The sequence below is a fragment of the Schistocerca nitens genome, chromosome 3 (assembly GCF_023898315.1).
Source record: "Schistocerca nitens isolate TAMUIC-IGC-003100 chromosome 3, iqSchNite1.1, whole genome shotgun sequence".
NCBI lineage: Eukaryota > Metazoa > Arthropoda > Insecta > Orthoptera > Acrididae > Schistocerca > Schistocerca nitens.
In genome coordinates, this window is record NC_064616.1 from 680915587 (window position 1) to 681203944 (window position 288358).

The 288358-nt window shown below is 39.6% G+C and overlaps 3 protein-coding genes across 5 annotated transcripts; all 3 read right to left on the minus strand.

Moving 5' to 3' along the window:
- Positions 1 to 1598: 1598 nt before the first annotated feature.
- Positions 1599 to 138411, minus strand: LOC126248638 (tRNA (guanine(6)-N2)-methyltransferase THUMP3-like). Of its 3 annotated transcripts, XM_049949820.1 has the most exons (8): positions 138125 to 138411; positions 113680 to 113760; positions 71674 to 72163; positions 66190 to 66368; positions 57194 to 57379; positions 34477 to 34611; positions 17525 to 17708; positions 1599 to 4290 (listed from the first exon to the last, which is right to left on the minus strand). In XM_049949820.1, the coding sequence occupies exons 1-7, from the start codon at positions 138305 to 138307 to the stop codon at positions 17538 to 17540; spliced, it is 1425 nt and encodes a 474-aa protein (XP_049805777.1). In that variant the 5' UTR covers positions 138308 to 138411; the 3' UTR covers positions 1599 to 4290; positions 17525 to 17537. The 3 variants fall into 3 exon arrangements, with proteins under 3 accessions (XP_049805777.1, XP_049805776.1, XP_049805778.1); XM_049949819.1 differs by lacking the exon at positions 1599 to 4290 and having other exon boundaries at positions 17491 to 17708; XM_049949821.1 differs by lacking the exons at positions 1599 to 4290; positions 113680 to 113760 and having other exon boundaries at positions 17491 to 17708.
- LOC126249387 (uncharacterized) lies at positions 12922 to 13449 on the minus strand. The gene has a single exon (XM_049951040.1). It carries the CDS (start codon positions 13447 to 13449, stop codon positions 12922 to 12924), a length of 528 nt encoding a protein of 175 aa, XP_049806997.1.
- Positions 138412 to 151775: 13364 nt separating the features above from the next.
- On the minus strand, positions 151776 to 152874 carry LOC126249388 (tigger transposable element-derived protein 4-like). Its single transcript, XM_049951041.1, has 4 exons — positions 152792 to 152874; positions 152441 to 152733; positions 152119 to 152386; positions 151776 to 151881 (listed from the first exon to the last, which is right to left on the minus strand). The coding sequence occupies exons 1-4, from the start codon at positions 152872 to 152874 to the stop codon at positions 151776 to 151778; spliced, it is 750 nt and encodes a 249-aa protein (XP_049806998.1).
- Between the last annotated feature and the right edge of the window lie 135484 nt (positions 152875 to 288358).

The following is a 288358-nucleotide window of genomic DNA, read 5'->3' on the forward strand; positions in this document are numbered from 1 at the left end:
TACTTTGTGATTTTTATCTTTTCCTTGGTTGGGTTAATGGTTGCGGAGAAAGTATGTGCTTACAGGGTGAACATTAATAAAACTGACAATCTGCACGGACAGAGTCCTGACTGGAATGGAGGAAAAAAATTTCTATGAACATGTATCAGGAAATGTATTGTTGCCACAGTAGATGGTGTTGACGAATAACAGTTCCTCTGACCATGTGCCATGCGTTCCTTTTGTGCTGAAGGATGAGAGATTGACGCAACTTACTGTAAGCCACAGAATGTTCTGGCGTTCATGTTGGGAACAAGCCGAGATGGTGTTTGTTTACGGCCAAGCAGATGGAAATGGTTGAGAGACAACACAGCTATACCAAAACAAGTACCCCTACAGACACCAACCACATCACACAACATTTCAAGCCCTTCTTGGGAATTTCTGTGATCATGGGTCCTTTCAGACAGACAAACATGCAGGGATGCGGCAGACGGCGTATACCAGGCTGGGAGGACCAGGTTCTACAGGATATCGAGACGTGTCCAAAAGAACAGATACTATCTTCATATACATAACGCTTACCATCCAATGATCTTATTCAGAGTGGATGCACTCACATTGCTCAAACTCTTACAGGAATCAGTAGATTGACTGCCGTGAGTACCGAGTATAGTGGGCAGGGGCACTATAAATGTAGTGCGTGGACAGTAAATTGGAAATGTGGTCTCATGGGGAGCATGCCAGAGATAAGTCCCTGCAGTCACACTAGCCTCTGTGTCCTCAATGACTCGGTGGGATAGAGCATCTGCCATGTAAGCAGGAGTTCCTGGGTTCGAGTCCCGGTCAGAACACACATTTTCAACTGTCCCTTTTGATATTTATCAATGCCTGTAAGCAGCTAATGGTCTGGATTTCATTGTAATTTCATTCTTCAAGAGCTGCAAAACCACCAATATTATCTGTTCTTTTGGACATGTCCGAAAGAACAGGTACCATCTTCATATATTTGAGTGAATGGTTTGGCCACCAAGATCGCCCAACATGAATCCCATCGAACATTTATGGGACATAATCGCGAGGGGAATTCGTGCACAAAATCCTGCTCTGGCAACACTTTTGCAATTGTGGATGGCTATAGAGGAAGCAGGGGACTTCCAACGACTTGTTTAGTCCATGCCACATTGAGTTGCTGCACTATGCCAGGCAAAAGAAGGTCCCACGTGATAGTAGTAGGTACCTCATGGCTTGTCAACCAAGTGCATGTGAATGAAGTAAGTTTCTCAATATGACAGAGTAATTTTTTGGAAAATATTTTACTTTCAGCATACAAATAAAACACAACAAATTTAGAATTCCCACATTTTGTTACCAGACAACTGTTCTCAAATGATTGCAGCGAAGCTGTTGGTTAAAAATATTTAATTATCTCAAACTATCTCTTCACAGGTTGATGATAAGATGGTTATCTTTTTCTTATTTGTCATATTTATTTATTTGTCCATATGAATCTCTTTTCCAGTACATATGCTGTACACAACATATTGAACAGAAATACGTTTTGCTGTTGGTTTTACAATCATCAAACACATGTCATTTAAAATTTTATAACAAGTTGGATTCATATAGTGAATAATTACAAATTTGACTAAAATACTGTAGGGCTAAAAATTATTTTTATTTTAAATTATTTCCGTTTACTACAATACTATTTACATCCCATACTGCATTTTACTCTAATCATAAATAATTCAAAACTTCAAGTTTCCAACATTCACGTTTTTCACTATGCAGTTGCTCTTTAATGACTAATCAATTGAGTGTCACTTAGGCAACTTGCATGTGCCTAACCATTTATCTAATCATGGAAAGGGTGGCTATAGTGCACTGTGGAATTTGAGCCACATTTCATTTCTGGTGAATCTCCCTTCATTGACAGGTGAATGCTAGGTTAAAAGCCAGAGTGAAAAAAATTGACCCAGTAGGATTCGATCGCACAACCTTTCAGTTTTTAGTCAAACACTATACGACTAGACCAGCACACCAGTCACACTTTCTCCTAACTCAAGATACTGCTGCTCTCTCGAGTTATTGCAGCCATTTCACAACTTAATTTTAATTCATTGTAATCCAGCCAAGTAATATGAAATGTTTATAAATTATATACAAAAATCTTCCTCATAGGTCAGTGTATCTATTACTATAAAATGAACCGAATTCCCTGCAGCAGCTCCTGAGATTAGCCTGCAAACACAGATGGAAGCTAGGTGGTAACTTCAATTTTTGTATACACTACTGGCCATTAAAATTGCTACACCAAGAAGAAATGCAGATGATAAACGGGTATTCATTGGACAAATATATTATACTAGAACTTACAAGTGATTACATTTTCACGCAATTTGGGTGCACAGATCCTGAGAAATCAGTACCCAGAACAATCACCTCTGCCCGTAATAACGGCCTTGATACGCCTGGGCATTAAGCCAAACAGAACTTGGATGGCGTGTAAAGGTACAGCTGCCCATGCAGCTTCAACATGATACCACAGTTCATCCAGAGTAGTGACTGGCGTATTGTGACGAGCCAGTTGCTCGGCAACGATTGACCAGACGTTTTCAGCTGGTGAGAGATCTGGAGAATGTGCTGGCCAGGGCAGCAGTCAAACATTTCCTGTATCCAGAAAGGCCCGTACAGGACCTGCAACATGAGGTCGTACATTATCCTGCTGAAATGTAGGGTTTCGCAGGGATCGAATGAAGGGTACAGCCACGGGTCGTAACACATCTGAAATGTAACGTCCACTGTTCAAAGTGCCGTCAATGCGAACAAGAGGTGACTGACACATGTAACCAATGGCACCCTATACCATCACGCCAGGTGATACGCCAGTATGGCGATGACAAATACATGCTTACAATGTGCGTTCACATGGATGCGACACATGGATGCGACCATCACAATGCTGAAAACAGAACCTGGATTCATCCAAAAAAAATGACGTTTTGCCATTCGTGCACCCAGGTTCGTCGTTGAGTACACCATCGCAGGCGCTCCTGCCTGTGATGCAGCGTCAAGGGTAATCACAGCCATGGTCTCCGAGCTGATAGTCCATGCTGCTGCAAACGTCTTCGAACTGTTCGTGCAGATGGTTGTTGTCTTGCAAACGTCCCCATCTGTTGACTCAGGGATCGAGACGTGTCTGCACGATCCGTTATAGCCATGCGGATAAGATGCCTGTCATCTCGACTGCTAGTGATACGAGGCCGTTGGGATCCAGTACGGCGTTATGTATTACCCTCCTGAACCCACCGATTCCATATTCTGCTAACAGTCATTGGATCTCGACCAACGCGATCAGCAATGTCGCGATACGATAATCCGCAATCGTGATAGGCTACAATCCGACCTTTATCAAAGTTGAAAATGTGATGGTACACATTTCTCCTCCTTACACGAGGCATCACAACAACATTTCACCAGGCAACACCGGTCAACTGCTGTTTGTGTATGAGAAATCGGTTGGAAACTTTCCTCATGTCAGCTCGTTGTAGGTGTCGCCACCAGCGCCAACGTTGTGTGAATGCTCTGAAAAGCTAATCATTTACATATCACAGGATCTTCTTCCTGTCGGTTAAATTTCGCATCTGTAGCACATCATCTTCGTGGTGTAGCAATTTTAATGGCCAGTAGTTTATATATACCAGGTGGTTATAATTAAACTTTCACTATTTAACACGTTATAACACAGAAACTAATTACCGTAAGAGTACCAAACTTGGTAGCATTAACATCAAGGACAAGGAAAGAGAAATAATGCAAAATCAATCCAATCGAAACATTTTTAATGTGCTGCTACAGTACATAGTACCATTACATACCGGTAGCATTACTGCTACAGAAGGGGCACAATATGGCGCCCATCAGTGTCCAGAATTGCATTCAGCACAGAAGAACTAAGCATGTCTGTAGATATGCTGGCTTCCTCTCTTGATATGCTGCACTTCAGATCAGCACGTGTGTGAATGTTCCCCGGGTAAACCCTGTCCTTCAGAATTCACAGGGAGTGAGATCAGATGATTGTGCCAGCCAAGCAGTTGCAAATGATCAGCTGATAATTCGATCCTTTCCATATGTGTTTTGGAAAAGCAGGTGAACTTCATGCGCAACGTGCAGTGAGGCCCCATCTTGTATGAAAACTGTGGAGTTCAATGCGTCTCTCTCCTGTAGGGCAGGTATGACATGTTGGCGAAGCATATCGCAGTAATGCTGGCCAGTCACAGTGAACGTCTTTGGTCCTTGAGCGCCAACCTGTTAAAAAAAGAATGGGCCAATGATGAATGTAGCCGTGAAGCCACACTTTATGGTGAAATTTTTACCATACAGAGGAACTTCATGCACAATGACTGGAGGTGAAGATCCTCATACTTGGAAATTTTGTGTGTTCACCTCACCCGAAAGAGAAAAATGAGCTTTGTCTGTCCATAGGATGGTCCAGGGCCAGCCCTCATCAGCTTCAATCCTTGTGAGAAAGTGAAGAGCAAAGTCAACATGCCGTTGGGCATCCTGTGGTGCAAGCTGCTGTACGATATGGATCTTGTATGGGTACTATTTGAGAATGGTTTGAAGCACCTTCCGTACAGTGGACCACGGGATGTTCAACTGTCGTGACACAGCACGTGCACTACCTGATGATAGAGAATTGCACGCAGCATTGTGTGCCTTAGCAACAGTGATTTCATCAACCACCTGTAGTGCAACTGGCTGTTGGCCTCTTCCCGGAGTGACACCCAGTTCTCCAGTTGATTTGAACATCATGCTCCAAACAGCAAGTGGAAAAAGAGGACCCTTCCGTAATCCTTTCAGCTGCCAATATTCTCTAAGTGCAGCTGCAGCATTACTGTTGTTTTGATAATAGAGCTTCACCAATAATGCCCCTGCTCCTTTTGTCCAAGCTGATGTTGACACATCAACAAGGGCACTGCGATTGGTCAGGTGTGTGAGACTATGAATCACAATGACTGATCATGGCACCTGGTGGCCATAGTTGGAACTGGATGCTGATGCTGTGACACATGGAAATCGGGCACCCTATACTCTGGACATTAATGCTACCAAGTTTGGTGCTCATATGGTAATTAGTTTCTGTGTTATAACGTGTCAAATATGGAAAGTTTAATTATAACCAGAAAGATGTATACAGTCTCAATTCTAAAAGCAAGTCAGTGTTACTGTAAATATGGTGGACACCCGTCATGGATTAAATCTCATGCAGGTCTGACCTTGAGACAACCAGGAGCTGGTAATTCACTTTACTGCTAATTTCATTGCAGCGTTTATCTTTTCCAGGATTAAGTGGTCATATGTTACTACAGGCATGGGCTTCAATTGGCATCCTGTACGATGAACATTATGGATCAGTGCATAAAACTGACATTCACATAAGACCAACCACTCAGCATGCAAGTGTGGATGCACTATTGAACCATCCTATGGACCCTGAACCCACACTTTACCAGTGCCATGCTGCAGCATTCTCTAGACAGTTTGCATGTCGCCATGGCAAAGGCAGTATGGGCAACCGAGCATCGTCCCTCTTCTCCAGGAGGTCCTGCAGCGCCTCCTTCAACATAGATGGTCAACACAGATGCCGCAGAGTGCCCAAGTCCCAGGGGGGAGGGAGGGGGGGGCATGAAGATATTGCATATTGGCTGAATACAAAAATAGATATTTAAGTTCTGATCTTTAACTGTGGAAGTTGTGTAGAAAATCAGGCAGAATTTTTACAGACTGTCCCTATGGCCTACACCATTTCACAATCTTGATGTGATATGGTCCTCATCTACTCTTGAGAGCCCATTACTTTAGTTTGTATGGAGAATTTGGCTACTGATGAGCCATCTCAAACTATTATAGTACACAATGTTGTTCCACTAGTTATTTAAGCGCAACAGCAGCCAACATTTGATAGCAGGCAGGATTATTCCATCAGATGGTGAGACCAACCAACTGATAAAGAAACTCAAAAGACACAGAAAGCTCTGTGGCATTGAGATGGCTCTGACACTGATTTTGATTACTTGGAATGCTTTTCAATACCCACAGCCCTAATTAAACTCCTTTATGGTTGGCAATCTCTGCCTCACATCAACTAGCTAGACTGATATGTAGACAGCACTCCAGTTTCAGTATGCCTTAAAATGTTATCGAGAGCAGATACTTCACAACAGTGATGGTCCGGAGGGGGAACTGTGTGTTCATAATTTCTTTCGAGGCAGGTAAGCTGGTTTGACACAAGAATCAGTTATATGCCTGCTAGCCCGTGCAGCTCCAAACTTGCCTGTTTTATGCTGTCCACCCAACACCATCTCTGCATGCCACAAGCTTACAGACAGGAGACAGGTTCTCTGGAGTGGTTATCCACTGAGATCACATCATCAGTACTGACATAATTATTTCTTCCCTATCATTGGACTTCCTGGTTCTAACATATGCTCATGCCAAAGACCTGACGACCCACCCATTTCACTGCTCCACTATTAGAACCATAGCTGCTACACTAATGTCTCCTCCCTCCTTGGAACCAAATGTCCTCAAAACCTCTTATCTTGAACTGTGAACCAGGGGCTGTTACATCACGGGCCAGCACAGGTGGCAAAGATTTGCAGAACACTGATGAATGATGCAGGAACTGGCAGTTGACCCTGGACATAAATAAATGTTATATATTGCATATTCATAGCAAAAGTGTTGCACTACTGAACAACTACACTACTGATGACAAATTGCTGGAAACAAGAATCACCTTATAATATCTGAGAGTATCTATCTGTGCGACCTTAAGTGGAACAACCACATGAAACAAATAGTAGGAAAAGCAGATGCGAAACAGATTTGTAGGGAGACTCTTGAGGAAATGTAATTCATCCACTAAAGAACTGTCTTAAAAAGCACTTGTTCGACTGATTCCTGAGTACTGTTTATCAATCTAGGACACTTTCCATGTAGGACTGACATAAAAGAGAGAAGATCAAAGAGTGGCACCTTTCATCAAGGGATTGTTTAGTTGGCAACAGAATGTTATAGAGATGCTCAACAAACTCCAGTGGTAGATGGTGCAAGAGAGATACTGTGTGTCATGGAGAAGTTTGCTACAGAAATTATGAGAGTGTACTTTCTGGGAAAAGTAGGACAACATATTACTTCCTCCCACATACGTCTAGCAAAATGATCACAACGGGGAAATTGGAGCTTACCAACAATCATTCCTCTCACGCACAATCTGCAAATGGAATAGCGAAGGGGGAATCAGTTAGAAGTACCAGAAGTAGCCACATCACACACCATCAGGGGGCCTGAAGGGTATTCATGTAGATGCAGAAGTAGCTCTTGTCAGCATTCCTCTCCTGTGGAGTAGCAAGCACAAAACTGGTAGATTTCAGTCATGTTCACCAGCCACAGGTGGGAAGATACTTCAGACTTTCAAGACTCACCAAAACCGAGGGAGCTATCACAAACCTGAAGCTAAACCTGCACCATCAGCAGTGGCACAGTTGCAACTGCCCGCAGTGATGCACCTAACACTACCATAGGCTTGTAAATCATTTCATTGTTAACTTCAGTGCTGGATTAACTGCTTCCATGCTTGCTTCCGATTTCGATTTCAATTGGCTGCTTACTCCACCTGTTACTTTATTACTAATAACAACCTCTGTGATTTTCAACAACTTCCTCTGGACTTTTTTGGACAGACAGTAATATTGTTCATGGTGATCCACAGCACCTGGTTGTGCAACTGTATATGCCAACTTAGCATTTCTGAGAGTTAACAAAGTTCTGGCAACCATGCCACGTAACACACAGTGTGAAAACATCTCAGTATATGGTATAAGGGAGGGCAAGTTGCACTATATGACAAAAGTGTGTGTAAAACATAATTTTACTAGAATATAAGATGGAGAACAAGCTTAAAAAAATCATTGTGTTTTAAAATGTTAAAAATTTCCTTCATGACCACATAACTAAAAAAATTCAGAAACTGAAGGAAGATACATAACACAAATAATTCAGTTTTTATAGGACGCAAATAACAGAAGTTTGAAATTAAAACTTTATACCACAATTCCAGTTGCTTCAATAGCTTTCCTGCCTTATGTTGCACACCTGATCAGCAAACTCCTAATCATTTATGAAATGCCTTATCTCTTATGAGAAGAACGTGGCAACTGCCATAACTTCAATGTAATTTAGGTGGCTTTTAGTGCTCGCTAATCTCAGTCAAAATGGTGGCACAGCTTCTCAATTCTGCGCCCCGTGTTTGAAACCTGATTATTACTTTTATTTTTGTTTTTAATTAATCTATCCATGTCTGTAGAAGGTTACTCCATGAATGTTTCTTTATCACGGTAAGGGATACAGGGATATTAACTGCAAAATTACAACTGGGTTTCAAACTAAGTGTCATAAAAAACTATATTATATATGCGTGTAAGGTATTTTCATGGGTTACAATCTTTTTAAATTCTCATATTCTTATACACTGATCAGCCAGAACATTATGACCACTGACCTACTATCGATATAAACCCATCAAGGTGACAGCAGTGTCACCTGGTGAGGAATGGCTGCTAGTCAGACACACACAGTGAGCATGCTGCCCATGTGTAGAATGGGAATGGTGAGTGATCTATCTGAGTTTGACCGAGGGCAGATAGTGATGGCTCAGGGGCTCAGCATGAGCATTTTGGAAACTGCATGGCTTGTCGGGTGTTCGAGGAGTGCTGGTGTCAGTGTCTTCAACACATGTGAAACCAAGATGAAATCAATTCCAGACGTTATGGGGTTCGGTGGCCACCTCTCATTACAGATGGCAGACATCGCAGGCTGGGCAGACTGGTAAAACAGGACAGGCAGCGAACTGTGGTGGAACTAACATCAGACTAATGCTGGGCAGAGTACAAGTGTGTCTGACTGTGCAGTGCACCGAACATTCGTAACGATGGGCCTCCACAGCCAACAACCCATACATGTGCCGATGTTAACGCCACGACATCGGCAAGAGACCATCAGCACTGGATGTTGATGTAGTGTGATGTAGTGTCAGAGCGTTGCATAGTCTGATGAATACCGACACCTTCAACACCATGTCGATGGGAGGGTGCGAATCCATCGTCTTCCAGGGCGACAACTCCTCGACATGTGTGCTGTGGGATGGAGACAAGCTGCTGGCAGCTGCACTATGCTCTGGGGAACATTCATTTGGGCATCCATGGGTCCAGTGGAGCTCGTGCAAGGTGACATAATGGACAAGAGTATCACACACTGGTTGCAGACCATGTACACCAGGGGTCGGCAACACGTTGATCGCGATCTACTGGTAGATCGCGAGTGCTTATTTGGTAGATCATGAGAGTACTGAGAGTGCAAAAGAAAAATTGTTGAATAAAATCATTAATTGTTTTCCGTAGCAGTAAACATGTGTCCTTGTTCAACACAAGTTGTTTTGTTTGTTAATAACAGCGTAGAACTGGTACCAACATCTACCTTGAACCTCTAAAATTTTCTGCCACATTAGTTAAATCAGCCGCCACCTGCACGACACTTGTTGCTGCATTGTTTCACTCATCTTTGTGAAATGTGTTTGATACGTGTCAGGAGAAGACGGTGAGTTTCGTGCCGTGTACTACCAACTTCTGCGATGTAGTAGAGTATGGAAAGGACATAGAACTTTTTTATGCCAGTACTCAGCACTGAGCATGCGTAGTTGCATACTTTGTTGACACTTTCGTGAACGTACGAGTAGTGCAGCGACTTGACACATAATGAGTTGTGTATAAAAAAAATGTGAAATTTATCATTTTCATTCTGAATGGGAACACGAATTTGTCGTAACTGAAAGAAATGTCACATGCATTTGTTTATTGTGTTACACTAAGATTGCTTTTGTGAAAAAGACAAACGTCAAGAGACATTTCAAAACTGTGCACCCACATGTTAACACCGAGTTTCCTGTAAACTCCAAACTGAGAAAATCAGTTAAGTGTTCAACAAAGAATGTTCACAAAACCAGTAGACAAAAGTGTTGCTTCCACTCTTGCTTCTTATTCTATTTCGAATGTATTGGTGAAAAGGAAGAAACCCTTCGAAGATGGTGAATTCGTGAAAGAAGCATTTTGAGAAGCTGCTGACGAGTTGTTTCATAATTTCAAGAACAAGTCTGAAATACACTCCTGGAAATTGAAATAAGAACACCGTGAATTCATTGTCCCAGGAAGGGGAAACTTTATTGACACATTCCTGGGGTCAGATACATCACATGATCACACTGACAGAACCACAGGCACATAGACACAGGCAACAGAGCATGCACAATGTCGGCACTAGTACAGTGTATATCCACCTTTCGCAGCAATGCAGGCTGCTATTCTCCCATGGAGACGATCGTAGAGATGCTGGATGTAGTCCTGTGGAACGGCTTGCCATGCCATTTCCACCTGGCGCCTCAATTGGACCAGCGTTCGTGCTGGACGTGCAGACCGCGTGAGACGACGCTTCATCCAGTCCCAAACATGCTCAATGGGGGACAGATCCGGAGATCTTGCTGGCCAGGGTAGTTGACTTACACCTTCTAGAGCACGTTGGGTGGCACGGGATACATGCGGACGTGCATTGTCCTGTTGGAACAGCAAATTCCCTTGCCGGTCTAGGAATTGTAGAACGATGGGTTCGATGACGGTTTGGATGTACCGTGCACTATTCAGTGTCCCCTCGACGATCACCAGTGGTGTACGGCCAGTGTAGGAGATCGCTCCCCACACCATGATGCCGGGTGTTGGCCCTGTGTGCCTCGGTCATATGCAGTGCTGATTGTGGCGCTCACCTGCACGGCGCCAAACACGCATACGACCATCATTGGCACCAAGGCAGAAGCGACTCTCATCGCTGAAGACGACACGTCTCCATTCGTCCCTCCATTCACGCCTGTCGCGACACCACTGGAGGCGGGCTGCACGATGTTGGGGCGTGAGCGGAAGACGGCCTAACGGTGTGCGGGACCGTAGCCCAGCTTCATGGAGACGGTTGCGAATGGTCCTCGCCGATACCCCAGGAGCAACAGTGTCCCTAATTTGCTGGGAAGTGGCGGTGCGGTCCCCTACGGCACTGCGTAGGATCCTACGGTCTTGGCGTGCATCCGTGCGTCGCTGCGGTCCGGTCCCAGGTCGACGGGCACGTGCACCTTCCGCCGACCACTGGCGACAACATCGATGTACTGTGGAGACCTCACGCCCCACGTGTTGAGCAATTCGGCGGTACGTCCACCCGTCCTCCCGCATGCCCACTATATGCCCTCGCTCAAAGTCCGTCAACTGCACATACGGTTCACGTCCACGCTGTCGCGGCATGCTACCAGTGTTAAAGACTGCGATGGAGCTCCGTATGCCACGGCAAACTGGCTGACACTGACGGCGGCGGTGCACAAATGCTGCGCAGCTAGCGCCATTCGACGGCCAACACCGCGGTTCCTGGTGTGTCCGCTGTGCCGTGCGTGTGATCATTGCTTGTACAGCCCTCTCGCAGTGTCCGGAGCAAGTATGGTGGGTCTGACACACCGGTGTCAATGTGTTCTTTTTTCCATTTCCAGGAGTGTAGTTGCTGCCATCGAATCCTTTCAACTTTCATCAAGAACAGTCACAAGGAGAGTTGAAAATATGTCTAATGATGTTTTCTCTCAACTAAAAACAGATTTGGATGAGTGCTGTTATTTTTCAATGAAATTAGATGAGTCCATTGATGCAACAGGTACTGCTCAGTTGCCCGTTTTTTGCAAGGACGGTTTTTAATAACTTTACTGTCAAGGAAGAACTTTTGAAAGTAATTTCTTTGAAAGGCCATACAAGAGCAGAAGATATATTTTTTGCCATGAAGCAACTCATTCTATCAGAGAAAATACCTATCCACAAGCTTGTAAGCATTACCACAGATGGAGCCAGCATTGAGAGGTTCTAAAAGTGGTTTTATTGCTCTGTGTGCCAAAGAGATGAAAGTTTTCCACCGTTGAATGAAACTACGAATACTGTTGTAAAGATAGCCAACAAAATTAGGTCTCACTCTTTTCAAAGATTTGGCAAATGAACTAGAACTACAGCATGGAGATTTACTGCTCCATACTGAAGTGCGTTGGCTCAGCAAGGGAAAAGTGCTGCAACATTTCCACAAGCTCTTACCGGCTATCAAACTGTTTTTGCAAGAACAAGGTGAGAATAGTCTGTCAGCTTGTATTTAAGATCCTCTCTGGCTTATGAATTTTGCTTTCTTAATTGACCAAACAGAAAAGCTTAACCCTTAACTACTATGGTCATTCACAGGAACACAATTACTATGGAGGGGTCTCACAGACAACATTTTTATATTTTATATATCAAACCAGAATTTTGCTGAATATAGAGTTTCTTGACTTCTTGTCGTTCATTACACAATTAAAACAAAGTGAAATTTGGACTATATTTTTATTTTATGAGTTACGAAAATAACAGAAAATAGTTAGCGCTCTACTCACACACAGATTTTCATCAGAGGTATTATATTACAAATTGGCAATATAACTAGGTGGAAAAATCCAACTTGACTTACGATAAATTGTGTGCGAAGTCAACTTGCAGTTTATGACTCATCTTTGCAATGTAGAGTGAATATTTCAGTCCATAAGTCTATGAATGGAGAAACTTTGCCACATTTTACTTCTAAAATTACAAGAAAAAACTAAATACATGTTCTCATGTGCCACTGAATCATATTTTAGTCAATTTCTACCTGCACACACTTCACGTAGACCTTCCTGGAACACTCCAAACAAATCAGAACACCACACCGTTGACATGGATATCTTGTTTTCCTCTTCAGATGAGGAGGGCAAAAGGCACACGTTTTTCGATTTTCGAATTCTTATTTCTGTGTCTGAGGCTCATCTTGTAAGTGAAGTATTCTTCTGATTGTGTCACTCAACTCTCGTGGCAAGCATCCAATAGAAATTCTACGCTTCATATGAGGTTCAACTACGTCTCTTGCTAGAATCTTCATGAAGCTCAATCTCGTCATTACCTCTGTCTTTGGATAAGCTTGATGTACCACATAACAGTTTACAGCACAAGCAACATCCACTAATATGAAGAAAATAGCCAAAGGCCATCTTCTTGTCCAGTGGCTTGACAAATGAGCTGCACACCTTTGGTCGACACAGTGCACACCACCTTTTGTTGTGTTATAAAACAGGATGATATCAGGTTTTCCTGATTCAGGATCATTGTTTACTGAATGGTGCATAGGAGATATCAGTAGTGCAGCATTGGACTTCTTGGGCACAATGGAAACCAGAGTCATGTCTTCTGTAAAACTGCAAACAGATGTCTTCACACGACGTTTCTTATTAGGTAAGAAGTTCTGTGGGATCTCCTTTTTGTTCTTTTTTAGCATACCAACGTATGTGAGACCTTTTTTTGAAAGTTCATTGACTAGTTCTACTAATGAGTACCAGTTGTCACCTGTAACATTTCTCCTTGTGTTTTCATTGGGTTTCACCAATCGAAGAACAGCCTGTGTGGGAACACTGTGACCTTTCTCATGGCTGGGAAGGGTGTGACCGTCGCTGCCTTTTCCAGAATAAATGTATGCATTATACAAGTAATTTGTATGAGCGTCAAACACTGAACTTTCAGGCCATACTTTGCCGGTTTGTTTGGCATGTACATTCTAAACCCACACCTTCCACGAAAAGGAACAAGCATTTCATTGACACACACTGTTGCACCTACAGAGTAGCAAAGTTGACTGTTTTCGATCAAACGCAGAAAGATTTGTGAAATTGCTGCTGATTTGTCTATTTTCTTTCTTTCCACCCGATCATCTGCATTGTCAAATCATAATGCAGACAATAAAAATAGAAATCTTTCTTTGCTAACAGTGCATCTGAAAACATCTCTGCCTGTTCCATCGGTTGCAAACAAGCCGTAAACAGACTCGTTCCCCCCGACTTGAAAATGGCTGAATACACTAATAGACCAATTAGAGCCTTCAATTCAATGACATCAACATCTTGCAGTTAGGATAAGCGATTGTTAGCGTATTGTGCTCTAAGCTTAGATATTTTTAGATTTGTCCATCAAATGATTTCATCTAGAATGTCTGGTGTAAAGAACAGTTCCCATACCTCCAAAACAGCAGGGTTTTCTTCAAGACTTTTCGCCATCTGTCGCAGTCCAGGAAGCTGCAAGATGATGATGTGTTTCCCTGTTCTTATGTTAGCTGGTGGCTGCTTTTTTCTCCATCGAAAACATCTGTTCTTACCGAAGAAGTAAGTTCCATCGTCATCAGCTGTCACATCTTCATCACTAAAAGATCTCAAAATCAAGGTCATTATCGCTGTCATCAAAGTCTTCATTCGAAGATTCAACGCGGCGATCTTGAACATCCACACCTGTCTCACATAACACATGTTGCATAGAAGGTCCAGCTTTCCCCGCCATGGAGAAACAGTAGCATGCAACAAAAACATGGCACGCAAACACTATGGTACATCTGTGAGACCTCTCAAGGCTAATAATTACGAAACAAAGAGCAGCAACAATGCAGGAATGCTGGCACATGTAGTTTGACAGCCAATAGGAAGGTTCACGGAGGAGTCCATTTGGCTTTGCAGGGGTGTGAGCAATATCTCGACACGAAAATTAGTAACTGTCTGCGAGACGGTCAATGGTAGTTAAGGGTTAATGAACTGAATTTGAAATTTCAAAGCAATGACAAAGATATTGCTGATATGATATCTGAAGTAAATTCTTTCACTGAAATTTTTTTTTGTGGGAGTGCTGCTTTAAGAGGGGTGAATTAAGACATTTTCCAACTCTGAAGACACAAATAGAAGAAAGTGGGATACCTTACAATAGTGAATGTCATGCATTGTGATCTCCAACTTGAGGGATGATTGAAGTGATCAGTTTTCAGACTTCAAAAAGGTTTCAGTGGTAACCCAGTTTGTATCTTTTCCTTGGGCTAACATTGTGAACTATTGAATATATCTTCTTCCATTGCAAAAGTTTTTGACATAGATAGGGCAGCTCTTGAACTTGAAATAATATAATTAAAAACGATTTGTTTCTCAAAAGTGTTGCAGAACCAAAAACCTGTTGGCCTCTAATCCCTCAGGAGAAATACCCTATCTTAGTTAATGTTGCTCTTATAATAAAGGCCTCGTTTGCTTCTACCTACCTGTGTGAATCACTGTTTTCAAATATGAACTTTATTAAAACTAAACACAGAACAAGGCTGACTGATGAACATGTGGACTCATATATTCGACTAAGTGTAACAAGTTATACACCAAATATGAAGTACATTGTTGACAGAACAGCTACTCAGATTTCACATTAAATTTAAAATAATTCTTGTGTTATCAATGTAAGAATATACTTGAGAATATTATGAAATAAAATTATTATGTTTCAAATAAATAGTGAAGATTTGAAACTTTTATTTTAAATAGTTGTTTTACAGTACTGGCACCCAAAAATTAAAAATGTAGCAATTGAATTTTTAAAAGTAGATCACTTTGATATGTTGGTACAGAGTAGTAGATCGTGAAGGCTTTGTGGTTGCCTACCCCTGATGTACACCGTTTCACGACAACCCTGTTTCCTGATGGCAGTGGCATTTTTCAGCAAGGTAATGCGCCATGTCACAAGACCAGGAATGTGATGGAGCAGTTTGAGGAACACAGTGGCGAGTTCCAATACTTGTCATTGCCTCCCCCCCCCCCCACCCCCACCCCCAACTCGCCACATCTGAACCCGATCAAACACATTTGGGAGGTGACAATGTGGCATCAGAGCTCATCGCTCCCTCCCCAGAATTTAGGGGAATTAGGTGACTTGTGTGTGCAGATATGGTGCCAACTCCCTCCAGCTGTTATTAGTGTCAAAGGTGGACATACTAACTATTAGGTAGGTGGTCATAATATTCTGGTTGATCAGTGTATGTCATTCTTATACTGATGCTTATATTAATTCTTATATCTTATTCTCATGTTTATTCTTCAGGAATAAATGGTGCTTGCCCTTGGATGAGACCAATCGTAGGAACTTTCACTACAGAGAAATTCCAAACACCACGAGAATTGTGCAGAGGCAGGTTTGCCATAGGGACATTTCTTCATTTGAATCTCACTTCAAGAAGAAATGTCATTAAAATTGCTGAAGATGGGAATGTGGCCGCCAATATTTTGACGAGAGCACACCCTGCCATTTTCAAGGCATAACTGCAGCAAGTAAGCACTGTGCAAGGGAATTTAAAACCTTGGTTTTCAGAGAAACTCCAGAAAGATATAAAATACACACACACACACACACACACATTGCAAGTAAATACTAATGCGATCACAAACCAAAGATCACCAACATCAGAAGTTATCAATAGTAAAATCAATAATCAACTAGTGAGGTAGCATTAATTCTGTCCCTCTGTTTTTTGACAAGGGAGAGTGCAGGATTCCATGCAGAATTTAAATAAAAACCAACAGAGCCCTTACTTGAAAATGGCAGGGTGTGCTTCTATTGAAATATCGGTGGTTGTCGGCGATGACCCTGGCGGCATTCTTGAAAGTTATTTGAACATTACACACACCAGTTGAAACTCAGGTCTCACATTGCTGAAGATTTCACATGTTGGCAATAATTTTGTGGCAAACCATATGTAAACGGATCACTTTACTGAAAACTGGCACTTGTAATTAATTGTGAATCTAAACACACTACAGGAATTTCACGGAAAACAACTTAAAATAATTTTCTCATTCATTTATTGATTTTTCTTGTTTCTGTCTCTCTTCTTCTTTCTTTGTTTTAATCGTTCACCACACATACAATTAGTCGGCAAATAAGGAAAACATTATTTCAATCCAGATTGGGAAACATTCATGTAGTAATCTTTTTAGGAACATGGGTAGATAAATGAAAAACAAAAATAAAAGTATTAAATTGGGTTTTGAACATGAGGTACGAAAACATGATGCTGTAATGCTTGCCAATGCACCACCAATTTGGCTGAATGGTCTGCCCAGTAAAAGGCACATAAAGTGCCTCAAAAATTTTAACTGTTGTTTTCCCACAAACAGTCTAGTATCTGTGAATAAGCCCAGACAAATGTTCATTTATTTTGACTCCTCTTTCACTGAGCGAAGTTTCTGGGAGATCGGGATATTGCACTTGCCATGTTCTCCTCATTAGATGCACACAGGAGAGCATCACAAGAAAACACTGTATGAGTCTGTGTACAGTACAGATCAAAATATTGTCCAATGGAGCAAAGAACTGGGTTTCACTTTAAATACTGGAGAGATCTGCAATCTGTTACTACAGGTTCACTGTGCACCTGGAGGGCTAGTCACTTATCACGCATATTACTTTTCAGCATCAGTTTAGGAGGACATAACAAATACTCATTTCTTTATGACAAAGGTAAGATAAATAAACCAAGAGCCCCAATATTTATTTGGCGTTACATTAAGGCACAAATCACTTTTCCAGTTTATTTTTCTTCTTTCGCCTTTTCTTGACTTCCAGTGGCAGAGACTGCTGATACTCCTTTGCTGTTCTTTGAATTACATAAAGACGAGCTGCCAGTCCACCAATATTAACTGTCAGTATTCTTATCATCTTAAAAAGCCCATGTGTTGTTGACACAGCCTGCAACAAATTACATTCCTGGTTATAAAAGCAATTACCACAGTTAAGTCTGATGTGCAAACGTAACATACAAGATTATCTCACACGAAACAGTATGGAATTTTCTTGTTTTTCACATATGATATTAATGTCATTCATAAGATTACATGTCTCTTCATGTCACAGTAGTTCTGTGTATGGAAGTACTACTTCTAAAAGATGTTCGTATTTTCTACTAATATTTAGTATGCAGATAACCATTTCGTATAATAAAGATTCTAATTAGTTTACAGTATGCAAGAAGACAGTTATTTGGATGTTTCACTGATTTATTTATTTATTGTTCCGTGGGACCAAATTAAGGAGAAGTCTCCATGGTCATGGAACGAGTCAATACATGAAGTTATAACACGATATTAGAAACAGATAAAATGAAATATAAAAAAACATATTCAGGTGACAAGTCGTAAGTTTAAATAAAGAAAATCAACAATGTAACACTGGAACTTGCTTAATTTTTTAGCTCTTCCAGGAGCTCCTTGACAGAATAGAAGGAGTGAGCCATGAGGAAACTCTTCAGTTTAGACTTAAAAGAGTTTGGGCTACTGCTAAGATTTTTGAGTTCTTGTGGTAGCTTATTGAAAATGGATGTAGCAGAATACTGCACTCCTCTCTGCACAAGAGTCAAGGAAGTGCATTCCACATGCAGATTGGATTTCTGCCTAGTATTAACTGAGTGAAAGCTGCTAACTCTTGGGAATATGCTAATATTGCTAACAACAAACGACATAAAAGAAAATATATACTGTGAAGGCAATATCAGAATTCCCAGACTATTGAATAGGGGTCGACAAGAAGTTCTCGAACTTACACCACATATAGCTCGAACAGCCCATTTTTGAGCCAAAAATACCCGTTTTGAATCAGAAGAATTACCCCGAAAAATAATACCATACGACATAAGCGTATGAAAATATGCAAAGTAGACTACTTTTCATGTTGAAGTGTCACTTATTTCAGATACTGTTCTAATGGTAAATAAAGTAGCATTTAGTTTCTGAACAAGATCCTGGACATGGGCTTTCCACAACAGCTTACTATCTATCCGAACGCCTAGGAACTTGAACTGTTCCGTCTCGCTTATAATATGCCCATTCTGTCTGATCAAAATATTGATTCTTGTTGAATTGTGAGTTAGAAACTGTAAAAACTGAGTCTTACTGTGATTTAGCATCAAATTATTTTCCACAAGCCACGAACTTATTTCATGAACTACATTATTTGATACTGTTTCAATATTACACACAAGATCCTTCACTATCAAGTTGGTGTCATCAGCAAACAGAAATATTTTTGAATCACCTGTAATACTAGAAGGCATATCATTTATATAAATAAGAAACAGCAGTGGCCCCAGCACCGACCCTTGGGGAATGCCCCACTTAACAGTGCCCCATTGGGACTGAACATCACTACCACTCTCAATATTGCGGAGAATTACATTCTGCTTTCTGTTATTAAAGTAAGAGGCGAACCAATTCTAAGCTACTCCCCTTACTCCATAATGGTCCAACTTCTGCAATAATATTTTGTGGTCAACACAGTCAAAAGCCTTTGTTAAATCAAAGGAAACACCTAGCGTTCACAACCTTTTATTTAATCCGTCCAAAATCTCACAGAGAAAAGAATATAGCATTTTCAGTTGTTAAACCATTTCTAAAACCAAACTGAACATTTGACAGCAAATTATGTGAATTTAAATGCTCCAGTAACCTTGGATATACAACCTTCTCGATAACTTTAGCAAACACCGATGGCATAGAAATAGGTCTAAAATTGATGGTGTCTATGATTTCTTGAGGAATATTTCAATAGGATTACAGACATAAACTCTTTCTCAGAAACATGCAGCTACATGCTAACCACTGTAAAGCTAATATTCAAATTTGTTGACTAACACGCTCTCCCAGAGTGAGCCAGAAAAGCTCTAGCTAAGGGTGTTTCTGCGCAGGTTGAACGTCTTTGGGTATGTAAGGTAATGTAATGATCCTAGTGTTGAATTGTAGCTATGTTCAACCTTGTACATACAGTTTCAAATGTTTCCTGCCTCCTAGAATCTTCTCCACAGCTGTGAAGTGATACTATGGGTGGTATTCAGCCACTGCCCAATACATATAGACTCCAACTGGTCAATAATCCAACGTGATGTGACTTTACATTATGTCAGTAAAATGTTTTGTTTTGGGGCACAAAAACAACTAGGGTCATATGTACCCAGGTCAAAACTGTAGAACAAGAAGACAAAAAGAGGACAATTACACGTCAATCCCAATCAATAGAAGTGAAGACAGCTAAAACAGGGATGTGGAGAAAGGTCTGTAAAATATGCCATAGAGAAACGGAGGTCCAAAACTAAAAATTAAATGGCCTTCGCCATATTTATATGATGGATAAAAAGTAAAACACGGTCGACAGCCCATGCATTGTTCACTAAAACCGCCGATAACTCAGACGGCAAATCGTCAGGAAATGGCAGACAGTAAAAAGTTGGGTGCAATGTGCACAAAGTGGTGAGAGAGCACCACTTAAACGGCAATTGCTAAAGAGACAGTGCCTAATACCCAACCTAGTCAAAATGATCTTCTCATGGCGAGAGGGCCGAGACGAGGTCATCCAAGCCGCTGGGAGAGGATACTCTGAGCTTGTTCCCATGAAGGGAGGACCAGTAGTAATGTCAAAGTGACACCACCTGCTGACAGACGACAACAGAGAGATCATCAGAGGGAAGGTAAGAACTTCCTGGCTGAGGTACAAGGACTGCAGCCTTGGCAGCAGTGTCAGCAGCCTCATGTCCTGTCAGACTGATGTGACCAGGAACCCACATAAACATCACAGTGGCTCCATCAACAGTGAGTAGGTGACAGCCTTCCTGAACCCATTGCACTAAGGGATCAAAAGCCCGTGTTGCCAGATCTACGGTGTGGCCTGATACAGGGTGAATAGCTCTGCTTTAAATACTGAGCAGTGTTCTGGAAGCCGATGCTGAAAAATGTTGCCACCAATGACGAAAGCACAGCTGACACTACGATCAGTCCGAGAGCAATCAGTGTAGACAAAGGTACTATCGCAAAATTTCATGAGAAGATTGTGAAACTGAAGGCGATAGAGCAAGGCTGGAGTAGTGTCCTAAGGAAGTGAATGAAGGCTAAGGTGAACACAGGCTGCCGCACGAAGTTGCAGGTAGTGTGAATTTAAGTTGCTGGAGCAAGAGCTGAAACCAAACTCCAGGAGGTTACAGAGAAGAGGGACGCACACCATACTGGCAATCAAAGGAGTCATTGAAGAAGGAGGCATAGGATGGGTGGCCACACATGGTAGACAAACAGCATGCATATCTTCTGAAGAGAAAGTCATGGCAGTAGGACAGCCATAGTTCAGAAGCTTCTGCATACAGACTCTCAACCGGGCTAGTGCAAAGGGCGCCAATGGCCAAATGGATGCCACGGTGTTGGATAGCATTGAGACAGCAGAGGGACTGATGTGCAAATTCACAAACGAAACATCCATACTGTAGTTTTGAACAGAAAAGGGACCAGTACAAACGGAAGAGGGTGGTTTGATCTGCACCCCCAAAAAGTATCATTGAGGACACTGAACGCCTGCATACAGCGGGCTGCCAGGTACGACACGTGGGATGACCAAGAGAGTTTCCTATCGAGCAGGAGCCGCAGGAATTTTGTAGTATCAACGAACGGAAGAGTAGCAGGCCCACGACATGAAGACAGTGGAAGAAACCAATTGCACTGCCAGAAATTCATACAAACAGTTTTGTCAGAGGAAAAACAAAAGCCATTGTTGATGCTCCATGAGTGAAGATGATCGAGACATCACTGAAGACAAGTCCATGGAGAACTGCTATAGATGGCAAAATCATCAACAAAACGGGAGCTGGAGATGTCCTGCAGGAGACAGGCAATTATAGGGTTAATGCTCAGGACGGAACCCTGAGGCACATCATTTTCCTGGATAAAGGTGTCTGACAAGGCAGAAACTGCGCATATCATGAAAACTCAGTCTTTTAAAATTCCTGAAGGAAACGGGGCAAGCAGCCACAAGAGCCCCATGTGTAGGGAGTACGAAGGATACCAGTCCTCCAGCAAGTGTTGTAGGCTTTCTCCAAATCAAAAAACATGGCCACAGTCTGGGATTTCCGCAGAAAACCATTCATGAGATGGGTGGACAGAGAGATGAGATGGTCAACTGGAGAACACTGCACTCGAAATTCACACTGTGCAGTGGTTAGTAAATTGCAAGACTTCAGCACCATACCAACTGGGCATGAACCATAGGTTCCATCACCTTGCAAACATAGCTGGTGAGAGAAATAGGGCAGTAGCTAGAAGGGAGGTGTTTGTCCTTACTGGGCTTAAGTATGTGTATGACAGTGGCTTCACGCCAGTGTCTAGAAAACATGCCCTCTGCCCAGTTACGGTTGTACGTACTAAGCAGAAAGTGCTTGCCCGCAAGAGATAGGTGCTGCAACACATGAATGTGAATGGTGTCTGGCCCTGGGGCAGAGGATCGGGATGAAGTGAGAGCATGATCTAGCTCCCTCACAGTAAAAGCGGCATTGCAGCACTCACAGTTTGGAGAAGAGAAGGGTACTGCCCGAGCCTCCTCTGCTCGTTTACGAAGGAGAAAGGCAGGGTGGTAGTGGGAGGAGCTTGAAATCTCTGCAGAATGGTGGCCCAAGGTGTTGAAGATGGCAACAGGATCTACAATGACATTGTCTGCTACTGTCAGGCTGGAAATTGGGGAATGGATCTTGGTCCCAGAGAGCCATCGGAGATTGGCCAACATGACAGAATAAGGAGTCAAACTGTTGAAAGAACTAGTGAATGAAATCCAGTTAGCTTTTTTGCTATCTCAAAGAACGCAACGACACTGTGCATCCATCTGTTTATAATGAATGCAGTTTGCCATCGTAGGATGACAGGTAAAAACGTGGAGAGCATGTCTCTATGTGCGAATTGTGTTGCAGCATGCCTCAGTCCACCAAGAGACCAGGACACGGCATGGTAAAGAGGAAGTGCATGGAATGGACCATTCTGCAGTGGTAAGGATAACGTCTGTAAGATTTTCCACCTGGAAATCACAACTGGGGAAATAATGTTAGTCGCCAGGGAGGAGTAAAGCCTCCAGTTGGCATTAGTAGCTGCCATTTGGGTGTGCAGGAAGGTGCAGTAGGAGTCAGCAAATGGATAACACATGGGAAATGGTTGCTCGAGTATGTGTCAGAGAGAATGGACCACTCGAGATGATGGGCAAGTTGGAGAGTGCAGGAGGATAGGTCCAAATGGGAATAGGTGTGCGTGGAGTCTGAAAGGAATGTACGTGCTCCTATGTTAAGGCAGAAGAGATTAAGTTGATTAACAAGGTCAGCCAAGAGGGGATGGTGCACATTAAAGTCACCAAGCAGCACAAAGGGGTGAGGTAGCTGCCGAATAAGCTTGAGGAAATCTGTCCCGGTGACATCATATGATGGAGGGATGTAAACAGGACAAAGGGAAAAAGTCAAGTGAGGAAGAGAAAGGCGAACTGTAACAGCTTGAAGGCGGGTAGTTGGGGAGATGACTATGAACGTCATCCCGAATAAGCAGCATGACTCCCCCATGAGACAGAATGCTGATCTCAGGGGGAAGATCAAAATGGACCGGGAAGAAATGCGAGAGCTCAAAGGAGTCATGAGGACGCAATTTTCTTTCCTGAATGCAGAGAACAAGTGGATGCTGCAATTCTAAGAGCAGCCGTAAATCCTTTTTAATGGATCTAAGTGACTTGTGAGTGACTGGGTAAGGCACTTTTTCCTTCAGCCAGATCTCCAAGATAGCCCGCTCATCGAGATACACGGCATTATCACGGGAGGGGGCAGAATGGTCACCATTGCAGTTGATGCAGTGGGTAGGAGGAGGCAGACAATGGCCCTCGTGAGCATCCCTACCACAAGTTACACATTTGGCTGGATGTCGACAGGATTCTCATGTGTGGTTGTAATGATGACACTGGTAGCAGCACATTGGGTTCAGAATATATGGTATATCTGTGATAACTTCATAACCTGCTTTGATCTTTGACACAAGAACCACTCTATCAAAAGTGAGAAAGAGAGTGCATGTGGGCACTAAGGAGGCATCTATTTTTTTCACCACCTGATGGACAGCAATGACACCCTGATCAGACATGTACGTTTGGCTTCCTGCTTCAGTCAGTCCATCAAGCAGCCTAGTGTAAATAACACCACAGGAAGAATTCAGTGTTCGATGGGCCTCGACACAAACAGGATAACCATGGAGGAGCGAAACTGCAAGCAGTTGTAGTGCTTCTGACTCAGTGAATCAGAAGTAGTCTCCAAAAGCAAAGTGCCATTGTGTAAACGAGAGCAGTATTTCACAGGGCCAGCAATTGCATCAATACCTTTTTGAATAATAAACGGATTTACCGCAGAGAAGAACTGACCATCTTCAGTACGTAAAACCATGAGGAACCTTGGTGCAGCTGGGAGGGTCGTTGAATCATCAGCCTCATTCTGTTTACATTTTATAGCCATTGACTGTGAAGATGGTTGGCTCATTTTGAGAAAATCCCCCATGATTGTCAGCATCTCGGATGGCATGCTCCTTCCAACTGGGGGCCCCCTTCAGAAGGGGGTGCACCTCCCTTAGGTGATTTTTCACACCTCAGGTCACACCTCCCAAACACCTGACAGAGGGACCAATCAGCAATCTGGGAAGATAGCAGTTTAGGCAATCACACCTCCCTGGGTCTGGCCTGTACCAAAGGGTATGTGTGAACCCTACCTGTCACCTGTTACACGTCTGACGCATGGGCCAGTCTCCAGGAGCACACAGGGAGAAAGAAAAAGAGGAACTTCAAACGCCAAAGCGGAGGAAGGATAGGAAAAGGTGAACGACAAAACAAGAAAGGAACAGTGGATAGTATTCTGGTACTGACTACCACAAATGCAGAATACATTTCCCAAAGCAACCCAGACATGTTCCCCAAGGGAGGGGAAAAAGAACAGCAAGAGGAGAGACATGCAGTGTGGAAGGGAAAAGATGCTGCAAAGGCTGGGGCCCCTTGGTATCCAAGCATGAACCCACCAAAGAGCAGCGTGCCCTCTAGGGGGGTCAGTCAAATGTATTCACTGTATTAACTTGCTTCTATATGACTCAGATACCGTTTGCCAAGTCCCTACAAACACGCTCTTCAGATGAACTATACCTACCACCTACACTGGTGGTGTATCATATGTCGCATTTCCATGTTGACTCACTACAGCAGGCTTGGCCAAATAGTGTTCCGCGAATGCAAATAATTGCGCCGCATGCCTGTCTATCTTTCTGAGTACAGCGATCAGGGGTGAGGAGGAAAAAGCAAAAGGAAGGCTGTGGCCAGGTGCAGCTAGAGTAAGGCAGTGGCCATATCACATGCCAAGCAGTTTGCTAGCAATACTAGTAGTGTTGAACTCTATATATATTCTGCATTGGTAATAATGATGCCTCTGCACTTGTCCAGAAAAAGAAAAAGTGAAGAAGCCACACTGTTCAATGCAAAATGGGAACTGCTTTACTTTTTCATTTGTTTGAGGACCATGCAAAGAACTTAAAATGCCATTGCACTACTATGGACAGAAAGAAAACACTCACTCACTGGAGTGTCATTACAACACCAGACACTTGCTTTGATGAACAAGAGAATGCTGTCAGAAATGGTCACCCTTATGGTAAAAACTGGGTGAAGAGTAAGTAAAGAAGTGATGAAATCTTACAAGTGATATATCATGAAGGTTTAAAGAAAGAAGACCATAAAGACGTAACTAAGAAAAAAAGAGAGCTACCAGAATCAATTAAAGAAACTCATCATTTTGTGTACAATTTGAAGTTATAATTGATTAAAAATATATATGGGAGGAAGATATCATCAAAGGACCATTGTCACAAGTGAGTTACAAAACAGTTTTCAAAATTGCGTGGACTGGAAGGCCATTTTGTGATGGAGAGAACTGTCAAGCTGGGTGAAGTTGACCGAAAAGTTTAAAAAATTTTATATGTTAAATAACTACGTATTAGTAATGAAAATTCTTTTATTTTAGTTAAATATATTTACTTTTTGAAAGTTATTAATTCGTGGCAATGGCTAACTGTACAGTTTTCTGGACCTCAATCTGAATACTGATCATTTACAGAAGGACTGATAGTATTAACTCTTTTTATACGCTAACAGTTTTATTCGTTCAACTGGCATATAAAAGCTTCTATGTCTAGGTCTTACGTATGTCATGCACTGACCCCTCTTTACAATGATAACTAGAGCAATAACGAAAGTTTATTTATAATATATATCTATTCGTGGTTGCGGTCTTCAGTCCAAAGACTGGTTTGATACAGCTCTCCATACTACTCTATCTTGTGCAAGCCTCTTCATCTCCAAATAACTACTACAACCTACATCTTTCTGAATCCACTTACCATATTCATCTTTTGGTCTCCCCCCACCCCCACCCCCCTCCTCCACCACACTCCCCTCTAATACTAAATTCATGATCCCTTGATGTCTCAGAATGTGTCGTATCAGCAAATTCCTTCTTCTAATCAGGTTGTGCCACAAATTTCTTTTCTTATTAATTTCATTCAGTATCTCCTCATTAGTTACATGATCTATCCATCTAATCTTCAGCATTCTTCTGTAGCATCACATTTCAAAAGCTTCTATGCTCTTCTTGTTCAAACTGTTTATCATCCATGTTTCAGTTCCATATGTGGCAACACTCGAGACAAATACCTCACAGAAGACTTCCCAACACAAATCTATATTTGACGTTAAAAAATTTCTCTTCTTCAGAAATGCTTTTCTAATACTTTCAGTCTCTCATTTCCTAATCTAATTCTCTCAGCATTACTTAATTTAATTCGACAACATTCCATTATTCTGCTTTCGCTTTTGTTGATGTTCATCTTATATCAACCTTTCAAGACACTGTCCATTCCATTTAACTGTTCTTCCAAGTCCTTTGCTGTCTTTGACAGAATTCAATGCAACTGGCAAACTTCAAAGTTTTTAGTTTTCCTCCCTGAATGTTAACTCCTACTCCAAATTTTTGTTTGGTTCCCATTACTGCTTGCTCTATGTACAGACTGAATAACATCGGGGATAGCTATAACCCTGTCTTACTGCTTTCTCAACCATTGCTTCCCTTTTATGTCCCTCGACTCGCAACTGCCATCTGGTTTCAGTACAAGCTGTAAATAGCCTTTCCCTCCCTGTATTTTACCCCTGATACCTTCAGAATTTCAGAGAGTGCATTCCAGTCAAAATTGTCAAAAGCTTTCTCTAAGTCCACAAATGCTATAAACGCAGGTTTTCCTTTCCTTAACCTATCCTCTAAAGTAAGTTGTATGGGAAGTATCGCTTAGCATGTTCCTACATTTCTCTGAAATCCAAACTGATCTTCCCAAAGGTTGGCTTCTACCACTTTTTCCATTCTTCTGTAAAGAATTTGTGTTAGTATTTCGCTGCCATGACTTATTATACTGATAGTTTGTTAATTTTCACACCTATCAGTATTGGCTTTCTTTGAAATTGTAATTATTAAATTCTTTTTGAAGTGTGAGGGTATTTTGCCTGTCTCCTACATCTTGCTCACCAGATGGAATAATTTTGTCATGGTTGGCTCTCCCAAGGCTATCAGTAGTTCTGATGGAATATCGTATACTCCCAGGGCCTTGTTATGACTTAGGTCTTTTAGTGCTCAGTCAAATTCTTCTCACCGTTTCATATCTCCCATCTCATTCTCTTCTATGTCCTCTTCTCTTTCTATAATATTGCTTTCAAGTTCATCTCCATTGCACAGACCCTCTATATACTCCTTCCATCTTTCAGCTTTCCCTTCTTTGTTTAGGACTGGTTTTCCATCAAAGGTCTTGATACTGAAATAGCTGCTACTCTTTTCACCAACCTACCCATGTATAGAGGCATAAATAAAACTTTTGCAAATTCTTGGTGGAATCGGAGTGAAGTTGACTGTCGTTTGTTCACCATTTCTTTTATGAACAAACATTTGTAAACATGGCAGGAATGTGACCTAATGAATGCAGCAACAATGTGACAGTGCATGCAGCAACAACTGTCTATAACAGTCCAATGGTGGAGTGAAGAAATCATAGTATGGATGTTTTAGAACTGTGTCTCATCAAAATTTTAAATGGAAAAATAAGCATTAACAAGGCTAGCAGAGTACATAAAATTCCCAAAGGAGGCCAGCCAGTTCTCAGTGCTAAAGTAAAAGGGTGTGCGAGTTTCTTTGGAATTTCACAAAAGCAAATTCATGATTGCATTTTTTTGTCCTTAAGCTTTCTTTGTACGTTTATCTGAATTCAGTATTAAAATTTACTTATTATGGCAGATTTATTTTTGAGTTATTGATACGGCTTCAAAATAGTTAAAGTTGCCCTAAAGTCAAAAACAATGTACAATTGAGACCTTAACTTTTCCCGGCGAATTGAATGTTCAAATAATTTACGGGTTTGCTGCCGGGTGATGTCGTCAAACACTTAGGCTGTGGTCGACGACATCACCTGGCAGCAAACCCGTAAATTATTTGAACAATCTACAATTGTCTCATAACAATCAGTCAGCTTCAAGTTTGGTGAAGTTGACCGACACAGTTGTTGTAATATTTTATGATGTGTCAGAACAATAGGTAATAAAGACCAAAAAATTTTTAACACAGCTCAATATCCATGTTCTGAAAGGAAAACCAATATATTAATTTTATTGGTTTCAGAAATCCAGAAGTTGCACAGTTCAAGCATATCGCACTTTCTCATCATGCCGTGAAATCCCACATTGCTGACTGGCTGCAGATGCACAGCATCAATTGACTCAAAGGGCACCCAGGTTCATTTTATTTTCCATCACATGTGACAATTCCAGTGACATGTCAGCCACAGCACAGAGTTGCGATTTTTGTGCAGTTAGTAAACACCGTGCTACAAATGACAGAGGACTATCTGAATTTAATCTCACTTATGGAAATTACAACTGGCACAAATAATTTTGATGCTGTGGAGAAGGTAACAGATTCCTTTGGAATGGAATAAAAAAACTCATCGGCATAACAAATGATGGCACACCAATAATGTGGGGAGAGTGAAGTGGTCCTGATAGTTTGATAAGGGTAAATTGGAATCTATTTGGGGCTTGTTGACACTTGCAGTTCATTGTCTCATATATCAAGAGGCACTATGTGCTAGATCAGTTGAAGTAAATGATATAATGGAGGTTTTTTTCCATATAGTGAACTACACTCTGTTACACAGACTGAACATTTAGGGAATTCTTGGCTGATGTCATAGCCGAATTCGAAGATGGTTAAGTCATCAACAAGGTTCCTTAATTTGTGTGACAAGACTCCAACATTCCTAGAGAGAAGTGGAAAAGAAAGCAAGGATCTCCATGACTCTCCGATTTGGGCTTCACTTTTATGCCAAACATCACCACATTATTTGAATTCATCAAGTCTCTCAATCCAAGGGGAGAATCATTTAGTAACAGGTATGACAAACAAGACTGATGCTCAAAAAGATTTCGGGCTTGCAGCCGGTCATCGTTAGCTTCCATCCACGATATCCTCAGGTGAGGATGGCTGACAGTTGTCCAGTCGAAATATTGTGGATAGAAGCTAACGACGACCAGCTGCAAGCCCGAAATCTTTTTGAATATTTAGTTCGCTGGGAAAATTTTAAATTTCACATAAGACTGACGCTTTCAAACCAGGCTATGGACAAACTGGCTTCAAGTTTATGACATGTAGTGTTTCCTGGAACTCAAGGAAGTCAGTTTTGGACCAGGCATGACTTCTTATGTTTCAATAATTGAATTAAATTAATTCAAAGACTGTGTGACTGAAGACTTATTTCATTTTATTTGTCAGGTCATGCTCACCATTTTGGCTGCTGATGACCTCATATTTCCAACTTGAAATGATAGACCTAAGGGTAACACTTGATTGTCCAATCCAGGAATTTACAAGAATTTTATAAAATTGAACCTCATGAGCAATATCCTCGGCCGCACAGACAAACTGTTAAATTTATTTCAATGTTTGGCTCAACATGTGTGTGTGTAAACATTTTTTATGTTATGAAATTTGTAAAGTCCCACCTATGTTTGGTTTTAGCAGATTTTAATTTGTGTAACTCTATGCATTTGGATGTATCACAAGCATAGTTCCAGATATATTACAAATTGCAAAGCCAAAACATACAAATTTTTGAACATCATAACTTAATTTTAAATTTCTACATGTAAAGTGTTTTGTTTAACCTTCCACTGGTGCGCATTTTGTAGCAACTCAGCTAAGTTAATTTTTTTTTCTATTGTATTAGAATTGTGATCAACTGACTACATTTTTTGATAATTTTATTTTTGAGATTTAGAACTAAACAATATGGTAGTATGAGTATCTTCCATAGCCATTTTGTGACCTGTTATTTTGGTGGATGGTGTATTTTCCACTGCAGATATGAAGCAACTTTTTCAGACTTCCCAAGTGACAACATAAGTGATCTCACAACAAACAGAAACTAACTGTTGTAACAGTTTTTATATACTTGGTACAGTGTATCACAAGATGTCAGAAGCATCCAGATGTGGCAAGACATATTCCCAATTTTGTAGTAAGTATCCTTCCCATGCCTCTTTGAGAAAGTACTTTGTTGGCAAACATACTTCCCAAGAACCTTTAGATCAATGATATTTGGTAGGATGTGTACTTCCCACAGCCCTTACAGGTTTATTTCACAACAAACAGAAACTACAGCCTGTGCAGCGGGGTATCACTAGATGCCAGGAGCGTACATAAGAGGGACGATGTATTCCTATAAATGCAGGAAAGAAATACAGTTACTGGTAACTCCTGACCAGTGAAAGGGTTAATAAAAATTACGTATAATTCTGCTCATCATATTACCACTATCTATGTTGCTTATTTACATAATAAAGTTATGGCTTTTGCACAAGGTTAAAACATTGAAAATAAACACTGGTGAAATGCTGCTTATAACAGTATGCTGGATATTCGCCTTTTAGAAGTAGTTCTGCCATGCTGCAAACATGCCTTTGTATGTTTTCCACTTGATCAGTCCTCCATATACAGAAGTCTCTCTCATTATAGGTGAATAACAGCAATAAGATGAGCATTCAGTCACACACATCACAGAGTAACAGATTTTCTATATATCTGGAGAAAATTGTAAGGGATGAACACAAGTGAATTTTTGGTAAAACACTATACCACCAATGGATGCACGCCACCTATATCTAAGTCACTTTCACTGTCATCTAGGTGGTCACTAGAACTGCTGTCAGAATTTAATGAAATAATAAGTTGAGTTCAGTGTCATTTTCCACTACACACTCATTCTCCCATGCTTTTATCAACACTTCTTTAGTGTGTCTTACAACAATATGCCAATCTGATGATGCATCTTTTGTCAATCTTTCCACTTATGTTAACACATAGTTTTTGTTGTTCCCTACCACATAACCTTTAACTTGAGGCCATTTGAGTTCAATAGAATTGAATTAGTAGTGGTGTGGTGACAGTCTGAGGTGCCTATTATCATATTTGTTCATCGTTTCATGTACAACACACAGAGATCAAATAAGTTTATTCTGAGCCATGAGATCCAGTAATTCACTCTTCCTACAGCTGCCTTGTATGAGAATCTATTTTTTTGATTTTAGCCAGTTGATAATGTCTTGTTTTCTGGAAGCTATTGTAGGCACCTTATCATGGATAGGCAAACAATACAAGGCATTGTCCATAACTATCACTGAAGGCTTGTTCAAGTTTTCCAGAAGTGAGTCCTTAAACCACTGCTGAAATTATCTCCATTTATTTTTTAAAGGTAATCACCAGTTTGCTTCTATCTAAATAACATACAGTTTTCTACGAACCCTGCTGATTTATCTGCATGGAAAAGAATCAATCTATTACCTTTGCCAGTGGATTGTGACATGGTGCCAGTTACTGTATCACCTATCCAGGCTGTATTCATTGAATGACTTGCATTTACCCACATTAAGTCGAACCACACAATACACTCAAAGTTTTCCTGTGATACTACACTCAAAAATCGACACTGCCATGCTACAATATCACCTCTCTCCATTATGACCTTTCTTCCGTTAATTTTGTTTATACTTCATGCCTAAGCAATGTACTACATTTCACAGAGACGATTTACTGCCTCCAAAAAGTTTTGCTTCTTCTAAGGAAGCCTTCAGTTTTTCAAGGGTTGAGTGTTCGTTTCTCGAAGAGTAATTATAAGTATGACATCTAAATTCATCTCCCCTAAGATAACTGATTTTCATCACATGCTACTTGAATTCTCTCTTCTTTCCTGTATGCTTAGATGAGATGTCCAGCCTCAGTTTCTTCTGCTCTTGTATAATTTCCTCTCTCTACTCTCACAGTACTATTTCTGTGAATTTTTAATGCACCATGGTTCTGTTTATCACTTTAGTGAGAGGTAGCAAGGACCTACCATTGTCTTTATCTCACTCTGTGAATTTCCTAACATTGCTGCAGTCACACAACAACCATCCTCAGATGTTCTGTCCCTCTCCTTCCTTCTTATGTTAAAACACTGTGAATAACAATAAATAATCACACAACACAATTCACTGCACCACACTGTAGAACTGCTACATGATCAATGTAGTTTCAAGGGCAGAATGAAGCCTAGTTTGTAGCCACTTTCTTTCTTTTTTATTCTCCCACCATGTTGCAGTGATTTAAAGGCCATCCTTATCTCTGTTGCTATAATAGTCTCCATGCAGTTGATTTCCAAAAAAGTGCTGTTTCTCTTCCTTTTGCATAATTAGTCTATTACTGTATTTGCTCTGAAAGTTTCGACTCTGTTACACAGTTCATCTAATTTATCAGCAGAAATACGTTATGTCAAATTCCTATTATAATACTTATATGCTTTCTGATGACTCTGTGCCCAGGAGACATTTCTGTGTTATGGACATTACTCTGAAATTAAATGTATTTTTTTCTGATACCAGCAACAATTCACAGATTCCAGTTCTGTATGCTTTTAGCCAACACATATCTCCATTGTGTTTTAATGCAATCAAACAACTAAAACCAAGGCATAATGACTTGTGCAAATTATCAGTCTTTTACATCCATGCATGTAGAAATAAAGTAACAAAACAGTTTGTTCAACTAGTAAAAGGGTTAATACCAACTAAAATGATAGCCATTAATTTCTGACTGCATTACTGTGAAAAAATAATTTTCTTAGAGAAAAATAGCAAGCAAGCTTAGCAGTATGAATGTGTATTTGAACTTGCAACTTTTCGATTACCAGTCCAGTGGCTTTACTCTTTTGCTAATGTGTCATACAGATGATTTCGTTTCATTTAATTTTGTTACAGCACACTGTAACTGTAATGCCAACTGAGATTGTGGATGTGACTGATGAGATAAACCACTTAAGCAACAACAATGAAACATGAATTCGGCACAGTGCATGGGGCAACCTTGATTGTAATGCACAGTGGTTTATATATTTAGTCCACGCTATAAGAAGATATGGCTCTCCTTCGACTCTTCAAATGATTTCAGTATGATGGCTGCAGTTCATGTACAGTAACATATGACAAAGTCCAGTCAATGCAAAGCTACCACATTTTTCACCGCTAGCTCTCCAAATTCACATTTATTTCAAATCATCACAATAGCTGTGACCATTAAAGGCAAGTTATGATGTGAGAACGTAGGATGAGAAAGACTAAGTTTTTAACCAAGTAGATTATTTACGACCAGTCAATCTGACATTGTTTTTTCACAATTTTGTGTAGAAAATATAACTTGCACCAAACTACAAACTTCAGCACAAGATAAAGTTTTGCCTCATTTGCGTTTACGTAACAAATTGAAACCAAGGTCCGGTATCGATAAGTTTTTTACCCACTCGTCGCTCACAAAAATAAAAAGGTCTTGCAAGTTGCTGAGGGCACAGTACCTTTCTGTCTTCAGAGGACTGGTTGCATTGTGAAGGCTTCCTGCTTTGACGCTAGGCTTACCGGTGCTGTGAGGCGACGGCGCAGCGCCGCATTGCGTCCCTGAGGAGCGCAGCTGCCGCCAACACACAAGCACAAAACGAAACACACGTGGGCGACGCCGGCCGCCGCGCGCACAAACAATCCTCTCGCGTCCGACCGCCGCGGACTCCCGCAAAACACTTTGCCTCGTTTGCATACAAATATTTTTATAGTAGTGCAAGAGATGATGCAAAAATCAATGCATAGTTCACTCTGCTTCCAAACCCCTCCCACCCTTGCGGCCTGCCTGTCTGGCCTCCTCCCAAACCTTGCATGCTGCATCACCTGGCAAGGCTCTGCTGCTCATGCCTGTAGAACAGGCAACACAGCTGCAATTGGCTGACACTCGACCCCTACCACTCGACACACAGAAATGTCAATCACAAAGTAATTTTACTCAGAGTATAATCCCTATTCTACCTGACATGGTTCACTAATAAAAGCAAATAAATACACAGGCTTCATCAGAGTTATCAAGGGCAATTCAATGTACAGAAGATAGAATGTATGAACACTTTATTCTATCCTATACCACAAGCAGTTTGAAAACAATGTATATTTTACTCAAAATGAATGTCTTAATTGAGGTCCCAAGAAAGTAGAAACTTACTCTTACAAAATTTCCCTTGTCATATGTTAAAAACACAGCTCTTCCAGATGTCTTCATGACTCTTGCTAGTTCAAACAGCAGTCTTACGTAAAGTGTGCTGTTATTCTTCTTTGATCCCATTCTTTTTCCAAAGGGCTGCAATAAAAATTTTAATATTCAGATATGGGTAAAATGTATTAATGTTTTAATAATTAAAATATGTTAAAAGAAATTAAATAAAACTGTCCTTACCATCAAAAAATATGCAAATATAGCTTAAGCTACCACCAAAACACTTCAAAAACATGAAATTCTGGTACCAAGGCTCCTTTGGTTGTTGTCAGTATTATTACTGTTCATTTGTAGTAGTACTAGTAGTAACGCACAGTTATTCCAGATGATTAAAACAAGGCAATATATTGCATTTTTTTGTTATAATACTGCAGTTGAGGTGTGAAATTATATTTGGACAAAAGACAGGAGGATACAACAAATATTTATCATAAAACAGTCACAACTTCAAAGAAAACAATGTTACGGGTGAAGAAATGTGTGTCCACTACTGTTAGAGGTTTTTAAGTGAGAACAAGAGTGCAAAGGCCTTCCTCAACACAACTCTTAGCTGTGACACTTTTGCAATTTCAGAATAAAATATGAGTACTACACAGCTTGTGGTGTTTATGCTCCATCACTGCCAACATTTACTACATTTTTGTTACTATGTTTTAATGCACAGTACAGGAAGATTTTGTTACGGGAGGCTAGTGAGTAGGTAGGATCACAGTGCAGACTCACCTAATGATACACCAGATGGTCACAAAGCATGAGAACAGCTGGGTGAGCGAGAGCCATATCGTACTAGAGCAGAGAGAGACAGTGGGGATTCATCTACCATGCTGGACACCAAGAAGCAAATCTTTCATTATTTATATTTATTGTTTAAACATTAATATACAGCTCCAACCATGCTGATGAGGTTACTTGCATTGACACCTTGTTAATAATAATTTCAATATTAGTCAATTTATCAGGAAATGTTAATTACAAATCAATGCTTATTGATGGAGAGGGTGGACCAGTCATAAGTGTGTCCTGAGAGGACAGGTGTCAAACTGCAAAGATAGCTCACTACTAGTCTATGATTGGTTCCTGATGAAATAATACATGAATCCATGTATAAAATTTGATCTCGTGTAAAGAGGGAAGAGTTAGATGAAAAGTTGCCTCGATGACATTCTTATGCCAGCTTGTGTTAATCTCGCATGAATTCTAAGATCGAGTGGGGATTTTTACTGTGTCTTTTGCGGTGCTCTAGAAATGATTATCATCTGGAAAATTTGCCATGAATGATGATAGACTGACTCTCAGAATCTGTTTCTATAAATAGAAAAAAAATCCAATGGCATCCCAATACTACTCCATAATATCAATTTTAATAGCACTAAATTCTTTCCCATATGCCACTTTGTTATGCACTGTTTACTGCATGCACATTAGAGGCTGTAGCCAACAGTGAAGAAACTAATTGGGATGACAGCTACATCTTTACAAGAATAGTGAGTGTGGACATTATTTACTGCATCTTTGGCAATTGCACCTGACATACCCTCATGAGTACTTTACACTTGGCATCCCTTGTGTGTGTGTTACTTTACAAGCTCTTAAGACACTGATGGTGGCCATAATTTGCATTTTCATAAAACTGTGTTTTGTTGAATTAGTTCTGACTTTCTCCCTGAACCATAGATATCAAAAGTCAGTGAAAGTGGTGATTGGTGCTCAGTAAGCCAATGATGTGCTTAAATTTCATTCACATTGGTCTGGTACAATAGCACGAAGATCAAACAAGTGTGAAGTCCACATAATAATGATATACACAGTTTACAGCTACATGTCGTCTCATATAGAGAAATCTATGTGTTGAACAACAGTCACTGAAGAAATGATTCAACATGTGTAGACAAATTTGTCATGACCTCGATGACTACCTGTTTTAACCCCATGTAATCTTTTTTGTGTGGTGTACTGTGAAAGAATCACAGTCTGCACTACTTTTATCAGTAGAAATACCACAGCTATGAGCTCACATCAGCAATGCTTTTGAACACACTGATGTTAATATGTTATATTGTGTATCAGACAAACTTTATCAGTAACTCAATACTTGTAGTATCAGAACAGGGGAACATTTTGAGCACTTGTAAAAAAAAAAAAAAAAAAAAAAAAAAAAAAAAAAAAAAAAAAAAAAGCTTTATGAGTATCTTTGTATGATTTGGTGGCAAAGCTCCTGCAATAATATGTCAAAAATTTAACTATTGTAATCCTGCCAGATGTATAAATAGAGCAATCAATATGCTCATATCTGGTGAGGTCACCAGGTGTGGCACAGAGTGATAAATTCTCTGGCGCCAGATCATGTGGACATATTTCTCATGTCATTAAGGTACTTGACTAGTTTTTGAACATTGAGTTGGACTTTGTTATTCCGTGCAGTTGACGTTTGGCTTGTACACAGTTCCTAATGTGGTCCTGCCTCCATTTAATCACACGTTGTGCCTTCTGTGAGCGAACTGACAGTGTTTGTGGACACAGAGAGTGGTTCATACCTGAATGCTTCCACTCTGACAAATTTAGTGTTCATCGTCATTAATGTTTGAGTTATTCAATAAATAACCAGAGTACTTTTAAAAAGACTTGTAAAGTCTTTACTTCTGTATAGTTGAAGTGTCAGGATCTACTATATTTTGCAATTTATTTGTACTTAATCGATGTCCAATAAAACTGTGTTGTTGTTGAAGACTTACCACAATAACAATAATACACTAGTGAAATTGTTTCTATGATTTGTATTAATAGTTGTTGTTGTTAAAACTAATTGTGTGTGTTTATTCTGACATTTTTTCAACCTTGTCTTTTATAATATTCAGATACTTGAAGAGTCTTATTATAGCTGGTTAATATAGGGACTGAGATATGTTACTTTCTGACAAGAAATACACTGCAATATTCTAGATGAAGATAACCTTTTGGCTGCAGTCACAGTGGCACCAATATCGGCACACTCCATCGACGACCGACAACAGTTGCTGACAACTGATGTTTTCGAATCAGTGTGCCACTACATGTATGGTCATAATGTAGGTGATCTCATCATCCAAACATATAGACTTCAGACGACAATTAGTGAAATTCAAATCAATATGTTTTCTTCTGTCAAATTGGTTGACATTCTCACAAATGAAATATGGACTGTCAGAAGAAGCTGGTGAGTTTAGTCCAAGAAAGGACTTGTGGCATCCTGAGGAAGAAAAATTTTGTAAGTGGGATATAGTTCGGGATCTATGAAATGAAATTGCAGATTTACTGGAAACCGCAAGCAGGCAAAATCTTTATTGGAAATTTTAGGCATAAATTATAGCCTCAACAATAATTTGTTCAAGTGAGAAGGGTGGTGTATCTTACGTTTAGACTCTCTGTAGTGGTTTTTTTTTTTTTTTTTTTTGTTCTGTTTTGTGCTGTTCTGGGCATTAGCTGTCTACAAATGATTGTTACTGCTTACTAGCATTTTTATGTCAGTAGGGTGGTGATTCTGTTCTATGCGATGGTTTGCAAATGTGGGTTATGTTTTCCTACTATTCAGTGCTTCACGTGTTCAGAGCACCTTATTCTATCTTTGTCTTTCACACACATGCTGAATGATATCATTGATGGTCAACTTGCATAATATAATCTTATTTTCTAGTGTCAAATCACCTTATTCTATCTTTGTCTTTCACACACATGCTGAATGATATCATTGATGGTCAACTTGCATAATATAATCTTATTTTCTAGTGTCAAATCACCTTATTCTATCTTTGTCTTTCACACACATGCTGAATGATATCATTGATGGTCAACTTGCATAATATAATCTTATTTTCTAGTGTCAAATCATCTCATAAAATGTCTCTCTTCAACTCACATATTCATAAAACATTGCTGGTTAATCCAATAACTGTGGAAAGAAAGTACAGTACTTGCCTCTTTCTTTTCAAGACAGATATAGCACACTCACATGCAGTCCGTATCTTTTTAATAGCAAAATCTGCAATGCAGCACTCACCTCCAATCACATAGGCTTTGTGGCACCCAGCACATACATGAAGGGTAAAATATATTCTAACCTCCTTAACAGAATGGATTATAACCTAACCTAACCTAACCTAACCTAACCTTGATCTCCCCGAAAACTGATGCAGGAGATCAGACGTGCTGCGAGCAAGCTATCGCCTGACGTTATCAGGCAACCTCCAGTGATAGTACCTAGTGTTCACTGTCAGAGCCACTCTGAATGCAGCCTAAGATGGGTTACACAAGGCGAAGCTTGCACATGAGTAAGATTAAGAAGTGATGACCTCTCTTGGCCAAACGTCTGTAAGGAGGTATGCGCTTTTTGGGGGGAAGGGTTCAATTATGTGGAGTATCTCCTCAAATATGTTACTGCCTCAGGAAAATTTTGAGTCTCAGATCCCATTATGTTATATGTTATGGTGCTGCAACTGCTCAACACAAATGGAAGTAACACTGGGTATGCCCCAAGAAAGTACAATTTCACAGCTAATATCTCCATTAAACATTAACAGTTTATCGGGTAAGTTCATCAGTATCTTCAGACTGCTGTCTACAGAGAAGTAGCATCACAGGTGTAGGGATTGTTGTAACTGAATGCTTCAATTAATTCAGCCCAAACAACAATTGTAGCAGAAAAGTGGTTTCACTGCTATAGTTCTTTAAAGGTAGCAGATTGCATGCTATAACTTATGAACTTAAACACTTGTTTGGCAGGGTGGCACTAGAACAGAAATGTGGCCACACAATAAGAAATAACCAATAATATTTATTAAGAATATGTTACAAAATAGCACTTAACTTTGGTAGAACTTGATGCGTGGCACTTGATGACCTATACCTAGTACAATGAAATTGCTATCTTTTGGCAGTTTGTGATATTATCACTATGACAAAGTAATATTGAAGACACACTTGATTGTCCTAGTTCTCTGTAAATAGCAACTACCAAGTAGGCTTCAGAGAACAAACTGTACTGAGCTGGCTGCACGCACTGAACTAAACTGTCTGACTACTGGATCGGAACTGTGGGATTATCTGCAGCATGTCGTGTTTGGTGCCTGTTGGTGGAAGGATTTCCATCTCCACCAGAACAAGGCAGACGCAATGAAGTCTGTAGTTGACAGTGCTTCCTATCATGCTAGCAACATTATCTATGGTGTGTACGATGCTCAGATAGACTTGGCAAGGAGAGGCTGCTGCTCAGAATTGAGAGGTGCCAGGCAATTAGTTGTGCCTGCACGGTAGGGGCCTCTTATAGTATTTGTTGTGTTAAGCCTGGTACACAAAAACGGGGCAGTTATAAGGAAATGCAGAACAACTTGGAGTGTGTTATCCCTTCGTGTGGTGAATTGCTGCTCTCTCCAAATGTGTATAAATTCAAGATGATGTGCATAAATGTGAGAAAGAACCTAATTGTAACGGATCCAACAAAGAGAATCTAATAGTAACAGTTCCAACAATGATGGTGTATTTATTTCACATTGTTTCAATACTAAAAACTGGTATTAAATAGAATGTATATTTGAAATTAGCAAAAGAGATGGGAAACTGAAGACTTAGATTTGCTGAGGCAATTCTGGAAGAATGCAGTGGGTCTCCTAAGGACAATGTTGATGACATGGAAGTGATGAAGGGATTCACAAAACCACTGCTAGGAATTCATCAGATTGATATCATTACACATAAATGTGACAAAGGTGCTCAGGGAATTTAAATAAGTTGAAATTATTGGAAGATGACAGTGTGTCGCCATAACAAGGTAACAACAATTATACTGACAATATATTCAATGGATGTCCTGCCAGCTGATGGCACCTGAAGAGCACAATGTTTTCTTTTACTATCATCAAGTATTCTGATTGACTGATTTGTCTGGTAACTTGGAGGCTGCTTATATCCTCACCCCCACAGCCCTCCTCTGCCCAGTGTGCTGTTACACACCATCAAGTGCAGAAGTATATTTGGTGACACTTTCATTAATTGTCCTAATAACACCCAATATAGGGCCCTAAACATTGTGGAGATTGTAGGCAGTGATGCAAATTTATTAGGTGGTCCCTGGTTAGCATCTCAATAGTTTCCTTGCTGACACAGTCCCAGTAATGTGACATTAGAGCCAGCACTCTGGTGCAGTTGTACTCCATGTAATGTATTTCCAGAATACAATTGTCTGGGACAACTGATCCTTTAGGCTGCTTCGAAAGAGTGTCTCACTGATGTTCATGGAAGTGGTCTTCACAAGTGTGTGTGGTATTGCCTGTCTGATGTATTATTTGCCACATTAGCAGGAGATGTGATACAATCCAGTATTAGAAAGTGCAACACTGTCCCTGACACACCCCAGTAATTGACAGGTCACTGTCTTATTGTTTTTCCAGAGCATCCATCCTATTTTTCCTAATAATTCTCCAAGACATATAGTTCATAGTGTTTCTCACATCTGTCCCTTAGTGTAGCCATTTTTCTTGAAAACCATTTTCAAATTTCTATTTCACAATTGAGATTCTCCAGTTCAGAGAACATACATGCCCTGTGGACCAAGGTTTTTAGTAAACCATTTCTCTGTACTGGATGGTGGCAGCTCTGAGCATGTAGATACTAGTATGCATGAGTCTTGGTGCAGTATACACTTTGACCCAATGTTCCATTTGCATTATTCTTCACTCAAACATTCAGAAAGGGTAGCGCATTGTCATATTTGATCTCCACTGCCTACATCTAACACATACTCAAGCCGCCGTATGGGGCACAGAAGAAGATACAGTGTACTATTACTGGTCATTTCTTTTTCTGTTCCACTCCCAAATAGTGTGAGGGAAAAACAACTGTCTGCATGCCTCCATATGAGCCCTAATTTCTATCTTTGTGGTCCTTATGCAAAATGTACATTGGGCAGCAGTAGAATTATTCTGCAGTCAGTTTCAAATGCCGGTTCTCCAAATTTTCTCGCTACTATTCCATGGAAAGGACATCATCTTCTCTTCAGGAATTCCCATTTGAGTTCACAAAGCATCTCTAACGCTCTCATGGTGACTGAATCTATCAATGACAAATGTAGCACCATGATACTGAATTTCTTTAATGTCTTCATTTAAGCTGACATTCTGGGAATGCCAAACACACTAACAGTACTCAAGAATGGGTTGTGCTAGTGTTCTATAGATGGTTTCCCTTACAAATGAACAACGCTTTCCTAAAATTTGCCCAACCAACAGAAGTTTACCACCTGCCTTCCCTACTAACGTCCTTACATGCTTGTTCCATTTCATATTGCTTTGCAATGTTACACCTACATATTCCATCAACTTGACTATGTCAAGCAGCACACTACTAATACTGTATTGAACAGTAGAGGGTTCTTTTTTCTACTCATCTGCACTAGCCTACACTTTCCTACGTTTAGAGCAAGCTTCCATTCGTCCATCATTTTTATGTTCAGGTGATTGGAATTGAGTTGAGTGAGGAATCTATTCAGTTCATCTCTTCCATGTGGCCATGTAATGAAAGTATTGTTAACATACAGGAACATGCTGGTTGATTCCATGGAGCAAGTTTTCGCTCTTACATCTTCAAAGTTTTCCTTATGCAAGTTACCCCAGCACCAGTCAGAGTGGGCTGCTGACTACCATCCCTTCCATCTACTCATATTATACCCCTTTAGAAAGAAGATCATGTGGAGATTAGCACATACTTGTAAAGGTTAGTGCTCTCTCAGTCCAATCTTTAACACTAAGCTCTAAAGCTCTTGCAAGGGACTCCAGTAATGAGGGAGACAATGTCAAAACTTATGATGATTTAAGATTCCCTAGGTCTGTAGGTGTTCAGCTATTGTATACTGCATTTAGGAAATACATGACATGGAGTACAACTGAATCAGAGACCTGGCTAAAACTGACATTACTGGGACTGTATCTTAGAGGACTCTATTGAGACAAGAAACAGAGATCTTATAATCAACTGGGTTTAACAAGGGCAAAGAAAGAGACTAAGAGCAAACATAATATACTGATTCCTCGTTTTGATGGAGTTGCTACAGCCACCAGCTCAATGCAAGCCCTGGAGAACAAACCAGCAGGTCAAAACGCAAAGCCCTGACGACTCAAAACAGGTTTTGGACGAAATAAATAATGCACAGCCAAGATGGCACTGACACGTCAGTGCAGTGACACCTCAATCTCCACAAAAAACCTTACATATAGTGGTTCAGCATGCAAAATACGTGAAAAATTGGTGTTAATAGGTGTATTATGTGTGAAGAGTAACTTCTGGTTTCATGAGAAGTGCGCAAAGTCAAGTTAAAAATTTTTAAATCATGAGTTTCCTTGACTGTGCCACGTATGTGGACATGGTGAATGTGTGTAGTTGATAAACACAGTGAGCTCTAACAACAAAATTATCAAGTTGTTGAAGAGAGACACTGAAGTTCTTAAAGACAAAATAAATTTTTTGAAAGAAGAAGACACAAGACTCAAAAATGAAAAAAAAGTTAAGAGCTGATGAAAATACCAACAAAGTGACAAAACATAACCACAAACACTCATGCACATGATAAAACAGACTTCAATAATGTGACAGTCTGGCGTGAATGACAAAATTGCAAATAACAATCAGCGTAGAAAACTAACAGACACATATAAGTGGACCAACATAAAATACAAAAACAGTACACACAGTGTTGGACAAAGAGTCAAAAATGAATTTCTAATAATCAGAGATTCAATGCTTAAAAATGTTGTAGCTCCAAGCTGCACAACTGACCCAAGGATAAGTACTCATAATTAAATAAGCATTTGAAGAATGTTCTTGAAGCGAAAAACAGACTAACAGAAAGTGTAAACTGTAATGCAAATCAAAAAGAAGTTTTTATCCATGTGGGGATAAATTCCTTCGAAGCTATGGTGAAAATGATGTCATCAACGAAACAAGAAATATGATCACAACAATGAGAAATGTATTTCCAGCATCAAGAGTGGCATTCTCTATAAAAGATTAGTGAGCAACAAATACATAGGCAAAATAATCAGCAGCATCAGAGAACAGTGTAATAGCATAGGAACAATATTTGTAGAGAGCCAAGTACGTTTATAACCACACACTGCTTAGCACAGGATGGCCTACATTTAAACAGGTTATGGTCAGCAAAATTCAGCAAGATATTTAGTTATATGTGCAAAATTATAAATAACAAGGGAATCTAAATGTGAATGATGGAGGTTACAGGCTACCTAAAGGAACAAAATGTAAAAATACATCAAGGAAACCCATTCTTAAAACAATAGGTAACAGTAGAAGTTCATTTTTGTTGCTGTCCTTAAGGTGAGGTTCAACAGCTGTAAGGTATTTTATAAAACATATTTTAACAATCAGCTGTTTATTTTTCCCATTAGTCATTTACTGGTTTTGGTTATTAACCACCATCCAGCATGCAGGGTACAACAGATTAGTTAAACTGATTAGAGTAATTGTTTGTCTTGTTTTTCCTGTGATGTCTGTCTATTTGACATCAGATATGACTGTCAGTATTCTAAGACAAATTATGTCAGATATTTGTACAATGTCACTGAATAATTTCGATACTGTTCAGCTTCAAAGCAATATGCGGTGCTTTTACCTAATCTGTTGGTACTGTAAATCCTGGATGATGTTTAATAACTAAAGCCAGTGGACGACTAATGGGACAAATAAACAGCTGATAATTAAAATGCATTTTATTTAAAAAAATCATTTTTGATGCATTTAAACATAAATGGCTTACATACAAAACGTAGGACTGGCAGAGAAGAAAAATTTGACAATCTACAAATTTTCTTGGCAGGAGGGAGAAATATATCAGTCTTTGCCAAAACGAACAATCCTTAAAAATTAGAGAACTACGTTATAGATGGTACCTTTTGTAAAAGTAATAAAATTCATGGAAGTTCCTCCATACTAATTAAAAATTCTTTAACATATAAGGTAAGAGATGACTTTAATTTTCTAAATGATGACATATTTGAAAGTGGCTGTACAGAATTAGATGGACAAAATATCGTAATAATTTTGAGATACAGAATCCCAGGAAAAGAAGTAACAAAAGTATTTCTGTTTAAGTAAGGTGTCTCTTACAGAAATAGAAAAGCAAAGAAGAGCAGAAGAAAAGGATTACTATAGCTGTTGATTTTAACATAAATGTAATAAAGGAATCCGATGAATCAATGGAATTTATTGATCTTATTCAAGCATTTTGTTTCAAGCTAAACTTCACCGAATTCACAAGACAGAGTAAACAAACTGCAAATTGAATAGATAACATTCTGACATATTATTCATTTGATCACACAAAAAATTCTGCATTGATTTAGGTATTTTTGATTGTTCTGCACTGTTTTTGGAGCTACCAAAAAGAAATGAAACAGCCATTATAAAAATGGGCATCAAACAATGCTTCAGTAGGAAAATACAGACTTGTTTTACTTTAGGCTTAAAGAAGTAAACTGCCAGTGGATCATTGTACTACAAGTTCTAAAAATTATGGCAGGTTTCTTGAGAAATTTTACTGAAATATTTCCTCCCACAGTCTGCCATAAAAATATGACAATTAAACTGAAATGGATAACTGCTGGTACAAAGGTGTCACATGCCAGAAAAAGACAGTTACATAATCAACTGTAAAGTGATAAGAATGTAGAGTTTTAAACCACGCAAAAAGATATAAACTGTATTTTGAAGGGTGGCAAAGGCAGCAAACCAAATGGCACACAAAAAATTCATTTGGAATCATACAAAAAGATCAAAGGGTGTATGGTCAAGATTTTAAACATTGCTGCAACAGCAACTGTTGAAATTCTTCACGATAAAGGATGACAGCCATAAACAGTTTTTATCCTGCAACTGTTTATGGCTGTCATCCTTTAGGGTGTATGGTCAGTTGTAAAATCTGGACTAGGTGTAATAGTTGGCAGTCCACAAATTTCCAAAATTAAAACAGTTGTCAAATCCATTGTAAATACTTCAGAAACACCAGAATACTTCAATGAGTTTTTTTTTATAAATGTATTGAAATAAGATCTAGATAATATCCAACTCTTTGGTTTCAATCAGGATAACAGACAAGTTTATGTAGTAGTAAAGCCATTACTCAACAAACAAAGGGAAGATGCAGGAAACTACCAATCAGTAAGCCTTCTCCCCACATTTTCAAAAATATCAGAAAAATTTGTTGCAATCCGGATCCAACATTTCATGGCAAAATCTAATAGCATCAAATTAAATCACTTTGGCTTCCAGAAAAGGAACAGTACAATATGTGCCATCAACAAATTTACTGAGAAAATTTGTTTATCTCTGGGCAAATCGCAAAATGTCACAAGAATTTTCTGTGATCTTATGAAGTTTTTTTTTTACAATATAAACCACTCTCTACTGTAACATAAATTGTAAAGGTACAGAATAAATGATAGTGCCTTTAAATGGTTCAAATTATATTTAACAGATACAAAGCAAAGGGTAGTTGTAACTCCAGGTACAAAAAATTGTTTCTCGGAAAGGAAAATTATTTCACAGGGAATCCCACAAGCATCCATCTTAAGCCCAATTCTGATTTACCTCTAAATACAACATTCCACTCAGCAGCTCATTTGAGACCACAGAACAAATTCCTCAAAGAGTCATTGACACCCTAAATAATTTAGAACACTGATTTGATGCAAATGGATTAAAACTTAACATGAAAGAAACTGACCTTACACAGTTCAAAACTAAACGTTCAGAACCAAGTGATTTCCAACTTACACATAAAAATCAGGAACTTAAGGATGCAGAATTCGTCAATTTCCTGGGGACATTTTTAGAAAAAAAAAAAAAAAAAGAAAAAAAGAAAAAAAAATCATCCTGGTCTTTGCATATAAGCTACTTGGCAAACAAACTAAACAGTCTTGCATTTGCAATGACATTACTGTCTTATGCAAGTGACACTGACATTAGGAAAGTTGTTTTCCACAACTGTTTCGAAGCTGTTGTATGATATGGAATAATCCCTTGGGGGCATACAAGTAATGTAAATAGATTATTATTAATTCAATAAACTATTATAAGAAATAAGTGTAATATTAAACCCAGAGAGTCATGTTGACTCTTATTCAGGGTCTAAAAATTCTAACTATTCCACATATGTTCATGTATGAACTGTTTGTCTTTGTCTCTACCAATCCAGAATTATTTATAGTAAACCATTTTCAACATATGTATGACACCAGAAACGAAGAAAATTTCATGGTGCCATCTCATAGATTAAAATTCTACTCTCAGATTTCTCAATACATGGCTATGAAAATTTATAATAAATTAAAAATGAAAAACTCACATTATGGAACTAGGTTTATTAAAGATAAAATTATGCACCACACTAGTCCAAAAATGTTGTTATCCTCTCATGGAATTTCTAAATAATGATGAAGATTTCTTTGTAGAGTAATGAAGCAAATGTGGAATGATTTTTGTAAATTAGGATTGTTTTTGATTGACTCACTGTGTCTCTCTCTGGTATGTTATATACAGGGTGTCCCATTTATCTTGACACCTAAATAACTGTTTGTTCAAATGCAAACTACAAAATGTTTCAAGCAAATGGTCTTTAGCCATCAAGGGGTCATCAATCAGCATGATTGCCTTTGTTGTAGCTTTGTTTTTTTAAAAAGATATGAACAGCAGTATGGCTTTTTTAAATGACACCCTGTATTTTTTATTCAGTAATTCATTTCCTCTCCTAAAGACCTATTCAAAAATGTATCACAGTGTACCATTCACTGAAACACAATGTTATTAATTACATAACACAACATTGACTTTGAGCCCAGGATCAAAGATTCGTCCACTTGCTGGAGTTGTCAGAAAACAAATGAAAACCAAGTAAAAACATAAGACAAAATTGACTTTGACTCTCCTGTACCATTGCCCAGGAGTAGAACATTCAAAGGTGCTCAAAGTGGTGACCCCGGACACTGATACACTGGTGCACTTGTTGAATGAAAGAATTATTTTACTGCTTCCAGTGTTGCCTGCTGAGGAGAATTACAAGCAAGCACGATACATTCCTGCATGTCCTCTGGAGTTGTTGGAATATCACGATAGACAACGTCTTTAATGCATCCCCAAAGAAAAAAGTCCAGAGGATCTAAATCAGAAGACCTAGCAGGCCAAGTAACTGTTCCTCCTCGACCAATCCATCTGGCAGGATACCTTCGGTTCAGAACATGACGTGCACGCAAGGCATTATGTGCTTGACATCCATCATGCTGATAGCACATAAGCATTATGTTCTTAGCGGCACTTCACCCAGAAGAGGAGGAATAATTTGTGTGAGGAAGTTGGCATACGCTGTGGCGTTTAGACTACCATTGATGAAATAAGGGCCAATAATGGCAGTACCAAGCATCCCACATCAGACGTTAACTCTCCACTGACGCTGATGTTCCACCTGTCTAAGCCATCGCGGGTTGTTGCTGGACCAATAAAGCATGTTCCTCGTATTTACCTGTCCTTTGTTTGAGAGGGAACATTCATTGGTAAATAGAACATTGGAGGAGAAGTTCGGGTTGGAGAGGATTTGCTACTGTGCCCACTGACAGAACTGTACACGATTCTGGAAATCATTCCCATGCAATTCTTGATGTAGGTGTACATGGTATGGATGGAACCGGTGACGTGTAAGAATAAGATGTACACTGGTTTCAGAAAAGCCAATCTCGTGTTCAAGCTGCCATGTGCTCACATGTGGATTCATAGCAATGGAAGTGAGAACACTAACTTCAGCAGCTTCGTCTGTGCGAGTGCTAAGACGATTCCATTGTCATGGGTTCAAACTTCCCATTTCCTGAATTGTCGCAACAAGACGAGAAAATATCCATCGGGAAGATGGGTTCTTGTCACGATATCGCTCTCTGTACAGTTCCACTGCCTGCGTAGCATTTTGCCCACCTTCAACAACAACAATAAAAGAAATGGTATGTCGATGCAGTCTGTAGGAAGAACAGCCTTTACTGTATGCCTGCTGTACTAAATGTACCCTACATAAGAACAGTACTGCAATTACTGTTCTGCTAACTTACATTCCCCATAGATGAGTAGCATTTCTACTTTCTCTTTGTTGGTGTAGATTCTACTCACACAACTCTTGAACTGACGATGGTTGACGGAATGACGGGTGTGCATTCTGCTTATGTTTACATTTGTCGTCTGTCAACATCAGCACGTGGATGTGTTCCATTACCCTGAGTACCTGCACTAAGCACTGGGAGCGTCAATGTTAAAGTTGTGTTATGTAATTAGTAACATCGTGATTCAGTGAATGGTACACTGTGATACATTTTTGAATAGGCCTTTAGGAAAGGAAATGAATTATTTAATAAAAAATAAAGGGTGCCATTTAAAAAAGTCGTAATGCTGTTCATATCTTTGTAAAAAACAAAGCTACAATGAAGGCAATCATGCTGATTCATGTCCCCCTGATGGCTAAATAACAGTTGCTTGAAACATTTTGTAATTGGCATCTGGACAAACAGTTATTTAAGATGGTCAAGAGAGATGGGACACCCTGTATACAGCCGAGCATCCTAGCCTTTAAATCAATGGCTTACATATGTATGTCATGAGACAATGAATTCTGATTCTGACATACTGGAAGAAGTGGAAATTTACAAACTAGTCTGATAGAATTTTTAATCAGTAGAAAAAGTTACTGAATAAAAATTTTCTCAAAAATTTTGTGCCTATCCTACGAATAATTTTAAAGTCCCTTAGAGAATGACTTTCCAACTAGAGTTTAGTAAAACAGCAGCATAGACAGAAAATATATTCATAGACTGTTCTCTAGTTGATGGGCATACTGTGAGAAAAATTAGTAACGGGCTGTCAGACCATGATTCACAGAAAATATTACTGAAAGGAATCAAGGCAGAATCATATCCCAAAGTAGCAAAAGGGATAACCTAGTAGGAAGTCTACTATATAGTTGACTTGAATGACAAATATAATACATTTCTTCAAACCTTTATCACTTTCTTTAATAGCTATAGCCTATTAAGAAAGTGCAGGCACATACACAGCATTAATATGCAACCAATGTGGATAACTAGGGGCATTAGAATGTTAGGCAGGAGGAAACAGCAACTGTATCATACTGTGAAGAGCAATTACAGACAGTAACAGAATTTTACAACAGATGATGCTGCAAAGTGCAGAGGAATGTTATCAGACAGGCTAAAGCAATGCATCACACCTGAGAACAGGAAGCTCTCAGAACAAAATTAAAACTATGTGGTCAGTTGTAAGAGAGGTATGAGGGCACAAAATGGCCGATCAACACATTGCACCTCTCTTGTGTGAGAGTGAAACTGTTAGCAGCAGGAGGAGGAGATTAGTGATTAATGTCCACTGACAATGAGGCCATTAGAGACGGAGAACAAGCTCAGATTAGGGAAGGACAGAGAAGGAAATTGGTCGTGCCATTGCAAAGGAATCATCCTAGCATTTGCCTTAAGCGACTGGATGGCGGGACATGGGTTTGCACCATCGTCCTCCCAAAACTGTTGGTGATCCACCATAATTATGCAAAATATTTAATAATCACATCTTGTCAATAGTAGGCAAGATAAATCAAAATTTTACTGGTAAAGGTAAATACGTAGAACTCTTGAAAGCTGGTGTTTTGAAACAACTAATGTCACATGAAGCTACAGTAAACAAGCAAAGAGGGAACTGAACCATTTATAACATCATTAAAGAGTATGGGTATGAGGGAATTTCAGGTAGAATTATGAAAACCAGTGCAACATACATTAGTTTTGTATGTCATTAGTCACACATGCAATGAATCTTTCAGGTGTGGTAACGTAGAAAATTACCAGTCAATTTCTTTACTACTTGTGCTCTCAGAAGTTTTTGAAACAGCAATGTATAAGAGAATAGTAGCACATCTCAGTGCACATAATTTGGTGTCAGACTCTCCGTTTGGTTTTAGAAAGGGAGTACCTGCAGAAAATGCTAATTATTATTGTGTGTATGAGGCATTGTCAAGGATAGACAATAGATTGAGGACAGCAGCTATTTTATTTAACAAAAGTATTTGATTGCATGGACCACGTAATACCCCTGCATAAGTTGGAGTGTTACGCAATTAGGGGAAAATGCTCAAGAGTGGTTTAATTCATATCTGGAAAGTAGGAAGTAGAACGTTGACCTCCAGTGACCACAAATAGGAAGGGGTTTGAATCTGACTGGAGTCATGTAAAATGTGCAGAGCCACAGGTTATATTCTGGCTCCACTGCTTTTCTTTAGCATCATATATGGTGTTATATTTTGGAGCAACTCTGTGCACTCACCAAGAATATTCTTAGTACAGAAACAGGAATCAAAATGATCTGCAGCAGTAGTTTGTGAACTCTGTGTAGACTGTTGTTCAGGTGTCTCTGAATTCTAACTCTGCTGTTCCTGTAAATATATTCCATCACTGGATAATGTTGACGAGAGTGACATTTTCAGAAGGAATAGCAAAATCCCTTCAGTGGACAATGGATGGAAAAATGACACACACTTAGATAACACTTCCTTAAGCATTGTACAGAAAAGTCTGCAATATTCAGCTAGTTTCATTTTGAATAGGCTTCCAGGAGAACTGAAAAAAATTGAGTGCCCAAAGTATATAAGCCCATGATGCAGAAAGAAATGAAGCATACCATTTACGAATCATTTATTCATGTGCACCACAGTCAGAAGATTGACATGTTGCAACAATCTAATGAGAATATTTATGTGCTACCCAATCACAAGCATCATAATCAGAAGACTAACATGCAGTCAGAATTTAAAGAGAACATTCACGAGCTACTCAATCTCAATGAACAGTACTTGTTGATTTGAATCTTGCTGTGTTTCAGTTTAATGTTACCATGATTACAGTTATTATCCCAATGTAAATATTGACAAAATGGATAAGGTGTGTGGGCGCTGTGGCTCACTTAAGTTCAGAAATGGAACACTAGGAATGTGCTGCACGAATGGCGAAATTAAATTGCCAACATTGCATCCACCACCTGACCCATTATCATCATTGCTTTCAGGTGACTCACCTGATTCTAAACACTTTTAGGAGAACATTTGCAAATATCATTCAGTGTTTCAAATGACATCTTTTGGAGCTGACAAAGTTTTCCAAGATCAGTACATGCCTACTTTCAAAATTAAAAAAGACAAATATCTCACCGTGTTGCATCGTGTTCTTCCATAATGCACTGATACAATTATTCAAAACTTCAACTGACAACTTACAGGTGGATAATTACACAATTCACATATGAGTGGACAAAACACCACTTGGACAGCATGTTGGATGCTACAATGCACCTACCATCAATGAAGTTGCGACTGTCATAATTGACGAAGAATATGATACGCATGATATACTTCTCAAGCGATACAATTCAACGTGTTGCTGAAACACATTGATCACACAATGCACTATAAATCTCAACATTTTTTGGGAGGGTTAGGGTGGATAACACTTCAATTTTATGCAAACTAACCCAATTACAGGTAATTACATATACCTTTATTTAATTTTATCAAATGAAAATAATATTTTCTCTTTAACTTAAAAACATTCATAAGTGTAATTTACATTTTTCTTCTCCTTATTTTTCTTTATTCTTATAGGTGAAGAACTCAATTTAAAAAAGTATCAGTGCTGAGTTATTATTCATACTGCATAATGACACCACAGAATGGAACAAATCATATTCTGCAATGTCAACTATTTCATCAATACATGGTAGACATGTATGAAAAAACTGAATCCGAATGTTTGTTTCTCATTTGCTTAAATCAAACATCATTGCATTCAGAAGAATACATTCATTTACGAGATGCAGCTGCGAACACAGAAATGTTTCTGACACTAGCAAAATTGACATTATTCCAGCAATATTCAATGGCAGCCCACGGCATATGTGTGAGTATGCACAAGATTCTACGATGTACGTGTTCATATGGCTGCAGTGTTCAAGGCAGTCACAGTCTCTTGACACTATATCATTTGATCATTGAAGCACATTATACCTTAAGAGATTCCATGAATACTAGGCTAAAGCCATATCCAAATAACATGTCACAAGAGGAACAGAAACTAATGTATTACCAACACTAATCACATGAAATATAAATACAATACAAAATTAGTGGAACTGCCTTCACCTACACCTGTTGATGAAGCTATGGTTATTTTTGTTGTGTATGAAGTACCACATGGCTGTGCCCGTTTGACTTCAGAATGCACTAGGGGGTTTTCGTGATGATGAGGGATTAGGGTTGTGTGCCTGTTTTCAGTGTGCAAGTTTCTGTCTGGTGTTTTATGTATGTGTTATTGGTTCGTAAAGTGGCATGTAAGGGTTAATTTTAGGTGTTTGTGAGAAGATTCTGGTGGTTCGTGTCCATAATTTTGAATGAGAAAGTGGGGCGAAGTTTGTGTTATGTCATAGAATTTTGTGAATTGACAATGTATCTGCTGGTGCCTGACATCACATGGACAACTTTGTTCTGGAAACATTGCAGTTGGGTTAGTGCTGCATCTGACACCATAGACCATACCTCCGAGCCATACAAGATGACCGGAAGTATAAGCTGGCACCAGAGGAGAAGCTTGCACTGGATGGTTAACCCATCACCTTTCAGCATGGGATATAACCTACAGAAGAGTGCGCAGCCTTTGTTTGCTGCGGTGGTGAGGTGCCTCTTCCATTTTAGGTGCCAGTTTATTTCAAAGCCCAGGTAAATAACTTAATTTCTCGAGACCAAGTCTCTGCTGTAAATGGTGAGTTGATAGTCAGGGAGGTTGATTTTAGGGGTGAAATAGGTCACCTGGCACTTGGTGGGATTGATCTTTATTTTCCAGCAGTTACCACTGTGTTACTTTATTGAAATGTTGTTGGAGGCAACAGTGTATAAGGAGGAGGCTACGACTGCTTCTGCATATGGTGGTGCCATCTGTATAGAGAGCAATCTCTCCACCGATCTGCCTAGAGATTTCTTTTGTATATGTGGTGTAAAGAATGGGACCTAAAACCAATCCTTGAGGGACTCCTGCCACAATCTGCCATGTCTGGCTGGACTTGTCTCCCTTCCTTGCAAAAAACTGACGTCCTGTAAGGAAGGACTCAATGATCCAGGTTATGTGAAGTGGGTACCATATCTAGCTTGTAGATTAGGCCATTGTGACAGACGTGATCAAATGCTTTTTCTATGTCCAGGAACATTGCTCCTGTTGCTTGTCTCCTTGCCTTTGACAGACAAATGTGTTCTACCATGCAAAAGGATTGTCGAATAGTGGAATGCTCAGCATGGAATGAAAACTGTTCAGGCATAGGATATTGTTTTCAGTCAGGAATTGATGGAGGGGTGAAAGGATTATCAGTTCTAGGATTTTACTCAGGCCAGTTAGGAGAGAAATGGGCCTATAGCTTTTGGGAAGGAGCAGGTTTTTATTAGGTTTGGGTAGGGTGATGACCTTCGCAGTTTTCCACACTGAGGGGAAGAATGTGAGTTTCAGGCAGGTGTTATAAACACTTGCTAGGTAGGATATGGCAGAAGGAAGAAGGTGTTTTAGGAGTGGGGTGCGGACTCAATTGGGGCCAGGGGCTTTGTGGTTTCCCTGACACTTGATGAGTGCGCAGATTGTTGGTTCAATAAGGGCATGAATTCTGTTGTTGGGTGCATATTTCTTATCTGAATTACCTGTCCGATAACTGTTCTCTCCTGCCTATAGCTCTCGTCATCGTGGATGACATGTCTTCAGAATTGTGACTGCAATGATTTTTCCATTATTTCCACCTTTTCATGCTCGTCATATGCAAGACCATTCTCACTGTGGAGTGGCCTGTTTTCTCCGGTGGGAGCTTTCTGCTGCAGGCTTGTTTTCCAGATTTTGCGTCTGGTAATGTCTGCTTCGGCGATCTTAGTTTCTCCTCCCAGCAGCGGCTTCTGTGCTCTTGTAGTCTTTGTCTCACCTGGTCCTCTAGACTCCACAACAGGCGGTGGTCGGCTGGGTCGCGATAGCACTGCCACAGTCTATGCCTCCTGCGTTTGGCAACTATGAGGTCCCAGATATCAGAGGGCAGGTTCCTGGGATCAGGATCGGTAGTTATCCTGATGCTAGTTGCACAAGCACAGGCATGGAGGATGCCAGTGAATTTCTCAATGGCTTCGTCCACGTCTCCTCCTGTCTGAAGTGGGAGAATTTCCTCCATGTGCTCTCCCACCAAGTAGGTATATGTGTCCCAGTTTGTAATTACATGTGTGTTTGCCATCCTCCTGGCATCGTCTTCGACACTGGTGAGATCCAGCATGACAGGACTGTGGTCAGAGTCCAGCTCGTACTGCACTGTGGCTGACACATCAAGATACAAGTTTTTCATGACAAAAATACCTAAGATATCAGAATTTCTGTCCATGCTGCCAGGAATGTGCGTGGACTCATCTGGGGTGATGACACTAACAGTGGCGTGCCCTTTGACAAACCCCTGCGAAGTCCTGCCACTTGCATTCTCGGCACGGCAGCCCCAGGCTCCATGTTTTGAATTTAGGTCCCCTCCCACCAATACACGATTGCCAGCCCTAAGCAGTACCTTAAGTTCCTGTGCTGTTATACATGAAGTTGGGGGGGGGGGGGGGGGGAGGGGCGAAATAATTTTCCCAATGGTTTGGCCAATTTTGATTTCTACACCAGCAGTCTCAATAATTTGAGTTCCAAGGGGCGGAAGCACCTCCTGCCCTTAACCAATACTGCTGTCCCGCAGCCTGGGTGGTCCACACAGTCATACCAGTGGATGGCGTAATTACTGACAGTGAATCGGTCGTCTGGCTTCAGGTGTGTTTCCGTCAGATGTATAACATCGATCTTCCAAAACAGTTTTTTAGTTTTACTGCCGTCAGCATTCCAGGTTGCTATTTTTATTCTTCTGGACCTAGGGTGATCCATCAACACATGTCATCACTGTAGCTGTTCCTTTGGCAATAATCATAAATTTTGATAGGGCATCTGACACAGCCTGGAGCTTTGCCAAGACGTACTTAAAAGTGTTAAACAGGTCAATAAGACTGAATCCAAAAAACAGTTGGTGCAGCTCATTCAGCTTGCCGAGAAACGTACCTGGTTGAGTGCTGGGGGAAGATTGTGGCTGTGTGGCAGCAGTCTCCGTGCACTGGGGTGGGGAGGGCTGAGATGGTGGGTGGTGCAGTGGCCAGGGCGTGTGGTGGGGGAAGCACAGGGTAGGATTCAGGCCTTGGCACATTCAGTATGTGGCTTTTGACAACAGCAGAGTTTGTACCTGTGGCTGTGGCTGCGGAAGCAGAGCTCATGGCTGTTGTCGCAGCTGCAGTAGCACTTCGTGGGGACAACTGCGAGGGACAGTCGGCATCAGTTTCAGTCTAGTATTGCGGCGGCTGTAGTTTGCTGGATGACTGTTGCCACCGAGAGTGCATTTTGCCAGTGTGTCCCGTTTCCTGGTACACTTTTTAGTCAGGTGGGGGCTGGTGCATTTGACGCACTTCAGAGGGCGGTTGCAGTTCTCGGCGCTATTTGAAGAGCTGCTGACACTGGTGGCCAATATTTTTCAATGGTTATGTTGCTATGCAGCATGTGTTTTATCATGTAAAGTTCGCAGTTCTTCTGGTCAGGGTTAGTATGGTTTTGAAGGATGCGCACTTTTTATGAACTTCACCTGGTTTGCCAGGTCAGAGGTGCGTGTTTCTTGCATGACCTCTATGACTTTAAACATGCAGAAGTCCTTTAATCACTGCCTTGAATGAGTCACATTCTATTGTTGGGTAGGTTTGACGGGGAATGTTGTTCCTCTGGAAATATTCTTTTATTGTCCTATAATTGGAAGGTGTGCAGGCCTGAAATTTTACCGTTGTGCCCCTACATGAGGTGTTGAGGCCACCTTTTAACATCTGCACAATTTCTTTGATAATTTTCATGGTGCCATTTTGGATTGCGGAAATGATGGGGGTATATTTTCTCTCTTCTGATGTGGCTGGGACCCTGATGTGGAGGTCTGATCCCTCTTCACCACAATTTCAACCACTTCTGGGGATGAAATCGGTGCAAAGCTGTTGGAGGTATTGAAGTTGGTGACTACAGTCTCCTCACCCAGCTCCATGTCATCTCTGGTAGCGGAACACTCTGAAGTAAGCTGGCTAGGAGCCGGACACTTCGTCGCTGGCATCTCATCTACGTCTGTTTGTTTGCATGTCTTAGATTTAGCGATGGTTGCGGGGGCCCAGAGACGGGGTGCCGCAGCGGAGTAGGGATTTGGGTTTACACAATGTGTTTGCAGTAGTGGTTTCCAAAGTCAGATACACCTGTTGTAAGAAAAAATATTCTTTTTCATATAAGCAAGTCTGTGTGGTGTTACCAACTACATTTGTATTTTAGATGTTATGAACACAATGTTGTAAAACATTTTCCAATACATATGAGATATTAATTCGTGATACACCACACCAACTGAAGAAACAGAATTGGCTGAATCATAAAGTCCTAAATTTTAAATATGTTGATGCATTCTCATGTAAAAGAATTTTCACTCTCAAACTTACCAAATCTGTTACACAAAGGTCTATACATGAGTCTTTCAAGGGTAATTTTTGAGCATCCCAATTGAAAACATCTATGTTCGACACATGTTTTGCTGTCAACTCATTGATATTTAATTTGGTTCGTTCAATAGCTTTTGGGTGTATGTCTCCAGAAAGGAACAATGATCCAGGAAAAGAAAGTGCACCCTGAAAAAAAAATTCAAAATGTTGAGAGAGCACACAAATTATTACACCCTTACACACAACACTATAAGGTATATGTTGTAATAATGATTTATATATGTAGAGCAGAAGAAGTGTCCATTATTTCGGATCAAGCAAAGTTAACAGCAACAGGTATCAGTATGTTGGTATTCTATTCTATACCTTCAACACAGTCAAGATGATCAGAGGAATATCTACTGCTTCATCAACATAGGTACAAAATAAAATAACTTACAACAATGCACACAATTTCAGATAGTGTTCTGTTGAAATTTTTTTACAAAAGTATTTTTTTTATACGAATGACCAATGCATCACAGTCACTTTAGCATTTATGCACACTGTGTAAGTCATTATTCTTTTACAGTGACCTTAAATATTTTTGATTTACACAGCTACAAGTACCCACACAGCATTATAAGGAGTTTTGAATTTATAACAAAGTAGAGAAGTAAATATTCTAGATAGTACAGATTTCCTTGATGCCACTATCTCTGAAGATACAGTCAGTTTAGAGTGATAAATTAAAAATTTTGAGTAATGTATTCACACCAGTTATTTCACCAATGACTATCAGTAATAATATAGTCAGCTGCTGAAGCAGATGAATCACTATGAGAGGTGGTATATAATGTACCACTTGACTTATTATATCAGGTAACCAACAACAGCTGAATGTAAGCTGCAAAAATTTACATCTTTAAATTAAATATTAACAACTGTCATTGAACAAATGTCATGTGACTAGGGCCTCTCGTCGGGTAGACCGCACACCGGGTGCAAGTCTTTTGATTTGACGCCACTTCAGCGACTTGCATGTCGATGGGGATGAAATAATGATGATTAGGACAACACAACACCCAGTCCCTGAGTGGAGAAAATCTCTGACGCAGCTGGGAATCAAACCCAGGCCCTTAGGACTGACATTCTGTCACGCTGACCACTCAGCTACCAGGAACGGGCAACAATTGTCATTAACATGGCATTAAAGTTATAGTGATAAGGAAAATAACAGTGCAAGGGCAAAGGCTGAAGGATGATCAGCGTGAGATAATTTACAACTATAAGTTATGTTTTGAAAATTGTTTTATTTCAACTTGTGTGAAGAATACAATGCCATCCCATCAATTTTAAACTAATACAAAAAATTTACTCAAGAGCCATTAGAAAACAGTAAACACAATGACACACAACAATGTATTCAATTAGGTGGAAAATGTTTTTGAGTTATTCCATTAGCCAATTAAAGTAGTTCAAGAGTTGCGAAGGCCCCACTGTGTCTACCTTGTACACTAGTAGCAACTGAAAATACAATATATAATGGAAGTAACTCCAGCACCAGTGTTCACAACTAATAGTTTTTCCCACAGAGTTCACATAAAAGTAGCAACTACATCAAACTTTTATCAGACTGGTCAAGTCATGCTTGCAGTTTAAATCTGCCATAGGGTATTATTTCTTACATTTTACTCTCTCATTTCTTATGCCTTAATGACAAACAGCAGTCACCTGCCAAATATCAGCTTGGCAGATTAGTAGTATCATTACCTACAAACTGTTCACAAACAAGTGCTTACCACCACATTAACATATTGTCGGCATTTAGCTATACACTATCAATTATAAACTAATGGGATTATTTTACATTACACTTTTTATTTAATACAATATGATTTTTAATGTTCTTATAATTGTTCTTAACTTCTTGCTGCAGGTAATAGCTTTGTCAAGTCTATCAAATTTATATGCACTACATGTACGTGGGCAATATCATTGGCAACTCTTAGACAACCTGCAGAATCTGTGTTATTCCTATAAGCAAAACCTTGTGATTCCACTAGGTCATGCTTTTAATGGCTGCAGTCTCCAACACAAACAAGCCAACCAATGGCAAATAAGGTCCTCAGATAAATCATCAGCTTGAAACCTGAAAATTGTTCCTAAGCCTCCACAGGACAATTTGAGTCAATGCAGCAACTTTTGTTTCCTTGCAAAACTCACAAGGTGAGATCCATTTTCTGGAAACTATGTAAACTACATATTCCCACAAACAACTTGAAAAATGTAAAATAATGTAATCAAATAAAGCATACTAACAGTGGGCAAATGTAGTAATAATAATAATTATTATAATTATAATTATAATAATAATAATTATTATTATTAAATACATCTGCACTTTGGAGTTGGACAGAGACTATAAGGACTGCTTTTCCTTATGGACACATTCGAAGTCTGTTTGAATGCCATTATGTGTAGCAGGTCCTAGTTCAAGGTAACTTGAGAATTATTGAATTTGAGCATTTGTTTTATTTTTCTACAAATTTCTTTTTTTGTATCAAATACATGCAAAATTTTAATTATGACAACTACTACATAGTGCCAGAAATTTTACAACTTGTAGTGTGTTATTTCTGATCATTCAGCCCTATACAGACTGTGATTACACAACTTCCTTTTTTCACTTTTTTGCCAGTATTCCTAATATTATGAAACATTAACAAACTTTCTTCTACTGAGACTAGGATTATTCTGCTCTTTTAAAATACATATTTGTTACTGTCATTACTTGAATTCTGAAAGCATGACACTGTATATTTTAATTGTATTATTAAGTTTTCTAGGCCATTCCAGATTTCTTTGACCAAAAGATCCATGTCTTTCCTTTTCTCTGGAAACTGAAAAGGATATAATTTTTTTGTTTGAGTCTGATCAAACTCACAACTCCCATACAGAATGTAAATTAATCTGATGCTTTTTTTCTCCTCTTAATACCAAGATCTTCTGATTTCTTACTTTAATCCAAGGATCTTCTTGTCTTCTCTCTACTGCTGAATGATGAAAGAGCAGCAGGAGAAAATGTACAAAATAATAATGTGGTATTTATATTATCAGGTTGCTTTCGATCTTCACAATGTGCATGGACTGTGAATGTGCACAACATGCATGGACTGTCAACCAGATTTCGTCACAGAGGTTGTAAATTTCTATTGTGTTTCTGGTTATGCACTAAAAAACTTTATGAGTGGTGGGGGATAATCCACCACATTTTGATAGCCATATTAAAAAGTTGTTCTGAAATTCAAGTGAGCTTCATCACTTAAATGCAGCCAAAGTCTTGCCAACAAACAAAGCTTACCCAAATCAAATGAGTGTAAGGATAACAACACAAGAAATGTTCAATGAATCTGAAAGTAAAATTATAGATGAAAGATCCTAAGAAGTTCCTTACATGAAAAAAGTAAATGGATCAAAGTCATGTTCCCAGTAATTCCGCATTCCTACTGGCACCAAAACAGAAGATAAAACAGAGAGGAAACAGTCACTAAAACCTGTCTTCCAAAATTGCTACACATACACTGAAATCATAGATACCACAAACACATACTATACTACAACTGTTCAACAGAAGAACTGTAACTGGACTTTAGGGGACATTTCACAATTATTCTACATAGATCATGGGAAAAAAACTGCCCCCTTTCTAGAAGTAGTTTATCACAGGTCATCGGAGTAATGAAGACTTCCAAGGGATTATATAAAGGAATAGGTCATTCCCATTTTCAATATGGGTCATCAGACGGATACACACAAGAATAGAGCTACACTGCTAATGTCAATTTATTGTAGAGTTATGGAACATAGTCTGTGCTTAGTTATTAACAACCATTTTAAATAAAAAATTTCACTGTTAAATTCGCTATGGTTTCAAAAACAGTGATCTTGTCTACATTGTGTTTCTTGACTTGTTGGAGATGTTCAACAGAGTTCTGCAATGTAGTCTAGTGAAAAAACATGGAGCTTACAAAATATCAGATGAGTTTTGCAAGTGGATGGAAGACTTCCTGGCAAATACAACTAAGCACTTTATTCTTAATGGGGAGAAATTGTCAGATGTAAAAGCAGTTTCAGACATGCCTCAAAGGAACATTAAAAAACAGTTACCAACAGTGAAATGTCCGAAGATATGTGGAGGACCAACAACTGGTGCAAGGCAGACAGTTGACCCCAAACATAAACAAATATGATGCAGTGTGCCCAGCGACAGCTTGTAGGCAGACATTCTTGGTGTTCATAAATTTTAAATTCAGAAACATGAGAGTGCGAAATTAACAGCATCTCCTGTATAAAAGTTAGGCTTATCAATATATTTATTCAACTTCAGCCACTGTCAATAATAATAATAATAATAATAATAATAATAATATGCATAACTTTTCTGAAAAAAAGGAAGAAATGTTTTTGTGGAATTTTGTTGTTTTGTTCATAATTAAGTACAGTTTATGGAAAGAACAAAATAATGTTTAAGCAGCAACTCTCCATTTCGCATTTTTGTGTAAGTGGGAGTTTTTGTGCTTTGTTTTATTTTTTCGGACAAATGTACATAATCCCTAATTCACATGTGTGTGACATGCTGCGTCGGATCTGGGCTTAGTTTTCAGTATGTTGTTGGATCTAATGGGTCCCGGATCGTTTCCTCATAATCTTTGGTTAATCAAGGCATTTTCTCTGCCGGCGGACATACAGAGAAATCTGCATAACACAGGAGCTCTACCACCTCAGCTATATGGATTACCTATGATCCATAAGAACAACATTCCACTAAGACTGATTATTAGCGCTCCTGGCTCACCAATATATAAACTGGCAAAACACTTGGTCTCTCAGCTCCAGCTGCACATAGGGAAGACTGTCACATACATAAAGGACTCAGGAAATTTCATTGAGAAACTGAAGAAGCTAAAACTTGCACCAAATGACATCCTGGTCAGCTTTGATATTGTTTCTTTGTTTATGAAAGTGCCTTTCAGTGACTCTTTGGAGCACATGGGCTCCATTTTTCCGCAGGACATCACAAAGCTCTTTCATGCATGTCTCACCACGAGCTATTTCCCATGGAATGGCAACTTCTTAACAGCTGGAAGGCATCGCCATAGATAGTCCTCTTAGTCCAGTAGTGGTTAACTTCTTTATGGGACATTTCAAAGTACAGGCACTCGACTTGGTGACTTGTAAACCTAAGGTATGGTACAGATACGTTGATGATACTTTCATTGTGTCTGTTGCTTGAGTACTGATTGTGAGAATGGGACTCGTAATGGGCAGAATTCACACACACACACACACACACACACACACACACACACACACACACACACACACGGGGACTGCAGTTTCTGGTGACTGAAGCCTGAAGCCACACAGGCTTCAGTTGCCAGAGACTGCAGTTGTGTGTGTGTGTGTGTGTGTGTGTGTGTGTGTTTTTTTGCATTCAAAGAAGAGTCAAGAAATTTATGAGGAGTGTTCAATAAATAATAAACACATTTTTTCTTGGCCAATTTTGGCTGAAAAATACTGAATTTGTTGTGGGACATCATGGAATATTCTCACTTCAGCCCCTATAGTAGTTTCATGAAGCTCTGATAGATGATGACACACATCATTCAAAATGGCATCTGTAAAGGCGGTGCATTCTGAGTAGAGAGCGGTCATGGTGTTTCTTTCAACAGAAAACCAGAGCATCACAGATATTCATAGGCTCTTTTAGAATGTCTACGGAGACCTGGCAGTGAACAAAAGCACAGTGAGTCGCTCTCATTCAAGATGGTTCACAATTAAACACCTTGGTGCACAACTGGGTGTGTGTGCTGGAAGTGGTGACACACTTGTCCACCAGCTGGGGTACTCAAAGGTGCAATGATCAACTCTGAAGTTTACTTCACCAGGACAACTCAAGCCCTCACACTAGTTTACACACCCGAGAGAAGCTCACAAAACTTCAATGGACTGCTCTTTGTCATCCACCCAGCAGCACGCATCTCAAGCCTTCCAACTTAAATCTCTCTTGGCCCAATGGGAAGCAGTACATGGATTATGGGGAGATTATTGATGAGGCAAGATGTTGGCTCCAACATAACTAGCAGAGTCATACCATGTGGGCATACACGCCCTCCCGTTGAATTGAACAGAAATTAGGGTGAAAAATAGGGTTTGCAACCAAAAGAGCGGAGAATAATGTGGTGTATTAGATCTTGAATAAAATCAACCTGTTTTCAGAAAAAAATTACTTATTGAATGCTTCTCATATTTCTAACTTCCGCATCTATCTTACAAAATAACACACTGGTAAGACCACAGAAATTTTACCTCATACAGAGGTTCATCAACAGTTCTATGCAAATGGAACAAGAAAGAAGGGCAAAAGTTGTGGCAGTACATAAAGTACTCTCTGCTACATACAGTAAGGTAGCTCTAAGAGCACAAATGTAGATAGAGATATGTAGTGAAAGTTGACATCTCATTTTTAGCAGTCAAGACTTTTCACTGAAGTTCCGTATTCAGTAAATGTGAAGCATGTCATTTGTAAAAGATAAACATCTTTCAGTAAAGACTTATTATCAAAAATACAAATATGCAAGTGCAGCTTTGAGCTTTTGTTGCTCAATGCCAGGAACTAGAACTGGTATATGCCAACGTATTTTTCCTTTGCTGAAATCCACACTGGGAAATAAGGAAGACAAGGGCTGATTAAAACACTGTATGAATGGCATGAGGCCTAAAACATGAGATGAAACTGTGTACAATGTTGAAATTGAGACCACAAAACAAGATACAGCTACCTCACTTGAGGATTGTGGTGCATGCCAAATTTGAAAATAAAGTGACATTTCACATGGGACTGCAAGGTGATCATTTAGGGGCATTCTCAAGATGTACCTTTCCAAAACTGAACACATACAGCAACTAAAACCAATCCAATGTGGCACAAATTACGAGCCTGCTAAACACATCTGTCTACAAATGGAAAATAAGATGAACTGCTTGTCAAACATCTTGTAGACAAAAGAACTGCACTTTTCACTTCATGTAAATGTAAATTAAAATTCATGTAACTGCCACACCTGGACAATGAGGCATCCACAATTGTGTAACTCCCACTAATGAACCAGTAGTGACAGTACTATGTGAGACAAGCGTATCTTACGTTACTGGTATCTTTTCCTTTGAGGAAGTTCCGAGTAGCACATTTAAGATGGCTTTTACCAAATGTGGTCATTACGCCTAAGCTACAGTTTGGATTACTATAAGAAAGGAAAGTAGGTTACAGTTGGATATAAGGATATAAGGTTCTAGCTTGGATCTGGAATGAATCCTTTTCGAAGAAACCATTTTAGGTTTCACCTCAATCAATTTAGGGCAGATTATTCCAACATTGCCCCATACAGCAAGGCAATCCCAGAGCCCATCCATGCCTTCTTGTGCTCAGATCATGCAGTACAGTCGCGTATGCTATGGTCCAACTGCCTGACACCCACACCGTCAGCTTTTTGCTCACCTGTGCACATGGGCACCCAGTTACTACTCATGTGTTGGCAATCGAGATGGGACAGCCTGATCTGGAAAAACCACATAAACCTAAATCTGGATGGCAAAATGAATATTCAACCCCATCCCCATCAAATTCAGTTCCACTCCCCTAACCACTGCATGTTGCTCAGCAACTCCTGTTGTTCTTCATGTTTCAATGGCCTATTACTACAACTGGCCTATTACTACAACATAACCCCACACTGTCTACAGACATAAAACTGTTTTGATTCTAGATGTCAATAAAATATTGTTTTGGAAGCCTTAAAGTGCTGATTTATTATTTATGTCTTGTAGTTACTATTACATTTAATTATATTATTCTTTGGAACTAAAACTTTACAAAATTAAAACAGAAAAATTATCAAAAGGACATAATGATACATTGAAATGATAATTAAATCAAGACCCTAAGCTGTCAACAGGCATTGATATACATCAACGGGGACAGGTGAAAATGTGTGCCCCGACCGGGGCTCGAACCCGAGATCTCCTGCTTACATGGCAGACGCTCTATCCATCTGAGCCACTGAGGGCGCAAAGGATAGCGCGATTGCAGGGATTTATCCCTAGCATGGTCCCCGTGAGACCCACTTTCCCAATTTAATGTCCACACACTACATTTGTAGTGCCCCTGCCCATTACACTCATTACTTGTGGCAGACAATCTCACCGAGTCCTGTAAGAGTTCAGGCAATGCGTATGCATCCAGCACAGAAGAAAAAGGTTAATGGCCGGTTAGCCTTGACTATATGAAGATGGTATCTGTTCTTTTGGACATGTCCGAAAGAACAGATACCATTGGTGACCATGCAGCTCTCTTAGAATGAAACGATAATTAAATGAAGACAGGCATTGATACACATAAACGGGGACAGTTGAAAATGTGCACCCCGACCGAGACTCGAACCCGGCATCTCCTGCTTACATGGCAGACACTCTATCCATCTGAGCCACCGAGGGCACAAAGGATAGTGCAACTGAAGGGTTTTATCACTGCCCGCTCCCCATGAGACCCACATTCCCAACTTAATAACCACATACTACATTCGTAGTGTCTCTGCCCATTACACTCATTACTTGCGGCAGACAAACTTACCGAGTCCCGTAAGAGTTCGAGCAATGCATGTGCATCCAGCACAGAAGGAAGAGATCAATGGCTGGTTAGCCTTAACTATATGAAGATGGTATCTGCTCTTTCGGACATATCCAAAAGAACAGATACCATCTTCATACTGGTACATTTGTCTCTGTTAATAGCATCATCTGACAGTCATAACAATACAGCTACACAATTAACAAGCTGTTGCAATTAATTCAATCACTTAACACACTGTAAAAAATTTTGCTCTTCTCATTTGTTTAATTTTCAACAATTATTCATTTCTGTTCCAAGAGGATTTTTACTTTACTGATGAACTTACCTCAATTGGTATGGAGCCTCCACCACATAATGGGTCAATAATTATGTCTCCAACTTCTGGAGATGCTATTGTCAACATGCCGTAGCATATTGTCGAACGAAGTGTTGTTGGTCCAAAATAGGTTATGCTTCTTCTGTGCAAAGACTCCTTTGTCAGCGGAACAGTCACGTAAACAAAATCTGCAATATTTCATGTGAAATTAATACAAATAAACACAAGCTGTATTCAATTTTAAATATGTAACGGAAGTCCTTATAACACTAACTTGCCAGTAAACAACTACAATGAGCAAAGAAAAGGAAAAGGGAAGGCATTGACAAGTTGGGTGTTTGGCTTCCAGGTAACATCGAAAAGAAAGGAAGGAAGATTAGGGTTTAACACCACATTGACATCAAGGTCATTAGAGTCACAGCACAAGCTCTGAATACATCAAGGACTATTCCCTTTCGAAGGAACCATCCCTGCACTTGCCTGGAGCAATCGAGATGGCCAGATGCACATCTGAACCATCGTCCTCCCAAATGCGAGTCAAAGGCAACATCTAAATACGGTATCTTTGTGCCATTGTATTTCACATTTAGCACGTTTTTCTTTATACTGGTTTCATTTAAATGCATGGAGTCCAGATTTGGTTATCTATTCAGCAAGTACCAAAAAGGAAGTTTCTTTGTACTGCCTAACACTGCAGTGTAGCAAATGCTCTCTAAAGCATAGGGTAGAAAACCGTGATCAAAAATCCTGGCCTCCGCAGGAAATGTTCAAAGCATCAGATCAGCTCACCAACCTTAGGGAAAGCATATCCAGGTAAAGATCTTGGATATAAAGCCTCAGAAGTAATGCAGTAAACACATTATTTGGACACAAAAATGAAAACGGGCTTTCTTCATGGCTACCTGGAACAACAAAGATGTGTTCAAAGAACTACAAAAAATGAAAACAGATATTTGAGTAGTAACAGAGACAAAGAAAAACTGTAAAAGAAGTAAGGAAGTGCAGTCATATGTTCAAGCCAGTAAAAGCAAGTGTGTCAGAAGATGAATATCTGTAGCTGTGTACAAAAAAATGGAAACATAAGGATAAAAACCATGGAGAAATTGACAGGAGATTTATCCAGATGTAAATGGAAATTTTTGGCAGTAACATCATTGTTATAACAGAAGTGTATGTCCCAATGAATGACCAGATACATAAAAAAACATGATTTCTTTAGTGTAGGGACATGTGTGCTACTGAACACATATCTTCAGAAGGAGGCAATTCTGAGTGACCCAAATGAATCTGTTGGTAAAGTGTAAGGCAGTACAAATCACTTTTTGGTCAGAGAAAAAGTTGTTTTAAAATATGGCTGGCAAAATACCCAAAAGATGACAATACAGAGACAGCTGTAAACAACAGAGGCTACAATAAATATCAACATTTTAGTGCAGAAATCTGTACATTACTGTCTGACAATGATCAGCCTGTTATGTCACATTATATGTTAAATTAATTTAGTTTTTCTTCTCTGTATCATGTTGATGTCCTTTTCTTGTTAATTTCTTTTGGTATTTGTTCATTAGATTTTCTTTCCATAAAGAATGTTTTTGTGACTCTTTTCCACAGCCACATCTTTATTGCTTCTAATGTTTTCTTTTCTTGTTTCCCTGTCATCCATGCTTTACAACTATAGCTTAACCCTTTCAGACGCTCTGGCTACAATTATGTACATTAATATTTAGTGTGTATCAGCTGCAACAGAAATATTTTTCCCTCAATGGAAATCTCATGTACACATTTGCAAATGTTCAATCTTTTCATCATGTACTAGTACTCCCACCTGTTGGGCGTCACTGTAAAAAATCAACATGTGAGTGTAGCAGTGTGCAGCAGCTTGTGACTGCCACAATTCAAAGAAGTTGTTTGTTAGTTATACTCCACTGTATAATTTATTATTATTATTATTATTATTATTATTATTTTGCATGTTAATTATTGAATTATCAGTTTATTAATCACAACAATGAATATTTAAAAATTATTTATTTTAGTTCTTAAAAAGAAGCCAAATATTTAATGTATGTATTGAAAACGGGTACATATATTTGTATAAATCTTGCATCTACAATCACTGCAAAATCACCTAAGAGCATCAGAGCATAAAGAAAAATCTTCCTCTAAAAAAAATTCCAGTCTGAAAGGGTTAAAATGCTCCAAATAAATGCCTTGATGAATTTATTTCTTCCTTCTCTATTAAATTGGTATTTTATTAATAAATTACCCTTTTTTTTAAGGCTTTTTCAGCTGTCGCAATTCTTCTTCTACTACCCATTGTACTTCTGGTGTCATCTGTTACTGTACTTCTCAAGTAGCACAATACATTTACTTGCATTAGTACTTTATTTCAGATCTTAATGTTTGTCCTTACTTGTCTGTTCAATTTATTTATCACCATTATTTCAGCCTTGTTTATTTTCAGTTCGTGACTGTCCATGGAATCAGACAAAAAATTTAACATGCAGTTCATGTACTTTTCAGAATCTGCTAAGACTATAACATTATCAGCATACCTAATACTTGTTTACTGTCAATTTTGATTTCTTTTGTGCCACTTTTCATAGTTCGTATTGCATTATTCTGACAGCATACAGAAACATTAAAATGATAAATGGTAGAGTATTGGCTTGACTCAAGAGAGTGACAAGAAGTCTCAATTCTGAAGGCGAGAAAGAACACAAAAATATCACTATATAAGGCCACAGTCGAACCAATTGCAACATTGGGTGCAGAATGTTGGTACATTAAAAATACAACAAACTCTGCTAAAAATCCCAATTGGGTCTCATGACAAGCATGTTTCATATCCAGGACATAATAGTTAACAGAACTTGGAATCGTCAGCTGCTGTGATAGGCCCATGTTGGGAGAACTGAGTATGAAAGATCACCTAAGATGTTATTAGCATACAGTCCAGAAAGGTATGAAAGAGGAGATTACTATTTCAAGAAGTGAGAATATGCAAGAGAGGGACTTGAAGCTCACAGGAAGGCGATTGGCAAAACAGCTAATTTGTGGGACATCCTTCTTCAACAAACAAAAGTGTGTGAGTGTGTTTCAGGAGGCGGGGAGGGGGAGGGGGGGTAGGAGCAAGAGAGTGGTGCCTACTACAGCTTTCACTGCTAAAATCTAAAGACAGGACACTGTAAAAATAATTTTCTATTTTTTGTATGAAAATAAAGCAGAACCAAAAATGACAATGTAAACATGAGGTGCTACCCAAAAGTTCCTGGAATATACCAATAAATAAAATACACTTTATCTGCCCTTACTGATCACCATCAGCCTCAAAGAAGTCCCCTTGCGGGGAGGGCGGAGGTGGCATCCACACTGCTCCCGTGGTTCTTCCATGAACTGAAAGCTCTTTGGAACGCAATTTTCACGAGGCTGTTTAGTGACACGATCCTGTTTGATTCTCCTCAAATGAAGTAAGATTACTCAAAAGTGTAAAGTATCATTGTTCAGCAGACTTACATAAGAACTATACACAACATCCTATGTAGTCAAAAGTTGCCTGGATTTTTTTAAATTTCCTTTTTAATTTCTGCTAGCACATAGGCACTGCTTGTAACTTCTATTAAACCAAAATATGAAGAAAATGAAACAAAACAAAACAAAATCAACTGTTGGTCTAGTTTTTTTACTTACCTTCCTGTTATCCTTCCACTGAAACATGATATATTCTTCTACACAAGTGTACAGAACTTGATACATATTGGAACCTTAACACTGTTCTTCATATTTGTCATGGTCATCTACACTCAATAATTATACATTAAATGCATCACTTCTAGCTGTGACCAATATTCACACAGTCAAGGGGTTCTATGTAAAAACAGCATGCCATATAAGATAGTGTGGAACTGTCAGGATTTGGTTAGGTTTAACGTCTTTTGGCAACTGTACAACAGTCAATCATTACACAAGAATATGGAGAATGTTATTAACCATCTGTGCATGGATCACCAGTTTCCATGCTTTTTACTTTTCAGATGTGAAAACTTGATACCCTAAACTGAAGAAATATTGTGATGCTGTCTCCCCAGATTCCACACCAATGAAAAACAATTGTTTTCATCTATTATTATTATTATTGTTATTATTATTACTATTATTGTTAATTTCATTAATATTAACCTCTATTGTGAAGTATAAGTGAGGATATCACAAGTTTAAAATGTTTAAACAATTAAAAAAGATTTGTTGGCAGCAAACAGTAATTTATCTTCTTTGTGCTGTTAGCTATCACAGTAAAGAGAAGAGATGGTGGTATGTTCACATAAGACCTTTTTTATGAATGACTACCCACTGCCCAATTCCCTTTGAAGGTATATTGTCTACACATGAGGCAAAGGAAAAATAGTGGCACATGAGAAATCCTTCGCATGAGTTGCCCAGTGGTGAATGTAGGTTAGTAATTTGTTCACTATACATCCATAGTCCATGTTACATGGCAACACACTGAGAATAACCATCCTTGAAACAATACAAGCCATTAAAATTAATAAACCAGGATACTATTGTATCTCTGCTTCAACAACACAGTTTTAACTGAACACCAGTTAAGTACAAATAAATCACAGAATATAACAGATCCTGGCTCTTCTTAAACTAAACTTCTGGGGGTGGATACTTTTTGGCCAAAAATATACTCTGTAGATTTACTGAATATCTGAAACATTAGTGCAAGAAAACACTAAGTTTGTCTGACTGGAAAGCACTCAAATATGAACTACTCTCTTGGTGCACATACATGCCGGAATTTGGTCATGGAAGGCACAACGTGGTCAAACGCAACAGCAATGCCTTAGGAAAATAGTCTCAAACTCATGCAAGCCAAACATCAACTGCAGGGAATACAAGAGTCCAAATCATAGCGCAGAAAATAGCCAAGTATCACAAAATTGCCATAAATAAGTCCACCAGAAAGCATGTAGCTCACATCAGCGAACTGAGACTGGTTAGGGTGAGATGTTCCATGGCAATCCTTAAATCTGCTTCTGTTGTTCACTATGTGACCTGTTACTAGTAGATGTATCACTCCACACTGTGTCTTGAGTTCTTGGCAGATGTATGCGTAATTATATTGACTGATCCAGCAATATGTCATATGGGATTACAAGAGATATGAATGTGGCGCATCAACCTACCATATAGGAAATCATGCAGCCATCTTTTACAAAGTCTTTTAACAGACCACTTAACTTTTGTGCTCTCATTTACAACAACCTAAGTTTTCTTGTTAACTGTTCAAAAAAAATTATTACAGAAGACTTACAACAATGGAGAAGGTCTCTTGCACAGTGACAGGAATCTATTATTTGACAAATATTCTGCAGATTCCAAAGCAGCAAACACTGGGGCCACACTATGTATGAGACAACACAGTAATGAAGAAGCAATATTGAAATATCACAAAAAAGACCAAAAACAATATAGAAGAGTACTCACCCTCTTTTATGTTCAGAACAATTTCCAGGTCATAGTATGTCAAGTCTACAACCCAATTAAATATATCCTGGAGAGTCCCTCCAAAGGCAGTGGCAGCCTCCTGGGATCCAAATGCATGGCTACCAGTATGGTAGCAAGTGACTCTGAACTTCAGGACTTTCTCAGACAATTTTCTAGAATCCAGCTGATTGTATAGTAAAATATTAGCAGCTTTCTTCTCTCTGCAAATGTTATTATTCAGAGACTGACTTTCTTCTTGTACTTCATGTTCTTTTTCCATATTCTGATCATTATCAATTTCAGAAACACTCTCTTGTAGTGAAGATTCCAGTTTAATTTTTAATTCTTTTTCTACAGCCAAAGAAGCAACATACTGGTCTCTTGTAGGATACAGAATTCCATGAAAATCTGTACTTTTCTTCCACAGTAAAAGTGTCTTGTCCCAGTGGATTGCATAAGCTAGCTTCTCCAATTTCTTGAGATCTTGTTCCTAATTAAATCAATGGCATTAGCAAGCCTAGTATCTTTATCAAGCTTTGTATCAAAACAATGGTATCTAATGGACTGAAATGTAAGTAATCTGATACTAATAATACACAAATCTTTTTAAAGGTATCTTGAAACTGCTATTCAGTCTGAAGATCAAAGGCAATGTGTAAGACTGAGCATCTTTCAGCTAATATGGAACCTACTACTCTGAGAAACCTGTTTTTCTTTTCTTTTAGAAACAAAAGAAGCAGATACACACTAGCAATTCAATTACACACAAATAGCAACAGATAAATCCATGACAATGACAATGATGGTGACTAACTTACTATTAAGATAAAATATCCCTTGCATTATTGCATTTTTTGAGAGAAGTTAAACAGCAGCAACGAGAAAGGTTTATTGGTATCAACATCTAACTTGCCCTTAGCAAATGGATACTAACAAGAGAAGAGAGATGGCTGTCTGCAAGGAGGAAAAAAGAAGAGGAAAAGTAAAGGGAGTACATCAACACATTAACAGCACACATCAGCCTTGAGACACATAGAAAGGAGGAATAATAAAATAGAAAGACTTAATGGTAATGAAGACCACTTTTCAGCACATCTTTGTTTTAAAATGTGCTTCTGAAACTACTGATGATGAGTATTATGGGTACTAGGGAACACAGAAGTCTACATCTACACTCCGCATGACACCATATGGAGAATGGCAGAGGGTACCTAAAACAACAGCTAGGCATTTCATTTTCTTTTCCATTCGTAAATGGAGGGAGGGAAAAATGACTGTCTATATGTTTCCATATAAGAAATAATTTCTGTTATCTTGTCTTAACAGTTTTTGCATGAGATGTATATCAGTGGCAGTAAGATCGTTCTACTGTCTGTCACAAATGCCAGTTCCCTGAACTTTCTCAATAGTGTTTTGGGAAAAGTATGTCTTCTTCCCTCCAGGGATTTCCATTTGAGTTCATTTCCGTAATGCTCGTGTGTAGACTGAATATACCAATAACAAATCTAGCAGCATGCCACTGAATTTCTTTGATGTCTTCCTTTAAACAGAGCTGATGAACATCCCAAATATTGAGCAGTGCTCAAGAATGTTTGTTTGTTTTGTTTTAGGGCACAAAAACAACTAGGATCATATGCGTTCATGTCAGGACTGCAAAACACAAAGACAAAGAGAGGAGTTAAAAATGATTACACATTAATCCCAATCAACAGAAGAGAAGACAGCTAAAAACAGGGACGTGGAGAAAGTTCTATAAAATACGCCATAGAGAAACAGAGGTCCTGAGCTAAAAATTAAATGGCCTTTGCCATATTGCTATGACGGATAAAAAGTAAAATACATTCAAGAGTCCACGCATTATTCTTTAAAATGGCCAATAACTCAGATGGCAAACACAAAGAACATACGTGATTACAAAAATGGCATTCCATTAGGAAATGACAGACCTTCAAAGGTTGAGTGCAGTTAGCACAAATTGGTGGGGGAGCACCACTTAACAAATGGAGATGGCTAAAAAGACAGTGATCAATACGCAGCCTAACTGAAATGATCTCCTCGTGGCAAGAGGGCTGAGAGGAGGTCATCCAAGCCACTGGGAGTGTCTTAATAACCCAGAGCTTCTTCCCATGAAGGGAGGACCAGCAGTGATGCCAAAGTGACACCACGCGCTGACAGACAGCAACAGAGATCATTGCAGTGAAGGTAAGAACTGGCTGCCTGAAGAATGAGGACTGCAGCCTTGTCAGCAGCATCAGTGGCCTCATTTCCTGTCAGACCGACATGACCAGGAACCCACATAAACATCACAGTGGCTCCATCAAGAATGAGCAAGTGACAGCTTCCAGATGACGCAATTGAAAAGCCGGTGTTGCAGGATGTACTGTGTGGCCTGATACAGAGTGAAGAGCTCTGCAGTAAATACTAATCAGTGTTCCGGAAGCCGATACTGAAAAATGTCGGTGCTAATGATGAAGGCACACCTGCTCGAGAATGTGTCCCCCAGTACCCTGTACACTGTATCCTCTATTGATGAGCTATACTATCCTAGAATTCTTCTAATAAACCGAAATTGAACATTCACCTTCCGTACAACTTACCTTACATGCTCATAACATTCTGTGTCACTTTGGAACATTATGTATAGATATTTAATTGAAGTGGCTGTGTCAATCAGCACACCACTAATAATGTACACAAACATTATAGCATTTTTTCCTGCTCAACTGTATTAATTTACATCACACCAAATAGAAATTCTGTCCAACTCATCACATATCTTCCCACTGTTACTTGAAGATGAAAGTGTCCCATACACTACAGCACTGTTACCAAACATTCACATGTTTTCTGCTCACCCTGTCCGATTATTTACATATATAGCAAACAAGAGCGAGCCTATTACACTTCCCTGGGACACTCCAGACAAAACCTTTATCTCTGATGAACACTTATCTTCCAGGACAATTTACTGGGTTCAATTAATTTAAATTCGTTGAGTCACTCAGATATCTGAGAACCTACTCTGTATGTTTGGACCTTTGTTAACAGTCTGAAGTGTGGCACTATGACAAACGCTTTCTGTAAATCTTGTATATAGAACCTGCTTGTTGTCCTACATCCATGGTTTGTACAATACTGTTCCAGAAAAGGACAAGCTGAGTTTCGCATGAGAATGCTATCTAAATCTGTGTTGATTTAGGGATAGAAGCTTTTCTCTCCCAACAAAATTTATTATATTCAAACTGAGAATATGTTCAAGCATTCTGGAGCAAACCAATGTCAAGGATATTCATCTCTGATTTTGCAGCTCTATTCTTTGAAACCTTATTATATACAGGAGTCACCTGCACTTTTTCCTAGTTGCTTAACACTTACCACTTGGTGAGACATTCAGGATAAAGTAAGCCAAGTCTGGTCCAGTGTTGAGGAGTACTCTTGCTAAAACCAAACTGGGACTCCATCTGGAATGGCGACTTATTTCTTTTCAAATTTTTCAGCTGCTTTTCAACACCAGGGATGCCTATTTCTATATCCTCCATAAGGAAATTTGTATGACGCTCCTGCCTGAATGATTTTTTTCTACCCAAAATTTAGAAATTTGACTGGTCAATCTGATTAGCAATTTTACATAGTGTGGTATGTTTGCTGTGTATAAATTAACCACAGAAAGGGATGTAGAGTTGAGCATCATGTTGCTGGCAAGTTGCAGCGAGGCAGCAAAATAGGTATGAGATAAGGGCCCAGTGGCTGGTTATACCCACTTCTTGGAATTCCCATGACATTTAGCACAGTCTGCTTCTTAGTGACATGCAGACACGATCAATGTTAGACTGTGTCAATATCTTAAGTCTCAAATATTCACCAGAAACACTAAAATTGCTTCCAGACAAACTACAAATCTGAGTGCAACACTGAATTCACAATGAAGAGACAATTTCAATAAAATTATTACCACATTTGTACAACCAATATCAATGAAGTTATTAGCATTTGTGTACAAAATTGTTTACAAAAGCAGCAACTAAAGTTACGGACATACTACACTGCATATGATACACCACACAATAGGTACTGAAGTCTGCTACAAAATGAGCATATTGAACACAACAGTAAACAAACCAACTATCTGTTATAAATAAATTACTACATAGTGGTTTACTACATGCCGAAATGAGGAGTTTTCCACAGTTACATCTCATCTATACTCAGCAAACCACTGAAGTGCATGGCAGACGGTTCATCCCATTGTATCAGTTGTTAGTCTTTCCTACCATTTCAATCACATATGGAACGTATGAAGAATGACTGACTGAAAGTATCTGTGTCTGCTGTAACTACTCTCATCTTGTCCTCACAATCCCCATGAGAGTGATACGTAGTGGGTTGTAGTATATTTCTACAGTCATCATTTAAAGCCAGTTCTTGAAACTCTGTTAGTATATTTTCTCAGGGTTTTTACCTATCTTCAAGAGTCTACCAGTTCAGTTCTTTCAACATCTCAGTGACACTCTCCTGCAGGTCAAACAAATCTGTGACCATTCACACTGTCCTTCTCTGTATGCATTCAATATCCCCCAGTAGCTCTATTTGGTAAGGGTCCCACACACTTGAGCAGTATTCTAGGATGGGTCACACAAGGGCTTTTTACACAAGCTCCTTTGTAAACTGATGGCATTTCCTTAGTACTGTAGCAATAAATCAATGTCTGCCAACTGCTTTACTTATGACTGGGCATATGTCATCCTTCCATTTAATATCCCAACAAAATGTTATTCCCATGTAGTTGTATGAGTTGACTGATTCCAACTGTGACTCCTTGATGTTACAGTCATATGACACTATGGTTTTTCATTATGTGAAGCACACAATTTTACATTTTTGAACATTTAAAGACACCTGCCAATCTTTGCACCACTCTGAAATCTTATCAAGATCTGTCTGAAAATTTATGCAGCATTTTTCAGGCAGTACTTCATTATAGATAACTGCACCACCTGCAAGAAGTCTGAGTTAGTATTAATATTATAGTACAGTCATTAGAATACAACATGAGCAGTGAGGGTCCCAACACACTTCCCTGGGCACACCTGAAGTTACTTCTACATCTGTCAATGATTCTCCTTCTGGGGTCCTCTCTACCAAAATCTCCTCGATCAAACCACAAATTTTGCTTGATACCCAATACGACCATAGTTTTGATAATAAACATAGCTGTGGTACTGAATGAAATGTTTATCAGAAATCAAGAAACACAGATTCATCCTAACTGCCTTGATCCATGGCTTGCAGGATGTTGTGTGAGAAAAGTGCAAGTTCCGTTTCAAATGATCCATATTTTCAGAATCTTTGCTGGTTAACGTGGAGGAGTTAATTCTGTTCCTATTAATTTTGAGCTCAGAATAGGCTGTAAGATTGTACAAGAAATGGATGTCAAGGATATTGGATAGTATTTTTGTGTATCTGTTCTGCTATCCTTTTTGTAGACATCTGTGATCCACACTTTCTACCAACCACTAGATACAGTTTATTGTTGGAGGGATCTATGACATCCATTCAGAAAGTGGGTGCACTCACCGACTGTTACGTGGCTTACAAATTATAAAGTGCAGCAAACAGTCATCCATTTTTTAGATTTTATCACGCAAATCCAGATTTTGGCTATTAGCTAGCCATTCTCAATGCACTATTTTCTATTCTCAGTGCATATAAGTCCCTGTTGTTTGGGCATCAGTCACAGTTCTTTGAATACTATTACATGCATTGAGAAGAACTGTGACTGACGCCCGAACAACAGGGACTTACATGCCTTGAGAATAGAAATAGTGCATTGAGAATGGCTAGCTATTAGCCAAAATCTGGATTTGCGTGATAAAATCCAAAACAATGGACGACTGATTGCTGCACTCTATAATTTATAAGGATCTATGACAGATTATAGTTAGAAGAGGGGATAACTCAACCACAAATTCAGTATAGAATCTGATAGCAATTCCATCAGGCCCTAGAGCTTTCTTCAATGTTAATGATTTCAGCTGTTTCTCAACACCAATGACACTAATACTTACTTTGCTAACTTTTCAGTGGTACGGGGATTAAATTAGAGCAATTCTCCTGCATTTTCCTTTGTCAAGAAACATTTGAAAACAGAGTTAAGCATTTCAGCTTTTGCTTTACTACCCTCAATTTCAGTTCCTGTCTGATTCACTAGGGAATGGACACAAAATTTAGAGCCACTAACAGCCTTCATATACGACCAGAATTTCTTTGGGTTTTATGAAAGATCATCTGACAATATTCTGCTATGGTAGTCACTAAACAGTTCATACATTGCTCTCTTGAGAGCCAAATGTGTTTTATTCAGCAACACTATCTATAGCCCTACGTTTCGTTTTACACCTATTATGCAGTAGTCTCCATTTCTTTAGAAATTTCTTTACAGTGACAGTATACCATGAAGGGTCCCTCCCATTATGAACTGTTCAACTGGGTTCATATCTATGCAGTACTTGGACAACTATTATTTTAAAAGTGAGCCATAGTTCCTCTAGATGCTCCTGCCCTGTGGCGAAATTTTCAAGTTCCTCATTGAGATATGACACTACTGATTTTTTATCTACTTTACTGAATGTTGTGACTCGCCGATCATTCAAAGTGCCGCCGCGCAATTACGCGCGTCCTCTACGTGCGGCGCTGTCTGCCAGCCATGCAGCAGCTGCGCCACCTAATTAAGGTACGTTGTCCAAGACGCGACGCACACTAGCGACTGCGACGGGTCGCTACGTGACGTCAGAAGTTGCCTGCTGGCGCATGCGCAGTTCGAGTTTGGGATGCGACGCGCGACTGTTGCGGCAGCTGCCGCAGCACTGCACCAGTGAGCAGTGTTGCGACGGAAGTCGCACGACACAAAGACGTACGGCTGCCAGAAAGATGTCGAGCCAGTCAAGGAAAACTGAAATGAGCCACTCACAGGATGTGATGCTCTGTGAGCTGGTCTCGCAACATCCTTGCCTTTATGTTCAGAGACAGAATTTGGGAAGAAATTGGTGCACAGTTGAAACTGGCAGGTGAGTGAAATATATAATATTTTCCCATTAATGCAAATTTTTCAGGCCTGTTATGAAAATCAGTATAATCCATGCAGATGTAGAATTAGAATGATGAAAATGAACTTGAAGGTCAATTTTCGCATTACTCTTTTTTGTGACGATAAAAATTGAAAACGGCAAGTACATTATAAAATGAACAATCTAAAGTACAACGAGAAAGCTACATTTTACAATACCTTCACTTTGAAAGTAAACGGTAGATTGGTGTCTTGATGATACCTTCTAGTTGTGAAAAACCACCACCAGATTGTTGTACAGCTTTCTGTAATCAATAGATGTTCGTTTTTGAGGAAGGCGCTTCTCAACAGATTGCGCAAACAGTATGCTGCAATAAGTAATTTGTCACATTCACTTCAATTCATTGGTAGATGGTGCTCAAAAAACTTGTGCCAAAAGTGCACTACTGTTTTACAAGGCCCTTCTGGTCTGACACAGTTCACAATTGAAATTCGTCTTTTGTAAATCCTGGAGTCATCTTTTGGGTGCAGCTAGGCAAGTTTAAATGTTCATGTCATCCATAACGATGTATGCTGTCAGAATATAAGAATATGGAAGTTCATTTGGATGGGAATAAAGAGTCAGTCGGCTATGAAAGTTGCCTTAGCTTGTTCCAAAAGCTTCTGCATGGGAGAAACTGACAAGTATAATTTGGGGAAATTTTTTGAACAAGCACGGACATTATTTCTTCCACATTTCTGCCAGTGTATTCTGTAGACGTTCAGAATGAAAATTCTAGAGATGTTTAAGGTGTAACCCTATCTTGTTGTCAAGAACTTGAAACATTGCAATGACGCTAGCGTGCGCTTATTGTTAATAAACTTATCTTTCATTGGAATTTTAGGTGAAATGTGCAAAAACAGATGGAGGAATATTCGGGACTCGTATCAGAGAAATAAACGAGAAAGAAAGCTTGGAACAGGTTCAGATGCCTCAGCAAAACCAAGAAAATGGGTTCTGCTTGATCACTTGGCTTTAAGAAACCTACATTTCGTGGCATTTTAAATGAAATTGTCAAGAGCATATGGAGAAATATTAGTAACTCATACCGGAGAAATATATGACATAAAATGGTTTCATTAGGTCCAAATGTGTCAGCGAAACAAAACAAATGCATTCTCTATCGTGTGATGACCACACGATTCTCGTTGCGCGTCGACAGAACTGGCGGCTAGTCGCGACGCTCCCGGAGATATATGAGCCCAAATCTCGGAAACGGAGATCGATATCATTCTGATCTCAACTTTAAAAACAATTTCGATATGTTGGCTTCTTTTCATCAGCAACGATGTATGACCTAACGTGAACCATACGTAAAGTAGCCAGCGACCACATTTTTCACTGTACACAATTCAAATTTTATGCAGTAGGTTACTTGTAAATTAAGTATCGGAATAACTGTGACGAATATCGGAAAAATAGACACCTCATTATCAAGCTGTGATGTGAAACTGTAAGATACACAAACATCAATTTTTGTGCCTCTTACTTTCCTCACAATTGATAGAGAAGTAATATACAGCGAAAAAAACACGCAAAACCGGAAGAGATACTTTTCAATTTTTTAAAGTAAAAGGAGAATCTGTATCGAAAAACTAACTCTGGGAGCCGATGTAACTTTGTTGCATTAACACACAGTATTTTTTACAGCAAGAAAATCGGAATTCTTATTTTTCTTATTTATTTGAATCCGCCGCCGCCGATCGCAGCTTGGGAAACAGCGACGACTCCAGTCGTGTTGCGGCCGTGTCGCCGTCTGCCAGGGTGGGAAAAGAGGGGGGGGGGGGGGGGGGGCAGCGTCGCAGTCGCAGCCAACTGTCGCGTCTTGCACAACGTAACTTAAGCGGCCAGCCGAGCAGCGGCCGCTAGACTGGGACTCAGTGCTCATTCGAATGCTAACGTGTACATATGTCTTGCTTGTCAACTTACTCTGTGACTTATATGTGTTGTGTCGTTCTGAAATATATTTGTTAAACTTAACGTTACAACAATTGGCGACGAGGTAGTGGATTTTTCCTTTTCACCGTTGACCCACAGGGTTCCATGGCTACTGTCGAGCAACTATTGCAAAATCTCCTTGAACAGCAAACGCTTCTAACAGCGGCGATTCGCGATTTCGTCGCGGCGTCAAATGCGGGGCGTTTCTCGTCGTTGGCTGTACCTCCTTTTCCTCCTTACGACGAGACGGCGGAAGACTGGTCTGATTATGAAAAACGTCTTCGACAGCACTTCTTGCCATTTCATGTCACGGACGAACAACCATGTAAGTCTCTGTTCCTTTCCCGGATTTCACCTCAAATGTATCGGTTGTTGTCGCAATTGGCTCCTTTGAAGGATCCTGCATCTTTGTCCTTTGCTGAAATGTGCTCACTTCTATTTTCAAAAGCAAACGCATGTGGTAGCCTCTCGTGTTGCCTTTTATCGTTGTCAAAAACAGCCACATCAATCCTATCGCACTTGGGCTGCTGAACTTCACGGCCTCAGTCGAAAGTGTCAATTTGTTACTGACGTTCACAAAGAATCCTATGCCGATTCCATGGTACGGGATGCTATTATCCGGTCGGCGCCCGACAAAGAAGTTCAGCAACGTGCCCTTCAGTTGGCGAATCCGACTCTAGATGAAGTTCTCTCCATTGCGCAGTCTTTTGAAATTTCTCGCGCCGCTGGGGCGCAAATAGAGGCGTGGGGTGATGTCGGGGAAATACAACCTCTGTGCGCTGTTGACGACGCGTGCGGCGCGTCCCCGCCGCTCCCACGCGCAGCCTCGGCCTAGCCGTAAACAACCCGCTAAGAAACTGCAGCAAAACCCCCGGCAACTTCCTTCATGTCCGCAGTGTTTCACGAAACATTCACGCGAGGATTGTCCCCAACGTTTGGCTGTGTGTCACAATTGCAAAAAGAAAGGTCATGTGTCTTCCGTTTGCAAATCCGACCGCATACATGATGTTCATGAACATACGCTGAATCTGATTCTGTGTTGTCTGTCAATTGCACTTCTTCCCTTTCAGGGAAGTTATTCCTCACTGTCCAAATCCTTGGTCGAGATGTTCGCATGCAAGTGGATACCGGTTCTGCTGCCACTATAATTAATTCTCAGACGTATCTTCAGTTGGGTTCTCCACTCCTGTCACCTGTCACTCGGCAATTACGGACGTACAATAAACAGAAGATTTCTCTCTTGGCACAGTTTAATGCTGAGGTATCTTACAAATCCGTCGTTCGCACTGTTCCCATATTTGTGGTCGACCAGAGCAACGCAGAAAATCTTTTTGGTTTCGATGCCTTTCGCGTTTTTGGGTTCTCCATAGATGACTGTCAATATTGTCTCTGATGCTATTCCTTATGCTCAACTGGATTCCTTGACGACATTTTCGTCCTTTTTTTTTTCTACTGGGTTAGGCCGTGCAAACGATTTTGAAGCTCATATCACGCTCAAACCCGCTGCTCGGCCTAAGTTTTTTCGGGCTCGGCCCATTCCTGTGGCCCTTCGTGATCGGGTAAAACGGGAGTTGGATCGTCTCACTACTTCAGGGGTCTTGCCTCCTGTCACTTCCAGTGAGTGGTCCTCTCCTGTCGTTGTCGTTGCTAAGCCAAATGGTGATACTCGTCTCTGGCGATTTCAAAGCCACTGTAAATGCTCAATGCCTCATCGACACTTACCCTATGTCCCGTCCTGAAGAATTGTTCACTAAACTTGCTGGAGGCCAGTATTTTTCTAAAATTGACCTTTCAGAAGCTTATCATCAACTTCCTCTCGACGCTGCTTCCCGGCAGTTTCTGGTTCTTAACACGCCTTTCGGCCTCTATCAATACCAACGATTGCCATTCGGGGTTGCTAGCGCCCCTGCTCTCTTTCAGCGATTCTTGGAACAATTATTGCTCCCTGTCCCTGGGTGTATCAATTACATGGACGACATTGTTGTCACTGGCTCCACCACTGAAGAACATCTTCAAAATCTCCGCACACTTTTTCATGTCTTACAGACTGCCGGTCTTAAGTGTAATCTTCAGAAATCACAATTTTTTTCAGGCATCTATCACGTACTTGGGGTTTAAACTCTCTTGGGGTGGTATTCGTCTGCTTCAGCAAAATGTCGCTGCGATCGATGCCCTTCCTCGCCCTACATGTGTTAAGGAACTGCAGGCCTTCTTGGGGAAAATAGCATACTATCACAAGTTTTTACCGTCTGCGGCTTCGGTGGCTCAGCCGTTGCATCGCCTGTTGCATAAAAACGTTGCAAAAAAAAATCGCGTCATGCATCGCTTTCCAGAAATTGAAGACTATGGTGAAACAGGCCCCGTGCCTGGATACTTATCGACCTGGCCAACATCTTGTTCTTGCCACAGACGCCTCTCAATACGGGGTCGGTGGAGTCCTGGCGCACCTTTTTTCTGACGGTTCGGAACAACCCATTGCTTATGCCTCCAAAACGCTCACGGATGCCCAACAAAAGTATTCTAAAATTGAAAAAGAAGCTTTGGCCATTATTTATGCTCTTCATAAGTTTGGTGTTTTCTCTATGGCTCAAAATTTCATCTTGTTACGGATCACAAACCCCTTGTTTCATCCATCAACGTCACTTCCCGACAAGGCTGCACACCGCCTCCAGCGTTGGGCTCTTTACTTGTCTCGTTTCAATTATGAGCTTCATTTCCGGCCAACGGCTCAACATGCAAATAAATGCTGACGCTCTGTCTCGCCTTCCCATGGGTCCTGATCAGGCATTCGATAGGGACGAACTTTTGTGTTTCCACCTGGATGTTGCCGAGCAGCAGGTTGTGGACGGGTTCCCCATCACTGGCGGCTGCTACGAGTTCTGACCCTACCCTCTCCCGGGCTTTACGCTGTATTCAAAAGGGTTGGCCCGATCGCCCGTCCGCTAAGACTTCTGATCCGTTGCGGAACTACTACGCTTTGCGCTACCGCCTCACGGCTAGGGATGGTGTTATCCTCCTCTCCACTGACAATGTTTCGCCGCGTGTCGTGGTACCTGCGTCTTGCGTGCTTCGGTCTTGCGCCTCCTTCACCAAGGGCACTGGGGTGTGTCTCGCACAAAATCTCTGGCGCGCCGTCATGTGTACTGGCCTGGCATCGACTCTGAAATAGCACACATGGTCGCTGCCTGCGGCCCTTGTGCGTCACAGGCCGCTGCCCCGAAGTCATCTTTGTCACCGTGGCCTTCGCCTAAGCCCTGGGAGCGCATTCATGCTGACTTTGCGGGACCCTTTTTAGGTACTTATTGGCTCCTCGTAATTGACGCCTACTCTTAACTTTCCTTTCATTGTCCGTTGCACGGCGCCTACCACCGCGGCAACCACCAGTGCTCTCACCCGCATTTTTTCTTTGGAAGGCCTCCCCTCTATTATTGTTACTGATGATGGTCCGCAATTTGCCTCTTCCGAATTTGCGGATTTTTGTGCTCGTCACGGCGTCATGCATGTCAGGGCTCCGCCGTTCCATCCACAATCCAACGGTGAGGCTGAACGACTGGTCCGCACATTTAAGGCTCAGATGCGGAAACTTCTGACTTCTTCTGCTGCTGACGAAGCACTTCTCCAGTTTCTGGCTTCTTACCATTTCACCCCCATGGGCGACCACAGCCCGGCTGAGCTCATACATGGCCGACAGCCCCGCACGCTACTTCATCTTCTGCGGCCTTCCACCTCACGGCCGCGGGTGCCTTCCCTTGGCCGGTTCACCGCCGACGACCTCGTCTGGGTACGGGGATATGGCAGGCGGCCAAAATGGAGCCCGGGCCGCATCTTAAGAAGGCTCTGAGCACTATGGGACTTAACTAAGGTCATCGGTCCCCTAGAACTTAGAACTACTTAAACCTAACTAACCTAAGGACATCACACACATCCATGCCCGGGGCAGGATTCGAACCTGCGACCGTAGCGGTCGCTCGGTTCCAGACTGTAGCGCCTAGAACCGCTCAGCCACCACGGCCGCATCTTAAGACACCGTGGCAGACGCCTGTATGAAATCCAGACGGACACGGATGTTGCAGTGCGTCATTCGGACCAGCTTCGGCCTCGTGTGCCAGCAACGCCTGTTCCAAATGCCGCTACACCACCTTCGGCTCTACCTGACGCTCGGTATCTTGGCATCTCTCAATACTCACAACGCAGCCCTCTCACCGTCATCGCGATGCCCGCACAAGAACGGACGCCACCAGGAGACGTGCCCATGCAGGAACCGGATGACCATCCTCTGTCAGAGCAAATCTACTCGCCGCCTCCTCCAACGGATGCCGACACATCGCCCATGTCTCCTGTCATATCAACTGGAGTAGCCGCAACGGGCAGATTGGTGCAGGGGGCCCCAGCAGATTCGACCCCCTACGTCTCCTGTCATCTCGACCCGTTATCATCGGGGACACTTCCGTCCGTACGGGAAGCCGCATCCTCGAGACTTCACGGCGAGTCAAACAACGCCTATGGACGTTAGCCATCTCCAGGACATCTCCATCAAGACCAGTGCAACAATTTCAAAGGGGGGGAAAGTGTTGTGACTCGCCGATCATTCAAAGTGCCGCCGCGCAATTACGCGCGTCCTCTACGTGCGGCGCTGTCTGTCTGCCAGCCATGCAGCAGCTGCGCCACCTAAGCGGCCAGCCGAGCAGCGGCCGCTAGACTGGGACTCAGTGCTCATTCGAATGCTAACGTGTACACATGTCTTGGTTGTCAACTTACTCTGTGACTTATGTGTTGTGTCGTTCTGAAATATATTTGTTAAACTTGAGGTTATAACATTAAACATATATATCTTTCTGCTTGCTTTAGTTGTCCTTTGTACTTTGATAATCATTGCTGCCACAACTGTATAATGGTCACTGATGCCAATGTCGATGTGGACACCCTCAAAGAGGTTAGATCTATTAGTTGCCACATTTCCATCATAAGTAGGGTTCCGAACTATCTATTCTAGGTAGTTTCCAGAGAAGGCATTTCGTAATGTTTCACAGTATATCTTATCACATCCACCACTAACAAAACTGTAATTTTTCCAATTAATTGTTGGATGATTTAAGTCTCCACCTACGATAACAGTATCATAGGGAAACTTATGTACATGCGAACTGAGCTTTTTAAACTTACGTACATGCGAACCGAGGTTTTTTTCTAGTTACTTAAAAAGCTGAGTCTGATGAGTGATAGAAGGATCCAGACACCCTTTTATGAGCACCACTGGTACTGAGTGTTGCTCAAACAATCTCACATGCAGCTTCAATTTCTTCTTCTTCCATTTCACCCTCTTTGGTGTACTCTGGATCAATCATTTCTTTGTGCGTTGTTCTTTTCTTAGGGCCCAGTATTTCTTCACTCTTTCTGACCTTCTTCTCCTCTCTTCTTCAGAGATGAAGGATTTGGACTTTAGTGTAGATTTGTCTTTTCAATTTCTATTGTGGTGGATTTGAGTTCTTTTTTGTTTACTGTGATACACTGCCTCCAGTCCCCATTAGCCTATCCTTTCCATAGACACTTAAATTTTCCCCATAAATCTCACTGCTATAAATTTCAGGTTTCAACCAGCTTTCTGTACCTAGTAGTATGTGAGCTTCGCCACTTTTTGGCAGCACTTCAAACTCTGGCACTCTGTTGGAAATGTTTCGGCAGTACACCACTATGATTTTAATACTATCATCTCTGGGAGGCATTTCTTTTGATCTCGGTTTCCTACAGTTGTCATTATCATGACTGGATGGAGAGTCACCAAATCTAAAAAAAAAAAACTTGCGTACACCCCACACGCAGTCAGCTACCTGGATAGCAGCCTCTGATGTTTGGTGCACACCTGACATATTTAGTGGGACCCTACAGTTCTCAACCCTATGGTGCAAGTCCAGGAAGTCACAGCCTAGCTTGCCACAGAACCTTGTTAAGTCTCTGATTCAGTCCTTCCACCTGGCTCAGAACCAAGGAGCTGTGATTAGTTCTGGGGACAATGCTGCAAATTGTGGGCTTCATTGAAACTCCATGTGCAAGGCTGGCCTTCTCAACCTTCTCTGCCAGTCACTGGAATGATCCAGGTATGACCTCGGTGCCCACATCATAGGCATCATTTTTTCCAACATGTGCCACAATCTGCAGTTGATTGCATCTTGCTCCCTCAATGGCTGCCAGAGAAGCATCTTCAACATGTTGAATGAGGCCCCCAGGTGTACACACTGAGTGCACCTGGTGTCCTTTCCTGTCTCTTGATGCCACTTTCCTAAGATGTACCATCATTTGCCATATGTTTAAACTGCTGACAATGAACCCCTATCCTCTTGCGTCTGTCCCCTCTTGACACCGGATGAAACCAGTTTCCCCAAAACTGGTGAAGTGGGTACCACTAGCTCAATTTCAGTTTTAGTGAAAGACAACACCTCTGACTTGTTGGTTAGGGGGATCGGTATAACACTCTGTCGTCCCTTGTCCCGATTTACCCTGTAGAGGATGCCTAGCTCTACCACTGAAGCACCACTTACTGTCAAATGGACAGGTAATGACAGATGCTGCACTTTCCGCAGAGGAGACAGGATCCACAGGCCCGAGGAAAGTGCTAGATGTACCTTGGCACCATAGGTACATGATTCTCAGGAGCTCTTCTAACACACCAATTCACAGCAACTGTTAATCTTTTGCAGTAGTCATGGCGATTTCCAGCTGCTTACGAATGTCAATGAATTCATTCTGTGTTAGAGAACGGCAGGGCTGCATTTTGGCTGGTGCAATGTATTACAGGACCGAGAACAAATAACTTTAAACTAGGCCTGCTGATAATCTTTTAAACTGTTGAGCTAAAGAAATTACTAATTCCCTATAAGAACTAAAGCAAATACACAAAAAGAGACTGCTATTAAGGCAACTGAAAAACCTGTAGAAACAAGATTTCTATTAAACATAAAAGCCTGTGGCAAAAATTACTAGTTCCCTAAAACTTTTGGAGGTTTATTATATGAGGGTCATTTAGAAAGTAAAGAACATTTTGGTTTTACATGTGACCACGTCCCGCACCACCACCGTCGACAGACCACTTCAGTTTGGCGGCAGCTGCAATCCAATACGGTTGCTTACTGCTTGCGACTTTAAAATGTTTGATTGACAATCCCGTCAAGTGTGAGGTGTGGTATTATCTGCTTTTTAAATGCACAGATAATCAAACCCATCCAAATGCATACACACATTGCTGATGTTTACAGTAATGTGATAAATGAAGCGTCAGTTCATAAGTGGTGTATTACATTTAACGGGGGACAGAAGAATGTTCACAACGATGATTAAGGCTGGCCCTCTGGTGACTGATGGACTCTCCGCAAGGATTGAAACAAAAATTCAAGACAGACATTTCACAATTAGTCGGCTGCACTCTCTCTTTCCAAACATTTCAAGAATTGCGTTGTACGAGATTGGTAGTGCACATCTGGGCTATAAAAAACATGTGTGCCAGGTGGGTTCCACGAATTTTGTCAGACAAGCACAAAACCAAACAAATGGCAGCTGTTTTGACATTTCTCAGTCGCTATGAAAAGGATGGTGGTGAATTTTTTAATCACATTGTGACTGGTGATGAGACTTTGATATTACATTTCACACCAGAAACAAAGTGTCGATCAATGGAATGGCATCATTTGTAACCCCAAAACAAATTTTGAGCCATCAGAAATATTATGGCTACAGTGTTTTGGGATTTTAAGGGTGTTCTGCTCATCGACTACATGCCTAAAGGTGAGATCATAAATGCAAAAGCCTACTGTCAGACGCGTCGATGTCTGTCGCACCATTAAAAACGAGCTGAGCAGAACGCCTACCTGAGGAGTCATCGTACAGGAGTCATGGATACAGGATATGGTCTGTGATGTAGATGTGTCAAAAATTTCCTTTTAGAAGACTCTTCTCAACCACGTGCAGTTTTTGGACAGGTATTCTCATGCAATAAAGAAATTTCCTGGTAATCACTCATCACTTGTTACCACGACGAGCCCAATGAATTTTATGTAACAATTCAAAGTATACATAGACACTGATGATGTCTCATCAAGACAATACTTCATTGAAAAATGGTCCTTTTCTGTCCTAGAAAGTGGTTGCCCTGATATGTTGGGTAAAGATGAAGTCTTGAATATTTCCTTTGATGATAAATAATATTTGAATGGCATGACTGTTGATTGTTGCTTACTCTTAAGTGTATGGCAACATACTAAAGTTTTATTGACTGCCCAAGTACTGCTACACAGCCACAACAATCCTAATAAAATTAAAACTCTCTCATCCACATTTACACCAAGCAAAAAATTATTCAGAAACTTGTAACTTTGCATTATTCCTTATACTAAGTTACACTGGCTTATCTGTCTCAACAACTGTATGTACCATTTTTAAGGAGTATTTTTGCTGTTTCTTTAAATCAAAATGTCTACCTTGCACAAATACCTGTGCCAGGAAATGTCTCAATAGTCCATATGATGCTGTAAATCAACCTACAGTATCTCCAGTAAGCCAGTTAATAAGCTTGGCAGCCTATTAAGATTATTACAACATACGAGAGAAACTCCTGTACAGTACAAAAAGAGTGTGACACAAGGAAATTAAACAGGACTACCTTAAACTGTAATCTCAGCTGCCTTAAATGTCCTACAAATGGGAAAGAATGAACATCAGAACCAGCACTGATGAGGCCCTCTTTTTCAATTCTTACGAAAACAATGAAAGACAAACTTTTCTGTATAAACTGTGTTATTGTTGCTAAAAATATTCTCCTTTAAAATTTATATATTTTTGCATCTGTTCAAACAAATTCTGTGAACTTGTTTCCTATTCTGATATTGGTGCCACAAAAAAACATGGATTACAAAGGATTCAACAGCTTCTTGGGATGATTGAAACCTCTTCACTCATTTTTTGTTTGACAGGGAATGAAAAGAAGTCATTATGCAATTAATCAGATTAATATGGGGAAACAGACATTAATTATGTGTTTTCATTCATCAAATAATAAATTATTTTACAGCTGGCATTGTCATAATGAAGAACAACGCAACATTTTCAGGTTTTTCCAGATTTCATCAATGACTGGTGGCAAACATTCAGCCTTAACTGTTCTTCAATTCTCTAAAGCAATGGTTACAATATGTTTACTGTTATCAAAGACACAAGAAATCAGTTTCTTGGAAGTGCTTCACAAGCAAACCACTGTGTTGATTTCAGAACACCCAAACAGATGAATGTTGAAGTTTCTGGAAAGTCTGACTGTAGCGAAGATTTGTCTCATATTACAATGTACTATAAAGATTTTGCATTCCCTAGTCAAATTTTTTGACCATTTCTTTACACCAAACAGCATGAGCCTCTTTCTGAGGCTTGAACAAATTGCACTGAATCCATCACAAACAGGTCATATTCACAGAGAAATATTCATACAACAGCTAATGTACAGCTATCTCCAATATGACTAAAGATAAACATCTCATCTTTATCAGAAACAAATATCATTTCCAATCATCGGAAGGGCAACCACAGAATTGTTACTATTCTGTGCAATGTTGGAATTCTGACTTTCTCACCGCAAGACAGAGCCAGCCATGCTTCAGTACTCTTACTACTTACTTTTAATTGATGATAATATGTCCCTCTTACTGTACTACAAAAATATTGGTGACACAAACTGACGTTTTGCTGTTAAGTGCAGTTTTCATTTGCTGGTGATGCCACATGTCTACAGTAATATAAACTTATGTACCTCTGTACCTTCAGACCTTGTATCACAATGACTTTTCAATTTGGACACCCATAACAAAACAAATTGAATTTTTGGAAACTTTCTCATGTCCCAGAATTCCTATTGCATCTTTGAATGGTACTAAAAATTTCAAGAGTTCCTTTGCAGTGTTTTTGTCATAACCAGTAAGTTTTTCAGAAACACATTTCTTGCTTCAAGCTTGTCTGCATCAAATTCCTTTGCCAGTTTTCTTCATGAAACAGACACTGTCTTTAGCAACATAAGTCACGGAACAAACCACTCCCTGCCCATTTATTAAATAATTGTCATCCAACATGTGTTTCAGCACTGCGTTCAAAACATGTGCAATGCATGCATAATGCTAAAAGGATTGCAGGGTCTTGCATATATTAGTGCTTTGGTCAGTGGCAAATGAAATCTTATTAAAACGCTGGGGATTTACTCCTAACAATTTGACAATGTTTCCTCGGACGTAGTTCTTAATAAATTACTCAGGTTATTTTTACTTCTCACGAAAGTGAGTTTTTGCCAATAGCATATTTCACAGTACCTAACCTTGACAAGCAAAGTTCGCAGTACTATATATGTAACACATTTTCTGACATCTATCAGTCCATATATCTGCTGTATATACAAACGCATTCATGCCTATGATCTCGATAACACTGGGCATCTTACCAGGTCGTATTTCATCAACTTGTCTTTCACTGTTTTGTGCTACAATCATATAGCATGAGGCAAAATGTTAGAAACATCTACATGTCCCATTTCTGAACTGACACTTACAAGCTACTGACAAAGTGCGAAATCCTACACCTAATGTTGATGTAAATGGACAAAGGTCTCTGACACACATTCCTATGCACCTTTTTAATTACTGCAACTTTCACTGAAACTGCTAATGCTTCAGAACTTACAACACTTTGCCACATTCTGCAGACATGTCCCTTCAGATCTGTGGTAGCAGATCTGTGAGATAGGAGAGCAGAGCACTTGTCACAGTACATGTACCCGACATCCGTATCAGTCACTAATGAAAATATCTCCCAAACATTGTTACGAGCACTGTATTTCCCATTCAGGATATACATTTTTTTAAAAATCAAATTTCAGTTTTGCACCCTCCATCTCATGTTGATGTGCCAGCAGGTGACTAAGAGGCACTCAGATAACTACAGTAGACGGCCAGGTAATTCGAGTGTGTGATGTGCTGTGGAAGTCAAGTTTTTTAGAGACAAATAGTAAAAAAATGTATGTAAGTCACGTATTTATGATCAGATACTGAATAGGACAAAAAAAGGTGTATGTCCTTCAATTAACTTAAAGTACTTAGTGGTGAAACCTTTTCATAAGCAATGTACAATAGAAAGAAGGAACAATGATCTGGTCTTAGTGCTGCCTAAATGATGAGTTTACTGGGGAAGGCACAGGGAAGGAAATCAGCAGCGCCCCTTTCAAAGAACCATCCTGACATTCATCTTAAACAACTTAGGGAAATTAAAAAAATAAATAAATAAAATAAAATCTGCAATCAGACCCAGAGGACAACACCACCAATTGGCAGCTGAATCGCCCTATGCCACATGGTATCATTCAGATGTTGTATGGAGGGTATAACATACTCATTGGATATGCTACTAATACTTCATTCATGCATTTCTGTGAACATCACTATTTTTGCTATTTATATTTTGATGTACCATGAGAATAAGTTATATAATTACTTATGTTTTATGTGACATCAACATCTAGGGGTTCACATTTATTAATAATCTTGATTGAAGTATAAATCGTGCATGGTTTCTTTTATCATCACTGAAGTACAGGGTGATTATAATGAAAGCTAAACTTTCAAACCGCTGTAGAAATAACACCACTGGTCAGAATGGAGTCAAACTGCAATGGAATATCATAGGAGAAAGGGGGGAAAACATTTGGCAGAAGGAAAATAAATAGTTACAAAATTTAGCAATAGACAGCACTGTAAGCATCATAATTTAATAGTGGTCGACTACAAATAACAAATGAATCATACAACAATGCGTTTGATGCTAAACGAACTGTATTACTCAGTGTGCATGGGTGTACAGGTGTGATACTGTTAGTTACTTAAGCCCATCCACCACGACAAGGTTATATCACACTGGATGGGAAAAATCAGTTTTTAATTGTCCTGAGGCCAAAACCACATAAAAAGCATCATTCACATTGATTTTTCATTATCCTGAGGCCAAAAACTGCATAAAAAGTATCAAACAAAATCATACTGTATTATTAATTTCCATGTGACTGGCATAAAACATGTTCAATATGCTGTCTACCGTTTTCAGTTGAAATTGAGAAACAGCATGTTCCACAACTGTTTGAAGTGTTTGAGGGGTCACGTTCAGAATGTGTTACGCAAAGCGGGCCTTCAATGCAGCTAAGTTTGCAATCAGAAGACTGAACACAACATCTTTTAGATAGCCCCACAGCCAGAAGTCACACGGATTAATATCAGGTGATCAGAACGGCCAGGCTGTAGGGAATTGGCACCTGATAATTCTAGCATTTCCAAAATGGTGACTCAGCAGCTGCTTAACTGGATTTGCAATGTGCAGAGATGCGCCATCTTGCATAAAAATGATCCCATTCACACATCCACCCTGTTGCAGAGCTGGAATGACTGTTGCGCAAAAGGCACTCATAGCGCTTACCAGTGACAGTACAGATAACAGGACCGGAAGCACCTGTCTCTTTGAAAAAATATGGCCTTATGATAAATGATACCATAAACCTGAACCACACAGTGACCTTTTTCAGGATGAAGTGGTACTGGTTGATTTGCATGTGGATTTTCCATTGCCCATATTCAACAATTCTGTCTACTGACATATCCTGTCAGATGGAACTGGGCTTCGTCTGTCCACAAAATTGGATTTTACGCACCGTGCTCATGAGTATGTCCAATGTTCAAGAAATCCTCTGTGCACTACACATTTGCACACCACCACTCATCTCCTCCTGCATTGCAGTGGCCACTGCTTGCACTGACGTCGAATCAATTCGTTTCCTCCCTCTACCAGCTTGCACACCAAAAGAATCCGTCTTTTCGAATTTCCAAAACATTTTCTCCAGGCCCACAGTAGCCATCGGAACAATGCCTTTTTTCAAACCCTTCAGTGTACGGAACTTCTGCAAAGCGACGTGTGCACAGTCATTCTTGTAATACAGCTTTACAAGCAGAGCATGGTCCTGCATTGAGACGGTCATGGCAAATGTCACAGACACGAAAGGAGGAAAAGCCATGTAATCGGTGTGTTTATACCAACTTCAGTGGGTCGTGCACATGACAGGTGTTTTCATTTACGTATTCTGACACATACAGGGCCATCTACTGTTCAATTTTCACACTATTTTTTTCTTCGGCCATACGCTTTCCCCCTTCTCCAATAATATTCCATTGCAATTTGATGTCATTCTGACCAGTGGTGTTATTTTTACTATGTTTTGAAAGTTTAACTTTAATTATATTCACCCTGTGCAATGCTGACTTTTAATTTTGACACTTACTTTTTCTTATGTTCACTTATCACAAGACTGTTCACAAACACTGTACACCTCACATCATTAACAGTTTTTACACGAAAGAGAGGAATTTACATGCACACTTTCTCATAAAAATAAAACAATGATGATATGCACAGTACATAAGCAGTCTGACTAAGAGCTCACAAGATGTGTCTACATTGAAGCAAGGAACTGAATGGTTGTGTTTAGGTGCGAATTTCTGGTATATATAATACACTGTTCCTTCCAGAAGCATATAGAAGCTTCTGTAAGTCAAATTGGTAATTGATACCATTTCTGATTTTAAGAATAGAGAAACATTTTAATGAAAATTTATTTTTTGTATGCAAAATTTTCAGTTATATAATATAAACAAAAGCTATTTAACTGTTATGAAAATAAATTCAATAATTTTCAAATATGCCTCATGTAAAGGTCAGGGTATATTTAGCTTTTACAAAACATAGAATTATTTATGAAAAAGCAAGTTGTTTTTTTAACATAATGACAGTTTTCCATTTGCTGAACAACAAATTTACATGTGAGGATTTGTTATGACTGGTATCAAGAAAAAAATTACGTTTTGCATCGATACAAACTCTGTTTTGAATCTAGGTCATTATAAAAAGAAATTTGTAGGATAATTAATTTTCATAGCACAACACTATCTCACAGAAACATGTAAAGATATTATTTCATCATGGACAAATTTGGAAGGGAATAAAATTTCTTAAATGCACCAATGTATTGCATAATTATGTGAGAAACATGAATCTCATACTTTGTAGCTGAAGATCAGAATAAGCATTACCAAAAAAAGGAGGTGGGGTCGCAAACTTCAGTTAACCCGAGAAGTTGCTGTAAATCTTGGCTTCTTGTGAGGGGCATGGGGTCAGCACACTGTTCTCCAGACCACTGTCACTTAATAGACCTGAGAGAAACCACACCATCCAATGAAAAGTATCTGGACACCCCCATGTAAGACAGAATTGATCTTTACATGTCAGGACAGTCAGACTTGCCCATACAAAAGGAGGAGGTGGGGAGTACTGCGTTGTCAGTAGAGAAGCAGTAACAGCAGAATGAGTTGGTCAGGAGAATGTGGACTAGTCATTGGATATCACCTGTGTAACAAATCCATCGCAGACATTTCAATGTTGGTGATGTGACTGTGAAGTGGAAATGCAAAGGAACAACCACAGTTAAACCAAGACCAGGTGGACCTCATTTGTTAACGGACAGGGACTGTCAAGCATTCCAGAGAGGAAGTAGTGGTAAGGGGGTGTTTTTTGTGGTTATAATGCGGTCCCCTTATTGCACTTAAGAAAATGCAACCCACAGAAAGATAAGCACACATTTCACAACATTCAGTACTGTGTACAGTAGAGGAACAGTTCAAAGATGATGACTGTATCAACATGACAATGCACCCTGTCATAAAACAGTATCTGTGAGGCAATAGTCTGTGGACCATAGCATTCAAGAAATTGACTGGCTTGTCCAGGACCTTGACCTGAACCCAATGGAATACCTTTGGAATGAGTTAGAACTTTGACTTTACTTCAGATCACAGCATTCATCATCACTACCTCCTCTAGCTTTGGCTCTTGAGGAAGAATGGGCTACCATTCCTCCACAGACATTCAGACACCTCACTGAAAGTGTCTCCGGCAAAGTTTCAAGCTATCATAAAGATATCCCAATATTTTTGATCAGATAGTGTATTTTACATTAAGTAGCTCCTCAATTAGCATCACATGTCTGAGTGTACCCCAGGCCAACCTCTCAGCAAGAAAAATCCCCGACAGTATGGAAACTGAACCCAGGCCCCCCAAGGGACAGACGAGCTGACCACTCAGCTGTGGAGGTGGACATTTAGGGAAATAAGAGAAAACCTAAATCTGGATCGTTGGATGGCCATTTGAACCATACCCACCTGCATTCAAGTCCAGTGGCTTACCACAGCATCACGTTGCTTTGTGTGTGTAATACAGTGGCTATTTTTAAATCACCACAACTTATTACTGGCCTCATATTTGATTTTCAGTAGTAGTTCCTCAGTTATTAAGGCAATTTACTCACTTTTGAATGAAAATAATAGAATTTTTTGGGCAGAAAACATATCTGGCTATGTTTTGTAAATTAGCAAACTCTTCAGAGTGTCTACAAAACTGCTAACTGATAAGTAAATGACAGAATAATGGAATTAAGAAATATTAATTTTTATGTAACTCTTATTTATGGATTAGGCACCAAAACTTCACTTAACATTATCAGATAGCAGAAAACTAACTTATAGCTGATAAGGGCATGGTAACTTCCTTCGGATTCAATTTTTCAAGAATATGTCTCCTAATAGACATCAATGACTTACAACACACCAGATTATTCCAAAGTTCTTTGCTTAAAACACAAGCACAACTGTTACAGATCCATGTCATGGACTGAATGGTACTGTACTGGTGTTGGGGGTGATAGAGGTTGTGAATAATAGCAGAAATCATTACATTCAGTTTCTTATTCATAATCTGTTAGGGTTACCGCTCTACACACAACTATGTCAAAGTGTATGGATCAGATTTCTGAGATTCAGGGGTAATGGAAAGGGATCATGGAAAGCATGTGTTCAAAGTGACCTGTAAAAGCTGAACACAGTTGTCTTTACAGGATGATTAAAGTCTTCCCAATGCAGCACCTGTGACAATTTCTTTAATTTGCATACCATCATTCCTTGAGTCATCTAGGGCAGCTCACACAAGTTAGTCAAAAAAGGTATCCTGAGGACTATATGCAGTGTTAATTCATGAAATCCATATATTCCAACATTTAACAAGCTACGGATTCTTGCAATGATGTTATATGCCATGTTCTCTCTCTCTCTTACCACATTTGTTGCTGGCAACATGCATTTTTTAAAGAACAGTTGCATTCGTTTCATGCACATGAGACAGAGAAATGACATGAATGTGGACAACAGACATGTTTTCTATTACAAAAAATGTGTATACTTACTCAGCATCATAGATTTTTGACAGGATCGAGCAAGAGTAAACTTTATCAGTGACTGAACAGGTTTTCAAGTTCAAGTTAAAGCAAACTACTATTCTTATAGTGAGAATTTGATTGTTGTTTTGTCTAGGGATATTGATTTGGATTTTCTGTGGCTTTTCCTAATCATCTCAGTGTTGGTTTCTTACAATAAGACCATGAGCATTACATTCTCCAAGTCCTGTTCACTATTGTAATTTGAAATTAATACTTTATTATTGTTATTTTTATATAAGATCATTAAAGATATGTTAAACAACATTTGCAAATTACTGAATGTCTTCCATTGCTGCAAAGAATCTCAACATTCTTTCCCTGGCCACTTGTTTTTGTTTTCTTTATTCTGTTGGTTCTCGGAAGTCTTCTCATTTTAATCCATATTTGCCAAAGTCTTTTCTAAACTCTAAGAACTTATTGCATGAATATCAAGAGCTCAGATGGAAACCCAGTTCTAAGCAAAGACATGAAAGCAGAAAGGTGGAAGGAGTATATAGAGGGTCTATACAAGGGCGATGTACTTGAGGACAATATTATGGAAATGGAAGAGGATGTAGATGAAGACCAAATGGGAGATATGATGTTGCGTGAAGAGTTCGACAGAACACTGAAAGACCTGAGTCGAAACAAGGCCCCGGGAGTAGACAACATTCCATTAGAACTACTGACGGCCTTGGGAGAGCAAGTCCTGACAAAGCTCTACCATCTGGTGAGCAAGATGTATGAGACAGGCAAAATACCCTCAGACTTCAAGAAGAATATAATAATCCCAATCCCACAGAAAGCAGGTGTTGACAGATGTGAAAATTACCGAACTATCAGTTTAATAAGTCACGGCTGCAAAATACTAATGCGAATTCTTTACAGACATATGGAAAAACTAGAAGCCGACCTTGGGGAAGATCAGTTTGGATTCCGTGGAAATATTGGAACACGTGAGGCAATACTGACCCTACGGCTTATCTTAGAAGCTAGATTAAGGAAAGGCAAACCTACTTTTCTAGCATTTGTAGACTTAGAGAAAGCTTTTGACAATGTTGACTGGAATACACTCTTTCAAATTCTGAAGGTGGCAGGCGTAAAATATAGGGAGCGAAAGGCTATTTACAATTTGTATAGAAACCAAGTGGCAGTTATAAGAGTTGAGGGGCATGAAAGGGAAGCAGTGGTTGGGAAGGGAGTGAGACAGGGTTGTAGCCTCTCCTCGATGTTATTCAATCTGTATATTGAGCAAGCAGTAAAGGAAACAAAAGAAAAATTCGGAGTAGGTATTAAAATCCATGGAGAAGAAATAAAAACTTTGAGGTTCGCCGATGACATTGTAATTCTGTCAGAGACAGCAAAGGACTTGGAAGAGCTGTTGAACGGAATGGATGGTGTCTTGAAGGGAGGATATAAGATGAACATCGACAAAAGCAAAACGAGGATAATGGAATGTAGTCGAATTAAGTCGGGTGATGCTGAGGGAATTAGATTAGGAAATGAGACACTTAAAGCAGTAAAGGAGTTTTGCTATTTGGGGAGCAAAATAACTGATGATGGTCGAAGTAGAGAGGATATAAAATGTAGACTGGCAATGGCAAGGAAAGCGTTTCTGAAGAAGAGAAATTTGTTAACATCGAGTATTGATTTAAGTGTTAGGAAGTCGTTTCTGAAAGTATTTGTATGGAGTGTAGCCATGTATGGAAGTGAAACATGGACGATAAATAGTTTAAACAAGAAGAGAATAGAAGCTTTCGAAATGTGGTGCTACAGAAGAATGCTGAAGATAAGGTGGGTAGATCACATAACTAATGAGGAGGTGTTGAATAGGATTGGGGAGAAGAGAAGTTTGTGGCACAACTTGACTAGAAGAAGGGATTGGTTGGTAAGACATGTTCTGAGGCATCATGGGATCACCAATTTAGTATTGGAGGGCAGTGTGGAGGGTAAAAATCATAGAGGGAGACCAAGAGATGAATACACCAAGCAGATTCAGAAGGATGTAGGCTGCAGTACGTACTGGGAGATGAAGAAGCTTGCACAGGATAGAGTAGCATGGAGAGCTGCATCAGACCAGTCTCAGGACTGAAGACCACAACAACAACAAGAACTTATGTTCATAGACATTTCTCATTTGTTATACAAAGACGTCCACAGAATGTAAGCCTTCATTTTATGGTTAATCCCATCAGTTGTCCATTATTGTGGTACAACTCCTTTGTTACTCGTAATCTATGCAGAACGTGTACAGTCTTCAGACTCCCTACCCCTTGAAGGATTTCACTTCAAAACTTCACTGAATCTCTTACCTCTAGATTTCTAATTACTCAAAAATTTCATTTTGGTACAGGGGGGAGGGGGAGAAGATTAGTGTTTAACATCCCGTCAACAACAAGGTCATTAGATACCGAGCGCAAGCTCCGATTAGAGAAGGATGGAGAAGGAAAGTGGCTGTGCCTCTCAAAAGAACCATCCTAGCATTTGCCTGAAGCAGTTTTGCGAAATCATGGAAAACCTAAATCAGGATGGCTGGATGCAAGTTTGAGCCATTGTCCTCCCGAATGTGAGTCCAGTGTGCTAACCACTGTGCTACCCTGCTCGGTCATTTTGATACACGCATTCCTTTAGTAACTACTATATTGTAGTGTCCGAGATTAGGCCATCTTGATATGGTCCTCTTGATGTAAAGGTTGTCACCTTGGCTGATGTCAGTTCTACTGGTTCGTAGCCAAAGTTATTTAAAGCTGCCGCTTCTTTCCTTTCTACCAAAGTCTGACATCATCGTCACCATCACCATCATCAGTCATAATTTATTTACTTGGGCTGCTCATGCAGCTTAACATGAAGTACGCTAACTTGAAAGACAGGGAGGTGAGCCACATCTGGATCGAATGCGTGTAGTAGATCAATGACTACTGACCTGATATATTGGTCAGCCTTGGTGTCATTTTTAAGACAGTTTTCCTCACTAGTTTAGGCAAAAGCTGGTCTTCTCCTCAATCTAAACACCAAAAGTGTGATACACAAACAGTTAAAATGCAATAACAAATGGAATAAAAATTATGCAATTCACAGACACATTGGGCACACTTCTTCCCTCCCTTAAATTAACTGCCTACTGTGGCAACAGAAAGGATGTCTGCTCATAAAGTTTAATATAAAGCACAATTTGCCAAATCATTAAAACAAAGGACCCTGTATAATGGGAAAAATGCCAGGAATGAGACAAATTCCTAATTAATTACTTATTTAACAGTCATGTCAGGCAAATTAAGACATAGAATAAAGAACATATAATTAAATGTCAAGGGAAAAAAGTCAAAACTAAAAAAAAAAAATTCAAGTGCCTTTGGTGAAGATGTGAGGGGACACTCTATTGCACACATGGGAGGACACAAACTTTAGTTTACTAGATGCTCTGTATTTAAAGTAGTGACACACTCCATATCTATGTGACAAGAGACACATCCAGTTTTGATATCTTACTCACTTTTCTATAATCCGTTCACTAGCTTACGTTCTTTGTGGGGATTCCAGCACTATGGCAAAGATCTTTCAGACTTATTGTACAATGTACCTCAAATGTCAGCCATTCTCCTGCAGTTATTTGAAAATTGACGTTTTTTTTTTTTTTTTTTTTTTTTTTTTCCTCTACTTGTAGCCAGCTTGTTTTCTGCCATTTTGTTTCTGAAGCGTTAGCTGCTGGGGCATTCCTAGTGTGGTACTTCTCTAAAAGTTGTGAGGGATGCAATACAAGACAAATATAAGAAGTTAATATCTGACTAGCATATATTATGTTGCATGTGAGACATGCGGTACTTAGCTGTCACATTACTGGAGATAAATAACTGTCTCAATATAAATACAGAGAGTTAGTTTGGCAGTAGGTGTGTACAATTAAAACCACCATCACCAGAATCATCCAGAACAACAACTGGCTCATACTACAATTTAAGAGACAGAGTGCCTGGAATGGTAGTAATGCACTGATTTTATGTAATTTAGAGGGTTCTTCAGTTTCTAATTCTGCGGGTTTATTTCAAACAATATGAAACTTGTCTGCCTTTAGCTGTTAATGTATGTGTTTAACATCCCTAGTTTCTGGATTTTCATTTGGGGCTACTACTAGGTCCATATGGTATGTCAGCCATCAGAAGCATGCAGTATACAATGGCATAAAAAAAGGACAACCACTAATCATACAAAGGAAGCAATGATCTATAGACAAGAACACACACCTGGCATTAAAAACTATAGCCTAACTTTTGAATATTCATTCTCCATCAAAATACCTCTCCACAGACATAGCTATCACTCATAAAATTTTACAGCTTAAATGATGTGACTAGATACATAGAAAGGAGTGAGTAAGATGAAAATGTAAGATGCACACATGGGCAGTTGCATGTTGCACACAAGAATGAAGAGGAAATTTGGGTGGGGAAGAAGATTGCTAAGAAAACTAGACAGCTGAAACACGAACTAAGTGAGGAGGGGTTTAATGAGATTTGTAGATAAACCTACAACTATAATCTTGGAATGGATGAAAAATATCAGCCAACTAGTTATATAACTGGTTGGCTGATATTTTTCATCCTTTCTGTGACTATCACTTTACAATCACTGTTTACAGTCATGGTCAAGATTAGATAAATAAAACAAATGTAAGGTAACAGAGAAATACAACAGTGGTGGTGGAACAGGAAATGAGATACAAACAGGAGCAACAAATTAGGGAGGAGAGAAAGATGGAGGTGAAAGAGAAAGCAGAACTGAATGATGTATTGGAGGGACAATACCCATACATGCATTTCAGAGAAGCTAGTGGAGAATGTTTTGCAGAAAAGCATACTCTGCTTTGACCATCATCTTGTGCATCCCATTCATACTCTGTGGACTGCAAACTGGTGCTCGTGTATGCATACAAAGTAGTGCAGTGGTTACAGCATGGCTGCTTTCCTAGGTAGACCCACCTCTAATGAGATAAAACTACGCCAGTAACAGTTATGGAATAGTCTTCACTGGATGAGTTCATGGAACAGGTCTTGCCCCTGAGTTTTTTGTAAGGATAGGACAAGGGATCAGGAACAGAAGAGGCATAAGAATGGACAAGTTACAATTATGGGAAAACTAGGAAGCATTTGAGGGAGTAGATTCTTCATTTTAAGATAAGCTGAAAGCCCTGGCAAAGGATGTGGTTCAGTCATTTCAGTCCAGGATTGTATCATGTACGAAAGGATGTAGGGAGAGGATGCTCCTTGGTAGATGTTTAGCAGTGCTAAGGAAAATTGGGAAGGTATGATGGAAGATCTGTTTGTGAAAAGGAGTTAACAGGCCTACATCATATTAGGAGAGGGCTTGGTTATCATTGTAGATGAAATATCCGAAACAAGACTAGAGGCAGGATAGGAAGGGTGGAGGGCAGCTATGTTAGTGTGGAAGCAGCAGTAGCTATCAATGTGGAGATACTGTTAGTGACTGGTTGCTTTAATGCAAACAGAAGAACTTAGAGGACCATAATAGACATGAGATGTACTAGGAGATTCAAGCTTTCAGTCCAGCTGAGAGTCACGTCCAGTAGCTCGGTCATTAAGAGCACTGCTTGCATACGGCAAGAGCCTGAAATTTAATCTGGACCAGAGATTCGGTAGCTCAGATGGTAGAGCACTTGCCTCTCGGTCGGGCACACAGTTTTAATCTGCCAGGAAGTTTCATATCAGCGCACACTCTGCTGCAGAGTGAGAATCTCATTCTGGAAACATCCCCCAGGCTGTGGCTAAGCCATGCCTCTGCAGTATCCTTTCTTTCAGGAGTGCTAGTTCTGCAAGGTTCGCAGAAGAGCTTCTGTAAAGTTTGGAAGGTAGGAGACGAGATACTGGCAGAAGTAAAGCTGTGAGTACCGGGCGTGAGTCGTGCTTCGGTAGCTCAGATGGTAGAGCACTTGCCCGCGAAAGGCAAAGGTCCCGAGTTCGGATCTCGGTCGGGCACACAGTTTTAATCTGCCAGGAAGTTTCATATCAGCGCACACTCCGCTGCAGAGTGAGAATCTCATTCTGAATTGCATTTATATTTTTTGGCTTGTCAGATTTCCGATATGGAAAGGCCATGTTCTTGTCAGCAAATCAGGTACTGTATCAACTAACAGAAACACTGGAGTTCTTGACAAATTTGGCAGAACTTGAGCTACCTACAACATTTTCTTTATTGCAAGAACATTTTTCAACAAGTAAACACATTACTGCAACTAGGCTGCAATTTTGGCTGTAAAAAAGTGTCCTAATCAATCTTACACAGGCTGGGCCCCCAACTTACAGAGATTAAGAACTGCAGGCAGAACTACACCAACTCTTTAATCAGTTACATTATTGGGGAAATCAGGTCCATCGCTGATAGAAGTAATGTGAATAGCTAAAGATTACAAAACAGCTTGCACAGATGAAAGTGTGTTTCAAATGGAAGAAGACATGGCAGTTAGCTTTCCGGTACAGGTCGTGTGGGACGTCACTACACCTCCGGTGGGGCCTTCACCCGATCTGCAGCTAGTGCAGCCCTGTAAACAACTGTACTGGTGGCGAAAAGGCACACTAACTGTTATGCAATTGCCTAGCTGTAAATACTGTTTCCTGCACCACGCGCACAGCCCGCAGTGCTGCTGCGAACACACCCCATCCTGTGGTAGTGAACCAACTGAGTTTGCAATTTATGGAAGGCCTGACTTCTCAAAACATGTCCCATAAAAAGTACTTGGAAGCATTCATAACGAACATCCTGTGAGGTTACTCCTGGACACTGATGCATCTGTGTCACTGTTAAACCAATCGACTTACTTAACTTTAGGACTGCCACCACTGTAGGCAGCTGAGACAAATCTCTGGGTTGATGGACATCATCATGTGCCTATACATTTTACTTATAACTAAGTCAATTGTCCAGTAAGTTTTCTAGTGGCAGTTGACCCAAAAAGGGGTAATGTCTCTGGGATGGACACTTTCCAACATGTGGATTTATGATTCATGAAATAGTGCACATCATTCAGTCCAAAGAGCCTTGCACTGCCTTGAAGCTTTTCTGTGACAAATACGAGCAAATGTTCTCATCTGACCTAGACTGACAACTGATTTCAAAGTTCACATCTTTCTTTAAATAACAGCAGCTCCATGTTTTGAAGAAACCCTCCTGGTGCCCTAGCGCTTAAGAACAGCCTCAAAATTGAAATTCTGTGGTGATTTCAAAGTAATTATAACACACGTGCTGAAGGGGAAATGTATCCTCTACCTACCCCAGATGAACTATTTGCAAAATTAAGCCATGGCAGATTAAAACTGTGTGCCCGACCGAGACTCGAACTCGGGACCTTCGCCTTTCGCGGGCAAGTGCTCTACCATCTGAGCTACCGAAGCACGACTCATGACCGGTCCCCACAGCTTCACTTCTCCCAGTACCTCGTCTCCTACCTTCCAAACATTACAGAAGCTCTCCTGCGAACCATGCAGAACTAGCACTCCTGAAAGAAAGGATACTGCGGAGACATGGCTTAGCCACAGCTTGGGGGATGTTTCCAGAATGAGATTTTCACTCTGCAGCGGAGTGTGCGCTGATATCAAACTTCCTGGCAAATTAAAACTGTGTGCCCGACCGAGACTCGAACTCAGGACCTTTGCCTTTCGCGGGCTTCTGTAAAGTTTGGAAGGTAGGAGATGAGGTACTGGCAGAAGTGAAGCTGTGGGGACCGGTCGTGAGTCGTGCTTTGGTAGCTCAGATGGTAGAGTATTTACCCGCGAAAGGCAAAGGTCCTGAGTTCGAGTCTCGGTCAGGCACACAGTTTTAATCTGCCAGGAAGTTTCGTATCAGCGCACACTCCGCTGCAGAGTGAAAATCTCATTCTGTAAGCAATGGCATTTTATTCAGTAAAATTGATGTTGCAAGGGCATATTTTCAAACCCTCTTGATGAAGCATCACAAATTTACCTTGTGCTAAACAAGTCACAAGGCCTTTACCATTACAATCATTTACCTTTCAGAATCTCTTAAGTCACCCACCATATTATTTCAACTGATAACCTTCACAACTCCGAGCTTTTGTTTAAAAGGCTGCCAGCAAGAGGTGTTCCACATTTGGGGTTTAAACTCTTAAGCAAATGGACTGCTGGAAGCAACCAAGGATTATGTTGTGATGATTGATAAAATTCAGCCCCCATGAATGTCAAAGATTTAAAAATATTTCTAGGTAAGGACAACTATTATACCTGATTCATTACAAACCCAGCAGAATTCTCTTGGGCACTAGACCACCACCTGAGATGAATGTTCCAAATGGTTGCCAAACGTTAAAAGATTGCCTTAAGCAGGGTGGTTGGTTGGTGCTTTAGGGTGAGACAAGTAATTTGGGGCAAAAAAAGCAAAAACTCAATCAAGCAACTTTAAAAGAGGAGTAGCTAAGGACAAGGACAACCCTAGGGAAAATTCCTTAAAACATCATTGAGATGATCCCTGTGGCGGGGGAGGGGGGGGGGGGGCAAATTTGCTTTGCCATGCCGCTATGGCAAGTAAAAAGCAAGTCGCAATCGACAGAATGTGTGTCATCTGCTAAAACATCTGACAAAGTAGATGGCAAACATAGATGAAAACATAAACAGCTAAATAATGGGCAATGGTCCAGAAAGTGGTGCACCGTCAAGGGCAGCAGACACAGATGTGGTGGTGGTTGTTAGTGTTTAACGTCCCGTCGACAATGAGGTCATTAGAGACGGAGCGCAAGCTCGGGTTAGGGAAGGATTGGGAAGGAAATCGGCCGTGCCCTTTCAAAGGAACCATCCCGGCATTTGCCTGAAACGATTTAGGGAAATCACGGAAAACCTAAATCAGGATGGCTGGAAACGGGATTGAACCGTCGTCCTCCCGAATACGAGTCCAGTGTGCTAACCACTGCGCCACCTCGCTCGGTGGCAGCAGCAGACACAGAGTGGGGCAAGGTCACCACTTAATAAATAGTGGTGACTAAAATGACAGTGTCCTATACGCAGCCGGGCTAAAATGACTGCCTCGCAATTTGAGGCCCAATAGGAAGTCGACCATGGTTTAATGTCCTGGAGTTTGTAACCCTGGAGAGAAGACCATTGTGCACTCCAAAGTGATACTACTTGCCAACAGACAGTGACACTAGGATCATCCAAAGGAACAGAATGACTAGCAAGCTGGTTAGGAGAGCTGCAGCCTTTGCAGCAGCACCAGCAGCCTTCATCCCTGGCACACCATGATCAGGAACTCATAGGCACACTATGTTGGCTCCCCCTACAGTGAGTGAGTGGAGGGATTCTTGGGTCCGTTATACTAAAGGGTGGACTGCATACATACACGAAGGCTCTGAAGAGCAGTGAGTGAATCTGAGCAGATGACACAACTTGAAAGTTGGTGTGCCTCATAAAGAGCACAGAGCTCCACAGTAAAAATCGAGCACTGCTAAAAAAGCCGGCATTGAAAAGGATTGTCGGCAATTACAATAGCACATCTGACACAACAGTGATCTCGGTACCAACGGTGTAGATGACGACACTGTCCCAAACTGCATGAGAAGAGCAAGAAACTCACTGCAATAAGCCAGGTCAGGAAGTCCGAAATGAACACGCAACTCAGCACAAAGCCAGGGTGGTGAAATGCTTGCACCTGTGGGGAACATGGTACGTAGCATAAAGCAGAGCTCTCAAAGAAGCAATTGAAAGCGAACTCCAGGAGGCAACAGAGAAGATGGGTGCAGCCCATACTGGGGGTCAAGGGAATCGTCAAAAAAGGGACCACAGCATGGATAACCGGGCATAGGAGACAGACAGCTCGCATAATGACTGAGGAGAACATCCCACCAGTAGGACAACGGTAAGTCAGGAGCCTCAGCACAAAGACTTCCAATGGGACTAGTACAGATAGATGAATGTGTGGATGAATATACGATACATCCATAATCCAGTTTCAAACGGACAAGGGACCGGTATAAATGGAGGAGGATGGTCCAATCTGCTAGGTAAGAGACGTGGGAAGACCAACAGAGTTTCCAATCAAACATGAGTCCCAAGAATTTCGTTGTGTCAATGAATGGAAAAAGGAATGGGCTGAGACATAGGGATGAGGGAAGAAACTCCCCATGTCACCAGAAGTTCATACAGACAGTCCTGTCAGTGGAAAAGCAGAAGCCATATGCTCCAGGAGTAAAGATGATCAAGACATCACTCAAGACCAGTGGCGGATACATATGGGGGTGCATGTGTAACACAAGTAGGCCGTGTGTTAAAATAATGACAGTGTCTGTTCAATAGTGCCACACATACCGTATTATTCTGCAAGAACTGTGTGGTTAGGTTTTTACTGCTCACAGATGTTCAACGGTAAACTAGTGAAGCAGTATGCTGATGTTTACCTGCAAACTATTAATGAGGATTCTCAAAAGTTAACCAATAGTGAACTGGCCATATTAACTGTGTAACATTGGGGAGGGTGGGAGGGGGGGGGGGGTTGAACAGTGAAAGTAAAGAACTGTGAAACGCAACTGTCAGCTACACCATTTACAGTAGTCAGTGTTGAACATCCAGCCCCCATTTTTCAGCCAGTATAACAATGCAGTATGTCAACACCGAGAACAATCAACAAAGAAATAAAGCAGGCAAATGTCACAAGTGCCTACGGAATCCACATTGGGCATTAGTGAGGAGATTCCAAGACTCAAGCCACCACACCAGCCCACCATTAATCATATGTTCCATCAAGCTGCAGATGCTACTGATGAGGTAAATTGAGCAGAAGCTGGAAGAAAGATGCTTATCCTTACCAGGCTTAGGTATGGAAATAACAATGGCCTCATGCTGGCGACTGGGAAATGTGTGATCTGTCCAAATGTGGTTATATGTATGGAGGAGAAAGCGTAGGCACTGACGAGATAGGTGTAGCAACATCAGAATGTGAATGCTGCCCAGTCCTGGAGCAGATGCCTGGGACGAAGAGACTGCATGTATAAGCTCCCTCACAGTAAAAGCAGTGCTGTAACATTCACAATTCTTGGAAGAGAAAGACAGCGTCCTTGCCTCCGCTGCCTGTTTCAGAGGAAGGAAGGATGGTAGTGGGTGGCACCTTTACCACTCTTACTGACTCTCTTTCCTATTCAATTCACAAATGGAGTCTGAAAAAAAAGACAGTCTATATGCCTCCATGCAAGCCACAATCTCTTATTTTGTCTTCACAGTCCTCCTACAAAATGTAGATTGGCGGCAGTGGAATTATTCTGCAGTCAGTCCCAAACATCAGTTATCTAATTTTTTTCAATAATGCTTTGCGAAATGATCATCATCTTACCTCCAGAGATTCCCATTTAAGTTCATGAAGCACCTCTGCAATACTTGAGTGTTTATAGAACATACTAGTAGCAAATCTAGCAGCCCACATTTGAATCGCTTCAATAGGCAAGCTGAGTTTCACAAGAACAGTGCTGTCCAAATGCATGCTGATTTGTTGACAGAAGTTTTCTGTTTCAAGGAAATTTACTAAATTCTGACTTAGAATATGCTCAAGAATTCTGCAGCAAACTGATAAGGATATTGGTCTGCAATATTGCGAGTATATTCTTTTACCCTTCATATATACATGAGTCACTAGCACTTTTTCCATTCATTTAGGACTTTGTAGTGGGCAACAGATTTGCAATAAATTCAAGCTTGGTAAGGGGCCTGCTGAAAAACTGAATGCTGTAAAATCAAACTGGGATTCCATCTGGACTCGGCAACTTATTTGTTTTTAACACTTTCAGTTGCCTCTCAAAGTCAGGGATGCCCGTTTCTAATTCTTCCATACAGGAGTTTGTGCAATGGTCAAATGATGGTATGTATGTACAATCAGCATGCATGAATGATTTTTTTTAAAATGTGAAATTAAAACTTCAGGTTCCTTGTGATGTCTTCTACTGCCACAGCAGACTGGTTGATGAGTGACTGGAAAGAAGCCTTTGACCTGCTTAGTATCAGTTAATGAACCAAAATCGCACATAAAAATGCTTAGTGATCATACTGACACTAAAGCGTAAGATGATAGAGAGAAGGCAAAGATAATGGATTCAGTGCTTCAGAACTGGTTGACTACATTAGACTGCAATATAATTCCCCCTTTCAAGCATAGCATCAATACTGAAATAGATTTTGAGATAATTGATTGTGCAATGAGATACCTATCACTGCAGCAAAAAAGCATTTGAAGAAATTGAAAAAAGTTTTCAAGAAATGTCAATGAATATACATGCACACAGATATGCACTTCTATAGAACTATATATACGACAATATGTTGCACAGTCACAGAACACGTTTTACACTCATGTATTCCTCTGAAGAAATGAACAATGATGGTCTTGTAAAATTCGGCTTGCTCTGCTTATCCATGAAAGCTACAAGGCAGTAAATAATGGCACCCAGGTATATCAAAAGCCTTCCGGAAATCAAAGAAGAAAACCCTCACTCATCTAATTCCTGAGTACTGGTATGTGACCTTAACCAAGACAGAGCAGATCTGAGGAAGAGCAGCTCATTTAACCACTAGTTTGTTTAGTAAATGCAAGAGCGTTGTGGAATTGCTCATTAGACTGTTATGGAATTGCTCATTGGACTCAAATGGTACATGCTACAAGAGAGGTTTACTGTTAACTACATGGGCCAGCTGTTTTTGAATTTACAAATAATGATTTTATAATAGGCAGTTAGAAAAGAAATTTAAGAGAAAAACACTCTGGAACAGCACGTATCATGGCACACAAAATGGCAACTGCAAGAGATGAAGAGATCAGATATGATTACTAAAATAATATTTGTGAGATACATAAAGATGGAGCACAGAGTACAGAAGAAAAATAAATTGGTATAATGTTTAATGTCACTACCACAATTATCACAGAAGAATAAAAACTAAAAGATACTCGTAATTATTTGAAAGGAGCTACAGGGCCGTAATTAAGACCATAACAAAATAGTTAAATATGCGCAACAAAAATAGAAATGAAGTAATTTGATTATAGCGATAGTTTCTAAAAATAAGACGACAACACCTACAAGAATAAGTGAAAAATATAAACACAATTAATATCAGTAACACTATTAACAATGGAAAAGTAAGTAAGCTAGAACAATCAAACTGTTGCTTAATTTTGTTTAATGTTTTGCAGCCCTGTACTCATCAGTAGTAAAACGTCATTTGCCCTCTTCACATATTTATAAAGAGAAACTTGACACAAAATTAGTCTGTTCAATTACTTTACATGGCACTGCTGCTGTTACTACATTTGGGACTACATCTACATCCTCCGCAAGCCTCCATATGGTGCATGGTGGAGAGTATGTCGTGCCAATACTAGCCATTTCCTTTCCTGCTCCACTCACAAAAGGAACAGGAGGAAGACGATCATCTGCATGCTTACTTAGGAACCCTAATTTCTGTTACCTTCCGTCTGTGGTCCTTACCCAAAATGTACATTGTCAGCAGTTGAATCATTCTGCAGTTAGCTTCAAATGTCGGTTCTCTAAATTTTCACAATAGTGCTTCACAGATAGAAAGTTGTCTTCCCTCCAGGAATTCCCATTTGAGTTCACAAAGCATCTCTGTAATACTAGCATGCAGGTCAAACCAACTAGTAATAAATCTAGCAACACATCTACAATGTCTTCCTTAATCCAACTAAGTGGGGATCACAAATACCTGAGCAGTAGTGAAGACTGGGTCATATGAGTGTTCTATACACTATCCACTTTATAGATAAGCTACACTTTCCTAAAAATAAACCAAAGTCTAGCATCCACCTTCCCTACTACCGTCCTTATGTGATCATTCCATTTTGTGTCATTCTGCAGTGTTACACCTAAATATTCAATCAATGTGACTGTCAGGCAGCACACTACTGATGCTGTATTCAAACATTATGAGATTGTTTTTCCTACTCATCTGCATTAATTTATGTTTTTCTACAATTACAGCAAGCTGCCACTCACCATACCAAGTAGAACTTTTGTATAAGTCATCTTGAACCCTCCTCCCGTCACTCAATATCTTCCTCTACACCACACTATCATCAGCAAACAGCGGCAGATTGCTGTTCACCATATCCATTAGATCATTTACATATACAGAGAATAAGAGTGGCCCTATCACACTTCCCTTGAGCACTCCTTATCCCTTTGTCTCTGAGGAACACTCGCAGTCAAGGACAACATACTAGGTTCTATTACTTAAGATGTCTTTGAGCCACTTATATATTGGGGAACCTATTTTGTATGCCTGTATCTTTGTTAACAGTCTGCAGTGGGGCACCTTGTAAAATGCTTTCCACAGGTCTAGGAATCTGTCTGTTGCTCTTCATCCATGCTTTGTCAGACATTGTGTGCGAAAAGTACAAGCTGAGTTTTGCATGAGCAATACACACCAAATCCGTGCTGATTTGTAGACAGAAGCATTTCCTTCTCATGGAAATTTACAATATTCACACTAGAATATGATCATGAATTCTGCTACAAACCAATGTTGTGGACATGGGTCTATAATTATGAGGGCAAATTCTTTTACCTTTCTTATGAACAGTAATTACCTGCATTTATTTCCAGTCATTTGGGACTTTGCACTGAGTGAGCGATCCATGATAAATGCAAGCTAAGGGGCCAATGCCACAGTGTACTCTCTAAAACTAAACATGTGTTCCATCCAGAACCTTCTACCTATTTGTTTTCAACTATCTCAGTTGCTTCCCTTTGCCAAGGACAGTTACTACTATGTCCTCCATACAGAAGTTTGTGCAACGGTCAAACGATGGTATGTTTGTATTATCCTCCTGCATGAATGATTCCTTAAGGGTGAAATTTAAAACTTCAGCTTTCATTTTGCTGTCTTCTATTGCCACACCAGACTGGTCAATGAGTGACTAGATAGAATACTCAGTAGCATAGGTTAGTGTCTAAGTTTGTAGAGATTTTCCATAATTCAATTACAAAAACAGATAGACATAACAGAGACTTTAGTCATCAATAATATATTCTCCTTTGCTATTTATAACAATCTCCCAAAGCTGGGGTAACTTTTCAATTCCACGACTGTAGAAATCACACAGTTTTAAGGCAAAGAACTAGTTAAGTCATGTTCGGAGTGGATTTTCATCTGGAAATGAAGTCCCCTGAAGGTTGCTTGACAGTGAGCAGAAAAGGTGACAATCTGAGTGCGCAAGATAAAGTGAATATGGTGGATGTGGAATGACTTCCCAACCCAACTTCTTTATAGTATTCTTTGTCAGTCTAGCAGAATGCGGGTGGGTGTTATCGTGGACTAGCATCACTTTAGGCAGTCTTCCTGGTTGTTGTTCTTGGATTGTTTCTGCAAGACATCTCAGCTGTTGACAGTAAATGTCAGAAGTGATGGTTACACCTCATGAAATCAATTCATAGTACACTACACCGTCGCTGCACCAGATGCATAACATTACCTTTCGTGGATGTGCACAGGTCTCTGTACAGGGAGTTGCTGCTTTGTTTGGGCTCAAACATTCCTTTTTTTCCCACTCAAGTTAGCATAAAGACCCCATTTCTTGTCACCACTAACAATACAGGATAGGAGTGGTTGTTGTTGTTCACAAGCCAATTGATGATGGGCAAGCAGAGATGCACATATTGTCACCTGCTGATTTTTGTGATTTTGGCTTAGAGCATATGGTACCCATAAACCCAATGTTGGAACCTTCCCCATAGCATGCAAATGTTGCATAATAGTGGAATGATCACGGTTCATCACATTTTCCAGTTCATGAGTACAATGACATGTGTCATTGTGGATTAACGTGTTTAAATAATTTTGTCGAATTCCAAAGGTCTTCCTGAACATGGAGAGTCACTAATGTCAAAACAATCCTCCTTAAAATGAAAAATCCATTTTCTTGTCATGCTCTGTCCAATGGCATTATCCCCATACATGGCACAAATACTTCTGGTTGCCTCTTCTGCTGTCAATAGACTTCTAACTCAAACACAAGAATATGTTGGAAATATTGCCATTTCTCCATTTGGCACTCCATTTTCTAGTGTCCACATCTCCACTCACAATCTCAAAATCACAGTATGTACCCTCAAATAACAACAGTGAACTACAAATAAAAAATGACACTGATAAATAAACCCATAGCAGCCGAAATACCAATGTGCAAAACACTATGAACTTATGCATCAACCTAATACATCAATGAGTTTAAAATTAGTTTCAGCCTATGTTGAAGACAGATATGCAACTAATCCAGTGGTTGTTGAAATCACTCAATGACAGATTAGCTGCTACAGTTGCTGATGCCATCAATGTGGATAAGAAAGTGCAGCACTGAGTTGAAACTTCAATAGACTTCTAACTGAAAATGACCAGTTCCACATCCTTAAAATTTATCATGCAAAATGGCCCATGGCACATGAAACTAACTAACTAACTCACTAACTAAGTAACTAACTGATAATACAGCACTATATACACCCACATAAAAAAATTCTTGTATTTTCACAGAAAATATAAAAAAAATTAAACACCTATATATGATTAACAAATATGAAAATGTCCATACCTTATCAGCCGTGCTGAAAGTTATGTCCTTTGTTACTTCCGCAACTAATGAAAGATTGTCCACCGATCGCATCTGAAGTACCTACATGTAGGAATACATTAATTTCATGCCAGTTCATCAAATCTCATGCTAATTAGGTACATGTTCTAAAAATCTCAACCATAATAATCATCATGATCAGAAATATGCCATCACTGTTACACATGAAATTTATATCTGGATGCATTTAAGCTATTTACCACCAGATAACCAACAAAAATATTTCCACTTCATTCTTGATAACTAATAGTATCAACAGCTGAATTAAACTTTTCACTGATGAAACTAATTTAGTAAGAGAATATAGTTTGACTGTTCAGAACAATGTAAAATGGAACCAAATGCTTCTTATTAATAAAGCAAAACAGCAAATGGCACACTGTGATACAAGGGTGTGTTCTGGAAACATGTACCTTCTCTGGGAAAGACCCCCCCCCCCCACACACACACACACAAAATAAATTGAGGAGCTGTGCAGTTTTTGACAGGTTTATTTGGCCACTTTGTCAATTTGCAGAGATACACAGTCAATTCTAATAGGATAAGCAACAAAAAGGGAACTACACAGCACATGAAGAACTGTTTACAAATTTTTGAAATTCTAGCTTCACAGAGACCACTGTATTACACATAGCTTGGGTCTCATTACAAATTAGTATGGCAACCTCTGTCTGGAGTAATTCATCGACAGAACCTACATCATCAATACAGCTTAGCATACTTACAAGTTCTGCAAAAGAAAAATCATGATCCCACAAATTCATTATATACCCTACTCTAATCACTCCAGTCTTATCATTCTGGAATGAAAGTCTCACTCTGCAGCAAAGTGTGCGCTGATGTGAAACTTCCTGGCAGATTAAAACTGTGTGCCGGACCAAGATTCAAACTCGGGATCTTTGTCTTTTGTGGGCAAGTGCTCTACCAACTGAGCACCCAAGCACGACTCACGACCTGTCCTTACAGCTTTACTTCCACCAATACCTCATCTACTGCCTTCCAAATTTCACAGAAGCTTTCCTGGCAAAAGTAGAGCTGTAAGGATGGGTCATGGGTCATGAGTCATGCTTGGATAGCACCATTGGTAAAGCGCTTAGCCGCAAGAGGCAAAGGTCCCGAGTTCGAGTCTCATTCCGGCACACAGTTTTAATTTGCTAGGAAGTTTTTTATCATTCTGGTTAATCTGTCATATCTAGATAGGGCCCAATTAACAATACATACTTTAAAGCTTCTGATGGTGCAGACTCTGAAAATCTGAAGAGCAGTTCTAATGAAAATAATTTCCTTTCAATGTCTCATCCCTTTCTCATTGCAGCTTCTTCAACCTTTTTACTGAAACAACCAGTCACAAGTAAACTGCCTTTCTTTGAATGTTTTCAGAGTCTTGTTAGTCTCTCTCACTTAATAAAACAGAACTCAAGTAATGGTTTACATGAGGGTGTTTTAAATCCTCTCTTTCATGTATATACAGTACCTTCCACTCAGTAGTCACAGCAAATCACTGTCAGTTATTGAACTATGTACTGCTGGTACTACACTCAAGGAGTCAAAATCATAGTTGAAAGCTGCAAAGAACAATTTCCTGTAGAGCTTATGACTATCTGTATTATATAACATAACCCATTTTGGCAATACTTTGTGCACATGTCAAACGTCAAGCCACACTTTTATCCAGAGCAGGCACTGAAGAGTATATATCTTGAAATAACAGGGAGTATATGCGATTTCTTCAGTTTCAGGAAGGCAAGAGCACCCCATCAAGTTTAGTGATGTTTCAGTTCACTTTACAGTAGACGAGACCTTTAATAGTGCCACTCACTGAAATCAAAATACACCACTGTGTCTACTAAAGACCAATACCATAAACCAGCTACATTGTTTGACCCATGCTGAGAAAAGTCTAATAACGTGATGATCTACTTAGCAAATCTCTCTGAGGTTTAAGGTAACGGAAAAATTGCCAAAAGTGGGACAACTCCAGGAGGGTTAAAAAAAGATGAGGAGCTTCATAGTAACTGCATTCAACATTCTACAGCAGCTGGTATAGACAGCACACTGTCATTTTAATTGCATCTAAAATTTGGAAACCAAACGAAGGGGATGGGAGGGGGGGGGGGGGGGGGACTATAAAACAATGACCAGACTGAAGCTCTGCTGTAAATTTTAAGGGGAACAAACCAAAGGAAAATGTAGAATTACAATCTTACCCATTCTGCAACTTTGTTTCCACACCACGAACATAATTTTCGGTTTGCATCTTTGTGAAAAAACAATTTCATTGATTACTGTGTTGTATGGGATAATTTGTTAGCCTGGTTACTTAATACATCTACTTCACCATAACATTTCTTCCTTTGTGTGGTAGTCTTGGAATTATTTGTGTATGACTCAAGATGACAAATGGTCAGTCTCATCCAAAGCCACAAGTTTTTTACTTACAGTGACAGATGATGTGCTTTACTGTTCCTTACAGTGCATAATGCCTCAGAAGTTTACTAAATTTACCATTTCCTGTTGAAATTTCACAGTCCATGGAGTTAATAGAGAGCAAGTTCTGCAACTTTTCCGTATTATGTAGCTTCAAAAACTGACAATTCTGAATCATATCTTTTTGAACACCTGGTACATTGGTGTTCACATAGTTTGTGCATGTCTCCACAGAATGTGCACTGCATTGTAATCACTTGGTTTATTGTAGATTTCTCCCCTGGTAGACTGCACAACGATACAGCCCATTTAACAACCAAAACGATGATAACATGACAACACCAGGGACCAGAAATAGTCCTTACAATGTGAACAATTGGTCAGAGACGGGTTGCTGCTGTGAAAAGGGTAGAAAAAATCAGCTCTACAAAATGAGATGTTCAGAGGAAGAGAGCACACCAAAAACTCTCATGTGAAAATCTTTCTGGATGTGGCTGCTATCACTGGCATATCAGAAAGGGAGAGAAACTATGATAGTGCTTCAGTCTGGCACACACAAATATTGCACATATTAAATTCCATATTATAGAATTATAGAGCCAATGGACTTGAACAAGCAAATTAAGCTGTGTGTCAGTTAGGGAGTAAATGTCAATGAGTAGCTCTTGTGAGACCTTCTAGAATGCACCTTACAAGTGTACACAGGGCTAAGATTCAGAGGCATGAGAGGTATATCTGGTACCTCCACAAGAGTAAGTACAACTGACTCTTGAGTAGACAGGAAACAACTCCACTCTCAGAAAGTAACTCAAATAACTCGCACACCATTTGCATTGTGGGAGCAGCTCTCACATTTAAATCCCTTTCTAGCGACAATACCTTTGAAAATTTAGTCCATAGATGAAATGTTAAAGCTGATCAAACTGTACAAAGCAACAGAAATATTTTGGGATGTTCTCATTATAGGGACTAATTTTCATGGAAACAAGGGAAACTTTTGTGTTGTGGAGAGGAGATTCAAAGAAAACTTTATCATTAACAAATCAACCAAGACTAATTTTTATGAAGTTTTTAATTTCATGGTTTTTTTTCTGTAACTGTGAAAATTACATCACATATTGCTTTGTACCTTAAACAAACATTTGTTACCACAAAATGTTCAATTAGCTCACAAAAGTGGAAGCTAAGCTGAAGAAAGTTAAAATATGGAGTATCTTTCAAGCCTAATAATGACATATACTCTTCTACTCCCTCGCAAACTGTGAGACTTCCAGCTGTAGAGTGGTTTGCATGCCTCAATGATCCAGACACCCATACCAAACAAATAACCATATCAGATGGGTATCTGTGGAGAGAGTAGACTATCATTTTGTTCCTGAAGATGTGCAGCACCCTTTTCAGTAGTCGTAAGTGCAAAAGTCTGAATGACTAGCTGATATGGACTAGTAACATTAGCAGACATAGGCCTGCTATGTTGGTACTGTGATATGCTTGTAAGTAAGAGGTAACTAGAACTCTTACATTTCCTAATGACACACAGTTCTATTCTGTGAATCTGATAAGAGAAATGGATAGATTGAAGTTAGATATAATGAGAATTAGGCCTAGTGAAATGCAATGCCAGGAAGAATAAGATTTCTGGTCAGGTGAGTACAAGGTTATCATTACAAAATTAAATAGGGGCAATAAAAGAGTAGGTCTAATAATGAACGTACTATTTGGGAGTATGAAGATAGAAATCATCCTCTGGCAGTGTTGATGCAGGTGATCTGTGGGTTCTCTAAATCAACTGAAGGGTAGTTCCTTTGAAAAATTTCTTTCCCTGTCCTCATTCAATTCAGCCACTAAATTCTAATCTTCCTTCCTTTTTCTTCAGTTAAGGAAGCCAACCTCAGATGCACTGCACTGACAGTCTTTAGAGCTCCTAGTTACCCCATCGCCTCTGTTTTCTGATTATGTAATTTATTGACATAGTCACAGAGCCACAATAGCAAATGCTGGACCTATGTCCTTAACATTGGTTTGCTGCAGAATTCTTGTGCATATTCTAAGCTCGAATACAATAAATTTCCTTGAGACAAAAAAGCTTCTGTCCACAAATCAGCATGGATTTAAAAAGCATCACCTGTGTGAAACTCAACATACCATTTTCTCACATTATATTCTGTGAACTACAAGTGAAGGGCAACAAGCAGATTTCACATTCATAGACTTCCATGTATTATGGAGATACTTTGTGAGTTCATATGGGACTCCCTTCTTTTCATGACACACTGTTGGCAAAATTAAGAGACCCAGTATTTGCAGCTGACTGCAGAACGATTTTACTGCTGCCAATGTACATCTCACATAAAGACTGCAAAGACAAAACAAGAGCTAGTACAGAGGCACATAAATAGTTATACTCCCCACATTTGACTTAAGGGTGGAACTGAAAAGGGAACAGCTATTAGTGGTACAAAGTACCACTCTGCTAGCACTCTACAGTGACTTGCAGAGTATGTATGTAGATGCAATTTCTCATTTTGTTAGTCTATCAGGCTTATGAAATTTTCATCTTGGCAGTGTGAGTTCCAACTTTCAAAACAATCTGTAGTATTCCCTCTTATCTATTCAACTGCAGAATGATCATTTCTCAGTTTTGACTGATACCATCACTAAGGCGACACTTGTGGCCAATGTTGTGACTGTAAGATGTAATACTTCTTGATGGCAAGTCTTACAACTACAAGAACTACCCATCATTCTACAGATGGAAGAATTTGTGAAATTTAATAAAGTGTCTTCCTTTATCTTCATTTAGAACGTATGACAGTTAATGTGGCAAGTCATACAATCTATTCATCATAGGACATACTACAATTGTGAATTTCTATGCACTGAAGATGGGTGAGGGGTTGTGTCAACTGACTCTGGTACATTGTCCTATAAGTATCTTTCAAAAAATTTACAAATGGTGGACAGGGACATGCTGCAGCTAGGCTACCTATACAAATGTTCTTGCTCAATTAACTAGTTCTTGTTCTATACACAGCAAAATCTATTTTTCTTCTTCTTCTTTTTCTTTCCTAGCAAATGAACAACCAGAAAATGACAGCAGCTTCTATTTAGAGAAATGCTCCATCTCTTTTAATTTTCTCCATTTCTACACAACAAGCTATTATGTTGCGTTTCGTAGTGGTTAAACTGACCTGATCTGTATGGTAGACCATATTTCAATTTGATCACTGTCTTTCTACACAAGCTACTATGTTGCAGTTTTGAAAGAAAGCACATCTGTAATTTACAGTTATTGGTTCAAACTGCTGCCATAGGTACAGTGCTGGCAGTGCTTCTACATTAGGAATACAATCAGTCTCAGAACTTTTTGGATGGAAGGTATTCTGATGCCAAGTTGCTTTAAAGCAATTTGTGTATTTCCCATCAGTAATACTTTTCTCTACAACATCTTTTCAGCTTTTGCATGAACGGGTGCTTTTGATCCAGGAAAATGGTTGTACATACGTCCAGAGTTCCTTAGACTACATTGACGTAGTTCTGCTGGGATTTGATTGTGGGGCAGACAGAGGATTCTATATGTATCATCCCTTACAGGAATGCAACTTTCTGTGGACCCATAACAATCCATCATTCACTTTTTTCTTATAAGCTAGAACCAGAACAACCACTGTTTCCTATAGATATTCACAATGAGCACACCATGAAAAAAATAGTCAGCCATAGGAGGCAGCACATTAATAGCACGAAACACCAGCTTTAGTCTTGATAATGGCCACAATTCGGCAAGGAAGAGAGCGCAATAGTTTTTTTGTGTGTAGCATATCCAGCTGAAGCCGCTCACTGATTATTAGAACTTGCAGAGCAACCAAATTATGGGGACACTGATGGTACACTGCACCCACTGTTCCAAATAGTCGCAGACATTTTCTGTGGGATAAAGATCGGGTTATTTAACAGGCCAGTCAAAATGTCACAGAGTGCCTGAGTGTTTGTCAAACCAGGAACATATGCATACACCCTTGTGAGCATTAATGTTATCATCTTGGAGACATGAGTGTTCACAGCAAACACATCATGAAGATGTCACAGAGTGTGCAACACTTGGTCACCGATAATATGCAAATAAATGTCCTGGTTCATGCTGATGGTAGCCTAAATGAGTGGGCCAGAGTCGTGATATGAAACAAAACCCCAAAACATCATATAACCACTTCTGGACTGAACTGCATGCTGCACATACACACCATGGGTTAAACACATCATTGGGCCATAGTACTACTTCGTGCCTCACTGCATATGAAAAGAGGCAAAATTGTGGCTCATCAGACCATGCCATATGTCACCTGTCAGCTACTGTTAAGTTTCTTTTTTATTTGGCCCAATGAAGATGTGTAGCTTTATGTGGTGCTGTGAGCAATGTCCTTTTGTGAGGCACCTTATTCCAAATGTCAATCGCATGAAGTTCCCTGCAGTGAACTCTTAGAAACCAGCTGAGGTGGACCTGCATACACTGGCAGCTGCAATTCCTGCCAGCTCTGAAACTGTTTGTTATTGACAAGGCATGACATTCTTCTCTGTACCCTGTCAGTCAGGACACTTTTATGAACACTGTTGTTATGCCATGTTGTGCGTCTGTGAGTAGTGCACCATTGCATGTACACACACGGGAAAGTCCACACTGATGCACCACAATAAATCAGCCATTTTCATTCATGGTGTGTTCACAAACGCATCCAAACACAATAACTCCTTTCTGATATTCTGTCACACCTCCAAATTGATCCATCTTACTGTGATGATTCCATACAACTGACCTGCATATGCTACACCACCTATAGCACCCCAAAGTAACCAATGTACTCTTTCTAAGGGGTGGGGACTAATATTCTGTCCAGAGAGCTGATTATTACCAATATAATATATTTCTCTTGTCTTATCACAAAAGAAAATGACACATCAGGTAAGGTACTTGTGTCCTTGCAGTCTTTCATGGTGGCATGGTTCAATAAAATCTTCTGTTTACATGTCATATCATTTCAAATAAAACACTTGAACGTATGACAGCTGTCTCCGTCATCATCATCAGAAGTTGAAATCACTGACTGCTGGGCCTGGCACAGTGTTTTTCTTATATAGATGTAACGGCAGCATCTAGAACCTTCTGGAGAGGGCTGGAGTGGTGCCCATACAGAAGGAAAGTTGGATAGCTCCTAGCAGCTCTGTCCCGCTGTGGGACCAAGTGATTCCACATGGTGTGAGCAGCCAGTGTCATGTATGAAACTGCCGCTCCTGAATCTCTATAAGCACAAGCCTACATCTTCGCTTTCACTCAATGCCCAAAACCTGTCCCCATGCTCTACTGATGTTGTAACCAAAATACTCATTCTTTCAAATTTGTTTTTATGTGCAGTTTCTAGGCAATGTTCCACCATGGCCAACTTTTCAAGTTACCTTTGTTTGATGTGTCGTGAATGCTCTGCACAATGCTCGGCAACAGCGTGAATGGTTTGGCCTATGTACATACTACAGTATTCACAGGGGGCACCATACACACCAGGAACTCTAAGACCTATGTTGTCTTTAACGGGGTGTAACGTATCTCTTATCTTGGAGGTGGGCTGGAACACTGGTCTCAGTCCATGTTTATTCATCATGCACCTTATCTTGCTACTAGATGTTCCATAGTGTGGAAGGAATGCAGTTGCCTTGGCTTCTTCCACTGATTCATGAGGTGCCTTTGGTCGGTGGCACTTGAAAGCTTTAGCAGTTTCTTCCTTACTATAATTATTTTCTCTCAACACGGGCTTCAAATGCTGAAATTCACACTCTAAATGGACATCACCAAATATAATATTTGCCCTGTGTACTAATGTGTTCAGTGCTGCTTTCTTGTGTACAGGTTGGTGAAATCTGTTGGTGTTTAAGTACTCTTCAGTGAGTGTAGATTTCCTGTACACCAAATGACCAAACTGGGACAGATGCTTGCCATCCCTTTCCATAAAATTAATGTTGGACATTTTGGTGCAACAGTTTTCACCTGAGATCGTAAAGCTGTCCCGCCATGCCTTAATGACAATGTACTTCATGTACCTTAATGACTATTATAAGATGACATATGGCACAGCCATGGAATCCCCACTGTCTCCGGTGATCGCAATCTTTTTCATGGAGCAGTTTGAGGAGCAAGCTCTGAATTCTGCAAGGTTGCAACCATCTTGTTTCCTTTGATATGTTGATGCCACCTTCTTGATATGGCCTCATGGTGAAAATGCACAGCACCAGTTCATCAATCACATGAACGGTGTCCATCCCAACATTAAATTTACTGTCAAATTGGAGAGGGGTAGCAGGCTTCTGTTCTTGAATGTTTTAATTCAATGGCAGGCAAGAGGATGGCTTGGTCATTCAATGTACAGGAAATCTATGCACACTGACCAGTACTTAAAGTGTTAAGCACAGTTTGATAGTACTGCTGACCCCATGTGATAAAAAGTTTATTTCTATTAACAGCATTAGTGACCTTATTATGCTATTTTGGGGCACATCTGAAGTTACTTTTGATTCTGTTGAACATTCACCACTGAAAATAGTATGTTAGGTTTCACTAGTCAAAAAATTCTTTGAGACAATCACATATCTCCGAAAATATTTCAGGCAATTTTATCTTGCCAGTTACTTGACAATGTGGTAGGGTGTCAGACACTTTGGAAATCTAGGTTAGATGTATTCTCCCTTTTCATCTGCATCTACTACTTGCAACAAATAATGTGTGAACAACATGAGCTCTGGTTCACACAAGTGGTTTTTCCTGAACTTGTATTGAATTTTTGTAAGAAACATCCCAGCATTTGCCTTATGTGAAACCAAGGAAAACATAAAACTGGCTGGCCAGATGGGAATTGAACTCCAATTGTCCTGAATGCCAGTCCTTCCTGTGCAGTGTCTTAATCACTACAATCAGCTGTAAGGACTATCACACTACAGTATATCTGTCCCTTGTTTTTGTCTTGATAGAATATTAAACAAAAACAAAAAAAAAACAAATGAGGATGATTAGAGTTTAACATCATGTTGACAATGAGATTGTTAGAGATGGTACTTGCTCAAACTGTTTCAAGGATGGTAAAAAAAAAAAAAAAAAAAAAAAAAAAAAAAAAATAATCCTTTCAAAGGAATCATCTTGGCACTTGCCTGGAGCAATTTAGGGAAATCATGGCAAACCTAAATCTGGACAACCAGATGTGGATTTGAACCACTGTCCTCCTGAATTTGAGACAAGTGTGCTAACCACCGTGCCCCCTTGCTCAGTATTATTATAGACAAAGTGAGGGTAAGTAAATCTTCAATATAGTTGTTATTTTCTATTAGTACAGCACTCTTTGGAAATAAATTTGCCATGACTCACATAAATGTGCCTCCTTGATGTGTTAGTACATGACTTATCATATTCTGTGGTTCGCATTTTCCATAATATATAGTGAGTTGGCTATCAGTTCACTGAAGCACAGTCAAAGTGTCAACTTCCACAGGCACTTTGCTGAACAGAGATGAATCAGGCTATCACTATCTGGTAATAAACTAGCCAATGCCAACGTTTTCTAGAGCTAACTGAATACCTGACTGCCAAATAAAGGTACTGACAGGAGACTGTGTGATTTGTGGCATGTTATCTGATTGTGTTGATCCAAGGTTCTGAATTCAGAAGCATTTGAGCTTGGGCTGTAACTTCAGTGAGCACAGCTCAGTCAAGGTTTAGCACTGTTGATATGCCCTATTAAAGTATTTGGTCACTGCTAGGGAAATGTATCATGGGTATGATTGTGGGAGGTCTTACTGACACATGTGACTTCTTGAATTGTTGATATTAAAGCCTACATGAAAAAACATGAAGTAGTGGCCTAAGGTAACTTGGGCAATGGTTTTAGGCCCCGAGGCATGCTCAGCTACTTCTACACTCACACTTTGCTACACAAAGTTGCTAAATAGATATAGAATGGACCGCACAAAGCTAGTGAAGTTGGAAGAGGAATGAAATAATTTCAAATGGGGTTATCAGAAGAATCACAGAAAATACAGACCAAATAGAATTAAAATGAAGACATATGTTTTACTACAGAGGAACGATGCATACAGGAAATTTAAATGCAGACTTCATTGTGAACAAGAAAATTAAAAACAATATAACACATAGTGAAGGCATTCCTGAAAAAACAGAGACACTTGCCCAAAAAATACAAAATACATTCTATGGAAATCATTCACTCAAATATATCTATGTGCTCAAATTCTACGGAGGAGGCAGAATATCTCCAAAACAAGTTACAGAAGCTACGAGATGAAGGCAAATTCCAGTATGGCAATGGGATATCCTACCGTGTAAGTACAACAAATCACAAACAACAATTCTTCTGAGGGAAACTTCAGTTATGATCTCATAAATGACAGAGACCATACACAGTAAATAATTTAGGCATAAAGGAGAATTCACTAAATAGTAGAAGCACTGACTCACTGAAAGGTAGACAAAAAAGAATAACTTTTGGATGAATCCTATAAAGAGATATAGCTCTCTCTCTCTCTCTCTCTCTCTCTCTCTCTCTCTCGAACCTGCATGAATCCCTCCCCCCACACACACTTTTTTCCTTCTGCTTGACCTGGCAGTATGGTGACAGTATCACAAAGGCCTTCACAGGCATGCACTATCCCCACAAAAACAGTTGCAAAGGAGCTTCCGCATCACTGAATATAATCCTGAACTGGAGCAACTGAGGCACATCTCACACCAGGGCTTCAACTACATATCATCACATCCAGAAATACTGCAACGATCCTTTCTACCCCTACTAAAGCAGTATTACACTGCTCACCCAATCTACGTAACATCCTGGTCGACCCCAAAGCTGCTCCCACTCAGAAGCCCTTGCCACAGGTACATATCCCATGCAAGTCTTGCCCAATTCACCCACCTGGCACATCCTACTCTAGTCCTGTGACAGGCCTATCCTATCCCATCAGAGGCAGAGCCACTTGCACTTCATCAGAGTTGCCATAAGTTTCCCCAAGTGAAATTTCTTGATATTTCCCTGATTTCCAGGCTAGTCTTAGTATTTTTCGCTGACAAATTTTAAAATCTCAAGGGTAAGTTAAGACATAAGTTGACACACTGTCTTTGCAGCTACTGTACAAGAAACAATAGTGCAAACAAGGAAATATCTAAACAAAATTTGCAAGCATATGGCATTTCCTGATGTGAGCAAAAATCTTAAGTAACATCGACATCTTTTGTGATGAACTGTTTTTAGATGGAGAAAGCAAGCCAAATGGCATATGTGTTTCAAAATGGTTCAAATGGCTCTGAGCACTATGGGACTCAACTGCTGAGGTCATAAGTCCCCTAGAACTTAGAACTACTTAAACCTAACTAACCTAAGGACAACACACACATCCATGCCCGAGGCAGGATTCGAACCTGCGACTGTAGCGGTCGCGCGGTTCCAGACTGTAGCGCCAGAACCGCTCGGCCACCAGCGGCCAGCGCATATGTGTTTCATTAAGACCACTGATGTTATTTCATTTGAATATAATGAAACACATTTGGTTACAAAAACGAATTTCCTTGGAATCACAAGACGGATTTAATATACCTTCACTGAGTCCAGAAACAACCTCAGAAAAAAGTAGGTCTCTTGAAAGAAGTTTATAAGGTGGGGATGAATTGTGTTAACCAACACTATAGGTGACCGTCAATAAAATTTGCTGTCTCCAGCCACGGCGCCTACAGTGTCAGAATCGGATCCACATGAACCACTCCTCATGCCTCCCTGCCTCTCATTGGCAGCTGCTAGGCTAGTGGCAATAAGTGGTGGCAGCTCTGACTGCAAGCTGATGGGAGTGGTAGGAAGGGGAGAAGCAGTAGTAATGAGGAAGGAGGGAAGCGGCACACGGAACTCAACTGCATCCAGCCAGCGACGATGCGTGACATTTCAGTAAACAAACCATTTATCTACTGAGACAAAAATGAGATTTTTCCAGTGTTTTTCTTCTTCTCCCCCCCCCCCCTGGCATTCTCCCGATTCCCCTGAAATGTTTGAAATTCCCTGATTTCCACAACCTGTAGTAACCCTGTTCAAACACCAGCTCTGTTGCAATTTCTCAACAGAATGAATGGCCACTGCTATATTGTGGCCAAGAGCAGAGTTGACCACCTAGTGGCAGAACATGCTGCTGTACACAACATGCTCAAGTTTAATGACTGCTTCACAACCGATGTGTGTTGTCTGGATTCTTACCCACAGAACTAGGTTCTGAACTACACACATTGGAGTTATCCTTGCAACACATCCTTCATTCCTATAATACTCCTATAAATCTCCACTAACCAACTGCACCCATGTCCTCAATCCAACAGTCACCTCTCTTCTGTTCTGTCACCCACTCCCAATCCACACCTCCATGTATAATAATAATAAAATAATAATAATAATAATAATAATAATAATAATAATAATAACCATCATCATCATGCACCACACACACACAGCAACTTCAACGCCCTGTGTTTCATTCCTATTCTGTACCCCTGATGCCTCTCTCCTACATTCCTATCCTACACTCCTGCTGCTTCCCTCCGAGCTGTAGCAGAATTCACTGAATATGACATGTATGTCTATAATATGTTCTTCAAGAACACAATAAATACAAAATGGACTTGGAAAATGAGCCAATGGAACTAAAAACAACATAACCTATATCTTACCAAAGAATTAAAAAAAATTACAAGATATCATGGTCCTAAATAATTTCTAGAGGAAAAACACATACAAACTTAGAAAGGAATAGAGTCATGAGGCAGGAATCAAAAAATGTAAATTATGAGAATTTCGGTAATAACATAACAGGGAAGTACACTAGATTAAATCAAACAATAACTCCAGTATCTTAGAAAATTAGGATTCTACAGACTTAAGAGGGTAGGGGCAATTATTTAACAATAGTACTTGTGTTTCAGCATAAAATGTTGCAAGTATGAAGGGAGCAAAAGAATTTCAAATGGATCAAGACAGCTACCGATGATAACGTATGAGTTTCAAGCAAACCATAGTACAAATGTAATAGAAAATGTTGAATTAAACAGAACTATTCAGAAATGTCTTCAAGAGGATCTGAGAAGGTACATTGAAAATAAAATTTGGAAACAATAAGTGTAAAAAAATAAAACAAAAACTTTTGTTGGGTACACGCCATATTTCATCAGTTAAGAAGGCAGATGGTAAATTAACAACAGAGAGAAAAATGTTCAAACACACAAAGATTTCTTGCAATGTTTATACAGCTGAAGAGATGATCAAAAAACACAAACAGATGACTGTAAAAATAATGACATTCTAGAATAAATGCCAAATGAAGGGTATAATAAAGTAATTCAAGATATAATAAAACAAAAAGGTGTTTTAATAGTAATGGTTAAACCTGGAGCACAAAATAATAAAGGAAACTGCAATACTGTTTACAGAATGTTTGCTAAAGAAGACATTTCCTCAAAACCAGGGCAGTGCTGCAATTTTTCTACATCATAAGAAAAGAAACAGGCAAGACAAGTAATAATAGAACTGTCAGCTTACTCTCTGTGATGTGCAAGATAGTCACTACAACTATCACCAATAACATTGAAAACACATTGGATTTTAATCACGTAAATGACGAAACTGGTTTCAGAAGTAGATACAGCATGATGAGCCATTGGCAAATAGTGAATGGAACAACAAAGCAAAGCAACAAGTACAAACTGCCACTTTGTCTTGGATTATTAAAAATTGAGAGCTGCGAGTCAATGTCCCTGAAATATGTATTTACAGACTTTGCAAAAGGATTCAAGCTCTATCAAGGATATTGAACAATATTAGACCTCTTCGTGATAGTGACACATTCATAACTGTAAGAAGATTCTGGGACAGATATTCTACATCAGCAATCCTAATGGAAGTTTTCAAATTACTAAACAGTGAAAACGAAGAAGGAATGTGTGTTAACCACTTTCCTTCTATATTTGTGGAGATAGTGCCCCACAGCTTATACATATTTTAAAAAAGTGATAGTTTAGAATCAAGAGCAGATAATCACCACATAAATTGTTTGTATTATGACCAATTTCAGTTCTCAGACCATCGCCATCACGTATCATAAGAAATTTAAAATATCTTATCTGGTGGTATAAAACCTATGGCGTCAATAAAGTAATACATGGAAACATTTTAACGTATCTTAATAGAACAAGAAATTGAAACTTGAGTAGAAAACCACCATGCTGATGTAGCATGTTATACCATTAAAGAATGGGAGTGAAGGAATATCTTAGAAAATGGAGGCAAGAGCTAAGGTTTGATAAAAATAACAGGGCAACTAGAAAAGAATTGTGTGCATGATACAAAGAGATGAGAGGAGAAGAAGAAGAAATGAATCAAGAGAGACCACACGAAACTTACAATTTCATCCTTGCAGGATCCCCGTAATATCTGCTAATGCAGTTATGCAAGTTTCTTCTTTTGGTAAGTTCAGCTAACAGCAACACTGAATTTTTGAGCTTAACCTTGAGAGCTACTAAATAAAATGTTCTGCACAACTGGGAATGGAAATAAATGAAAGTTAAACTGAATAGCTAGCTGGGGGCTCGAACTGCCATTCTTCCAAATGTGAGTACATTACATTAAGTGTATCAACTCGTTTCGTTCATGTTCAGTAATGCAGAATTTGATATTGAGGATTAAAGTTCCACATTTGTGCAAATGATAAATTGAAGTTTAATGCTGCAATTCAGTACCTAATGAAAAATGTACAATTAAGACTTCATTTTAATATCATAATATCACAAACATTTATAGAAAATCTGAGATGGCTGGATCAAATTCTGGAGGCTGTAGGAAATAATAGAATAGTATTGTCACCAGATGAAGTTAAGACCTGTGCCAAGAAAGTGAAATTCTATGGATTGCAGTCCCACTGAGTTTGACTCATGAGTAAGAAATACCTTTCCACAAAGTGAATGAAATTTTCCAGATAGCTGTGTTGTAAGGAGTTTATACTGAGGGAGCTCCAAGAAGAGAGAAAGATTGTTACCACATTAGGCAAATTTCTGGGATGCTACACAAAAGATCTAAGCTTTCATCTTGGTAAGTACAACATGAGAGTGCTGATACCTGACAGGGAGAACTGAACACAGTTGGTGTTGAATCTGGAGGAGACAACCCACGCAGGACTAAATGGAGAAGTTGCACTGCAATACAAAACTTGTGACAAGAGTACACAACTTGTACGTGTACAAGTTAATTGTAAGAGCAATGCCTATGAAAAACAATGTACTGAGTTTGAATCCCCGTCTGGGCAGGATCGTTGCCACTAACCCGGGGGGGGAAAAAAAAAGGGCGCAAATAAAGAAAAACCACTTGTCAACAGCAAAAACCAATGACATTTAATTACAAAAACTTAATTAATATACAAAATAATAGGTAACCTTACACAAAAGAGCCATCATATTTATTGAGGGCAACTATTTACTGTCATAAAACTTTATTTTATTATATAGTGTTTTAACTTTTCTTGCACTTTAATCTAGAATCATAGTGACTGTAAAGTAAAGTTTATAAGGAGCAATCAAAGAGTTTCCATTTGAGGGTGTTGCTGCAGCATATATGGAACATGGCACAACTCCGATACGGGTACATAAGCACTGACTTGCAGGCATGGGAATAGTGTGGGATCTGTGTCTTTCAGATGTGCATGTGCTAAATGCAAAAACGTAAAGTACAGCAATTTTATCACCAAATGCATATAATCAGGACCCACCCACTGTTATTCTTTTCTTGGCTGCCAAAGGACAAATACTGGCATACACCTGTCAGAGAATGAAGACCGTGTAAGGGAGCAGCATGTCTGTCGAAAACCACAGTTATGGAATGGAGCTCTAAGTTCTATGCCGGTTGCAATTCAAAACATAATGCAGGTCAATCTGGGTGGTCAGTCTCATCCATTATGGACAACAATGTAAGTGGGAGACAGTCAAGCATCCGCCCCATGCAATTAGCGTGCTTTCAGTCCCTTAATAAAGGCCTTGAAGTGTCAATGAGGATGTCAAGCAGGCAGTTACAGACTTCTAAACACAGCAGAACATGGGTCTTTTGCCATACAGGTGATTTACCACATAGGGAGATTATGACCCCATGGGGGTAACACTGACCCTTTGGTCATGTTCACCCTTTTCTTTTCAATTCTGGATAAACTTATATATCTTCTTGCAAATAAAAAGTATTATATAATACAGTGGAACTCATTGATTTGAATTCACATATCTTAAAACAAAATTTTAAAAAAATCATAGCTCAAAATTTTTTTAAGCATGTCCTACATATCTACTTCTGAAGTCAATTGGTAAAAACTTTCTTGGCCCAGAAGAAATGGTTCATCCTGTCATCAGGTTCTTATATGTTCCAATTCACACATTTTAATGAAGTTGTCTGACCTTGTTGATAGTACAAACAATTTTAACAATTAATAATTCATATTTCTTTAAAAAAAGAGTATCATTTACATCCGAACTTTTTTCCTTCCGGGGTAAAATTAACATCCTAAATACTATCACTGAATTTCCATTAATCCACGTGTAATTGCCTAAATATGGTGTAAAACAAAAGTGCAGTTTATAATCAGTGTTTGCAAATTATGATTGGGGCAACCATGAATTTAAATTCAAAGATAGTCTTGGACAGCCACTGTTGTTTCAAATGTTCTGTTTATTGCACAAGTTTTAGATTGAGATTCATGTTCTGTTTTAACTTTAAAGAATGGACACAATTCACTACAACTTTATTGCTCAGTGAAATTAAAGAATAAAGCGTCAGTTTGAACACAAAATAAAGCCATAACTACATTAAAAACTGAACTGCAATGCATAGAACTTAGTAAAGGTCTCCAGGTGCAAGATGGTACTTAGATGTGCGTAAGGAAACATTGGAAGAATTGAGTGATCGTCTAAATTAACAAGAGGCTGTACTCTAAACTCCCAGGCGAATAGGACATGGACAAGAAAAATAAAGCTCTAGCTTAATCTTTGGTTTCTTATTTAAAGTATCCATTCTTCTTTTCAAGAAGAAAAAAATAGCCTTTCAAATACAAAAAGAAAGAATAGCTGTTCACACACTGAATATTGGCCGAAAATCATTCAAAAGGTCATCAAATGAAAACATATCTGCACTACATAAAAAGTTCAAATTGTCTGCAGGTACAAATGATATAAGCTATCCTCAGCCTAGTTGTTTCAAGTCATCCACAGCTAGCGAAGAAGTCTCAAAGGCCAACAAAAATCTTTTCCTAAAGTGTGATAATTTTTCATCTTGACGTAATGAAACTGCCAGAAGCTCTGGAAACTGATGAACGTAATTTTGATCCTTCAGACGATACTGTCGTTGAAGATTTGCTGCTCACTAAATGTGAGTGTCAAGGTTTTTTTTCTTCTTTTTTCTTCCTCTCAAAATGAAATTTGTTAAGGTGAAGGTAGTTGGGGGAAAAAAGGGAAAAGCAAATTTTTCATTATGTTTGTATTATTCAAAAAGTTGCAACAAAGGAAAAAGCAGTTGAAGTGATGGGGGTTTTACTCCACTGACACAATGAAAACTGCATTTGATCCAAATGAACATGATATTTTCACTGTCCCATTCAGTCACGTGATTGGCAAGCTGCCTCCAACACAGCTATAGGCTGATGGGCATAGAATTCTGCATAAATTTCAAGCAAGAATTTTAGGAAAAGAAGTTTAATGGTTTTGGCAGTAAAAGTTTTTTGTAGTGTATTTAAAATAAAGGATTGACAATTACATTCATAGAAATGTGTGTTTCACCAATACCTAGCTTATCAACATTATACAAAACATCCAGTTTTCAATGGGAATCTTTGAGAGCCATTTCCAGGGATCAAACTCATACCACACTACACTAACATTTATCCCAGGACCATTCTGCACATGTTTATAATAAAACAAATTTAAAGGATCAATGTGACCCCACGTCATGGGATAACATTGACCCTTTCAATTTTTTCCCCCTATTAACCTATGAAAAACAGGGAATACACAAGCGTCCGATTCCACTCGTCTGCTTTGACCCATGACGTCACCAATATGGCAGAAACGACCATTCACTACAACTCCAACATGGCGTCTAAGATGTTATTACGTAAACATGACAACAAACATGAAAATAGATCGAAAAACCAACACACACATCTTCCTCCAAAATTATAATCAAACTAACGGGACAAGCATGGAAAATTGGGGGTTTTTGGATGGGAACAAACTAAATATAAACACATAAACACCCACCACCATACCAAACCTCACAAAACGAGAAAATAAATTGACAACACAAAATTCCCATGGTCAATGGAGGCGTCCGATCCCACCCGTCGGCTTTGACCCGTGACGTAAGGGTGTTGTGGTGTGTGACGTCACGACAGCATGGAGTTTAGTTTATGTGTGTGTTGTGTTTATAGATGTCATTTTGTTGTGGTCATTGGTGCCCTCTGTTGGTGTGTTTATGGTTTGCATGTTATGTGGTGTATTGGGTTCATTGTTGTTTTGCTGTCTGATCTGTTTAAGTGTTGTTTTTCATTGTGCTTTCACAGAAATTGGTTTCAGTGAATTAACTATTAAGTTTCTGTTGTGTCTAAGTTATTGTAGTGCTGCTTTCTGTATGTCGCGTGTTAATTTGTGGCTGCTTTTGTTAGGTATGGATATGACGGATAAATTTAACAGTGCTCGTTTGCATGCGGAAATAGGGGACAATATGTTGTCCCTCACAAAATTTCTACAATAATTTGGGTTGCTGGCCGAAGTTGTGAAGTGCAGTGTATGTCAGCAGGAAATGCAGTTGGCAAAAGTTCCGGCGTCTCGGACCAGGGACTGCTACATTTGGCGGTGTTGTAGGGACAACCTATGGCACTGCATAAGGCTTGGTACCTGGTTTGAGAGGTCTAGGTTGGGCATGCGAGAGATTGTGTTGATGACGTATTATTTTTGTTATAGATCCCCTCACAGTTTTTGTGCACATGAGACTGGTGTGAGTGAGAGGACGGTTTTTGACTGGGGGGTTGGGTTGTTTGGGGAAGGAGACCAGACAGCGAGGTCATCAGTCTCATCAGAGTAGGGAAGGACGGGGAAGGAAGTCGGCCATGCCCTTTGAAAGGAACCATCCCGGCATTTGCCTGGAGCGATTTAGGGAAATCACGGAAAACCTAAATCAGGATGGCCGGACGCGGGATTGAACCGCCGTCCTCCCGAATGCGAGTCCAAGGTGGTTTTTGACTGGTTTTCGTTTTGTAGGGAAGTTTGTTCGGAATACATTAAGTACAGGGATAAGTTCGGTGGGCCTGGGGTGGTAGTGGAGGTTGACGAGTTGCAGTTTGGGAAGAGGAAGTATGAGAGGTGTAAGTCTCTGGTTGGTGTATGGGTGTGGGGGGGCCATTGTATCTGGGGTTGGTTTTTCAGATTGTGTTTTTAGGGCTTTGGAGGGGTGCACGAAAAGTGAATTGGTGGGCTTAAATGAGGAGTGTACAGAGGAAGGCAGCACAATAGTTTGCAATGCTTTTTCATCTTATTGGGGGTTGGGCGAGAGGGGGTATCATCATTTAGTTGTTAATCGCAGTATAGAATTCAAGAATTATGAGACTTATGTACAAATACGACAGAGCGGTTTTGGGGGCAGTTAAGTCAGTTATTGGGAGGGGGAAGAGGTGTTCTTCTAACCTTCAGTGCCATTTAGATGAGTATTGTTGGTGAAGAGGGACCCTGGGGACTGCTGCATTTTTTTTTTTTTTTTTTTTTTTTAAAAAAGGGCAATTAGTAAAATGCATAGGCCGAAGGTGGTTGGTTAAGGAGGTGTCGTGAGGGTGGACAGCTGAAGCTCAGGGGGGAGGGGGGGTGGGTGTAGTAGTTGGTAATCTTTGTGGAGGCAGGTGGGGGGGGGCAGCTGTTTTATGATTATGTTGTGGAGAATCTATTTTGTTGCAGTTGTTTCTGAGTTGTAGTGTGTGACTGAGATTTGTTTATTTTTTGGTTGTGATTTGTTGATGAATCTTTGATTTTGGGGGGAGTGTGGAGGTTGGGTGGCGGCGGGGGTGGCAGGTTGTGGGTGGGTTGGGAGTTTCTTTTGGTTGCGTTTTTTGTGTGTGTGTGTGTGTGTGATGGCTGACCTAGAGTGCAGCACTAGAACTTTTTTGTGGTAAGTAGTCGTTCTTTTGGGTGATTATTTGTGTGTTATGATGGTTGGTGGGGTACTTCTGTGTTGTTTGATTGGTGGTATTGGTGTTTTGGTATCATGAGTTGCTGTTGATCTATATAGATTACGAGAAGTGTCCCGATTCCAATGCGCGGTTGTAGGTACTTGTGTTTTGGTATCATGAGTTGCGGTTGACTTATATACGTCAAGGGAAGTGTCCGATTCCAATGCGCAGTCGCAGCTATGGGTGTTTTGGTATCGTGAGAGCTGTTGTGTTCGGTTCCAATGCGTGATCGTAGCTATGGGTGTTTGGATATCGTGAGCTGCTGTTGAGCTACATAGGTCAAGGGAAGTGTTCAATTTCAATTTTTTTGTCTAGGGTTTTGTGGTAACAATGGTTGCGGTGGTCGTGTAATTTTTGGTGTTTTATAATGTGGTAGTGACAGGTGCGGTTGAGCTATATAGGTGAAGGGAAGTGACTGATTCCAGAGGATATTGTGTGTAATGGAATTTGGGAGTTGGTGTTGTGTACTGAATGTGTTTTAATGTACGTAGGGATGTTTGACTTTTGACTCTTTGAGGTGTTGTGGTTTTTGTTTTGTTTTTCGTAGTTGTGGTTGAATTTTTCATATCAATAGTTATGGTTGACCTACATAGGTCACGGGAAATGAGCGATTCCAATTTTCGTAGTTTTGTATGTAGGTGTTGGTGTTTTGGTATCATCAACTGCGGTTGACCTATAAGGTCAAGGGAAGAGTCCAATTCCTGTAGATTTTGTAATTATTGTTTTTTGTTCATCGTCGTGTGTGTTTTGGGATCATGGTGTGTGTGTGTGTGTGTGTGTGTGTGTGTGTGTGTGTGTGGTTTTTTTTACTGTTATATTTAGCTTGTCTCCTCCCTAAAATTCCCAATTTCCCACGGTTGTCCTGTTAGTTTCATTATATTTTTGGAGGGAGATGTTATTGTCTTATTTATAAGTACTTTTGTGTTTGTTTCCTTGTGTATGTTGTAACATCATAGGCGCAATATTGGAGATGCTCAGAATAGCCGTTTACGCCATATTGATTACGTCATGGGTCAAAGCAGACGGGTGGAATCTGACACTTCCATAATCAAAAAAATCCTCAGAACACAATAGGACCCAAAAAAGACAATTTTACTCACTGGGTTGGTGTTTTTATTGTTTTAATACACAGGTTTTTCTACCCTGAAGCTAGGACACAGTTTTAACCTACCACGAAGTATCAAAACAGCTCACATATACCACTACACAGTAAAGACTCATTCTGGAAAAAATACCTTTGGCTAGGCCACTTCTCTGCACTATAGCTTCATCCAGGTATATGGGTTCTGCACACAGGAGAGCTTCTGTGAAGCTTAGAAGGTAGGCTAGAAGTCCTGGCGGAAGTAAACGTTTGAGGAAGGGGCGTAAGTCATGTCTGAATAGTTCAATCAATAAGAGCATTATCACAAAAGGCACAATTCCAGAGTAAAGGTCTGGTCCTGCACACAGTTTTAATCTGAAAGGAAGTTATAAAAAAGTGCACACTGCTGCAGACAAAAATCAATCAATCGGCTGAGACTGTAACATTTTATAACTGTTGTGGCAAAGGACGGATACATATATATATATATATATATATATATATATATATATATATAACAAAGAGGGGGGGGGGAAGACAATGTTATAGCAATGAGTTATCAGTTTATAAAAGAAGTGGCCCTGTGTAATGATTTTTTCTAAACAGATATTTCATCTGGCAAAAAGTTTTCTCACATATTCCACATACTCAAAAATGTCCTTGCTATGATCTATGGGAAAATGAGTATATCTAGTCTAATTAATATTTTGTAGACTACCACAGAGATAATGAACAGATGATGCCAGTTAGTGCACTTCTCTTGTGGGAAGTGTCGCAGCTGAACATTCTATTCTGAGAACATATGATGGGAGAACTATCACATTTGGATTATTAACTTCTACGATTATTGGTGGGCCATTTGGTGCCAGACGCATCTATATACGGCTAAATTTCTGTTGAGAAGTTCAAACACTTCAAGTGGTTGTATTTTCAACCAGCAGCCACCATTCAACATATGGTAAACCCCTACAGCTGTGTACTACGTAGCCTGCAAAATTCCAAAATACATCACACAGCCAGGTAGAATTAATATAACTACAAAAAGTGCCCCACAAAAGTTCACACTATGAGCATTGTTACAGCCAGTCTCATTTTCCTTTGAATGTTCTGACATGTGACGTACTGTTGAATAGTGTGGCTCACTGTGCTAATGCCAGACTAAAAATCTATGGGTACAGGATTTGATCCCCAGGCAACCACTTACTGCTTCAGCTCAGCTCACAAAACAGATCAATCCAAGGGGCATCAGTGGCTCATTCAATGCCATGGACGTAGCCAGAATTGCCCCCCCCCCACCCCAGTGGGAAGTGAGAAGTAATTCCCAAAAATCACAATCAATGGAGATGAATAGGAAGGCAGTTGCGCCACAATAAAGAGTCAATTGAAATTATGACCGATGATGGCTACCACCGGAGTTGTGATTGGGAGCCTAATACTCAACACGTGCACAGAGTACATCCTGGCAAGATACCTCGAGGCGGGGTACAAATTTACCCTTTCCAGAATGAACTTTCATTTTGCAGCAGTGTGTATGAGGATTTGAAACTTCCCTGTGGATTAAAACTGTGTGAGGAACTAGAAAATGACCCTGGGACCTTTGCCTCTTGAAGGAAAGTGCGCTATCGACTGAGCTATCCAAGCACAACTCACAACCCCTTCAAGCTGCAACCTGTTTGATGACACTGGAACTTGGGCACATTCTCTCTCTCTCTCTCTCTCTCTCTCTCTCACCACCAATAGGAAAACTATGTAGATGCCCTCAATGTTCAAACAGAAAAAAAAGGTATGACACTCAAATTAAGGCCATGCCTTTTTTATGAGCTTACCTATCTGGAAACCTGAGAAACTTATGTTAGTTGAAATTGCAAGGAAAGGCAGTAAAGAAACAGCAATAACAGCTGGCAGCTGGTTGGAGAACTATATGCATATATACATTACCACCATCAGCAGACCAGTGCCAGACAATGTGTTAGACACGTGATGTAACAGTATTGTGGTACTGACATTATCCATGTGCAAACAATAGGACAGTGAAAATACTGCAGTTAGTTCACTTCTATATTACTTTTTAGGTTGTGTAGACTGATCTGTATCATAATCCGTGGTCTGTGTTGGGTCGGGTAGGAAAACGATAGTATTGTTTAGAGCTGGCAGAACCAACAAATGTGATGATATGAGAATAACTATAACATTTGTTACAGCACAGTTTATGCAGTTGAATGAGTGGTTTATGTCACGTTTTTCATGATCCCATGATGCTATGTCACTTTTCTGACGATTCCATGGTTCAGAGATGACGGGTGGTATCGGTAAGTTCCATATTTAAAGATTATACGCGAAATAACAAACTGTTACTAAAACTGGTGACAAGCGTTTTGTACTTTTTGTCCCACTTAGGATCAAAAACTTACTACAACCATCATGGGTGCCCAAAACACCTTGATACTGCAGGCGTTATGCACTAACAGATGCTTGTCATAGTGACTATGTCACAGTTACCGGCAATCTACTTCATGGAAAACTACAAAATCATTAAACACGCGGCTAAATCACATACGAAAAAACCATATTTACCTCTGGAATTTGACTCGATAAGACGTTAGCAAATACTCTTCCTCGAGAAGTACAATGTTCTGCGAGAAAAGCGTTCTTGAATTCACTTGCTGGAACTGATTCTAGACCACTAGCAACAGTTGCTTCCACAGTGCACCTGGTGGCTTGTGCTGCACTAATTTCCATTAATTTGAATATATTCATTGTCAAAGAAAATTTATAATCCACGTAGAAATATATTACAAGTCTACTATATTACAGCGCAGCACAACAAACACGCAGGCACACAGCTGTTGATGTTTACATCGAACCAAAGAACACCTACAATTACCTACAAGTTCAAAGATTTCCACAAAGATATTCTTAACCAGGCAGAAGGAATTTATGCCAGATTTCAGGATGCATGCAAAAGTGGCATGAACGGAAACTCGCCACTATAGACCGCCACGCAAGCCGGTGTTACGAGACGTCGCATCTTCGTGGGGATAGTCTACCATCGATGCAGTACTGTGATCAGGCAAATCCAAATTCTGAATGGTCTGTCTTCAATCGTGAGATATACAACGTCTGATAAACTGTTTCCCTAGACCTCAAAAGACCGATGGTCTGTCTGAAAGGTAAGATCTCGAACTGTATTGATATTATATAAATGACATTTAAAGATGATGTGAAAGTGAACAGCCACATACTTAATTTCATAGACGTAACATGTTAGTAAAAACTGGGTTTTAAGGTTTCTCGGGAAGTAGTTTTAATGATGTCATCTATTAATGCTGGAAGTTAACCTATTTTCGCCGCAATCACTGATGTTATAGTAGCAGATTTTCTGCTTTTGTGTCTCATTAATTTGTATTTTTATTATTTTGCTTTGTTTTCATGGTAAACTGGAAATGTTCCATGATGGCTTAGATATTTTATTATTTAAGCGAGGTCATATATAAGAAAGCGAAAAAGATTTAGGTTTCACAATAACAGATGAGAGCTGACGCCTACACTGTTTATACATAAAACCATAAATTGATGAAGCAATTTTCATTACTAACAATTTTAACTCCTCATGAACCATGGACCTTGCCGTAGGGGGAGGCTAGCGTGCCTCAATGATACAAATTGCTGTACCACAGGTGCAATCATAATGGATGGGATTGAGATACCAGACAAACCTGCAGTTCTCGAAGAGGGGCAGTAGTCTTTTCAGTAGTCGCAGGGGCAACAGTCTGGATGATTGACTGATCTGGCCTTGTAATATCAACGAAAACGGCCTTGCTGTGCTGGTACTGTGAATGGCTGAAAGCAAAGGGAAACGATAGCTGCAATTTTTCCCAAGGGCATGCAGCTCTTACGCGTGGTTAAATGATGATGGCATCATCTTGGTTAAAATACTCTGGAGGTAAAATAGTGTCCCATTCCAATCTCTGGGTGGGGAATATTCAGGAGGATGTCGTTATCAGGAGAAATAAGTTGTTGAAACGTTGCTGAAGAAAGACCCTTTGATTCAGATGATAACCCAAGAAGACTTCATCATCAAGGTAGACACGAAGCCCACCCCCACAATAGTAGTACAAGTTTATATACCAACTAGTTCCACAGATGATGAAGAGATTGAAGAAATGTATGACGACATAAAATAAATTATTCAGATAATTAAGGAAGACGGAAATTTAATAGTGAAGCGGAACTGGAATTTGGTAGGAGGAAAAGGAAATGTAGTAGGTGAATATCAAGTGGGGGAAAGGAATGAAAGAGGAAGCCGCCTGGTAGAATTTTGCACAGAGCATAATTTAATCATCACTAACGCTTGGTTCAGGAATCATGAAAGATGGTTGTATGTTTGGAAGAAACCTGGAGACACTGGAAGAGTTCAGATTGATTATAGAGTGGTAAAAAAGAGATTTTGGAACCAGATTTTAAACTGTAGTACAATTCCAGGGGTAGATGTGGACTCTGACCACATTTTATTAGTTATGAATTGTAGATTAAAATTGAAGAAATTGCAAAAAGTTAGGAATTTGAGGAGAAGGTTTGCAAAATACTAACACGAATTCTTTGCAGAAAAATGGAAATGCTGGTAGATGCCGACCTTGTGGATGATCACTTTGTACTCTGGAGAAATGTAGGAACATATGAGGCAATACCAATTCTACGACTTCTCATAGAAGATAGGTCAACGAAAGTGAACCCAAGTTTATAGCATTTGTAGACTTAGAGAAAGGTTTTGACAATTTTGACTCTGTAAGGGTCTACAGGTCGCACTTAGCTGTATGATGCGTAACACGTGCTCGCCAGCCGACCTGTCTGGAATGCTGACAATTTGCTTGGTCAGTACACGTGTGTCCGGCCGCAGGGCGACGCAGCAGTAAGCGATTGGCCGCCGTCCGCAGCGCGCCGTATTAACTAGCGCGGCCTCAGGCGCGATTTTGTCTCTTTTCGTAGCTCTCCATGGAGCCTTTCGATACAACCGTAATTAGGATGTCAGACATAGCGATGATGGGTGTCGTATCGTGCGTGTCTTATAATCCGTCTTTGTTAATAAACTGTTTAAACTTACTTCTCGGTGTCCGCGTATTGCTGTACCTCAAGGACCCACCACTTACAAATCCTGACAAAATATTCGTGTAATCATCATTCGGGGCAACAACACAAGCTACCCCCTTATAGAAGTGGTGTCAGCATGAGGATAATTATGGAAAATGTACAGTCCTGAAGAGGTACAGCACAATATGAACTTAGAGCAGCAGTAGCAGCATGAACATCTTCCGACTACGCGGGGACATCAAACGCTGGAATTCAGGTTGGTCTACTCCAGTTTGGCTAGAATACGAAAGGCAGTGACGGATTTTTATTTTACATTTGAGTGACTCGGCGTTAAATTAGACGAAATGTCGCAATCCAGTCAAAGTAACGTTGTCGATCTACAAACTGTTATTAATGAACTGCAAGAAGAGATTCGGCAGTTAAAAGCAGAAAGAAGCGAGCGTAACATTCCGAAAGACTTGGAAAATGATAGTTCACGCAGTACAGATACAACTGCAATAAAGAATTTTTCATTATTACCATTAGTACCAGTGTTTAGCGGGAAACCCGAAGATGATGTGAAGCTGATTTGCGTGAACTTGAAGGTGCCGCCCTGTTAGGATCATGGACAGATTCTGATAAGCTAGTGGTTGCCAAATTAAGAATTCAGGGTGCAGCACAAAATTTCATTAGCGCAGAGCCTACTTACATGAAAACAAAAGATTACAATGAGTTTAGAACGATTGTTCTTCAGAGTTTTAAACGTAAAGACGCGATCAGATTTTACAGAGAACAGCTTCACAGTTTGCGAATGCGACGAGACGAATCTATCGAGCAGTTTGTCGACAGAATTCGAAACATCAAGGCTCAAACGTACGAATTAGTAGAAGATGAAAATGAAAATCGCATTCAATTTTTCGAAGCCGACTAGAGAGTCTTGGACAAAATGGCTCTGAGCACTATGGGACTCAACTGCTGAGGTCATTAGTCCCCTAGAACTTAGAACTAGTTAAACCTAACTAACCTAAGGACATCACAAACATCTATGGCCGAGGCAGGATTCGAACCTGCGACCGTAGCGGTCTTGCGGTTTCAGACTGCAGCGCCTTTAGCCGCACGGCCACTTCGGCCGGCCAGAGTCTTGGACACATTCATTCATGGGTTGCACAGAGAGGAAGTAAGCAAAGCTCTTCGACTGGCACGATACAAAACGTTTCAAAAAGCAATATAATCAGCTGTTGGTTTCGTTGAAGCACTAAGACGACTGAATGAAATGCAGAAACAAGAACACAGAGTTTTCAACACAACAGAACAATGCTACAGATGCAATAAGCTGGGTCACAAGCATATGGGTTGTAAAGAGAATCAAATCTGCTATCACTGCGGGATGCAGAGTCATGTTGAGAGAGATTGTCGCAACAAGAAGAAAGGTAATGCGAACAGCAGACAATCTGCCAGATCTTTAAACGAATACTGGGACGTATGGGCCACCACTCCGTCTTCCCTTGCCCGAGACAGTGATTCCTCTTAGTTCCGGCGAAAATCAGACCGAAAATGACTTCGTGATAGGTGCTGTATATCGTGGGAGAAACATCAAACTACTTATTGACACAGGAGCATAAAACTAATTAATGTGGTGTGGCATAGATAAACGGGATAAACTTAAACGGCCACTATTAAAAGTGCGAGGGTTAAACGCAGGAAAGCTACGTAACTATGGAGAAGTAGAAGTAGAATTAATTCTCGGCCAAGGCAAAGATGAAGATGAAAATAAAGATAAAGATAAATTCACAGAAATGGAGCAAGAAGTTTCAAACAACGAAACGCGTTACGACGGTGTACTTGGATTTGATTTATTGTGCGCTAACGAGGCAGAGATTGCAGAAAGAAAGATCAGACTAGGCCGTAGCAACTACAACCTAGGAAATCGTTCTTCAGATCGTACTCAAAGGAGCAGCAATACTGACGTCGTGCGAATGTACCTCCCAAACGATGCATCAGTTCAAACCATCTGAGTCGATGTTCAAATTGATCAGCCTCAGTAAATTCCCAAATGAGCAGGAAAGACAAACTACATTGAAGTTAAGTCACCACGATGCAAGGAAGGAACTATGTCATTAATTGAGCGATCCGAGAAAAGTGAGTTACTGGATACAATGCATTGTTATGTTGCTAGAATTGTAGATGTCGCTACAATGGTGAGACAGAATGTCGCAAAAGTCCCAGTTACAATAACGAATATGAGCAATGAGGATGTTGTTTTGCCACAAGGAACGATAGTTGCTGAAGTGTTGAACATAAGTAAAAGTGACGTAATACAGATTCCAGGTGAGGTAACAAATGCTGCAGTTATAAACACAGATTTTCGTAACAGTACCGCAAAATCACACAGAGACGAAGTTAATAATGAACTGAAGGGCAAGATTTGGAAGAGTATAGAACATTTGACAACTGATGAACAGAAGGTTTTAGCGCCTGTTTTGTTGGAGAATTGTGCAAATATACCTGTCACTCATTTAGTTCAGCATCGTATTTATAAAGGGAATGCTGCCCCAATCACACAGAAACCTTACTGAATACCATTTAGTCAAAGAGAGTTGCTAGAAGACATGGTTAAAGAACAATTAGAAGCCAGAATTATAAAACTAAGAGATCCATCAGACCCACTGTGGTGTTCGCCTGTTGTAACTGTAAAGAAGAAATCAATTTCTGGACAACCACAGTTCCGTTTTTGTGTCGATTACCGATCTTTGAATGCTGTGACACACCCGACATTTACCCCTTGGCAATTGTAGTGGAAACCTTGGATTACTTGGGCAGATGTCGAATTTTTTCAGTATGTGATTTAACAAGCGGTTATCACCAGTTAACAGTGCATCCAGATGATCAAGCTAAAACTTCATTTGTAACAGCAACAGAAGTATACAAGTATCTTCGTATGCCGTTTGGACTTCGTAATGCTCCAGCTAAATTTCAACGCCTGATGGATTCAGTTTAACGAGGGCTCACCCCAACACAAGCACTTGTTTACCTTGATGATATAATAATTTTTGGTGAAAACATGAAGCAGCATACTGAGAGACTACAAGCTGTTTTTGAGCATATAAGAAGTGCAGACCTGTCTTAATCAACAAATAAATGTCATTTTGCACAAAGTAAAGTTAACTATCTTGGTCATGTTATAACCAGTGAAGGTGTTCGACCTGATCCAAAATTATTTGAAGATGTAGAGAATTTTCCTGAAGCACAGACTTTGAAAGAACTACAATTATTCTTTGGATTGTCAAATTTCTACAGATGATTTATAGCCAGTTATGCGAATATAGCACATCCGGTCACACAGCTACTGAAGAAAGAAGCCACAGTTAATTGGTCAACAGAGTCCAGAAAGTCAATGGAAGAACGTAAAACTGCTCTAACCACAGCCCCTGTGTATCCTATCTGGATTTCAGTAAACCTTTTATTCTTTCAACAGATGCATCCAATTTTGTCATAGGTGCAATCTTGTCTCAAGAATTTGATGGTCATGAACATCCAATCTCATTTGCTTCCAGACAATTAATCAAAGCAGAATGTAATTATACAACTACTGAGAAGGAGCTTTGTGCTTTGGTTTTTGGGATAACATAACATATGTTTCTTATCAAGAAGAGAATTTACAATTATTACAGATCATGCCGCACTTAAATGGTTATTGAGCTTGAAGGATCCATGTTCCAGATTAACAAGAGGGGCATTAAGACTGAGTGAGTACCAATTTAAGGTTATTCACAGACCTGATAAACAACACGCGAATGCTGATTCAATCAGTCGAAAATTCAATGTTTGTGATACAATAAGTCGAGAAGAAGAGTTAAAGACAGCTCAAGAAGGATTCACAATGCAAATAATGGAAAAATGATCAACGTTTTGTCAAAATAGATGGATTACTGTACAAAATAGCTAGTAAAGGAAATCACCTAGTTATTCCAGAAAGCATGAAAAAGCAAATCATGATAGAACAACACAATTCTTTACTATCAAGACAGCCACAAAGTTGACGTTTTCGAGTTTGTTTCACAATGTGATTCCTGTAACAGATGGAATAATGTAAGAAAATGCAGAGTGCCATTGCAAGAACTGCCAGAGACAAGTGAACCATTTGAACGAGTAGGACTAGATGTCGTAGGACCATTGCCTAAGACTTAAGATGGAAACAAATACATATTGACAATGTTAGATCATTTCTCTAGATACCTTCTCATGAAACCAATACCTGATCAGAGCGCTGAGACTATACCTAAAGTTTTAGTAAAAGAATGGATTCTTAAGTTTGGATCACCATTAAGTATAATTAGTGATCAAGGAACGAATTTTATGAGTGAATTACTTAAACGGACTTGTAAGCTCAAGCACACCCTGAAAGAAATGGAAGAGTCGAGTGAGTCCACAGAACAATTATTAAAATGGTTAGCCATTATGTGAGTAGCAAACACGACAATTGGGATGTCTGTTTACCGAACTTGGAAAGTTGTTACAATGCTAAAATGCACAGCTCAACTGGCCTAAGTCCATATGAGATCGTCTATGGAAGAAGAATGCATTCGCCCTTGGACTTTCCACGATCGACTGCCGGAATCAGCAATGAACATGTAAGGGATCTAGCACGCAAGCTAAAGGAAACATGGAGGGGAGTGAAACAGCAAAATCATCCATCTTTTCTTCAGCAAGCAAGACAACACGACCGCCAAGCAGCAGTGCAACAGTATCGAGTTGGAGATCTTGTGTAGCTGAGCAACTTGGTGTTAAAGAAGAGTCAAGTCAAAATGTTTAAGAAGTTCTGGAAAGGACCATATCCAAACTTGGAGGTGTTGTCGCCAGTCACTCTTAACCTCCAACTGCCCAATGTTCCATTTTGTCGTTCATGTCAATCGTGTAAAGTCATTTCTGGGTTGATTTCATGTAGTATCGCAAGACAACGTGGATCGACCGAGAGGCAGACCTGCTGTTCTCAAATCCAGGAAGCGAGAATCGCGAGGTCGCAGTCCAGACTTCGAGGCCGAGGCATCGCCACGTTCTGAGCGATCCTGTTCCAGAAACCCCTAAAATCTGTGTAAACGTGTGTAGTGTGAGTGCAATGCGTGTGTTTATTTCAGCCATGTGCTAATGTGAATGTGTTGTGTAAATTCAGTATTGAAGCTATTGCACGAGTGCACAAGTGAAAGTAAGCCTTTTATTCCACAGGTTACCACAAGAAACTCATTTATTTTATGTTTATTGTTAACTCTAGTATTTATAGCTAATTAACCATGTTCATTTTTATTCTAATGTTTGCTATGATAGCGTATTCTACTAATGCTGTAGTAATAGTACCACAGAGTACAGGTGTTTTGTTTGAACCACAACCAGACATGGTAGTTTCAAGAAGTAATGCAAAACCTGTACTCAAGTACAGTCTAAGTGAAATCCAGCAACAGTTCAATTCTGTAAAGAAGCAAATCGATTTAATTCGTTCTGTGAAGGGTAATGATACAATTTTGGAAATGGCAACATCTTGGTATAATAACTGGATCACAGCCAAAATGCGGGTAGAGTCTACATTTGCTAATTAAGAACAAGGGATTTATTGTTTTTAAGGCTTTTGTTACACAAAACTTTAATTAGGGGTAAACATGCCTGGTTTGACTTTGGAGGAAGTGTCCTTCATATTGTATTTGGTACTTTAACTAGTCGAGATCTATTGGAAGTTAAGGAAAAATTTAAGCTCTTGAACAACAGTCCAGTACACATTCAACTAACCTCTTAAACGAAATTATCATATCAATGAATATCCAAAAAACCATTACTAACTACAGAGTTTTCATTTAACAGATTGTAAAGCAATTTACTCACATTACCACGTAATTCGTAATGAAACGAACGCAAATATCCAAGAACTATTCCAAGGATGAAATGCTGTGAGATTTAACACTCTTTTGTTAAGGATTATTAATAGTTTATCAAATGCTAGAATTGATACCCTTAACTTAAGAACAGCCTTGGAAAGTAGTTCAAATGATTGTTTGAGCAGTGTACTACTACACCCAGAACAATTTTTGCAGATCCTACTGTCAATTGAGTGAAACCTAGAGGCAACATATACTATCATTTACCCTGTTAACTCTTACAATTTATAAGAGTACTATAAGTTAACCACCACACATTCTTTAATGATTGAAGATGAATTAACTGTTATTGTTTCTATACCCATTGCTAGATCAAAGCATAATTTTGAAATGTATAAGATTTATACTTACCCCGTGAAATGGAGACAGGCAGGTATTCACGTAAAGTATGTACTGAATGATTATCTACTGATCAGCAAGGATCGAAGATATTTTGTGTCCCTAAATGAAAATGATTTGCATATGTGTAAACATAGTCATAAGTTAATTTGCCCTGAATCAGCAGTATTCTTAGATAGTAGAGTGTACAGCTGTGAGAAAGAACTGTTTATGAATCATCCCCCAAGAGATGATTGCCCTAGAATTTTAATGCATCTTTATCATCCATTTCTTAAACGATGTTCTGAAGGTATAGTTTTCTCATTTAACTCCACCCTTGATGTCACATTTACATGTAAAAATTATGATACACCTGAGCTACCCTTTACATTCAAATTGAATAGTAGTGGATTAATCTTGAATGCCACACATTGTGATTTATCATGTGAACTATTTGATATGTCTAGTGTATTGCCAACTACATTTCATGCAACTGGGAATTTGCCATTAACGAGAATGTTATCTGTTAATTACGATGATTCATACATATTAACATATGGAAAGCATTCCTTATCAGGTTTTTCTGAAGACAATAATTTAATTAAGGACATCCATGAAAATGTAATCTTTTCCAATAATGAGTTAAACTTCACTGAAGCAGCAAATAGAATTAAGTCCTTTGATTCATCCAGTAATGTTGATGCATACGTGATTGTCAATATTGTGTTTTATTAATTTGTCTTTAATCAACAGCAATTGCCAGTGTGAAATTGTCATCTTGAAGGCACGCTTCTCTGTACTGAACATTACTGTGTCTGCAAATGAAATACATGTTGCAATGCCTTCTGATGCCACAAATGGCGAAATAGATTCATAACGCCCAGGAGGTCGTTTTGAGCCACCTATGGTTGCTCTCGTCCTCTGGGGAGAGTGATGTAAGGGTCCACAGCTTGCACGCAACTGTACGGTGCATAACACCCGCTCGCCAGCCGACCTGTCTGGAATGCTAACAATTTGCGTGGTCAGTACATGTGTGTCCTGGAGTAAGCCACTGGCCGCCGTCCTCAGTGCGCCATATTAACTAGCGCGGCCTCAGGCGCGAATATATCTCTTTTCTTAGCTCACCATGGAGCCTTTCGATACGATCATAATTAGGATGTCAGAGACAGCGATGATGGGTATGTGTAGTGTCTGTGCTTTATAATCCACCTTTGTTAATAACACTGTTTAAACTTACTTCTCGGTGTTCGCATATTGCCATACCTCAAGGACCCACCGCTTAAAAATCCTGACAAAATATTTGTATAATTATCATCCAGGGCAACAACACAAACAACCCCCCCCCTAATAAATGGAATACTCTCTTCGAAATTCTGAAGGTAGCAGGGATAAAATACATGCAGTGAAAGGCTATTTACAGCCCGTACAGAGACTAGATGGCAGTTATAAGAGTCAAGGTACATCAGTGGGAAGCAGTGGTTAGGAAGGGAGTGCGACAGGGCTGTAGCGTTTCACTGACGTTATTCAATCTGTACATTAAGTAAGAAGTAAAGGAAACAAAAGAGATATTTGGAGTAGGAATTAAAGTCCAGGGAGAAGAAATAAAAACTCTGAGGTTTTCGATGACATTGTAATTCTATCAGAGACAGCAAAGGACTAGGAAGAGCAGTTGAACAGAATGGACACTGTCTTGAAAGGAGGATATAAGATGAATCTCAACAAAAGGGAAAGCCAGGGTAATGGAATGCATTCGAGTTAAATCAGATGATGCTGAGGAAATTAGATTAGGAAATGAGACATTACAGGTACTAGATGAGTTTTGCTATTTTGCAGTAACATAAATGAAAGATGGCCAAAATAGAGAGGATATAAAATGTAGAGTGGCAATGGTAAGAAAAGCATTTCTGAAGAAGAGAAATTTTTCAACACTGAATGTAGATTTAAGCATTAGGAAGCTTTTCCTGAAGGTATGTGTCTGAAGTAATGCCTGGTATGGAAGTGGAACATGGACAGTTAGCATGTTAGGCAAGGAGAGAACAGAAGCTTTTGAAATCTGGCGCTACAGAACAATGGTGAAGATTAAATGGATAGACTGAGTAACTAATGATGAAGTACTAAATCGGGGAGAAAAGAAATTCATGGTATAAGTTCTCTGAAAGACGGAATCAGTTGATAGCACACAATCTCAGATGTCAACGAATCTTCAGTTTTCTATTGGAGGGAAGTTTGAGGGGCAAAAATTGACGAGGGAGACCAAGAGAGGAATATAACAAGGAGATTCAGAAGGATGTAGACTGCAGTAGTTACTCAGAGATGAAGAGGCTTGCACAGGATACAGTAGCACAAAGAGCTGCATCAAACCAGTCTTTGGACTGAAGACCACAACAACAACACAACAGTTTTAAGTGCAAGTCAATTCTAATGAAGGAGAAACCGATGTTTATGGCATTATTGGTTATGTAACAAAAAAACATAATGGATAAGGTAAACAGGCTCTATTTGTTCCCTTATCAATATATTTTGTCACCAGCAGACTGGGCCAGGCTGGCATCAATGTCTAGCCCAGCCCAGTCCAGCAACACACTGCAATTGCATGCTACCAAAGGACATGAAAGATCAGGAAAAGATTAGTTTAGCAATTGATGCTATGACCACCAATGCAAAAACATGGAGTTAGAAATTGGAGACGTCAAATCTGACGTTCTCGATGTTCAAAGAGAACTTCTTAGAGGAGTTTCAGTCTATACAAAAACAAGATAAGTTGTAGCGAGAGTTCGTCGCAAAATTGCCAGAGAATCATGGGTTATCATGGAGGACTGCTGTGAGTAAGAGGTTAGAATATTTAAAAGATAGACGCTCAGAATGATAGATACTGTGGGAGCTGTGGAAGAAACTGCTTGACGATTCTAAACGTGTCATCAGCAGCAATTACAAAACGGTCACGACCTCTTAGAGAAAGTCAAAGACAACGATAGGTGGCATGAAACACGCTGTCATAGAACTTTCAGAAACCAAAATGTACCTTAAAGAGGAGGCCAAAATTGGCACCAAATAAATGTAGTGAGAGGACGTGGTACAGCAAGTTTTGGTGATGGTGGCAGAGGTAACTTCAACAGATGTAGGGACGCAAAAATGAGGAAAGCTAATGTCCACACAGATTTCGCGTCTGTCAGGCGTGGGAAAAAGAAATTCACCCAAGAAAGGAACACAGCAAAAGTATTATAAGTACGAAGATAGGGGCAGAAAGGTAATGCTTGGTCTTGTTGGAAACAAGTTTCACAACCAAGACGTTAAAATGATAAACATTGAGGTGCAGACACATGGAACTGGAGACGAAACGATCGCTGGGGAGGTAGGCCAAATTGAAAATGATCAAACGGAACAGGGCACAGTGAGAGGAAGAGAAATAGAGATTATGGACTTGAAAGAAGACGATTCAGAAGTACCGAAGAAGAGGAATATTTGTAAGGCAACAATAAGTGCTATTTAGAAGATGGGTCAGACGACGTTGCATAGTTTGAGGAACTGTTTCAAATGCCTGATGGATTGAAAAATGGGAAGGTTGAGCAACATATGAGAGGTAGCGCTCTGGAAGGGGCGCTACCTTCAATACTAGAAAGAGAGAAAATGGAAAAGCTTTGCACGCCAATGCATGTGCAAATAGATTTTTATGAGATAATCCCATTATCTGACTACGAACAACGATTGGAGAAGACTGTGAAAAAGAAAGCACCTTTTGAAGGGGAAAATGAAGAAGATGATCCAGGAATAAAATTGATGAAACCCATTTTGCTTTTGAAATATATTCAGTAGAGGTAGAAATTCATCACAATGCAAGTGATTATTAAGATAGTAATGGCACAGTCAAATCTCGATATATCACATTTCTAAAAATGGCTCTAAGCGCTATGGGACTTAAGATCTGAGGTCATCAGTTCCCTAGACTTAGAACTAAGTAAACCTAACTAACCTAAGGACAGCACACACACCAGTGCCTGAGGCAGGATTCGAACCTGCGACCGTAGCAGCTGCGTGGTTCCAGACTGAAGTGCCTAGAAGTGGCTGGCCTTATCAGATTCTAGGGAAGGCAAAAATCACAACAGAGGTTCGATATAACGAGGTTTCCGAAAAAGATAGTTTACAATACACAATTTTTTATTACTGTACTGTGATTTTTTTCGCATTTGTTTGTGATATAGGCCTATGTATAGTTTTGGTGATATAAAAAAGAAAAAAGATAAATTGTTATGAATACTGTTTTATTCCTTCTGAAACAGACACAATTTATAATTTTAAAATAAAATATTCTCACCACAAAAAATTAAATTCAGTTAAAGATTATGCAGTATGTACATAAAATTTCCAGAAATCATTGGCTTTAAAAGTAATCTGTAATTTTGGAGTGCTTTAAGCTTTTGCAACCTGTGAGTCAGTTTCATCGGTTTTGATTTCGATGGCTGAGAACATATTATCCTCTACCTCTTCACACTTTTCCATGTACGCTCCTATTGTGTTGCGAGCCACTTTGGCCTGCCTGATCGTCATGACGGTGCTTCTATGACCTCCCCTCCCTTCTTCCCCTTCTTCGTCGTCATTGTTGCCACCTTCTTTTCGTTCGCTGCTACTGCGACGTTGTTCACATCCACGAAATCTTCAAAACGAATGTGTGCGATGTTAAAATGAGTGGCCACTTTCGTCCATTCAGACTCAAGGATACTGACGGGGCATGTCTCCTGTAAAACAAAAACTTAAATCGAAATTCTCGTAAACCAGTATCAGAATAAAACTTTGATTTTACATGTGTAAGTATTAAACCAACCATCTGCTCATTTTCGAAAATCCAGATGTTCGGGAAGAATTGACGATCGTTTGCTAATTCACATTTCTCCACACTTTAGCCAGCATTCTCAAAGCATCTAAAATATTGATAGTTGTAGGTTGTCACTGTCAATACTATGGATTGTCATCAGGACCGCACCATTCCTATAGTTTTCTTTGGTGTGATATTCCTCGATGTAGGGGCTACAATTCCAACGTTGTGTTAGGTTGTAAATATTGTGTTGTCACGGATTTTAACGGAGGGGTAGCATTGTGCTCACTTCAGTTGTACACAAACAACACAACTTTTCGATTTTGACGAGTCATTTTCCTATCAAATCTTTTAACCAGTTGGAAAACACTTCTGAAGTCATCCACACTATCTTACTTGAAGTGTATACCACAGGGAACGACTTAAGCTGAGAAAAACGTCGCGGTTACTTAGGTTTTCCTATCATAAGTGGCTTGAGGTTTTCTATGCCTGTCACATTTGCTGCTAACATAACAGTAAAATGATCTTTGCTTAGTCTGCCGCAGTAACATTTTTCTCCTCGGAAAGTCAAAGTTTTGCCTGGAAAACATTTATAAAAACGTCCAAGTTCGTATGCATTGAAAACATCAACCAGCTTGTAATCTTGAAGGATCCTCTTCAATTCTGACTTCCACTCATCATAAATTTTGCTATCTACATTGGCACTTTCCCCACTCACTTTTCGGAAAACAACACCGTGTCTTTTCCCGAAATTTTCTACTCACCCATTACTCGTACGAAACGTAACGTATCCCAGTGCTGCGGGAAAACAATCTGCCTCTTCTTTTAAAATAAGCTCATCAATGTTCTCATTATTGTTCCTCTGTTGTCGAAACCATTGCACTAAACACTGTTCTAAATCTGGAAACTCAGCCTTTTGTTCTCGTTTCCAATCTGTCCTTTCATCCGTGGTAACCACGCGGTCTTCGCTCTTGATTACTGGCAGCAGCTTACTTGCCAGAATCCCAAATTCTGCAGCTGTGTCTTTCTTTTTCTTCGCTCCTGCTTTCACTTCTTCAGTTAACCTTTTGACTTTCAGTACTTGTCAGACATTCCCGTTTAGAGCCCATGGCTGACACTTACAGCTCATGCTCAATCAAAACAAACACTGAAGAAAATCGTACCTGCACAGAAGGCGTGGCAACTAAATGTGATGCAGATCTCATTCTCGCATCGACACTGGCAGAGGAGGGACTGGGATTCCCCTATCTGTGCGCACTTCGATATACAGAGCTACCATATGAAAGACTTTGATTTATAGAGGTCACTTCGATATAGAGAGTTTTTGTTCACTGGAATTCGATGTATAGAGATAAAATCTGCCCTTCTTGAACCATCCGAAAACTTCAATATAACGGTGGGTTTTCCTCGAAATATCAAGGTTTTGGACTTTCGAGGGATGGAAATAAAAAATTGATTAATTAATTAATTAATTAATTTGTGTAAAGAAACCTTATGTTAAAGTGGCATGTTCAACATCATTACGGAATGTCGTATTCATGATCTATGGAACAAGGATTAATGTATGTACGTATGAAATGAAAAAAAAAAATTCGATACAGACAGGTCTTTGATACATCGAGGTTCGCCTCATCGAGATTTGACTGTTTGCTGAAGTCATAGAAAATCAGGGAGATACGAATCAACACAGGATGAAGAGGAAGACTACATATATGATTCTGACGGGAATTTGTTAGAATAGTCTAAAGATGACATAGAGATTTACCAATTAGCCACGAGATTTCTAGCAGCATGTCGAGAAAAGTTTATTTTTCTTCTCGAAGTAATAAATACTGTAAGTAGTAGTGACCTGTGTGAAACCAATAGGAGTATAGCGTTAGTGAAAGATGCTGAAACACCACAGGACACAAAAATTATACTTAACGATGCGAGTGAAGAAGATAAGGAAGTGGACAAAGATATACATCAGAGGGAAATCATTGTAAATACAGCCCCGTTATTCTCATAGAGCTTTGGAGAGAGGACCAAGAGAAAAATAGCTGCCCAAAATTAACAGTATTCGGTTAGGTTACACATGGTCTAATCAGTAATTAAGTTTGTTAGAATCAATAAAAATAGTTTCAGTTACGTAGTACAGATTAAATGCCAATATTCAACTGACTGACCAACAGGCTTTTGTTTTGTGGGAAGAGAGAGGGAGAGAGGTAGACCAGTAGGGCGGATTTTTGTGACGATACGCGAGACAGCATCTGGGTTGAGCGCTCTGCGGCCGTAGAACGGGACGATAAAGTGGCTTGTTTTTTCCTAGCTTTATAACATTATTCTGTACCACATAAAACATCACAAAAAGCAAACACAGCTATTACAACAGCTAAAAATTGCTGTTTTCCTGGTTAATAAGAGATACTTTCCCTGCTACGAGGACATTAAAAATTTCGATTACACGCGATTCTTGTCCTTTAAAAATAAAGAATGAATCGGTCACGCATGAAATCGGCTGGTTCGGTTACAATAGGCAAGCGCAAACATATTTCTATGATGGCATTAACCATCTAGTCTCACAGTGGGATAAATGTACTAACAGTTATGGTGATTACTTTTAAAATAGTAAGCGGTTTACTCGTTTTCATTTGACTGCCTCTTACATCACCATCTTGAACTGAAAGTTGATTCATTCTCATATGTTACATAATGAAACAAATCTTTTAACTGTCAAATCGCCTCAGCCTAGTAGCCAATCTAGAATTACAACTTTTAAGGGGACAGTGGTTTAGCCATTTTTCAATAATTGCTTCAGATTGGTCCTTCAGACATAGTGAATGTTGACAAAACTGTAGTGACGACAATCCAAAGGCGTAACAGGGTGGTTGGACAAAGAAATCCTACAAAATTGTCAGAAGCACATCTGCAGAACGAGTGCTGCTAGTGGAAGTGTTTGTAAATGCCCCTGGAACCAGTATACACTTTTCAAGCCATACTTCATTTGTGGTGGTTCTGTGAACTGGGAAGATCGTGCAATTTCCTGAGGATGAATGATGGAGGGAAAGTTTTTAAAATTTGCTAAGCATGCTGTTCATAATGTTTGATGTTCCTTGGGAGGTTCTGTCTATTGGTACTCGAAAATCATGACTCCCATCTGTCAGTTGAGGGCCGTTTGTTTCTGTGCCGAGTCAAAAGCTTGAATCAGAGACATCAAATGCTCTGTAACATGCTAAGCAGTTACTTACTGAACTTACGCCATAGCATTGAGAATTTTAGCCCCTCCCCCCCCCCCCCGATGGATCAAAGGTGTACTACGCATCGGAGACTGTTACCCAGGTGGCTGGGCTGGCTCAGTGTGATGGGTCAAATGTGTACTACGCATCAGAGACTGTTACCCAGGTGGCTGGCTCAGTGTGGAGTGTACACAAGGCTTTTTTGTTTAGTTCAGATGTCTCTCCATCCAATGCAGGTAATATAAGCTGTAGCAGACCCTGAAGTAAGAGGGGACTTCAAAAAGTAAGTTATACATGCCGTCTCACACTAAGATCGTCATGCAACTACAGTTGTGCACTGTCAAAAGAAGTAAACATTTTGGCTTTCTTGCAGACATTGTTCTGTCGTGGTAACGATAATGGAAGTGAAATGACACAGCACCTGGGAAAATCCTCCTGAGACGTAAAATGTGGGCCACTATAAATCTCGTGAGTAAAACATACTCGTATAAACTGCACACAGACTCACCAATAAATTCTAGCCCTATTTGGGCCAACTGCAATATTGCTTCCAGCCAGAGTGAAAAGGTGCCAACAATTTTACCAACGCCACACAGACATGGGTGATGCTCATCGGGAAGGAAAGCCTTGACGTGTTGACCATAGACGACACAGTCCAGGCAGTTGAGGAACTAATTTGCAGCACCTATAGATTTTCCAATTATGAGGACGTTCACGCAGCTGTTCTCGTATGGCTCCGTGACCAAGAAGTGGATTTCTGTCGTCGAGGAACTGAAAAATTGTAAGTTCGTTCCAGCCGCTTTATACAGGGACTCAGTGACTACGTTGAAAAATAGTGTCATCTATCTGTGTCATTTTGAATGAAGTGCAACATGCAATAAGAAATACTTGGCATGCCGTAATAATATGTGACTCACATTTTGAACATTTTCCCTCAAATTGTAAAAGACTCAAAGAAATTGCTCCCATAGATGAAACTACTAAGATACTAGTGATCAGGTGCCAAAACATTCGCAGCAAACTCCCAGACTTTGAAGCAGTCCCAAAACAACAGTGGAGCTCATATAATACTAGTTACAGAAAGCTGGTTAAACTAAAAACTGGTAGCAGTGAGATTTTTGTGGTAAATCTAAGTGTACATCCAAAGTTTAATTAATAGGAAATGGAGGTGGTGTCTTAGTCACAGAAGACAAGAAATTCAAATCAGCCAAGATAGAAACTGAAGCTTCATGACAGACTGTTTGAGTAAGACTTACTTACTATAAAGCATGTTAACAAACTTGTAGTTGGGGCTGTCTACCAACCACCAAACCTACCTTTTGAAGATATCACTGAAGTATACGTATCAAAGAAAGTCTGCCTGTCTATGGACTCACAGGCCTTCTTAAGGTCCACAAACGGGACTACAGCGTTGTTCGTCTGTATCACCTTCAGGAGCATTTGCAGGTTTCAAATAAGTTCAATACAAGATCTTACCTTTCTGCAACCTGCTTGGTATTCACCTGTCTTTGTATCAGTTTATCGTTTTATACCCAGCTCAGACTAACAAAGTGACTGACAGCGAAATGCAGTTGAGCGTGGAAGGGGGCAATGTTGTCAGTTTGCCAGTGCACACAAGCGCAGTATGATTGCAGTAGCAACAGTTGTGCGCTTTCTTACTGGACTGTCTTCTCATGCCACGTTTCAATGTGCGATATTGAGTTCGCTTTACAGGATCTTTGGATCTTTGTATCCTTGTGGCTTAGCAAATGCACTCTTGAGTATAAAATGATCCTGTGTTCCTATAAGTTTTATATCTCAACAAAGGCAACAGGAAGCACAGTCTTTCACAGTAATCAGAATGAATCACCTCAATTATCGTAAACAATACAAAAGGGGTGCTCAAATGGATCTGAATCGCTTATTAAATACAATAACTAACAACATTAAAATAATATACACTGCTTGAGTACCAACCAATCACTAGATTCTCATATTTGTTTGTGTAGAGGAGTATTCGTAAATAATGAGATGAGATTTATTGTGCAAATACACTACACATCATTCAGTCAAAAATGCGAAACAGAAACATAAAAATAAAGACGAATTATGGCAAAGAGTGAATGCCACATAGCTCAGAATCACTTTATTTCTCGACACTCTCTTTATCTGAGCTCTGGTCCGTAGAAGAATCACTGGAATTGCCCAAGTATAGAATTATATTTTCAATATTACTTTCTACACTCCCTTCATTTTTACATGCTTTCTTAACAACTGTTTGTGTGTGACATACAACACTACTTGAGTTCTCTGGCATTATTTGTGCCACTGCTTCCTGTAACACTCTTTGATTTTCTGCCACAGTGAAATTTCTGTTATTTATGGACACGTAATGTTTAATCTGTGCACAAATCATTTCGATGACACTGAAGTGGCAGTTGTATAGTTGTTGCGTAAGAACCCTGTGGCCATGTTCTTTAGCTACCTCGTACACGACATACTGTTGAAATGTGTCTTTTTTTCATTATTTCCATGATATTCGTTTTACATAAACCGTCCTGAATTTTCACATTGTAGCGTTTCTACCATTGAACAATGTCGGGTTTTTCATTGCCATCGTTGGAGCTTTATCTTTAATAACTCTCTCCATTATAATTGTTCGTCCATTAGTGTTTTTGTATTGAAAACTGAGGGCTCTGACAACTGTTCACAAAGAAGTTATGCTATCACTGAATAACTCTGCACGCAAAGAGTAATGCACAGCTTTTTTTATAGTTTGATGTTCTGTTCTCTCATTATATCCATATGTGTGGCGACGAACAGCATCTTGTTGAAAGGAGTCCAAGTTTGTTGCTAGTGGATCCGTCCTATTTTTACCTATTATCTGCAGTTTGGTTGATCCAGGCTCTTCCCTTCTGCAGAGTACTTCTCTATATAAATTTTGACGACAGCATTTTAATGTATCTTCAAAGCGTCTGCAGTTCTTTCGACTACCTTCGTTAGAGGCAGTAGAATTGCTCTATTGTCTCTCTCCATCTTGAAATACACGTGCACTGAGTACGCAAACTCATGCGAAACATGTTCAGATCGCTGAACTTTCCGTTTATCAACCACACTTTTCTGCACGTTTCCACTACAAGCTTCACATATTCCGTAGCGCAAAATAAACTCGCTTCACAGAGAAACAATGTACACAACAAAACGGCAACAATCGTTTACATTACCATTCGCGAGCGTCGTCTGCAGCTGGTTACATTAGCTACTACCTACAGTAGCAGGGAGCTTTAATAACGGCCGAATGGAACAGAATGTGCAGGCAAGCGCGTCCTCTGATTGGCTGTTGCTATGGTAGCAGCCCTGTAAATTGTTAGACGACAATCATTTTGTTATCCTGACCCAGTCATATGTTGAGTAATGTCTTAGAGAGAATTTGTTAAGTGATTGGTAATAATGAGATATCTTAAAGTCTGTCTTGTCACTCTTTTTATGGCGTCGGGGAATCAACACACACTTCCATTTCTGTGGAACTTTCTCCACAGGGCATATTTCTGTGAGAATTTTCTTTGTGAAGATTTGGTCTTTGAGTTTCCAGACCTCTTCCCCTGACGTTTTCCCCTGGAGCTCTGTCGTTGTTTTTTAGTTTTTTTTTTTACCTCTGTGATTGTAGTTGATTTCGAATCTGGACTTGGTATTGTTTTTGTGAAGTGTGTTTTTTCTTTAGTTTCTTGCATGTTTCTGTAGTATTTCTTTCCAGAAATCTGTCTGTTCTTTTGAAGCAGATGTTTGGAGGCAAATGGCTCTGAGCACTATGGGACCTAACTTCTGAGGTCATCAGTCCCCTAGAACTTAGAACTGCTTAATGCTAACTAACCTAAGGACATCACACACTCCCATGCCCGAGGCAGGATTTGAACCTGCGACCGTAGTGGTCCCACAGTTCCAGACTGTAGCGCCTAGAACCGCTCGGCCACCTCGGCTGGCTTTGGAGGCTAATAACCCTTTATATTTTCCATGGATATTCTATAGAAATTTCTTGTGTTTTTATCTATTAAAGTCTTCCCCAATTTTCATTTAGTCTACTTTTGTCATATGTTATTTTTACTCTATCAGTATCTGGACTTCATGCAAGTCCTGCCTCGTTTCTGTTGTTCTGTCACTGCTAAGTTTTTGCCACATCTGGATTCTACATACAGTGACTTGATCACAAGTTGTGTTTCACCATCTATGTTTGCATTTTGTAGGAGATTGACCCCAACCCACTGCATTCTGGATTGTCTTTGTGAGGATGTCCTATTTTCTGTTGTATTTCGTTTAAGTTCTTCAATTATTTTGCCTCTGTTTATCTTAAAGTATTATGAGTCTGGTTTTATAATTTTGTTTTGCGCTGCCTTTCTGATTCTTGGAATTGGTCTAATCTTGTAGCAAGGCATGGTCAGACTCGAAGAATCCTTTACATGTTCTCACGTTCAGGATTTATCTTGCAGTTTTTTTGTTATAGCTTTGTAATCTATTTGGAACCTCCTCATATTTTAGGGCGTTTTCTATGTTGTGAATCTTTGTCTGGGCTTTTGCAATTGCATTGACATAATTTTCATGTTAGACGATTTTGATAGTAATGTGTCAGATGTTCCCTATTCTTGTTTGTGTGCTTGTGGTTTCTGTAGAATCCTGTAATTTGCTTATACTTCTTCTCTTTTCCTAGTTGTGCACTAAAATCTGTTAATACAATTTTGACATGTGTTTTTGGTATTTTGTTTGTTATTTCTTCCACGTTTCTCCAAAACTCTTCGATTAGATTAGATTAATACTAGTTCCATGTATCATGAATACGACATTTTGTAATGATGTGGAACGAGTTAAATTTTCCAATACATGACATAATTAAGTTAATTTAACAACATACTTAAGTTAATGTAACAACTTTTTTTATTTTTTGTGTTTTTTATATTTTATATTTTTTACTTTCTTATAATTTTTTGTTTGTTTTTTCTTTTTTTTCTTAATTTATATCTAAAACTTCCTCTATGGAGTAGAAGGAGTTGTCATTCAGAAATTCTTTTAATTTCTTCTTAAATACTTGTTGGTTATCTGTCAGACTTTTGATACTATTTGGTAAGTGACCAAAGACTTTAGTGGCAGTATAATTCATCACTTTCTGTGCCAAAGTTAGATTTAATCTTGAATAGTGAAGATCATCCTTTCTCCTAGTATTGTAGTTATGCACACTGCTATTACTTTAGAATTGGGTTGGGTTGTTAATAACAAATTTCATAAGAGAGTATATATACTGAGAAGCTACTGTGAATATCCCTAGATCCTTAAATAAATGTCTGCAGGATGATCGTGGGTGGACTCCAGCTATTATTCTGATTACATGCTTTTGTGCAATAAATACTTTATTCCTCAGTGATGAATTACCCCAAAATATGATGCCATATGAAAGCAATGAGTGACAATAGGCGTAGTAAGCTAATTTACTAAGATTTTTATCACCAAAATTTGCAATGACCCTTATTGCATAAGTAGCTGAACTCAAACATTTCAGCAGATCATCAATGTGATTCTTCCAATTTAATCTCTCATCAATGGACACACCTAAAAATTTTGAATATTCTACCTTAGCTATGCACTTCTGATTAATGTCTATATTTATTAATGGCGTCATACCATTCACTGTACGGAACTGTATGTACTGTGTCTTATCAAAATTCAGTAAGAGTCCGTTTACAAGGAACCACTTAGTAATTTTCTGAAAGACAGTATTGACAATTTCATCAGTTAATTCTTGTTTGTCAGGTGTGATTACTATACTTGTATCATCAGCAAAGAGAACTAACTTTGCCTCTTCATGAATATAGAATGGCAAGTCATTAATATATATTAAGAACAACAAATGACCCAAGACTGACCCTTGTGGAACCCCATTCTTGATAGTCCCCCAGTTTGAGGAATATTCTGATCTTTGCATATTATGAGGACTGCTTATTTCAACTTTCTGCGCTCTTCCAGTTAGGTACGAATTAAACCATTTGTGCACTGTCCCACTCATGCCACAATACTTGAACTTGTCTAGCAGAATTTCATGATTTACACAATCAAAAGCCTTTGAGAGATCACAAAAAATCCCAATGGGTGGTGTTCGGTTATTCAGATCATTCAAAATTTGATTGGTGAAAGCATATATGGCATTTTCTGTTTAAAAACCTTTCTGGAAACCAAACTGACATTTTGTTAGTACTTCATTTTTACAGATATGTGAAGCTACTCTTGAATACATTACTTTCTCAAAAATTTTGGGTAAAGCTGTTAGAAGGGAGATTGGACAGTAATTGTTGACATCAGATCTATCCCCCTTTTTATGCAAAGGTATAACAATAGCATATTTCAGTCTATCAGGGAAAATGCCCTGTTCCAGAGAGCTATTACACAGGTGGCTGAGAATCTTACTTATCTGTTGAGAACAAGCTTTTAGTATTTTGCTGGAAATGCCATCAATTCCATGTGAGTTTTTGCTTTCAAACAAGTTTATTATTTTCCTAATTTCAGAGGGAGAAGTGGGTGAGATTTCAATTGTATCAAATTGCATAGGTATGGCCTCTTCAATTAACAGCCTAGCATCTTCTAATGAACACCTGGATCCTACTATATCCACAACATTTAGAAAATGATAATTAAAAATATTTTCAACTTCTGACTTTTTGTTCGTAAAGTTTTCATTCAATTTGATGGTAATACTGTCTTCCTGTGCTCTTGGTTGACCTGTTTCCCTTTTAATAATATTCCAAATTGTTTTAATTTTATTATCAGAGTTGCTGATTTCAGACATGATACACATACTTCTGGATTTTTTAATAACTTTTCTTAATATAACACAGTAGTTTTTATAATGTTTGATAGTTTCTAGGTCACTATTCTTTCTTGCTGTCAGTTACATTTCCCTTTTCTGGTTACAAGATATTTTTATACCCTTAGTAAGCCATGGTTTGTTACAAGGTTTCTTACGAGTACATTTAACTATTTTTTGGGGAAGCAGTTTTCAAATGCATTTACAAAAATGTCATGAAATAAATTATATTTTAAATTGGCATCAGGTTCACAGTCCACCTCATCCCAGTCTAACTGCTGTAGGCTTTCCCTGAAATTTGCAATTGTTAAATCGTTGACTGAACGTACTACTTTGGAGGACTGTTTAGTATTGCTGAATGGAGCTATGTCATATATTGTAACTAGCTGTGCACCATGATCAGAAAGACAATTCGCAACAGGCTGAGTATTTATCTGGTTAAACTTATCTTGGTCTATAAAGAAGTTATCTATCAGTGAGCTGCTATCCTTTACCACCCGAGTAGGGAAATCAATAATGGGTGTCAAATTGAAAGAACCGAGTAATACTTCAAAGTCATTTTTCCTATTACCCTCTTTCAGAGATTCTACATTGAAGTCCCCACAAATAATAATTTGCTTCCCCCTGTCTGACAGATAGCACAACAAGGAGTCCAAATTTTTCAGAAATAGATGAAAATTTCCTGATGGGGACCTATATACAGTTACAATTATAAATGTGCCTTTATTTAATTTAAGCTCACAGGCACATGCTCCTATATGTTTTTCTACACAAAACCTTTTTGTTTCTATACTTTTTGCACAATGATAACTTTTGACATATATGGCAACTCCTCCTTTCTCCATATATTCTCTCATTACATGTGCAGAGTGCTTATATCCACTTACATTTACCTTATCCATATCAGTAACAATGTGATGCTCAGACAGGCATAGTATATCTATTTCATCCTCAGCTTCTAAATCTTCTAAACAAACCACAAGCTCATCTATTTTATTCTTTAAACTCCCAATATTTTGATGAAATATAGTTACATTATTTTTAATTATACTTTTATGAGAACCTTTCCTTATTCTAACATTTACAGTACTCTCCTGTCTGAGTTTCTCATTGTGCTTAGGCCTAGTTCCTATACCAGTGGTCACGTGGTGTTCAGAGAGGCAGATTATGTCAACTGGGTTGGGTGACTTTAATTCATCAATGCAATTACCTAGGACTGAGATACAACTTGCTGGAGATAAAATTTCTGGTGATTGGTGAAAATTTATAATTGACAGCTGTGACTGGTGATCCAATGTGCTAGAATTGTGTTGTTTAATTTCTTTCCAAAACTGAAGATTTGTTTCAATCCCGACCTCTCGTAGAACTTGACATCTTTCTGTCTTACCTATCCTAAAAAAGGTGCTGCTCCAACACCTGTAACCACTGGTATTTTACCATTCATGGCAGTGCCTCCCCCCCTTAAATTTCTTGCTATTACCCCAGCCAGTTTCCCCTTCCCTTTCCTGTTGAGATGTAGGCCGTGCCTGGTATGGTCCCATCTACTGAGAGAATCAACAGGAACCACACCAATATGAGCCCCCGCACTCGACCCAAGCAGCCGTTCCAACTCCAAATTAACTCTCCCAACAGAAGAGTTCAAATGAGGCCGGTCATGGCGTCTCAGGACAGATACAAATTCAACATTGCTGTGTCTCGATGCCGACGCAATCTTTACCAGGTCACACTCTATACTGTACCCAGGATCTCTGTCGATGCTGTTCCCTGGCCCTCCCACAATAACCACGGTGTCTTCCCTGGTAAATCCTTTACAGAGTGAACCTAAATCCTCTGTCACCTGATCCAGACTAGCACTTCGTTTGAAAAAATTTGTGACCTGGTATTCTGGTCCTAATTCCTCCTGCAGAAGTTGTTTCTTTCTGTTGTGATCATTTGCCAGTGTACATGAATTGATGTTTGTGTATCCTTTGTTTTGTGATTTAAAGGTTATTGTGGAGATTCTTTCTGATGTTGAACTGAAATCCCGGACGTTGTCCACGACTGGTTTGTGCACTGCAGATCCTGTGTGAATTGTTGGTGCTCCTCTTCTGACAGAAGGTTTTACTTTGTATATCCTGTAGTTTTCTGTGTTTAAGTGGTTTTGTCTATGAACCATATTTTTTATATTGTGAGGATTTTGTTGTAAAATCTTTCTAGAACATTTTTAAGCTGTTAAAGTTAGCCTAGGTTGACCAGCGAACTGTGTTGATTGTGCCAATATAGTGTTAGTGAAGAGGTTTCGAGAAGCTCCACTTTTTCTCCTTTTCATGATGTTCCTGGTACCCCAGAATTTGGTGACCAGGAAATTCCAGTAAATTTACTAGGGCTTGGAGTAGTAGATTTTTTCCTTTTGTTCAATCATGATTTTTTTAAGCTGAATGTGGGTGTGATGACCTCTGTTGGAGATCACAAGTATTAAAGAGTTGATTGTTGAAATCAAGACATGTTTCTAGCAGTCTCACCAGCTTGATGAGCAGACATTAATAAGTTAAGGCCTATGTTAGTATATGTTTCACCATAGGTGTTCCATTTCTCCAGAATCCATCTGCTGTCTGGGGAGTTGGGCAGACTTCTATCGACACTGTGAGGAAGAATGATATTCATTTATCCACATTATGATTGTCTTTAGCACAAAAAGTGGTGCACAATGCTGCAACAATAATTTCTGATCGCTGACCCAGTGATATAAAATGTCTGACAGATGTCAAAGTACAATATGAAAAAAACTGAGAGAGTGTTTCTGTCATACTCCTTCTATTCTGAAGAATTCCCACTACTGTAATGTGTAAAAGGTGGTAGGAATTACTAACTCACAGCCATATATCTTTTTTTGTTAAAAAAGAAACTTAGAAATGTTCAGAAAGCAACCAATGTACGAATTAATTTGCCATATGACTGTAAAATGACCTATTCCACATTATTATGATCTATCTTGGAAAATGATCCATGGAACATGGAATTAACTAACTAGAAGAATGTGAACAGATCATCATCTACTGTACATAATAAGGCCATTTAGGCACATGGGAGAAAACAAAAATGTACGAATACATAAACATAAAAAGTGTAGTAAAATGATCAACACATCAAGTACATGAATTGTAATATCAGAAAAATTGGTGACATACGTTTGTCTATTTACTTCTGTCTCAGGTATCCTCAGTGCTGGCTGTTGGATCTACTCCTTCCAGGGTCACAAAAGTCCTAAAGTCCTGTCTTTCCACTTCATTCATGGACGACCTCTTGGACTTCTACCAGTTGGCTGGTGTATTAATACTTGGTAGGGAGAGTACCTTCTGCTTGGAGAACATGTCCTGCCTACTGTAGTTTTCTTTTTACAATCAATCTCCCAATATCAGATTCCTTAAACCGCCAAAACAGATCTTCATTGTGCCTTCTTTCCCATCTTCCAGTTTTAGTATTGTATGCAGGGTCATAAATTTTCCTTAAAACCCGTCTGTCAAATGCATGGATGCGCTCTTCCCAACTATTCAATACAGTAAGGTGACAAATGTCACAGAATACTTCCTAATATCGTGTCGGACCTTCTTTTGCCTGGTGTAATGCCGCAACTCGATGTGGCATGGATTCAAGTCGTTAAAAGTCCCCTGAAGAAATATTGAGCCATGCTGCTTCTATAGCCATCCATAATTGCGAAAGTGTTGCCAACACAAGATGTTGTGCACGAACTGATCTCTCGATTATGTCCCATAAATGTTCGATGGGAGTCATGTCGGGCGATCTGGGTGGCAAAATCATTCGCTCAAATTATCCAGAATGTTCTTCAAACCAATCGCGAACAACTGTGGCCAAGTGACATGACTTAGTTGTTTGGGAACATGAAGTACATGAATGGCTGCAATGGTCTCCAAGTAGCTGAACATAATCGTTTCCAGTCAATGATCGGTTCAGCTGGACCATATGACCCTGGTTATACCATGTGAACACTGCCCACAATATTATGAAGCCACTACCAGCTTGCGCAGTGTCTCGTTGACAACTTGGGACCATGGCTTTGAGGCGTCTGTGCCACACTCCACACCTACCATCATCTCTTACCAACTGAAATCGTGACTCACCTGATCAGGCCACGCTTTTCTAGTCGTATAGGGTTAAATCACTATGGTCAAAAGCCCAGGAGAGGCGCTACAGGCGATGTTGTGCTGCTGGCAAAGGCACTCGTGTCGCCCTTCTGCTACCACAAACGATTAACGCCAAATTTCACTGCACTGTCTTAACGGATACTTTCGTCCTATGTATCACAGATTTCTATGGTTATTTCATGCAGTGTTGCTTATCTGGTAACACTGACAAATCTGCACAAATACCTCTGCTCTCAGTCGTTAAGTAAAGGGTGTCGGACACTGCGTTGTCCATGGCGAGAGGTAATGCCTAAAATTTTGTATTCTGGGCACACTATTGACACTATGGAACTCGGAATATTTAAATTCCCTAACGATTTCCGAAAGAGAATGTCCCATGCATCTAGCTCCATCTATCATTCCTCATTCAAAGTCTCTTAAATCCCGTTGTGTGGCCATAACCATGTTGGCATCCTTTTCACATGAATCATCAGAGTACAAATGACAACTCTGCCGATGCACTGCCCTTTTATACCTTGTGTACGCAATATTGCTGCTATCTTTATATGTGTATATCGCCATTACTCAGTGTACATTGGCAGCATTAATGACATGTACAGCTATACCTTGCTTTCCTGGGATGCAATGCATGACATGTATAGGTGGTTTAAACTGCAATACACCTAGATCGTATTTATTATTCCTTGACGAATTTTCTTCTCTATCTCACCTTTATTCGACAATATCGACCCCAGGTACTTGAAGGTTTCGACTCTTTCAAAATTGTGGCCGTCTGTACTCATGGCGTCTGCATAATTATCTCTTTAAGAGACTACCATATACTTACTTTTAGAAGAAAACTGCACAGACAGAAAACTAGGGACACTAATACAACATACATTTACAGACACGACATCCATAACGAATTTTGTGGGAGAAATTTAAGAACCATTTGAGGTACATACAGGCGTTAGGTGAGGAGGTGATTTCTCACCGATTTTATACAACTTGATCTTGAACAAAATTATCAAGCATGGGATGAAAAAGTAAACGGGATTCAGTTAGAAAGAACATGTGCAAACAAGATAATCATAAAATCCCTGGCATTTGTAGATGACCTAGCAATACTCAGCACTAACAGACAAGAAGCGCAAGAAGCACTGGAATACTAACGTGAAGTCTCTGCCAAAGCATATCAGAAAATATCATATGAATAAATGTAACACATGGAAACAAGGAATAAAACCACATAAAATATCCGCACAGAATATGGAAAGTGAACAGAGGAAAAATTGAAATATCTTGCGGAATATGCTCAAATAGAACAATCAAACAAGGCATCCAAAATACAATGAACAGAAAGAAATCAGAAAGAACACAAACTGGCATTTACGCATCACAATAAAAGAAATATTTAAGGACAGGCCAAACTCACGCGCTACAAAACAGTTGCACAACCACATGCACTCTATGCATAAAAAACGACCACAATCGAAGCATCAGGCATCACAGAGACAGAAAAAATAAAGCGCAAACTCCACAGCAAAATTTTTGGAGTCATAGAACAGAAATGTCATCTGTATGAAGAGACTAACTAAAGAATTATACAGACACAGTAATTTACTCACAGAGATGATGAGAAAATGCCGACTAATATTCTGTAGACAGACACAGAATGACCAACAAGAGACTCACAAAAAGGATTTTTGATATAGTAAACAGCTCCATGAAAAAAACCAGTTGGTTTCAAGAAACAGAGCAATGTCTAAAAGGAGGCAGAATCAAAAGGGAAATGATAAATGAAAGACACAAATTCAGAAACAAAATAGTCAACACGAAATCAGAAGTAAAAGAAAGGAAGAAAACAGGTACAATACAGATTGAGTGAAGGAAAAAGGGAAACAAGCTCAAACGAGGAGGTTTTGGTGTTTTTCGAACAGAAAGAGAAGGAAACAAGTGAACAGTAAAAGAATCATCTAACATTCAAAGTAAACATTGTCTTAATGACAAAAACGTGTAATAAATATATGGACAGAAATATTCAGAGTAACTTGTAAGGGAGTAAGGCCATTGCATGTACAAATTCAAGTGGTCCACCAGTAGTATAATTCGGTAAGTTCTAGAACGATTTTCGTCAGTTAACTCACTCGTTTGTTTCGCTTACACATTCACTAACTCACATAAATGTACCTAGAACCTGCCGATTCATTTTACTACAGTCCAATTTTTCAGATGTAACTCACTTATTTTCATTAAAAAACGTATATTTTATAATAAATTATTTAGAAAACTTAGAAAAATGGATATTTTTTATTATATTCACTTCTTATAAGAAATAATTTTTTTCTCAACAAAGGTAAATGTAAGAAAATATGTCTAATGTTTTTGCAAAAGGTGCAGATAAGGAAAAAATTTAATTCATTCTCAACAAAGAACAATTCTAATTAAAATTTTACTGCCTCACTAGTTCAATGTATTTTATCATAAAAAGTAAATGTAAGAAAATAAAACGGTTTTTATGTTTTATTCTTCACATAAATTTTTCCAATTCTTTCTTCTTTTACAGCCATAAGATTTTTATAAACTGGTTACAGTTTTACCACATTCACAAGTAACTTTAATTTTCTGGTAATATTTCTTACATTCTTTACGTATCCAACAACACCCATTTGTTATATACTTTTCTGTATGAAATTCATTAATATCATTTATATTCAGACAGTCACCACACTGCTTTAGCTGTTTGATATTGTCAATCCAAAGATTATTAAATTTAATAGGAAGAAATAAAACCTTTATATAATTGACATAGTGAATTCAAGATCGTGAAATCATTTATTTTTATTTCTAGGTTTCTTCATTCCTTAATATTTCAGTTTCATCTGCACTTCCTCAACTAACTGAAAATCCCTATCAGTAATTAATTTGAAGAATCTATCTGGTAAAATTATCTTAAACTCATTATTAAGCTCCATACAATTTTTTCTTCATGTCAAGTATTTAAATATTCACACCCAGAAATATTATAGAAAACATTTATCTGTAACTGACTTATTTTTTCAAACTCTTTGGAGAGACTTGGATTGTTGAGCTTCTTGATTAACGTCTACATTTATAAACAAAATTTTTTTTAGTTCTTTCTTACACTGTGTAACGTCCATATGGCAATGTATATATATTATTTTCTAAAACATATCTTTTATCATCATGTGGACTCAACGCTTTTTGTTTATTTCAATGGTATAGATTTAATATTTTTAATTTCGAATAATATTAAATATTCTGTACTGTTCTCTATTGTTAAACAAATAATCTTTTTATAATCTTCTAAACTTCTTCGATATACATTTGTACTCTCAAACCACAAAATTCTTCCACTATTTTTCCATTACATTCATCTTTCATTTTTCCTAAAACTTTCTTATTTACTTGTGGGATTCCATAAATATTATCTGTTGGATAATGACTTGTATCAAAGTAATCAATTAACAATTTCATATTTTAAAAAAATCTTCAGTTTTAATATTGTAAATGTAACTGCCTATACCTTGATAACATAACTCAATATTTTCTCCATATTTTGGTTCCATAATTCTATAGTGAAAATCATACATAAGTTCTTTAGATAAATTCAACACAGTTATACCAACATAGATTGGTTTAATAATTGTAATTTGTTTTAGTCATACGAATAGCAACAAAATTTTTATTAAATATAATTCTTCCTTTAAATAACTGTTTACCCATAAGTAAATCACAATTTTTTTGTCTGAAACTAATTTTATATCTACTTATTTCTGATCTTTTTCATCGCTTTTCCAAACACTCAATTGTACATTTAATTATCAAAATCTTTTTCAAAATCAATTTTGGCTTTACTTCTCATATCTGCATTAGAATCTACATATTTCTTCACCAAATCTTATTGCTTGTATTTTAAGTCTCAGTGTATTTTTGTTATTTTCATTCCAAGAGACACATGCTGTATACGGATTCTATAGTGAAATACATAGTTTGTGTTTCAGAGTAGTCAAGAACTTACTTTCTTTAGTTCCTGGTACTATTTTATTTTCAGGAACTAAGGTAAATCCTTATGCAAACAATGTAATTCTTTCGGTTTTTCTGGATCTACTTCAAATATATATCCAATTTTAGCAGTATCTGATATTTCACTTATTTTTGTACAATCAAAATTATTTTGTTCATCACATTCAAAACTAGAACGTGGTAATTATTGTCTCATAGCACAACCATATCAATTATTTGCATAATTTTTCATATATTTATTACTTGCTTTAACGTATCTTTTACAACACTGACATATACTGAATCTTATTCCTTTTTCTACCATTAAAGTCATATAATAATCGTTTAATAATTCTACTGGTTGATTAGTCATTTTCAACATTGCATCCCACGATAAACCAGGTGCAGTAAAATACCTAGATGGATCTAAATCATAATCTTTAATGCAAGTTTCTCTAAAATTTTCAAACACATCAGTGAGTAACAGTACATTAGTTTTAAGAAACAGATCATGATATTCAACAAGATTTTTCATATTAAATTTTTCCCAAATTAATTTTGCATTTTTAAATACAGATCTCGATATTCACCAAGATTTTTTATATTAAATTTTTTTTAATTCTTATTTTGCATGTACATAATGTTTATTGCCTATTTCATAGTCATTCAGATTATTGTAAAATTCTTATTTTGGTGGTAATTATGTATGTATATGGCTATACACCTTTCCTGATCACTAGCTGGAATAATTCATTTGAGAAAAAATTTCTAATTATTTCAATTTGATCCTTTTTCATATTTGTTGAAAATTTGTCAAATGAAGAAGCCATTAATTTAAATGTATCAAAAATCTCATTTTCAAACTTTCTGTCCTCTTACCAAAACTAATATGTCCATCTTCAATATTTGGCATTGAATCTATTTCTTTTCTATCATAAGTCAGTTTTTTTACAAACAGATGTGTACTATAACCTACTAAATTGTGTAAATAAACTCGTAAAATCTGTAAATTACAATTATCTCATAATGGATCAACATCATGAGAAACATTTTTTTATTGTTTATTCTATAATGACATGTACACAATATACAAATTGTAGATTTAGTATTTCTTGATTGTTGGTTGGCTGAAGAGGGTTTCATTTATTCAGTATCAGAATGAATTATTCCAATATCTCCTACTTCTTGTTTTATGCATTCAATAAATTCAATTAATCAGAATGTAAAATGATGTCCATTAATGTGCTGTATATAACAATAAGAACCACTCAGTTCATGTATCTGATATTTCATTGTGTATGAATTTTCAGGATTTGGTTGACAGTTGAACATCATCAAGAGTAAACTTTCGAAATCAGCATAAATAGCAAATGTAAGTTTTTATTTATGGTGATAATTTTTTAAATTTACATAAAAACCTACCTCTGGCCTTTCTACTTTTAATGGTTTAATTAAACAATTTTTATGCGATTATCTAATTTCTCTTTACTAGTGAAGTGGGATAAAAACCTATCACAAATAAATTTTACTTCTTCATATTTCCTAATTTGACTTAAAACAAGCTGAGAGAAATTATTTATATAACAATAGTTTGGATTGTTTTCATTCTAGAAATTAAGGTGATTTACATGTTTCTCTTTCTTACATTTCGTAATTTTTAACTGATAAATTTGATATTTTTCATTGAACAAATAAATCTTGATAGATACGTTAATTCTAATCTGAATTTTTCGATCATTATCAACACTACATTAATTCAAAATATTCAAGTTTCTGATCAAGATCAAGACCTACAATACTATTTTTTGCATTCTTACTGAATTTTTATCTACAGCATATAATGCAGAATTTATTTGATCTGGTAATTCGATGTAAAATGATCCTCTAAATGGAAAATATCTGCTAATTCCTAGTTGAAAACCAATGATTTTATTTAATAACCAGCCTGATCCTTGAGCATGATAATTAAGACATTCTTGTTAAATATTTTGTTAACAATTCTTAAATTTTTAATTAACTCTTTCATTTGTGATCCTATACATTTCTGGTTGAATGTAAAATTCTCAAATATTTCTGCTAGTCTACATTAGGTGCTCAAAAAAGTTTATAATCTACTTTCAAATCATTACATATTCATATATTATCTTTAATAATTTTTATAGTTTTCCGTTTTACTGCAGTCAAGAAATGGTTGAGTTCAGTTGAGTTTTTTTATTTTCAAAGTAAATTTTTGTAATCTGTTTGCAAATGCGTTATCATCTATATATTGCGAACCCTTTTTTTCTGTCTCTTGGTTTCTCAAAACATTTGTGTAAAAAGGAAATAAATTTTTATCATCTGTTCTAGTTTTTGTTTTGGAAAAAATTGGTAGAAAATGGAAATATCTATTTCAATGATTTAGTGTCATTATTACGAAAAATTTCATCATCACTGGCAATTTTATAATAAGTTAATTATTTCCAAACAGTTCCACCTTGTGGTAGATGATGTCTTATAATAAATCTAATTAAATCAGATTTATTTTATTTACTATAACCTTATAAATAATTTCCTTCAAAATAATCATGATATTGAACAATCGTGAATTTGGCATTCCTATATAGATAAAATAAAATTTATTGGATTTGTAAATATAAAATTTAAAAGTTTTGCACTTCAGAGGCTTCTTATTTAATAGATATTTTAAAATTGTATATTGGATAACTGCAGTTTATCATTTTTCATACAGTCTAAAGTACATTTATACAATTGTTATTATGTTTATCTTTATGAGAAAGACTTATGTAAAAACAACTTAAATCTTTTATTTCTTTACGAGCTTTACATTTTTGTATTTGCATAGTTAAGTTGATTTTCACATTATTCATAGATAATAATATTTTCGAATACTTTTCACTTAGAATTCGTTCTACTTTTTTTGTAATAATATTTAGAAATATTTTTTCCACATACACAATTAATGCATTTGCTGTTGTAATATCTTACTCATATTCATTTACACCATGTTAACACATCTTTCGATAAGGATCTTTTGTGTATTTTTGTGAAGTAATATTATCAACTGATGCCGCAGTGTTACAATATTTAGACAGTTTGGTTTTGAGTGCTTCCATTTATGTCGAAAAAAATTATTAGATTTGTGACAACGTAAAATCTTCTAATTTTTCTAATGTACCTTTTAATATTTTTATTACCTAAATAGTAAATTAACTGTATTAGATTTAACTATTTTTTGCGAATTCGTTATATTTATAGAAAGTATAATCTTTGAAAAACAGTCCATTAGTGTATCTAAAGTTAGTTTTCATTCGTGTAGGGAACCAAAGAAATTCATTAGCTATAACTCCTGATGACTTACATGTAATATTACCTTCATATAATTCCAGATAGTAAAGTTCATTAAAGGATAAAATCTCCTACTTGAAAAAGTGCCGATTACACTATTTCATAAATTGTTTTTATGTAATCATGTGCTAGATACTAACTTTTAGGTAACACAAACTTAATTGTGATGATTGTAAATTTGTCATGAATATCATATTGTCAACAAATACTACAACTTTATCATTTAGTATTTGATATATCTCATCTATTTTTTTAAGATCTTCTGATAAAAATTGTTACCAATTAGTTATTAATTGCGAATTCATATCATCATCTATCCATAACAACTTCAGAAAGTAAATATATAAAACTCCATTTACAATTACTAAGAGATCAAATTTATTAATTTCATACAGTGCTCTGACTAATTCATTTAAATTAACTGTTGGTGAAACTGGTGTAGATTTTGGTATAGTTGATACTTTTTACCACATAAACTTTGAATAACTTCAGTATCATCTTGGAATAATTCTAAATGACAACAATTATAGTGTGGAAATATTATTGATTTATAAACACCTGAATGATATAATTGTAATGAGTGACTAATTTCATGAAGTAAACTTCAAATACGTTTGTTTGACTATTTGGTGTATTTTTGTCAATTTCAGCATACCAAATCTCATCTTTATCCATATGTATTTCTACAGGATCATTATTCATAGATGGAAAAAATGCATGACCTAGCACTTTGAACACTAGATCCGTTTAACATATGTATGAATGCATCTTTCACATTTTAATTGAAATACCAGAATTATTAATGCAATGAACAAACTAAATAGAAATTTATTTTTGCATAAATGAAATGCCACTTCTATTACTTCTAACATATTTTATTTGCTCCTTTAAAATTCCATTTAAATTTTTATTCCATTTAATCAAACAAGTTCTGAAATTACTGAATGAATTTGTACAGCACATCTAGGTCTGTTCACAAAATTTAAAGTTTATGTATTATTTCAACCAGTTATATAAAGATTGTCTGTTAATTGAAATAACATTAACGAGTCTCTTAATAAACCATCACTCACTTGACCTATTTCAGTTGTTATGGAATATTCAAATAACCAAATAAGTAAATATTTTTTTGCTTATTTTTTTCATTACTATTTTCACAAACAACAATAGTCGAACTAACATCATTTATACACACTCAATCTAAAGCCAAGCATCAACGATAATTATTCATGAATCTTTGACTGGTACAGGTAGAATTTTTATTAGTAAAATTAAAAAATCTAAGAAAAACGTTTTCTATTAAAAGAGTTGCTGGAAGACTTGATCGACAACGAACTTAGATATAATAATAAGCAATTATTTTTGATAATTGATGAAAAAGTAATACACTGTTTCATGGAAATCCATTTGCTGACTTTTTTAGGATATATTCGACTTGCGATAGCAATTCAAAACTTTGTTAAACATAAATATTGTAAATTATTTGAAAGTCTTGGTAGTCACATTTCAGGACTACCTAAATGTATACGAAATTCAACAAAATTTATGAATGAGGCTAATTTACAACCTTTAGTTATGAGATCGAAAATGCCTTTTGTAATAAATTGTCAAGATTGTGTTCATGAAGTAGTTAGAGCTATAGACAGTTTACATGAAAGATATGAATATTTAAATTGTTTATTACCTCAAGTTGTTCCTCAATCAGTTAATGTATTTTAAGGCCAGCTTTTATTGTTTCAAAATTATTTGTTACAAACTGTGAACATGATTACTAAGTCATTAGAACACAACGAAAAAACTAACAAAGACAAATGTATAGAATTTAAGATAGAGATTCAGACTGTGAAAAAATGATAACACTTAATTATAAGCCCAATTCAATAAATTTCTAACAAAAACTGATGAAACTTTAAGAATTATTTGTTGGTATAATTATTCCTATTTTTAAATGATTACACTCAAGAACTACTGATTAATGATATAATTACACTTCATCATAATTGAGTTTATATTCATTTAATAACTTTTGTACAATATGGATAAATTTCTGTTTGTGCAAACTATTTGTCAACACACTCTTCACGAAAAATATTATTACAGCTTGTTTTTGTATATTGATAGTTTACATTACTTAAGCATATAGAACATTCACAACCTTCAGAGTCTTCCATATTTATATGATTTAAGTACTTTTTGGATGGAGGATTCAGATAGTTCTTTATTTTTGAAATATATTCCCTTTTAACCATGCATTTAAATGCTATTATAAGAACTTCAGACAATATTTGATCACGTGATATACAGTCCCAGTCTGACAATTTTTGATAATATCTAATCTGAGCCCAATCACCTTTTCCTTGAAATTCTCTAATAAAATCTTCATATAATTCTTGTTCAACTGAAATGTGTTCCATATTAAGTTTTTCCTGGAATTCTGTAATAAAATCTTCAGATTGTTCTTGATACGTAGAAATATTTTCACAATTAACTATATCATGAAATACTCAAATTAATACTCACAGGCAATACTCAATTGTGTAATATATGTTGTCAATTAAATTTATCTTGAAATATTTCACAAAAGCTTCATATGATTTTTGAAATTATGATATATATCCCCAATTCCGAATTTGCTTTATCTTTAAAATCTCTTGTAAAACTTTTGGAACAATTATAATATTTGGAAACAAAATGTTTCTATCGATATCCTGGAATTCTTCCTTTTTAATTCAATCAACAACTATATTTCTATACATTTCACTAGTTAAATAGAAGTCATAAAACTGTTTAAAATTGAAATTTTTACAAATAAGATGAATTGTCTGATTTAGCTGTTGTTCTCTAGGTTTTAGTTCATTCAACTCATTGTTATTATTGTTGTGATTGTTAATATAATTACTATTATTTTTAGTAACATGAATAAGTTGTTGTTCTTTCAGTTTAGAATACACTTTAAGAACTAATTCTTTTGCTGTAATTTTCACTTGGTTTAATTTTAGACTATTTTGTTTCTACATTTAATAAAAATAAGTTTTATTACTTTTTTAAAATTTCAAAAAATGTTATTTTCCTTCAAATAATTACTCCATTCTTTGAAGGAATGTATTGATTCCGAAGGATAATTTAAAGTTTATTCACTATGGAATTTAAGCCATGTGGCTCCACGAGTTGAAAAATATTCCATCATTTAAAGAAAGTTAGTACAATCATTAAATAATTATATTCTTGTATATAGAGAAATAAAATATAACAGTCAGTTAGCTGTAAAATGCACTATATTTATATTTGAAATTAGATTATATTCTTTAATATAAAAATAAAAATATAATAACAATTATTTTTAATAACATGCGATCATTGTGAGTACTTCTAATTCAGATACATATATGATGAAAATTTTTGAATTTATGCAAAGAAAGAAATATCAAGTTGGTTTAAAGATATCCAGTTTCCCTTGTTTGAAGAGAAAAATACATTAATTACAAATGATATCGTAAACTTTATACATTATGGTATTTCAGTGAGTTGGATCTAACTCTCTGGAAAATTAAAGGATATAATCACTAATTTAGTACAATATTTAAAGAATTATGATCTTAAATATACAGAAATAAAAATTAACAATCCATTAGCTTTAAAATACGATTATGTTCTAAATGAAATCGAAAATATAACACCATATTAAATAAATTAAAACCTGGTTTTTGTTCTCCATTGAAAATAGATTGGAAATATGTTAATACTAAGGTTTGCGATGAAATTAAAAATTATTACATTACTTTAGAGAAAATTCTATTTGATTATTTAAAATATACATCATCAGTTGAAAAAGATTAGTCCAAACAGCTAACAAATTGATTTCTAAAAGACAGTTAGTATTGCAGAATAAGAAAAACAACAACAACAGCAACAATGAGAAGTAGCAAAGATTCAGAAAGGTAAAGTTAAAACAAAGCAATAGGAAATTGTTGAAAATAGAAAAGAATGATATCATCTATGTAGTGACTACAATATGACAAAATAAAGAACACACCTATAAAATTGGTGTAACAACAGTCAAGTTAATCAAATCTAGATTACTTGTATACAATACTTCTGAACATCCAGATAATAAATTCGTAACTATTACATTCTAGAGTGTGTTACTTATCACATTATTGAAGAACTGTTTAAATCAGATTTTAAGTCACATAGAAAAGAAAAGTAACAAATTCAACAACATGAACTTCGCTGACATAAAATATTACTCAGTTATTTTTAGTGCTACAGAGAGTGTCTTCTACATCTATCTACATCTACATCCATACTCCGCAAGCCACCTGACAGTGTGTGGCGGAGGGTACTTTGAGTACCTCTATCGGTTCTCCCTTCTATACCAGTATCGTATTGTTCGTGGAAAGAAAGATTGTCGGTATGCCTCTGTGGGGGGGTTTGATCTCTCTGATTTTATTCTCGTGGTCTCTTCACAAGATATACGTAGGAGGGAGCAATATACTGCTTGACTCCTCGGTGAAGGTATGTTCTCGAAACTTCAACAATAGCCTGTACAGAGCTACTGAGCGTCTCTCTTGCAGAGTCTTCCACTCGAGTGGAATGCTTTTGTGATTATTAAATGATCCTGTAATGAAGTGCGCTGCTCTCCGTTGGATCTTCTCTATCTCTTCTATCAACCCTACCTGGTATGGATCCCACACTGGTGAGCAGTATTCAAGCAGTGGTCGAACAACTGTACTGTCACCTACTTCCTTTGTTTTTGGATTGCATTTCCTTAGGATTCTCCCAATGAATCTCAATCTTTCGTCTACTTTACCGACAATTAATATTATATGGTCATTCCATTTTAAATCACCTACTCTCAGATAATTTATAGAATTAATTGCTTCCAGTTGCTGACCTGCTATATTGTAGCTAATTGACAAAAGATCTTTGCTTCTATGTATTCACAGCACACTATACTTGTCTACATTGAGGTTCAATTGCCATTCTCTGCACCATGCATCAATTCGTTGAAGATTTTCCTGCAGTTAAGCACAATATTCTCTTGTTACAGCCTCTCAATATACTACAGCATCATCCGCAAAAAGCCTCAGTGAACTTCCGATGTTATCCACAAGGTCATTTACGTATTTTGTGAATAGCAACGGTCCTACGACATTCCCCTGCAGCACACCTGAAATCACTCTTACTTCGGAAGACTTCTCTCCATTGCGAATGACATGCTGCATTCTGTTATACAGGAACTTTTCAATGAAATCACACAATTGGACTGATAGTCCATATGCTCTTACTTTGACTGTGGGGAACTGTATCAAACGCCTTGCGGAAGTCAAGAAACATGGCATGGACCTGGGAACCCATGTCTGTGGCCCTCTGAGTTCGTGGATGAATAGTGTGAGGTGGGTTTCACACGATCATCTTTTTCGAAACCCTTGCTGATTCCTACGGAGTAGATTTCTAGTCTCCAGAAAGTCATTATACTCGAACATAATACGTGTTCCAAAATTCTACAACTGATCAACATTAGAGATATAAGTCTATAGTTCTGCACATCTGTTTGACATCCCTTCTTCTTATTGTTGAATGAACGAAAACTGAATGAATATGAAGAATTTAATAACATATAACTACTGCCTTAAGAGATAAAACGATCAAGAAATTCTCATAAAAGTACACAACAAGATAATTGATAAAACTGTATTAGATGATCTCCAATCAAAAGGATAGCAAATTAATGCAAAAATAAATATATGGAAAGACTCAAAGAATATTATAAAGGAATGTAATCCAAATATAGAAATAAATTTTAAGCACACTATAAGTAACTTACAGTTCCTTTTTAAAGTGTTTGTAAACAATTCATATTTTAATCCATTAAATTTCGGGCATGCAGCAGCGCAAATAAAATTTCCTCTACTGATATTTCGGCCGCGTATCGTCCGGCCATCTTCAGAGCGAGTCACAAGACAAAGTGCTAAGCGTGGCCTTATATGCTCCACCGCGGTGGTACTGCGCATATTGGTCACAGATGCTGGTCGGCGGTAGAGACATACACTTACACATGCGCCGCCTGTGAGAAGGCGTACAGACATTCGATTCGCTTATCGATGTTTGAACGGCGGCGGTGACACGGGGACGACTTCTCTGCAGTTTAATTACTCCAAGTGCAGGGTTCCACGCTTCGTCCAAATTAAAACCATTATCTCTGTTTATTAAATTGTATGCTAATCGAATTTCTATAGATTCCTTGAATACAGATTCCCTAAATAAAGAGGTGGATGTTAAAATTTTCACATCCCTGTAATTCATGGAATGACGCGTATCAATAGAATGTTCGGCCGCAGCTGACTTGTCTGGTTGTAATAAACGTGTGTATCTTCGGTGCTCCACACACCTCTCATGAACAGTGCGTGTTGTTTGACCTATGTATGACTGCTCACAATTTCTGCAAGGAATCTGGTACACACCCGATTTACGAAGCAGTAAATCGTCCTTCACAAAGGCGAAGTACAGCTGCAATCTTCGTGGGGGGCTGGACGATCACCTTAACACAGAGTTTCTCAAGAATGCGGCCTATCTTTGAAGAAAGAGTACCGACATAGGGCAAAAATGCACTAGATCTGAAGAAATTACTGTCTTCTTCACCATCACATACCTGCTTTTTAGGTTTTGCATCGAATGCTCTACGACTTTGTTGCAGAGAATATCCATTCGATTTAAAAATGCTCTTGAGGTATGTTAGCTCTCCTTGCAAATTGTCTTTATCGGAGATACAGTGCGCCCAATGCAGTAAGGTCTTAAGGACACCCATGATCTGTGAAGGGTGATGGCAGCTACTGGCATGAAGATATAGACTTGTGTGCGTTGGTTTCCGATATATGGCATGTCCTAATGTGCCATCACTTTTACGGCGAACGACAACATCCAAAAAGGGGAGGCAGCCGTCTTTTTCTATTTCCATAGTAAATTTAATGCTAGCATGGATGGGATTCAAATGCTCAAAAAATCGATGTAATTTATCCATACCATGGGGCCACGAATGTGTCGTCCACGTACCACCAGAAGACCGTAGGTTTAAAACATGCTGAGTCCAGAGCCTTGTCCTCGAAGTCTTCCATGAATAAATTAGCCACCAGAGGGGAGAGCGGGCTTCCCATGGCAACACTGTCAATTTGGTCATAAAATTCACCATTAAACTGAAAATAAGATGATAAATGCACATGTTCAAATAAGGCCTTAATATTCTTATCAAAATGTTGGCTAGTAAGAGGTAAAGTGTCCTTTAAAGGTACCTAGGTGTATAATGATACCACGTCAAAACTTACAAGCACATCCACACTATTCAGCCTAACATTGCTATGTCTCTGAATAAGTGTATGTCTCTGCCGCTGACCAGCATATGTGACCTGCATGTGCAGTACTGCCACGGTGGAGCATATGAGGCTGCGCTTGGCACCTTGTCTTGTGACTCGCTGTGAATATGGCCGGATGATACGCAGCCGAAATATCAGTAGAGGAAATTTTATTTGCGTGGCTGCATGCCCGAAATTTAATGGATTATTCATTACGCTGCGAGAAGTTGAAAATGCACAATTCATATTTTGTCTCCATTGAGACTGCATAAATAATTGACATTTCGATCACTTAATTGATTTATGAATTTAGAAATTATATCTTCATCATCATCAGGACAAATACACACAGAAAGTATGAAAGTGCCAATTTTCTCATTTGCACTGTCTGATACATTTATAAATTAAACCTTTATTGAATATTTATATAATTATTTTATCTTTATTTACCCAATTATTATGAGAATTACCTAATCCTAACCATTTAACACATACTTTATCTCTTTTCGTCTTCAAAGCTTTTTCAACAAGATCTACATCAGGATATTTTGTTCTCTGTAATTCATACTCATAAAAACTTAATTTTACTTCTTCAGCGTTTAAATCTCTAACTTTATATGTTATTGGATTAGAATGAATAACAGATTCAATTCCAAAGAATTCTGTTAACAAGTTGATTGTATATCCTTTTTCAAAAAGTCCTTTATATTTTCTGATCTATGTTTCCCACCTTCTTTAAATCTCACATTTTCATTAGGTACAGCAGTAGTTAGTTTATAATTCTTTTCATCAACTTCTTTAGGTTTCCTTTTTATAGTTGAATGTTTTGTGTTATTGTATTTAATTTTATTAATTTTGAGACTAGATCAATCCATTTAAAATTTCCTTGTAAGTAAATTCTTTTCCACTACTTTTCTTTAATTGCTGTGTTAAATCTTTCAACATCATGTGCTTTTAGTTCTGTAAAACTTTAATAATGATTAATATTATACATTTTCATTAATTCTTGAAAATATTTATTATAGAATACTGTACTGTTATCTGTTTGGTAATTTTTTGGATTTTTATCTCTAATTTTTTCTTCACTGTTTTATCTTTAACTGGAATATCACAAGCAAAGTTTGAAAAAAAAACTGGCCTGAGTTAATAAATATTTACATCCTTTATTTTTGAAATTCCTTTCAAATTACCTGAATCCATTTCAAGTAAATGAAATAGCGGTTTGCTGGCCTCTTTATTTACAAATTTTTTTCTAGCGAATATAATTTTTTAGTTTTATATACTGTACAAAGACCGTGGATGCTTTGTCTTCCATTTTTAGTTGTTACTCTGTGAGGATTATGTGTGTCAGTAAACTTTTTACACTTCACAATAAACGTGATCCTCCATTTATATGGATGAAAAATTGACTAAGATTTAAATTATTTCACCACATATAGTTAACCTTAAATCTACTGCAACAGTTTTTATATAAGCCTTTAATCTTACTGCTATAAATTTTGATTTGTGTAATATTTTTATTGATTGGCTAATATTAGTTATTTAATACTGATTAGTAGACAAACTTAACGAAGTATGTAAATCATTAAATGTTAAATCATATTTTATGTCTCTGCCAATAACAATAACTTTTTAAAGGTAAATAGGAACTCAAAATTATATAATTCTTATTCACTCCCAGCCTTAAAAATAAGTTCAATTACCTGTTTATTAAACACTTTGTCTTTAAGATTAGGTAACTCATTTAAGTATCTAGTTAAATCTGTTTTTGAGAAATATTCTGATTACACTTTTGTAATTTCCTTATTTGTAAATTAATTAGTTTTGTTGAGTTGATTACTTTTTTGTTACAATAATCTTCATTGAAAAGATTTTTTGATTCTTCTTTATTGACATAATTATAGAATTGTATCAAAATTCTTGTGTGATGAGCTTTTGTAACAAGATTTGTTAAATTCTTTTACTAGATATTGTTAATATGGTACATGTTTCTTTTTTACTTCACCACTCGTGGTTACTATTCTTTTAACACTAAAATTAACATAACTCTTACTGTAGCCTGCTTCACATAATACAACCTTCCATGCATAGTTGCGGGGTGATAGGGAAGTGTGGAGGGGATGAGGTTTGCACATGGATGGTGGCGGAGAGCGGCGAACAAATTCCTTGTGGGCGAACTGTGTTGCTGCTGGCAACAGTGATGTTCAAAAATGGCACTGAGCACTATGCAACTTAACTTCTGAGGTCATCAGTCGCCTAAAACTTAGAACTAATTAAACCTAACTCACCTAAGGACATCACACACATCTATCCCCGAGGCAGGATTCGAAACTGCGACGGCAGCGGTCACTCTGCTCCAGACTGTAGCGCCTAGAACTGCACGGCCACTCTGGCCGGCAACAGTGATGCTCATTTGTCTTCAGTACATCATATAACACATTCAAATCTATGATGGAATAATACGTTTTAAAACCAATCATTCATCTGCTTCAGAGAAATTGAGTCTTGAGGTTGTGTCCACTGCTGCACAGCAATTGACTGTAATGTCGAAAGGCGAGAGAGAAGACGTCAAGAGCAATTATTCTCAAAACGACCATTATCTAAAGACAAGATCATCGAAAATAGTTACCAAAAATTGCCATTTATTGCGAGTTGGACTGTATTATAAGCAAAAATGTAATATGTAACAAACTTAAACCGAAATCGTTGTATTTGTATGACAACTGCTTCTACTCCATACAATTTTTAAATATGTATAATGCACATATGTGGGTGTGTTTCAGTGCTGTCCAGTGTAAACCACTATGTATAAAAAAGAATTACTGGTAGCAACCACTAGTGTAAAAGACTATTGTAATAATTGTCATATGTTATCATATTTTTCGATGTAAAGAGGCGTTATCAGTTTAAACTAACTCGTTCGACATTACAGATGAAGAAAGCATTTATGATCCACTGAACAAGCTAAAAATTAACCATCTTCTGTGAATAATTCGACGGAATGCTGAGCGATAACGTCGGAAACCACCGATATCTCTACATGTAACCCTCTCTTACATTTGAAATCATTTTCCAATTTGTGCCTTGAAAATGAGACGCATTTACGTGTCGAAATACTGGAGATTGTGACGAATTTATCCAGCTGCATTCTCACAAGAAAAACAACAGGCCGGGAAAGGCTTAACTTCACCTTGGGCAATCTGTTGAACATTATAATCTGAAAACTTCACTTGCTACATGTTCCCAACCAATAAAAGCTAGGAAGTTTTCATGTACAGTGTATGCAATTGATTTGTTGTATAAAACGTTTTTATACCATGTTTGTATCTTTCAAAGTCTGCATCATAATACCATCTATTATCAGAGCTGAGTCCGAGTTCAAACCATCTCATTGTAAATTTAGGATGATATGTTCAAGGCTTTTATCCATCTTCACTAACCTCTAAAAGTCTTATTTTTGGAACTTTTCAGCGTGACACACACAATGTGCCCATTTTTAAAGGGGATGCTGTCTATTGCTTCAAGCGCAAACCTTTCAGTGTCTGTTATCTTGAATGTTTTTTTTTCCGCATGTAGCTTGTAACCTGTGCGCAAATTAATTCTGTTGAATTATACAAACTGTGATGTGAGGAAACGCAAAACTGTGTGACCACATTCACATCCAAGAAAATCAACTTTCTACATTCTGTCATGTGACTTTTATAAATTAACGAGCTGCAGGAGTTCAGCACTAGTCTGGCTTATATTGTCTGGAAAAATTTTATTTTTCAGCCAGATCATAATGTCCCCTTTCCTAGTGCTCCTGCTTGGTCATTTTCCCGGTAACAGCAGAATGATAACTGGCACAGTAATTAGAATGACCGACTTCGAAGATAGATATGGCCAGAACTGTTCAGTCAACCAGCGTTCATTTCTGAATGGTAGTCACTACTGTTTTTCTTATATATAAATACATGTTTACTCTCAGGAACCAAATCAGAAGAAGAGCCAGCAGGCACAATAAGTATCCGAGAAAATTTACCTAAGGGAACTTTAGAACCGCCAGTACCATCACTTATTTTCCAGCAGGTATTCATGGAATGATTCTGATTCACCAATGTTTCATCAAAGCAGTATACTGTAGAGCTACCTCCTCCTCTTGTATCATGCATCTTTGTAAAGACGTGCTTTGTGATGCTTCCATGTCACTTCTTTCAATTAAAGACTCTCTTCTTGCCATGTTTAAAACCAATGTATTTTAAAATTCTCTACATTGATGTAGTGCTACCATTCAAACCAATTTGGTCAGGCATAACTGTAAAAAGTTTTTGTGATGTTGGGAATTCCCTTCCTATATACATTTCAAACATGGAGCGCTTTCAAGCATCGTTGTTAAAACAATCTACTTGTGTTATAGGTCTCTTGCGATTTCGATGATTTTTAGGCGACACGGAAAAAAAATTTCCTGAGTTTTGTACAGCTCTGACACTTTTGTATACTGTTCTCTGTACAGCTCTGAAAGTTTTGTTTACCATTCTCTGTACATTTCTCTTGCCAACACATGCTACTGCAGTTCGTTCTTGAGTCTTGAAAATGTCACAAATTCAAGTTTCAAATTGAGATTCAAATTTGAAGAAGTTATAAATGCAGGACATAAGCTTCCTCGACTGCTTGTGAAGCATCTACATCCACATCATTACCCTGCAATTCAAAATTAAGTGCCTGGCAGAGCGTTCAATGAACCACCTTCAAGCTGTTTCTCTACATTTTCCCTCTCTAACAGCGCGCAAGAAACATGAACTCTGTTATCTTTCCTTGCGAACTCTAATTTCTCTTTTTTTTATTATGACCATCATTTCTCCCTATGTAGTGGACGCCAACAAAGTATTTTCACGCACTGATGAGAAGATGGTGACTGAAATTTCATGAGAAAATTCTGCCACAACGAAAAACGCCATTGCTTTGGTGATTGCTACCCCAATTCGCATATCACATCTGTGGCAGTCTCTCCCCTCTTTCGCGAAAATACAAAACGAGTTTCCTTTCTTTTAACTTTTTCGGTCAATTCTATCTGGTTTGGATCCCACACCTGGCAGCAGTACTCCAGAAGAAGGCAGAGAAGCATAGTGTAATTAGTCTCTTTACAGGCCCTATTACATTTTCTAAGTGTTCTCGCCACAAATCGCAATCTTTGGTTTCCTATCCACACAGCGCTATCCATGTGATAGTTTCATTTTAAGTTATTCGTAATTGAAATCCCTAGGTGTTTAGTAGAGTTTACAGTCTTTAGAATCTAGTGTTTTATCCTGTAAACCGAATTTAGCAGATTCCTTTCAGTAATCATGCAGACGACTGTAGACAATTGCCACTTTTCTCACCATACAGATATCTTGTCTAAGTCGTTTTCTAATTTGTTCTAATCTCTGATGACTTTATAAGACGGTAAATCACAGCATCGTCTGCAAACAGTCAAAAAGGGCTGTTCAGATTGTTTTCTAAATCGTTTATTAGATCAGGAACAGACGACCGCCTATAACACTTCCTTGCAAACGCCAGAATCACTTCTGTCACTAATGTTTTACTCCATGATTTTCCATCGATTAATACATACATTGACCTGTCTGACAGTAAATCACAAAACCAGCTGCACGACTAATACGATACTCCATAGGCACGCATTTTGATTAAAGTTGCCTGTGAGGAACTCCACTTTTTTTGCCGTCACATGACATTTTCATTTGGAAATCGCACTAGAACGTATGCAGATACACATTCACAGCTATACTGCTACAAGAAAGTAACGTCGACATCTGAATGAATAATTCGGTCTCTCTGTGAATGAAACTGCATTGTCGCAAAATACGGTAACAGCGCAGCACGTATGTGGGGCAGAGATTCCATCAGTCCAGTTTGTAACTCGCAGCTAGTCGCTCAGAAAGAGAATGAATCTTATTGGCTACTTGCAGTTAATAGTGGGGGATGCAAGGAACAGCTGAAAATAGGGCTGCCTTCCAAGATGACGTGAGCTATGACATCAAAAATTTCTTTCAGTTCACAACGAATTTTCTTGACTATGCCATTTTTTTTTGGATATGGTGATGATTTTATTTCTGTAACTGTTTTAAAAACATTACCTAACTCGTTATTAATATGGTTGGTTAACATACTTACTTTTAAACTTAATACTCTTTTAATTTTTTTGGTTGTAATGACTGAATGTCATCAGATTGAGTATAATCTATAAAATTTAAGTTAGATCCAAAAATATCCATTTATTTGATTCAAAATATCATTACATTTATATTTATCTGAACACAGTTTTAAAACAAACACACACAAATGACTACAAATTACTTCATCGAAGTTTTGTACTCTCTCAGTATTGTAATATAGGTCATTGTTTTCCCAAATAGTTAATTAGTTGTTTAGGTAAATTTCCTCCAAATGAATAAAAAAATTTAACTTTTTAATTTATAACAACAAATCCATTGAGTATCGACATGACCACATGTAACTAAATTAACTATCGCAAATTCAATTGATTTTGGTTCATTAGGTAATTCATCAACATATACAGGGTGTTACAAAGAAGGTACAGCCAAACTTTCAGGAAACATTCCTCACACACAAAGAAAGAAAATATGTTATGGGGACATGTGTCTGGAAACGCTTACTTTCCTTGTTAGAGCTCATTTTATTACTTGTCTTCAAATCACATTAATCATGGAATGGAAGTACACAGCAACAGAACGTACCAGCGTGACATCAAACACTTTGTTACAAGAAATGTTCAAAATGTCCTCCGTTAGCGAGGATACATGCATCCACCCTCCGTCGCATGGAATCCCTGATGTGCTGATGCAGCCCTGGAGAATGGCGTATTGTATCACAGCCATCCACAATACGAGCACGAAGAGTCTCTACATTTGGTACCGGGGTTGCGTAGACAAGAGCTTTCAAATGCCCCCATAAATGAAAGTCAATGGGGTTGAGATCAGCAAAGCGTGGATGTCATGGAATTGGTCCACCTCTACCAATCCATCGGTCACCGAATCTGTTGTTGAGAAGCGTATGAACACTTCGACTGAAATGTGCAGGAGCTCCATCGTGCATGAACCACATGTTGTGTCGTATTTGTAAAGGCACATGTTCTAGCAGCACAGGTAGAATATCCCGTATGAAATCATGATAACCAGCCCCATTGAGTGTAGGCGGAAGATCATGGGACCCAATCAAGACATCACCAACAATGCCTGCCCAAACGTTCACAGAAAATCTGTGTTGATGACGTGATTGCACAAATGACTGCAGATTCTCGTCAGCCCACACATGTTGATTGTGAAAAATTACGATTTGATCACGTTGGAATGAAGCCTCATCCGTAAAGAGAACATTTGCACTGAAATGAGGATTGACACATTGTTGGATGAACCATTCGCAGAAGTGTACCCATGGAGGCCAATGAGCTGCTGACTGTGCCTGCACACACTATACATGGTACGGAAACAACTGGTTATCCCGTAGCACTCTCCATACAGTGACGTGGTCAACGTTACCTTGTGCAGCAGCAACTTCTCTGACGCTGACATTAAGGTTATCGTCAACTGCACGAAGAATTGCCTCGTCCGTTGCAGGTGTCCTCGTCGTTCTAGGTCTTCCCCAGTCGCGAGTCATAGGCTGGAATGTTCCGTGATCCCTAAGACGCCGATCAATTGCTTCGAACGTCTTCCTGTCGGGACACCTTCGTTCTGGAAATCTGTCTCGATAGAAACGTACCACCCCACGCCTATTGCCCCGTGCTAATCCATCCATCGAATGGGCATCTGCCAACTCCGCATTTGTAAACATTGCACTGACTGCAAAACCACGTTCGTGATGAACACTAACCTGTTGATGCTATGTACTGATGTGCTTGATGCTAGTACTATAGAGCAATGAGTCGCATGTCAACACAAGCACCGAAGTAAACATTACCTTCCTTCAATTGGGCCAACTGGCGGTGAATCGAGGAAGTACAGTACATACTGACGAAACTAAAATGTGCTCTAACATGGAAATTGAGCGTTTCCGGACATATGTCCACATAACATCTTTCTTTATTTTTGTGTGAGTAATGTTTCCTGAAAGTTTGGCCGTATCTTTTTGTAACACCCTGTATACTCCTCTAAAGTGTTTAATTTTTCATTGTTTACCAATTTTTTTGGATCAAAATTTTTTAAAGCGTTAGAATAAGTGTGGATTATTTTATGCATTTTTTTTACTCATCCTCCTTTCTGTTCAATTTCTAAATTGCGTCCTTTTTGTTCTTCTAAATCTTTATCACCCTTTCTAGTGTTTATTGCAGCATCTGCAACAGCAGCTGTCCAACAAGCGAGTGAATCAGTAGTTGCCAGATATTATAATGCAGCTAATAGTAATGGAAGAAATCCACCTTCATGTTCTATTAATCCTGAACCTTCTTTCTTTTTTAACAGATTATCAAGGCTTTTTTTCACAATGGCTGTTCTTAATGTTTTGAATAAATTACCACCTTCAGCTGTTGTCACTTTACCTTTTTGCTCTTTTGTGCATCAGTTAAAAATTGATCAATACTATCTGATACAATATTAGCTCTAACTTTAATTCTTTTAGCTTTAGTTTTACCACTTGGTAGCAAATTATAATGAAGTTATTCATTTATATGGATAAAAAATTTTATAAGGATTAATATTTTATGACTTACAGTTCCCATCCATTAATATCTAATTCAATACCCGTACCTAGTTTCTGTTTACCATGCATTATTCCTCTAACTGCAATTGCTGCTAGTTTTCCTCCTAATAAAGCATCAGGAACATACATTCTTCCTTTTGAACTAATTGAAGCTCTTTCTAAGCTTCACATCTCTTGAATGAAAATTTCACTCTACAGCGGGGTGTGCGCTGATATGAAACTTCGTGGCAGATTAAAACGGTGTGCTGGACCGAGACTCGAACTCGGGGCCTTTGCCTTTCGCGGGCAAGTGCTCTACCAACTGAGCTACCCAAGCACGACTCTCGCCCCGTCCTCACAGCTTTAATTCCGCCAGTACCTCGTCTCCTACATTCCTAACTTCACAGAAGTATATATATATATATATATATATATATATATATATATATATATATATATATATATATATGGACAGTAATACACGAAGAATGTACAGCAGTCCAGCTGCAGCTCCATGCTTAGTGGTAGCAGTCAGCGTGGGGAAGGCCAGTGCTCTGGAGTACTGGTTATTCTTCGAGTTGTAGTGTAGATATTAATACAAATCGATTAAAAAAAAACCACACTAGTCCAGTCTGGGACCACTCTATCGAATGGTCACGTAAAATGTGGCTTTAAAAATCATTTTGTTTGTCACAGGAAACTAACTGACGCTTTCCATCAGCATTGGGCGTCGCATGAAACACGTGATGTGCATTATTTGTTTGGACTGGCTCCAGCTACACAATGCAAAAACGGAAACACCTGAGAAAACGCGCCTGACGACTGTTGTAAGGAACGTCCCTCGGTTCGAACGGGAGTTTGTATTTAAACCCATCTCACATTTGTAACCACGCCTGCGGCGGTATGTGATTGTGTTGCTGTGGGTTTGTACACAACAAAGCTTGCAGTCTTGGTGGAGCAGGGTGGATTAATACGCCAATGAGACAGTTGCCTCAATAACTTGTTGACACGTTTGATATACGTTTTACAGTATTGTCATACATCTACAGCAAAAGTGAACGAAACCATTAATGTTTGGAACATATTAAATTTTGTGGCATCCGAGTTAACATATATGCAAGAAGGATAACAGACTATAAGGACTCTCTGCAGTGACTCCAACACTGAATTAGGAAATAGAATTATTGTAATTAAAATGCATTCTATTATTCATAAATAGCTGTCTGCTCCAGTTTATCGAATGCTTTCACCATCCTAATCACAGTGGTACTAAAGCTTCTAAATGCAAATGGAACACCGAATTCTTGTTCGAGCTGAGAGACTTTCCTTGTTAGGAGTGACACTCTGTAAAGGGTGTTGGGAAATTCCCATTACAAAATTCTAGGACTTGTAGAGAGGTGTCAGTACATAATATTTGGAATAGGATCTCATGTACGGAAATGTACCATTTCTGTGCTACAGCCATTTGAAAACATGTTTGATAGGTAGGTAGGCAACAGGGGTGGTAAAGTGGTCATGTAGGATCGGCTGATGTCATTTGACGTCTATCCTGCCTCTCTGATCGCGCTCGAGCCTCATTCATGTGTCTGTGATTGCCACAGCACCATGGTTGAGTACATATTTGCAGAATACATCGACATGATCTTTCTGAATGGCGAAGAGCTCCTCGTCGCCTTATCGAGATCGTTATGCACAACGTCTGACTCCATCACATACTCTTTTCACCACAGTTATGCAACTGCTTCGAGAAAGGGTACCTTCACCACCAGGAGGCAAACAATACATGAACAATTTATTTGGCTACTAATGAGTGGAATTGAAAAACAAGTGATGTACTAGGACACGCCTGATCAGTTATTTGGCAAAAGTGGTCGTGTTAGCAACATGTTTTCAAATGGTTGTAGCACAGAAATGGTACGCTTCCAGACATGGGCTATTGTTCAAAATATTATCTACTCACTCCCCTCTATAAGTCCTAGAAGTTTGTAACGAGATTTTCCGAACACCCTATGTACAGGGTATAAAAACATGTGTCAAATACTTTGAGAGGTGATAGTAACCATCAAATCAAGAAAGAGTTCAACAAATATTGGCTCTAAAATGCTTACTTTAGGAGCTATGAGCACTTCGCTACTGTGAAACACATATTTTCAATAGAACAAATGCTCATACCTCTTAAGGTATGCATTTAGAGCCCATGTTTACCTATGTTTATCATGTTTTGGTCCATACTACCTCCTCCCAAAATAAGGAAAGCAAAGGCAATAGAAGAGATATGCCTCACAGTATCAGAGATGAATAACTGCTCATAGCTCTTGAGCTATTCACTTTATCCCACCTGTTTATTGGATTTTCTTTCTTATTTTGATGGTTACTACCACACCTCAAAATATTCGACACTTCTTATTAACACTCTGTACATATGATGAGGCAGATTAGAATGGCCACCCAAAATATACCCAGAATGAATAAATCTATCGAGGTGCGGTTTTTGCCAAGTTATAGCGGTCAATATCGCGAATTTTCTGATTTTCGTAAGTTATTTATATCGTTTATACTCGCCGAATCACGACACGGAATTTGTTTTTTTTTTCTGATGGAACTATATACTTTTTTATGGCATTTGGAAGAAACTTCTCAGATAACTTCAACGACATAACATATCTGGGACTTGATCAAATAGTGTCAAGATTACAGGGCCGCAAAGCACTGTCACACTGTCAGGAGAACAGGTTCCACAAATGCCTGCCCTATAATACCAAATGTAAGCAAACACGTAACATAGTTATGGTTCGTGTGTTTATTATCACGGTTGTCATACCAAGTCCTCAAAATGTTGACCTTGAGCATTAAATGTAAATATCGTGTGACTAGGGTCTCTCGTCGGGTAGACCATTCACTGGGTGCAAATCTTTCGAGTTGACGCCATTTCGGCGACATGCGCGTCGATGGGGATGAAATGATGATGATGAGGACAACACGAGACCCAGTCCTTGAGCGGAGAAAATCTCCGACCCAGCCTGGAATCGAACCCAGGCCCTTAGGATTGATATTCTGTCGTGCTGACCACTCAGATACCGGGGCCGGACCCCTCGAGCATTGTTATATGCTATAAATGATTCTGGAGAGACAATACTACACGTGAATTTCATCTGGAGTTAACAGCATCCCGTGTTGTGCGGCATTCCATGCCTTCAGAGTCGTCGATGTTTTCTGGTAACCACTTGTTTTACTTTTCGCCACGGATAAAAGTATAGAAGTGTTAAGTTTAGTCAGTATGCTGAGCATTTTGCATTTCCAGAAAGACTGTTCCAATGCTCTCCAAATGTTCTCTTCAGAAGGTCTGTCGTTAATCCGTCACGATGGAACCACACCGATTTCCTTATGACGAGAGAGGTGTCTTCCTGTAACTGCAACGTCAGTATGTCTTAGAAACTCGAGATACCTGAATTTATTTAGATTACCATTAATAAAACAGGAACAATTGATGATGGTCTTGAAAATCACGCACCAAATGTAGGTAGACCAATATCGTAGTTTTTACCCACTTTTTTGGATCAGTGTGAATTTTTAACTGATGGTTAATGCATATTGCGAAGACTGATTAGACCATGGTTTACGATGCTTCTTCCTTAAACAAAATTTTGCATAGACATGCAGCATCACTTTGGTTTATCGTTCCCCTACTTCCGAGATACCTCTTGGTGACACTTGTTGCATCGTGTGTTAATGCTGCTGAAGTTTCATTTTTTTCGTGTCTTGCTCTTGTTTTTCATTTCCATTAGTTTAAGTCTCATACATGGTATGTCGTTGAAGTTATCTTAGAAGCTTATTTAAGATACCACAGAGAAAGGTATATAGTTCCCTCAGAAAAATTACACTCGCTGTCATAATTCGACAAATATAAACCATAAAAATTACTTACAAAAGTCAGGAAATTGTCCTCTATAACTTGGACGAAAAAGTACCAAAATATATTCATTCAATTTGGTTATATTTATTATGGAATGTCTAAGCTGTCTCTTATAAAGAATTCTCTACTACTGTAAATGATGAAAGTATGTGAATACAGCTTGCCGCTAACTTGGTGTAATGTTTTGTCTGTACAGAGGTGTATCTGTCGTCTTTATTACTCCTTCACTCTCACACATAAATCGGTACAATAAAGTTAGGGCCTTCGGTTTTATGTTTAGGCTGATCCGTGAAAAGACAGACAAACAATTATGCTAATGGAGGATTCTGGGTAATTTCTCGAATTTCATTCGCTCTCTCTCTCTCTCTCTCTCTCTCTGCCCTTTTTCTGTGTACAGTTTAAATATATTATTTACGTGAAATCAGCCTAGTAGAATCTCTGGTGGAGTCCTTCGTCTTAATATTCAGCGGCTGGCTTGCTGGAAAAGATCTTTACATTTGTTATTATTATTAAGCGCTGCATTCAGTTGGGAAAATCGATCGTTTGAACAATTCGTTCAGTTTACGACAGATCTAGAATTTCAGATGTGGACGAAGCCTTTTTGGACGATTTATAAAAACTCGGAGATTGCAGGCTCTCTTCGTCACAGCTGAAACTTCCCCACTAATTACAGGGCCAAGACAATCATCAATGATTCAGACAGAGAACTCATTCGTCATTCACTCTAGAATAAAACGGTCACAAACCTTATTTCTGAGGAAAATTGTATATTCAATCCATCTCCATTACATGTTCCGTTTCTGTGGATTCCAAGTCTTATGTAATTTGCTTTTACAGTTGTTTCGTTCTCTTTACCTATCACGCTAGTGGCACAAACGTTAATAGCTCGTTTTAGCGAGAAGAAGAGTAAATATGTCTCTTTTAGCAATCCGACAATCTTCCAACCGATACTTCCGAAGCTGTTCCCTTATCCCTCTATAATTACCATGGAGCATACATCTTTGTACCTCTGTTATTCCAAAGAATAAACGTACTAGAAAAATACCTTGGCGTCGACGAGCCGTCGACGCATATATTACTAGAAAATCCGATCAGATACATTTCAAAAGTGAATAATTGTGGATGATTTGATTGACCATTATTAATTATTGCGTGGTAGAGGGTAATTTTCCGTGGGGAGATTACAATGCCCCTCGCAGCGAGCGAAGTTTGTGAGCTCAATTTTGATTCACCGAACACACTTCGCGAGCTATCTATTAGCGTGGATAACCCGGAAGTGATGATTGTCAGTCCTCCGACTGAAAACGACTATTATGTTTGAGACAGACGAAGAAAAGAAATGTTGAAGACAGAAGAAATGAAGAGACAGGTACCGCGGCTGTATTGCTTTTACGTGCATCTAGGTGTTATGTTTGCTGTGCACAACCAAGGAAGATGATCTTTCATGAAACTGTTATCAGGGTCTACCTATTCGGGAACCTTCTTAAGCAGGGAAACCTTGGAAAACCTCTTAAGCCTAGACCCCCAGCCTACGGTACATAGAAGATAGGACAGCCTATAGAAGAAAAAAAATATATAATTTTGAAATAGATCTCTAAAGGAAAGACAGGGATCAATTTGTATCACGATTTGGAGAAGAGTGGTTTGTCCCTCTAGCAAAAAAAAAAACGTTTTACAATAAATAACGTGAATTCTCGTTTTACAATCTTGTTCCTAGGACAATATCTTGCGGTGCTAAACTCCCCCGGGTCTTGCATGTCCCCGACGTCCACATTTGTAGTCGTTCTTCTACGCGGCCCCCTTTGTAGTTGATCTTCTACGTGGCCCACAATGGGAAGGGTAGAAGGAACAGGGATACTCGAATTCACATGCAACATTCGTTCCAAAAGAATTAGCAATGACCAAAAGGGAAACTCTTCCTGTAAGAGAACTGGTTAGGTTGCACCGTCCAAGATTCTCCTTTTTGAAAGCAAAATCCTTATGGCTTCATGGATCCTTTTTGTTACGACGTACTTCAAGTAATTCAACCATTAACTAATGATGTTGCCAAAAGCATCATCCGATTTACTCTCGTTTGAATACTCCTTTTGACTTTGCCTCCCCACTTGTGCTTATAAGTCCAAAAGTTCTAACACATTTCCTATCACTGATTTGTTCTTCGTAATTTAAAGGATTCATGCAACTTTCAATAGATTTTGGATTCAAATCATCGAATAATGGAAAGTGTAGTTCATTTTATACAAAGACATAATCCATCTTTCATTGCTAAGTCATGTAATTTATCTATACTCAAAAACTTTGTATTCTAAATACATATATTTCTCCGCTTGAGTGCTGAAATGTAACAGTTATTAGCATTGAGGAATGCGGATTCACTTCTTTCATTTACTCTCTGATTCATATGGCGTTCATCCATGCTCATATATGGAAATGGATTTTTCAAACAAAATTCCCAAACGAACACGAACCATTAAATAACTACTATTCTATGAATATTACTTTCTTTAATCATTCATTAATAAATTAAAAACTCTTAACTTGTAATTATAACACCTTTTCCTTTTTAAAGTTCAACATGAAGCAGTTTACCCTCGCGTTTGGTGCGAGTCTCTTACAAAGCATATCTGTGTCGTCTATATCGATTTTAACTCTCGCGCCGACGTCAACTGTTTTGCGCGGGAAATTATCTTTGCGGTGTTAACCGTCACTCACAATTCACTGCCACAACACATCCCTTCACACGTTTACACATCTAAGCGTTCACATCAGATTATCTATGAATATTCACTCGGAACCTCTTTTGATTATTCAGTGTCATTTGCGGGAAACATTTCATTCTTCTTGAAGGTCAGTTAGATCCTTTATAAATCTTGATAACATTAGCAATGCTAAAGTTCCATGTTCACCCAAACCACAGGTGAAGCCTATCTCCACTATCTTCTTTACAACACTCGATAGTAGTAGTTAGTCACTATTTCTATACTCTATGTCACTGATTAACTATTTCAATTTAAAGGTTTCTAACACTACACACACAGTTTATTGTTATGTTTTTTACGAGCGTTCATTTCTGTCACTCGGAACACCATTCCTCCCTATCTTCTAATCTTCATTATATTTTTTTAAATCGTTATGAGAAAATAACCCTTTTATTTTGTTCGATCCCGGGTATGCTTTTGGCACGACCAACAATGGGGAGCAGTATGGGCTTGTGGAGGGTTCGATCAAACCCCATTTCAACATGCGATCTATTTCTTTTTGAACTTGCGCCTTTAACCTCCAGGGAACAGGATAGAAAGTTCTACAATACGTTTCGTGCGGCTTAACGTAGAGATGGCATATGTATCCCTTAATAACTCCTGGCCTTTCATCAAACACGTTTTCATACACTAATAATAATTCTTTGAGCTGCTTCTTCTGATCTTCAGTAATGCAGTCGGATTCATTTAACTTCTCATACACTAATTGACCGAAATCTCCTTTGACTTGGAACTCATCATTTACGTGCTGTTTAGAATTTTTTGCAGTCCTGATTACTTGCACACTGATCCCACTATTATATTTTCTGGTAAGGCTTTCTTTTTTCAACAAGTCCAACTCAATTTCTTGTTTATTTACATTTAACCAAATTTTTCCTGTTTTAAAATCTATTCTGCATCCGTATTGACGTAGGCTGTCGACTCCGATAATGCAGTCTACCACCAAATTTTTCACAACAAGGAATGTGCTTAATATTGCTACATTTCCGACTTCTACACTAAGTAGTGACTGCACTTTTACATTAGCCGATCTAGCCCCAACGGCGCCTATTATTCTGCAATTTTGAACTGGAAAAATTGGTACTCGTCTTATATTTCTGATCTTGTTGAATAGAGCCTCCGAAATAACATTTGTGGTTGCAGCTGTGTCTAAAACCGCCACTATAGGTACAGTCTCCAAAATGACTTGCACTTCGGCTACTGCCACCTGTTCCTTATCCTCATCTTGGGGTTCTAAGTCCTCGGTCAATTCATCTGCCAGTAATCGTCCATAATTATACGTTAGCATGGGTACACATATCCTGTTGCCCCTCAACCAATTGTTGACCGCTCCTCCGGGGCACGAGTGGGTCCTTACAAGTTTGTTGGATTTTGATTCGCCTGGTGGTTGACATCGTCCGTCACTTCGGTAATTACCGGTTGATTCGCAGATGTCCGCCCCCACTGATGTTGGTTATTTGAGTTTATTCCCCCCCGGTTGATTCCACTTTCTATTGCTGTTATTGTTCCAGGCTAGCGGTCTGAAATTCCTTTCGTTCCCCCATACGGGATTGTATCTTTTCCCATTCCTGTTGTTCCTTGGATAGCCCCTCGCAAGACTATTGCTGATATTATTATTGAGATTTTGAGGGGTTTCTCCACTATTTATCGATCTCTGTGCGTTCCCTTGCCTACCATTTGGCGGAGGTTCTATCTCCCTATATTGGAATTACGGCCTTCTGGTTGTTCTCTTCGATAATATCTATATGGTCTAACGTCGTGAGGAACGACTCCAGGTCTTTATCGTTGCCGTAAATTAATTGATTCCGGATGCTAGTTGGTAGTCTTGCCTTAAGTATGTTTATTATGTCTGGCAAGGGCATAGGTCTGTCCCAATATCTAGTTTTATTTATATATTTTTCAAAATACTTCCTAAGGCTTCCTTTTGAAAAAGAGAAAGGCTCTGGGTAGAGCACCTCCTGCCTTAGGTGTTCCTGTACCCCTTCTGACCAGAACTTTGCTAAGAACGCTTTCTCAAAATCGTCATATGTCGAGCAAACAGAAGTCATGTCCGAGGCCCAGATCGCCCCCGAACCTTGTATATACCCCGTAACGAAACTGATCTTCTGCCACTCCGACCAATTTCTAGGTAGCACTCCTCTAAAACTTCGAATAAAAACAATCGGATGGACCCCCCTTTTGTCAGTGTTAAAAATCTGAAATTGCCGATGCTTTATCATTTTTTCTTCGGCATGGCAAAGGCTTTCGTAATCTCCGTCAGATAAAACTTCATGCGAACAACTAGCTCGTGCCAATTTAATATTTGAGTTACTTACACAAGTCGGTATCGTGTGCAAATGTGCAGTAACTGGCTCTATAGTCGCTGCCAACTTCTGCTGCTGGCCTGTATTCATTTGTTCTGAGCCTTGTTGTGAAACGCGTATCGACTCTAATATCATTTGTTTCCAATGCTCGAAATCAGCACCTAACTGCTGTCGCACTTCCTCACTCCTTTCGCAAACAAATTCTCTTCCTGTTTGCCACATAGACTCTGGAATGCTGCTTTAACATTTTGCTCAACGTTTTCACACATTAGCCTTTTGTTTTCTAATGTGATTTCGGATAATTTACCCGTTAATACATTAATTTGGTGGTCTATAACGTCTTGACGTTCCGTCAGATGTTCAACACTTTCCTTTAGGTTAGTCTGCGTACGTGCCAATTCAGGAAGTTGCGCAATTGCACATGACATGGCATCTTGCTTTTGTACTAATTGCGGAACCATTTCCACCTGTTCCCGTACGGTATCTATCTTAATAGCCACATACTCCTTCATTTCTACACGTACGCGGTGAGTAGATTCCTCACATTGAGCTTTCACCAATTCTATTTGTGCAGTTAATTTTCGTTCCGTCTCCTCGGCCTGATCTTTAAGTTCCTTTGTCTTCGCCCCTATCCGCTGCTCTAATTCGGAAAAACTGTCGTGTAACTGCTGCTTAATCTCAGCTTTCAGATTTTCCTGCCCTTCCGTAACTGAGGCTAACTTCGCGTTAATGTCGATTTTCAAATTTTCTTGCCCTTCAGTAACTGAGGCTAATTTCGTATTCAAATCATTTTGCCCTTCAGTAACTGAGGCTAATTTCGCGTTAATGTCGGTTTTCATATTATTCATGCTCTCGGTTATCATCTGCATCTGTCTCATGATAATTACTAATGGATCTAATCCATGTTGCATACTTGCTGTTACATCTCCAGCCGTGTCTACAGGGCGTTCTATTGCGCTATCTGTAGCGATCGGTTCTACAACACTTCTTACTCCATCATTATTATCAGTGCTAACAGCTGAAGGCTGTTGCGTGTTGCTCTGCTCTGCTTGACTCATCTTAAACATTGCCCTAGTTAAAACCATATAAATGTTCTACGGTCAATATATATATATATATATATATATATATATATATATATATATATATATATATATCCCTTCACACAAGAGTACTTCTGTGTCTACTTTCTTATTGTACTTATACAGATAAATGCAACTAGGGCAGGTAAATCAAACTACATCTGACATGAACACAATTAGTAAATGTTCAAATCTCCACTTATCCTAAACAGAAAAGCGTCTACTTCATCAATACTAGCAAGCTTTAATAAAAAATTAGAGATCTGGCCTTTTTTCTGCGCCCAGCGTGCTGTTCTTATTTGTAGATCCACTTAATTTGACTGCGAGTATTTCTTCTCTTTTCCAAGTTAAGTTGTCTCGTCGTAGTTTACATGAAACAGAGAACAAAATTATTTTAACAACGTCCAAAAACGTGTCCTGTCACGGATTGGCCATTATAATGAATTCTCTACTACTGTAAACGATGAAAGTATGTGAATGCAGCTTGCCGCTAACTTGGTGTAATGTTTTGTCTGTACAGAGGTGTATCTGTCGTCTTTATTACTCCTTCACTCTCACACATAAATCGGTACAATAAAGTTAGGGCCTTCGGTTTTATGTTTAGGCTGATCCGTGAAAAGACAGACAAACAATTATGCTAATGGAGGATTCTGAGTAATTTCTCGAATTTCATTCGCTCTCTCTCTCTCTCTGTCCTTTATCTGTGTACAGTTTAAATATATTATTTACGTGAAATCAGCCTAGTAGAATCTCTGGTGGAGTCCTTCGTCTTAATATTCAGCGGCTGGCTTGCTGGAAAAGATCTTTACATTTGTTATTATTATTAAGCGCTGCATTCAGTTGGGAAAATCGATCGTTTGAACAATTCGTTCAGTTTACGACAGATCTAGAATTTCAGATGTGGACGAAGCCTTTTTGGACGATTTATAAAAACTCGGAGATTGCAGGCTCTCTTCGTCACAGCTGAAACTTCCCCACTAATTACCGGGCCAAGACAATCATCAATGATTCAGACAGAGAACTCATTCGTCATTCACTCTAGAATAAAATGGTCATAAACCTTATTTCTGAGGAAAATTGTATATTCAATCCATCTCCATTACATGTTACGTTTCTGTGGATTCCAAGTCTTATGTAATTTGCTTTTACAGTTGTTTCGTTCTCTTTACCTATCACGCTAGTGGCACAAACGTTAATAGCTCGTTTTAGCGAGAAGAAGAGTAAATATGTCTCTTTTAGCAATCCGACAATCTTCCAACCGATACTTCCGAAGCTGTTCCCTTATCCCTCTATAATTACCATGGAGCATACATCTTTGTACCTCTGTTATTCCAAAGAATAAACGTACTAGAAAAATACCTTGGCGTCGACGAGCCGTCGACGCATATATTACTAGAAAATCCGATCAGATACATTTCAAAAGTGAATAATTGTGGATGATTTGATTGACCATTATTAATTATTGCGTGGTAGAGGGTAATTTTCCGTGGGGAGATTACAATGCCCCTCGCAGCGAGCGAAGTTTGTGAGCTCAATTTTGATTCACCGAACACATTTCGCGAGCTATCTATTAGCGTGGATAACCCGGAAGTGATGATTGTCAGTCCTCCGACTGAAAACGACTATTATGTTTGAGACAGACGAAGAAATGAAATGTTGAAGACAGAAGAAATGAAGAGACAGGTACCGCGGCTGTATTGCTTTTACGTGAATTCTCGTTTTACAATCTTGTTCCTAGGACAATATCTTGCGGTGCTAAACTCCCCCGGGTCTTGCATGTCCCCGACGTCCACATTTGTAGTCGGTCTTCTACGCGGCCCCCTTTGTAGTTGATCTTCTACGCGGCCCACAATGGGAAGGGTAGAAGGAACAGGGATACTCGAATTCACATGCAACATTCATTCCAAAAGAATTAGCAATGACCAAAAGGGAAACTCTTCCTGTAAGAGAACTGGTTAGGTTGCACCGTCCAAGATTCTCCTTTTTGAAAGCAAAATCCTTATGGCTTCATGGATCCTTTTTGTTACGACGTACTTCAAGTAATTCAACCATTAACTAATGATGTTGCCAAAAGCATCATCCGATTTACTCTCGTTTGAATACTCCTTTTGACTTTGCCTCCCCACTTGTGCTTATAAGTCCAAAAGTTCTAACACATTTCCTATCACTGATTTGTTCTTCGTAATTTAAAGGATTCATGCAACTTTCAATAGATTTTGGATTCAAATCATCGAATAATGGAAAGTGTAGTTCATTTTATACAAAGACATAATCCATATTTCCTTGCTAAGTCATGTAATTTATCTATACTTAAAAACTTTTTATTCTAGATACATATATTTCTCCGCTTGAGTGCTGAAATGTAACAGTTATTAGCATTGAGGAATGCGGATTCACTTCTTTCATTTACTCTCTGATTCATACGGCGTTCATCCATGCCCATATATGGAAATGGAATTTTCAAACAAAATTCCCAAACGAACACGAACCATTAAATAACTACTATTCTATGAATATTACTTTCTTTAATCATTCATTAATAAATTAAAAACTCTTAACTTGTAATTATAACACCTTTTCCTTTTTAAAGTTCAACATGAAGCAGTTTACCCTCGCGTTTGGTGCGAGTCTCTTACAAAGCATATCTGTGTCGTCTATATCGATTTTAACTCTCGCGCCGACGTCAACTGTTTTGCGCGGGAAATTATCTTTGCGGTGTTAACCGTCACTCACAATTCACTGCCACAACACATCCCTTCACACGTTTACACATCTAAGCGTTCACATCAGATTATCTATGAATATTCACTCGGAACCTCTTTTGATTATTCAGTGTCATTTGCGGGAAACATTTCATTCTTCTTGAAGGTCAGTTAGATCCTTTATAAATCTTGATAACATTAGCAATGCTAAAGTTCCATGTTCACCCAAACCACAGGTGAAGCCTATCTCCACTATCTTCTTTACAACACTCGATAGTAGTAGTTAGTCACTATTTCTATACTCTATGTCACTGATTAACTATTTCAAATTAAAGGTTTCTAACACTACACACACAGTTTATTGTTATGTTTTTTACGAGCGTTCATTTCTGTCACTCGGAACACCATTCCTCCCTATCTTCTAATCTTCATTATATTTTTTTAAATCGTTATGAGAAAATAACCCTTTTATTTTGTTCGATCCCGGGTATGCTTTTGGCACGACCAACAATGGGGAGCAGTATGGGCTTGTGGAGGGTTCGATCAAACCCCATTTCAACATGCGATCTATTTCTTTTTGAACTTGCGCCTTTAACCTCCAGGGAACAGGATAGAAAGTTCTACAATACGTTTCGTGCGGCTTAACGTAGAGATGGCATATGTATCCCTTAATAACTCCTGGCCTTTCATCAAACACGTTTTCATACACTAATAATAATTCTTTGAGCTGCTTCTTCTGATCTTCAGTAATGCAGTCGGATTCATTTAACTTCTCATACACTAATTGACCGAAATCTCCTTTGACTTGGAACTCATCATTTACGTACTGTTTAGAATTTTTTGCAGTCCTGATTACTTGCACACTGATCCCACTATTATATTTTCTGGTAAGGCTTTCTTTTTTCAACAAGTCCAACTCAATTTCTTGTTTATTTACATTTAACCAAATTTTTCCTATTTTAAAATCTATTCTGCATCCGTATTGACGTAGGCTGTCGACTCCGATAATGCAGTCTACCACCAAATTTTTCACAACAAGGAATGTGCTTAATATTGCTACATTTCCGACTTCTACACTAAGTAGTGACTGCACTTTTACATTAGCCGATCTAGCCCCAACGGCGCCTATTATTCTGCAATTTTGAACTGGAAAAATTGGTACTCGTCTTATATTTCTGATCTTGTTGAATAGAGCCTCCGAAATAACATTTGTGGTTGCAGCTGTGTCTAAAACCGCCACTATAGGTACAGTCTCCAAAATGACTTGCACTTCGGCTACTGCCACCTGTTCCTTATCCTCATCTTGGGGTTCTAAGTCCTCGGTCAATTCATCTGCCAGTAATCGTCCATCATTATACGTTAGCATGGGTACACATATCCTGTTGCCCCTCAACCGATTGTTGACCGCTCCTCCGGGGCACGAGTGGGTCCTTACAAGTTTGTTGGATTTTGATTCGCCTGGTGGTTGACATCGTCCGTCACTTCGGTAATTACCGGTTGATTCGCAGATGTCCGTCCCCACTGATGTTGGTTATTTGAGTTTATTCCCCCCGGTTGATTCCACTTTCTATTGCTGTTATTGTTCCAGGCTTGCGGTCTGAAATTCCTTTCGTTCCCCCATACGGGATTGTATCTTTTCCCATTCCTGTTGTTCCTTGGATAGCCCCTCGCAAGACTATTGCCGGTATTATTATTGAGATTTTGAGGGGTTTCTCCACTATTTATCGATCTCTGTGCGTTCCCTTGCCTACCATTTGGCGGAGGTTCTATCTCCCTATATTGGAATTACGGCCTTCTGGTTGTTCTCTTCGATAATATCTATATGGTCTAACGTCGTGAGGAACGACTCCAGGTCTTTATCGTTGCCGTAAATTAATTGATTCCAGACGCTAGTTGGTAGTCTTGCCTTAAGTATGTTTATTATGTCTGGCAAGGGCATAGGTCTGTCCCTATATCTAGTTTTATTTATATATTTTTCAAAATACTTCCTAAGGCTTCCTTTTGAAAAAGAGAAAGTCTCTGGGGAGAGCACCTCCTGCCTTAGGCGTTCCTGTACCCCTTCTGACCAGAACTTTGCTAAAAACGCTTTCTCAAAATCGTCATATGTCGAGCAAACAGAAGTCATGTCCGAGGCCCAGATCGCCCCCGAACCTTGTATATACCCCGTAACGAAACTGATCTTCTGCCACTCCGACCAATTTCTGGGTAGCACTCCCCCAAAACTTCGAATAAAAACAATCGGATGGACCCCCCTTTTGTCAGTGTTAAAAATATGAAATTGCCGATGCTTTATCATTTTTTCTTCGGCATGGCAAAGGCTTTCGTAATCTCCGTCAGATAAAACTTCACGCGAATAACTAGCTCGTGGCAATTTAATATTTGAGTTACTTACACAAGTCGGTATCGTGTGCGAATGTGCAGTAACTGGCTCTATAGTCGCTGCCAACTTCTGCTGCTGGCCTGTATTCATTTGTTCTGAGCCTTGTTGTGAAACGCGTATCGACTCTTCTATCGTTTGTTTCCAATGCTCGAAATCAGCACCTAACTGCTGTCACACTTCCTCAAGTCCTTTCGCAAACAAATTCTCTTCCTGTTTGCCACATAGACTCTGGAATGCTGGTTTAACATTTTGCTCAACGTTTTCACACAATAGCCTTTTGTTTTCTAATGTGATTTCGGATAATTTACCCGTTAATACATTAATTTGGTGGTCTATAACGTCTTGACGTTCCGTCAGATGTTCAACACTTTCCTTTAGGTTAGTCTGCGTACGTGCCAATTCAGGAAGTTGCGCAATTGCACATGACATGGCATCTTGCTTTTGTACTAATTGCGGAACCATTTCCACCTGTTCCCGTACGGTATCTATCTTAATAGCCACATACTCCTTCATTTCTACACGTACGCGGTGAGTAGATTCCTCACATTGAGCTTTCACCAATTCTATTTGTGCAGTTAATTTTCGTTCCGTCTCCTCGGCCTGATCTTTAAGTTCCTTTGTCTTCGCCCCTATCCGCTGCTCTAATTCGGAAAAACTGTCGTGTAACTGCTGCTTAATCTCAGCTTTCAGATTTTCCTGCCCTTCTGTAACTGAGGCTAACTTCGCGTTAATGTCGATTTGCAAATTTTCTTGCCCTTCAGTAACTGAGGCTAATTTCGTATTCAAATCATTTTGCCCTTCAGTAACTGAGGCTAATTTCGCGTTAATGTCGGTTTTCATATTATTCATGCTCTCGGTTATCATCTGCATCTGTCTCATGATAATTACTAATGGATCTAATCCATGTTGCATACTTGCTGTTACATCTCCAGCCGTGTCTACAGGGTGTTCTATTGCGCTATCTGTAGCGATCGGTTCTACAACACTTCTTACTCCATCATTATCATCAGTGCTAACAGCTGAAGGCTGTTGCGTGTTGTTCTGCTCTGCTTGACTCATCTTAAACATTGCCCTAGTTAAAACCATATAAATGTTCTACGGTCAATATATATATATATATATATATATATATATATATATATATATATATATATATATATATATATATATCTCCCTTCACACAAGAGTACTTCTGTGTCTACCTTCTTATTGTACTTATACAGATAAATGCAACTAGGGCAGGTAAATCAAACTACATCTGGCATGAACACAATTAGTAAATGTTCAAATCTCCACTTATCCTAAACAGAAAAGCGTCTACTTCATCAATACTAGCAAGCTTTAATAAAAAATTAGAGATCTGGCCTTTTTTCTGCGCCCAGCGTGCTGTTCTTATTTGTAGATCCACTTAATTTGACTGCGAGTATTTCTTCTCTTTTCCAAGTTAAGTTGTCTCGTCGTAGTTTACATGAAACAGAGAACAAAATTATTTTAACAACGTCCAAAAACGTGTCCTGTCACGGATTGGCCATTATAATGAATTCTCTACTACTGTAAACGATGAAAGTATGTGAATGCAGCTTGCCGCTAACTTGGTGTAATGTTTTGTCTGTACAGAGGTGTATCTGTCGTCTTTATTACTCCTTCACTCTCACACATAAATCGGTACAATAAAGTTAGGGCCTTCGGTTTTATGTTTAGGCTGATCCGTGAAAAGACAGACAAACAATTATGCTAATGGAGGATTCTGAGTAATTTCTCGAATTTCATTCGCTCTCTCTCTCTCTCTGTCCTTTATCTGTGTACAGTTTAAATATATTATTTACGTGAAATCAGCCTAGTAGAATCTCTGGTGGAGTCCTTCGTCTTAATATTCAGCGGCTGGCTTGCTGGAAAAGATCTTTACATTTGTTATTATTATTAAGCGCTGCATTCAGTTGGGAAAATCGATCGTTTGAACAATTCGTTCAGTTTACGACAGATCTAGAATTTCAGATGTGGACGAAGCCTTTTTGGACGATTTATAAAAACTCGGAGATTGCAGGCTCTCTTCGTCACAGCTGAAACTTCCCCACTAATTACAGGGCCAAGACAATCATCAATGATTCAGACAGAGAACCCATTCGTCATTCACTCTAGAATAAAATGGTCACAAACCTTATTTCTGAGGAAAATTGTATATTCAATCCATCTCCATTACATGTTCCGTTTCTGTGGATTCCAAGTCTTATGTAATTTGCTTTTACAGTTGTTTCGTTCTCTTTACCTATCACGCTAGTGGCACAAACGTTAATAGCTCGTTTTAGCGAGAAGAAGAGTAAATATGTCTCTTTTAGCAATCCGACAATCTTCCAACCGATACTTCCGAAGCTGTTCCCTTATCCCTCTATAATTACCATGGAGCATACATCTTTGTACCTCTGTTATTCCAAAGAATAAACGTACTAGAAAAATACCTTGGCGTCGACGAGCCGTCGACGCATATATTACTAGAAAATCCGATCAGATACATTTCAAAAGTGAATAATTGTGGATGATTTGATTGACAATTATTAATTATTGCGTGGTAGAGAGTAATTTTCCGTGGGGAGATTACAATGCCCCTCGCAGCGAGCGAAGTTTGTGAGCTCAATTTTGATTCACCGAACACACTTCGCGAGCTATCTATTAGCGTGGATAACCCGGAAGTGATGATTGTCAGTCCTCCAACTGAAAACGACTATTATGTTTGAGACAGACGAAGAAATGAAATGTTGAAGACAGAAGAAATGAAGAGACAGGTACCGCGGCTGTATTGCTTTTACGTGCATCTAGGTGTTATGTTTGCTGTGCACAACCAAGGAAGATGATCTTTCATGAAACTGTTATCAGGGTCTACCCATTCGGGAACTTTCTTAAGCAGGGAAACCTTGGAAAACCTCTTAAGCCTAGACCCCCAGCCTACGGTACATAGAAGATAGGACAGCCTATAGAAGAAAAAAAATATATAATTTTGAAATAGATCTCTAAAGGAAAGACAGGGATCAATTTGTATCACAATTTGGAGAAGAGTGGTTTGTCCCTCTAGCAAAAAAAAAAACGTTTTACAATAAATAACGTGAATTCTCGTTTTACAATCTTGTTCCTAGGACAATATCTTGCGGTGCTAAACTCCCCCGGGTCTTACATGTCCCCGACGTCCACATTTGTAGTCGGTCTTCTACGCGGCCCCCTTTGTAGTTGATCTTCTACGCGGCCCACAATGGGAAGGGTAGAAGGAACAGGGATACTCGAATTCACATGCAACATTCATTCCAAAAGAATTAGCAATGACCAAAAGGGAAACTCTTCCTGTAAGAGAACTGGTTAGGTTGCACCGTCCAAGATTCTCCTTTTTGAAAGCAAAATCCTTATGGCTTCATGGATCCTTTTTGTTACGACGTACTTCAAGTAATACAACCATTAACTAATGATGTTGCCAAAAGCATCATCCGATTTACTCTCGTTTGAATACTCCTTTTGACTTTGCCTCCCCACTTGTGCTTATAAGTCCAAAAGTTCTAACACATTTCCTATCACTGATTTGTTCTTCGTAATTTAAAGGATTCATGCAACTTTCAATAGATTTTGGATTCAAATCATCGAATAATGGAAAGTGTAGTTCATTTTATACAAAGACATAATCCATCTTTCATTGCTAAGTCATGTAATTTATCTATACTCAAAAACTTTGTATTCTAAATACATATATTTCTCCGCTTGAGTGCTGAAATGTAACAGTTATTAGCATTGAGGAATGCGGATTCACTTCTTTCATTTACTCTCTGATTCATACGGCGTTCATCCATGCCCATATATGGAAATGGAATTTTCAAACAAAATTCCCAAACGAACACGAACCATTAAATAACTACTATTCTATGAATATTACTTTCTTTAATCATTCATTAATAAATTAAAAACTCTTAACTTGTAATTATAACACCTTTTCCTTTTTAAAGTTCAACATGAAGCAGTTTACCCTCGCGTTTGGTGCGAGTCTCTTACAAAGCATATCTGTGTCGTCTATATCGATTTTAACTCTCGCGCCGACGTCAACTGTTTTGCGCGGGAAATTATCTTTGCGGTGTTAACCGTCACTCACAATTCACTGCCACAACACATCCCTTCACACGTTTACACATCTAAGCGTTCACATCAGATTATCTATGAATATTCACTCGGAACCTCTTTTGATTATTCAGTGTCATTTGCGGGAAACATTTCATTCTTCTTGAAGGTCAGTTAGATCCTTTATAAATCTTGATAACATTAGCAATGCTAAAGTTCCATGTTCACCCAAACCACAGGTGAAGCCTATCTCCACTATCTTCTTTACAACACTCGATAGTAGTAGTTAGTCACTATTTCTATACTCTATGTCACTGATTAACTATTTCAATTTAAAGGTTTCTAACACTACACACACAGTTTATTGTTATGTTTTTTACGAGCGTTCATTTCTGTCACTCGGAACACCATTCCTCCCTATCTTCTAATCTTCATTATATTTTTTTAAATCGTTATGAGAAAATAACCCTTTTATTTTGTTCGATCCCGGGTATGCTTTTGGCACGACCAACAATGGGGAGCAGTATGGGCTTGTGGAGGGTTCGATCAAACCCCATTTCAACATGCGATCTATTTCTTTTTGAACTTGCGCCTTTAACCTCCAGGGAACAGGATAGAAAGTTCTACAATACGTTTCGTGCGGCTTAACGTAGAGATGGCATATGTATCCCTTAATAACTCCTGGCCTTTCATCAAACACGTTTTCATACACTAATAATAATTCTTTGAGCTGCTTCTTCTGATCTTCAGTAATGCAGTCGGATTCATTTAACTTCTCATACACTAATTGACCGAAATCTCCTTTGACTTGGAACTCATCATTTACGTGCTGTTTAGAATTTTTTGCAGTCCTGATTACTTGCACACTGATCCCACTATTATATTTTCTGGTAAGGCTTTCTTTTTTCAACAAGTCCAACTCAATTTCTTGTTTATTTACATTTAACCAAATTTTTCCTGTTTTAAAATCTATTCTGCATCCGTATTGACGTAGGCTGTCGACTCCGATAATGCAGTCTACCACCAAATTTTTCACAACAAGGAATGTGCTTAATATTGCTACATTTCCGACTTCTACACTAAGTAGTGACTGCACTTTTACATTAGCCGATCTAGCCCCAACGGCGCCTATTATTCTGCAATTTTGAACTGGAAAAATTGGTACTCGTCTTATATTTCTGATCTTGTTGAATAGAGCCTCCGAAATAACATTTGTGGTTGCAGCTGTGTCTAAAACCGCCACTATAGGTACAGTCTCCAAAATGACTTGCACTTCGGCTACTGCCACCTGTTCCTTATCCTCATCTTGGGGTTCTAAGTCCTCGGTCAATTCATCTGCCAGTAATCGTCCATCATTATACGTTAGCATGGGTACACATATCCTGTTGCCCCTCAACCAATTGTTGACCGCTCCTCCGGGGCACGAGTGGGTCCTTACAAGTTTGTTGGATTTTGATTCGCCTGGTGGTTGACATCGTCCGTCACTTCGGTAATTACCGGTTGATTCGCAGATGTCCGCCCCCACTGATGTTGGTTATTTGAGTTTATTCCCCCCGGTTGATTCCACTTTCTATTGCTGTTATTGTTCCAGGCTTGCGGTCTGAAATTCCTTTCGTTCCCCCATACGGGATTGTATCTTTTCCCATTCCTGTTGTTCCTTGGATAGCCTCTCGCAAGACTATTGCCGGTATTATTATTGAGATTTTGAGGGGTTTCTCCACTATTTATCGATCTCTGTGCGTTCCCTTGCCTACCATTTGGCGGAGGTTCTATCTCCCTATATTGGAATTACGGCCTTCTGGTTGTTCTCTTCGATAATATCTATATGGTCTAACGTCGTGAGGAACGACTCCAGGTCTTTATCGTTGCCGTAAATTAATTGATTCCGGATGCTAGTTGGTAGTCTTGCCTTAAGTATGTTTATTATGTCTGGCAAGGGCATAGGTCTGTCCCAATATCTAGTTTTATTTATATATTTTTCAAAATACTTCCTAAGGCTTCCTTTTGAAAAAGAGAAAGGCTCTGGGTAGAGCACCTCCTGCCTTAGGCGTTCCTGTACCCCTTCTGACCAGAACTTTGCTAAAAACGCTTTCTCAAAATCGTCATATGTCGAGCAAACAGAAGTCATGTCCGAGGCCCAGATCGCCCCCGAACCTTGTATATACCCCGTAACGAAAATGATCTTCTGCCACTCCGACCAATTTCTGGGTAGCTCTCCTCTAAAACTTCGAATAAAAACAATCGGATGGACCCCCCTTTTGTCAGTGTTAAAAATCTGAAATTGCCGATGCTTTATCATTTTTTCTTCGGCATGGCAAAGGCTTTCGTAATCTCCGTCAGATAAAACTTCACACGAACAACTAGCTCGTGGCAATTTAATATTTGAGTTACTTACACAAGTCGGTATCGTGTGCGAATGTGCAGTAACTGGCTCTATAGTCGCTGCCAACTTCTGCTGCTGGCCTGTATTCATTTGTTCTGAGCCTTGTTGTGAAACGCGTATCGACTCTTCTATCGTTTGTTTCCAATGCTCGAAATCAGCACCTAACTGCTGTCGCACTTCCTCAAGTCCTTTCGCAAACAAATTCTCTTCCTGTTTGCCACATAGACTCTGGAATGCTGCTTTAACATTTTGCTCAACGTTTTCACACATTAGCCTTTTGTTTTCTAATGTGATTTCGGATAATTTACCCGTTAATACATTAATTTGGTGGTCTATAACGTCTTGACGTTCCGTCAGATGTTCAACACTTTCCTTTAGGTTAGTCTGTGTACGTGCCAATTCAGGAAGTTGCGCAATTGCACATGACATGGCATCTTGCTTTTGTACTAATTGCGGAACCATTTCCACCTGTTCCCGTACGGTATCTATCTTAACAGCCACATACTCCTTCATTTCTACACGTACGCGGTGAGTAGATTCCTCACATTGAGCTTTCACCAATTCTATTTGTGCAGTTAATTTTCGTTCCGTCTCCTCGGCCTGATCTTTAAGTTCCTTTGTCTTCACCTCTATCCGCTGCTCTAATTCGGAAAAACTGTCGTGTAACTGCTGCTTAATCTCAGCTTTCAGATTTTCCTGCCCTTCCGTAACTGAGGCTAACTTCGCGTTAATGTCGATTTTCAAATTTTCTTGCCCTTCAGTAACTGAGGCTAATTTCGTATTCAAATCATTTTGCCCTTCAGTAACTGAGGCTAATTTCGTATTCAAATCATTTTGCCCTTCAGTAACTGAGGCTAATTTCGTATTCAAATCATTTTGCCCTTCAGTAACTGAGGCTAATTTCGCGTTAATGTCGGTTTTCATATTATTCATGCTCTCGGTTATCATCTGCATCTGTCTCATGATAATTACTAATGGATCTAATCCATGTTGCATACTTGCTGTTACATCTCCAGCCGTGTCTACAGGGCGTTCTATTGCGCTATCTGTAGCGATCGGTTCTACAACACTTCTTACTCCATCATTATTATCAGTGCTAACAGCTGAAGGCTGTTGCGTGTTGCTCTGCTCTGCTTGACTCATCTTAAACATTGCCCTAGTTAAAACCATATAAATGTTCTACGGTCAATATATATATATATATATATATATATATATATATATATATATATATATATATCCCTTCACACAAGAGTACTTCTGTGTCTACTTTCTTATTGTACTTATACAGATAAATGCAACTAGGGCAGGTAAATCAAACTACATCTGGCATGAACACAATTAGTAAATGTTCAAATCTCCACTTATCCTAAACAGAAAAGCGTCTACTTCATCAATACTAGCAAGCTTTAATAAAAAATTAGAGCTCTGGCCTTTTTTCTGCGCCCAGCGTGCTGTTCTTATTTGTAGATCCACTTAATTTGACTGCGAGTATTTCTTCTCTTTTCCAAGTTAAGTTGTCTCGTCGTAGTTTACATGAAACAGAGAACAAAATTATTTTAACAACGTCCAAAAACGTGTCCTGTCACGGATTGGCCATTATAATGAATTCTCTACCACTGTAAATGATGAAAGTATGTGAATGCAGCTTGCCGCTAACTTGGTGTAATGTTTTGTCTGTACAGAGGTGTATCTGTCGTCTTTATTACTCCTTCACACTCACACATAAATCGGTACAATAAAGTTAGGGCCTTCGGTTTTATGTTTAGGCTGATCCGTGAAAAGACAGACAAACAATTATGCTAATGGAGGATTCTGAGTAATTTCTCGAATTTCATTCGCTCTCTCTCTCTCTCTGTCCTTTATCTGTGTACAGTTTAAATATATTATTTACGTGAAATCAGCCTAGTAGAATCTCTGGTGGAGTCCTTCGTCTTAATATTCAGCGGCTGGCTTGCTGGAAAAGATCTTTACATTTGTTATTATTATTAAGCGCTGCATTCAGTTGGGAAAATCGATCGTTTGAACAATTCGTTCAGTTCACGACAGATCTAGAATTTCAGATGTGGACGAAGCCTTTTTGGACGATTTATAAAAACTCGGAGATTGCAGGCTCTCTTCGTCACAGCTGAAACTTCCCCACTAATTACAGGGCCAAGACAATCATCAATGATTCAGACAGAGAACTCATTCGTCATTCACTCTAGTATAAAATGGTCACAAACCTTATTTCTGAGGAAAATTGTATATTCAATCCATCTCCATTACATGTTCCGTTTCTGTGGATTCCAAGTCTTATGTAATTTGCTTTTACAGTTGTTTCGTTCTCTTTACCTATCACGCTAGTGGCACAAACGTTAATAGCTCGTTTTAGCGAGAAGAAGAGTAAATATGTCTCTTTTAGCAATCCAACAATCTTCCAACCGATACTTCCGAAGCTGTTCCCTTATCCCTCTATAATTACCATGGAGCATACATCTTTGTACCTCTGTTATTCCAAAGAATAAACGTACTAGGAAAATACCTTGGCGTCGACGAGCTGTCGACGCATATATTACTAGAAAATCCGATCAGATACTTTTCAAAAGTGAATAATTGTGGATGATTTGATTGACCATTATTAATTATTGCGTGGTAGAGGGTAATTTTCCGTGGGGAGATTACACTCTGTTAATACAGAGCGGTAAAACAAACCTTGCAATTGACTAATTTGGGACCACTCTATAAAATGGGCATGTAAAATTCACCTTTAAAAATAATTTTGTTTGTAATGGGAAGCAAACCGACACTTTCTGTTGTCAGTGGATATCATATGAAAGACATACCGAACAGTATTTGTTTGGGCTGCCTCCATCTACACTTTGCGCAAACGAAATTGCAAATATATGCTGAAACATTAGACAAAATATACCTCATTTATCTTTGAAGGCACAACACACAGACACACACACACACACACACACACACACACACACACACACACACACACACACACACACATATATATATATATATATATATATATATATATATATATATATATATATGAGCAAAATGGCGTGGTATTGCAGAGCGCCACACTCACTAAGTTGTTTCATAAAGTCACCTTGAGTGCCATATAGGCCAATATTTCCGAACTGGAAGTTAGAGGCTCAGGTAAAGCACTCAGCTGAGTACAACTCGATAGACACACACGTTTTTGGTCTCATAAACGGAGGGTCCAGCTATAGTCCACTTCCTCAGGAAATAGTCGCCAAGAAGCCATGTATTAATGTCAATAGTGAAAACGATGAGTTTTGTTTTGCATGGCGAATCCTGGATTGTGCGAGAAACTGTAAGATAAATCTGGAGTGTGCAACTCGATACAGTAGAGATATTGACATTCGTGGGTTTTATGACTTTGATAGTATCGAGTTCCCCGTTAAGATCCACAACATACTTAAATTTGGGGCTGAGAATAATGGGATATCGGGTCATGTTTATGGTCTGCAGAGAGAAAAACACAAGTCAGATGGGGACTGATGACCATAGCTCTTAAGTCCCATAGTGCTCAGAGCCATTTGAACCATTTTGAACAAGTCAGACGAGCAGAACAAACTTCATTTCTCTGAACTTACTGGCCAGAGTAATTTACATATAAACATTCTCTGACAGGGATGATAGTAATGATAATCACTATGTAAGTGGTGGGACTAGGAGAGAGCTGGCGCATTTTGTTAGTGCAGGTTGCCTACATCAGTGGCAGGTATGCACTCAGGGGCATACCTATTGTTCTCCTTTGATTGGCAGGTACTTCACCTATTGTTCTCCTTTGATTGACAGGTCCTTAGCCTATTGTTCTGTTAATTGCTTTTCCATGTCACCCCCATTTCCTTTTGATTGACAGACACTTAACCTATTGTCTCCCCCACTGCCCTCCCTCACCCCATTCACACACTCATTCTCATTCTCTCTGTATCTCTCAATCAGAGCCCTCCACCCCTACTTTCCCTTCAAGTAAATAGTGTGAGTATGGGAGGGTTTCCACCCCATCCTCACAAATGACTCTTTTATCGTCATGAGGAGACAATCCGACTTTAGATAGCAGTACAGTGTACACTTCATGACCTCGTGTTCGACCATACAGGCACTACAAATAGTCTTCAACCATAAGAGTTCGAGATGCCACACATGTAACACCCTTTGCTCACCTCTGGGTGCTCCCGTCTATTGCACGATATATATAAATTTTGGACTTCAATCCCACAACCTCCACAATCGGTAAACCATTCACCTCGTCTTTCATGAGGCCTATAACCTTCTTGTTCTTAGGAACAATACTGTAAGGATTGTCGACCTCATAAGAAGACGTATTGAATTCTTTACTGTGACACCTAATTAATTCATATGGATCACAGTTCTTGATCGAGTAGATAAAGCTGTCTGTATACATATAAAGCAACTTTGGTTCTATGAGGTCTCACAAACTCGTAGTGGAAGCGATACATGTAGAATTTGGAGCTATTCAGTATGCACATCCCCAAATAAATAGGTTTCATAAACTCTACTGCAGTCTTCGACATCTCCACAGCAACAAAGTCTTCATTGAATACGGTGGTGTGCTTAAAATTTGGCCTGGCGATACACTTTCTCACGCCATAACGCCCTTCCCATGCGGTTCTAATCAAAATATCGCATTCTTTTCTTACATTCTGCGCAGTTTTCCCGAAAATGGAATTGTTCATTAATTTATAAAAATCTTTTTCAAGATCATTACTCGCGACCGCCCTCTTTTTGGTATTTAGTTCAATATACTCCTTCAACCAGGGGGATTGGTTGAAGGAGATAGCTTGGGTGATTCTAACAAGCTTCAGTCCTAAGCTGAGGCACTGCTGAGGGTTACGATAGTGAATAATATACCTCTGCTTATCTCCAACAGTAGTCAACAGTTTGGGATGGTGCTTCCTTGCGTAATTTGTTGCTCTGGACATAACGGCAAGTCGCTTGTCTCTCCGTGCAAATTATTAGGATATGTGATGTCTGCCTCAAGCACATACCCTACATCAGAATCGGCCACAAGACCCATTATTTTTCCACCTAATCCCTTCAATTCGTTTTCGGGCACCCATCGAAACCCACCAACCGGCAGTGGCTGCATCATGGCGTGCCCATATAAGTTGTTCACATCTAAGTACATAATGTAACTCGAATCAAGGGATGCATTGAACCCGGCTCCCATCTGTGGGTTATTCGCCTTGGCATGCCTGTAAATGCTTTGACAAAGTCCCCCATGGATCCCACACTCAAAAAATAGAAGCATTGCAGCATCAGTCAAAAGTTCGATGTTGTGCCCCATTCTTTTGAGCATAGCGTCTCAGGACAGCCCAGGTGCCTTGTAATAAAAGGCGGGGTCCAAACAGTACATGGCCAGACATAGACTCTGGAACTTTTCAAAAACATCTGCAAGCAGATGCACGTCTGTGTCCATGTATAGTCTTGCATATTCCCCCAAATTGGGGATGTTGAATTCCCGCCAGACATTCGTGGCATGCTCATAATGTGCTGTAGTTATGGCATCGCCTGTGAGAGTACTGGTAAATGCAGATATGTCAGGAACAGCATATCCAGACACTCCGGGATGATGATGGCAGTGAAACAGGCGACGACACGCGTAAAGCTGAAATACTAAACACCTTTTTCCAAAGCTGTTTCACAGAGGAAGACCGCACTGCAGTTCCTTCTCTAAATCCTCGCACAAACGAAAAAATGGCTGACATTGAAATAAGTGTCCAAGGAATAGAAAAGCAACTGGAATCACTCAACAGAGGAAAGTCCACTGGACCTGACGTGATACCAATTCGATTCTACACAGAGTACGCGAAAGAACTTGCCCCCCTTCTAACAGCCGTGTACCGCAAGTCTCTAGAGGAACGGAGGGTTCCAAATGATTGGAAAAGAGCACACGTAGTCCCAGTCTTCAAGAAGGGTCGTCGACCAGATGCGCAAAACTATAGACCTATATCTCTGACGTCGATCTGTTGTAGAATTTTAGAACATGTTTTTTGCTCGAGTATCATGTCGTTTTTGGAAACCCAGAATCTACTATGTAGGAATCAACATGGATTCCGGAAACAGCGATCGTGTGAGACCCAACTCGCGTTATTTGTTCATGAGACCCAGAAAATATTAGATACAGGCTCCCAGGTAGATGCTATTTTTCTTGACTTCCGGAAGGCGTTCGATACAGTTCCGCACTGTCGCCTGATAAACAAAGTAAGAGCCTACGGAATATCAGACCAGCTGTGTGGCTGGATTGAAGAGTTTTTAGCAAACAGAACACAGCATGTTGTTATCAATGGAGAGACATCTACAGACGTTAAAGTAACCTCTGGCGTGCCACAGGGGAGTGTTATGGGACCATTGCTTTTCACAATATATATAAATGACCTAGTAGATAGTGTCGGAAGTTCCATGCGGCTTTTCGCGGATGATGCTGTAGTATACAGAGAAGTTGCAGCATTAGAAAATTGTAGCGAAATGCAGGAAGATCTGCAGCGGATAGGCACTTGGTGCAGGGAGTGGCAACTGTCCCTTAACATAGACAAATGTAATGTATTGCGAATACATAGAAAGAAGGATCCTTTATTGTATGATTATATGATAGCGGAACAAACACTGGTAGCAGTTACTTCTGTAAATTATCTGGGAGTATGCGTGCGGAACGATTTGAAGTGGAATGATCATATAAAATTAATTGTTGGTAAGGCGGGTGCCAGGTTGAGATTCATTGGGAGAGTGCTTAGAAAATGTAGTCCATCAACAAAGGAGGTGGCTTACAAAACACTCGTTCGACCTATACTTTAGTATTGCTCATCAGTGTGGGATCCGTACCAGATCGGGTTGACGGAGGAGATAGAGAAGATCCAAAGAAGAGCGGCGCGTTTCGTCACAGGGTTATTTGGTAACCGTGATAGCGTTACGGAGATATTTAATAAACTCAAGTGGCAGACTCTGCAAGAGAGGCGCTCTGCATCGCGGTGTAGCTTGCTCGTCAGGTTTCGAGAGGGTGCGTTTCTGGATGAGGTATCGAGTATATTGCTTCCCCCTACTTATACCTCCCGAGGAGATCACGAATGTAAAATTAGAGAGATTAGAGCGCGCACGGAGGCTTTCAGACAGTCGTTCTTCCCGCGAACCATACGCGACTGGAACAGGAAAGGGAGGTAATGACAGTGGCACGTAAAGTGCCCTCCGCCACACACCGTTGGGTGGCTTGCGGAGTATGAATGTAGATGTAGATGTAGAAGCCTGGTCTCATTGAGTTTTGCCATACTATCAACATACTCGTATGGGAAAACTCCTTTCCTAGTCGCAAGTTGCAATTTTTCCTCATCAGGAAATGCAGATAGAGTGATATGCATATCATTCTGAGGTAAAGTTTCAACGAGTTTCTGGATTGAAGTCTGCATAAAGCATAAAGAGTCAAGGAAGCGGAGCGTAATTTTTGGCGTCATTCGTTTTGAGAAAGAAATGTACTTCTCAACACTTTCAGGGAGGACACTGACCCGATCATTCTTCATATCGAAATTAGCGAAGTGCTCAATGAGAAAATGGGCTTCATACCCACTCAAATTATGAAAAAAGACAGGTATGTGCAGTGGTAACTTAAACTTAAAATTGCATGCGTTATGAGCTGCACCGCGGAACTTTCCCATAAGATGGCAATGATCTCTACGGGGAGTTTCCGCTTTGCTATCTAACGGTAGCCCACAAATGACAATTAACCACCTTTTAATACAATTCATCATCTTCCTTTGATTTGGTCATGGGAATGTAGGTGCTGTAGAACTTATCAACTTCACAAGAAAGTTTTTCAAGCTCAGTGAGGAGCCAAACTGCAGGATCGTCCCCGACATAAGACTCATAGCGGTTAAGTTTAGAATCATATCCACGTACAACTTGGAACGCTGCTGCATAAGGTATGTGTTTTTCTGTGAAGTTTGTATGTGAGGCTAAGGGGTTCCCTTCACAACGAGTAATAGGAGCCAGCAGGCATTCAAAGTCGGCGCACACTACAAAAGGACATCGCTGCAGGTGGTGAGCATTTTGAAATTTAATGAAGTTATTTTCCTCTGTGGGCATAATAACATGTACCGGGTCCTTGGAAGCACAATCTAATAGATGTATCACTAATAACTCTTCTGATGAAAAATAATTCATGCACCTTAAACAAATATGTTTTGGTTGATGATTAGTTGATAGTTGGGAGGAAAGGAGATGGGACATGTCTTTGATCCAAACATAGTGATAATTATCACCTTCAGAGAAGAGCAGCATGTTTACTTTCAGCCCTCGCTCACTTGCAAATTTTGAGAAATGAAGGGTACCGACGACTGTGTGATCGTCTTGCACATCTGACTTGTCGTTATTCTTCTCCAGGCCATAAACGTGAACCGATATTCCGGTATTCAGCGCCTTAAATTTAAGTATGTCCTGGATCTTGACGGGGAAATCTATACCATCAAACTTATAATAGGTCTTAATATCATGGACTTTGTAACCGTTCAGTCGCTCAGGATGATCTCTGTAATTGTACTTTCTCTCACAAGCCAGGATTGACCATGCAAAACAAGCATCATCGTTTGTATTTGCGATATTAATGCATGCCTTCGCGTTTGCTATATCTTTAGGGAGCTTAATATAAGTGGACCCTCCATTTACCGGATCATAGACATGTATATTGATGTCATGGTGTGGTATATGGCTGAGCGCTTTAGCGGACACACGTACTTCCATCTTGGAAAATCGGGCCATAATAGCACTCAAGGTGGATTCACGATACCACTCAGCAATGGATGTTCCTCAAGAAATAACGCCATTATCGCCCCATATATAGTGCAGAGTTGTAGCCTCTGCATCACCTGGATATTTAAGCAGGTTATTCAACTCGCAGCATAGTACTGCGCTGCATTTAATGGCGTTAAATCTCGGATCGTTTAGGACTCTGAGGAGCTCGGTCTCCAAGACAGGGAGCCACACCTCTAAAAACCCGACAGGGTCGTGGTACCTCCCTCCCGGATTCTCAATCCTTGTGAATGAGATGCGTCCCTCAAAAGCCCTAGCAACTGTTGAGTATTCTAGGGAGGTCATTCTACCATTATTCTGGTGTCCTTCACTATCAATAGGATGGGGGAGAGCACTACCGCTAGCCATAGGATAATCGATATTGCTATTACTACTACTACAACTAGGAGTCCAGCTTGTCGATGACGGGGCTGGCGAGGGTGCGTCAGCTGTATGGAGGGGTATGTGCCTTGGTACACACACCTGTCATTAACAGTGGAGGAGAGCTGTCTGAGGAGGCGGAGGCAGTGATGCTCAGTGGGAACGTCCAGGCTGTGGTGATGGCGCCCGGGACCTGATGTCCTCATTATCAACTGGTGAGCTGGGAGACAGATGCCAGTGCTCATCTTCTTCTGCCGGCTGAGTTTCCCATGGGCGCCAGAGGGCTTGTGGCGGTGCGAGGGCAGGTGCTGCTGCCGCCTCGCGCAGCTGTGGTCGACACTATACACGGCGCAGGGTGTCTTTGTGGTTTGCAGCTGATTCCCGCCCCCGCAACCACTGCTATAGGTACACGATGTACTTCATGTTATATGCCTGTAACATACATAAAAAAATAGGTTTAATGATCTAGATTTAAAACAATAAATAATAAGACTAAATAATGGTAATTATTTGATGTAATGATAAAGTTCAAAAATATTCAACTTGTCCACTCTGGCTCCATGGCTTCAGCAACTCATCAGCACATTAAAGGACGTTTCCCACCCACTCAGGTATATCTGCCGCCTCATCAAAAAGGGACATACGCTCACGCCTTTTGGTTTCTTCTTCTTCATCTGCAGCGGCCGCCATCAGGTGAACCCCTCGGCAACCCCATCCCTATGCACAGAATCATCTGAAAAGAAAAGAAAAGAATATGTCTCAGACAACTCAATCTAGGCACTTGGAAAACCTATATACAGGGCGAGTCACCTAACATTACCGTTGGATATATTTCGTAAACCACATCAAATACTGACGAATCGATTCCACAGACCGAACGTGAGGAGAGGGGCTAGTGTAATTGCTTAATACAAACCATACAAAAATGCACGGAAGTATGTTTTTTAACACAAACCTACGTTTTTTTAAATGGAACCCCGTTAGTTTTGTTAGCACATCTGAACATATAAACAAATACGTAATCATATATGACGGTAGTATCTGTTCTCGAAAGAACACATACCGTGGATGACCATGCAGCTTTGCTAGAAATGAAATGATAATTAAATAGACACCCTAGCTGCAAACAGGCGTTGATATACTTCACTGGGGACATGTTGAAAATGTGTGCCCCGACCGGGACTCGAACCCGGGATCTCCTGCATACGTAATCAGTGCCGTTTGTTGCATTGTAAAATGTTAACTACATCCGGAGATATTGTAACCTAAAGTTGACGCTTGAGTACCACTCCTCCGCTGTTCGATCGTGTGAATCGGAGAGCACCGAATTACGTAGGGATCCAAAGGGAACGGTGATGGAATTTAGGTACAGAAGAGACTGGAATAGCACATTACGTCTAGATGCTAACACCTTTTTATTGGTCTTTTTCACTGACGCACATGTACATTACCATGGGGGGTGAGGTACACGTACACACGTGGTTTCCGTTTTCAATTACGGAGTGGAATAGAGTGTGTCCCGACATGTCAGGCCAATAGATGTTCAATGTGGTGGCCATCATTTGCTGCACACAATTGCAATCTCTGGCGTAATGAATGTCGTACACGCTGCAGTACATCTGGTGTAATGTCGCCGCAGGCTGCCACAGTACGTTGTTTCATATCCTCTGGGGTTGTAGGCACATCACGGTACACATTCTCCTTTAACGTACCCCACAGAAAGAAGTCCAGAGGTGTAAGATCAGGAGAGCGGGCTGGCCAATTTATGCGTCCTCCACGTCCTATGAAACGCCCGTCGAACAATCTGTCAAGGGTCAGCCTAGTGTTAATTGCGGGATGTGCAGGTGCACCATCATGCTGATACCACATACGTCGACGCGTTTCCAGTGGGACATTTTCGAGCAACGCTGGCAGGTCATTCTGTAGAAACGCGATGTATGTTGCAGCTGTTTGGGCCCCTGCAATGAAGTGAGGACCAATGAGGTGGTCGCCAATGATTCCGCACCATGCATTTACAGTCCACGGTCGCTGTCGCTCTGCCTGTCTGAGCCAGCGAGGATTGTCCACGGACCAGTAATGCATGTTCCGTAGATTCACTGCACCGTGGTTTGTGAAACCCGCTTCATCGGTAAACAGGTAGAACTGCAACGCATTCTCTGTTAATGCCCATTGACAGAATTGCACTCGATGATTAAAGTCATCACCATGTAATTGCTGATGTAGCGACACATGAAACGGGTGAAAGCGGTGACGATGCAGTATGCGCATGACTCAGTCCACCGGCTCTCGCAATGTCCCGTGTACTCATGTGTGGGTTCATGGCAACAGCAGCTAACACACCAACTGCACCCGCTTCTCCTGTGACGGGCCTGTTACGGACCCGTTTCCGTGCTACGACCATACCTGTTGCATACAGTTGGCGGTAGATGTTTTGCAATGTGCGGCACGTTGGATGCTCTCTGTCCGGGTACCGTTCTGCATACACCTTGCAGGCTTCAGCTGCGTTTCGTCGACACTCGCCATAGATGAGTATCATCTCCGCCTTTTCAGAGTTCGAATACACCATGGTCACAGTTCCTACAACACTACACTATCACAGACGTCTGGTAACACGGTGTACTACAGTTGGTCTGCGTGCGGAGACGAATGCAGGATAACAATAGCAGCAAGCGCTACATGCGGACACTGCGACAGCTAGACCAAACCACAACAGTGCACTAGAGCCACACTCGTAAACACGGTCGTCATCGTAAACATGTCCCTGCAGATGCTGCTCGCCGACCGTGGCCCGTGTTTGTTACAACACGCAACTGAACGTCGGGGGTTTCAAGCGTTAAATTTAGGTTACAATATCTCCGGATGTAATTAACATTTTACAATGCAACAAACGGCACTGATTACGTATTTGTTTATATGTTCAGATGTGCTAACAAAACTAACGGGGTTCCATTTAAAAAAACGTAGGTTTGTGTTAAAAAACATACTTCCGTGCATTTTTGTATGGTTTGTATTAAACAATTACACTAGCCCCTCTACTCACGTTCGGTCTGTGGAATCGGTTCGTCAGTATTTGATGTGGTTTACGAAATATATCCAGCGGTAACGTTAGGTGACTCACCCTGTGTAGTACACGAAATTACTTTATCTAGGAACTACGTTTTACAAATGTACTTACATCCAGGCTGTGCTCCAACCCTCTCAACCTCTAGCTGATGGGCTAGCTCAGCCAACATGCGAGGGATGAGTTCTAGAAATACGAAAAAGACTGAGTACAATAGCCAGTATCGAAACAAAGACTCTCTGTAGCATGCATGTCTGTGCAGACTGCGGTCCAAAACAGATATAACACACATACACACACCATCCGTCAAAGGACGCAGCAGTCTGTGTAAACTGCGGTCCAAAACAGATATAACCCAGTATATAGAACACAGGCACACAATCTGTTAAAGGACGCAACAGTCTGCGTAGACTGTGGTCCAAAACAGACATAGCACAAACAAACATTGAATGCAGACACAGAATCTGTTAAAGGGGGAAGCAGTCTGTGGACTGCACCTCAAACAGATATTTGAACACCGAAAAAGTACTTACCAGGTAATTGATCTTCATCTCCTCGGCGGCGCTTGCCGCTGCTGTTGTCGCTGCTGGTGCTGCCTGTACGTTTCATGATGCGGATGAATGTACAACGATTGACCTCTGGGCGAAGTACAGAAGCAGACTGACGGTGAGTTCGGTTGTGGTTTGTGTGTGTGCGTGAGAGAGACACAGAGTATGAGTGAGAGAGAGAGAGAGAGAGAGATGCAGAGAGAGAGAGAGAGAGAGAGAGAGAGAGAGAGAGAGAGAGATTAAGGGTAATTGGTTGGAGAAGCTGGTGGTTTTGCTTAATCGAGGATGTTTGATATACTATGTCTTCCTTTGAGAAAATATCTTTCTGTAGTTTATTAAGTGTTGGAAACAACGTTTTTTGCGTAATGGTCTTATCTTGTACCGCTGCTATTTTGTTTGTAGTTCACCTTTATCGTAAGTTTTTGGTAGAGTCTATTGCTTTCTGTGATGTTTGGCACTTCGCTGAACATACAGTGCGCAGTGACGGGACGACGATGGTTAATCCTAGTCAGAATGCTGTACCCCCTTGTCGACTAGGTACCCCAGAAATCAGAAGACAGTCGCACTGGGTGAGAGCCGCGACAGCCTAGTGCAGGCCAGTCCATTACATGGATGTTATTCTCGTATAACCACTCCACCACAGGCCGTGCATTATGAACAGGTGCTCGATCGTGTTGGAAGGTGCAATCGCCATACCGGAATTGCTCTTCAAGAGTGGGAAGCAAGAAGGTGCTTAAAACGTCAATGTAGGCCTGAGCTGTGAGAGAGCCATCCAAAACAACTAGGGGCGCAAGCCTCCTCCATGAAAAACACGACCACACCGTAACACCACCACCTCCGAATTTTACTGTTGGTACTGGGTGGCAGATACCCGGTGATCCTTCATTCGGACTGTCAGGTCGTGTACCGTGATTTGTCACTCCACACGACGTTTTTCCACTGTTCAATCGTCCAATGCTTACGCTCCTTACACCAAGTGAGGATTCGTTTGGCATTTACCGGCGCGATGTCGAATCACGTCAATAATGTAGTAGCCAATAGGAGTGCATCATTCTAGGGGTGGGGGGTGCTACGTCATGAAAGAATGAATTATGACTGCGCTCCTAGTGGGAAAACCTCGAACTTCTCAATTGATCATTGAATCTCCAAGTGATACATTCAGTTATCGAATTAAGTACTTTGGTAATTCATATGTTAGATGCATGATGTGCCACATGTGTTCCGTTACAATAGTTAGCATATTTCTAGAAGACGATCTGTGGCGTGAGTATGAGCGTGCGGTATAGAGGCCATGATGTCAGCATTCACGCACAGGTGAGCTGTACACATGGTGCATGCCCCATTAGAAACTCAAGAGACAGAAAGCATTGCAGTATCTCCTCTCAGTGCTTGACTGCAGGTGGGGCGAGGGGTGACGCGTGTTTCCCGTACTGCAAGCAACGATCTTGGATTACATAATGGGAGCGTGCTCTGCTGTGTCCTAGACCACATGGTGAACACAATTCTTGCCAACATCTTGGGTGACGTCACAGAGGACAGCATCCTCTAGTGTCGGTGCTGCTTACCAAACCATGTGGCGAACACACTGTTTGCCGCCATCTTGGGTAACGGCAAAAATGGCTCTGAGCACTATGGGACTTAACATCTGTGGTCATCAGTCCCCTAGAACTTAGAACAACTTAAACCTAACTAACCTATGGACATCACACACATCCATGCCCGAGGCAGGATTCGAACCTGCGACCGTAGCAGTCACGCGGTTCCGGACTGGGTAACGGCAGTCGCATCATCAGCGGACTTCATAGTAGTGCTCTCTAGTGGTGCCAATATGTACTAGGGCTCATGGTGAACACACTGTTTGCCGCTATACTTGGATCATCACCTGACGTTATGGCCGCCATCTTGGACGACGGTGTCCTCTGATGGTGGCGCTGTGTACTAAGTCAGTTGGAGTCTGGACCTCGTGGTGAACGCACCGGATGGCTGCACTGCATTAAAGTGTTTATATAAAGACTTATGCCCAGTACTGGTCGAGTCCTATGCTCACCAATCCATAGGAGGAGGTGTTGGTTGGGTGAATTAGGTTAGTGGAGGTGAGCTTTCTTTCCCACCATTTTCTTAGGTTAGTAGGGATACCCCAATTGACCTATCTTTACCGCCAACATTCAAACTTGGCGCCAGTACCTAAAAGAGGGAGCGCTTGGGTGACTTAGGTTAGTAGAGGTAGCCCAAGTGACCTATCTTCGAGCGATTTTTCTTAGGTTAGTAGAGGTGTGATGCATTATCCTGTTGGAATTTGAACTTCCCACCATTTTTCTGGGGGTGGGGACGGGAGGGGGGTTAGATTAGTGGAGGCAGCCAAATTGACCTTCTTCCCACCAAAATTCAAACTTCCCGCCAAAATCCCCCATCTTGGATGACGTCACAGCCGCCATCTTGGGTGAGATCATCGTCGCCATCTTGGATACTTCTGGCAACAATGCAGAGTTCGGTACAATCCCCGTTGCTCCAAGACTTCCAGCAGCCTCCACATACTTTTACAAATTCACTTAATGACATATCAGTTCCTACATGTGCTTAGTAAATGTGCTTTAAATTCAAATTGCCTTGTTTGAAGGATATAATGACCTTTACATTACCATAACCAGCTGTTTTGGGATTCTAGAACATGTCTTACTCAAATAAAATACCTCAACACTCATATGGTGACCAAAACATAAATATCTTCGAATTTCCACTGCAACATCGTCGAATATGAACATGGTGTGTGGCTTTACTTTGTTCTGGTGGAGGGATATCACCACTTTCATTGAATGTCACATGTGTCACACTACCGATACCTTGCAATATCTCCTGCAATGGTTGGTATTTGGGCTGAAACAGCGTTTTTGAAAATACGCATATATGTTCAATGTAGATTCCATCTGGGAAAGTTAGCATGACATGAGAACATTTGTCTGGCCACAGTTGGATGGACACAAAATTATCGCTCATATATTGTCAGGAAGGAGCATCGCATTTTTCTTCTTCTTCTGGTGTTCTAGACCATCACTGGACCAGTTGCTTCCAACAAAGTCCTTGTTACGAAGATGCTTCAGCCACCCTGCTGTGATACCAGCTACATCATGTATTGGTGTGCAATGGGCTTTGATATAAAAAATTGTAACAATAATAATATGTGTAGTCACTATAGTGTAATCACATTACTGACTGAGCTACAGTGGTTACATTGTAATTAGAGGGTTATGAAGTAAGAAAAAACACATGATTGACGATAATATATTTTATTTACACATCAACAAATGGTACATAGTCTGCAGTAGATCAGTAAAATCCACTGGTTCATTTTTCATGGCATTACAGTATTTCCCGAATAACTGTTTCTTGTATGAATTAAATTCTGCTCATATTTCGCTCTGACTGATAGGAACATCACAAAGCTCGGGTATTCCGCCCATAAATTTAACGTAGATGGACTCCAGGCCTATTAGAGCAACAGTAGCCGACTTTGGCACTGCACTGATACATGAGCTGAAGCACTGTTCTAAATCATTCAGATGTATACTATACATAAAGAAGATAGTTCACATTATCATTGTATACAGCTTGAATACATGTCTCTTTGACACACGAGATAGCGCCATCCTTAGTCTAAATAAGTTCATAACGGTAGAGTGTTGTAAATAAATGGATATGTTTGCAGATTTCACCCTGATGTGATCGACAGCGTCATACTAGCACAGTAAAGGTCTGGTGAGGAAGAGATGGGTTATGGCTGCTCTGTAGTCATTTGAGCATTGATGTATGGCGCTACACGACGTACTACATCCCATTCCGACTCCATAAACTGCACTTTAAGACTCTTCATCATATTCTCAATCTCCATCATCACATGCCAGTCACTGTCTGCTGCTTCTATGCCTATATTCCGGCACTTTGACCCAACAGCAGTTAAAATGCATGTAGATGTGAACAGCAGTTGTCGTGCAGTGGCAGGAATTGGTATCTTCTCATCCACTAAATTTATACTCTGCCCTCGCAGTATCATGGAATGTCCCACTGTTCAGTGGGTGGTGCGTCTATTGGAGTCCAGTACTGACCCACACCAAGTTGTCTGAGACCCCCAGTGCATTTCTGCGAGTCAGGGACAGGCTGGGTGTCTTTACTGATGAGTGGCACAGACAATAGCAGTTCCTTGTCCTGCTCCAACATGCTGACCAGATACGCCACAGGATACCGCATGCTGCCGCCGCTGCTTTTGGTCCTGACGTGTTGGAGGACACTGTCACTGGTGCAAGTCCTGACTAGCTGGAGGCCACTGTTGCTGCGGGTCCCGACAATTTGGACATCACCTGAGCTGTTGAAAAAAGAAGAAGAATCTTTACGTGTAGTAATAATGATAGAAACTATGGACACATATAAACAATGACATGTAATGGGTACTTACTCTTCCGCTTCTTCCTCCTCTGCTGGGGGATGCTAGACGATCGCAGCAGCTGCTGCTGTTGAACCTAACGATCCATCCACTGACTGAAGTTGGTGAGCTACTGCACCGGCTACACAGGGTGAGTCACTAATTATTGCCACCAAGAATAACTCCAAAAGTATGACAGCAGCTGAAAGGTTTGTGGGACAAAAGTTGTATGGGAGAACAGGAGGCATAATATGAAGTTGGTTCCTTGTTGCTAGGTGAGGTTGCATGAGAGATATGAAGGTCAACTTTGTTTTTTTAAATGGGATGCTATAGTTTGGTACTTATTTTCTGATGAGCGGCTATCGAGACGAATCAAATTATGTGTAACAGTAAGGTCTTTGAAGGTCAACGAAAGTCACAAAGGTGGCATGAACGTCCATTTACAGAAGGTGTTCTAAATGATGACCATTGGTATTAATGCAGTGCTGCAATCTTCTTATCATGAATTGAGTGGTATTCCTGATCACTTCGGCACTTATCGTGGCCCATGCTCTGATAATTGTCTCTCGTATATCGTGCAAATAGTAAATATTCGCCGAATATGGCGTATCTATCTAATGTGCCATTGACATGTAAACACCATTCGACGGTTTCGCAGTCCAACACTAATAGGAACAATAAGATAGAATCGTTGAATCGGGTGAATGTGAATGATGTATTCCTTTGAAGAACAAGTCGATATGCTTCTCATTTACAGAGAATGCCAACGAAATTCAGTGAGAGCTGGAGACTTATATGCTGAAAGATATCCTCAACGTACTCATCCTACACGTCGGACATTTAAATCTGGCATGAGCCTGAGTAATGTTGTTCGCGTTCTGCATCGCCATAAATATCATCCTTACCAGATGGGTATCCACCAAGAATTAACTGGTAGGGACTGTATTCATCGCACTGAAATCTGCCAATGGGCCCAACTTCAAATTCAGAGGGATGACATATTTATCAAATTTATTTTATTTACTGATGAGGCTACATTCAAACACCATGGCAATGTTAATTTGCATAACATGCATTACTGGGCAACTGAAAATCCATGTTGGCTGAGACAAGTTGCATACCAAAAACTGTGCTCGGTGAATGTGTGGTGTAGGATTCTGGACAGAATTATAGGCCCTATTTCATGGAAGGAAATCTTAATGGTAGGAAGTACACCACATTGCTGCAAGAAACATTAGGTCTGTTATTGGAAGAAATACCTTTAGGAACAAGGAACAGAATGTGGGATCAACACGATGGGTGTCTGGCACATTTTTCGCTGATGGCCAAAAAATGGTTCAAATGGCTCTGAGCACTATGCGACTTAACTTCTGAGGTTATTAGTCGCCTAGAACTTAGAACTAATTAAACCTAACTAACCTAAGGACATCACACACATCCATGCTCGAGGCAGGATTCGAACCTGCGACCGTAGCGGTCGCGCGGCTCCAGACTGTAGCACCCAGAACCGCACGGCCACTCCGGCCGGCGCTGATGGCCAGAAATGAGTTGCAGAGACTATTCCCAATTCATTGTATTGGACGAGGAGGGGATGTGTCGTGACCGGCTCATTCGCCAGACTTAACGCCTCTGGATTTTTTCTTGTGGGGATTCGTAAAAGACACGTTTATAAAGATATTGCAACTACACCTGAATATGTGCGAGACAGAATTTTCAGAGCATGTGCTTCGATAAGTGACAATGTGATAAGGAGTACCACTCAATCTATGATAAGAAGATTGAAACACTGCATTGTTACCAATGGTCATCACTTAGAACACCTTCTGTAAATGGACGTTCATGCCACCTTTGTGATCTTCGTTGACCTTCAAAGACCTTACGGTTACACATCATTTGATTCGTCTCGATAGCCGCTATCAGAAAATAAATACCAAAATATAGCATCCCATCTAAAAAGCTGGCTGGGGTGGCCGAGCGGTTTTAGGCGCTACAGTCTGGAACCGCGCGACCGCTACGCTCGCAGGTTCGAATCCTGCCTCGGGCATGGATCTGTGTGATGTCCTTAGGTTAGTTAGGTTTAAGTAATTCTAAGTTCTAGGGTACTGCTGACCTCAGAAGTTAAGTCCCATAGTACTCAGAGCCATTTGAACCATTTGAACCACTTAAAAAAACAAAGTTGACCTTCATATCTCTGAAGAGATCCCACCTAGCAACAAAAACCAACGTCATATTATGGTTCCCGTTGTCCCATGAAACTTTGGTCCCACAAACTTTTCAGCTCTTATCATACTTTCGGAGTTATTCTTGGTGGCAATAGTTAGTGAATCACCCTGTATGTCTCTGGCATCATGATCACATGACCTGATGCAGCGCTGTCATTGGTTCCTGCTAAATTCTGGGGGGGGGGGGGACATAACATCACAATTTAGAGACACCTCTAGTGGTGGTAATGTAAGCTATGTCAGTCATTCTGCAGCTGTGGAAAGGAACACATTTACATCTTAGGCAGACTGACTGGGCATTTAAAAAAGTGTAGGCAGTTCCAGCACAAGCAACCATCTGTATGAGTTGGGAAATGTATCTTTAAGCTATCCCACTGCATCAATGTTATTTGCTGAAAAGTATTCTTCTTATACTCCTCTGTTATAATTTTTTTTTCCATTCTTCATGTAGGAAACTATGGATGCAGTCCTCAGTCACATACTTACAGGTAGTATAGTTATTAAAGTGCTCTATGTTCGATACCAACATCTCATCAGTTGAACACACTGCACCAATAGCTGAGCTTGTCCCATCAATTTCCAACAGGACAACACCCAAAACAAAGAAAAAACTATCCTATGTCCTTCCACACCAACAGCTCAGCAAAGACTGTATATTTCCCGCCATTTTTCCAGGTAGTGGAGGGGAGTGGAGAGGAGGGTATTGGGAGGGGTGGGAATTGCAGGGGGAAGGGAAGGGCTGGGGGAAGTGGGAGGAGGGGAGGGGAAAAGCCCATGATGTCATCAGTGCGATGTTGTCAGAGCAATGTTGCCACATCCACTGCCACCATCTTGAAAAATTTGGCAACAGTGCTGACTGTGCTAGCATTGGCTCTACTCCTCTTCTGTGGACATGTTGTTGAGTCTACAATTCAAGCTTCTCACTTGCATAAGGTGAGGCAATGTTTCCTGGATGTGTTCTGAATTCCTCAAAGTCATTTATTTGCCTGTTTGTTATTTTGATTGCGACACAGGGTGTTTGTCTCGCTTGGTGCTGGCTGGAGAGCACTTTTAGATGACTTTACATTTGTACATAGTACATTCCTGCTGTGTAGCAGTCCTCTCACTTCCAAATATTCTGCTCTTGTATTTAATAATTTAATTATACTCTTTTGTTTTTACTTTTAAATAATATTTCGTACACATCTACGTTCCAGAGAGCCTGAAAAAGTTTAAAAAAGTGCAATCTTGTTGATATTTTGTGAGAGGGAATATAGTAAAAAGTCGATAGATAGAACTAAAATTATACTTGGTTTTTTGACCTTCGTTGAATCTTGCCATGGCCTTGAATAATGCATCATTTTTTACTTAAAATTTGTCGCTCTTTTCAAATCTTAAATCAATGTGAGTGCAGTGCTAGAGGAAGTTAGTAGTTGACAGCAAGAGAGGAAATGGTGTGTTTGTAGCAGCACCTTTGTAGATTGTTTCCAGTGTATAGCTCGGACGGTGAACTGAATGGATGAATGGATCAAAGTGATTCTCTTTCCAAACTATTGTCTCAAAAATAATAATATGATAGTTATGATATTCAAACAGTAGAGAGATACATTTGCTAAATGGACTTTGGTCAATGTGCAGTGCAGACTGTGAAGTGAAGGTCTAAATTTATTGAAGTACTTTTTCTCACGGGCTATCAACTCATGCAGTAATTTGAAAGCTATAATGTTGACGAGAGAGTAAAGAGTTCACTAAGTGTAGTGCTTCTGAATCTGAGCATGTGTTGTGAACTATAAACATCATTACCGGTACTAATATTTAGGAAAATAATAAACCATATGTAGTGTTTGAACAATGGTGAGAAACGTATATTGAGCACAGTGATGTTGGTAGACACTACATTTTTCTGTGTGAAGCATGTTTGCTCTTTTACGCTGACAAAAGATACCAGTGTTTCTCCACCAGATATTCTCAGTCGTAAGAATCCTTTTTAAAAAAAACTTAATAAAAAAGTTTTTTTTGCTCATCTTACACCTAGGGTGGACCATTTTAGTCCATAATGGGTACTAACTCAGGCTAGAGATGAGATACAGCAAAATGTTTTAGATGAAAGTAGTAGGTGGGAAGGAGGGTCACGCTTTGTTACTAACGGCCGTGGCCTTGAAGATAATTTTCAAGGTGATTTAGAGGTTAAAATTATCTTTAAAATGGGAACCCTAATATTTAATTTAAGATTTGAAAAGAGCGGCAAATTTTAAGTATAAAATGATACACTATTCAAGGACATGGCAAGGTTCACTGAAGATCAGATAAGCAAATATGTTTGTAGTTCTAGTAGTGATTATCTCGGAATAGAGGAGGGGTACAGCAAATTAGAATGTTAGATGCAAACTGGAAGGGGCATTCCGAGGAATGAGAGAGGAGGGGACTCGCTCAACGACTTGTAAATCAATGATCTTCGTTTTATTTATACTTTTTCTGTCTTGAAAATGTCAAAATACCATTTATACATTGTGCTGTATATATTTTTGCCAATAAACACGTTAATTAAAATTAAAATTTCAAATCTCTCTTCGCTCTTTCCAAACCCGACGTCACAAATTGGGGCTTCCATGAAACAAAACTCAACCTCCAATAGATTTTTGATAATTAATTTTAAGATCATGTTAATTTTAATGATACAAGACCCCTTATGCAATTTCCAATTTGCATCTAACGATGTATTTTGCTGTAGCCCTCCTCTACTCCGAGTTAAGCCTACTAGAACTAAAATTATACTTGGTTTCTTGACCTCCGTTGAATCTTGCAATGACCTTGAATAATGCATCATTTTTTACTTAAAATTTGTCGCTCTTTTCAAATCTTAAATCAAATGTTAGAGTTCTCATTTTAAAAAATCACTTTAACCTCCAAATCCCCTTGAAAATCACTTTCAAAGTCGCGACCATTAAAAGCAATGAGTGACCCTCTTGACACCTACAACTTTTACCTAGAACATTTTGCTGTGTCTCATCTCTATCCCGAGTTATTCCCCATTATAGATTAAAATGGTCCACCCTGTATATGTCTTTTCATTGTTGTTATCTGTGTCATGTAACTTTGTTCCAAATCTTTTAACTCATTCTTTTAGTACATCAGCATACACACTCAGCAAGCCACCGTACGGTGGATGGCATAATGTACCTTGTATCACGACTGGTCATTTCCTTTCCTCCTCTACTCGCAAACAGAGCGAGGGAAAAAGCTGTTTACATGCCTCCGCACGAGCCCTAATTTCTATTGTCCTATCATCGTGGTCCATAAACAAAATGTACGTTGACGTCAGTAGAATCGTTTTCAGTGAGCTCCAAGGGCCAGTTCTCTAAATTTTCTCAGTAGTGTTATGCAAAACGAGCGTCGTCTTTTTTCCAGGGTTTCCAATTTAATACTTGCGTGTTGATCGAACCCACCGGTAACATATCTAGCGACTTGCGTTTTAATTGCTTCGATGTCTTCCTTTAATCCGACCTCGTGTGGATCCCGAACATTCGAGCAGCAATCAAGAATGGTTTGCACTAGTGTTCTACAGGCGGTCTTCTTTATAGGTGAGCTATAATTTCTTAAAATTCTCCCAATAAACCAAAGTCGACCGTTCACTTTCTCTACTACCGCCCTTCAAAAGATTAAACTGAAACTAATTTTCTCATTAAATGCTTTTATACTGTAATACAAAATCAATGCGCAACCATTCAAACGTTTTTTCCTTTGCTTATATCCTTTTCAAATTGGCTTGTGTTACATGTTCTTAAACTTTCTACGGTGAAACGAAGTTTTCGATTCTATACGTTTTCATTTTTTCCAACATATAAATAGTGTTTGCAGTGTTTGTGTTACTCATTTTTTACATATTTACAAAAATTTCATGTCTGATTATTTTTTGTTTTATGCAGCGTGCTGGTGAAATACATAAGTCACTTAATGTCCATCATTAACTCAGTTGGCTAAGAATGTGAAAGTGGATTTTTCTCTGGTGAAGCGTTTAGACAACATGCAAACTTCTAAACTGACAGAAGCGTTTTGACTAGAGTTCGTTTACATCTCAGAACTCGTCATACTAGAGAATTCCAGAGCCACTGTGGGAACTTGCTTACTTGTTTTGGTTGATACCATTAAGGGTTTCAGTACAAGTGAGTATAATATTCCATTAGTAATGTATCAGAGTTACACGTCATTTTAATGTTTTTGTCAAATTCTGCGTCAAATAAAAGGGCGAATTATTTTTGTTGCTATTTCTTGCGTGAATATGGCCGCTTCTGGTAAATTTGATATTAGAGAGGGTCTCGTTGTGTCACAAACTCCAGATGGAGTTGAAAACTTTGTAGAAAACCTCAGTTCTCTAATTACTGCGTTTCTAAATCATACGAACATCACTGGAGGAGACGTTAATCATCCAACAAATGATTGTGATACTTAAAGTTTTGTAAGTGATGAACATGACAAGACAGCCTGCAAAACATTAATAAGTCGCTTCTCTGAAAACTTCGTAGAACAGGTATGTTGGAAGGCAGCTCAGGATATATTATACCTATTGGCTACAAATAAATCTGACGTCTTTGAGGATGTCCATATTGGTGTCAGTGACCGTGAAGCAGATGTAGCAACAATTAATACGAATGTGCAAGGGCATTAGAGTTATCAGACGTCCCGAAATTCTCGGTCATGCCCTAAAAGTCTCTAATGTCCTACATTTTCAGAAACAAGCAGTGATCGTTAGAAAATGATCTGGCAGCTGGGAAAATAGAAATGAATAATTGCTTACTAGCCGCAACTGCAGTTCACTATGGTAACATGGTTACACCAGCTTCAGTCAAATAGCATACTCAAGCATTAGTAGCATCGGACGAGAGATGCTGGAACGTAGCACTTGCGCTCCAAGGCAAAGCAAAGCGGTGCTTTACTCTCATTCTTCTATTTGCATTTTGATCATCGAAGAATAAGGAAGTGGAAAGTTAACAGTTAATTCACAGTGCTTTTCCTACAAGCCAGATTTTCAGCATCCCATTGACTTCTGTCAGTGGTTTTTGCAGAAGGGTGCCATTGAACCTGAATTCACACACTTCGTACTTTTTACGGACGATTACGAGGAAAGGTGTGTTCAACAGCCAAAATCAACACGTGTGGAGACGGAAAAATCCGGCACGTCGCTTTGTTCGTCGTCACCTAGAGCTCTCCGCCGTCAGGTTTGGGCTGGCTTGGTAGGCGGTAATGTGAGTGGTCCACACATACTTCCCCGACGACTGAACGCGAACAGATACCTAGTCTTCTTAAGGAAAACGCTGACAGAGTTATTGGAACATGTTCCACTCAACGTGCGACAGAGCATGTGGCACCAAATGATGGTGCATCTGCACACTTAGCTCATACACAGCGAAATAAGTTGACTGGCACATTTGGTGAGAACTGGACATGGCGCGGTAAGTTGGTGGCATAGCCTACACGTTTCCCGGACTTGACGAACCTTGATTTTTTTAGGCTGGGATCACCTGAAATCTATTGTTTGCGAACCGTCTATCGAGACGGATGATAGCGAGAATTGTGGCAGCCTCTAATGCACTCTTCACCTTGCGAGGGGTGTTTGAAACAGTGTGACAATCACACAGAAGTCATTGCATGTAGTGCATTCAAGCAGGCGGGCGTAATTTCGAGCAGTTTTTGTAACTGTTTGCAAATAAAGGTCATGAAATGTCAACCTCACATCTCTTTTATCTTGATGTCACAAGGAAACTGATAATGTTCCCCTGCAGATTTGACACCATGTCGACTAGGATGGCGGGTTGAATGCCTGACTACCCGGCAGCACGCGACGTGTTAAATGACACCTAACACCGATAGTTAAGTTATGCGGACATGGGTTGCTATATGAAATTTGCTTGTTATGACGCACTCTACAAGCCTTATCATTTTTCTTACATTCATTTTAGAAACATCTTGTATATACAGCGGCAATAGAAAAATATGGAAACACAACGCTAAATGCATGCTTGAACATAAATACAGATGCTAGCCAAGCCTGCAGGTTGTACTGTTGTACTTGACAACAAACGGCACCTACGCATTGTCCTCAACTGTCAGACGTGGTCAGAACAGTGTTCTCTATAATTGTGAGCGCATTACGTTGGAGCTAAGCAAATTCGAATGTCCATAACTTATTCATGTTCGTATAGTGACTGATTCAGAAACCAAGGTAACCGGAGCGTTTTGTGTTTCAAGAAGCACTGCATCGAAAATTTATACCACGTACAGGAAAAGCGGAAAACCATAACCGATAAGTCACAACGGGACGAAAGCTTGTGCTGAGTGATCGTGACAGATAGTCATTGATGAGGATTGTGACGAAAAATAAGATGACAACAGCTGTAGGAGTCACTGCAGAATAAAATGTCGCACTTGCAAACCTTGTCAGCTCCTAAACACCAAGGGAGCTCCATAAGTAGGGACTTTAAGGGCGAGCTGGGATTCCAAAACCACTCATCAGTGATGCAGATAACCGTAATAGGAAAATGTTATGTCGAAACCATACAACCTGGACTACGGGACAATGAAAGAAAATAATTTGGTCAGCTGTCTCTTTTCCCACAATCTTTGCAATTTCTGGCCGTCTACGTCCCACGAGTGAAACATGATGTGGTGTCTGTTATGATTTGGGCAGCCATATCGTGGTATTCCATGGGCCCCATGGTTTTTCTCCAAGATAGCATTACCACCAAGGATTGTGTGACCATTCTGGCTGATCAAGTCCACCCCGTGGTTGAGTGTCTGTTCCCCAATGGTGGCGCGGTGTTGCAAGATGATAGTGCCCCTGTTCACACGGCTCGTGCTGTCCAGGACTGGTTTTGTGGGCACATGGTTGAATTGTCGCATCTCTCCTGGCCACCAAGTCGGCAGATGTAAATATTATACAGCATTTGTGGCCTATTTTGGAGAGAAGAGTGCGTGGTCATTATCCACCTCCACCATTTATATCTGTACTTGTCACTATTTTGCAGGAGTAGTGGTATAAGATTCCCCTGGAAACCATACAGGACCTGTAGTTATTTATTCCGAGACAACTGGAAGCTGCTTTGAATGCCGACGGGTTTCCTATGCCGTATTAGGCATGGTAACGTGGTATGTTTTTGGTGTTCCATATTTTCGTCCACCGCCTGTATAGGGAAGGATTACACAGAGGCTCTCTTACTCAGATATCGTCCGCCCCCGGTAGCAGAGTGATGCCGGTACGGTAGCTCAGCGTGTTCGGTGAGAGAGCTGCGTGCTCTCTGTAATAAAAAAAAAAACTGTCAAGGAATCGACGATCAACTTGAACGGATGTCTTATGGTGTCCGCCCAGACCAAACGCAACGAACGATATGGAACAAAATGAAAAAAAAAAGTGGTCAGCGCGACAGAATGTCAATCCTAAGGGACCGAGTTCGATTCCCGGCTGGGTCGGAGATTTTCTCTGCTCAGGGACTTGGTGTTGTGTTATCCTTATCATCATCATCATCATTTCATCCCCAGTAACGCGCAAGGCGCTGAAGTGGCGTCAATTCGAAAGACTTGCACCCGGCGAACGGTCTACCCGACGGGAGGCCCTAGTCACATGACATTTATTTATTTACTCAGATATCGCATGTGAATGTTGGTTTCTTTGTAAGAAGATAGTGTTATGCTTCGTGTACGAAGGAGAAAAGTCTACCAGTACGAGTCGAAGATTGGCAGTCCTCAGGATCGTGACCTATCGAGACTGCGTTTTGTCATTCTGCAGTATTTCTGTTTGTATTGGTCGGGATACCACGACTTCACGCGAATATTGAATTGATAGGTAGACGAGGGCTACACACACTGCACGCAGAATCTCAGCGACCCTTTTCAAAAACTATTCTGTGGTCATCTGGCGTGGTATTAGAAGCCTTTATATACCAAAAGTAAAGTCATGTATCAAATTTTTCTACCTACCTCACAAAGATTCAATATGGACGCCCTTTGTGACACGGCAGATATGTAATAGGTAGTCTATACTCGAATCAACATGTCTCTTGGAACAGCAGCAAAGTCTTTAGCGATTAGCGCTCATAGCACGTGAGATCTCGAGGCGATGGTGAGAGAAAGACACAATTCTTTGACAGTCCCATAAAAACAAGATGCATGGTGTCATGTCTGGAGGCCTTGGGGGTCGTCTCAACGTGCGACCTATCCAGTGCTGTGGTAGATGTTCATTCAGATACACTCTCACGTCATTGTGCAAGTCGGTCGAGCTCCATCCTAATTGAAAATGAAATCTCGCCAGTCCTCTTCAAGTTGTGGTACCAGCAACGTCTGAAACATGTCAAGGTACGAGTGTGCTATCACAGTTCTTTCTAGAAAGAAAAAAGGCCTATATAGCTTCGTTACGCACATGGTAGCGAAGTCGTTCAATTTCCGAGAATCTCTGACATGCTCAATGGTCTCCCGAGGGTGTCCTGAGCCCCTGATTCAAACATTATGCCTGTTGACTTTCCCGTTGGAAGGGCATTTCATCGCTGAAAAGTATCATGTTATTAAATGATCATTTTGCAGGAATCTCCACACGTCCACACTGTAAATAGTGCGACGTGTTTTGTCATCTTCAGTGAGTGCCTGCGCAAGTTGCAGCTTGTAAGGCTTGAAAGTCAAACATTTAGGAAGAACATGCCAGACTATTTTTCGGTCACCCTGTATTCTCCGCTCGGCCTTGCAGGTTCGTACAGCTGTGCCACGTGCCGTGAGTTAGCAAATAGGTTTGTTTATAGCAAATTATGTATCCATAGAGACAGTGCGACGTCGTCTGGAGCATTTTTGACTGTCAGCATGGCGAGCATTGTTGTGGCTTCCCTCGATGAGCTAGCAGGGAGAGACGTTCCGACGATGGTGCGCCAGGCTACGACAGTGGACACGGATTTGGCACCACATCATCTTTTCAGACGAGTTTGGTTCTGTGTAAAGCATCACGACGAATGCACTCGCGTGTTGATGCTGCAGGGAGAAAGAATATTGCCAGAAAGCATTCGTCATGGTCATACAGGCTCAAAACCTAGTGTTGTGGTACGAGGTGCCATTGGATATGCAACATGATCATCTCTGGTTAGCATAGCCATTAATTTGGACAGTAACCGTTACATGTCTGATGTCGTAAAGCCAGTGGCTTTGCCTTGTCCTCGGCATTTCCGTGACCTTATCTTTCAACAAGATAATGAAAGACTGCATACTGCTCATTCCGCCCTGGTCTACGTCGGTACAGGCGCCAGCCACTACGACTGATATACTCTGGCATAGTGATGAAAACGGAGACTGACATTCCTGTATCTGTCAGCATAGCTCAGTTCCACTCCATGTGCAGCTGGGTCAGCGTCATTGGTGCTGTCAGAGGAGGCAGCTCTGTGTGCTACAGTGTGTTTCAAAGAGAATGATCTGATTTTAAAACTCCATATTTATTGACAAAAACATACTACAAACTTGTAATGAATTAAAAAATACTCACAAGATCTTAAAGTTTCAGCTGTGCTGTTACAGATGCCCTGTGTATCCACCAGCTGCAGCACGAACAATGTCTAGACGATACCTAAATTAGTCATAAAGTGTACAGAATGTATATGCTGTTGCAGGAGTTAAGACAGTTGTTATTCTGTTCTTTACTTCCTCTCGGTCACGAGGCAAAGGGGAGATGAACACACTTTCCTTCACATTTCCTCACAAGAAAAAAATCGAATGTGGCCGAGCGGTTCTAGGCGCTACAATCTGGAGTCGCGTGACCCCTACGGTCGCAGGTTCGAATCCTGCCTCGGGCATGCATGTGTGTGTGATGTCCTTGGGTTAGTTAGGTTTAAGTAGTTCTAAGTTCTAGGGGACTGATGACTTCAGAAGTTAAGTCTCATAGTGCTCAGAGCCATTTGAACCATTAGAACCAAAATCTCATGGGAACATGTTTGGCGAAGTTGGAGGCCACGAATATAGGGCAGTGTCCCAGGGTCCCGTGAAACCTGTCCAACACTGAGGCAGAGTGTAATTGAGAAACTGAAGTACGTTGTAGTGCCAGTGTGGTGGAGCTTCATCTTGTTGGAAAATGAAGTAATCGGAGTCCTCCTGGAGCCGTGGTAAAAGCCATTTCTGCAAAACATGAAGACTGAAACGAGCTGTGTTTTCCACAAAAAAGAAGGGACCGTGCACTTTTTCACGAGAAATAGCACAAAATACGCTCTCTTTAAGCGCGTCTCTTTCGTTCTCAGTAATGTCATCAGGGTTGTGAAGTCCATAAATGTGCACGTTTGTCGAATTACTTTACTGCTATCATGAAATGTTGCTGGTATATATTAACGACATAGGAGACAATCTGAGTAGCCGTCTTAGATTGTTTGCCGTTGATGCTGTCAATACCGTTTTGTAAAGTCATCGGATGATCAAACCGACTTGCAAAATGATTTAGATAAGATATCTGTATGGTGCGAAAAGTGGCAATTGACCCTGAATAAAGAAAAGTGCGAAGTTATTCACATGAGTACTAAAAGAAATCAGTTAAATTTCGATTACGCAATAAGTCACACAAATCTGAGGGCTGTAAATTCAACTAAATACTTAGGGATTACAATTACAAATAACCTAAATTGGAACGATCACATAGATAATATTGTGGGTAGAGCAAACCAAAGACTGCGATTCATTGGCAGAACACTTAGGAGGTGCAACAGGTATACCAAAGAGACTGCTTACACTACGCTTGTCCACCCTATTCTGGAGTCCTGCTGTGCGATGTGGGATCCGCATGAGGTGGGACTGACGGATGACATCGAAAAAGTACAAAGAAGGGCAGCTCGTTTTGTATTATCGGTAAATAGGGGAGATAGTGTCACAGACATGATACGTGAATTGGAGTGGCAATCATTAAAACAAAGGCGTTTTTCCTTGCGACGAGATCTTCTCATGAAATTTCAATCACCAGTTTTCTCCTTCGATTGCGAAAACCTTCTGTTGGCACCCACCTACATAGGGAGAAATGATCATCACGATAAAATAAGAGAAATCAGGGCTCGCACGGAAAAATTAAAGTGCTCGTTTTTCCCGCGTGCTGTTCGAGAGTGGAACAGTAGAGAGACAGCATGAAGGTGGTTCATTGAACCCTCTGCCAGGCACTTTATTGTGAATAGCAGAGTAATCACGTAGATGTAGATGTAGATAACTGAAAATTAACCATGCTAAAAATGTATCGTCTTCAATGTCCTCTGCACAGAATTCCTGAAGTCAACCCATTTCTTTTTATCATCGACTCGCAGAGCTTGCATTAATTGTAGTCTTTACAGTTTATATACCAAACGACAACTTAACACTCGCCAGACAGACTATGACGCATTGCCAGTTCTCTTCTTGCGCGGCGAGTAGACTTCCGTGGACTGCGCTCAAACGCTCTCCGAATTCTTTCCACCATGTTATCTCTTACCTTTGTACAAGCATCCTGTCTCTTCATATTGGCGATACCAACGACGAATGTTTTTTGGATGCAGTGCCAAAAAGCCGACGAAAAGCACGCAGGACCGAAATCAGTGACCCGCTCTTTGCCAACTGTTGAGCGGACGCCATCTTACTTCTGACTGCTTGTAAACTGAGGAGACGCATTAACAGACATCTAACGGCGATTTTCTGAAACTGTGGGCCACGGCCATTCAAAAAACACACATTTCCTTGACAGCATGTCCCATGTTTCGTAGAAGTATTATCGTCCAAAATCAGACCATTCTTTTTGAAACACTCTGTATATTTCATACCCTATATAACCGCAAGTTACTTACAAATTTAATAATGTATTCTTCCTACTACACTGTATATTCACGTAAGTAGAATTTTGTTATTTGCCGTCCTGTCTAGTGTTGCAATTTTGATCACGCTGAGTGTGGAACCGATTTTAATGGACTTTCCGTCGAGGCGGCTGTCCCTCATGCCAGCTAACACTTGACTGGTGTTCAGTTAGAGTGGAGACGGGCGCGTAATAATGCGCCTGCCGACCAGCCACCCATACGACGGACGTGCAGGACTTGCCACTTACCTCACGGGCGTTACCGGGGAAAAAGTTCGCTTGGCAACTGCCGCCGAGCTGGGTAAGTACAGTGAGGTTATAATTATACTTTCGCCACTTGAGAAGGCTCCCATGCAAAACGAGTGATTATAGGACAATAAAACCTGTCGAAAAATTTGTAAGGACATGCGGAAGAGGAGCAACGTATAAACCACTGAAAGAAACACATTTTTTTTCCACTTGAGAGGGTAACAACTGTTAATTGCGTACTATGTTTACGTTCCAGGCTACAAACGCTGCTCAATATGACGACCATCTGCATCAACGACAGCCTGGAATCGCCCTAGAGATACCATTTCATAACTGTTCGCAGCACTTCTCGAACGATGGACCATGGAATGCTCAGCTGTCGTGACACAGCTCGAGCACTGCTTGAAGATCGCACATTGCATCCAGCATTCTCATCGCTGGCAACAGTAAATTCTTCAACAATTTGTGGCGCAATTGGACGTCGGCCTCTCCCAGACACAGTTCCCAAATCGCCAGTTAATTCGAAGTCCAGAATTACATTCTTCAACCCGGTGAGGAAAGAGAACCTCCATGTATACCTATAACGAGTCGATATTTGCGGAGAGCAGCAGCAGCATTGGTGTCGTTTTGTCAAAACAGCTTTACTAGTGAAGCCCTGCTCACCTTGTCCAGACCCATGCTGACTGTCTGCACCTCTAACGCACATTGTTCCTTGTTTTTCAGCCCTATGCTGCCGTACCAGTACCGGCGCCTAATGGCAAATCATGACACACTACGAATAACTCAAATCCTGTAGCGCATAGCCTGAACATCACTCCTATACAGTTGAGTACCTATATTGTAAATAGTTTTCCGTCAGTAGTGGGGCAAACAGAGCATGATGGCGTTGTTCATAGTGCGGGTTACCTACATCAGGGGCAAGTATGTACTCAGGGGGAAACCTTGTGCTCTCTTTTGATTGACAGGTTATGGCCCGCTGGTGGTAATCCTTACTTTTAATTGACAGGTAATTGACCTATTGTTACCCCAGACTCCCCCTCCCCCTTCTCCTCCCAAACCCTCAGGAAACCTCCAATCCTCCCCCCCCCCTCCCCCTCGCTGATACAGGTACACTTTCAGGCCTGTGTTATTCGAATATCCCCCTCTTACTCTTATCAATTTGGTTGACTACTTAATTAAATTGATCAACTGATTAATCCCTTCCCCTCTGGCAAACCACCAACCCTCCCCTCCTCTCTCCCCCTTCCCTACCTTGAAATGGGCGGCTCTGTGGTGGAGAGGAAGGATCTCATGACAGGAAATTCAATTACACAGCAGATGGTATATTGTTTATTTATGAAACATTCAGTTTACAGGGGTCGGATTTCTCTTGCTCATCATTCTCGGCTGTTTTGGAAGAAGCAGGTCCTGTAAAGAAGTAATTACATCGATCGCCTTTTTCTTAGTTCCAATCGCGCAAGGACTACCATCATGAAATCCCCATCACAAGTAATTACACTGTTAAAATTGTTCGATCGCGAAGCACACGCCGTCCGCCGTCCCCTGTCCACTGGACCGCGCTCAATGCACGCTCATGCCACCACACATGCAGTTCACTCGGGGTTCTGCAAACCAACGCGTCACGCGCCTTACCAGGAGTGACTGCTCAGGCTCCGCGACTGACAGACCGGATGTCACGCTAATCCTCGAACAAATGCATCCGAGAAATTTCCGCCTAAACACGTGCTCTTTCTGTACTTCTCATTCTGTAACTTGCCAATGCCTGGCGCGCACGCATCGTCAGTTGCGGTCGGACCGAACCGCAAACAAAGCAGTGTTTACCCGGTAAACGCCTGCGGAATACCGACGCACGTGATAACTCTGTCCTTCCAAGGTAAATGCCTGTCTGAGAATCGACTGCGCCATGGGCTCTAAGCTGCTGTCTGTGCTGGATAGAAAGGATCTCAAGACAAGAAATTATATTATATAGCACAGGATATACCGTTTATTTATAAAATTCAATTTGCAGGAGGGGATCTCACTTCTATTTGTTGAGGAAAGCTCATCCAGCAGGTACATGTCCTAATTACGTAATTACACTGCGGCAGATTGCAGGTGTCGTCTTATTGGAAAATTTTCTTGTGTGCGCTCGCCTTCAGACCTTGCAAGACTCTAATGGTGATCCTGTCTCCACAGACGAACTGTTTGTCATCAGCATGGAACAGACCTACTTACAGCCAGCAAGTAAGTAGGTGCCCTAATGTTGCTGACAATCGGGCGCATAGGTACCCCCTCTTTGTGGACCTTAGGGAGTCCTGGCAAAATATCTGGCTGAATTACTTAGCCCCTATGTAGGTAAATGCCCTCACCATATCCGTAATTCCGTGGATTTCGTGAAACGTCTTGACAACTTCAGACTGAAATACGCTGATATCCTAGTGAGCTTCGACGTGGTTTCACTATTCACCAGGGTACCTCTACGAGAGCCAGCCGAGCTTATTGGGCAGAAATTTAACGAGGAGACCACCGAACTCTTTAGGCATGTCTTGACCTCAACGTATTTTCTGTTTAATGGGGAATACTATGAGCAAACAGATGGAGCCGCAATGGGCAGCCCACTCTCACCGGTGCTCGCGAATTTGTACATGGAGTACTTCGCGGAGGAAGCCTTGGCGTCATCCAATTGGAAACCTATTTGTTTCTTCCGTTATGTCGATGACACGTTCGTCATCTGGCCCCATTATAGGGACAAGATCCTGGATCTCCTTACACACCTAAACTCCATACATCCAAACATCAAATTCACTATGGAGACCGAAGCAGAAGGAAGATTACCATTCCTGGACGTCATGGTCAAGAGATGAGCTGATGGTACCCTGAGCCACGGTGTGTACAGGAAGAAAACGCACACTGACCTGTACCTGCATGCAGACAGCTGCCACCACCCTTCTCAGAGGAATGGAGTACTAAAAACACTAGTACACAGGGCGCGCAGCATCTCTGACGCAGAGAATCTGCCCCAGGAATTGGAACACCTCAAAACCGTGTTCCGAAAAAACGGGAACTCGAAATAGCAGATTAGACGCGCTCTCTGTCCCACCACCACAGCACAACCTGTGGAGACGGATGAAATCACGTAAGAAGAGGTAGCCACTGCCTTTATTCCGTACAATGGCGCACTATCGTACACTCCTGGAAATGGAAAAAAGAACACATTGACACCGGTGTGTCAGACCCACCATACTTGCTCCGGACACTGCGAGAGGGCTGTACAAGCAATGATCACACGCACGGCACAGCGGACACACCAGGAACCGCGGTGTTGGCCGTCGAATGGCGCTAGCTGCGCAGCATTTGTGCACCGCCGCCGTCAGTGTCAGCCAGTTTGCCGTGGCATACGGAGCTCCATCGCAGTCTTTAACACTGGTAGCATGCCGCGACAGCGTGGACGTGAACCGTATGTGCAGTTGACGGACTTTGAGCGAGGGCGTATAGTGGGCATGCGGGAGGCCGGGTGGACGTACCGCCGAATTGCTCAACACGTGGGGCGTGAGGTCTCCACAGTACATCGATGTTGTCGCCAGTGGTCGGCGGAAGGTGCACTTGCCCGTCGACCTGGGACCGGACCGCAGCAACGCACGGATGCACGCCAAGACCGTAGGATCCTACGCAGTGCCGTAGCGGACCGCACCGCCACTTCCCAGCAAATTAGGGACACTGTTGCTCCTGGGGTATCGGCGAGGACCATTCGCAACCGTCTCCATGAAGCTGGGCTACGGTCTCGCACACCGTTAGGCCGTCTTCCACTCACGCCCCAACATCGTGCAGCCCGCATCCAGTGGTGTCGCGACAGGCGTGAATGGAGGGACGAATGGAGACGTGTCGTCTTCAGCGATGAGAGTCGCTTCTGCCTTGGTGCCAATGATGGTCGTATGCGTGTTTGGCGCCGTGCAGGTGAGCGCCACAATCAGGACTGCATACGACCGAGGCACACAGGGCCAACACCCGGCATCATGGTGTGGGGAGCGATCTCCTACACTGGCCGTACACCACTGGTGATCGTCGAGGGGACACTGAATAGTGCACGGTACATCCAAACCGTCATCGAACCCATCGTTCTACCATTCCTAGACCGGCAAGGGAACTTGCTGTTCCAACAGGACAATGCACGTCCGCATGTACCCCGTGCCACCCAACGTGCTCTAGAAGGTGTAAGTCAACTACACTGTCCAGCAAGATCTCCGGATCTGTCCCCCATTGAGCATGTTTGGGACTGGATTAAGCGTCGTCTCACGCGGTCTGCACGTCCAGCACGAACGCTGGTCCAACTGAGGCGCCAGGTGGAAATGGCATGGCAAGCCGTTCCACAGGACTACATCCAGCATCTCTACGATCGTCTCCATGGGAGAATAGCAGCCTGCATTGCTGCGAAAGGTGGATATACACTGTACTAGTGCCGAGATTGTGCATGCTCTGTGACGTGTGTCTATGTGCCTGTGGTTCTGTCAGTGTGATCATGTGATGTATCTGACCCCAGGAATGTGTCAATAAAGTTTCCCCTTCCTGGGACAATGAATTCACGGTGTTCTTATTTCAATTTCCAGGAGTGTATATTAAAGAAACACCGAGTTAAAACCGTCTTTTGCCCGCCCAATAAAACACGGGCATTACTGGTAAGTGTGAAAGATGACCTCGGTTTGAGGAAGGCCGGCATATACCAAATTCCCTGTGAGTGTGGGAAGACTTATATCGGACAAATAGTACGCACCATCGAAGATCGTTGCCGAGAACATCAAAGGCACACTCGACTGAAATATCCAAGAAAATGCGGCGGTAGTAGAGCACTGTTTGTCCGAGAAACACGAGATGGATTATGAGCGTACCAAGGTCCTGGCTCAGACCTCTAAACATTAGGACAACGTTATAAAGGAGGCTATCGAAATTCGCACCAGGGAAGATCTTATCAACCGAGATTGCGGCTACAATCTCAGCAAGGCTTGGGACCCGGCATTGAATATAATTAAGAAGACTCTCAGCAAGAAGTACGACGCCCACGTCTTCGCTACCGCTGGTGCGCGGGCGTGGACGGCGAAGAGAGCGGCCCGCGGTGAAGGGTATTGAAATCGGCCGCCCGCCCTCAGGAGCTCAGTTCGTCAGCGCACCTGACGATGGCGACATGTCTGATCGCCTAATTATTGTTCCCGTTGGACACTATGAACCGGCAGTATACCCCTGGACTGTTCGAGCAATAATAATGTCTGTTCTGTAGCCATTGAAGATGCTATTACTTTTTTAATGGCCTATTTCCTTAGTTCATGGTTTCTATGATGATGAGCGTAGACAGATAATATTTAAAGATATGGCGTACACAGAATATGCAGAAGAATAATAGAGACATTCTAAGCAAACATTGCATCAACGAGATCTTTCAAATATGTGAAGTGTGGTAAGATATGGAAGAGTGTAAAGTGGGTAACAAATTTCTGACATGAAATTCACTGGGATGATCCTGGAATACCCTATAAAGATATGGTGACTGGCGCTTAAATTATTCGATCATCTTCGTGAAGGGGAAGAGAAGATCTCATGGATGCGTCGAATATTTAAGTTTGCTGCTATTCATGAACTGGAATTCTATAGGTGTGCTTCTCTCCATCGACTCAAGAAGAAGAAGATGTGTGAAAATAGTGTTGGTGTGTCTGCTTATGAAAATGTAAAATCACTTTCAGAAATAAATGAATTTTTGCTTCATAGCCTCTGTGTTTTTTTTTTTTTTCCAACCCTGTTTCCGCTTTGACAGTGTACAGTTTTAACCACATGCTATGTCTTTGGTTTTCTTCAGGCACAGGAGATATAATTTTATACAGGTCTGCTATATATCTTTCATTGTATACATAATGTGTTGCAACCAATGAGTCTGAGGTTGTTGTAGATGATTTAGAGGAACCAAAATCGTTACTTCTCCACTAAGAATTTCGTATTGTTGCAGTATATGTCGTGTACAAGTAGTTTCTTTCTAAAAAATTTCGTCCTGTATGTAATATGTTGTCGCTGGAGTTGTCGTAGATGAATTCGAGGATCAAAAACGATAAAACGTTATTCTTTTCTTTGCACCAGGAATTTCGTATAGTGCTGCGTATAAGTAATTAAACTACATCCTATACGTAATATGATATATATTCTTTGTTCTTGTAGATGATTTCCTGACATACGAAGAAGGGGGACAGGGAGGGGTATGTGCTAGAGATATCCAGGAACCATCTGAGATCTCATGTAAGTTTATATTCCGAAAAAAATATATTTTTTTGTTTCCTGTAGTTTCTGAGTGTATATGATTTTATTTGAGATCATTATGCCGCAGACGATATAGGGGAAATGAACCGATGCATCTTCCCAAATTCAGGCGGGGTGAAATGCCACAGTGGGTGGAGGAAATGGAGAGGGAGTTTCGTCGTCGTGAGGAGATAAAGGAGATGTCAAGAGACCAGAGCGAAACAGGTAAAAATACAGTATATGCTCACTCTGCTTGCAAATAATCAGTATCCTTTCTTTCCGTGCAACGGTAGCGACAGCTGACGATGTCAAGAACGCTGTATTTAATTTTGTTTTTCATTATTCTACAGTGGTCGAGTCAGGGGAACAATTCCTGCAATACACCGTGGCTCAGTTACTAGGTACGGCGAAGACTATAACATCTAAACGAGGTCCAGTGCGGCGTGCTTCACCGGCAAGAGCGCCGCCGATCGCCGCGTGGGAAGCGGCCGCTGCTGTCCCCACTCCCGCCACAGCCGCCGCTGCTACCTCCCCGACCCTGCCTCGGACGCGGCCGCCACAGCATCGCTCTGGATTCCATGGGTCGCACTCCCTCAGGCTAGTGGGTCAGGGCTACAGCAACCAGGATGCTCGCAGAGGTCCGATTCTGCAGCATCTCCTCCTCCTCTGTCGGCATGTCCTCGGCGATCACGTGAGGTACAGCACATACTGCTGTCCACCCCGCCAACTCGATCGACTAGTTGTAGTTATAGTATTAGTAATTGAGAAGATCCTATGGTTAGTGGCAGTTCCCCCTCCCGTCCTTTTAGTGAAGGACATGTTGTTATCAATGGAGAGACGTCTACAGACGTTAAAGTAACCTCTGGCGTGCCACAGGGGAGTGTTATGGGACCATTGCTTTTCACAATATACACTCCTGGAAATTGAAATAAGAACACCGTGAATTCATTGTCCCAGGAAGGGGAAACTTTATTGACACATTCCTGGGGTCAGATACATCACATGATCACACTGACAGAACCACAGGCACATAGACACACGTCACAGAGCATGCACAATCTCGGCACTAGTACAGTGTATATCCACCTTTCGCAGCAATGCAGGCTGCTATTCTCCCATGGAGACGATCGTAGAGATGCTGGATGTAGTCCTGTGGAACGGCTTGCCATGCCATTTCCACCTGGCGCCTCAGTTGGACCAGCGTTCGTGCTGGACGTGCAGACCGCGTGAGACGACGCTTAATCCAGTCCCAAACATGCTCAATGGGGGACAGATCCGGAGATCTTGCTGGACAGTGTAGTTGACTTACACCTTCTAGAGCACGTTGGGTGGCACGGGGTACATGCGGACGTGCATTGTCCTGTTGGAACAGCAAGTTCCCTTGCCGGTCTAGGAATGGTAGAACGATGGGTTCGATGACGGTTTGGATGTACCGTGCACTATTCAGTGTCCCCTCGACGATCACCAGTGGTGTACGGCCAGTGTAGGAGATCGCTCCCCACACCATGATGCCGGGTGTTGGCCCTGTGTGCCTCGGTCGTATGCAGTCCTGATTGTGGCGCTCACCTGCACGGCGCCAAACACGCATACGACCATCATTGGCACCAAGGCAGAAGCGACTCTCATCGCTGAAGACGACACGTCTCCATTCGTCCCTCCATTCACGCCTGTCGCGACACCACTGGATGCGGGCTGCACGATGTTGGGGCGTGAGTGGAAGACGGCCTAACGGTGTGCGAGACCGTAGCCCAGCTTCATGGAGACGGTTGCGAATGGTCCTCGCCGATACCCCAGGAGCAACAGTGTCCCTAATTTGCTGGGAAGTGGCGGTGCGGTCCGCTACGGCACTGCGTAGGATCCTACGGTCTTGGCGTGCATCCGTGCGTTGCTGCGGTCCGGTCCCAGGTCGACGGGCAAGTGCACCTTCCGCCGACCACTGGCGACAACATCGATGTACTGTGGAGACCTCACGCCCCACGTGTTGAGCAATTCGGCGGTACGTCCACCCGGCCTCCCGCATGCCCACTATACGCCCTCGCTCAAAGTCCGTCAACTGCACATACGGTTCACGTCCACGCTGTCGCGGCATGCTACCAGTGTTAAAGACTGCGATGGAGCTCCGTATGCCACGGCAAACTGGCTGACACTGACGGCGGCGGTGCACAAATGCTGCGCAGCTAGCGCCATTCGACGGCCAACACCGCGGTTCCTGGTGTGTCCGCTGTGCCGTGCGTGTGATCATTGCTTGTACAGCCCTCTCGCAGTGTCCGGAGCAAGTATGGTGGGTCTGACACACCGGTGTCAATGTGTTCTTTTTTCCATTTCCAGGAGTGTATATAAATGACCTAGTAGATAGTGTCGGAATTTCCATGCAGCTTTTCGCAGATGATGCTGTAGTATACAGAGAAGTTGCAGCATTAGAAAATTGTAGCGAAATGCAGGAAGATCTGCAGTGGATAGGCACTTGGTGCAGGGAGACAAATAACATAGACAAATGTAATGTATTGCGAATACATAGAAAGAAGTATCGTTTATTGTATGATTATATGATAGCGAAACAAACACTGGTAGCAGTTACTTCTGTAAAATATCTGGGAGTATGCATGTGGAACGATTTGAAGTGGAATGATCATATAAAATTACTTGTTGGTAAGGCGGGTACCAGGTTGAGATTCTTTGGGAGAGTCCTTAGAAAATGTAGTCCATTAACAAAGGAGGTGGCTTACAAAACACTCGTTCGACCTATACTTGCTCATCAGTGTGGGATCCGTACCAGATCGGGTTGACGGAGAAGATAGAGAAGATCCAAAGAAGAGCGGCGCGTTTCGTCACAGGGTTATTTGGTAACCGTGATAGCGTTACGGAGATGTTTAGCAAACTCAAATGGCAGACTCTGCAAGAGAGGCGCTCTGCATTGCGGTGCAGCTTGCTCGCCAGGTTTCCAGAGGGTGCGTTTCTGGATGAGGTATCGAATATATTGCTTCCCCCTACTTATACCTCCCGAGGAGATCACGAATGTAAAATTAGAGAGATTAGAGCGCGCACTGAGGCTTTCAGACAGTCGTTCTTCCCGCGAACCATACGCGACTGGAACAGGAAAGGGAGGTAATGACAGTGGCACGTTAAGTGCCCTCTGCCACACACCGTTGGGTGGCTTGCGGAGTATAAATGTAGATGTAGATGTAGATGTAGATGTGGACATCAGGTCAGTGACACCATACCATAGTTAAAGTACTCAGTGATTGCAGACGTCTTTGAGGGGCGAATCTCGTTTACGAGGATCGAGAAACTGGCAGGAGGGTACGGGGACCCTGTTGGTTTTCTAAGGGCGTGCCTTCCTGTTATGGAAACGGAGCTCCTCAAGGTAGTCAATGATCCGCGGTATTCCGCCATTAACCCGTTAGTGACCAAATTATTTCTGGAAGTTGTAGACTTTTTATGAACACTTTATTGGACTAAGAAACCGTTCATAAAATCATAGTTTAAATCTTGAAAGTGAGAGTTTAGCCTACGAGTATAAAAAAATTAGTGGGAACTATTGTTCCCACCGAACTCAAGTAACTTCACTTGCTAATTTTAAAAAATGTATTTCCTTTATTTTTTAGTACAAAAACATGTTAAACATTACATTTCTGTTTGTATTAGTTCATACTGTCCTTTCAGTACACTAAGGTGATGTACTGTGGAACTTAGAGAACCATGGTGCTACACACGAAGGTACACGACAGTTGCTACACATTATTTTTGTTCTCTTTTCTTTGTTCTTGGTGCTACATTGGCGGCATCTTCTGTTTGTTGTACGTTTTGTAGGGTTCAAATGGTTCAAATGGCTCTGAGCACTATGGGACTTAACTTCTGAGGTCATCAGTCCCCTAGAACTTAGAACTACTTAAACCTAACTTACCTAAGGACATCACACACAGCCATGCCCGAGGCAGGATTCGAACCTGCGACCGTAGACGTAGCGCGGTTCCAGACTGTAGCGCTTAGAACCGCTCGGCCACTCCGACCGGCCTTTTGTAGGGAAATGAGTTCCAACTTTCTCCAGACAAATTTCATCTGGTACTCCAGACACACCTCTTTTTGGTGTTTGAAAATGAACAGGCCTTCCTCTTCTCTTATGACTTAAGAAGCCAGAGATAAGCTGCCTTGCCAAGTGCAATCTAAATGTTAGCTGGTCTGCTTCTTTCTTCTGTAGCTTCCACATAACGTAGGAATTGACAACTGCCAAATCTACAAGAAAGAAAAACAGTTTGTGCCACCACTTCCACGAACGATGGCCTACAGAATACCGTCCACTCCTCCCATTATTTTATTACACTCTGCCACAGTCAATGGGCAGAATACTTCACTTCTGCTTCCACTAACTTACCTTGTAATATTTATATAATTTTCAGTCAAATCCAGCAAATATACATGAATACTATATCCCTCATAAATATAAAAGTAGATAAATACAACACAAGTCACTTCACACGCAAAAGGAAAGCACACTATCCAAAAAACGCTGTAGCGGTCGAAACAGTGGCTCGTTTTCACGCGGGAACTGCGCTTCTGCATTGATTGACTCACAAGATAGAAATACAATAGCTTTCGCCTAACCGTTGACAATCTACACATAGTTACCACACTCTAACAGAGATGGTAGCACAAGTTAGAAGTGGGAACACGTATTGCCACAGAACTTACAGTGAAAACAAATAAGTGGGAACTATAGTGCCCACTGGTCACTAAAGGGTAATGCAGTGTGGTGCTCTGCATCGAATTATCGCACATCCCCAAGGTTGAGTCTCGTGTTGAACAGACAACGCTTCAAACGCTTCATTACCTTTGGGGGGGGGGGGGGGGGGGATGGCGCGATAACGCGGACCACGTCAATCACCAAGTTGTTTCGTAAATCCACCTTGAGTGTTATACTGGTTTTCTATTCCACGATGGAAGTTAGAGCGCTGCATTCTCCAACAACCTTACAGGCGATGCTATAACTGATGCAGAGTATGAGCATGCTGTGAATGTCTGGCAAGAATTCAACATCTGCACTTTAGGAGACTACACATGGCTTTACATGGACACAGACGTGCGCTTGCTTGCGGACGTTTTTGAGAAGTTCCAGAGTCTAAGTGCGGCCACATATTCTCTGGATCCCACCTTTTATTACACAGCACCTGGATTGTCTTGGGACACAATTCTCAAGAAAACAAAGTGCAGAATTGAATTAGTGACCGATGCTGACATGCTTCTTTTCTTTAAGTGCGGGATCTGTGGGAGACTTTGCCAATGTGTCCATAGGTACGCGAAGGCTAATAACCCCCAGATGGGTGACAGGTTCAACGCTTCCGGTGATTCGAGTTACATAATGTACCTAGATGTAAATAACTTAAACAGGCACGCCATGCAGCAATCACTGCCGATTGGTGAGTTTCGATGGGTGCCTGAAGATGAATGCAAGGGATAGGTGGAAAAGTCATGGGGAGTATGGCAGCTGATTCTGATGTAGTGTATGTGGTGGAGACAGAACTCACATACCCTATTAGTTCGCATGATCCGCACGCCGATTTGCCGCTGTGTCCCGAGCAACTAGTTCTGCGAGGAGGCTCCATGCCAAAACGGATGACAATGCTGGGGGATAAGCGGAAATACATTATTCATTATCATAACCTCCAGCAGTGTGCCATCTTGGGTATGGATCTGGTTAGAATCACCCAGGCTGTCTCCTTCAAGCAGTCCTCCTGGTTGAAGGAGTATATTGATTTGAACATGATACAGACAGCTTCCGTGACGTGTGACCCTGAGAAAGATTTTTATAAATTAACTAGTAATTCAATTTTCGGTAAAACAATGGAGAATTTGGGGGAACGAGGTCAAATTTTTATTAGAACCGAATAGAACAGGCGTTATGGCGTAAGAAAATGCATTGCCAGACCAAATATTAAGCAGGTCACCATTTTCAATAAGAACTTTGTTGCTGTGGAGATCGCCCAGACTGCAGTAGAGTTTACGAAACCTATTTACGAGGGGATGTGCGTATTAGACCTATCCAAACTCCACATGTACCGCTTTCATTACGAGTTTGTGAAAATTCATTTCGCAGATCCTAAATTACTTTATATGGATACAGATAGCTTCATCTGTTTGGTGAACAACTATGATCCATATGAAGTAATGAGGTGCCACGTAATGAATTCGACACGTTCTCATATATGGCTGATAATCCTTATGGTATATTTCCACAGAACAAGAAGGTTATCAGTCTTATGAAAGGCAATGCGAATGGATTGCTGATTGCGGAGTTCATAGGTCTATGCTCAAAAATGTATGTGTATCACTCTGCTACCCAGAGGCAGGCTAAGGGTGTGCATCAAGAGCCCTCTCTATCAAAGACTATTTGCGGTGCCTGTGCAGTAGTGTTTGCGGTGCTGCACTGCAGCCACCATATATGGTACGGCACACCAGTATTCAATCGAGAGGACACAGGGTGTACACTGTGCTGCAGTCTAAAATCGGTTTGTCACCTGATGACGATAAAAGGGTCATTTGTGATGACAGGGTTTTAACTCTCCCATACTCACACTACTCACTTGTAGCGAGAGAAGAGGTGGGGGATTCTGATTGAATGAGAGTGAGCGAGAATGAGACAGAGAGTCTGCAGAGTAGTAGTATGACCCTTTTATCCTAGTGTAAGTAATTTTGTGTGTATGTGTATGTGTGTGTGTGTGTGTGTGTGTGTGTGTGTGTGTGTGTGTGTTTGTGTGTGTGTCATGTAAATATTTTTCTGTACTATGTACATGTGTATATACATACATAGAGAAAATCTGTGGAAAATATATAATGCATACCAAGTCTGCACAGTCCATCAGAATTATTGTAAAAGCTATGCTACTGGGGCTGTGGAATTTAGTTGTTGTAGTAAAGAAAGTATCTCCACATTAGTTTTTAGCGCAGATTTATATAAAAAAATCATACCAGTGTTACTGTTGTAGCGTGTAAGTTAAAAGTATTTCGGCATTGGAATAGCAGAGTCAATTTATACCTCCAGAATACCATATTGTACCTCAAGAACTACATTGTACCTCAAGAATTATGTTGTATCTCAAGAACTATATTGCATATGTGTGAACTGAATATAACAAAGAAAAAAAGTAGTCACCATTCGTCTTTGTTGTTGTTATTTACAAAAAATCCTATCCCCTATTGCATTATGTATGTATATAAAGGCTGTTCATGTCTCAAGTGACATTAGTTTTGCTGATGATGAGTGCTATTAAGGAGGTGATGTTTAAGATGGAAGAAAACAGAATATATAGAATGGTTGCATGGAATTACGCCTATCGTGCAGCAAGAATTGGGTTATGTGAGCAGGAGGCACGTCACCATGTTCGCTTCCAAAGATATATAGCAGATATGTCTAAAATTATCTCCTGTGCTTGAAGAAAACCACAGACATAGCATGTGGTTAAAACTGTGCACTGTCAAAGTGGGAACATTGTTTAAAATATTGTTGCGATGCGTCTGCCTTGATGGGAAGGTAAACACACGCGTGCGGCCTACGTGTCTCTCGTGGCCCAATAGGATCGCTAGGAACAATGCACCCTGATCTATTCTGGGAAGCATTGGAACAGATTTCTATAGCGCTGGTCCCACACTTCTATGTTATCACGCCAGCAACGTTGCCTAGGTGAACACGTATTTTGACAGAAATTTCTCAGGTGACAAGCATGAAAGTGATGCATCCACCTCATACTTGTGGTACCCGAATGGACACCTGTGCATAGCTCGGCAGCTGACGGGCGTGTCGTCACTTTGCGGGGCCGCCAGTGCACCCCGAATACTGGGGCGCGTGCGGAGTCGGCGGCGACGGCGTCGGCGTCGGGTGTCGGTTGACTGAATGTGTTTTTTACTAGCGATGTTTTGTTTAAACTATATTCCATGAATTTCACCGATAAATAGAATGCTGCGAATTAAAAAAAAATTCCCCATGCATGTAGAGAATATCGCTGTAATTAATTTGCATAAATTTTTTATATCATCGTGGTGTTATCGGTGCACAGTTAAGGGGAGGGTGTACGTGAGTGGGTGACATGGAGCAGAACAGCAGGTTAAGTGCAGAACGGTAGGTTAATTTGCATAATTTTTATGGAAAACGCAGTACAATAGTTTAATGGGGGTGAGGGTGGGTGACAAAGAAGAGTGCGCCAGAAATGACGTTCAAAAGCATGTGAAATTCGAAAAGTGTACCAGAAAATGGTGGGAGGACACTACTAATTACTTAATTTGGTATCAGAGGCGGTACAATAGTTTAAGGAAATTAGGGTGACATGGAAAACCACTTAGTAGAATAACAGGTTAAGTGCCGAAAAAGGACCGAACATTAGGTTAAGACACCCAGAGTACAGTGCCAAACATTAGGTCAAGCAATATGTTTACCCCATGTAATTACTTCTCACAAGACCTACACCTTTCCAAACAGCAGAGAATGATGAGCAAGGGAAATCCAACGCCCACAAGCTGAATCTTTTATAAACAAACAATATACCCTTGAATTTCCTGTTATGAGATCCTTCCTCTCCACCAAGGAGCCACCAATTTTCATATAATCTATACACAGCATCAAACCCCATAACTTGTTTAAATAAAGAATATTCCATACATTGTCTAAATTGTTTAAACAGTATTCTATACACAGCAATCGATTTGTGGACAAATTATTTAACTAAATAAATAAATTATATTCTATACACTGCCATAAATAACTAAAAAATATTCTATACATTGTGTAAAGTGTTTAAACAATATTCCATACACTACAATCGAATTCCCTCCAAATGACCGACTGAGTGTTCTTCCCGCCAATTTTTGGAATGGGGTGGGGGGGTTACCAGAGGGGAGAGGTTAATTAATTGATCAATTTAATTAAGTAGTCAATCAAATTGATGAGAGTGAGAGGGGCTATTCCAATAACTCACACCTGAAAGTGTACCTGTAGCACCGAGGGGAAAGGTTTCCTGAGTTGTGGGAGGGGGGTGGCCGGAGGGAGAGGGTGTTGGGGAACAATAGGTTATGGGCCTGTCAATAAAAAGGGAGGATCCTTTTAGCAGAACAATAAGTTAAGGACCTGTAAGTCATAGGAGAACAACAGGTTAAGTACCTGTCAATCAAAGAAGAACAATAGGCTTCCCCCAAGTGCATTTCTGCCCCTGATGTAGGCAACCAGAACAAGCAAAATGGGTTGGCGTCCTTGTTGTTCCACTACTTGTCTTTCCATATGAGCTCTGATTTCCCCTATTTTATCATCTTGATCGCTTCTACCTATGTAGGTCAGAGTTAACAAAATCTTTTTGCATTTGGAGCAGAAAGTTGGTGATCTGAATTTCTTGAGAAGACTCCGCCGCAATGAAAAACGCCTTTATTTTAATGATGTCCAGCCCATATCCTCTATCATTTCAGTGACACTCCGTCCCCTGCTTAGCGATAATACAATATGTGCTGCCCTTCTTTGAACTTTTTCGGTATACTCCGTCAATCCTATCTGGTAAGGATTCCACACTATGCAGTAGTGTCCTAAATGAGGAGGGACAAGTGTAGTGTAGCCAGTCTCATCAGTAGATCTGTTAATATTTTGTAAGTGTCCTGCCAATAAAACACAGTCTTTGGTTAGCCTTCCCCACAATAGTTTCTATGTGTTTCTTCCAATTTAAGTTGTTTGTAATTGTTATTCCTAGGTATTTATTTGAAGTTACGGCATTTAGATTCGACTGATTTATCATTTAACTGAAGTTTACCCAATTCCTTTTAGCACTCATGTGGATGACCTCACACTTTCGCTATTTTGGGTCAACTGCCAATTTTCACACCATACAGATAGCTTTTCTAAATAGTTTTGCAGTTTGTTTGGATCTTCTGATGACTTCATTAGTCGATAAACAACAGCGCCATCTGCAAAAAACCTAAGATGGCTGCCCAAATTGTCTCCCAAATCGTTTATATACATAAGGAACAGTAAAGGGCCTATAACACTAGCTTGGGGAACGCCAGAAATCACTTCAGTTTTACTCAATGACGTTCCATCAGTTACTACAAACTGTGAACTTTCTGACAGGAAACACGAATCTAGTCACATAACTGAAACGATACTCCGTAAGCATGCTATTTCACTACTAGCCGCTTGTGTGGTACAGTGTCAAAGGCCTTCCGGAAATCCAGGAATACGGAATCAATCTGTAATCCCTTGTCAATAATACTCAACACTTCATTCGAGTAAGAGCTAGTTGTGTTTCACAAGAACGATGTTTTCTAAATCCATGTTGACTGTGTGTCAATAGACCGTTTTCTTCGAGATAATTCATAATTTTCGAACACAATGTATGTCCCAAAATCCTGCTGCATATCGATGTTAATGATATGGACCTGTAATTTAGTGGATTACTCCTAATGCCTTTCTTGAATATTGGTGTGACCTGTTCAACTTTCCAGTCTTTGGGTATGGATCTTCGGTAGAGCTAATGGTTGTATATGATTGTTAAGAATGGAGCTATTGCATCAGTATACTCTGAAAGGAACCTAATTCGTATACAGTTTGGACCCGAAGACTTACTTTTATTAAGTGATTAAAATTGTTTCACTACTCTGAGGATAGCTAGTTCTACATTACTCATGTTGGCAGCTGTTCTTGATTCGAATTTTGAAATATTTACTTTGTCTTCTTTTGTGAAGGCATTTTGGAAGGCTGTGTTTAGTAACTCTGCTTTGGCAGCACTGTCTTCGATAGTATCTCCATTGCTATAGCGCAGAGAAGCCATTGATTGTCTCTTGCCGCTAGCATACTTCACATACGACCAAAATTCCTTTGGATTTTCTGCCAGGTTTCGAGACAAAGCTTCGTCATGGAAACTATTATAAGAATCTCTCACTGAAGTCCGTGCTAAATTTCGACCTTCTGTAAAATATCGCCAATCTTCGGGATTTTGCGTCTGTTTAAATTTGTCATGTTTGTTTTGTTGTTTCTGCAACAGTTTTCTGACCTGTTTCGTGTACCAAGGAGGATCAGCTCCATCATTTCTGAATGTATACTGCTGATGATACTATTCTTTGAATTCAAGCCACAGTTAGTCTACACTTGTATTGCTAATTTGGAAGGAGTGGAGATTGTGTCTCAAGAAGGCATCAAGTGAATTTTTATCTGTTTTTTTTTTCAATAGGTATATTATTTGTTTATTTTTGGAGGATTTGGGGGCTACAATATTCAATCTCGACATGACAACCCTGTGTTCACTAATCCCTGTATCCGTTTTGATGTTAGTTATTAACTCTAGATTATTTGTTGCTAAGAGGTAAAGTGTGTTTTCACAACTCTTAATTATTCGCGTGGGCTCATGAACTAACTGCTCGAAATAATTTTCAGACTTTTTGTTTTGTGGTGTTATTCCAAAAGGATTATCGGCCACTTATTCAGGTGTGTCGAATGCTTCATGATTCTACCTAATTATTTCATGTCGATTGGAGCCTTTCACCAAGTGTAGATGAAACAATCTATATCCATATTGACTTCACAAACTCGTAGTGAAAGCGGCACATGTGGAGTTTGGAGAGGTCGAGAAAACTCATATCGGTACAGACAGGCTTTGTGAAGTGGACTGAAACCTTAGCCACAGCCATAATAACTACTCCTTCACTATAGATGGTGACCCATTTGAAATTTGGTCTGGCGAAATAATCTCTTGCGCCATAACGCCCATCCCATCGCTAAAATAAGTGAATTTCGTGGCATTCTGTAACATTTCCAAGGTTTTTTTACTGATTAACTTGTCAAAATATTTTTCAAAGTCACTCGTCGCGAGAGCCATCCGTCCGGTGCTAACATCAGTGTACTCCTTCAACCGGCAACGCTGCATGAAAGAGATACCGCAGGCGATACTAAGAAGTTCCATCCTCAACCTGAGACATTTTTGGAGGTTTCTGTAGTACAGAATATAGCGCTATTTGTTCCTCAGCGTTACCAATAGCTTTAGGATGGAACCATTTTGTGGTACTAGACTGTGCACATCATGCAAATGAGTGGTATGTCCCAGTTCTACCTCCAGAAGATATCCCTCACCAGCATCCTCATCCACATCTGGCGATTTCTTTCTCAGATAACCATCGCAACCCTCCAAATGGTAGACTTTGTTCCATGGCATACACTTAAAGGTTGTTTATTTTCAGGTTAAGGATGCAGCTTAAATCGTCAGATGGCCTGTATTTCCTCTCACTAACTAGCAGTTTACTCACCTTAGCATACCTGATCATGCACTGGCAAAGTCCACCATGAATTCCATGTTCGAAGGAGAGTGGCGTGTCAAAATCAGTCAACAGTTCGATGCTGACGTGTGTTCTTCTTAACGTTGCATCCCACGAAAGCGCTGGAGCGGTGAAACGGAAGGCAGGATCTACAGTGTATATGCCCAGGCATATACTCCAGAACTTATCGAAAATATGTATGAGCAGGTGTACATCGGTGTTCATGTATAATCTAGCATATTCACCTGAATCAGGGATGTCGAACTCGTGCAAAATATGTATCATGTGCTCATACCCCACATCTGTTATGGCAGTGTCTGTTAGTTCGCTGGAGAATGCAGTTATAGCATACATTGTGGTTTTATGGAATCTCCCTCTAATCAAGGTTTTCATGTGGAAAGACTCCCTTCTTCATCACAGTATGAAACCTTGTATCATCAGCATATCCATCTCTGGTGACATGCGTATATTCCTGATGCATGGTCTCAACAAGTTTCTGAAGAGATGTGTGCATGAAGTGAAGCAAATCAAGTAATTGGAGCATTATTCTTGGCGTGATCCTCTTGGAAGAAGAAATGTACTTTTCAGTCGTGTCATGGTCGGCACTGACCTTTACACACTTCCACCTAAAAACATCCAAGTGTTGAATGAGAAAGTGGGCATCATACCCGCTGAAACTGTGAAAGAAGACCGATATATGCTATGACAATTGGAACTTGAAGTTGCATGCATTGTGAGCTGTGCCGTGGGACTTCCCTGATAGATGACAATGGTCTCTATGGGGAGTTTACACATCTCTATCGAATTACAGCTCACAAATATGACAATTAACTGCCTACTCTCATAATGCATCATTCTCCTGCAAGCTGGTCATAAGGACATTGTCACAATAAATCCCACTAACTTCCCATACAAGTTTTTTAAGCTCAAAGAGCAACTATCAGGCAGGATTATCCCCAATTTATGATTCGAATTTGTTGTGATGCAGTCATATGAGCATACAACTTTACATGATGCGACATATGATATGCGTCATTTTGTGAGGTTAATGTGAGAGGTGGAGGGGTCACCTTCACAGTGTGCCACATGAGCTAAGAGGCACTCATAGTGAGCATATACAATGAAGGAGTATCATTCGTAGCAGTGAACATTCTCAAACTTTAAGTACCTATTATCACTGATACGCATTTCCACACATACCGGTTCCTCACTCAAGATATCAGTGAGGTGCCTTTCAAAAATGGTTCAAATGGTTCTGAGCACTATGCGACTTAACTTCTGAGGTCATCAGTCGCCTAGAACTTAGAACTAATTAAACCTAACTAACCTAAGGACATCACACACACCCATGCCCGAGGCAGGATTCGAACCTGCGACCGTTGCGGTCGCTCGGCTCCAGACTGTAGCGCCTAGAACCGCACGGCCACTCTGAGGTGCCTTTCAAGATACTCTCTCAGTATAAATGAATTGAGACATCAATGGCAAGAACAGTGCGCTCGTTTTCTTCTAGGCAACTGGGAGGAAAGTAGGTGGGGAATTCTTTTGATCCACAGGCAGAGTTGCTTGTCACACTTGGAGAATAGCAACAAATCAACATGTTTGGCACACTGGCCCATTAATTTACAAAATTAGAGGGGCTCAATTACTTTATGCTGTACATCATTGTTCTGCACAGTGTGCTCATGGTCATCACCTTGTTACTTCTCATCATCGAGGGTATAAACATGAATCGAATTATAAGGGCTTTGCCTCTCGAGTGCCGGCCGGTGTGGCCGAGCGGTTCTAGGCGTTTCAGTCTGGAACCGCGCGACCACTACGGTCGCAGGTTCGAATCCTGCCTTGGGCATGGATGTGTGTGATGTCCTTAGGTTAGTTAGGTTTAAGTAGTTCTAAGTTCTAGGGGACTGATGACCATAGATGTGAAGTCCCATAGTGCTCAGAGACATTTGAACCATTTTCTTTTGCCTATCGAGTTTTGGAATGTAATGAGATACCTTGGAAATTATAATGCTCACGAACATTAAATGTTTCGTATTTTCTAGTACACTGAACATCTTTTGTGTAATTATTATTGCTAACCAGAAGCGACCATGCAAAACAGTATACATGCCTCTCACGTAGATTCCTCATTATAAACATGCCTGCTTAGCGGCGACATCTGTCAGAAGAGGGATAAAAGCAGACTCCTCTTACATGTATCATAGACATATCGTGGTGGGGTACACGGCTGAGTAATTTACCTGACACTTTTCCCTGCAAGCTCTAAAAATAACCGAGTATGACAGTCTTGACGAAAGTTTCATAGCACACTACGACTGAATAGCCCTGCGATATGACACTGGTTCTCCCCCAAATTTGGGCAATGCTCGCCAGCATCACTGCTCTCCTTTGGGTGATGCGTGAGTTCACAGTATAGTGCAGTGTTATACTTACTGGGAATATAATACGGGCTGTTGACGTCTTTCTGGGAGAGTCCTTCCCAAAATGCCTTGACAAGCAGTGAAAAAAGTGACATGATCTCGGTAACGGACATTTGAGTTTTCAGTGTGGGCCTGTGAGATCCTGTAACTAAACTAAAAGAGCCAGCCACAGAGAAGTCCAATGCGGCTGCAGGGCTTACTTGGTGATATTTAACAGATCGGCCAGGAGCACTGCTGCTGCCAGGCCTAGAGTAATGTCGGAGCAATGTCTGATGCCATTTAGGTGCACAGTGATTGCGAGACAATCCACTAATTGGCTGCATCGAAACATGAGCTGGAGTCACCAGCCTGTACCACAATGATGATTATGATAATGATGGATGCAGTTCAAAAATGGTTCAAATGGCTCTGAGCACTATGGGACTCAACTGCTGTGGTCATAAGTCGATGGATGCAGTAGTGTAGGTGTTTGCGTGTGTGGAAGATGCGTTGTCAACAAACTGAGCTGCGACAACGAATGCATCTTTATCGGGTCAGCTGCTTCTGCAGGTGCAAGTCCGCCAGCCATACTGTCCTTCATGTAACCTGCGGAGACAGAAGGAGGAAAAATATTAAGTATAATTTGTAATTTTTTTTTTAAAAAAGAGATTGGTATGCTGGCATCTATAATAGCTTACTTCTAAATTAGCGACCAACAAGATCCTTGTTACATCGCTATTTGCAGTAATATCTTAAGTCATGCCAATCCACCACAATTTTTATCAGCGACTGTGTCTGGAAATGAAGGTCTTTGTCGATTGTGAGATGGATCAGGACATGGCTACAATGGCAAATGAGCAGTGTCACCAGTCCACATGACAGTAACAATTACGAAATACTCTGTGGTGGTGTTTGTAGTGATGGTAAATACATCATAGACAAACTGTGCTGCAGAGACGAATATGTCATATATCAGGTCGTGGAGTAGCTGTTGTAGCAGATGTATCACCAAGTCAACATACATCCACCACATCGCGAACAGAAGAATAAGAAGAAGAATTAATCACCAGAATACAGCTGTAATGAGCACATAAAACATAAAACAAACTAAAAAATAATTTTAAATACATACTTGTACAATCACTGGAGTTAAATCAGGGACATGCAGTCATTTCACTGTGGCATTTCATCTGTGATGATTCTATCAGTGTTGCTGGTGTTGCTGCTAAGAAGTCACAGACTGGAATAACTTCTCACCCTGAATCGACTCGCATTTATAACAAAAAACCACATTCATTGGTTTATTTCAAATAATGGGAGACAAGTATTCATATGTCTAGTCTCGTGGGTTTAGGCACAATCACTCCTGTAACTGACTATCTAGGTCCCCAATATCTCCCACCGCTTCTGCCGGTGTTCTTAAATACACATTAATATTTCAGTGTAGGTCAACACTTGTCCAGCACATGGGAACCGTCTCTGCTTTCCAAAGAGTTAGCAGAATTTACTGACACTCTGAGACTTCCTGCACACTGTGAGTGGCATTTGCATTCCCCTACCACCGTATGAAACACCAATATGTTATCCTGCAGAGGCTACCTACGAGCCTGCTGCCATTATCTGACGATAGAGGAGTGTGGTTGAATGAAGCCACTACCAGCTTCTGACACACGTATTTAAAAATATGATAAAAACCTGAATGTTTTTACCAATAACACTCTATGAGGAGGGTTTATAGGTCATTCTGAGGTATTTAATATGAGCATGAGTTTAAATAATCGATTTCCACGTTAAATAATTAAAATTATAGATAGCTGGAAAATATATTTTATTAGATCCTCTCATATCAAATACACATTAGTTGATTATCCATATCAGTAGCAGAAACACATGTGTAGAGACTCCAGATCACAGCACATCCTCCCTTATCGCCTAATTGTGGATGTAATTATGCTATTTGTGTGTGTTTGTATTTGTTTGTATGTGTGTGTGTTTGTGTGTGTGTGTGTGTGTGTGTGTGTGTGTGTGTGTGTGTATTGTAAGCGTGGGTACTGTAATGCAGATACCTGCTGGACCAGGGGTAGCATGAATTTGTTTCTTCTGGTATACAAACATATTGTTTCTCTAAACGCATACTGATGGAGTAAAATCATTTTAATGCCATCGAGATCCACTTTAGTAAAGAGAGTGTGGGATAATGCCCCCAAATTTTAAAAAAGATAGACTTTCTCAAAAATCAAGAATACACTTCAAAAAACCAGCAAATTTCAAGCAAAACCAACCAAAAACAAGGATTCTTCAAAATACATACTTTCAAGCATTTCCATGTTTTTACATCTCATTATCCAAATACTGCCAATGTTTTACCTAAAAATGTGGGAAATTTACCCCAAAAACTATACTCCAAATGAAGTATATTTAGAAGTATATTATGGATTCACATCATGAATTCAATATCACAAATTCATAACATATACTGGTTTCCATAACCTGACTTTCATTATCATTATGCTTTTTCATTCCTTGATATATCAATTTCTTTCCTTAAAAAATGTGAAATCAATTACATATATAATCGCAATTTTTTGTTTGGTAAAATAATCTTAAGCCCACTAATAAACTCCAAATAAATTTTTATCTCCATAATTTGTAATAGGGTAACCAAAACTTGTAATATTGTATAAAACATTTATACCAAAGTTATCAATTTTTAAAATGAATTGAGATTGTTAGGTTTTTTTCAGTAGAACTTCCATGTATACAGAAAAAATTATGGTTTTCTATTTATCGAAGTTCATTTATGTGTAGTTTTTTAAATTTTATTTTTTATCATAAATACATTTATATTTTATTTTTTTCACCCTATATTTTTATCAACATTATATTTTATTTCTCCTTATCGGTTTATTGTAATAATGGATATCATTTTATCCTAATACACAGTTGCTAATCCTCATGATTTTTGCAAAGGAAATAAATTGCCTGGCTATCCTAAATTGAGTAAAGCTGATTTAACTGCATTTACTACTAAACATCACAATAGTAAGGAGAATATTTGTACAAATATTGGTAGATATCTTTGGAAACAATTACCTTATTAAAATTGAGAATGATGATAAACTCTCAAGAATAATGAAGGTAAACCACTGAAAAAATTATTCCATTTTCAACTAATGTGCTTGATAAATCAAGAAATAGAATTAACAATCATTATGTAATTAATATAGTTTTCATAAATCAACTACAAATTATATATTTTGGAAACAACAGGAACTTAATTGATCAATTTTTTTAACTCATCAAAATCTAAAATTATTAAAATAGTGAAAGAGAACTTAAATGCATGAAAGAGGCTAAAAGTAAATTTTATACTCTTTTCTGAATACAAAGTGCTGGCAGATTCTGGAAAAACAAGGGAATTTCATTTCCAAATACACAACTATATATGATAGGGAACTTTAAAAAATTCAGAAAAAAGGGAAATAAGAAATTGCATCATGAATGTCTGAATCACAAGCTTGTGGTTCAGGTTGCTTCCTAAACAAAATTATTGGATTACAGTTAGTAATTAATAGACAGAATTTCATTATTTGGTTCATCTTATACTGAATTACTAGAAAAACATGCTTGTATTAATGTAGAAAATAATGATTAAAATTGTTTTATGAGATATAACTTCAGCATTAAAATCAATTGATCGCCAAAAACGTAAACATCCGGATTGAATGAGTAATTATAAGCAATCTGTTATATAGTTTGAAGAAAACAATAAGTAATATCCTATTTCCAGCTGTAACTAACATTGTTCAAACCCCTGAATCGAACATTAATGTGCCTCATAACATGATGAAAACTATCAAGTATATCCACTAAAAATAACTAAATGAAAAAGAAAAAACATGACAATTTTAAAAATAGAGAAAACTAACAGTATTGTTGGGTAGCAGTTGTTTTTCACTTGCTTCATACCAAATTTCAAAATAACAAGAATCAGAATTTGTTTGTGATTTGTGTTAAATACATTTTAACAACTAGAAAAAATTAGATGACCACACATCAAGTTGTTTAGTTAACAAACCACTAAAAATGGAATTACTACAGAAAAATTGCTGTATTAGTTTTAAAAATTATCGAAATGCAGTGAAAGTTCCAGTTGTTATTTTTGCTGATCTTGAAAGTTTGCTATTAAAAATGAAACCCATATCCAGGAAAATCATACTTAATGAAGTATCCAAACATAAACTTTGTGGTTTTTGGTATTATGTTAAGATTATAACTCGACATTATAAAAATTCAGTTGCCTATACAGGACCAAACTATCAATATAAAGTTATAGAATACATGAAAAAAGAAGTTGAAGAAATTAAAAAAAATATTCTGAAATTGAATCAATGTAAAAATTAGAACCTAAAGAAGACCTAGGACATGCTAAACCTAAAACATGTTACTATGTAGATATCATTATTCACAAAAAACAAAAAGTAGATCATCATGAAAGCTTAACTGGAAAATACGTCCTTCAACAAAAGTTTGAAATGTCACTGAGTTTACTACAATGACTCCTTATACTACACCCATAAAGGTTTGTACAATAACTTATAAAACATAAACATAGCTCATTGTGAAAAAAGTAAAGATTTTAATTGGTTAATAACATCCTTACAAAACAAAGCAGGCTCTCTGCTAAGTGTACTTCTTGAAAACAAAAACAGTGAAAATCTTTATCTCATGATTATGATTATCAGTCTTTAGTAATGAGTATGTCCTCCTCATAATTGTATAAGTTCTTCCACTCTGTTCACCTTGGTGTATGAGGTCCTATACCTCGATAGCAGCTTCAGTGAGGTCCTGAAGATTTTCAGGTGCTTTCGAATGCTGTGCAATGGCCACTTTCAACAGGTTCCATGTATGGTCAATTGTATTCATGTTTGGTGACTGTGCTGGCCAATGCATTCAGTTGATGTTGCATCACTGAACATACCAAGGCACTACTAAAGTACGGTGGAGTCTTGTGCTGTCATGGACCACAAGAAAGTTTTCACCCACTTCACGCCATTAAGATTGTTGTAGGACCGTTTGGAGGTATTGGGGAGCAGTAAAATTGCTGTAGATAGGAATCAGAGTGGTCCACCGTCCCATTATTATTGCTTCCCAGAACATTACGCTGCCATATGCAAATGGATAGGCTTCCTGAATGTATCGGCGTTCCTGCTGTCGTCTGGCGCTTCTCCAACCCTCATATGTCTAGCATCTGATCGCAAACCAATTCTCATCTCGTCACAAAATATGACATTACTCCATTCTGCAATGGTGCAATGGTGATGTGTTATTGCAGTGGTTCCACTGGTTCAGTGTAAAATTTCTCATTGGTCTTCTGGAATGAAGACAAACGTGATGCAGTCCTCTACTCACTGTTTTGTCTGAGATACGAATCCCTGTTGCCTGGGAGAAGTCATTCCCAATATTTTTGGCAGTGTTTGGGCATCTCGAGCTGACATTTGGAGGAAACTACATTGCATTGGTGTTGTCATATGAGAACAGCGACAACGGCGCCTATCATTCACATTTACTTTTTCCCTGTATGTTCTCAGCAGCTTAGACATGGCACCTTGAGTGACATGTAACTGATTGGCAAAATCTTGCTATGACCAAGTGAAAGTAAAGCCACTATACTCTCTACTAAAGTGTTGTATGACTCTACATGGCATTTTACTACAGTGCTGACCACAAACTGAATGAAGCTGTTACTGATACTGGACTGTATACAGTGTGCCACTGCAGCAGCAGTATGTTAACATCACTATGAAATGGCCAAAAGACATGTCAGAAGTAAATTTCGTCCAATATATTCACTCTAACTGGATAATGCATGAAGTGCCTAGGTCAATGGTGTATCATAGACTACATTTTACGATACTATTCCAAACTTTTCTTGTTCAGAGCGCATATGTCCATTAAGTAATAATTGTATTTAAAAAAATCCAAGATTTGTTTGTATTTAGTTTCATAATATATCCAGCTGTGACTCACATTTGCTAATGAAAGAACTTCGTTATGATGAAAAAGAAAAAAACAGAAAATCTGAAATTGAGATTTATTGATAGATTTAAATGTATAGCTTCAAATCTTGACACATTTTATCAAATCTGGAAAAAAATCAAATGACAATCATTACAAAATTTATCCATGACATTTAGTAAATTTGGTACAAAAAACTTGTTGATCCTGATGTGATTTTGATATATTATTGATAGAAAAAGGTGTAATGGATGGCAATGCACAATACTATAAAATCTATGTAAAAAATATATTTTTAATGGCTTATGATGGAAATAAATATTTAGATGCAAATAATTTATATAGATATGCCACAATTCACTATTTTACATATAATGAGATTGAATGGGGAAATGCAAATTGCTTTGATTCTAAAAAATTAAGTGAAATCTCAAATAAATGAGAATATAGGTATATGCATGAAAGTGATTTATAATATCCAAAAAGCTGCATTATATATCAAAAGATTAACCATAAACTCCAAGATAAAATACTGCACATGGTACTAAAGAAAAAATTTATTAACTACATTGAATGACATACATAATTGTGTAGTTCACCACAGAAATCATAAATTTATCTCTAGGAATGTAGGTAACAAAAATACATAGAGTTCCACAATGTAAAAAACTATATTGGTTGAAAAAGTTTATAGATTTGAATACTGAAATGCAAACTTTAAGAAACAAATAATATTGAAAAAGATTAGAACAAATTAATGTATAATTCAGTGCTTGGAAAATCAATAGGAAATATTAGAAATAATGTTGATATGGTACTATATTCAAATAGAAGGAAATGTGAAAAGCTTGTAGCAACCAAATGTTAAAGGAACAACAATGACAATTTTGTTCCAGTTCATATGAGTAAAACTAAATTCACAATAGGTATGAGCACACTCCATATGTCTAAAGAATTGGTGTATGATTTTAACTACATATTATGAAACCAAATTATGGCGAATATATTAAATATTGTTATCAGGACACTGATACATAAAGAACATAAAAACTGAAGATTTTATGAAGAAATGAAGAAAATTGGTAAATCTGATCTGGTTATCTATAAGATAATATTTTAAGTATTCGACAATAAAATAAGAAAGGTTTAGGTAAACTGAAATATGGATGTAATGACATAATAATGGAAGAGCATCGTGATTTGAGATAAAAAGGCTATGCTTATAAAAGTGGTGATTTTCCGGAAAAAACTAAAATTAAGAAATGTGCTGTAAAAACAAAAATACGTTTAAAAGATTATGAAGATTCTTTAATGTTATTCAAAAATGTGAGTCGGTGAATTTAATACAAAGCATTAAACATGAAATTTATTCAGTTGCGGCCAATAAATAACTACTAAGTCCTCATGATAATAAGAGATATGTTTTGCAAAATAATATACATACATTAACATCTGGACATTATAAAGCGATTAGTTAATAGATTTTATGTAATTAACTGGCAAACGTTTTAAAAAATGGCTGTAATTTTTAAGATGTCTTTTTTGTACTATTTTCATAAATACATGTCTCCATTTACTTCAAGGTTTTCTTTACACACTGAATTTGAATGAAAACAATCAAAATCCTCAAATTTATCATAATACATACATCTTTTAGAAGATGTGTAATCACACTCAATTTGTTCACACTTTTCATCTATAATATTATTTTAGAAGTTTCAGCATGAAGAATTCATTGTAAATGGTCATCATAGTAGCGTTTTGAAACTTATTCCCCACTTACTCAAAGAATTCGATTATTGTTATAGAGGGTGTTACAAAAAGGTATGGCCAAACTTTCAGGAAACATTCCTCACAAACAAATAAAGAAAAGATGTTATGTGGACGTTTGTCCGGAAACGCTTAATTTCAATGTTAGAACTCATTTTAGTTTCGTCAGTATATACTGTACTTCCGCGATTCACCGCCAGTTGGCGCAATTGAAGGAAGGTAATGATGACTTCGGTGCTTGTGTTGACATGCAACTCAAAAATGGTTCAAATGGCTCTGAGCACTATGAGACTTAACATCTGAGGTCATCAGTCCCCTAGAACTTAGAACTACTGAACTCTAACTAACCTACACACACATCCATACCCGAGGCAGGATTCGAACCTGCGACTATAGTGGTTTCGCAATTCCAGACTGAAGCGTCTAGAACCGCTAGGCCACAACGGCCGGCGCATGCGACTCATTGGTCTACAGTACTAGCATCAAGCACATCAGTACGTAGCATCAACAGGTTAGTGTTCATCACGAACGTGGTCTTGCAGTCAGTGCAATGTTTACAAGTGCAGAGTTGGCAGATGCCCATTTGATGTATGGATTAACACGGGGCAATAGCCGTGGCGCGGTACGTTTGTATCGAGACAGATTTCCAGAACGAAGGTGTGCCGATAGGAGGACGTTCGAAGCAATTGATCGGCGTCTTAGGGAGCACGGAACATTCCAGCCTATGACTCGCGACTGGGGAAAACCTAGAACGACGAGGACACCTGCAATGGATGAGGCAATTCTTCGTGCAGTTGACGATAACCCTAATTTCAGCGTCAGAGAAGTTGCTGCTGTACAAGGTAACGTTGACCACGCCGCTGTATGGAGAGTGCTACGAGAGAACCAGTTGTTTCCGTACCATGTACAGCGTGTGCAGGCACTATCAGCAGCTGATTGGCCTCCACGGGTACACTTCAGCGAATGGTTCATCCGACAATGTGTCAATCCTCATTTCAGTGCAAATGTTCTCTTGACGGATCCAACGTGATCAAATTGTAAATTTTCACAATCAACATGTGTGGGCTGACGAGAATCCGCAGGCAATTGTGCAATCACGTCATCAACACAGACTTTCTGTGAACGTTTGGGCAGTCATTGTTGGTGATGTCTTGATTGGGCCCCATGATCTTCCACCTACGCTCAATGGAGCACGTTATCATGATTTCATATGGGATTCTCTAGCAGTGCTGCTAGAACATATGCCTTTACAAGTACGACACAACATGTGGTTCATGCACAATGGAGCTCCTGCACATTTCAGTCGAAGTGTTCGTACGCTTCTCAACAACAGATTCGGTGACCGATGGATTGGTAGAGGCGGACAAATTACATGGCCTCCACGCTCTCCTGACCTCAACCCTCTTGACTTTCATTTATGGGGGCATTTGAAAGCTCTTGTCTACACAACCCCGGTACCAAATGTAGAGACTCTTCGTGCTCGTATTGTGGACGGCTGTGATACAATACGGCATTCTCCAGGGCTGCATCAGCGCATCGGGGATTCCATGCGACAGAGGGTGGATTCATGTATCCTCGCTAATAGAGGACATTTTGAACATTTCCTGTAACAAAGTGTTTGAAGTCACGCTGGTACGTTCTGTTGCTGTGTGTTTCCATTCCATGATTAATGTGATTTGAAGAGAAGTAATAAAATGAGCTCTAACATGGAAAGTAAGTGTTTCCGGACACATGTCCACATAACATCTTTTCTTTCTCTGTGTGTGAGGAATGTTTCCTGAAAGTTTGGCTGTACCTTTTTGTAACACTCTACCTAACAGCTGGCATGTCCAACTTTGACTAAGATAACAGCGGCAATGCGTCATGTCATCAAAGCTACGAGGCTTTCGTAGGTCACTGGAAAGAGTTGGCACCACATCTTACACACAAGTCACCTAATTCCCGTAATTTATGGTGACGGGGAGATGAGCTCTGACACCACACTGAATCACATCACAGATGTGCTCGATTCGGTTCCAATCTGGCATGTTTAGGGGCCAGCACATCAACTGGAACTCCCCACTGTATTTGTAACATCCCCCTCACTTATCGACCTTAATGACAGTGAAAAATTAAACCGCGTGTACCTAATGGAAAGTTGGGAAAAGCAATCGTCACCGAAGTTAATCTGTCGGTAAAGAGGGAGGAAAGGGTTACATCTAAATGAAAGGAAAAATGCAAATGAAACTGGTGGAAATTAATTTTGCAAAGGGGTAAAGTTAATAAAGAAAGTAAATGTGCGGCCGTTACGTTAACAATTAACTAGCGGTAATTAGATATTTGAGATTTGGGGGAAATTACGGTCGCCAGTCCTAAGGACAATTACTATAGTAACTAAAAAAGAAAGGTTATTACACATATAATTAGCACTAGAAGCGTGGCAACTGAAGGTTGACACGAGTAGTGTGAAAACTGAAAGTTTGTCAGAAGTAATAAATTTCGCTACACTCTGATTTAATTTAGCAAAAGAATTAACAAAACCGGAAAATCGAAAGTTAATTTAGTGACTGAAGTTAACAGTGTGCTTTCCTTCTGAAGCACATCGAAATTCAGTAAAATACGGTTAGTCTTGGACTACCTCAACAATCATTTCAAAAGCAACTTGAATCTACGCAATTTAGAAATAAGAGATTTTACTTTGAACTTGAATTAAATGATTCTGAACAATTAACAATAGTAACATTTAGTACATACCAAGCTGAGCTGCAGTCACAGGTAAGCTAAAATACGGTAACAAAACTCGCACTCTTAATTTGTGCTTGTGTAATCTAAATATTGTAGCCAGCTATGAATACTTAAAGTGAACCTTGAAATTAAAGCAGTGAAATGGAATTATGCTGGCGTTTGAATTTCAACGACACTCGGGTTCATTTCGGAAAAGGAAGGGGCCCTGCTTCGCAATGGAATTGGGACAATGAGCAACAAAGGTTCATGCTACGTTGCTGTAATTTTGTGATTTGAACAGTTTGAAAAGCTGAGGTCTGCCATACAGTTCTGAAACTTTACGTGCTTCCAGTCTTCCTTGTTGGTTGATTGAAGGTTTGAAGCCGTCGATAGAGGAGGTGGCGAGTCACTCATTGTCGGCCGTCGCTGTTGCAGAAGCTGGATGTTGGCGCGCCTTCTTCTCGACACGGTCACCAGACGAAACGGGCTCTTGATGTGCGCCAGCTAATGCTTCCCGTCCGCGACACCATGTCAGAAACTATCATCGCAAGTCGACCGCAATTACATGCTGCCAAACCCCGAAAGCGCGGCAACTCGCGGGAGCTTCACACAACACACCTGCTCCACTCGCTACTCCAGCCAGACTCTCTCATGCTCTGCCCGCGCTCCACGCGGCAGAGTTAACGCTACCAAAGGTCCTACACACTTTGATTCTTCACACGACCTATCGATGTAATCGTTCGATAGCAGTTTTCCCTGGGCAAGACCCAGCGTAAAAATACAAATAATATTCACAAAACAAACCAATTATACGTAAAACAATTACAATATACAAAGACACAGAAATGTTATATCTTCAGGTAACAAAATAAGGAAAAAAATTATAGTACAAGAGATGGAAATAGGAGGATATGCATTTCCGGCGCTACACGTGCCCCACATTGTCTGAGGATGTTCGTGTAACGTAAACAGACTCCGAAAATGTCCCAAAAAAGAAACAGCGGAAAAGCATATGCTCAAAACATCAAAAAAATTTAGCATTCGTCTAATTAACCATAAACGAATTTTTAGACAATAATAATTGAGTGGAGACACTCCTAATCTTATTCCACTCTGTCATCTTGCACAAAATAAAACAGGTTGACAACATATCAAAATTCGTAGAAAACATAGAAAATGGTTTAGCTATTCCAAAATCATTAAAATTCGTAACAGTATAAGAAATGGAATACTATTTGCAAAATTAATTAGCGTGCATGGTCATAAAAACAGGTAGATCAAAATACGCAAATAAATAATTAAATAGACTACACATTTTGTATAACCTTTTCATAATTAATATTCTCGTCACGAGAATCTATTTAACGCTAACCAAGAAATTAATGTACAGCAGATCGACAAAAACATAAATATTAACAGCAGAATTCTTTCACATCAGCTGTCCGGGAAGAAAAAACAACTCCACCTTCCATACTCGCAAGTACAAAGAATGCCGACATCGGAACAAGAGCCAACAGCGGCACAAGAGCCGACAGCGGCTCCGCCTTGCCAGTATTGTTGCGCCCGCCTGTGCGGCACGCTTGATCTCACTCGCCCTTGTAACGGCGTTTCCAGAACGTCCGTTTCACTGAATTCTTTCGGAAAAACTCACTTCCGAGTAATCTCAAGGAGTCCATAAACACTATCACAGTGGATAACTCAACACTGTCCATCATCACACGCATGTACTAGCCTGAAACTTAAAACAGCGTCTAAGTACATCGGCAATGACTAGTAAATCACATATTTATGAAATCTTACAGCTATTTACAAAATCATATTTACATTCCTTAATCTACTGTGACTCAGCTGAAAACTTAAACTAGCAGCTTGGATTTTTCAGTTGATTAGATCATGATTAAATTGATTAAAATTAAATTGATTAATCAAAATTAATTACTTATTAATTACAACTTCTTTAATGACCTTGGTCAGTCAAAAGCATGGCAATCTAGCAAATCGTTAAATCTTACACTCTGTTTTACATACTGTACAAATTACCCTTCCAAGGTATCAATCAATCCTAGGTTGGTACAATTTCAAGTCTACAATGTTCCGTATACCTAATAGTTTTCCAGAGCTTGGATACTCTAAGCAATAAGCATTTGTGTGAGGTATACCAATGACTTTATATGGTCCATTATAAACAAACTTAAATTTAGAGATTTCATGGTCTATCTCGCTCGATTTCTCATGAGCTTTTACAAGTACTAAGTCTCCGATAGCAAACTTAGCAAAACGCGCTTTAGCGTCATGACGACGTATGCCAGCATCGACTTTTAGCTTCATTACTTCTCGCAAACGATCTTTTTTCACACCAATACTAATGTCAATCCGTGGAGGGAATTTGATTATCTCTTCCAATTCACTTTCTACACTTTTGTCAATGCCGAAATTCCTCATGTTACGGCAGTTCAAATTCATTCCTACGTCAATGTCATCTGGCCAGTTAACAATGTGTATAGGCTGGTATTGCCTATGCACACCATCTCCTGCCTCGTCAAAACTAACTACTACTGTTTTATCTTGGGACGTACATGTCAAAGTTTTGCTTTCGCAATTAATCACTGCACGGTACTTTAATAGCCAATTTAACCCGATAATTACTTCCGTAGTTAAGTCTGGCACGACGACAAACTCTTGTTCAAATCGTGCCCCACATATCTCGAAGTTGACAAAAATCTGTTTTGAGACCGGTTTACTGGCCTTCCCAGTAGCACCGATAATTTTCACTCCTGTTACTGGCATAACTACGATGCCAGGTCTGTCTTTCAGTAACTCAAATATTTTCCCAGATACAGCACTCAATTCTGCACCGGTGTCAATCAACACGTTTAGTTGTAGATCGTGCATATTAACAGACACTACTATCTGTCTACACTTGTCCTCGACTGTTTCTTTATTTTCCCACAGTAAATCCTCGTCTATATCCAGGTCATTCCAGAAAGAACCATCCGGCTTTGATCCTAAATCCGGCTTATCTGGCGGCTTTTTCAGCCTCTGTTCACATATAGTTTTAATTTCAACACGTCTGTCCTGAGGCTTAGTCTGTAGCTTCGCCTTCAATACCGAAACCTTTTCCTGTAACTCGTCAACTAGTGAGTGTTGCTTTGCTATCAATTCACTAATTGTCACCTTCGTTGATTCCTCTTTGGCCAGATTGATCTCATCTGCCAATCTACCCGGAGGAATGTGCCCAGTAGTATCTGCAATTACTTCCTCTAGATCTGCGCAACACACACTGTTATCGTCTGACCGTATAATGTCAGCTCTAACCTCATACACGCTGTAATCTACGTGCTTTTCTACCAATCGTGTCCGGCTATCACTAAAATTTTCGTAATCTTTCTCCTTAATACTCTCGCAATGTTTGAACTGGAGGTTTGCGTCGGATGGGTCGGCTACTTCTACCACTACAACTTTCGGTAAGGTCTGCCGGTTAGGGCCAGGACTTTCCGTTACTACTTCAACATCCAACCCCTGCGGGACGAAACACGACGAATCTTGGTCGTGCTCCCCATTAACATCAACTATTTCTGGTAAAGTCTGCCGGTTAGGGCCAGAACTTTCTATCATTTCACAAACACTATCTTCCTACGGGACGAGACGCGGAAAATCCTGCACGCGCTCCCCAGAAACACTTCTCCCATACAGGCCCCTATAATCTCTTAGTTCGTCGTATAAGCGACCGAACTGCCGTAACCAGACCTCATCCCTCTCTGCATCCCCTCGCTCGATGACGGACGTTTTATCCGACATCTGATCTTCTCTCAACACTTGCGAATCATTCTTAAACTCAATCTCCAGTTCCGCTGTGGGTATTACAGCTGCCACTTTATAATCGATTTCCGGAACACTACTTAAATTGTTCTCACTGACAGTGAATGTACTTCCTACTACCGTGTATACAGCTGATCTACTACTTGTGGGCGCACTCCTTTCTCCTAACACTGGCACACTCTCCCGCCGTTGATTATTCCACACGGAATTTTCATAACGACGGTACCTGGGTTTTCTCCTGTTATTGGGCCGCCAAAATTTCTCCACGCCCGGTCGGCCCCTCACCGGCGCGGCTAATGGTTTCCCTGCCTCGTCCCAGCAGATACGCTCCCCGGATGCAGCTGAGGCGGCTGATCACACCCTCTGGTGTTATTACTATTCTGTGAAGCCCGTATCACGTTAGTATGATACTGGTTTCCGTCATTCCTGTTATTATTTGCATTGTACCGATTGTTATTACGGTCCGAACCATTATTGTTATTGCTGCCATGGTTGCGGTATGCATTATTCCCATGGTTATCGTTGTTGTGGTTGCTGTGGTACCTGTTGTTGTTACCACAGCCTCTACCACTGTCGCGATTACTGCGCCAATTGTCCTCGTCCTCCACTCTTTCCAGGAAATCATTTATTGTCCTATAACTGCTTCCTACGTAGCGTTTTGTATCATCTGGAAGCTTTTTGTAGAGTTCCCAGACTATTTCGGATTCCGTGCGGCGATCACGCAAATATTCCAACTTGCGGATCCAGCCCTCATAAAACTCCTTCATCGAACCGCGCGAATTCGCATCAAAAGGCCTCGATACGACAAATTCGCGCCAGACACTTTGCTGTTTTTGCTCTGACCAGTATTCAGCCAGAAACAAACTTTTAAATTCGTCAAAAGCCAGGTTCGTAATGTTGAGGTTTAAGCCCCAACGCTTGGCATCACCAGCCAACACATCAAGAATCGCATTAATTTTTCTCTCATTAGTCCATGATCTGGGTAAAACTCTTTCACAATTTTTAATGAAATCCGTCGCGTGTATACCGCCTTTTTTCAAGGGGTCGAACCGCTCCTCTTTCGTCAACAATTCCGAACTATGTGCATAGATTGGCACATAGCTCTGTTTTTCATCAAGTTTCTTTTCTAATTCCGACACTCTCGTAATTACTTGGCAAGTGGTTGTCGCAAGCGTTTCTACTTCCCTTTTTTTCTCTTCGCAGGTATTAGCCTGCTTCGTCACTTTGGTATCTACTTCGGATACTAAAGCCTTTAAAGTTTCCACCTTCTTTTGATCCTCTTTTTTCACTAATTGAATTTGTTCCGTCACCTTATTCTCGATGATCGGAGCAACTGATTCTCCTACACTTTTCTCGATTCTGCTAATTTCGGAATAAAAACGAGTATTTATGCTTGCAATTTCCGCCTGACCGCCTATCATTTTCTGTTTAAGCTTACCGATTTCGGTATTAATTACAACAATATCTTCTTTGATTTTATCAACTTTTGTGTTAACAACTCCAACATTGTTGTTAACAACGTTAATAGCTTTGTTCTGATTGTCTAGTTTCCGTTCAATTTTTTCAGACTGAGCTTCTTGCTTGGCAGCCCGAGCTTCTTGCTTGGCAGCCTGAGCTTCTTGTTTGGCAGCCTGAGCTTCTTGCTTGGCAGCCTGATCTTCTTGCTTGGCCGATTGACTCTTGATTTCGTTAATCAAAACATTCAATAAATCAGTTAAATTCCCGGAAACTACCGGTTTTACTTCCGTAGCGGCTTCCTCTTTAATTGTCCCCCCGTATTCGTCATCAAGGGATTCAGATTTGATTTTCACTTCCGAGTCCGAAACATTTTCTAAAGTTTGGAATTCCATTTCTGTTCTTTGTTGCGTTTCGGCGGTCGCGTCTTTCATGCTAGCCGCCTGCCCCTGAACAATGGGTACCGCGGTGCGCGTTTCCCACTGTTCGACCGATTGTTCCGTATCCAAGTCTACCAAATTTTGGCAATTGTTGCCTTCACTCATTTTAATAATTTTCAATATAAATGCCAAATCTCAAATATAATTAGGATTACTCCCACTACTTATTCTCGCTGACGTAACGGCCTGTACGTAACCAGTGCTTTGTTACGAGATTTGCACCATACAAAATTCGTGTCCAGAACAACCTCAAAACTGAAGATTGTCCTGTCACCAGGTCGCCACGTGTAACCACCCCCTCACTTATCGACCTTAATGACAGTGAAAAATTAAACCGCGTGTACCTAATGGAAAGTTGGGAAAAGCAATCGTCACCGAAGTTAATCTGTCGGTAAAGAGGGAGGAAAGGGTTACATCTAAATGAAAGGAAAAATGCAAATGAAATTGGTGGAAATTAATTTTGAAAAGGGGTAAAGTTAATAAAGAAAGTAAATGTGCGGCCGTTACGTTAACAATTAACTAGCGGTAATTAGATATTTGAGATTTGGGGGAAATTACGGTCACCAGTCCTAAGGACAATTACTATAGTAACTAAAAAAGAAAGGTTATTACACATATAATTAGCACTAGAAGCGTGGCAACTGAAGGTTGACACGAGTAGTGTGAAAACTGAAAGTTTGTCAGAAGTAATAAATTTCGCTACAATCTGATTTAATTTAGCAAAAGAATTAACAAAACCGGAAAATCGAAAGTTAATTTAGTGACTGAAGTTAATAGTGTGCTTTCTTTCTGAAGCACATCGAAATTCAGTAAAATACGGTTAGTCTTGGACTACCTCAACAATCATTTCAAAAGCAACTTGAATCTACACAATTTAGAAATAAGAGATTTAACTTTGAACTTGAATTAAATGATTCTGAACAATTAGCAATAGTAAAATTTAGTACGTACCAAGCTGAGCTGCAGTCACAGGTAAGCTAAAATATGGTAACAAAACTAGCACTCTTAATTTGTGCTTGTGTAATCTAAGTACTGTAGCCAGCTACGAAAACTTTAACTGAACTTTGAAATTAAAGTAGTGAAATCAAATTATATTATTTTAATGCTGGCGTTTGAATTTCAACGACACTCGGGTTCAGTTCTGAAAAGGAAGGGACCCTGCTTCGCAATGCAATTGGGACAATGAGCAACAAAGGTTCATGCTACGTTGCTGTAATTTTGTGATTTGAACAGTTTGAAAAGCTGAGGTCTGCCATACAGTTCTGAAACTTTACGTGCTTCCAGTCTTCCTTGTTGGTTGATTGAAGGTTTGAAGCCTTCGATCGAGGAGGTGACGACAGTCACTCATTGTCGACCGTCGCTGTTGCAAAAGCTGGATGTTGGCGCGCCTTCTTCTCAACACGGTCACCAGACGAAACGGGCTCTTGATGTGCGCCAGCTAATGACTCCCGTCCGCGACTCCGTGTCAGAAACTATCATAGCAAGTCGAGCGCAATTACATGCTGCCCAAACCCGAAAATGCGGCAACTCACGGGAGCGTCACACAACACACCTGCTCCACTGCACTACTCCAGCCAGACTCTCTCTGCCCGCGCTCCACGCGACAGAGTTAACACTACCAAAGATCCTACACACTTTGATTCTTCACACGACCTATCGATGTAATCGTTCGATAGCAGTTTTCCCTAGGCAAGACCCATCGTAAAAATACAAATAATATTCACAAAACAACCCAATTATACATCGACATAAATGCATATATATATAGAAATAGAAAAACAATTACAATATACAAAGACACAGAAATGTTATATCTTCAGGTAACAAAATAAGGAAAAAAAATTCTAGTACAATAGATGGAAATAGGAGGATATGCGTTTCCGGCGTTACATATTCCTTGAACCACTCCATCATCCTCCTGGAATTGTGACTTGGTGCATTATCTTATGTACACTCTGACACAGCACTGATGTCCAGTATGTATGGTCATGTACTCATTTCAGTCATAGTTGCCGATGCCATAATGATGATATTGGTATATACATGAGTTTTCGGCTGCGGAGCCCCATCGTTTGGAGTGTTTGGTCTACTGTGTGTTCAGACACACATGTGCTCTGCCCAGCTTTAAAGTCCGTTTGTCCTGTTTAACCAGTGTGCCCAGCCTACAACGTCCAACAGCTCTAAGGAGGGGTGGCCTCCAACCCTACAACATCTGGATGTGGCATCACATTAATTTTGCCATGTGTTGAAGACACTCACCACAGCAATCCTCGAACACTTGATAAGTTGTGCAGTTTCCGAAACGCTAGTGCCGAACCTCTGTGCTATTTCACACTGCCCTTGGTCCGACTTAGATAGATCGAGCGCCTTCCCCATTCTACACACTGACGACATCCTCACTGATACTACATGCACCATGCATGTATCTAACAGTCTTTCCTCGCCAGATTATGTTCTATTTTAGTTTTGTTTTATTATCATCAGTTGTAGGGAAGCAGCCTACTCACTCCGTAGTAAATTCACATCAGTCTTTCGTTTGTGTGCCAGCCTGTCCGCTGTAACTAGCTCTGACGTCATAAATGTTGCGCAATACTTTTCAAATCAAGTAAATAACCTGAAACGGTTGTAGCATGTCAGGAGTAATACTAAATTAATATGTGTTAAATATCAGTTCGATAACTTTAATCATTTTCGAAATTTGGATGTTTTTCTGTAAAAATCATTGGCGCAACAGAAAACAGCTAGAGACTTAAAAATTTATATTTAGATTGCTTTTACAAAATAATTTAATAGAAACAGTACTTTTATCTCACAAATTAAAATTTTTGTTGAAATTCATAATTTTCTGGTTTTTGTCTTAAAAATTAAGGAAGCAAGATAGATTAAGTAGGCTAATAAATAAGGCTAGGATGTTTATATTTAAGTAGAATGGAGATCCGCTATAATCATAAAGATGTGAGAAGTTTCAATTGAATAACTATAAAACTATAGCGATAGCGTATCTCCAAAGGGCAATTTCAGAGCTCGTCTACTGCGTGCAGTGTAATTAAATTAATTCTCTCGCCCAAAATATTTAACTTAGCTATGTCAAACTTTTATTATGATTACTTACCTGTGTGCTGAATGCATATTTAATTTGAGAGCTTCATTGGCCATCAGCAAAGGAAGCAATGATTAATTCAATAACTTAATGTGGTGTATTACTAGCCCAGCGGCTAGTCGGGAGAGCCGATTTGATCAGGCATTCCCTTAGAAGTCCGCACCGTGGCTTTATACAGGGTGATTCAAAAATAATACCACAACTTTAAAAATGTGTATTTAATGAAAGAAACATAATATAACCTTCTGTTATACATCATTACAAAGAGTATTTAAAATGGTTTTTTTTCACTCAAAAACAAGTTCAGAGATGTTCAATATGGCCCCCTCCAGACACACGAGCAATATCAATCCGATACTCCAACTCGTTCCACACTCTCTGTAGCATATCAGGCGTAACAGTTTGGATAGCTGCTGTTCTTTCTCGTTTCAAATCATCAATGGAAGCTGGGAGAGGTGACGGAAACACCATATCCTTAACATACCCCCATAAGAAAAAATGCTTGCTGGATGCGTGCTACATTTTCATCACTCGTTCTCGGCCATCCAGAACTTTTCCCTTTGCACAAACACCCATTCTCTGTAAACTGTTTGTACCAACGTTTAATACACCACCTATCAGGAGGTTTAACACCATACATCGTTCTAAATGCACGCTGAACAACTGTCGTCGATTCACTTCTGCCGTACTCAATAACACAAAAAGCTTTCTGTTGAGCGGTCGCCATCTTAGCATCAACTGACGCTGACGCCTAGTCAACAGCGCCTCAAGCGAACAAATGTACAACTAAATGAAACTTTATAGCTCCCTTAATTCGCCGACAGATAGTGCTTAGCTCTGCCTTTTGTCGTTGCAGAGTTTTAAATTCCTAAAGTTGTGGTATTATTTTTGAATCACGCTGTACATAAGAACGCTGCGCGAGGAAAAAAGGCCCCAGTTCTCTCCAGACTCTGACTAGCACACCATCTGTGTCGGGAGTCGCGCCGCATCGGTATCATCGCTATAAACCACCTCGGATGCCGTATTAAGTTACTCGGGATACGCGTAACCATGAAATCATTTTCGAGTGAAGTGTTAATTCTGGGATGACTTTAATTATCGATTTTCAGTTTGTGTATGTCGTATTTTCACGTGCCGCCGCGGGACAGACATTCTACCATTATTTAGTGTGGCGTTTGATGAACATTATCATCAAATTATGGCGAGCATTTATTTAAATATTTAATTTGGACAGTTATAGTTGCATCAGCGCATTAGACTCTGAACTGCTCTGGTAGCTGGATTGTGTGGATTCCTTTTTCTTTGATCTGTGACTTTCAGAATATACTGAACAAATTTTAGAAAATCGTTTTTTGATTATGAATGCCAGACAATCTCCTAATTTCTCAGAGCTATAAGCTACAGCTATAAGTGTGTTTCTCGGATGAAGTGGGCACTAGGAATTCTAATTACAGGCTTCACATTTTGGTAATCACTTTCTGGTTGCCAATATTGTAGTTAGAGAGCCAGTGTTGAGAACGGCAAAAGACAGCATAAATAATAGGAACATTTTATATAAAACATAAATTCCACCAGCTGCCCCACACAGTTAGTATTTAGTTTGTTTTAAATTAAATTTATTTACTTCTTTCTGTTTCATATTAAATGATAAATATATTTATCAATCGTTTTTCATGCAAAATCTATCTGTTCTAATACTCGGATCTACAGGTTTTGCGCCCTTTCATTTAGTTTTCTATTAAATCTTTCATCAACAACCGTTTTAATTCAGTAAAAATTGAGTAATGATTAACATTATACATTTCTTCAATTTTTGAAACCTTTTTATAAAATTTTTTAGCATTATCAGTTTGCAAAAGTTCAAGATATCTTAAAAACAATTTTGTCAAGAGCGTCTGGAACCTCTTACCTGTTCTATATTTAATTGGGATAGCCCAACCTAATATCGAAAACATGTCATTACAAAGTGATAAATATTTATATTCTATATTGCCATAAATCACCTGTATCATTCCAAATAACATATCTTCTTTTCAAATTATTTTTCATTTCTGTAAGCAACTGTTAATAATTTCTTCAGAAACGATTAGAATTTTTACTTCAAACTTACATTTTTCAGATTTACAAATTGGACATAAACCTTTTATCCACGATTTTCCATATTTAATTGTTATTCTGTATTGGTGATACGTTTCAGAAATTTTTCTGGTTTTTAACTACCAAATATGTTTAATAATTACAACATTGTATAGTAACAAATTTCAATTTTACCAGTTATAATTATTGTTAGATCTAAGTGAACAGCTTTAATGGGCTCTTATAATCTTACAGTTAGTAAATTTAATTTACAAACTATTTTTGATGATTAGTTAAGATTGTTTATTAGCTAAAGATTTGCATATGCACTTAACAAAATAAAAATTTATTAAATGATTAAACTTTATCTGAATTTTATGCCAAGTACAACAACTTATTAAGGATAAACACATATTCAACATTATACAATTTACTTCATTTATGGTTGCAATTTGAAGTTCTACTATTTGTTTATCACATTCCTCACTTTTTAATCGACTAACCTCAGCTAAAGCTAATATAAGAGATAAATTCATTATATTTATCTTTCTATGATAATCGTTTACAGCTCGATCAGAAATTGTTTCCCTTTATTGAATTGTGTTAGAACATTTTTGTCTTGAGCTTTTTTTAAAAAGATTTTTTAAATCTTTTTCTAAATGCTGTTTTGTAAGGACATCGTAAGCACTGATTTGTTCTATAATTTCTACTAATATTTTATCATTAAAATTAATATAATATTTGTTATTAAAATGTTTTATTCAATAAATGAAGACATTTTATAATTCTGTATTAGCTTTTGATTCAAAAGTTTCAATTTTTTAAGCTTGTATTTTTAATTTTTCCTTTTTTCTTAATGATTGGTTTTACTTTTTCTAATTTAAATCAATACTTAATTTGTTATCTAAATATCTTCTGTCAACTAAATTTTTTTCAGATGGGTAATTTACAACTTCCAATCTTCGGTCTTTAAAGTCAATAGAGAATTAAAGTGTTTTGAATACATTACTTAATTATTTTTTTAATTATTTAATTATAGTTTCTATTTCTTTATTATATTTGGCTGGCAATTATTGGTTCTAAAGTTTCCCATTCTACTTTATTAATTTTTGTGTGTCATTCTTTATTCATTTATGTTTGAGAATTGTCAGTTTTTGATTCTATTGGCCTCAGTGTTGGTTTTAGTTTTTCTAATTCTTGTTTATTAACTTTGGATTGAATATTTTAAGTTTTTTATCTATTTTTTTTATATTTTCTAATCTAATCATTTGTATGCTTACCCTATTTCCAAACATATCCACTCATTAGACTTAAAATATTATTGAATTAATAATTTCCTGACAAACGTTTAAGCATAAATATACACAAATGACCACATACTACTTCATGAAAATTTTGTATTCTTTCAATATTGTAGTCTACTCTTTTTTCCAAAGAGTCAACTAGATACTTTGGTACATCACCCACAAATGAATCAAATACTGTTTTACACAGATATTCCTATCATAAAAACTCCAGTGTCTACCAAAAATATCAGAAATTTCCAAATTTACCACCCCATATCCAAATTTTTTGTTTTTTTTAGGTAATTCACCGATCATAAAAACAGTGAAATTGTTTGATGTTCAGTTGTTTATCGATTTCTTTCAGTATCCAAATTACTTCATGTATTTGTATAAATGATTGTTTTCTGTTTCATTAAAATTTTATATTTTGTATGTAAAAGTATTTATATTTTTCTAATTTTTTCAGTTGTTATTTAAACTGTAACGAATGAATCCTAATACTCTCTCATTATTTTTATCATCTAATTCCTAATGTTTTCTATTAATAACTGATTTTGCAATAGATGCAGCACCATATGCTAATGAATTGATTCCACCTAATGCCACTAGCAAAATTATTAAAAAACACTTTCATGTTTTGTTCAACTTAAACTCTCTTTTTTTCTCATTATACAGGGTGTTACAAAAAGGTACGACCATACATTCAGGAAACATTCCTCACACACAAATAAAGAAAAGATGAGTCCAGAAACACTTAATTTCCATGTTAGAGTTCATTTTAGTTTGTTCTTCCACCTACGCTCAATGGAGCATGTTATCGTGATTTCATACGGGATTCTCTACCTGTGCTGCTAGAACATGTGCCTTTACAAGTACGACACTACATGTGGTTCATGCACGATGGAGCTCCTGCACATTTCAGTCAAAGTGTTCGTACGCTTCTCAACAACAGATTCGGTGAACGATGGATTGGTAGAGGTGGACCAATTCCATGGCCTCCACGTTCTCCTGATGTCAACCCTCTTGACTTTCATTTATGGCGGCATTTGAAAGCTCTTGTCTATGCAACCCTGGTACCAAATGTCGAGACTCTTCGTGCTCGTATTATGAACGGCTGTGATACAATACGGCATTCTCCAGGGCTGCATCAGGGCATTGGGGATTCCATGCAATGGAGGGTGGATTCATGTATCCTCGCTAACGGAGGACATTGTGAACATTTCCTGTAACAAAGTGTTTGAAGTCACGCTGGTACGTTCTGTTGCTGTGTGTTTCCATTCTGTGATTAATGTGATTTGAAGAGAAGAAATAAAATGAGCTCTAACATGGAAAGTAAGCGTTTCCGGACACATGTCCACATAACATATTTTCTTTCTTTGTGTGCGAGGAATGTTTCCTGCAGGTTTGGCCGTACCTTTTTGTAACACCATGTATGTTCAATATTTTTTCTTAACAGATATACACAATGACATTAGTAAGTTTCCAACATTTTTATCTCTTTTTCATGTTTGTGTATGATTAAAAAATTTGTCAATACCACATAATTGTTTATTATTGTGTTAATTTTTAATTTCATTTGGTTTAGTTTTTTAAACACATTTTAGCAAATTGTAATCAATAGTAAAGGCATTCATTCCTTAGGATAAAGTTAATCCACCCTAAGCATTTTTACCAATATTTGAATGAGTGACAGTTGAAGCAGTCATGCCTGTACCCAAACCTAATTTTCACTTTAAAACATGATACTTTTAACCATAGTTGAACCTAATTTTTCACCAAAAGATGTAATTTCAGCATTCATTCTTTGTTTTTCCATTCATTGATTTTGTTTTCAGCTGTACATCTTATTTGTCTTTATGGTCTCTATACGGAATATGTTGTTGTTTACATGCTTCATTTCATTGTTTTATAAATATATCACCGTTTTTTAATCTGTCATCCAATTTTTCTACCTGCACTACAATAATTATAACTTTGTTAATGTATTTGTCTTGGTAATTTATCAGTTAATGTGCTTTTTCATATTTTTCATTTTCCCAAAATGCATGTAGTATACAAATCAAAATCAAATCAAATATGATATTTCTTTAGGATTACTGATAATGAAATCACTAACATTGCTTGTTAACCCTTGTGTTATCACAGCTTTTTCATTGTGGTTTTTTTACAGCTACATCTTCACCATGAATTATTGTTAATCTATCAATTAAATCCCTAACATCGTTCTTACAAACATATTCAACTTGCTTTCTGTACATTTTTTATTAATCCATCACCTATTTTATCATTTTCTGCTAAATCTATCTTTTCATATCAATCACTTTTTTGTTAAATCTAGTATATATGTGCTCATTCACAGTGAAATCATTTGGCTGACACATTTGGTGAGAAATGTTTAGGGCGTGGTTGGTTGGTGGCAGAGCCCACACGTTTCCCGGCCTTGATG

Excerpts from the sequence above, each read along its gene's own strand:
- LOC126249387 (XM_049951040.1), bottom strand. The coding sequence starts at position 13,449 with ATGCTAAAAAAGAACAAAAAGGAGATCCCACAGAACTTCTTACCTAAT.
- LOC126248638 (XM_049949820.1), bottom strand. The coding sequence starts at position 138,307 with ATGAATATATTCAAATTAATGGAAATTAGTGCAGCACAAGCCACCAGG. Across the intron at positions 57,380-66,189 it reads GAGGCTCCATACCAATTGAG|GGTGCACTTTCTTTTCCTGG; the intron begins GTAAGTTCATCA and ends TTTTTTTTTCAG. Across the intron at positions 34,612-57,193 it reads ACCTTTGTGTAACAGATTTG|CCCTTTGGAAAAAGAATGGG; the intron begins GTAAGTTTGAGA and ends TTTTTATTGCAG.
- LOC126249388 (XM_049951041.1), bottom strand. The coding sequence starts at position 152,874 with ATGAGATCTGCATCACATTTAGTTGCCACGCCTTCTGTGCAGGTACGA. Across the intron at positions 152,734-152,791 it reads GTTTTGATTGAGCATGAGCT|GTTAACTGAAGAAGTGAAAG; the intron begins GTAAGTGTCAGC and ends GAAAGTCAAAAG. Across the intron at positions 151,882-152,118 it reads CTTATGATAGGAAAACCTAA|CCCCTACATCGAGGAATATC; the intron begins GTAACCGCGACG and ends TTGGAATTGTAG.